General features: G+C 43.5%; 3 protein-coding genes and 2 pseudogenes across 5 annotated transcripts; all 5 read right to left on the bottom strand.

The window, feature by feature from the left end:
• Nucleotides 1–75439: 75439 nt before the first annotated feature.
• On the bottom strand, nt 75440–260440 carry LOC120936080 (galactoside alpha-(1,2)-fucosyltransferase 2-like). Its single transcript, XM_040348188.1, has 2 exons — nt 260368–260440; nt 75440–76501 (listed from the first exon to the last, which is right to left on the bottom strand). Exon 2 carries the CDS (start codon nt 76475–76477, stop codon nt 75440–75442), a length of 1038 nt encoding a protein of 345 aa, XP_040204122.1. The 5' UTR covers nt 76478–76501; nt 260368–260440.
• Nucleotides 85484–96842, bottom strand: LOC120935594 (annotated as a pseudogene).
• On the bottom strand, nt 149445–150488 carry LOC120936081 (galactoside alpha-(1,2)-fucosyltransferase 2-like). The gene has a single exon (XM_040348189.1). The coding sequence runs from the start codon at nt 150474–150476 to the stop codon at nt 149460–149462; it is 1017 nt and encodes a 338-aa protein (XP_040204123.1). The 5' UTR covers nt 150477–150488; the 3' UTR covers nt 149445–149459.
• On the bottom strand, nt 202385–213000 carry LOC120936082 (annotated as a pseudogene).
• On the bottom strand, nt 242393–263653 carry LOC120936083 (galactoside alpha-(1,2)-fucosyltransferase 2-like). 3 transcript variants are annotated; one of them, XM_040348190.1, is made up of 3 exons: nt 263488–263653; nt 253383–253540; nt 242393–244202 (listed from the first exon to the last, which is right to left on the bottom strand). In XM_040348190.1, exon 3 carries the CDS (start codon nt 244174–244176, stop codon nt 243172–243174), a length of 1005 nt encoding a protein of 334 aa, XP_040204124.1. In that variant the 5' UTR covers nt 244177–244202; nt 253383–253540; nt 263488–263653; the 3' UTR covers nt 242393–243171. The 3 variants fall into 3 exon arrangements, with proteins under 3 accessions (XP_040204124.1, XP_040204127.1, XP_040204126.1); XM_040348193.1 differs by lacking the exon at nt 263488–263653 and adding an exon at nt 260368–260452; XM_040348192.1 differs by lacking the exon at nt 263488–263653 and adding an exon at nt 258531–258760.
• Between the last annotated feature and the right edge of the window lie 24705 nt (nt 263654–288358).

The raw sequence follows: 288358 nt of genomic DNA, 5'->3' as shown, positions 1-288358 counted from the left end.
ATGAAAAAAGACCAAGTCAGGTTCTTTCTGCAATTTCAGGCTGGGGACGCAATTAGTAGAATCATACAGTTGCAACACATCACCCATACCCGTTCTTTGGCAGCAATGCTTTTATCACTTAATGTGAACAAGGCATTTGACACTCTGTCATGGCCTTTCCTTATATCTTTATTTCATCACTATGGAACCCCTATTTTTAAGTTGGTTAATGGCGTCATATGAATCCCCCAGGCTAAAATGTTATAATATGGGTTTGATTCCCCCCTTTTCCTATTAGGAGAGGTAGTCAAGTCTGCCCACTTTCACCACTCCTATTCATTTTGGTGAAAGCGGTCACACCATCCGGATATAAAAGGTATCGAAGTTGCGGGCTCCCCTCATAAGATTTCTTTATTCACCGACGATATCCTGATGACCTTAACATCCCCTAGTAGAGTCTCTCTGCCTAACTTTCTATTCCTCCTAGGCACTTTTGAATCCCATTCAGGATTGCATGTTAATCCCACCAAGTCTAAAGTAATGTCAATTAATCTCTCACTTTCTGCAACATAAAAACATACCCCTCAAACAGGCAGAGAATTGAGCCACCTGAGAAGGCAGTTGACAGAGATCCTACGCTATAAGGCCAAAGCAATAATACAAAGGGGAAGGAAAATAAATTACGAATTTGGAGACAAGTGTAGTAAACTACTAGCTGGGAAATTGAAAGAGAAGAGTCAACAAACGTATGTCCCGCAAATCAAGGGGAAGGAGGGACAATTAAAACGTACGCCAAAGGAGATAGTGGAGGAGTTTGGGAGATATTACTCCTCTCTATATAATTTGGCACAGCTACCAGTAGCCCCACCCAAAATAGAAGAATATCTTTCAGCAATGGACTTAGCTAGGTTATCATCAATAGCTCAGGCCAGTTTAGACACCCCCATCTCGATAGAAGAAATAGAGGCAACGTTAAAAACTATGAAGGAAGGGAAAGCCCCGGGACCGGATGGCTATACGATAAGATACTATAAAGAATTTGTAACACTACTGGGAGGGCAGTTAGCAGAGTTTCTCAATGCAGTAGGCCAGACGGCTGGGTTCCCGCCGGACGCATTACTAGCTCAAATTATAGTCATTCCCAAAGATGGGAAAGATCCGGCGGAGTGCGGCAGCTATAGGCCGATTTCATTGTTAAACTCCAATTTAAAACTCTTTACGAAGTTACTAGCAAGACGGATCCAAGTATGGTTACCCGAGCTAGTCGATATGGATCAAGTCGGATTCGTACCTACACGGGAGGCAAGAGATGGTACAATAAGGGTTCTTAATCTGGTGCAGGAGGCCACTGACGGGGACATCCCTTGCGTGTTCCTAAATACTGATGCCGAGAAGGCTTTTGATAGAGTGAGCTGGAATTTCCTGTTCTCAGTACTGAGACACGTGGGCCTGGGGGAGAATATGTTAAGGTGGATAAGAAGTGTTTATACAGACCCACGTGCCTCAGTGAGAGTTAACGGGATGTTCTCTAAAACTTTCCAAATCACAAACGGAACGCGCCAGGGATGTCCCCTGTCACCGCTACTATTTGTGCTATCTTTGGAGCCCTTATTAAATAAAATACGCCAAAATCCGGATATACGGGGTATACAGATAGGGGGGAGAAGGCATAAAATAACTGCATTTGCAGATGACTTGCTGTTTACTATATCAAACCCTCACGTATCTCTTCCCAATCTCGTCAAAGAAATCGCTAAATTCGGAGAGCTCTCCAACCTAAAAATAAACCAAGCAAAATCTGAAGCAATGAGTGTGTCAATGACACCCCAGAAACAGTCAATTATACAACAAAACTTTGGTTTTAAGTGGAAGACTGCGCTAAAATACTTGGGTACCCTGATTCCAGCAAACATAAAAGAAGTTTTTAAAATAAATTTTCCACCTCTTCTTACTTCAATAAGAATGCTACTAGAGAAATGGCAACATGGACTACATTCATGGTTCGGCAGAAATAATATAGTCAAGATGAGCATCTTGCCAAAGATTACGTATTTGTTTCAAACACTGCCGATATTGATACCATCGGCCTTCCTACGGCAAATTAGTGCCCTACTGATGAAATTCATCTGGGCAGGGAAAAAGGCAAGAATTAAGAAAGAGGTGATGAGGTTACCCAAGTGTTTTGGGGGGATGGCAGTCCCGGATATTGCCAAATATTATCAAGCGGCACATTTGACGAGATTGATAGACTGGTGTAGAAACGGACACTATAAAAGGTGGGTTGAGGTAGAACAGCAGACCTGTCCAATAACACTAAGTAGAGCCCCTTGGTGTTATAAGTTATTGCCAAGTAAGATGAAGAAACATCCCATAATTGGCCCAACGTTGTCAATCGCAGCTAAAATATGTAAAAATCCAAAATTCTCATCGAAGTGTTCTCCCCTGTTCCCTATATTAGGGAACCCAGGCTTCATGCCAGGTACAGCAGGAGCAGTTTTTAATAAATTAAAACAAAGGGGTAAAGTACAGGTATCACATTTTCTGCAAACTGGTATGTGGCCATCATTGGAGGCCCTAACAAAGAGAGGAGGGAATTATGAGTTATCCTTTTGGCAAGCATTTCAAATAAGCAACTTTTTAAGATCCCTGGGACAACCATCTAATTTTCGGCGACAACTAACAACATTTGAACAATACTGCGACGAGGAGGAACCAATACAAAGAGTGAGTTCAAAGATGTATAGACTATTGAATTCCCCTCAGGAGGATTTTGAGTTGCCGGGACTGGGGAAATGGGAAAGAGATCTGGGGAGAAATTTCTCACAGACTCAACGTAAACACATAATTCACTTAGCACTAAACTCCTCAATATCTACGCGAATACAGGAATCCAATTATAAACTATTGTTCCAATGGTATTATACACCAGTAAGGTTACATAAATTTTCTAAAGGCTACTCAGAGTACTGTTGGAGATGTGGTGTGGAGCAGGGAACCTTGCTGCACATATTTTGGTCCTGTGCAAAAGTAAGAGATTACTGGAAGGAAGTCCAGAGAATTGTTCAAAAATTTACGGAGCACCAGATTCAGGAGGATCCAGCTTTTTTTCTGCTCCATTGCTCACAAATCCCAGTGCGAGAGTACAAAAAGATGGTGATATGTCACATGATAAATACTGCCAGAAATGGAATAACATTACAATGGAGAGACAGTAGATCACCCTCCATTGCGAGATGGCTCAATAGAGTGAGAGAGACTGGAGCTATAGAAGACCTGATCCTCTCAGCCCGGAACAAAAGGGAACAGTATGTAGAAACTTGGACAGGTTGGAATCAGTTTATGAGTACGGAAGAGGGGAAGAGATTACTGGAGGAATAGATAGGGGAGAGAAGATTCCTTTTTGGGTAGAAGTGAAAAGGGAGAGGCCGAAGGGTTGAAGTAAGGGAGGATCCGTCCGTCTCCGGCGAGGTAGGGGAGGGAGAGGAGGGGAGGGGGTTGGCGGGGTTTTCTCCCTTTTTCTTTTTTTTTGGTTGTTGTTTTGTTGAGGATTATGCTGATTCTAGGTTTAAGGGGGGGTTAGGTGGGGTATAGGAATGGACAAGGGAACAGAGGGGAGGAAGAAGTGTGAGGTCAATACAGTGGTATTAGGAAACGGGAAAAGAAGTTACTGATAAAAGGCAGGCGGGCTTGGGAATAGAGCAAGAGGACCGGGGAGGTACTGCTTTTGGTTTATTCTTCTTAAGTTTCTGAATCCCAACCTGTTTATTTGCTAGCCCATCATAAGTGTGTAGTGATAAGAACTATATGATTATGTATCCATTGTATAAGATATGTTAACCTTCTGTGAACCTTACCATAAAAGAAAAAAAAAATAAAAGATTTAAATATGAAAAAAAAAAAAATCTCTCACTTTCTGAACTGGCCAAACTGAGAACTGCTTTTCTGTTTCAATGGTTTTCTTCTTTGCCCTACTTGGGAATCCAGCTTACCCCCAGACAAGAAGGATTATATCAGGCCAACTTCCTACCTTCTCTCTGGAGAGGAGATGCTTGAGAAGGGATATGATGTCAGTGTACAAATACCGTACTGGTGACCCCGCAATAGGGATAAAACTTTTCCGCAAAAGGAAATTTAATAAGACACATGGCCATTCCCTTAAATTAGAGGAAAAATGTTTTAACCTTAAACTGCCTAGAGGGTCCTTTACTGTTAGGCCCCGTACACACGACCGAGTTTCTCGGCAGAATTCAGCCAGAAACTCGGTTCAGAGCTGAATTCTGCCGAGAAACCCGGCCGTGTGTACACTTTCGGCCGAGGAAGCCGACGAGGACCTCGGCGAGGAAATAGAGAACATGTTCTCTATTTCCTCGTTGTTTAATGGCAAAAGTCGGCCCGCCGAGTTCCTCGGCGGCTTCCACACTGAACTCGACGAGGAACTCGATGTGTTTGGCACGTCGAGTTCCTCGGTCGTGTGTACGGGGCCTAAGAGTGGTAAGGATGTGGAATTCTCTTTCACAGGCAGTGGTTTCAGCGGGGAGCATCGATAATTTAAAAAAAACTATTAGATAAGCACCTGATTAACCACAACATACAGGGATATACAATGTAATACTGACATAAAAGCACACACATAGGTTGGACTTGATGGACTTGTGTATTTTTTCAACCTCGCTTACTATGTAACTACGTAACTATTCAGAAAACTTTGACATCTTCAACTCTGCTCTTGGTCCCATTTTCCGTTATCTTGGTTTGGCAGGATTGCTGCAGTTCGTGGGCCAGATTCAGATAGGAGATACGACGGCGTTTCTCCTGATACGCCGTCGTATCTCTAAGGCCGGCCGGTCGCATCTATGCGACTGATTCATAGAATCAGTTGCGCATAGATATGCCTAAGATCCGACAGGTGTAAGTGACTTACACCGTCGGATCTTAGGCTGCAATTCCAAGCCGGCCGCTAGGTGACGCTTCCGTATCTTTTACGCATCGGATATGCAAATGAGCATTTACGCCGATTCAGAAACGAATGACCGCTCGGCGCTTTTTTTTTACGTCATTTGCGTTCGGCTTCGGAAAGTTACCCCTGCTATAGCAGGGGTAAATGCGGCATATCCTATGTTAAGTATGGCCGTCGTTCCCGCGCCGAGTTTTGAATTTTTTACGCCGTTTGCGTAAGTCATTCGCGAATACGGCCGGACGTAATTTACGTTAACGTTGAAACCAATGACGTCCTTGCGACGTCATTTGGAGCAATGCACGCTGGGAAAATTTGCGGACGGCGCATGCGCTGTTGGATCGGCGCAGGGATGCACCTGATTTAAATAGTACACTCCCCTAGCCGCGGAATTTGAATTCCGTCAGGGGATTTACGATACGCCACCGCAAGTTTTGAGGTAAGTGCTTTCTGAATTAAGCACTCGCCTCATAAACTTGCGGCGGCGGATCGTAAAGCAGATAGGTTACGCGGATCTAAAGATCCGCTAACCTATCTGAATCCGGCCCTGTATGTCTAAGGCCTTGTACACACGATAGGATAGCCAGAGGACAACGATCTGAAGGACCGTTTTCATCAGTCCAAACCGATCGTGTGTAGGCCCCATAGGTTAGTTAACCTTAGGTTAAAAAAATTAGAACTTGCTTTAAAATTTAACCAATGGACAGGTCAAAACTGATCGTTAATATGCAAAAGCATCGGTTAAAAACCCGCACATGCTCAGAATGAAGTCGACGCATGCTTGGAAGCATTGAACTTCGTTTTTTTCAGCACGTCGTTGTGTTTAAAGTCACCGCGTTCTGACACAATCGGTTTTTTAACTGATGGTGTGTACGCACGACGGACCATCAGTCAGCTTCATCGGTTAACTTAAGACAACGGTCCTTCAGACCGTTGTCCTCTGGCTATCCTATCGTGTGTACAAGGCCTTACGTTCCGAAACAGCTATACTTTTTTCAAGCACTGCCAGTCCCCAGTCCCCTCATACCTTCTACATATCCACCAGCGTAAGCTCCTGAAATTGATTTGGGGTTCCACTCATCCCAGAATTAGCAAGCAGGTGTGATATGCTCATAGGATTAACGGCAGCTTCTCAGTCCATAACTTGCAAACTTATTAAATGGCAGCGAATATAGCCCTATTATCTCATCTTCATGAAATTGACCTGGTGGATTCTCATTCCATCCCCATTTCAAGCTTTCTCAGCTTTGGACTTATGGACTTTAGTTTTTCACAATATGCTTAATTTCAATGTCATCTTTTTTGTTGTATCCCTTTGTTGTTGTTGTTGTTTTTTTTACACTATATATGATGTAACCATCTCACTGTTCACTTAATCTGCCTGATTGCATTTTTCTTAATAAATTATTTTGTAAAATAAATAATATTTTTACATTGCCCCATATCTGATACCTTGTTTGGCATGTCCCTGCCTCTTATGTAACGGCAGATGTGTATATGTGCTTTTGTCTTCCAACAAAATGTGCAATGTACATTGTTTCTTGCAATGTCAAAATGACAAAATAATAACTATTTTAAAAAATACAGTCGGGTGCTTAATAACAATCATTATTCTTGCATTAAAGCTTTGTGAATTGAGTCAATGTATCTTGAGACCATTTATGTGTGTGTTTTAATGCCAAAAGGGAGATAATTTGTAGCAGCCAATGACATTGTGATGTGTTATAACACAGTGTACTGCATTTGGTAGAACTGCTTATATATACTGACAATTTAAATAAACAGAAGGCAATTTCTTATAATATTGTGTCACTTTGAAACTTCATTTGATGTTTTCTTCTTTGACGATCTGCATATTGATTATTTTATTTCTAAAATCAATATAAAAAAGTTGCCAGATTACTAATGATTTTATTATTTGGTAACTTTAATTGGATTTCATTAGCTGCAAGAATTACCGGCATCCCAAGCAACCTATGAAATTGTGTGTGTCACTGTAGCAAAAAAAATTTCAAGATAAAAAAAAAAAAATCGAATTTCAAGACCAAAAAAAAAAATTATGTGCTGTTAAAATACTGATAACATTGTCAATTTACAAGGTGAGACTACCAAAAAAATAACCTACTTTGTCACAATTCTTTCAATATATTAATATATTGTTCCAGGAAATACTCTCATTGTCATAAATAACTATATGAGAGATATGAAGTGTTACACTGGTTGTTATAGTCAATCTACTCCATACACTTTTCACCAATAACAGAAAATTATGCTCAAAAGGTTATCTTCTTCATACATATCACCATAAAAGTAAAATGTTATCAACTGCCATAAAATCAAATGCGCCTAAGGCCTCGTACACACGACCGAGGAACTCGTTGGAAAAGACACATCGTTTTCCTCGACGAGTTCCTTGTTAGGCTTGTCGAGGAACTTGACAAGCTTTCTTTGCGTACACACTGTCAAGACAAAATCTCCTTGTTCTCAAACGCGGTGACGTACAGCACGTACAATGGCAGAGGAAGTTCGATTCCACTGGCACAACTCTTGGGGCTGCTTTTGCTAATCTCATGTTACTGCGTGTTAAGTAAAGGTTTGGTAAGAGACAATTTGCACTTTTCAGTCTGTTACAGCGTGAAAAATGTGTTATCTCCATTACAAATGCTACTTTTACTCCCGTCTCATACTTTATTCTGAGCATGCGCGGGTTTCTTAGCATACACACGCTCAAGTTTCTCTTCGGAAACCAGCCCGACGAGGAACACTACGAGGAAATTGAGACTCCCCTCGAGGAAAAAGAGAACTTGTTCTCTTTTTTTCTTGTCGAGTTCCTCGACAGCTTCCTCGATGAAAAACATACACATGACCGTTTTCCTCGGCAAAAAAACTCTCCCACCAAGTTTCTTGATGGATTCTGTCGAGTTTCTCGGTCGTGTGTACAATGCCTCAGACGTTACCGCCCTTTCTATATAACACGGCTGCAATTAGATCTATATGGTGTGATTTTGCAAATACAGGTCTATATGACATTCTATAGCAAACACAGGTTGCCTATAGCTGAGCTCACTTAAAACAAGCCTTGGTTACAAGCATTCCAAGTTTAGCGTATTCTTGGTCAAATGAACTGTTTGGTCCAACAAATAACGGGTCAACTGGACCAGTTACTGTTCATAGGTCTCTAGATATTTAGATTAAATATACTGTTGTTGCATATGCCCTGAAAACTAATAATATTGCACATTTGCAAGACTTTACTCATTGCTGAAAATAGGATCACAGTTTTAAGCTATCCAAATTTTATTTATGCACCTAAGATTATTTTACTAACCGAATACATTTAACATTGTCTAAATCAACTTTTAGTTGCTTTGACTAATTTTTCCTCCACTTACCTCATCCTTCGATTTTGCTTTTAAATGTCCTTTTTTCTTCTGAGAAATCCTCACTTCCTGTTCTTCTGTCTGTAACTCCACACAGTAATGCATTGCTTTTTCCCTGGCGTGGAGTGTCGTGCCCGCCCCTTCCTTGGACTACAGGAGTGTCAGGACACTCTCTACGTTGCATGTAGAGAAAGGAGCTGTGTGTTAGTGGCCGTCCTGACTCTCCTGTAGTCAAAGGGAGGGGGTGAGCACAACACTCCACACCAGGGAGAAAGCCTTGCATTACTGTGTGGAGTTACAGACAGAAGAAAAGGAAGTGAGGATTTCTCAGAAGAAGTAAGGACATTTAAAAGCAAAATTGGGTAAAGGAAGCTATTTAGGAAAAATGTTTTATCTTTACAACCCCTTTAAGTTAATTCCAATGCAATGTTTTCAGACACTACAAATTAACTGTATTTTACTGTTGAAATAATTATGTATTTTGTTGGGTTTAGCTTTTATTGTTGCTAAAGATTTCATTCAATTGTTCATTCTTTATTTCTTTTCTCCTTTATTTCATATTTTAACTGTTTGCTTACTCAGTCATGCATTTATCTTGTTTATTGCTTGTATAACCACCTGACCTCTGAAAGATTTACCCCCCTTCATGACCAGGCCATTGTTTGCTATATGACTCTGTGTTACTTTATCTGACATTTGCGTGGTCATGAAACACTGTACATAAATTAAACTGATGTAATTCCCCCCCCCCCCCCCCCCAAATTTGCCCATATATTTTACCAAAAAAAAATACTTAATGCTATAAAATATACAGTATCCAATATTAAAATGTAAAAAATCTATATTCTTCATAAATTTAGGCCAATATGTATTCTGCTTCATATTTTTGGTAAAAAGAATCACAGTAACTGTATATTGATTGGTTTGCTCAAAATATATTGGGGCAGATCCATAGAGCAAGTACGCCGGCGTATCTACTGATACGCCAGCGTACTTTCAAATTTCCTGCGTCGTATCTTTAGTTTGAATCCTCAAACCAAGATACAACGGCATCTGGGTTCGATCCGACAGGCGTACGGCTTCGTACGCCTTTGGATCGCAGATGCAATACTTCGGCGTCCGCTGGGTGGAGTTTGCGTCGTTTTACGCATCAGGTATGCAAATTAGCTTTTTCCGTCGATCCACGTACGTACGTACGTACGTACGTACGTACGTACGTACGTACGTACGTACGCGCGGCCGTCGCATTCTCTTACGTTGTCTCTAGTCGGCTTTTTCCGGCGTATAGTTAAAGCTGCTATTTTGCGGCGTATAGATAGACTTGCCATGTTAAAGTATGGCCGTCGTTCCCGCGTCAAAATTTGATTTTTTTTTTTTGCGTAAGTCGTCCGTGAATAGGGATGGACGTAAGTCACGTCTAAGTTCAAAAAATTACGTTGTTTCGACGTCATTTAGCGCAATGCACGGCGGGAAATTTAGGAACTACGCATGCACATTTAAATGAAACCCGCCCCCCAACCCGCCCAATTTGAAATATGGCGCCAGAAATACACTACGCCGCCGTAACTTACGGCGCAAACTCGCTGATGATTCGAAAATGTGCCAGGTAAGGTACGGCGGCGTAGTGTATCTCTGATACGCTGCGCCAATGTATTTCTTTCTGGATCTGCCCCATTGTGTCTACAAATTATGGTATATGTACTGATTTATATATATACAGTTGCAATAAAAAGTATGTTAACCTTTTTGGAATGATATGGATTTCTGCACAAATTGGTCATAAAATGTGATCTGATCTTCATCACAACAATAGACAATCACAGGTAAAAGAAAAAAGTGCGCTTATCTAATATAATAAGTGAAAGCTGCAAACTCAAAATGTTTATACAAACAAATAATAATATAGGTAAAAGATGGAGTTGCGCTGAAAAATTGTGTCTTATGCAGATCAACAGTGAAAAAATAATAACAAAAAAGGAAGTCCAATGAACAATCTAGAGGATTTCTTCAGATGTGCATAAAAATATAAAAAAAGGTGATATGGTAAACAGTTCAGTGTAGAGACAGCTTTTGAGAACGTGTTCCAGCAAATAGGACGGGGTGATCAAGTCCTATTGGATGAAACGTTGGGAGGAGGCGTGTTTGACGTCACCGCTTGTGAGGAGCAGTTCCGTACCGGTCGGAACTCTGTTTGTCTGCTGTTATTTATCTACTAACCTGTAAGTGAGATATTTTATTTATTAAATTTACAAAACGATATCACACCATTGTGGCCTTTTTTCTCTGATGGTTGGATCATTGCCCTGAGTGCTTTTCTGAGGATCGCTGGACGTGAGGTTTCCCTACAGCAGCTGCATAGTCATCTTCCACGATTTCTTTGCTCTTTATTTACATGAATCTGGTAAGGACCAGTGTGTTCTGAGGTGGGGGTTTATGTCACACTGTCCGTTTGCCAGTCACTTGGGGTTATTTACCTATATACCATACAATATCACACTATTGGAGCTTTTTATTTTTTTGTTGTTCACTATTGTTGGATCATCGGGTGTCTGTGTCTGGCTGTGGATCCGTTTCCCTGTCTAGCCCAGGTGTATGGCTATCCGCTCATTTTGATCCTGTGGATCATTAACTCTGGTAAGGGTCTGCAACACCAGGCATCCTGGACTAATTTTGGTTTTTCTACATTTCTTTGCTGGAACACGTTCTCAAAAGCTGTCTCTACACTGAACTGTTTACCATATCACCTTTTTTATATTTTTATGCACATCTGAAGAAATCCTCTAGATTGTTCATTGGACTTCCTTTTTTGTTATTATTTTTTCACTGTTGATCGGCATAAGACACAATTTTTCAGCGCAACTCCATCTTTTACCAATAGACAATCACAGTCTGCCTAAACTAATAACACACAAAGAATTAAATGTTACCATGTTTTTATTGAACACACCAGGTAAACATTCACAGTGCATGTAGAAAAAGTATGTGAACCCTTGGATTTTATGACTGGTTGGCAGCAATAACTTCAACCAAACATTTTCTGTAGTTGCAGATCAGACGTGCACAACGGTCAGGTGTAATTCTTGACCATTCCACTTTACAGAACTGTTTCAGTTCAGCAATATTCTTGGGATGTCTGGTGTGAATCGCTTTCTTGAGGTCATGCCACAGCATCTCAATCGGGTTGAGGTCAGGACTCTGGCTGGGCCACTCCAGAAGGTGTATTTTCTTCTGTTTAAGCCAGTCTGTTGTCGATTTACTTCTATGCTTTGGGTCGTTGTCCTGTTGCAACACCCATCTTCTGTTGTGCTTCAGCTTGTGGACAGATAGCCTTAAGTTCTCCTGCAAAATGTCTTGATAAACTTGGGAATTCACTTTTCCTTCGATGATAGCAATCCGTCCGGGCCCTGACGCAGCAAAGCAGCCCCAAACAATGATGCCCCCGCCACCATACTTTACAGTTGGGATGAGGTTTTGATGTTGGTGTGCTGTGCCTCTTTTTCTCCACACATACTGTAGTGTTGTGTGTTTCTTCCAAACAACTCAACTTTGGTTTCATCTGTCCACAGAATATTTTGCCAGTACTGCTGTGGAACATCCAGGTGCTCTTGTGCAAACTGTAAACGTGCAGCAATGTTTTTTTGGACAGCAGTGGCTTCCTCTGTGGTATCCTCCCATGAAATCCATTCTTGTTTAGTGTTTTACGTATCATAGATTCGCTAACAGGGATGTTAGCATATGCCAGAGACTTTTGTCAGTCTTTAGCTGACACTCTAGGATTCTTCTTCACCTCATTGAGCAGTCTGCGCTGTGCTCTTGCAGTCATTTTTACAGGACGGCCACTCCTAGGGAGAGTAACACCAGTGCTGAACTTTCTCCATTTATAGACAATTTGTCTTACCGTGGACTGATGAACAGCAAGGCTTTTGGAGATACTTTTATAACCCTTTCCAGCTTTATGCAAGTCAAAAAAGCTTAATCGTAGGTCTTCTGAGAGCTCTTTTGTGCGAGGCATCATTCACATCAGGCAATGCTTCTTGTGAAAAGCAAACCCAGAACTGGTGTGTGTTTTTTATAGGACAGGACAGCTGTAACCAACACCTCCAATCTCATCTCATTGATTGTACTCCAGTTGGCTGACACCTCACTCCAATTAGCTCCTGGAGATGTCATTAGTCTAGGGGTTCACATACTTTTTCCACCTGCACTGGAAATGTTTACATGGTGTGTTCAATAAAAACATGGTAACATGTAATTCTTTGTGTGTTATTAGTTTAAGCAGACTGTGATTGTCTATTGTGACTTAGATGAAGACCAGATCACATTTTATGACCAATTTGTGCAGAAATCCATATCATTCCAAAATGGTTCACATACTTTTTATTGCAACTGTGTGTATATATATATATATATATATATATATATATATATATATATATATATATATATATATATATATATATATATATTACTAGTAATGGCAGCGATCAGCGACTCATAGTGGGACTGCAATATTGCAGAGGACAATATGACTCTAAGGGCCCTTTTACACTGGGGCATTTTTCAAGCGCTTTAGCGTTTAAAAAAGCGCCTGTAAAACGCCTGAAAGAAGCTGCATCTGCAATCCCAATGTGAAAGCTCGAGTGCTTTCACACTAAAGCGCCTGAAAAACACCCCAGTGTGAAAGTGGTCTTAGCGTTAAAAAAAGCGCCTGAAAGAAGCTGCATCTGCAATCCCAATGTGAAAGCCTGAGTGCTTTCACACTGAGGCGCTGAGCTGGCAGGGCGTCAAAAAAAGTCCTGCATGCAGCTTCTTTGCAGCGCTTTAGGAGCGGTTAATACACCGCTCCTAAAGCCCCCTTCCCATTGAGGAAGCTTTTTTTAACGCCAAAGCGCCTGAAAAGCGCCTCAGTGTGAAAGGGGTCTTAGCAGCGCTTTACCAGCGTTTTTCGGGCGCTGGCAGTGTGAAAGGCCTCTGAAAGCACTTGGGCTTTCACATTGGGATTGCAGATGAGGCTTCTTTCAGGCGCTTTACAGGCTTTTTTTAAACGCCAAAGCGCCTAAAAAACGCCCGAAAAACGCCCCAGTGTGAAAGGGGTCTAACTGACACTTTTGACAATTTTTGGGAACCAGTGAAACTAATGCAGTCATCAGTGCTAAAAATCTGCACTGTCACTGTACTAATGACACTGGCTGGGAAGGGGTTAAACATCTAGCACAATCAAATGGTTGAATGTGTGCCTAACCAGTGTTTTGTGTGCTGCTTTCACTAAGGGATGTGCTAGATTTTATTCCTTTTTTTGCAGAGAAACAGCATCTAGCCCATACCCTCTGACTGGACGGAGCTTTGCATTGTTTACATATGCAGGGCCCCATCCAGTGTGTCTCCTCACCAATCAGTGGGTGCCGGCAGACATCCAGTGGCTGGCACCCACTAATCAGCTTTTGCTGTGACTAAGTACAGCAGAAGTGGTGCCCCCTACCCTGGAGTGCAGAATCATGTATATACAGTGCCACCCTGTAGCGGTAAAGCTGCTGTAGGGGAGTCGGCAACTGGATAAATTAAATATATCACATACAATTTTAAAACAATTTATGTTTTCACAAATATAATTTACAGAAGTCACATATCTTTTAACTCCTATAGGAAAATAAAGTATTTTTTTTCTACATTAAGTTGTGAAATTTGTGATATGATCCCTGGGAATCAGACCTTGCCGGGAGAATTTTTGCTGGTTGGCTTTTCTCAAAACATTCAGCTTTGCAGATTATTTTTCATTTCCTTATTTCTAATTTATATAATGACCATTTTGGGAAACAGTGTTCTGATCTGTGCTGTTTTTATGGGCCCTAAATTGCACACTCCAATGTACTTCTTTCTCTGCAATCTGTCAGTTTTAGACTTATGTTACTCGTCCATCTCTGTCCCACATATATTACTTGTGGTCCTTTCTCAGAAAAAATCTATTTCTGTTTTAATCTGCATGGTGCAAATGAACATTGGGCATTTTCTAGGGAGTACAGAGAGCCTACTGTTGGCAGTTATGGCATATGATCGCTACATTGCTATATGTTTCCCTTTGTATTATACAATCATTATGAACTGGAAGGTGTGTCAGAACATTACAGTCATTGTGTGGTTAGGGGGGTTCTTTACATCAGTTGCCCCCAATATATCAAAGCCTCTGATATTCTGTACTGAAAACAAACTAGATCATTTTGCCTGTGAGATATTAGCGTTGCTTAAGATCGCATGTGGGAACCTTGCCATCTTTAATCTTAGACTATTAATTGTAAGTCTATTTGTCCTCCTAGCACCATTTGTGTTTATTGTGGTGTCTTACGTTCTCATCATTTCATCAATATTAAAAATTCAGTCTAATGATGGACGATCCAAAGCTTTTTCCACTTGTGCTTCTCACCTGACAGTTGTCTCCATGTTTTTTGGGACAACTATCACTATGTACATGGGACAATCAAAGCATCTATCTTCTATGCTAAAATATATATCTTTAATTTATGGGGTTATTACTCCTGTATTAAACCCTTTGATATACAGTTTAAGAAATAATGAAGTTAAAAAAGCAGTTTTGAAAATATTTAAAAGACAGTGGTTGTCTTAAAATGTACAAAGTCCAATGATAAGAAAAGAAGTGAAGAGTTATTTTGTTACTGTATATTCTACACTAACAAAAATATTGGGTTGATCTTTATAAACGTGACCTGTTCCGCCTAGTCAACCCAGTTACTGTTCATGCTTTAGACAGTACTAGGGATGAGCCAAACACCCCCCTGTTCGTTTCGCACCAGAACATGCAAACAGGCAAAAAATTAGTTCGAACATGCGAACACTGTTAAAGTCTACGGGACACGAACATGAAAAATCAAAAGTGTTAATTTTAAAGGTTAATATGCACGTTATTGTCATAAAAAGTGTTTGGGGACCTGGGTCCTGCCCAAGGGAACATGTATCAATGCAATTTAGCAGTGATTTTAATAATGCTTAAAGTGAAACAATCAAAGTAAAATATTGGTTTAAATTTCGTACCTGGGGGGGGGGGGGGGGTGTATAGTATGCCTGTAAAGTAGCGCATGTTTCCCGTGTTTAGAACTGTCCCTGCACAAAATGTAATTTCTAAAGGAAAATAGTAATTTAAAACTACCCATGGCTATTCATGAATTGTCGGGTCCTGGCAATACAGATGAAAGTAATTGAAAAAAACGGCATGGGTCCCCCCCCCCAGTCCATTACCAGGCCCTTTGGGTCTGGTATGAATATTAAGGGGAACCCCGAACCCAAAAAAATGTGTGGGTCCCCCCAAATTCCATATCAGGCCCTTCAGGTTTGGTATAGATTTTAAGAGGAACCCTGCATAAAAAAAAAATGGCTTGGGGTCCCCCCCAAAAATCCACACCAGACCCTTATCCAAGCACACGACCTGGCAGGCCACAGGAAAAGAGGGGGGGATGAGAGAGTGCACCCCCCTCCTGAACCGTACCACGCCACATGCCCTCAACATGGGGAGGATGTCAATTCACATAGGGGGGCCGGGATCTGGAGTTCCCCTTTGTTTTCAATAAGCCCCCCGCCTGCAGACCCCCACAACCACCGGGCAAGGGTTGTGGGATGAAGCCTGGTATGGTTCAGGAGGGGGGGTGCTCTCTCTTCCACCCCTCTTTTCCTGCGGCCTGCCAGGTTGCGTGCTCTAATAAGGGTCTGGTATGGATTTTTGGGGGGGACCCCATGCCTTTTTTTAATTTGGTGTGGGGTTCCCCTTAATATTCATATCAGACCCAAAGGGAGCCACAAGTAGTTTTAAATTACTTTTTTTTCCTTTGGGTCTGGTATGAATATTAAGGGGAACCCCGAACGGACAGTTCTAAACACGGGAAACATGCGCTACTTCACAGGCATACTATACACACCCCCCAAGTATGAAATTTAAAGGAATATTTCACTTTTATTGTTTCACTTTAAGCATTATTAAAATCACTGCTCCCGAAAAAAACTGTAGTTTAAAAAAAAAATTGCATTGATACATGTCCCCTGGGGCAGGACCCAGGTCCCCAAACACTTTTTATGACAATAACTTGCATATTAACCTTTAAAATTAGCACTTTAGATTTCTCCCATAGACTTTTAACGGTGTTCCGCGGATTTTCAAATTTGCCGCGACCACCCCAAATTGTTTGCTGTTCGCCGAACAGCCAATGTTCGAGTCAAACTCATGTTCGACTCGAACATAAAGCTCATCCCTAGACAGTACAATTAATTTACATGTTAAAAATGTACTTAGCTACATTAATTTCCTGGTCATCTGGCACACATTTCTGGAAACATGTTATTTTTTCAGTCCACCTTCTATTTGTGGCTGCAATTTTCTTCAGTGATGTTGACAGAAGTGCGTTGTTTGGTGCTAAAAGTTGTGTCTACAGTCCACAATGATAAGATCTGGTCCTGATTAAATATAACATTTTCATAGGTGCCTGCCTACCATTGGCAATATATACTATAAACTCAAAAAACTTTTTCACATGTTAACATTTATAAAGCAAAAAATCAAATCAGGGACATTGATGTAAAGCAATTGCCATCTGTTCCATTTTTCATGCCAGTGTTTTGAAAAGCATATTCAGTTTATGTACCCCAAGGTGTCCTACAGTTTGGTTCAAGGGGTTTCTCTTTATCTTAAAGTTGAAGCAGTTTTTAGAAAGTCCCCCCAACCCCTCTGTCCCCCATTACCTTTCTGTTTTTCCATTATTTTTCACCTCTTTTGAAGCTACAGTTAATAGTTGGTCCAATTGTTTATCCATTTGCAGGTGGTCTGGTGGTGTCTGCATGATTATAATAAGTATCTCCATTATATATATATATATATATATATATATATATATATATATATATATATATATATATATATATATATACATATATACAGTATATGTGTGTGTATATATATATATATATATATAATGTATATATATATACACATATATCTATAAATGTCCCTTTTTGGGCTTTTATCCTAGCCCCAGAACACCCCATATATTTACATATAGCCTTCCCCTCTCTTGTCTGACCCCTCCACTTTATAAAGTTATAGTTTTATGTTTTTATCTTTTTACCCTATCAAATGTCTATCAAGTAATGATTTATTTGTACATATGTCTATCTAATATATCCTTTATCATTTATTATTATGTATTTCTATGTGTTACAAGATGTAACAGTGTTTTTATTTCTTATGTACATACCTTGCTCAGTTCTCTTCACGAGCTATCAGGAAACTTACAATCAGCGGGTGTGTGTATATATACACCACATCATTAGGTGTTGTTATTTGCTTGAGAAGGGAGCGATCATGCCCCTATGTGGTATAGAGCATGCTCTGAAACGCGTTGCATTCTGGTTCTGGCTGCCCACCCGCTTGTGGAAGGACTTTGGCTGGGTTCTTTTCCACACAAGGACTTCAGTTGCATTTCATCTGGCGGTACCAGCAGCTCCCACAGCCCACTCCAACTGGCATTCCGGACCTACACTTATTGATGTGCCTGTTTTTTAACTATCTTTTGTAAGCAGCCCTGTTGTGGGTTCTTTTAAAATACAAAGTCTTACTGTACTTAGAGGCGCTTCTCAAATTTTGTTTTTGTCTGTGTATATCCAGAGTCTGATAAACTCCACCAAGATGCCCGCCCTACTGCCCTGGACATTTTTGGATTTATTATTTACTTATACCTTATATTTACACTGCTTGCATATTAAGTATTAGGACCAAGCCTCTGCGCCTATAAACTCCCTTTCTTGTTGGTACCAGGAGGACCTTGATGTTAAGAGCTTGAATCCATTAACACACACACAATGGGGTTGATTTACTAAAGGCAAATAAACTGTGCACTTTTAAAAGTGCAGTTGCTCTCTGCAAGTGCAGTTTCCCTAAAGCTTAGTAAATGAGGGAAAGCTTCACTTTACAAAGAACAACCAATCACATGCAAGTAAAATAAAAAAAACAGCATTTTTCCTTTTACATGAGTGGATGATGGAAGTCAGCAGAGCTCTCCCTCATTTACTAAGCACTGGAGCAACAGCCCTTTCAAAAGTGCACAGAAAGTTTGACTTTAGTAAATCAACCCCAATCCTTTTCTGCTGCTTTTCAAAACTCATTTAAAACTGCTTGCGGCTGTAATGTATTGCCGGATTCCGGCAATATAGATACAAATAATTGAAAAAAAAACTGCGCGCGGTTCCCCCCAGTCCATACCCGGCCCTTCGAGTCTGGTATGGACATTAAGGGGAACTCTACGCCAAAACAAAAAAAATGGTGTAGGGGTCACCCCAAAATCCATACCAGACATGTATCCAAGCACGCAGCCATATCTGGCCAGGATGGGGGGGACAAGCAAGCACCCCCCCTCCTGAACCATGCCAGGCCGCTTGCCCACAACATGGGGAGAGTGCTTTGGGGTCCACCCCAATACACCTTGTGGGGACAAAGACCTCTTCCCCGGTGGTTGTGGGGGTCTGCGGATGGAGGGCTTATAGAAATCTGGAAGCCCCCTTTAACAAGGGGGCCCCCAGATCCCGCCCCCCTATGTGAATGGGTATTGGGTACATTGTATCTCTACACATTCACCAAAAAAAGCAGTGAAATGTGACAAAAGACAATAGCCAGTTTTTGACAATTCCTTTATTAAAAATGTCTTCTTCTTCCCCATGATTCTCCCTCCATCTTCCTCCAGTCTTCCTTCAGTCTTCTCCTTCTTCCTCCAGCTTCTTCTTCACTGGCTTCTTTCTCTATCTTCCTCCAGTCTTCTCCAGCTTCCTCCAGGTTTTTCTTCCTTATTGCTTCATCCCCCATTCTTTTTTCTTCACCACTGCCGCCACTGCTCCCGCTGAAGATTCCAATGACGAACCTCCTCCGATGCTGCAATGGGGCAGATGGCGTCATTCAGAGACCCCACCCTTGTGACTTCACCGCCCGGGGGATGATGAGTCAGTGATGTCACAAAGGGGTGGTGTCTCCATCTGACATCATCCGTTGGCCACGGCCCATAGTTATATATGAACTGTGTGCTATAAAACCGGACAGATTGACTGGCCGCAGAGTTAGAGACCGGTCACTATTTTCATGTTCAGTGGGTCGGTGGCGGGAGCGGTGGTGGAGAAAGACCAGAGGATGAAGTGGGGGAGGAAGAAGCTGGAGGAAGATGGAGAAGAGTGGAGGAAGATGGAGGAAGAAGCAGGGGTAAAAGAAGCCAGAGGAAGATGTAGAAGATCTGAGGAAGAAGCAGAGGAAGAAGAACCTGGAGAAAGAAGAGGATCGAAGCAAGACTGGAGGAAGATGAAGGAGGAAGCGGGGGAAAGAAGAAGACATTTTTAATAAAGGAATTGTCAAAAACCCAATTGGTGAATGGGTAGGGGTACAATGTACTCGATATCCATTCACATAGGGGGGTGGGATCTGAGGGCCCCTTGTTAAAGGAGGCTTCCAGTTTCCGATAAGCCCCCTGCCCGTAGACCCCCACAACCACTGGGCAAGGGCTGTGGGGATGAGGCCCTTGTCCCCATCAACATGGGAACGAGGTGTTTTGGGGGACCACAAAACACCCTCCCCATGTTGAGGGCATGTGGCCTGAAATGATTCAGGAGGGAGGGGGCATTCTCTCGTCCCCCTCCTTTTCCTGTGGCCTGCCAGGTTTGCGTGCTTGGGTAAGGGTCTGGTATGGATTTTGGGGGACCCCATTCCATGTTTTAATATATTTTGGCACAGGGTTCCCCTTAAAATCCCTACCAGACCTGAATGAATTTGAAGGGTTAAAATGATGGGATAAACCAAACTGATGTGCATTTGCTAATTATACTGCTGATTACAATGCATGTTTTCAGGAGGTGATACCGTTGGTGGTATTCAAACCCATGGCTGGAACCTTTGAAGGTACATAGAAAATACAATGTTTGTGTCAGGGCACCATTCCCGTCTCTGTTGAGCTCCCGCGCATGCGCGGGGCAACGGGGCTCCGGCAAATGCCCGGGCGCAATGTGCGCGCGCGCATGAGCGGTACAACGGCGCGCCGTGTGCGTGGACCCGCGCACGGGCGCGCACGTGACAGCCCTGTGGCCAATCAGAGGACTGACAGTCCTATTTAAACCAGCCTCTTCCCCTGAACAGGTTGCTGGTTTGTCTTCAGCTTCCATGTGTTTACCCGTTGCCATACCTGCCTGTTTTGTCCCGGACTTCCGCACGACTCTCCTCTCACCTGGAACCTTTGTCCCTTTGGCTGACGTTACCTGGATTGCTGTTGTCTCCTGCCCTTTGACCTTGGCTTGCACTTACGGACTTCCTCTGATCTCTCCAACTCCTGACCCACGGCCTGTGACCCGGATTTGCCTTTGTTTCCTGCCTGATCCCTCTGGACTTCCTGCCAGTTCCTGCCTGACCTACAGTTGTCTCCAGTCTTCAGCACCTGCCCTGCTACTGTCAGCTGCACCAAGTCTACCTACCAGTTTCCGGCACCGGTGCCTCCTTGTGCCGTCCCTCCTCTGTCTCAACTCCAGGGAGCGGACTGCGCAGGGTCGCAAAGGTGAGCCGTCCTCAGCATCTCGGCCTCGGTGAGTACAGGTTCTGACAGTTTGATTCTTTTCATTCTATACAATAATGTTTTGCATTTTAGGTATTAATATTATGGTACCAACCATCATGGGTGTCCTCCCAATAGGGAAAGGGGGACGTTTGACCCCCCCTAGGATCGTAAGAGAAGACACTTCACTTGGCTCTCACGTAAAACAGTGAGACCAGGACAGGCTTGGTAGTGCAGCAGCAATGAGACATGCTGACAGTGCAGGGAGAGCTCAGGTGGACTGACCCATTGTCACAATGCTGTGTGTCCCCAGTGAGTACAACCACCCCCCTTCTACAGAAATGGAAGAGGCTGCATCGCCTCTGCCCCCTCCCTCCCCTCTGTTCCTGTGTACCGTTGTCCATGCTCTGTGCAGCTTGTGTGCTGCTCTGAAAGGAGTGTGTGGGCGGGAATATTTAAACAAGTAGCTGATAGCTAAAGAGCTGATTAACTCCCCTGTCGGTGTTCCCGAGTCTGGCTCAGGGTAAGATTTTTATACCAAAAGCGGTATCCCCGAGCCAGACTCGGGCTCGCCTTGCTGCAGCCACAGACAAAGTTACTTACCTTGTCCCTGGATCCAGCGAGCGGGTGCTCGCTCGATTCACACAGTGTCCTCCTTTGCCGCCGATCTCCGTTCCATGCAACGTTACGACGCACAGGAGCGGAGAACGGCACCAAATTCAACTTGAAGTAGCACAGATATGAATGGTTATCATTGAGAATCATGGGGTACAGCTTGTCATGCAATTCGGAGGTCCAAATTTGCTGGAAAAGTCAACCAAAGGTAAAACAAGTCATATATATTTTAATAGAAATGAGCTTTATATTTGCATAGTCCTTACTGATTTACATCAGCAGAATAATTGCAGGAAGTGATGTGCACATGGGCCAAAAGCAAATGTGTGGTGATGCCAAAAAAACAAATCAATGAACCCCACCCACACCAAATCTAACTACCACATCCACCCCCACATTGAGTAAGCACAAGTAAGTATCCTACACTTAGACCCCTTTCACACTGAGGAGTTTTTCAGGCGGTACAGCGCTAAAAATAGCGCTGCTATACCGCCTGAAAAACTCCTTCACTGCCTACTCAATGTGAAATCCTGAGGGCTTTCACACTGAGGCGATGCGCTGGCGGGCGAGAAAAAAATCTCCTGTCAGTAGCACCTTTGGAGCGGTGAGTGGAGCAGCGTGTATACCGCTCCTTCACCGCTCCTTCCCATTTAAAACAATGGGAAACCACTGCAATACCGCCCGCTAGCGGCCGATAAAGGGTTAATACCACCCGCAATGCGCCTCTGCAGAGGCGCATTGCGGGCGGTATTAACCCTTTATCGGCCGCTAGCGGGGGTTAATACCGCACCGCTATCGGCCGATTCCCGCGGCAATCCCGGCGGTCCAGTGCCGCTATTTTTATCGGCGCTATACCGCCACCGCGGCTCCCGCTCCAATGTGAAAGGGGCCTTACTCTGCAAATGAGCAGCACCACTTCTTTGCTAAAGAGGGACCTCACCATGTCCACCTAGATGGAGCAGCACAGGAACTTCCGGGTGATTACAATGACTCATTCCCGAGTCAGAAGGTGAAACTACACTCTTTTGATCACAGCTGTGAATATTTGATCACAACCACGATTAGAATTTTTTTTTTAATTTATTTGCAGATATGTGAACCTGTATTTCTACATATAACGATAAACATGTCCACCGACCAATCTATAGCTGACCATAGCAGTAAGTAGCATTGGAAGGCTAAAGTAGTTAACAACAAAACCTTGGGAATGCCCAGGGAAAAACCAAGCCTCCTTACCGACCAGCTCGCAGAACAACCAATTAACCTGTTTAACAGTATGCGTTAAAAACAGGGGTTTTGTCCGCACGCATTTGCAAACGCATGCGTGAGCCACAGAGCCGCGCCAAGGCACCCGGTAATCTGTGGTCCTAACACTAAACAATGAGTGTCCCCACAATGGAGGCACATGCATTCTAATGGATAGATGAGGGCAGGTGGACTGAAGGGGAGCCACCCCTCCTTAAAGGTGCAGGAGCACACCAAACACCCAGCATGTAGCACAATGGCTGCATGTGCCTCCATTGTGGGGACACTCATTGTATAGTGTTAGGACCACAGATTACAGGGTGCCTTGGCGCGGCTCTGTGGCTCACGCATGCGTTTGCAAATGCATGTGGACAAAACCCCTGTTTTTAACGCATCCTGTTAGACAGGTTAATTGGTTGTTATGCGAGCTGGTCGGTAAGTAGGCTTGGTTTTTCCCTTGGCATTCCCCAGGTTTTGTTATCTGCTTTAGCCTTCCAATGCTACTTACTGCTATGGCCAGCTATAGATGGAGCGGTGGACATGTTTATGTTTCACCTGTGGTGCTTGTATTGGTCCAGCAGTGCACCAACACCTTTGCAGCCATTGTGCTACATGCTGGGTGTTTGGTGTGCTCCTGTACCTTTAAGGAGGGGTGTCTCCCCTTCAGTCCACCTGCCCCCATCTATCCATTAGAATGCATGTGCCTCCATTGTGGGGACACTCATTGTTTAGTGTTAGGACCACAGATTACAGGGTGCCTTGGCACGGCTCTGTGGCTCACGCATGCGTTTGCAAATGCGTGCGGACAAAACCCCTGTTTTTAACGCATACTGTTAGACAGGTTAATTGGTTGTTCTGCGAGCTGGTCTGTAAGTAGACTTGGTTTTTCCCTGGGCATTCCCCAGGTTTTGTTGTTGCATATAATGATATTTGAAGGCAAACTTAAGGGAGTTTGATAAGAAATGGTGTCCCTGGGATTGCAGAAATGATGTCCCTGGGAAAGACAAAGGCCCAGTTTTAGCCCTGGTTCACACTGGTTTAGCTAAACTCACACAATTTTATTCCCGCATGTCAGTCCAAAATGCGCTCAATAATGTAGTTTTATTTTGCCAGCAGAAACAAAATTATGTACATTTGTTTACTAGCATAAAACAATATTCTACAGGCTATTTGGTGCTACATTTAGCAAAACAGTTAGCAATTGGGTTGTAAGGGCCCTGCTCATAGGAGCTTACAATCTAAAATGTGTCTAAACCTTGCAGTGGACACACCTTTACTTTCAGGGTATAATGGGCAATACATTTCATAGTACAGCCACTCACCCAACATTCCACATCACATTTTTATCTGCAAGATTATAGAAACATTATTCTTATAAAGCATTTCAACATAATATTAAAAAAGGCACATATTCAAACTATAACACCCACCACCACCCCACAATACACACACATATATTGGTGACCATGTTCTACTAGAAGCTGCATTTCTGTGTACATGATTAACCACTTAAGGACCCCTTCACACCGATATACGTTGGCAGAAGGGCACGGCTGGGCACAGGCACGTACCTGTACGTTGCCTTTAAGAGCCCAGCAGCGCGACCCGGTCTGAAGCTCCTTGACCGCCGGACACGATCGCCGCCGGTGTCCTGCAATCGGGTCACAGGAGCTGAAGAACGGGGAGAGGTGTGTGTAAACACACCTTCCCCGTTCTTCTGTGTGGCAGTGACACTGATCGTCGGTTCCCTGATATAGGGAACGACGATCAGTGACATCACGCCTACAGCCACGCCCCCCTACAGTAAGAATCACTCCCTTAGGGCACACTTAACCCCTTATCGCCCCCTAGTGGTTAACCCCTTCACTGCCATTGTCATTTTCACAGTGATCAGTGCATTTTTATAGCACTTTTCGCTGTGAAAATTACAATGGTCCCAAAAATGTGTCAAAAGTGTTTGATATGTACGTCATAATGTCGCAGTCACGAAAAAAAAAATCGCTGATCGACGCCATTACTAGTAAAAAAAAAATTATTAAAAATGCTATAAAACTAGCCTCCATTTTGTAAAATTTGCGCAAACCAATCGATAAACGCTTATTGCGATTGTTTTTACCAAAAATAGGTAGAAGAATACGTATCGGCCTAAACTGAAGAAAAAAAATGTCACTCTATTTTGTTTATAGCGCAAAAAATAAAAACCGCAGAGGTGATCAAATACCACCAAAAGAAAGCTGTATTTGTGGGGAAAAAAGGACATCAATTTTGTTTGGGAGCCGCGTCACACGACCGTGCAATTATCAGTTAAATTGACGCAGTGCCGAATCGCAAAAAGGGGCAAGGTCCTTAACCTGCATATTGGTCTGGGTCTTAACTGGTTAAGCAATGGGATCAAAGAGTAGAAGGTCAGCAGATGCTCCCAAAACAAGAATGCATGGTCAAACAGGAACAACACACACACAAAATTTACAGCATTGCCACATAAACCCACTTTTGATGGAAGAAAATGCACAAGAATTATAGCAAACAGCCCTAGTTGGGTGTTTCTGGCCACTTCTCAGGCCAAACAAACCTCCCCTACTGCAGCCCTTTGTATAAGATAGGTTGTATTGTTAGCAAACTGACACACACCCAATAGAAGTACACGCCCACCAGTATCTTTTAATCTGTCTCTTCATGTATGTCTAAAGTGATTGCACCTAATGAGCAGGAACACATAATACAATTTGCAACTGTGTTAGCCCTTGGCTATGTGCATCAAATCTCCAACTACAGGCCAAAGATTGAACTCCAATGGCATTCACATAAACAAAGCAACGGTTTTCTAAGCATATGTATCTGTGCAGCGTAAGCCCTACAATTTTAAATGTCCAAGTCCCTAGGCATGATTAGTGCTAACAAACATTAACATTAGTCCAGGGGTGTATTTAGGTTTTGTGCCGCCCTAGGCCTGGTGAAACTCGCGCACCACCTACATTATATATGACGCACTCCTTCCTTTTTAAAACCCGCCCTGTCATTTTCATAGGATGAGGACAGGGTGGGATGAGGACATGGGGACAGGGTGGGATGAGGACAGGGGGGCAGGGTGGGATGAGCACAGGGGGGCAGGGTGGGATGGGATTTTGCCACCCCCGCAAAGTGCCGCCCTAGGCCTGGGCCTTGTCGGCCTAGGCCATAATACATCACTGCATCAGTCCCTGGCTGTAATGAGCTTCCAATCTAAATTTCAAAACAAATTTTCTTATTTTAGAGACTATTTTTCGACAGGAGACAAATAAAATGCCAGCATGTCTTGGGATTGTGGTGAGAAACCCACACAGGGAGAACATATAAACTTCAACACAAGCATTAGCATGTTGGGGAATTGAATCAGCAACCCCAGTGCTGCTAGACATAATTGCTACCCACTTAGCCAGTGGGCATCCTCACACATGTAAGGGCAGATCCACGTACCTGCACGCAATAATACGACGGGCGCAGCGTATCTAAGATACACTATGCCGCCGTAACTTTTTTTTTAAATACGACGTGACCCGACGTAAACAACGTTTTTTTTAACTGCGCATGCGCCATCTGTGGGGGTATCCCAGTGCGCATGCTCGAAATTAACCCGGAACAAGCCAATGCTTCCGACGGTGACGTCATTCTACGCAAAGCCCTATTCGCAAACTACTTACGCAAACGACGTAAAAATTTCTACGCGGGAACGACGGCCATACTTAACATTGAGTACACCTCATAACAGCAGCTTTAACTATACGCCGGAAAAAGGCGAACGCAAACGACGTAAAAAAATGCGCCGGACGGACGTACGTTCGTGGATCGCCGTAACTAGCTAATTTGCATACTCGATGCGGAATTCGACGGAAACGCCACCTAGCGGCCGCCGAAAAATTGCAGCTTAGATCCGACGGCGTACTAAGACGTACGCCTGTCGGATCTAGCCGAGATGCCATCGTATCTTTGTTTTGTATCTTCAAAACAAGATACGATGGCAAAATTTTAAATTACGCGGCGTATCAAGAGATAAGCCGGCGTAATACTTTTGTGGATCTGCCCCGTAGTCTGCATCTCTGTGGTGTGAACCAGCCCTAAGTCCATAGCCATGCTCGCTATCACAAGCCATATACAATATATTGTCCTAAGTATTAGGACGCCTGCCTTTTATACGCACATGAACTGTAATGACATCCCATTCTTAGGGTGTAGGGTTCAACATTGATTTGTCCCACCCTTTGCAGCTATTACAGCTTCAACTCTTCTGGGAAGGCTGTCCACAAGGTTTAGGAGTGTGTCTATGGGAATGTTTGACCTTTCTTCCAGAACTGCATTTGTGAGGTCAGGCACCGATGTTGGACAAGAAGGCCTGGCTTACAGTCTCTGCTCTAATTTATCCCCAAGGTGTTCTGTTGAGGTCATGACTGTGCAGGCCAGTCAAATTTCTCCACCCCAAAGTCACTCATTCATGTCTTTATGGACCTTGCTTTGTGCACTGGTCCAAATCATTTGGTGGAGGGAGGATTGTGATGTGAGGTTGTTTTTCAGGGGTTGGGCTTGGCCTCTTAGTTCCAGTGAAGGGAACTCTTAAGGCATCAGCATACCAAGACATTTTGGACAATTTCATGCCCTCAACTTTGTGGGAACAGTTTGGGGGTGGCCCCTTCCTGTTCCAACATGACTGTGCACCAGTGCATAAAGCAAGGTCCATAAAGACATGGAAGAGGGAGTTTGGGGTGGAGGAACTTGACTGGCCTGCACAGACTGACCTCAACCCGATAGAACACCTTTTGGCTGAATTAGAGCGGAGACTGCGAGCCAGGCCTTCTCATCCTACATTAGTGCCTGGTCTCACAAATGCGCTTCTGGAAGAATGGTCAAACATTCCCATAGACACACTAAACCTTGTAGAAAGTCTTCCCAGAATCTGTTATAGCTGCAAAGGGTGGGCCAAATCAAATTTTAACCCTAAGGGACTAAGACTGGGGTGCCATTAAAGTTCATGTGTGTGTAAAGGGAGGTGTCCCAATATTTTTGGCTCGATAGTGTATCTAGCAAGATTTACAATGGTGTAGGAACACATAAATACTACATTCAGACATCGTTTTGGGAACTGAGTCAGGAGTTATGTTAAACGACATAGGAAGATTAGACAACCTCTCTACATGAAGCGGCATGCTTGGGATTCAAAGACCCTCAGAGATGCTAAGCAAAAGTTCTAACCTCTAAGCCACAGAACTGCCACATGTGGAAACCTCCTACACATAAATAGACATATTCTGCATTTCTTTGGACATATAGGTGGTGGAATTACATTACTCAAGAGTTATTCTTCTTGATTTATTCTGTGATATTTGGTGGTTCTTGGTGGGTAGAATAGTGATGTTACCCTCTAATTTTTGGGAATTACATTTTGATTTCTGATGTTGGTACACATATCAATTTTTTTTTTTGGCCTCAAATTGTGATTATTTTGAAATAATAAAAAACACAAAAAATGTGACTCATTTTAAATTTGCATAGGCAATGGTATTGTTTGTGGTTTGTAAAGACAACTGAGTGAGTTTGGGTAAAGATGTTTGTGAGATGGAGAGTAACAAGTTAAAGTGACAGATACAAATATATTTTACCAAAACATTCCACATTCCAGCATTCTTAAAAAGAAAATAGTTTAAAGGGTTAGTAATAGAAAACATTTTTTTCCTTTAAAATAACAAACATGTCATACTTACCTCCACTGTGCAGTTCGTTTTGCACAGAGTGGCCCCGATCCACGTCTTCTAGGGTCCCTCGGCGGCTATCTCTGGTCCTCCCTGCAAGTACTGACCACAGTCATGCAAAAGCTTGCATGGTGGTGAGTAATTGCGGGCGCGCTCCCGTGATACAGCGAGCGGCCATAGCCGCTCACTGTATCACTCGGCCCCGCCCCTCATTTTATCTCAACAAGAAACGTATTTATTTGGGGAAGTTAAAATTGTACCATTAGAATCAACGGCTGATACTTGCATTGGGCTACTTAACTCAAATTTTCACTCCCAAAAAATGCTCTTTAACCCAGCGCTCATTTTGGTATTTACTATTGTACCCTGTAAAAAGCCATGGCAGCTAACATTAGAGTAGTAGTAACTACTGCAGGTATGAGCATGCTCAGTTGTGTTGGAACCTAGTTGTATAGTGAGGGTGAATTTATCTTTTCTCAGACTTTTAAAGACATTTCAGTGTAGAAACCATTTTTTTCATACAGTTTAAAATCAGATTATCTTTAAACAATATACTGCACATTTCAGTACCATTCAGGCAATTATATCATGCTGTAAACAATATTTCCATGTGCACTACTCCAGGTTTTAGTAGAATAATGCCACATACACACGATCGGTTCATCCGATTAAAACGGACTGATGGATTTTTTCATCAGATATCCGATGAAGCTGACTTTCATCAGTGGTGCCTACACACCATCAGTAAAAATCCGTTTGTGTCAGAACGCGGTGACGTAAAACACGTAAAAGACGTGCTGAGAAAAATGAAGTTCAATGCTTCCGAGCATGCGTCGACTTGATTCTGCGCATGCATGGATTTTTAACCGATGGACTTGCCCACAGACAATCATTTTTTTCTATCGGTTTTTTAACCATCAGATAATTTTAAAACAGGTTCTAAGTTTTTTCACCAATGGGAAAAAAAAACGATGGGGCCCACACACGATCGGTTCGTTCAATGAAAACAGTCAATCGGACCGTTTTAATCAGACGAACCTATCGTGTGTACACAGCATAAGGGTTTGAGTGCTATTTGTTTTCAGGGAACTAGTAAATTAGATTTTTAGAGAGTCTTTTTTTTTTTACCAGCGACTTAAAGAGGAGGTTCCATTAAAAAAAATAAAAAAAATTTAAAGTCAACAGCTACTAACACTGGAGCTGCTGACTTTTAATAAGGACACTTACCTGTCCTAGCCGCCAGTGATGTCAGCCCCCCGATCCTCGATCCTGGCAGCTCCAAGCGCCGCCATCCACAGTAAGGGAAACAGGCAGTGAAGCCGTATGGCTTCACTGCCGTTTCCTACTGCGCATGCGTGAGCAGCGCGGCGCTTTGCGAATGGGCCTGCTGCTTTCTGGGACACACACAGTTCCCAGAATGCGGCGCGCCCCATTCACAAGAAGACGCCCAGTGTGGGAGGAGGAAGAGAATCCACCGCGGACGATGAAGAGGCAGATTCGGCACTTCCGCATAGCAACAGCTATTTAGGGTGAGTAAATTTTTTTTTTCATTTTTTTTGGGGGGGTTTTTGGTGAAATATTTTTATTTTTTGGTGGAACCTCCACTTTAAGTGAATACCGTTTTAGCACTAATTTGTGGTAACTAGAGCCACAGGCCTATTGTAAATGACACCCTGTGTGTGTGATTAGATTACCATTTTGACATAATGCTGTTTTTGTTAAGCCAAAGGTGATTTAAAGAGTCATTGTAATGATTTGATAAAGATTTTTCTTTTGTTTGTTCATGCTGCATTCAAATCCAAAACAATATAAAAATTATTTTTTTCGACAATTCAATTCGAAAATGTATCTATTTGAACGTTTCGAAATGAAAAAAAAAACAGAAAATTCCAAGAAAATTCTAAAATTCCGAATACGAATTCCGAATACGAATTGAATGAATCTCAGGAATTGAACTAAATGAAATAACTAGATTAACGGATCAAACTAATATTTTTATCATGCACATGTCTACTAATTAGCATTGCACAGATGTTAAAATATTATCTAGAATATATGTTGGCCTAAATTTGTGAAGAAATTTGATGGGAAAGCAGACAGGAAATAAAACTTCAATCTTAACCTTAAAGCGGGGGTTCACCCTTAGAGGGCACTTTTCCCCCTTAGATTCCTGCTCGTTATTACTAGGGGAATCGGCTATTTATTTTAAAATATGTGCAGTACTTACCCGTTTACGAGACGCATCCTCTCCGTCGCTTCCGGGTATGGGCTTCGGGAATGGGCGTTCCTTCTTGATTGACAGGTTTCCGAGAGGCTTCCGACGGTCGCATCCATCGCGTCACGATTTTCCGAAAGAAGCCGAACGTCGGTGCGCAGGCGCAGTATAGAGCCGCACCGACGTTCGGCTTCTTTCGGCTACGAGTGACGCGATGGATGCGACCGTCGGAAGCCTCTCGGAAGAATGTCAATCAAGAAGGAACGCCCGCTCCCGAAGACCCATACCCGGAAGCGACGGAAGAAGATGCAGCTCGAAAACGGGTAAGTACTGCTCATATTTTAATATAAATAGCCGATTCCCCTAGACCGAACGAGCAGGAAGCTAAGGGGAGATTTTTTTTTTTTTTTAAATGGGTGAACTCCCGCTTTAAATAAATAAAAAAGACAGCAGACAACTTGTTGGATATTAAAGGCAGCGGTTGTTTATTATTGGTTTTAAAAATTGTGGGTAAGCATTCAATCAAATTTCAGATATAAATAAGCTTCGGCTAGCCTAGCCACTATGGCTCAGGCTGCAAACACAAACTACCCCACTTCAAATCAGACAATAAACTTTATAACACGTCACATTTAGAAATATAATATATATATATATATATATATATATATATATATATATATATATATATATATATATATATCTACACATATACAATTTTTTCTTTTATTATTATAAAGCATAACCAATAGCTAGTCCCCCTTTGTTATTTGTTTACAAAGGTGACCCTACCACATAACAGCCGCGACAAATAATAATAGGGGAGGGGGGGGAGAGAACACCACAGCTCCTGTCCTCTGAGGCGAATGAGCTAGCAGCTACTGAACCCCTAATTTATACCCCCAGACGGGCTGGTTCTGACCAGTTTAAACCCGTTTTTCGAAGGCTTTGCACGAGACCCAGGAAAGGTCACCTGTACCCCTCTCCCAAGACAGGGGGAACTTGAAACTGCCCTCCCGAAGCTTTCCCATGAGGAAAAGGGGGTAATCCCTTTTTTCCCATGAGGAAAAAAGGTAATCATATTCCTCATATACATCCAAAGGAAAGCTCTTTTTTGGGGAAAAAAAGGCATACGTTTTGTTTGGGTACAGCATTGCATGATCGCAAAATTGTCGGTTAAAGTAACGCAGTGGACTGCTCATGAAGGGAGGTAAATCTTCCAGGGGGCAAATTGTTAATAAAGGACTTGTCAGACATTTGGGTGTCTTTATTTCTAGGTTATGCTTTTTTGTGAATGAGTAAGGGTACTATGTACCCCAAAGTAATTTACATATGGGAGGGTGGAATCTGGGAGTCCCCTTATTAATAAAAGGGCTTCCATATTCCAATTCCAGGGTTGTGAGAAAGAGACCCTTGTCCTCATCAACATGGGAAGAAGGTGCTTTGTTTGGAGGAGTTTCCCCCTGGCAAGGCACCCAACCATGTTGATGGCATGTGGTCTGGTATGGTTCAGGAGGGGGACTGAATGCTTGTCCCCCCTTCCTTTACTGGTCAGCTTACATGCTCAGATTAAGGGTCTGGGATGGATTTTTAGGGGAATCCCCTCTTAAAAACAAACTTGAAGGTAGTGGACAGGAGAAGGTAGAATACACATTTCCATTTCCTTTTGCTGGATTTGTCCCAGCAGGCAGTAGCACACTGCTGAAACAAAACAGGGTGTTTTTCCTTTTTTTTCAATTCATTCCAACACTTTTACTGTAGTTCAGCATCATCAGGATAACTTAAGGATCACTCACACTTCAGCCCTGGGGGCTTGCAACAGACACATATACTGCAAGAAGGACAGACCCTCTAGACCTGGGCTAGAGCCATGGGGCCTTACAAAAGGCACACAACCTGCTCACAGCTGAACATCCCCTAGGACTCTTCATTTACTCAAATGAGAAGACTGAAGGGCACTTTTAGAACAGCGCTCAGCTGTTTTATCCAAAAATTGTTCAACCCAGGTATGACAAACTTGGCAGGGGTTGGTCAACTGACAAGACAGGCAGAAGTGTATGTACTCTGACCCCATCATCAAGATTCTGGAGCTCTTTAAACAGAACCTGGCATTTAATTTAACACAAAATGTCCCTGAACACCAAATATTCTAAAAGTTGGCTTGATAAAATACCAAAACACTAATCACAGGAAGGCTGTAAGGCAACACATCTCTACATATAGTCTTGAGCTGTAAATACGGAACTATTATATACAATATAATATCAATAAATAATATACATGTGCATGTGTTTTCGTCCGAATGCATTTTCGTCCGAATTTCAGGTTTCAGGTTACGTACAGTAACAAACGATAACGAAAGCACAGAAAACGAAAACCAAAAGATCCGACATAAACAAATGCTTTATTTTCGTTTTCATTTTGGTCGAATGTGCCTAACCTTAACTCTATTAGTCCAATATTATTTGACATAAAGAGAAAAGATTCGACATTGAAAGAAAAGATTCGACATTATAGAGACATGAAGAAGAGTCGACATAGAGAGAAAAGATTCGACATAGAGAAAAAAGATTTGACATAGAGAGACATGAAGATTCGACGAAGTAGCTAAAAACATACAATCGCAGCAAGCGGACATTTATGGTGAAATGCTCCGCCCATAGGCTATAGAAGAATTCTAATGTTGGTTGACTAGTAATAATAATTAATAAATATAATTATTATTAGTCATACAACATTAGAATTCTTCTATAGCTTGTAGGCGGAACATTCGACCGGAAATGTACGATTGCGGCATCGTACAGTTTCGTTGCTCCTTCAAATCTTTTTTTATTTTTTTAAGATTCCGTCAAATCTTCTTTTTTTTTAAAGATTCCGTTGAATCTTCTTAGAACATTCGACAGACACCATAAGCCTTCAATGACAGATTCGACCTTAATTAATTTGGATTTTAGGACCAATGCATTTTTTTAATGAAAAACAAAATTAATAAAAACAAATTTCGGGAGTAACTAAATAAATTTAATTTTTGGACGAAAACGAAATTCCGAAACAAAATATTTCAGTTTGCACATGTCTAATAAATAACTCCGAAAATTTCAATATACAGATGATTTTTTTAAGCAAATGAATGGAACAATTTTAGTTATTGGTTGCAAAGGATGAATAGCATTCTAATAATTACAAGATAATAAGCTCAATTCCAAAAGGTCACTAAACAGATAATGGATTTCAATGAGATTAAAAAAATGATATGCAGGTGGCTGATAATATGTGCTACATTTAGTAGTTTTGCTAATATACAGTAAACTGGCAAGTAGTAGTTTTGCTAATATACAATAAACTGTCATTACCTTAAAAACGAAAGAAAAGTTCTTAGGGTCATGTGTGCCTTCAAAATCGAATTGATTTATTCTTCTAGCAACACAGTGATTAGTTTATTTCTAGAAACAATATAACAAGGTGCCAGATTACAATTTATTTTATTATTTGTTTGTTTTAATTGTATTTCATTAGCTACAAGAGTTCCAGGCAATATGTGAAATGAGATGTGTCACAAAAAATCTAATTCTGATTTTAAAACTAGAAAAGAAAACCTCTCAGAATGCTGTTAAAATACTCACAACATTGTCAATTTGCAAAGTGAGATTACTAAAAATAACTTACTTTCTCGATATACAGAAATACTATCATCTCAACAGTTACATAGTTACATAGTTACATAGTAGGTGAGGTTGAAAAAGACACAAGTCCATCAAGTCCAACATAAGTAAAGAAAAGTATTCCTACCCCTTGAAATGTTCCACATTTTGTCATGTTACAACCAAAAACTTAAATGTATTTTATTGGGATTTTAAAGAAAAGACCAACACAAAGTGGCACATAATTATGAAGTGAAAGGAAAATGATAAATGGTTTTTAAAACGGAAAATTGTATACTCACCTTTCCGTAATTTTCCTTTCCTGACGCATCTTCATGGCAGCACACACTGGGTTGTGACTCCGCCCCCACAACCTGACAGGATTGGTTAGCTATAAATTTGAAGGGGAGACGCCCCGCACCATTCTCTGTATATATCATCATAAAACAATAGGGCGGGCATCTGTGTGCTGCCATGAAGATGCGTCAGGAAAGGAAAATTACGGAAAGGTGAGTATACAATTTTCCGTTTTCCTGACGCATTCATGGCAGCACACACTGGGAAATAACTCGCCAGTCGGGAGGGTGCAAGAAAACAGTAATATTTATTCTCTATAGTGCTGAGGAATTGGCTCTAAGAACAGATCTGCCAAAGTCGACGGTAGCCAGGAGAGCAGAATCCACTCTGTAGTGAGAAATTAAGATGTGTTGGGAAGACCAAGTTGCTGCTCTGCCTATGGTTTCCGGTGAAATCTCGCAATATGCTGCCCAAGAAGTGGCCACTGCCCCTGTCGAATGAGCCCTAATGCTCTTTAGGAGTCGTAAGTTGCTGGATGGAATAGGTCTCCGCGATAGCACTAACAACCAAGAGGTAATGGTACGGGAGGTAGCTGGCTGACCTCGTCTGCTCCCGTGTGGGATAATTAAGACAGAATCCGTCTTCCTGAGATGTAGCTGTGAAGTAACTGGAGATGGTAGGTTTGACATCCTAGGCATGGGACTCGCCCCTCTCATTAGTAAAAGATGGAAGGACGATGTCCTGGTTATAATGAAAGGAGGAAGTTACCCTTGGATAAAAATGGTCTGAGGGCTTCAGAACCACTCTGTCAGGGGAGAACACTAAATAGGGGTTCCGTAGCCATAAGTGCTTGTATCTCCGACGTCCTCTTAGCTGAGGTGATCACAATACGGGAAGCCATCTTCAGAGCTAGGTTCCACGGTGAGACTAAGTTGAATGGAGAAAAGGGTGGATTGGACAGGGCCTCGAGTACTACACAGAGATGCCCTGTTGGAAAGGCTGGCCTCCTAGGTGGTCTGATCTTACGCAGGCCCTGAGGAACAGAGTGACCGGATGATGAAGAGCCCATCTAGTACCCGTCATGGCTGAAAGGGCGGATACTTGCACCTTCAGGGTACCCGGGCTCGGGCCCTTGTTAAGCCCTGACTGAAGAAATTCAAGAATTTGAGATGGGATTCCAATCTCTTTGCTGCGACGACACAAACCTCTCCCAGATCCTAGTATAGGTGACATCAGTGGAGCTCCTTAGAGCTTGTAATAAGGTTGATATTACCTCCTGAGAGTATCCTAGTTCCCCATACCTAGCCCTCTCAACTTCCAAGCTGGCAAATGCAGCTTCTCTGGACTGGATGGAAGAATTGCCTCTGATGTATGAGATCCCAGGTTACTGGAAGATGTATTGGAGGCCGCGTACCTAGTTGTAGCAGGGTCGTAAACCATGGCCTCCTCGGTCGGAACGGTATTAGTACAATAACCGTGGCTGAGGACCTCCGAAGTCGGGACAGGAATCTTGTAATCCGAGAAGTTGGAAGAAAAATGTACCCCAGCTCGAAGCTCCATGGAAGAGCTAGGCAGTTTGTCCCTTCGGCTGATGGAAAGTGGGCTCTGGACAGGAACCTCTGACACTTGGAGTTCTTTGGCGTGGCCGCTAGGTCGACTTCTGGTATTCCACAAGTTTTCGTAAGAATGGAGAATACCTGTTGGTTCAGGGACCATTCGTTGTTTGAAAGTGTATCTCGGCTTAGGTAGTTGGCCAACGAATTCTGTGTTGCCGGGACGTACACTGCCCATAGATCTAACAGGTGCACTTGTGCCCTTTCCAATATGGGCAAACTTCCTCTTGAAGCGTGCGACTCCTGATGCCCCCCTGTATCTGGATACATGACACCGCTACTTGTTGTCCATCCTGATCAGGACACTCTTCCCCTCTAGAAGAGGCGCAACGGCCAGGAGAGCCTGAAAGGCTGCTCTGAGCGCTAAAATATTTGACACTATGCCCTGAGCTCGAAAGTGCCACTGTCCTTGGGCTACTTGGTCTAGATGGTGTGGACCCCATCCCCCCTGGCTGGCGTCCGATGTTACTACTCCTGGACTTGGGGGAACTATTGGAATGGACTCCCTGAGGTTGGACGGGTGTGTCCACCACCATACTAATTGCTTTACCCAGTTCGGGATGTGAATGGTTTGGAGTATTGATGTTCCATTCCACTGCCTGAGAAAGGAGTTCTGTAAGACTTGCATGTGTCACAGGGGTCACTGTATCAAAGATATGGATGCTGACATGGACCCCCGGGTACTGAGGCAGGCTCTGACAGTAGACGTCTGGATGATAGCAGATTCTGTACCTTCTGGAGTAAGGGCTTCAGCCTCTCTTGAGGGAGTTGCACCCGGTACAACCTGGTATATTATTCTGCCCCTAGGAACACCCTGACTTGCTGAATGCTCTGGGTGCTGAGGCGATGCCGAATGGGGGGCACCAAAATTGGAAATGAGATTGATAGATTGAGAACCGAAGGGACCTCTGGAAGGCGGGATGATCGGGACGTGAAGGTAAACGTCCGAAAAATCTAGGAGATAGCATCCAGTCTCCCACGTCCACTGTCAACAAAATGGACTGAAGGCTTTTCCAATCTGAGGGCCTCTATTTTGATCGTCTGTTGAACCTCTTTAGGTCCAGGACTGGACATAGATCCCCTGTTTTTTTTTTTTTTTTGTACCAGAAATAAAGGGGAATAAAACCCCCTCCCTTTCTGGTGCGGAGGTACTTGGTAGGCTGGAATGTGTTCCCTGGCAATGTGCCCATGAATTTCCAATTGTGACCGGTCTTGATAGAGGATAGTGTCCATGAATCTGTTATACGAGTTGCCCATATCCGAGCGAATCTCTTGAGTCTGGTGCCCACCTGAGCTGGGTGGGCAGACGGACCCTCAAAAAGGACTTCTGCTGTTCCCCGGCTGTGATAGCCTTGGCTTACTGTAAATACATGAAGGAGGGTCGAGTCTTCCAGTCCCTCCTAAATTTCCTGCCGGGACGGTAGGATCTAGCATCCCTGTACTTGACAGGAAGATCGCGTCTGTAAGCGGGGTCCATAAGGCTCTTCCCAGTCATGAAGTCGCCCCCTCAGGAGCCGTAAGCCAACTTAATTTCCCTGCAGGGAGGAGAATATCTTCCCCTGGTCGGCTCCTTCTAGAATGGAATTCTCAACGTTAGCCGCCCATGCAGCGATAGTTTTAGCTACTGCCGCCGTGGTGATAGCCGGCCTACTAGCGTCTCCTGTCGTGGAGCAGGCTTCCTTCAGTTCTATATTGATTTCACGATCAAGAACGTCCCGGATGGTAACTGCATCTTCAATCGGTAGAGAAACGTCTCTAGCGAGTCGCATTAAAGATGAATCGACCGTAGTTGCATTGATCAAAGAATTGATCCTAGACTCCCACAAGGGGTACAATCTGCAAACTTGTTGCTCATACTGGGCCGCTTATGCGATCTCCCCCACTCATCCTTTATGAGGTTTTCCAGCTCTTTGATGAAGGGAAATGATTCAGGACCCCCTTTTCAGCACCAGGAAATATTTCTGAACCTTCAGAGGTTCTGCCATAACCTCTTCCCAGCCGATCGCTTCCTCGACTGAATGGGCAAATGGTTCAACTAAAGAAGAGACAGTCCGACGCCTGCTCACACTCCTCATTCTTAGAGAGGGTTTTTGCAGCCTGGCGTAACGGCCGGGTGCTGGGCGATGTGCTTGGGGAAGGATCGCCCACAATTGATCCCTGTGCGATTCTCCTAGGAGCTCAGTATATACTCTGGCCTCCGAATCCTTGGTTACTTCAATGAAGCACGAGCGGCAGGCCAATTCCCCTGGCAAGGCTGGCGCCCCGCATATTTTGCAAACATTTGCTGTGGTGCGGGTAAGATAGCTCCATCTGGGATGAAGGTAATCGTCTGCGGTGGAACCGACTATGACAGGAGTGGCTGTGACGCGAGCGGCTATGCCTTGATTGAAGAAAGCAAGAGGGTAACCTTGAGTGACTTCTTGCGCCTTCTGCCGGAAGCATGGCTAGAATCTCCCTCTGTGCCGCAAACTTGCGTCTTTTGACCCGATAGGGCTACCAAAACTGTAGCGTCAGTGGCCAAGCTCTCTTTTTTGTCTCTTCTCTACTTACCACCTTCTGGACGGCCTCTATACCTGGTCAGCTGATGGTGGTCTGCGAGGGCAGTGGCCCCCATGAGGATAGCAGGGAGACAGCCCGGAAAGGTGGGAAAAAAGAGAGAAGGGAAAACATTACAATATGTCCCCCCCCAACATTTCTATTTATTAAATATAATAATTTTATATACATATATCTATCCTTATTTTATTTTTTATTTTTTGGATTATATTAATTGTTTAATTATGGATATACTTTCTCCTACAATATGTTATAAATTAATATATAAATGTATTATATCTTCTATCCTATTTGTTCCTATTTCTTTTTTTTTTTTTTTTTTTTGTGTAATCAATTGGCCCAGGCTGAACTGGGACGAGCCTGCACACACCTGGTGCAATCTTCACTCTGAGTAGAGCAGAGCAGCAGGACTGCAGCCAGAACTACAGAGCGATAGGACTGTTTCCTTTTTTTTTTTTTTTTTAAACGGCGCCGCCATTTGGAAGAGGGCAGAGGAGACCGGCGGCATCATCACTGAGCTGCGTGCATGCGCAGAGCGCTGAGGGGTACGCGGCGGTGACCCCGAGAGTATGGGGTGTCAGAGGAACCACAGGGCTCAGCAGAGCTGAGAAAAAAACAACAGGCAGGCAAAGGTACAAAACGGACTAACCTTAGGTGGCAAATGTAATGATACAAATACCTCTGTGGAAGCACACACTGCACTGGAAGGAAAGACAGAGCGAAAGTGGGGACCACTGCGAGATTTGAAGCTTCTTTAAAGCTTGCTACAGATGCCAGTATAATTCCAGAGCCCCTGAGACCACCAGAACGGGGGTTCCCACCATAAAGCTCATTTAGAGACTGTACAGGAGGGACTTCCAAACAGGAGAGGCTGAACCTGCTGGGGCGATCTGCGGTAAGAGGCATGCTTCTTGCTTGTTCGTCCAATCTGTCAGGTGAGGATAAAAAAAGAGAATGGTGCGGGGCGTCTCCCCTTCAAATTTATAGCTAACCAATCCTGTCAGGTTGTGGGGGCGGAGTCACAACCCAGTGTGTGCTGCCATGAATGCGTCAGGAAAATGTTTTACAAATAAATATGTGAGAAGTGTGTATTCAGCCCCCCTGAGTTAATACTTTGTAGAACCACCTTCTGTACTTGTGAAATTCTTAATAAAAATAGTTTATAAAAAAAAAGTAGAACCACCTTTTGCTGCAATTACAGCTGGAAGTCTTATTGGGGATGTCTCTACCAGCTTTGCACATCTAGAGAGTGGCATTTTTTATCATTCTTCTTTGCAACATAGCTCAAGCTCTGTCAGATTTTCAAGTCTTCCACAGATTCTCAGTTGGATTTAGATCTGGACTTTGGCTGGGCAATTCTAACACATGAATATGCTTTGATCTAAACCAATTTCATTGTAGCTCTGACAGTATGTTTAGGGTCATTGTCCTGCTGGAAGATTAACCTCTGCGCCAGTCTCAAGTCTTTTGCAGACACTTAGGCCACGTACACACGATCAGTCCATCCGATGAGAACGGTCCGAAGGACTGTTGTCATCGGTTAACCGATGAAGCTGACTGATGGTCTGATGTGCCTACACACCATAGGTTAAAAACCGATCGTGTCAGAATGCTGTGACGTAAAACACAACGACGTGCTGAAAAAAACGAAGTTCAATGCTTCCAAGCATTTTTAACCGATGCTTTTGCATACTAACCATCGGTTTTTTACCTATCGGTTAGGCGTTCATCGGTTCAATTTTAAAGCAAGTTCTACATTTTTTGACCTAAGGTTAAGTGACTGATGGGGCCCACACACAATTGGTTTGGACCGATGAAAAGGTCCTTCAGTCCGTTTTCATCGGTTTTGACCGATCGTGTGTACGCGGCCTTACAGGTTGTCTTCAAAGATTGCCCTGTATTTGGCTCCATCCATCTTCCCATCAACTCTGACCAGCTTCCTTGTCCCTGCTGAAGAAAAGCATCCCCACAACATGATGCTTTGACCACCATGATGGTGTATTTAGGGTGGTATGCAGTGTTAGTTTTCCGCAACACAGCATTTTGCTTTTAGACCAAAAAGTTACATTTTGCTCTCATCTGACCAGCACCTTATTCCACATGTTTGCTGTGTAGCCCACATGGCTTCTCGCAAACTGCAAGTGGGATTTCTTATGGCTTTCCTTCAACAATGACTTTCTTCTTGCCACTCTTCCATAAAGTCCAGATTTGTGGAGTAAATGACTAATAGTTGTCCAGTGGACAGATTCTCCCACCTGAGCTGTGGATCTCTGCAGCTCCTCCAGAGTTACCATGGACTTCTTGGCTGCTTCTCTGATTAATGTTCTTCTTGCCCAGCCTGTCAGTTAAGGTGGACGGCCATGTCTTGGTAGGTTTGCAGTTGTGCCATACTCTTTCCATTTTCAGATGATGGATTGAACAGAGCTCTGTGAGATGTTCAAAGCTTTGGATATTTTTTTATAACCTAACCCTTCTTTAAACTTCTTCACAACTTTATCACTGACCTGTCTGGTGGGTTCATTGGCCTTTATGATGCTGTTTGCTCACTAAGGTTCTCCAACAAACCTCGGAGGGCTTCACAACAGCTGTGTTTATACTGAGATTAAATTACATACAGGTGGACTCTATTTACACGACTTCTGAAGGCAATTGGTTCCACTAGATTTTAGTTAGGGGTATCAGCGTAAAGGTGGCTGAATACAAATGCACGCCACACTTTTCACATATTTATTTGTAAAAAAAATTAAAACCATTTAACATTTACATTACAGGTTTATAAGCTGCAGTAAAATCACAGATGCCATAGAAGGGGCTGCCTTTTCTATGTAACACAGATGCAATTAAATGTATATGGTGTAATTTAGTAAACCCAGGTCTATATGGTGCCCTATAGCAAACACATAGGCCCAGATTCACAAAGGAGATATGACGGAGTATCTCAGATAGTCCGTTGTATCTCTCAGAGTATCTATGCGACTGATTCATAGAATCAGTTACGCATAGATATCCCTAAGATCCGACAGGTGTAATTGTTTTACACTGTCGGATCTTAGGATGCAGTACCGCGGTCGCCGCTGGGGGGAGTTTGCGTCGTAAACCAGCGTTGGGTATGCAAATTAGGAGTTACGACGATCCACGATGGTTTTTCGCGTTCGCTACGTCGCCGCTAGTCTAGTTTCCCGTCGCAAAGTTAGTCGTCGTTTTGGGTGCCTTAACTTTAGTCAGCAAACGTATTGCTGTCTAAAGTATGGCCGTCGTTCCCGCGCCAAAATTTAAAATTTCACGTCGTTTGCGTAACACGTCCGGGAATACGGAATTACGCTACGCGCGTCGCCGTTCGAAAAAATTACGTCACTTCGCGCAAAGCACGGCGGGAGTTATGAAACGGAGCATGCGCAGTAGGTCTGGTGCGGGAGCGCGCCTAATTTAAATGGCACACGCCCATTTAAATTATGCGGGCTTACGGCGGAGGCCGCCGGCGTAGTTTTCATCGCAAGTGCTTTGTGAATCAGGCACTTGCGATGAAAACTTGCGGCGGTGTAACGTATCTATGATACGTTATGCCACCGCACTTCTACCTAAATCTGGCCCATAGTACCAAAAGCATAAAAGTATAAAACAAGACCCAGTTGCAAGCATTCCAAATTCAGTATATCTTTAGGCATGTGAGCTGTTTGATACAATAATTAACTGGGCAAATGGATTAATACCTGTGTTCATAGGTGTTCATGTATTCATTTTATACACATTGTAAGTTAGCAGCATTGCACATGACATGGCTTATCCCAGCCCTATAAATAGACCCCTTAGGCCGCATACACATGATAGGATCGCCAGAGGAGAACGCTCTGAAGGACCGTTTTCATCAGTCCAAACCGATCGTGTGTAGGCCCCATAGGTTCTTTAACCTTCGGTCAAAAAAATGAGAACTTGCTTTAAAATTGAACCGATGGATGCCTAACCGATAGGTCAAAAACGATCATTAGTATGCAAAAGCATTGGTTAAAAACCCGCGCATGCTCAGAATCAAGTCGACGCATGCTTGGAAGCATTGAACTTTGTTTTTTTCAGCACGTCGTTGTGTTTTACGTCACCGTGTTCTGACACGATCGTTTTTTTAACCGATGGTGTGTAGGCGCGACGGACCATCAGTCAGGTTCATCGGTTAACTGATGACAATGGTCCTTCGGATCGTTCTCATCGGATGGGCCGATCGTGTGTATGTGGCCTTAGTTTTAAGACAAAAATAAATAAATAGGCCACTAAGAACAATTTACTAAGGCCCCGTACACACGCTAGGACAAAACCGATGAGAATGGTCCGACGGACCGTTTTCATCGGTTCACCGCTGAAGTGGCCTGATGGTCTGATGTGTGTTGAGCAAAGTGAGTTTTTAAAAACTCTTAATTTATAATTTTCAGGTCATTCAGGAATAATCAGTCCCATAAAAAACACCCTGATAATACACAGTATGGGCAATAAACATGTTTGCGAGCAAACTGATTTTTATTCAATTGATTCAGCTTATCAATTCAGCTCATAGAGCTGCTAAGTTTAAATTTCCTTGAAAGAAGATTTATTTTTCGAAGGGTGTTTTTTTTTGGGGGGGGGGGGGATTTTATTTTGCTTGCATTTCATGTTCTATTGGTTGATTGCAACAATTTTCCTTTTTATCTCGTCTTGTTTTTTTCTGTGAATCTTTTTTGTTTTTATCAAAACCATTTAGATTATGATGGGGCAATTTTTTTGCACAATGAAATGCTCATGATAGTTGAAAGAATCTTCCTTGACTCTCTGAAGCCATTTAAAGTCCACTTCACTAAGGCCTTGTACACACGGTCGGACCAAACCGATGTGACTGGTCCGTCGGACCGTTTTCATCGGTTCACCTCTGAAGTGGCCGTACGGCCTGATATGTGTACACGCCGTCAGTCCAAAATCCGATCAGGTCAGAACGCGGTGACGTCAAACACACGACTTGCTGAATAAAACGAAGATCAATGCTTCCAAGAATTTCGGTTCATTCTTATCGGTTTGGTCCGACCGTGTGTACAAGGCCTAAAAGTCACCAACACTTTTTAATTCCCCCCCCCCCTTGACTCAGATATATAAGTTGTTTAGTGGTTAGCATATCTGCCTTATGGCATGGAATCAGAGTCCTTGGTTTGAATCCCAACCAGGACACTATTGCATGGAGTTTGCATGTTCTTTTTGTGTTTGCATGGGTTTCTTCAGGGGTCTCCGGTTTCCTTCTACAATCCAAAGACATTTTGGTAGGAATATTTATATGATAATTACTCAAATACATAAATGAATAGGACGGAACAAAACGTTAAAATGCTTAATAATACTTTTAGACAGAAACCAGACCACATTTTTTCTTATTATTATTAAGAAAAATTTGGTGTTTTGATGAGTTTAGCTTTTATAGCTATTATAGTTTTTATTAATTTGTTAATTCATATATTCCTTCCTAAATTTTTTCTTCTCCTTGAATTCCTATTGTATCTGCTTGTTTACTCATTCACACATTTCTCTTGTTTATTGCTTGTAAAAATAAATATGTCACGTAAAATATGAAAGCAAGGGATGTTTTCTGAAACTGTAGAACGCAAATATAATTTACAGATATCAGTTATATTTAAGATCCTATAGGAAAAGAAAGTACCATTTTTAACATTAAGTTGTGAAATTTATGATATGATCCCTGGGAACCAGACCTTCCTCAGTGAATTTATGCTGGTTGACTTTTCTCAAAACATGCAGATTTGCATATTATTTTTAATTTCCTTTTTCTAATTTATATAATGACCATTGCGGGGAACAGTTTTCTAATTTGTACTGTTTTCATGGGTCCTAAATTGCAGACACCAATGTACTTTTTTCTCTGTAACCTGTCGTTTCTAGACTTATGTTTCTCATCATCTCTGTTCCGCATATATTACTTGTGGCCCTTTCTCAGAAAAAATCTATTTCTGTTTTAATCTGCATGGTGCAAATGAACATTGGACATTTTCTAAGAAGTACAGAGAGCCTACTGTTGACAGCTATGGCATATGATCGCTACATTGCTATATGTTTCCCCTTGTATTATACAATCATTATGAACTGGAAGGTGTGTCAGAACATTATAGTCATTGTGTGGTTAGGGGGGTTCTTTACATCAGTTGTCCCCAATATTTCAAAGCCTCTGATCTTCTGTACTGAAAACAAACTAGATCATTTTGTCTGTGAGATATTAGCGTTGCTTAAAGCGGTGGTTCCCCCTTAAAAACAACTTTTTTTTATTCCACTGGCCCCCCACATTACAATCGAATTAAGGCTATTATTTTTTTTTTTGCTGCTGTACATACCTTGATACAGCATCTTCACCCGTGCATCCGGGTTGCGAGTCCCGCGGGAGTGGGCGTTCCTCACATGTGTTTGATTGACGTTTTTCGGAAAAACGAGCTCCCCCCTGTCGCGTAAGCCGCGTCACGGTTGGCGAAAGGAGCCAAACGGCGAGTCGGCGCTATACTGCGCATGCGCATCGCCGTTCGGCTCCTTTCGCCAATCGTGACGCGGCTTACGCGACGGGGGAGAGCTCGTTTTTCCGAAAAACGTCAATCAAAAGCATGTGAGGAACGCCCACTCCCGCGGGACTCGCAACCCGGATGCACGGGTGAAGATGCTGTATCAAGGTATGTACAGCAGCAAAAAAAAAATAATAGCCTTAATTCGATTGTAATGTGGGGGGCCAGTGGAATAAAAAAAAGTTGTTTTTAAGGGGGAACCACCGCTTTAAGATCGCATGTGGGAACCTTGCCATCTTCAAACTAAGACTACTAATTGTAAGTCTATTTGTCCTCGTAGCACCATGTGTGTTTATTGTGGCGTCTTACGTTCTCATCATTTCATCAATATTAAAAATTCAGTCTAATGAAGGACGATCCAAAGCTTTTTCCACTTGTGCTTCTCACCTGACAGTTGTCTTCATGTTTTATGGGACAACTATGGCTATGTACATGGGACAGTCCAAGCACCTATCTCCTATGCTAAAATATATATTTTTAGTTTATGGTGTTATAACTCCTGTATTAAACCCTTTGATATACAGTTTAAGAAAATAATGAAGTTAAAAATGCATTTCTAAAAATATTTAAAAGCTTTCGTCCTCGGGGACTATGCAGTAGGCCCCAGAAGATGCAGCTATCTTAACCACTTCCATACCGAGTATATATTTAGCAGAGACCCTAGGGATTAAAATGGCAGGCACTACAATTTTTTATGTTACACATCATTTGCGCAGCAATTTTTCAAACGCGATTGTTGTGGTAAAAAAATACTTCATGAATAAAATAAAATAAAAAACACAATATTTACCCCAGTTTTTTAGTATAATGTGAAAGATGATGTTACACCAAGTAAAGCGATACCTAACATGTCATGCTTTAAAATGACGGACACTCGTGGAATGGTGCCAAACTTCAGTACTTAAAAATCTCCATAGGCTAGGCTTTACATTTTTTTTTACAGGTTACCAGTTTAAAGTTACAGAGGAGGTCTAGTACTATAGTTATTGCTCTCATTCTAACGATGATACCTCACTTGTTTGGTTTGAACGCTGTTTACATATGCAGACGCGACCTACACATACTTTACCTTGCAGGGGATCGCCGGCTGAAAAAAAGATATCTGAATGATGCCTGTTGCCTTATGAGGAGTTTATGAGTAATCTCCATTAGCAACTGTAAATATTTGTGTGTGTGTATATATATATATATATATATATATATATATATATATATTTTAGAATAAGATTTGTGCATATGAAATATTGTTGTTGGTAAGGGGTTAACCTAGCGACATGTAGATATATGACAGACTTTGGCTTGAGATCCTAATTCATTTAACACGTCCTTTTGACTGCCGTGTGTGTGTTATGGGAGATGCTCTGCTATTTACCTGTCGTAAATTCAAATGCAAGGAAGAGATCCCATCTGAGTTAAATACTGTAGTGGAGATTTGACAGGGCCAAATTCATTAGCTAGATAAAGGCCTTGTAGTCCCCTGTGTTAACCAACTCTTTATCCACTCCACAGGGTGTTTGATATGCTGATCTGTTCAGGAATGGACAATTTCCCCGGCTATGACCATGCATAGTTAAGTTCCTCATTCAATAGAAGGTGATGACCTTCTCTTTAATTAATTTCTCTTCAAACAAATTATCTCCCCAAGAAAGGAGAGGGGTAACATAATTACCAATCAGGGTGGCCCTGTTCAAGTCAATGAAAGAAGGGCCTATATTAGTGTGAGGTACACACAGAGTAGTATGAGTCATGAGTCTGATGTGGGCCCAAATACAAAACTACTGGTGAATATCAGATAAGCTCCCAGCACTTAAAGTGGTTGTAAACCCTCGGATATAACATTATTAAAAAAATTAGCACATAACACAAGCAGCTGATCGCTGCATGTGAAAGTTTACTCACCGCCGTCATTAGCTGTAAGTTCTTTTTTTTAGTTTTGATGACGTCATCGCGCTTGCGCATTGTAGCCCCGCAAATCCGGCCATTTGAAGCTTGCCGAGTTTTCATCTACATTTCCGGCACTAAATGTGAGCGAGCTCCATGAGTGAGCTTCCCCTCTGTCCTCAGAAGAGAAGTCTCGCGATGTTACAGTCCTCCTGTTTCTGATAACTCCCCCCCCCCCCGTGTGACTGAACAACACTGCAGCCTCAGACATAGGAACGAGTATATTGGTTGCCGTGGTAACGGCAATCCAGATCGAGGCTTGGTTACGGCGGTACGATGCATGCGCAAGATTTCTAACAGAGACCCAGTAAGGGCGGAAGTGACATCAGAAAGAGAAGCAATGAACAGGAGCTAGAATGGCGATTTTTATACCCGGAAACATTGAAAAAAATAACGCTAGCCAACAGGTATTTGCGGGCCTCGTTTTTTTAAATAATAAATGTAATAAGCATTGAAATGACCTTGGCTAATAGAATAACTAAAAAATAGAAAAAGTAGCCCAGGGTTTACTTCCTTTTTAAGGTATACCTTCTTGTCATATGTTTATTTGTTTGCTGTTTGTATATTGATGAACAAATCCTGTAATCTTTTATTTTATACTAATATTTTTTTCCTTGGTGTAGACTATAGATAGATGGCTGTGTATTTGGATAGACTTCAAACTACTTACCAATAAATGTTGTTATTGTGTTAAAGCGGTCACTCTTGGTGAAATAACTCTAATTTAACCCACATCAGATCTTTCAGATATTAAATCTTAAATGTAATAAACAGGTAACATGCTATTACTATACTATAGGGTTAATTATTGTAACAAGACCCTTGCTCGCTCTGTTCCACTCTCCCAACACTCCTCTGCTACTATTGGATCAGATTGCAGATCGCAACGTCTGATGGTTCGGCCATCCGATGCTCCGGGTCTCGAACTACAGCTATGTGCCGTTCAATATCCATTTGGGTTAGCTCAGAACAAACACCAGACAGGCTGTATGTAAGTTCAAACAGGAGACTCTTTTATTGGCTGCACACACATTTTTATACAGCAGTTTGAACACCCTGCCCCCAACAACCACTTTCCTATTGGTCAATTGTAAAGTACATTGTAGTTCTCAATTAGGTCCTCATGGCCATGCAAATGAGGACTTGAAACAGGGTCAGCAGGGATTGGTCTGATAGCTTGAATAGGAGGACTGATATGTGTAATGAGACAGAAGCCCCAGGGGGCAATCACAGTACACAAACAGCCAAACACAGAACAATGCTTTTCCTCCAGACCATGGAGCCGTCTGGAGGGGGGGGGGGGGGGGAGCCTTAAGACAGGGCAGAAGACCCCCCACTGTGTAACAGATTTCAAGTAGAAACACTTCAGCATTCCAAGGTCCATGACAATTGTATTACTATATTTCATACAAAAAAAAAATAATGGGTTCACCTCAATAAACGTTGCCTTTTTCGGCCTAGTCAATCCGGTAACCATTCATGTTTCAGACAGTACAATTCATTTATATTTTTACATATTTTAAATTTACTTGGCTCAATAATTTTTCTGGTGGTCATCTGGCACACATTTTAGATATTTTTCTATTTCCTCATCCTTCCTATTTGTGGCTGTAATGTTTTTCAGTGATGTTGAGAGAAGCATGTTGCTTAGGCCACTAAAAGTTGTGTCTATAGCAGGGGTCTCAAACTGGAGGCCCTCCAGCTTTTTCAAAACTACAAGTCCCATCATGCCTCTGCCTGTGGGAGTCATATTTGTAACTGTCAGCCTTGCAATGCCTCATGGGACTTGTAGTTTTGCAACAGCTGGAGGGTCACCAGCTTGAAACCCCTAGCCTATAGGCTCCAAAGATGAATTCTGGTCCTGATGAAATACAAAATTTGTGGTGGCTGAAACTGACAATATATACCGCCATGTCAGAATAAACTGTTAAGATGTTAACATTTATCAATTGAAGCAAAAACAAAACCAGGAACATCCGTGTCAAACCAATGCCACCTGTTCCATTTTTTTATGCCAGTTTTTATGTCCACTGCTGTTAAATTTCATATTTAGAATGAGAGATATGTACCTCAAGGACCCTACAGCTTAGTTCAGTTTTTTTTTTCTTTATCTTAAAATTAAATCAGATTTTAGAAAGTACCCCTCCCCTATTACCCCCTCTGTTTTTAAAAAAATTATTTAATATATATATATTAATTTTGTGAAAATAGTGCAGCGCTGCATATCTATGTCTTATATAAACAAATATTTATACATTCCATAAAACAATATATGATTTTTTTATATGTAGGTTTCCAAAGCTGTCACCGCTGTGTAAAATCCAATTTAAATGGATCCAATATTCAGTGCATACCACCACCTGCTAAAATGCCTACTCACCTCAAGGATGAGTATAAAACTCATAGACAGAACCCTCCTTGTGTCCACCACGATCAATCCACTTTACCAATGGTAGTAATTCCTACAGTCCCCAAAACGGCAGTTTTTTTGAAACAATAAAAGTTAAATATTCCTTTGAATTTCATACCTGGGGTGTGTGTATAGTATGCCTGTAAAGTAGCGTGTGTTTCCGGTGCTTAAAACTGTCCCTGCACAAAATGTAATTTCTGAAGGAAAAAAAAAATGATGTTGGGTTCCCCCCAAATATCCATACCAGACCCTTCACTCGTCACGTGACCCCGTCCCCCTCTGACGCTGTTACAAGCGCCGCTGCGCTACTGTTCCTCTCTCTGTGTGGGCGCTTCAGTGCCGTAGTGTGTTCCACGATGAAACGCATACGGTGCTCGTGCGATGACGTCATCACCTGGTGCCGTGATGCGTTCCAGCCTGGAACACGGAAGTGCGTCTTATACGGCGCTCTATTTTGAATCTGACTGCAATGTGTTACACCTGATCTCCTGCCTATAAAGGCCTGCATAGGAGATACAGGTGTTGTTCTATTATTGCCAGCAGAAATGCCAGCTGTATTTCAGTCGTGGAGCAGTGTTAGGGTGAGCTACAGCTTGTCAGCATGGAGGCCCTGTTACACCAGCCGCTTCTTGAGCTCCCTATGTTGCAACACCATTCCTGGAAACCACTACTCCTTTGCTGCTGATGTCTTCTCTGCAATACAGCTCTCTGCAAACCAACTACAGGACATTTGGCAACCATCCTCCTTCATGAGAACTTGTCTCCTATCCTTAGAAGCTACAAACGGATAAGTAACCCATGCTACATTTATAGTCAGATAGAAAATCTACTATTAGTGTTTCAACTGCTACCATAATGTTACTACATATGCCGTCTGCTTATCAACATGTTATATGGGAGATACTACTATGCTAAATTCTACTTGCTAAATACTAACTTAACCACTTAAAGACCTCAGGTGTTTTTCAGATTTGGTGTTTGCAAGACTAAAACAGTTTTTTCTGCTAGAAAATTACTTAAAACCCCCAAACATTATATATATTTTTTTTCTAACACCCTAGAGAATAAAATGACGGTCATTGCAATACTTTTTGTCACACCGTATTTGCGCAGCAGTCTTACAAGCGCACTTTTTTTGGAAAAAATTCACTTTTTTGAATTAAAAAATAAGACAACAATAAATTTGGCCCAATTTTTTTATATATTGTGAAAGATAATGTTACGCCGAGTAAAATGATACCCAACATGTCACGCTTTAAAATTGCGCCCGCTCGTGGCATGGCGTCAAACTTTTACCCTTAAAAATCTAGATAGGCGACGTTTAAAAAATTCTATAAGTTGCATTTTTTGAGCTACAGAGTATCTCTAGGGCTATAATTATTGCTCTCGCTCTAACGATCGCGGCGATACCTCACTTGTGTGATTTGAACACCGTTTTCATATGCGGGCGTACTCGCGTATGCGTTCGCTTCTGCGCGCGAGCTCGTCAGGACGGGGCGCTTTAAAAAAAAATTTTTTTTGTTTTCTTATTTAATTTTATTGATTTTATTATTTTTTACACTAAAATATAAAAAAAAAAAATGATCACTTTTATTCCTATTACAAGGAATGCAAACATCCCTTGTAATAGAAAAAAGCATGACAGGTCCTCTTAAATATGAGATCTGGGGTCAAAAAGACCTCAGATCTCATATTTAGGCTTAAATGAAAAAAAAAAAAAAAAAAGGAAAATTTGTCATTTAAAAAAATGACAGAAAAAAAATTGTCTCTTTAAGAGGCTGGGCGGGACTGACGTTTTGACGTCACTTCCGCCCAGCAGAGCTATGAGGACGGGTGGGGGCCATCTTTCCCTCACTCAAGTCCTCACTCTCCAGGCGGCAGCATCGGATCTCCTCCGCCGCTACCGACGGCTCCGGTAATCGGCGGAGGGCGCGGAAAAGCGGCGGGAGGGGGGGGGGCCCTCTCCCGCCACCGATAACGGCGATCTCGCGGCGAATCCGCCGCGGAGACCGCCGTTATCGTTTACACGGCCACCCGCTGAAAACATGGATATCTCAGTTGTGGCAGCAGCTGCTGCCGTTACTGAGATATCCATGTTTAAAAAGAGGACGTATATATACAGTGGGGGGTCCTTAAGTGGTTAAAGGCTTAGCAACCTACAAGATACCAATGCTATGTCTATCTAATATATGCAGCTATAAATACCTCTATGCATACTACGGGGCAGATCCACAAAAGTATTACGCCGGTGTATCTCTTGATACGCCACGTAATTTCAAATTTTGCGCGTCGTATCTTTGTTTTGTATCTTCAAAACAAGATACGACGGCATCTCGGCTCGATCCGACAGGCGTACGTCTTAGTACGCTGTCGGATCTAAGCTGCAATTTTTCGGCGGCCGCTAGGTGGCGTTTCCGTCGAATTCCACGTCGAGTATGCAAATTAGCTAGTTACGGCGATCCACGAACGTACGTCCGGCCGGCGCATTTTTTTTACGTCCTTTGCGTTTGGCTTTTTACGGCGTATAGTTAAAGCTACTGTTATGAGGCGTACTCAATGTTAAGTATGGCCGTCGTTCCCGCCCCGCATTTTGAATTTTTTACGTTGTTTGCGTAAGTCGTTCGCAAACAGGGATTTGCGTAGAATGACGTCACCGTCGTGAGCATTGGCTTGTTCCGGGTTAATTTCGAGCATGCGCACTGGGATACCCCCACGGACGGCGCATGCGCAGTTAAAAAAAACGTTGTTTGCGTCGGTTCACGACATATTTACATAAAACACGCCCCCATCACAGAGATTTGAATGCAGCGCCATTACGCCGCCAAAGATACACTACGCCACTGTAACTTACGGCGCGCATTCTTTGTGGTTTTGAAAAAAAAAAGTAAGTTACGGCGGCGTAGTGTATCTTAGATACGCTATGCCCGACAGATAAATGCGCTGCTGTACGTGGATCTGCCCAGGCCCGGACTGGGACAAAAAATAGGCCCGGGCATTTTAGACTGAGCAGCCCGGGGGGGGGGGGGGGGGCACGCGGCAGGGGTTAATGATGGAATGCCCGCACAGAGAGAGAGAGAGACTGCTCCACATTTGTGGCACAGAGAGAGAGACTGCTCCACATTTGTGGCACAGAGAGAGAGACTGCTCCACATTTGTGGCACAGAGAGAGAAATCACTCCACATTGCTGGAACAGAGAGAAATCGTTGGACATTTCCCATTGTTGTACTGAAGTCAGTTGATAGATCGGAGTCTGTATAACCAGTCTGCACATTGATAGATTGAAATTTCTGCTGAACTGGCAGATTTTCAATCTATTTATGATGGCCTAAGTCCACCAGTCTCTGAGTTTAATAATATCCTCAAATCTTCTGAAAGGGGTTCTCCACTTAGGTTTAGAAATTCACTTTGAACTTCACCTTATTTCCAGAACTCTCATTATGTATTAGATGTGCAAAGAATAAGGTGAGAGAACATCTAATACCTATAAAGAGTAATGAAAATAAGGTGGAGTACAAAGTGAAATATCTGGAGGGACTGGCTGAGGTTAAAACAGGCAGGGAGGAAATTAGGCATCACCTCCTTACTGTCTGTCAAATGCCTCTGAAAAGTGACATGAGAATTGATAACCTTTCAGTGGAGTATCTGTGAGTGCAAGCCTTTTGGCTCACACTGGTGCTCAACATTTTTTTAGGGGGAAGCAATCAAACTGAACAAAAACATCAAATGCAGCCACTGTGCCCCATTATATGCAGCCACTGTGCCCCATCAAATGCAGCCACTGTGCCCCATCAAATGCAGCCACCGTGCCCCATTATATGCAGCCACTGTGCCCCATTAAATGCAGGCACTGTGCCCATCAAATGCAGCCACTTTGTCCCATCAAATGCAGCCACTGTGCCCCATTATATGCAGCCACTGTGCCCCATTAAATGCAGGCACTGTGCCCCATCAAATGCAGCCACTGTGCCCCATCAAATGCAGCCACTGTGCCCCATTATATGCAGCCACTGTGCCCCATTAAATGCAGACACTGTGCTAATCAAATGCAGCCACTTTGTCCCATCAAATGCAGCCGTTGTGCCCCATCAAATGCAGCCACTGTGCCCCATCAAATGCAGCCACTGTGCTACATCAAATGCAGCCACTGTGCCCCATCAAATGCAGCCACTGTGCCCCATCAAATGCAGCCACTGTGCCCCATCAAATGCAGCCACTTTGTCCCATCAAATGCAGCCACTGTGCCCCATCAAATGCAGCCACTGTGCCCCATCAAATGCAGCCACTGTGCCCCATCAAATGCAGCCACTTTGTCCCATCAAATGCAGCCACTGTGCCCCATCAAATGCAGTCACTGTGCCCAATCAAATGCAGTCACTGTGCCCAATCAAATGCAGCCACTTTGTCCCATCAAATGCAGCCACTGTGCCCCAGTGACGTGGCAAGTGGACAATCCACAACTTGTGGCAGGTGACGTGGCCAGGTGATGTGGCAGGTGACGTGGCCAGGTGATGTGGCAGGTGACATTGCAAGTGGACAATCCACAACTTGTGGCAGGTGACGTGACAAGTGGACAATCCACAACTTGTGGCAGGTGTCGTGGTCAGGTGACGTGGCAAGTGGACAATCCACAACTTGTGGCAGGTGACATGGCCAGTTGACGTGGCAGGTGATGTGGCAGGTGACGTGGAAGGTGACGTGGCCAGGTGACATGGCAAGTGGACAATCCACAACTTGTGGCAGGTGACGTGGCCAGGTGACGTGGCCAGTGGACAATCCACAACTTGTGGCAGGTGGCGTGGCCAGGTGACATGGCAGATGACGTGGCAAGTGGACAATACACAACTTGAGGCAGGTGACGTGGCAAGTGGACAATCCACAACTTGTGGCAGGTGACGTGGCCAGTTGACGTGGCAGGTGACGTGGCCAGTGGACATTCCACAACTTGTGGCAGTTGACGTGGCCAGGTGATGTGGCAGGTGACGTGGCCAGGTGACATGGCAAGTGGACAATCCACAACTTGTGGCAGGTGACGTGGCCAGTTGACGTGGCAGGTGACGTGGCCAGTGGACATTCCACAACTTGTGGCAGGTGACGTGGCCAGGTGATGAGGCAGGTGACGTGGCCAGGTGACGTGGCAGGTGACGTGGCCAGGTGACGTGGCCAGTGGACAATCCACAACTTGTGGCAGGTGACGTGGCCAGGTGACGTGGCCAGTGGACAATCCACAACTTGTGGCAGGTGACGTGGCCAGGTGATGTGGCAGGTGACGTGGCCAGGTGACGTGGCAGGTGACGTGGCCAGTGGACAATCCACAACTTGTGGCAGGTGACGTGGCCAGGTGACGTGGCCAGTGGACAATCCACAACTTGTGGCAGGTGGCGTGGCCAGGTGACATGGCAGATGACATGGCAAGTGGACAATACACAACTTGAAGCAGGTGACGTGGCAAGTGGACAATCCACAACTTGTGGTAAGTGACGTGGCCAGGTGATGTGGCAGGTGACGTGGCCAAGTGACGTGGCCAGTGGACAATCCACAACTTGTGGCAATTGACGTGGCCAGTTGACGTGGCAGGTGACGTGGCCAGTGGACAATCCACAACTTGTGGCAGGTGACGTGGCCAGGTGACATGGCAGGTGATGTGGCCAGGTGACATGGCCAGGTGACATGGCAAGTGGACAATCCACAACTTGTGGCAGGTAACGTGGCCAGGTGACATGGCAGGTGACGTGGCCAGGTGATGTGGCCAGTGGACAATCCACAACTTGTGGAAGGTGACGTGGCCAGGTGATTTGGCAAGTGCATAATCCACTCGTGGCAGGTGACGTGGCAAGTGGACAATCCACAACTTGTGGCAGGTGTCGTGGTCAGGTGACATGGCAAGTGGACAATCCACAACTTGTGGCAGGTGATGTGGCCAGTTGACGTGGCAGGTGACGTGGCCAGTGGACATTCCACAACTTGTGGCAGGTGACGTGGCCAGGTGACGTGGCAGGTGACGTGGCCAGGTGACGTGGCCAGGTGACGTGGCCAGTGGACAATCCACAACTTGTGGCAGGTAACGTGGCCAGGTGACATGGCAGGTGACGTGGCCAGGTGACGTGGCCAGTGGACAATCCACAACTTGTGGAAGGTGACGTGGCCAGGTGATTTGGCAAGTGCATAATCCACTCGTGGCAGGTGACGTGGCAAGTGGACAATCCACAACTTGTGGCAGGTGTCGTGGTCAGGTGACATGGCAAGTGGACAATCCACAACTTGTGGCAGGTGATGTGGCCAGTTGACGTGGCAGGTGACGTGGCCAGTGGACATTCCACAACTTGTGGCAGGTGACGTGGCCAGGTGACGTGGCAGGTGACGTGGCCAGGTGACGTGGCCAGGTGACGTGGCCAGTGGACAATCCACAACTTGTGGCAGGTGGCGTGGCCAGGTGACATGGCAGATGACATGGCAAGTGGACAATACACAACTTGAAGCAGGTGACGTGGCAAGTGGACAATCCACAACTTGTGGTAAGTGACGTGGCCAGGTGATGTGGCAGGTGACGTGGCCAGTGGACAATCCACAACTTGTGGCAGGTGATGTGGCCAGTTGACGTGGCAGGTGACGTGGCCAGTGGACAATCCACAACTTGTGGCAGGTGATGTGGCCAGGTGACGTGGCAGGTGATGTGGCCAGGTGACGTGGCAGGTGATGTGGCCAGGTGACATGGCCAGGTGACATGGCAAGTGGACAATCCACAACTTGTGGCAGGTAACGTGGCCAGGTGACATGGCAGGTGATGTGGCCAGTGGACAATCCACAACTTGTGGCAGGTGACGTGGCCAGGTGATTTGGCAAGTAATCCACTTGTGGCAGGTGACGTGGCAAGTGGACAATCCACAACTTGTGGCAGGTGACGTGGCCAGTTGACGTGGCAGGTGACGTGGCCAGTGGACAATCCACAACTTGTGGCAGGTGATGTGGCCAGGTGATGTGGCAGGTGATGTGGCCAGGTGACGTGGCAGGTGACGTGGCCAGGTGACATGGCAAGTGGACAATCCACAACTTGTGGCAGGTGACGTGGCCAGGTGACATGGCAGGTGACGTGGCCAGTGGACAATCCACAACTTGTGGCAGGTGGCGCACTCGGCCAGCTCAGTGGCCTTTTTGCAGGACATTCGAGCAGCCCAGGGGGCAAATGCATTCTTGCAACCCAGCCCAGTCCGCCCCAAGGGCCTTGGTACACCTCTGGGTAGAAGTGACATGCGGGCTGCCGAGGGCCGTCCGCGGGCCGCGATCGGCCCGCGGGCCGCCACGGGCCATTCGCGGGCCACTACCGGCCCGCGGGCCGCCGCGGCCCACCGGGCATATGCCCGGTATGCCCTATGGCCAGTCCGGGCCTGGATCTGCCCCTACATACCTGAGCTATACTGCCTCTCTCATGCAACTAATAATGAGCTATACCGCCTCTCTCAAACAATACTAATGTCTCAATAGGAATTACTTCAAGTATGCTACTGTAATTACCTAAACTACTTTACTACGTATACGCAGGTGCTATTACGTTACTATAGTACATGCAATATACAAGTACCCAGTTGTTACTACAACTCTTAAATAATACGAGCTTGGCATAAGTACAAATGTGTTATAGGCCTCGGCCTAATAGTTCGAACTTGTTCTCCTTAAAACTTTTCTTGGCTAAGGATTGATGCTATTTTGTGGCATCTCCCTTAGTAACCTAATACATCCCATTTTGAATAGGGGATAGTTTTATGGCATTTTTATTATAATTTTTTTAATTAGTAATAGCGGCTAGCATTGATTTTTATCGTGACTGCGACATTATGGCAGACACATCGGACACTTTTGACATTATTTTGGGACCATTGTCATTTATACAGCGATCAGTGTTATAAAAATGCACTGATTACTGTGTAAATGACACTGGCAGGGAAAGGGTTAACCACCAGGGGGCGAGGAAGGGGTTAAGTGTGTCCCAGGGAGTGATTCTTACTGTGGGGGGGATGGGCTACAAGTGACACGACAGTGATCACTGGTTCCGATGACAGGGAGCAGTAGATCACTGCCCTGTCACTAGGCAGAAGTGGGAAATTCCTTGTTTACAAAGGCATCTCCCCAATCTGCCTCTTTGTGACACGATCGTGGGACACCGGCGGACATCGAGTCCATTGGTCCCGCGGGCACGGTCATGGAGCATACGGCAGGGGGGCGCACCCACATGGCTACAAGTTCAAAGCAAAGTATAGGTACGTTGCTTTAGGCAGCCGTGCCATTCTGCCAATGTATATCTACAGGAGCCGTTTGGCAAGCGGTTAAAGCGGGATTCCAGGCATAATTTTATTTTTTTGCAAGCTAAAATTACCCACATTAAATAGTCCCTAAAACATATTAATAGCTCCCTTATCGTTCCAGAAATCATTGCAAACACTTGCCTTATATGCTCCAGCTCATGTTGTGGCCGTATCCATCATATGTGTGGGCATGTGAAGCCCAGTTCCTTTTTCTTCCTGGTTTTCAGGGAGAGGTGCATGCTGGGCGATTTATAGGCACAGTAATGCCCAGAGACTCCTGGGAAATGAATGTCATTATTTCCCAGGAGGCAATGGGGTCTTAAGACAGGAAGTTGAACCACCTAGGTGTCATGGTCTTACCTCTCTGCAGGCTTCTTTCATCTGACATGTGCTGGCGGCCATATTGGTTCCTGGGCTTCTTATAACTTACCACACCCTGCGGCTCCTCCTTCCCACTGGGAGGAGCTGGATGCCTTGCATATATAGGAGGTCTGTTGCTTCATTTCCCTGCTTGGTCCTCTTGAATACACATGCTCCTGAGATTGTGCTGCTGCTTTTGGTTACCGACCCGGCTTCCACGGACTATCCTTCTGGCTCCCGATCCCTGGCTTCGTTCGGACTACCCTTCTGGCTCCTGATCCCTGGCTTGTTCGGACTATACTTCTGGCTCCTGATCCCTGGCTCCGGTGGAAGACTCTGCTTACTGTTTGATCATCCGTTTGGACTTTAACCTTGCTGTTTGGTTTTTAATAAAGCCTTCCTATTTCATTTATCTGTTGTTGTACGTCTGATTCATGCTTCCGTGACATTAGGACCAAGCCATGAATTCTGACGGTACAGGGCCACCTTCGCTACCCATGCTGGTTGCCAGACTGGATCAGCAGGATTGCCTGCTGGGTCAGTTCACTCAGGCGTTGCAAACCCTGCTTGCACGCACGGCTCATCTCGCTCCCTTTGCCGATAGGCCGGTTGTTGCGCCAGAGTCTACCCCGACACCTGTTGTTGCGCCTGTCTCGGGGTATGACCGGTTCTGCCCACCTTCCGCAGCGCTTTGGGGGAGAGCCAACTCAGTGCCGAGGTTTCCTTAACCAAGTGGGCATTTATTTCGAGTTGCTGCCACATGCCTTTCCTACTGAGAGATCAAAGGTGGGCTTCTTGATCTCGCTGCTTTCGGACAAGGCCTTGGCCTGGGCAAGCCCCTTATGGGAGAACAACAATCCGGTGGTTGCCGAGTTTTCCGGTTTTGTTGCTTCTCTTCGGAAGGTATTCAATGTACCGGCTCGCTCTGCCTCTGCTGCGAAGCTCCTTATGTCTGTCAGCCAGGGTTCACGATCGGTAGCCGAATACGCCATTGAGTTTCGTACCCTGGCAGCAGAGGTGGGCTGGAACAATGAGGCTCTGGTCGCTGCTTTCTCCCATGGTCTCTCGGATGCCTTGAAGGATGAGGTTGCGGCTAAGGACCTACCAGTGGAGCTCGAGGCTCTTATTCCTTTCCTGATATTGATTGACACCAGACTCAGGGGGAGACCTTCCTTTAAGGAGAGCCTGCGGAGGTCTCCTAACAGATTGGCGCCTACGTTTGCTGTCCCACCCGTGTCTCCCTCTCCTCCCACGCCTCCTGGAGTTGACTTGCCTGGGGGTGAACCCATGCAGCTGGGGTTTGCTCGCCTGTCCGAGGGGGAGAGGGCATTCCGGAGACGCGAGGGCCGATGCATGTACTGTGGTCTCGGTGGGCATTTTCGGTTGGCATGTCCGAACCGTCCGGGAAACGCTCGCACCTGAGATCCTGTCGGGGGCAGATCTTGGGTGGAGTCTCTTCGTCCCCGGTTTCCTGTGCTGATAAACCACTGATCACCGTTGTTCTCTCCTGGGTCGGGGGCTCGGTGACGACCCAGGCGTTGGTGGACTCTGGTGCTGGTGGATTTTTCATTGATAGTAAGTTCGCTGCCGCCAACTCCATTCCTCTGCAGGCTCGAGTTTCCCCGCTGGTTCTCCAGGCGATAGACGGCAGACCCCTCCAGCCGTCGCACGTGACTCATGAGACTCTTCCAGTGGGGATGGCCATTGGGGCCGTTCACAGGGAGTCGGCCTGCCTTCAGGTCATTTCGTCTCCACACTACTCGGTGGTCTTGGGGTACCCCTGGCTCCAGAAGCATAATCCGACTTTCGATTGGAGATCGGCCAAGATCCTCTCATGGTCACCACAGTGTGGGGCTAGTTGCATCCATGGGCCTGTCAAGTTGTTGTGTACCTCCTCGGACTCTGTGTTGCCTCCTGAATACGAGGGGTACCGGGATGTATTCGATAAGGTGCGCGCTGGGTTCCTACCCCCGCATCGCCCTTACGATTGTGCCATAGATTTACAACCTGGTGCCGTTCCTCCTCGTGGCAGGGTCTATCCACTGTCGGTTGCGGAGAATGAGGCCATGGAGAAGTACGTGAGGGAGGCGCTTTCCCGTGGTCACATTCGCAAATCCTCGTCCCCGGCAGGGGCTGGATTTTTCTTTGTGAAAAAGAAGGGCGGAGATTTGAGGCCTTGCATCGACTATAGGGGCCTTAATCGCATCACGATCAAGAACGCATACCCGATACCCTTGATTTCCGAGTTGTTTGATCGCCTGAAAGGGGCCACGGTCTTTACCAAACTCGACCTGAGGGCGGCATATAACCTGGTAAGGATCAAGGCTTGTGACGAGTGGAAGACCGCGTTCAACACCAGGACCGGTCATTATGAATCCTTGGTTATGCCCTTTGGGTTGTGCAATGCGCCCGCAGTCTTTCAGGAATTCATCAACGATGTTTTCCGTGACCTGTTGCAGCAGTGTGTGGTGGTCTATTTGGATGACATCTTGGTATATTCTGAATCCATGGAGGCCCACATTCTGGATGTCAAGCAAGTGTTGCAACAGTTACGAGAGAACAAGCTGTTCGGTAAGCTTGAGAAATGCGAATTTCACCGGTCCCAGGTAACCTTCTTAGGTTACATCATTTCCGCGGAGGGGTTCTCCATGGACCCTGAGAAGGTTTTGGCTGTCTTACAGTGGCCCCAGCCCAGTGGTCTTCGTTCCCTGCAGCGCTTTTTGGGCTTCGCTAATTATTATCGGAAGTTCATCAGGGACTTCTCCATGCTGGCCAAGCCTCTCACGGATCTGACCAGGAAGGGCAGTAATTCCCAGGTCTGGCCGGCCGAGGCCATCCGGGCTTTTGAGGCTCTAAAATCTGCCTTTGTGTCGGCTCCAATACTGTCTCATCGCAACCCTGGGTTGCCCTTTGTTCTCGAGGTGGACGCGTCTGAGACGGGAGTAGGCGCCCTTCTGTCTCAGCGTCGGACACCAGAGGGTCCTCTGCTTCCCTGTGGGTTTTACTCCCGGAAACTGTCTCCCGCGGAGTGCAACTACCAGATTGGTGACAGAGAGTTGTTGGCCATCGTGCAGGCTCTCAAAGCGTGGAGGCATTTGCTCGAGGGTTCGGTGGTTCCGGTTCTCATCCTGACGGACCACAAGAATCTGACTTACCTTTCTGAGGCCAAGAGATTGACACCCCGTCAGGCCAGATGGGCTCTGTTCCTGTCACGTTTTAATTATGTGGTCTCCTACCTACCCGGTTCCAGGAACGTCAGGGCGGATGCCTTATCACGTCAATACTCCGAGCTGTCCAGGGAGGAATCGATACCGACTTCGGTCATACCTCCTAATCAGATCCTGGCCGCCATTCGCACCAGCCTGACCTCTCCCCTTGGAGAGCAGATTTTGGCGGCCCAATCTGGTGCTCCCTCTGGGAGACCCAACGGCAGATGTTTTGTGCCTGAGGAGTTGCGCACTCGGTTGTTGCGAACCTACCATAACTCCAAGACCGCGGGGCATCCTGGAAAGAATCAGCTGTCCTGGGCTGTTTCACGTATGTTCTGGTGGCCTTCTCTACGTGCTGACATTGCCGCATATGTAGCGGCATGCTCTGTTTGTGCCCAGAGTAAGTCCCCTCGGCACCTTCCGTTGGGCCTTCTGCAACCCATCGCCACTGGGGAGCGCCCATGGTCACACCTTGGGATGGACTTCATTGTGGACCTTCCTGCATCCCAAGGCCATACGGTCTTTCTCATGATTGTGGATCGGTTTTCCAAAATGTGCCACTGTGTTCCTCTCAAGAAGTTACCCTCTGCACAAGAGTTGGCTACGGTTTTTGCCAGGGAGGTCTTCCGGTTGCACGGTTTGCCCAAGGAGATAGTGTCGGATCGGGGAAGTCAGTTTGTGTCCAGGTTCTGGCGCGCCTTTTGCTCCCAGTTGGGGATTCAACTCTCCTTCTCCTCGGCCTACCACCCTCAGTCCAATGGGGCCGCAGAACGGTCCAATAAGGCCCTGGAGCAATTCCTTCGTTGCTATGTCTCCGATCATCAAGACAATTGGGTTGACCTTTTTGCCAGGAACACGGCGGTGAACTCTTCCTCTGGGACCTCTCCCTTCATGGTCAATTATGGCTTCCAACCTGCCGTGTTACCGGAGTCATTCTCTCCCCAGGATATTCCGGCTGTGGAGGATCACCTTTTTGCTCTACGTGCTTCTTGGGTACAGATCCAGAGGTCCCTAGAGGTCTCTGCGCAGCGCCAGAAACTCCAGGCTGATCGCAGACGGGCGCCTGCTCCTTCCTACCAGGTCGGAGACCGCGTATGGTTGTCCACTCGCAACCTCAACCTTTGAGTGCCCACTCCTAAGCTGGCTCCTCGCTTTGTTGGTCCCTTCCGAGTGCTTCGCAGGGTAAACCCGGTTGCCTATGCCCTTGCGCTCCCACCTGGTATGCGGGTCTCCAATGTGTTTCACGTTTCCCTGTTGAAACCACTGGTGTGCAATCGCTTCACCTCCTCGGTTCCTCGGCCTCGTCCGGTCCAGGTGGGCGATCATGAAGAATATGAGGTGAGCGATATCCTGGACTCACGCTTGGTCCGCGGTCGGGTGCAGTTTTTGGTCCACTGGCGTGGTTATGGTCCAGAGGAACGTTCCTGGGTTCCCTCCGCAGATATCCATGCTCCTGCCTTGCTCCGAGCCTTCCACGCGCGCTTCCCCCAGAAACCCTTTTTTGCGCCGCGGAGGAGGGGCCCTTGAGGGGGAGGTACTGTCATGGTCTAACCTCTCTGCAGGCTTCTTTCATCTGACATGTGCTGGCGACCATATTGGTTCCTGGGCTTCTTATAACTTACCACACCCTGCGGCTCCTCCTTCCCACTGGGAGGAGCTGGATGCCTTGCATATATAGGAGGTCTGTTACTTCATTTCCCTGCTTGGTCCTCTTGAATACACATGCTCCTGAGATTGTGCTGCTGCTTTTGGTTACCGACCTGGCTTTCACGGACTATCCTTCTGGCTCCCGATCCCTGGCTTCGTTCGGACTACCCTTCTGGCTCCTGATCCCTGGCTTGTTCGGACTATACTTCTGGCTCCTGATCCCTGGCTCCGGTGGAAGACTCTGCTTACTGTTTGTTCATCCGTTTGGACTTTAACCTTGCTGTTTGGTTTTTAATAAAGCCTTCCTATTTCATTTATCTGTTGTTGTACGTCTGATTCATGCTTCCGTGACACTAGGACCAGGAACTAGGCAGATTATGAAATCGGCCTAGTTACAGCCAGATAGAAGTGAGTAATTTTTTTTTTTTTTTTTTTACATTAAAGGCAAGCTGTTAATAGAAAGTTCAGTTTTAGGGTGGAACTCCACTTTAAGAATGACATTTTGGCAACAGCTTTGCCCAGTGCTGGGAGGACACAATCGAGTGGGCTTCAACATGCATATACGGCAGCCAGGAAAGCAGACCGCTTCCTGGACTCCGCATATACAGTTTGTGTTATGCGTTTGTAGATGGGTATTAAATAATATTAAAATAACTATTTTATCCATATAATTTCTAGAATTGTAAATGAGCATACAAAGAAGCATCTACATACGTTATTTAATCTTATGTAAAACTAAACATAAACTGTAAACTTTGTTACAATTTAGCATTGAAAACATAATTCACAATCATATAGTATATAATATATTAGAAACCAGCTTTAAAAGTGTAATAGTCACAAGAGTTTATTTTGTATTTATTTTTTAATTTAGAATATGACAATGGGGACAGAATTTGTATTATTAAACATAAAAGAAGTAATGAATAGCTTAATGATCACTGGGAATTACTGCCGTATTTCTTCACTTTTATTGAAAATAACACCCTCCGTAGAAAGCAAAACAACAAGGGGATCATTGTAAGTTTTGCGCTGTGCCAAGAGACACATTTCCCTCTCTGGTGATTATACTGTACACAGTCAGCTATAACTTATAATTATGTTAAAGTTTGTTCATAATAACATATTCAGGTGCCACGTAAGGACAGGTTAATATTACCAAGATCTATTCCCCCTAGGAGATTTGTTAATGCAGATGATAACTAGACACAAGTGAAAAGATTCAGTTTAAATATGATGGTAGATGTTGAACTGAATTAACCTTGTTATAGATATACATTCAAGCCTTTTCAATAGTAAGGTTGAAAGGGCATGTCAATATAAAAAAAAAAAATCATAATTAAAATATACATATTTCCTTTCCTTACTTATGCCTCGTACACATGATCGGAATTTCCGATAAAAAAGTCAGACGGAATTTTTTCATTGGATATTCCTATCGTGTGTGTGTGCCCCATCGGAATTTTTCCTTCGGAAGTTCTGACGGACTTAAAGCGGGGGTTCACCCAAAAATCAACTTTCTGCCATTAGATCCAGCATACTGCTGACATCTGCAGTATGCTGTTTTTTTTTTTTTTGTACTTATCGTTTTATCAGCCTTTGTTATCCGGCTCCGAGCGGGGATTCCTTCCGGGTATAGGCGTTCCTAAGCCAAGCGAAGTTGATTGACGGGCTGCTAAAGCACGTCACGCCTTCTGAAAATACTCAAAGTGACACTCGAGTGTTTACGGCGCCTGCGCAGTCAGCTCTACACAGCAGGCGCAGGCGCCATAAACACCCGAGTGTGACTTCGGGTATTTTCGGAAGGCGTGACGTGCTTTAGCAGCCCGTCAATCAAATCCGCGTGGCTTTGGAACGCCTATTCCCCGCTGAAATCCCCGCTCGGAACCAGATAACAATGGCTGATAAGCGATAAGTACAAAAAACCTCACAGTGAATAAATATAAAATTCCACGCCTAATTATCAAAAGAAAAATTAAATTATCAAAAAGCTGCTCCTCATACACAATACTGAATTGTGAACATTAAAGGTGAAGATAGAGGGCGCTAAATTACACACATGTTGAGCTTAATCAATATATGGTGCAAAAACACAACCAATCAACCAATTGATTGGTAATAATATGCTGAAACCTACAAAAACCTTTATAAGTAAACAAAATAAAATAAATAAACAATCAAAACCCAAAACTTGCAGACGACACTGCACATTCGGTGATCACACATAAATGTCATTCAATGTGTAAAAAAATTGTAAATATTAATATAAGTCCCAATATTCAAGAGAAAAATATTCAAATCTTCTTCAATTGTTGTGATCTTCCTAGAGACAAAAGTGAAAGAATGCCACCACAACACTTGAAATCTTCAATTTCCACCCAAGGTGCTTTGAAATATAATGCTCTTACCAGAGCTTGTTGACCACTTTTGTTCGAAAAATAGTCAAACAAGCATATGCAGGATTGTGCCTGCGCACATGGGATAAGGATAGCTCAATCTTAGATCCAGACGCTCCAAAAGAGATAATATGCAAAAGAAGAAACCAGGAGGAGCCAATAGCGTAATACTGTTTAATTAAAATAACGTTTAAAACATGGAAATGCCAAATGGCCGCTTACTTCAAAGGGTGCCCACCCGGCACTGAGGCTGTAGACTTGTTACCGCCAATCTGCGGTTCAAAATTCGGATCCCGGGGAAGGAAGCTAGCGCCGTCACACCGACACGAGATCCTTAGTGTCAACACCACAGAGCAGGGGGACGTCACGTGACCAGGACCGCCTCCACGGGTGTTTTGGCACCTGGGGCAGACTACCTCCCACCGCTCCCCCTTGGTATGCCCCTGCAAGGATCCGCCTCACATCCTGTCCTCAGAGAAGCCGAGTGCTGATATTCAGACGCGGCAGCGACGTGGGGGGTTGTGCGGTGCCTGGTCGGTATTCTCTCCATAAGACGCAGGGACATTTTCCCCCATTTTTTTGGGGGGGGGGAAAGTATGTTTAATGGTGCGAAATATACGGTAGATAAGCATAGCCAACTTAAAGAAGAACTCTATCTCTCTATTATTTTTATTAACGTGGTTGGTCTTCTGGTTGATAGCTGTGGATTGATACTCGGTGGCACAGATTGTTGACAGTGACAACTTTAGATTAACCACTACAACTCTGGAAGGCTTTTTTTTGCGATACAGTGTTTCATAAGATTAGGCTACCAGTCAGAATTTGTAACGGAAGTGACGTTTCATCGCCGCCATCTTGCTACACCCCCCCCCCACACACACACACACACACTTCTCCACAGTAAGGATACACTGAGAAGGCGGCAAGCAGACATCTTGTTACACCCACTACAGTTTTACTTTTAACACTTATTTTTACAAGTAAACTGAGTTTATATAGTGAAATACAGTCCTTAGAACTCTGACAGACTGTTTAGATGTTGAATTTTAAAAGCAGCAGCAGCAAGCCTGCTGATCTCACAGGTTGCTAATTGGACAGAAGTTTGCTGCTTCTAAAATTCAACATCTAAACATTCACACAGCGTTCCAAGTACTGTATTTCACTATATTAACTCAGTTTACTGTTAAAAATAAGTGCAAAACTCCGGTGGGTGTAACAAGATGTCCGCTTGCCCCTTCTCAATGTATACTTACTGTGGAGGAGTGCGGAGTGTAGCAAGATGGAGGGTTTTTGAAAATCCCAAAAATCTAAAATCTGAAATAATACCTAACTATTAAATTATAGGCATTGGAATTTCCTCAAATGTGACTGTTGGGCCTCGTACAGACGAGGGGATCTCCGCTGGAAACGGTCCGCCGGACCGTTTCCAGCGGAGATTCCTCCTCCGGATTATGATCCGATGGCTTGTACACACCATCGGATCAAAATCTGCGCGGAATACATCCGCAGTGACATGTCGCGCCGCGACGATGACGTGGCGACGTGCGCGACGCTGGAAGGTAAGTACTTCCACGCATGCGTCGAATCATTACGACACATGCAAGGGAGGGGAGCGGACGGATTGATCCGGTGAGTCTGTACAGACAACCGGATCAATCCGCTGGACACGATTCAAGCGGATAGATTTCTTAGCATGCTAAGAAATTTGTATCCGCTTGAAATCGATCGGCCGGTATTTAATCCGCGTGGAAATGTCCGCTAGGCCGTACACACGACCGGATCTATCTGCTGGAACTGATCCGCGGATCAATCCCAGCGGATAGATCCGGTCGTGTGTACGAGGCCTAAGTGAACGTAACAAATATGAATTTACCCGAAGTAAAAAATTATCCAAAATAACAAATGTCATAGCTAAACAAATGAAACGTAACTAATTAATAATATTTAAAAAATAAAATAAAAATAATAATAATAATAGTAATAATAAAAACATTTTATTATTATTATTATTATTATTATTATTATTATTATTATTATTATTATTATTATTAATTCATTTTGTTCCATTTGTTTAGATGTGGCATTCATTATTTTACATAATTCGGAACTTCAGATAAATTTGTATTTGTTACATTCACTAACAGCCACATTTGAAAGGGAATTCCAATACCTATAATTTAATAGTTAGTTATTGTTAGTTAGGTATTATTCAGAATTTTCTTTCTTATTTTCAGATTTTTGGATTTACAAATTTACGAATTTACGAATTTATGAATTTTCAAAATTAAGGATTTTCAAATTTATGAATTTTTGAATTTACGAATTTTCAACTTTAGGAATTGCGATCATAACGAATGACCCCCAAAAAAATTAAAACAAAATCTGAATGAAACGCAGGGTGCTGTCAGGAAGGCTGTACAGGGCACTGTGATTTTGAACAGCAGCCCTGCTGGGGCTTCAAATGTTTAAAATACTCAAGCTCAAGTTCAATTCTGTGTGATGTCCTTCACACTGCATCCCATTTTATTACTGGCATACCATGAAGGTACTAGCACAACTGTAGACAGTGAGGGGATGTGGGGAGTAAATACCCCCCCCATTGCAGTGTGATTACAATTTTAAATGCACACTGCACCTCATCACATAATGAGCAGGTGGCAGGAGGATGGTGGGGGGTACCAAAAGCACCTTCACCTGTGCAGACAAAAGTCTAAGCTCTGGCCCTGTATCTGTATGCTCTGAGTGTGTGTGTTCTGTGTGGACCATGTGGACCACATGGACCATGCTGGGTAGGTGATGTCTTGAGGGGGCAGTGCCACCAGGTGACATCACAAGGTGACCCTGCCCCTTGCCTGTTTAATAACTGTCAGACGGCAGAGGAGGCATTTAGCGGTCTGCCTTGGACAAGTGTGAAGCGTTTTTTTTTAGGTTCGGTGGTGCAGTGGGCATCGTGATTGATAATGGATCTTCATCGGGGGACATTGTTTTTGTTTTTTTAATAAAGTTGTAGTCTTTTTATTTATTTTTTATAGTTTTTGTTGGTAAATAAATAGGGGGAGCAATGTTGCCTATTCTCATTCACATAGTGAGGGCCAGGATCTGTGGACCCCCTTGTTAACCACTTAAGGACCACCCCACGTACATATACTGTGGCAGGGCAGCCCTTGAGAGCAAAATTATATACTTGTTTGTGATTTTGTTCTTCGGCTCTGGCCGTGCGTGGCGCCAGAGCTCAACTCCCACTGTGATTGGACACAGTGGGAGCCAATCAGTGGCTCTGGCAGACACGATATCCGCCGGGACCCACCGATCGTTCTGAGGAGAGGCAGAACGGCAGTCTGCCTAAGTAAACAAGGCAGATCGCCGTTCTTCCAGAGGGGAAGATGGAGATCTTGTGAAACATGGATCTTTGTTTTCCTTCAGTCAAAGCACCCCTTACACCGTCAGAACGCACCCACTAGGGACACACTTAACCCTTAATTTCCCCTGATGGTAACCCCTTCACTGCCAGTGTCATTAGTACAGTAACAGTCCATATTATTAGCACTGATCACTGCAATGTCGCAGTTCTGCTAAAAATTACTGATCCCTGCCATTACTAGTAAAAAATAAATAAAAAAAATTACATAGAAACATCCCATAGTTTGTAGACACAAATCAATCAATATATGCTCACTGGGATTTTTTATACCAAAAATATGTAGCAGAATTCATATTGATCTGTGTTGTATGTGTCACGTACCTGGTTTCCAGAGTCTGATGCAGGGTAGCCTCTCTTACGGCTCTGGTTCGCGAGCCACTGGATATGAGACAGCGGGCTCAGAACACAGAGGGGTAGGAGTGCCGGGTGGTGATGAGTAGATGCAGGAACGCTGGAGTAGAGGATGGGTCAGCGACCCGTACGAAACCTGCAACTACAGTGGCACAAATAGTTCAGGTATACTGGAACAGCAGAGTCAGACAAGCCGGATCATAACAGGTACCATGCAGGTGGTGAGCTGAAGAATAGTTGGTATAACAGGCAGGAGGAGCTGGCAACAGAGAGGTCAGGCGGACGGATGGTTAAACAGAGCCGGGTCAGGGTTGAAGAGAGGAGAGGAGTCAGACAAGCCGGGTTCAGTGTTCAATCAGATTTCAGGTAGAGTAGTTAGACAAGCCGGGTTCAGAGATCAATCAGGATTCAGATAGAGTAGTCAGACAAGCCAGGTTCAGAGATAAATCAGGTTCAGGTAAACAACAGGTCTCAGATAGGATCCACGTCAGAACTGCAGATCAGGCAGCAATGTGCTGCAAACAGCAAAGGGTTTTTAAAGTGGCTTTTTGGCGCCAGCGCTAATTAACGTGCACGCGCGCGCTCCCGTGCACCCGCGCGCACGAGCGCGGGACCCGCGATGGCGCGCCGACAGCCTGGGAAAAGCCTGCATGGAGGAGGACTGCATGGAGGACGTCTGCGGAGATGAAGATGGCAAGTCGGTGAGTCCCTGACAGTATGTCTATGGGTATGTTTTATAGAAGAAAGTACAAAATATTTTTTTTTTCCCCAAAAAATATTTTTTGTTTGTTTATAGCGCAAAAAATTAAAACCACAGAGGTGATCAAATACCACCAAAAGAAAGTTCTATTTGTGGGAAATAAAGGACATCAGTTTTATTTGGCTACAGTGATTGGGAGTTCTTATGAGGATAGAGGAAAAACAGATTACTGGGTTTATTCCCCAGAGGGGAAGGTGCCATTAGACCCTATGGTGGGTCTTCATCTGAGTGGACATTTCTTTGCATATTGCTAGATTATTTCTATTGTTTTCAATTTTGAATATTTCCACCTAATTGACTCATTAATACACTCTGCTGCTCAGCTCGGTGTGGTTGTGCTTCACTGTTTTAATTTTGCTATTTATCTTTGTGGGAACACAATCTGTGTTAAGCGGCAACTATTCACATGAGCATTAACTTATTTAGTAGTGCAGAAGTAGTTTCCTTTAAATTTCGTACCTGGGGGGTGTCTATAGTATGCCTGTAAAGTGGCACATTTTCCCTGTGCAATAAAATGACATTTCTAAAGGAAAACAGTAATTTAAAACTGATTGCGGCTGTAATGAATTGTCGGCTCCTGACTTAATTGCTAATTTTAAAGGCTTATATGCAAGTTATTGTCATAAAAAGTGTTTGGGGGCCTGGGTCCTGCCCCAGGGGGCATGTATCAATGCAAAAAAAAAGTTTTAAAAACAGACGTTTTTTTCAGGAGCAGTGATTTTAATAATGCTTAAAGTGAAACCATAAAAGTGAAATATTCCTACTGGAGCTTCTGAGCTGAAACTTACACAGAACCTTCCATTATTCCATCCTACTATACCACCTCTGATGCAGTTATATTGTCTGAAGTGGTTTTCATTGTAGAGATCTCTCTGACTTGCTGTAATGGGGCACAGAATGTTGCATTTTATGTAGACATAAACGCAAAGCAGTTCCCAGTTACCAGAGGCAAATACATTGGGAAATATCAGATATCATGGAGCCTGGAACACAAGAATGCTCACTCTGGGGTCTATGAAGTAAAGTTTTTTGATGAAGAGTCCTACAGTCTGTTGAGAAAGGTTTAGAGAAATAATGAAGATGTTTCCATCATCAAGCCTCTCTTTTCAGTTAATGTTGATCACAGGGGTGCATGGAATGGTCCATGGGTGTCTACAGAGGTACTTGCTGCACTTGTTGGCATATTGGTGTACTACACAGCAAACACTGCAAAGGGCAACATCCAAGCATGAACAATCATTTGGGACTTGTGGTGTGGTTTGTCCTGATGTAAAAAGTTCTATTTTGACATTATTGCAAATAAAACTTTTTCTACACAAAAAAAAGTGAAATATTCCTTTGAATTTCATACCTGGGGGGTGTCCATAGTATGCTTGTAAAGTGGTGCGTTTCCCTTGTTTAGAACAGTCCCTGCACAAAATGACATTTCTAAAGGTAAAAAATGTAAGACTACTAGCGGCTATAATGAATTGTTGGGTCCCAGCAATACAGATAAAAGTCATTGAAAAAAACAAAATGGGTTCCCCCCCAGTCCATTACCAGGCCCTTTGGGTCTGGTATGAATATTAAGGGGGAACCCCTAACAAAAATTAAAAAAAATTGTGTGGGGGTCTCCCCAAATTTCATACCAGGCCCTTCAGGTCTAGGATGGATATTAAGGGGGGGAACCCTGTGCCATTTTTTTTAAAAAATGGCGTAGGGGTCCCCCTCAAAATCCATACCAGACCCTTCAGGTCTGATATGGATTTTAAGGGGAACCCTGCGGCAAAATAAAAAAAAATGGCATTGGGTTCCCCCCAAAAATCCATACCAGACCTTTATCCAAGCCCGCAACCTGGCAGGCCTCAGGAAAATACCTGAAGGGCCTGGTATGGAATTTGGAGGGACCCCCACTCATTTTTTTTTTATTTGGTTTGGGGTTCCCCTTAATATTCATACCAGACCTGGTAATGGACTGGGGGAACCCATGCCATTTTTTTCAATGACTTTTATCTGTATTGCCAGGACCCGACAATTCATTATAGCCACGAGTAGTTTTAAATGACTGATGATTGATGATTTTCCTTTAGAAATTTAATTTTGTGCAGGGACTGTTCTAAACATGGGAAACATGTGTTACTTTACAGGCATACTATAGACACCCCCAGGTACAAAATTTTAAGGAATATTTCACTTTTATTGTTTCACTTTAAGCATTATTAAAATCACTGCTCCCGAAAAAACTGACGTTTTTAAAACTTTTTTTGCATTGATATATTTCCCCTGGGGCAGGACCCAGGTCCCCAAACACTTTTTATGACAATAACTTGCATATAAGCCTTTAAAATTATCACTTTTGATTTTTCGTGTTTGTGTCCCACTTTAACGGGGTTCTGCGACTTTCGAATTTTCCCCGAACTCAGCATATTGTTCGGTGTTCGCCAGAACTTATGCCTGGGCCGAACCTTTTGCCCATCCCTAATGTTTAGGAGATATTAACTGTACAGGTAAGCCTTATTATAGACTTACTTTTAGGTACAAGTGAAAAAGAGGATTTTTCTACAGTTTTACAAAGGTCCATTCAGTGCTTGTAATGTCCTGGCATTTTTATTTTATGTTTTTTTTAAACTAAGGGAAACAGTTTTTTTTTTTTCAAAATCTGTAATCTTTTTTGCTTTGTATAGTAAAATACAGTAAGTAAATAAATAAATACATGGAAACTCTTTTTGTCTCTAAAATAGATATAAAATTGATTTGGGTACAGTGCTGTATGACCAAGTAATTGTCAGTCAAACTATTACAGTACTGAAAAATTGCCCGGAAAGAAAGTTGATGTAACATGTCGGTATTGCCTGTTTTTGACTGCATGCTTCTTTGTCCCACTGAAGAAAATTGCAGAGTTATTTGAAAATGATGAGGCCTGAAAAAGGGGAAGTTGTTTCACAAAAACATAACCATAGGGTTACCTGTACTACTTATGATCCATATTATCCATTCTGGTACTTTTTGTCCATAACATCCTTTTAATCACTAGCGTATGAGGTCACATACACAAAGGCAGAGACACCTGAAAATGTCTATATAATTTGCATTGACAGTCATTTCACTCCTATGGATCAGTAGTATGTGTCAGCTCATTCACCTCAAGTCATTAATTGTGAATATGACAAGTAATTATATTTAAGGTTGAATATATTTTTTATTATTTCCAAAGGTATACAGGTATGAATGAATGAATGAATGAAAACTTATATAGCGCAACACATGCAAACTTAATCGCCTCTGGGCGCTTGTTGTTCCTGTCTCCTTTGGTATCAAAAGAGATGAGTCTTGATCTTTCTCCTGAACGCCAAGTGGTTCTCCTCCAACCGAATGCTGGTTGGTAAAGCGTTCCATAGTCTAGGCCCTTGGACCGCGAATCTCCTTTATCCTTTGGACTTGTAGTTGACTTTCGGTATCTGGAGGAGATTTTGATTGGTGGATCGCAGAACGCGATTGGGATTGTGAGCTTTTATTTTTTCGCATAGATAATGGGGAGCATTCCCATAGATACATCTATGCGTTAGACAGAGTGCTTTAAAAGTGATTCTGTCTTTTACTGGCAACCAATGAAGGGATCTCAGTGAAGGTGAGATTGATTCCCAGGGTTTTTTCCCAGTCACAAGTCTAGCGGCCGTATTTTGAACGACTTGTAGACGAGCGATTTGGTACTTGGGGAGTCCGAGGTAAAGAGCATTTGCATAGTCCAATCTTGAGTTTACAATAGCTCCCACCACGACCGCTATGTCTTCCTTGGGAATAAAAGGAGTAAGTCTGCGTAGTAGGCGTAGCAGATGGTGCGATCCGCTGACTACTGACCCTATTTGTGCATCCATTGTCATGTAGGAGTCAAAGATGACCCCTAGACTTTTGACTTTGGCGCTAGGGGTGATGCTTTTGCCCAGAATGGGCGGGGGGGATCCAAGTTGTTGCAGGTTGATTCATACGTTTGGCGTGAAACAGGAGAAGTTCTGTTTTCGCTCCGTTGAGTTTAAGATAACTCTTTGTCATCCAGTCCTCTATCAAAGAGAGGCATGTCTAAACATTGAAATAAAGCAAGTATAACAGGTAGGAAGTAGACATGGTCCAAACACTCTAAAGCCTGGTACACACGATCTGATTTTCTGCCGACAAAGCGTAGGACTTTTGTCCGAAGGACATTGGCCATGAACTTGTCTTGCATACAAATGGCACACAATTGTCAGCCAACAAACACAAAACTATGTGTTTTTTCAGCTCTTTAGCGCCACCCTTTGGGCAACAACTGTAATGTTGTGGAAAATCCAACAACACACGATTGTTGGCGGAAAATTTGAAAGCATGCTATCCAACATTTGTCTGCAGAAAATCCGAAAACAATTGTCAGACGGAGCATACAAACGGTCGGATTTTCCACCAACAGTCTGTCAACACACAATTCCCATAGGAAAATCTGATTGCGTGTACGAGGCTTTAAAATGACTATAAACATATGAGTGACAGATGTTGGATTGTGAAATAGAAAGCATAGACATGCCAATAGTAGTATACATGTACAAAGAGAAGAATGATTGCAGATGATACTGTAAAAGTTGATATAGTGGTCAGAATTCAAAAAGGACAATGTTCAGAAAAATAAGCAAGAGCAGCAGGACAGTATAGAACTGGTGAAAATCCAAAAGAAATCCCCTCTCCAATACTTTCTTGCTGACGGTAGACAACTTATGCCCCATACACATGAGATTTTTTCTCGTCCGAAAAAAAAAAAATTCCCGACTGAATTCCTTTCAAGCCTGCCTTGCACACAATGTCACAAAAAAGTTTGTGAACATTTGACTGCCAAGAACGCGGTGACGTAAAACGCTACGACGAGCCAAGAAAATTAAGTTCAATGCTTCTAAAAATGCGTTGAATTGTTTCCAAGCATGCGTAGGAATTTTGCGTGTCGGTATTTGTACACACAATCAGAAATTCGGAACAGTTTTTTCCTGATGGGAAAAGAGAGATCTACTCTATCTTTTTCCAGCAGTTTTCCTGTTGGAAAAAGTCTGATGGAGCAAACACACGGTCGGGATTCCTGACCAAAGGCTCTCGTCAAACTTTTTCTAACAGGAAAACCGATCCTGTGTACGGGGCATAATACCTACCTTTTGGACAAGAAATTATATTTAACACAAATATATTATAGCAGTACTTCCCTTATGTTTTGTGTACCCCACAAGGAGATTGGAATTTAATTTACAGTCAAATAAGACAGCAATGACATCTGCAGAAAAATAAATGAAGGATTTCATTTTTTCAAAAGTGGAGACAGGTCTGCAGGAATTCCAATCCATTCTGGAAGGAATGAGACTTCATATTTGAAAATGTTAAGATAAGGAGAATCTGGCAAAGTGAAGTTTGTAAGATAGATGGTTTCCCCACCAACCAAGTATGCAGCCCAATAGCCAAATGTCCCTATGGTCATTATGGTGTGGTTACAATGTACCAGGAGGGCAAAATCACGGGTAGGAGAACCTATCTTACCATCTCCAGCAAAATTTACATCTCCTAGAGAGGTATTAATATTCTCTTTACACCAATCCATCCCATCACTGGTCACCACAAAGAGGGGGTTATCATACTTATTTCTGAAATAGTCCATAGCTTTTTGAACATAGTTTTTGTCACCTACCACACCTTTCCGTTCATGAGCCATGACCCATATATAGTCCCCCCTGCGAACATGAACTCCGATAAAGGTCACATTTGTTCTATTACCTTTCAGGTTTGCAAGGTATGAATTTGCTTCTTCCTTAATATAGTCTTGAAAAGTGAATTCTTGTAGAATCTCCTCCCTTATGTGATGATAGAATGTCCATGAACACGGACTACCAAACAATTTAACATATTGTCCAGAGATGTTGGAATATTCTGGTAACATCCAATCTTTCAGTCTATATTTTCTCCATTTAATTCGGTCAGCAATGTCCTGATGAAGAACGGGCAATTTTATCTTAAATATCCTTCCTAGCTCATTGTGCATCCCTGGTAAAATGTACGCTTGGTGTCCATTAAGCTTTGCCAGAGCATAAAGTGCTGCATACTCCCCTATTTTGTTTCCCAGGCGTGCAGATGGATTTGTAGTCCACATGACAGCATCTGATTGCATATTAATAGAAAGTGATTTTTTTTTGTCAGCTAGATTCATGAGGGAGCTACTCCCATTGATTGTATAGTAAAATGTTGTTCCAAGACTTGATTTGTAGAAGACATAATACCAGACGATTAAAACATTCAAAGTAAGCATCATAAAAATCACACTCTTCTTCTTTAAATGTTGGTCCATTTCTAAACAGGTACTTCAAAAGTCCTAGATATAAATAAGACAAAAAGAAAATGAAAAATGCTATTAGACATGACATTGTTAGGATGCATATACCCTATATAACCAAAAGTATTGGGACACCTGCCTTTACACGCATACAGTATAAACTTTAATGGGATCCCAGTCTTAGTCCATAGGGTTCAATATTGAGTTGGCCCACAATTTGCAGCTGTAATAGATTCAACTCTTCTGGGAAGGCTTCTCACTAGGTTTAGGATGTGTCTATGGGAACATTTGACCATTTTCTTCCAGAAGCAGGCACTGATATTGGACAAGAAGGCCTGGCTTGCAGTAATAGTAAATCGAGGTAATCCAACTTCTTAGATCGGACACACTTAGGTGAGTGAGTGAGTGAATAACTTGTATAGCGCTACAAATGCAAACTAAATCACCACAAGGCGCTTTTTCCATCCAGTGTCGTCCTAATCCTTCAGAAGAGGTGGGTCTTAAGTTTTTTTCTGACCACTAGGGTTCCCCATTGGCGAGATCAATAATAGTTTCAGGGAATAAAGGGTGTGGTCCTTTTAAATCTCGTACATATTCATGCGGCCCATTGCCTTGACTGATTTTTGTGGCTGAATTCTATGACAACTTGATCCAAAATTAATATGATGCATCTTTCTTCTAAATTCACCAGTAATTGCTAAAAACGTATTTTCAGCTTTTCGAAAATTAATACGTTGCAAACAAGGACATTCTGTCTGGGGACATATACGCCACTTCACTGATACTACGGCTGGTTAATAATTTGTTATCTTCTATGTCTGTCTATCTGTATGTCTTATAAAACAGAAGCTGCCCGCACCTTTCTTGCTTCCTTTCTTGTTTTGTAAGCTACATAAATACCAAAAAACAAATCATTAAGCAGCTGCAGTATCAGTGAAGTGGCATATATTTCCCTATGCAGAATTTCCTTCTTTGCAACTTATTCATTTTTGAAAAGCTGGAAATAAGTTTTTAGAAATTACTGGTCACAGCTGATTTTTTAAGAAAGATGCATCATATTAATTTTTTGATTATGTTGTCATAGAATTTAGTCACTATTAATGTGGCAACGGGCCGCATGAAAATGTACGAGATTTAAAAGGACTGCACCCTTTATTCCCTCTGAGCCATTATTGTTCTCACCAAGGGGGAACCCTAGTGGTCAGGAATACTGGTGTAGGAGCGCCCCCCAGTATGTGCCACAGTGGCTGCCTCCTCCTAAATGTACATTCCTGTGTCCCTGTGCATTTCCCCCATGTTCAGTCTCAGGTGCCCTGTGATTGGGCATATGGGTTCATGTGCAGCGGTGGGGCTAGCCTGTCCACCATCATTGTAGATCCTGGAGTCCAGCCTCCACCCATGTTCAGTCTCCTGCACCCTGTGATTGGGCGAAGGCGGGACATCAAGAGCAACCGCAATCATTAACAGGCCAGCCCCGCCGCCCATTCACAGGGTGCCGGAGTCTGAACATGGTGAAGCGCAGGGAAGACAGAAATGGATTTTGAGACGCCGCTGTCTTCTCCTTCTCCTCCAAAGAAAAGAAGGTACTTCCACGTGATGTGCTCTTTTTTTATTTTTTATGGTTGAGGCTACAAACAATTGATCCCAGTTTCCAGAGTGTGAACTCTTACAGGCTAATGTTCAGCTTTCCTTTTCAGACCTTACTCGCATTAACGTTTTCACAGCAAAAAAAAAAAACACAAAATGCTTTTGGATATATAGCCTGGTCTACTGGTAAAATATGGTATGCATGGAGATGTTCTAAAAAAAAGAAAAAAAAATGAGACTCATGTTGGTGTTGCTGGCCTGGGGGGGGGGGGTGGCCACGGTCTGGGGAGATGAAGCAGCCAGAGAGAGAGAGTAGAAGAGCAGCTAGAGTCAAGATGTGTAGTGTAGTGGTCAGTATAGTGGTCAGTGTAGTGTAGTGGTCAGTATAGGAATCAGGTAGGTCAGTATAGTGTAGTGGTCAGTATAGTGGTCAGTGTAGTATAGTGGTCAGTGTAGTGTAGTGGTCAGTATAGTGTAGTGGTCAGTATAGTGTAGTGGTCAATGCAGTGTACTGGAGTGGTCAGTATTTTTTTTTTACTGGTTTACCTTATCAGTTAATTAATTATATATTCTCCAATATGTCTTTTTTCTTCATTTCTAGTACCTTGAGACAGTGACTATTTCTTATGACACTTGGTGCCCTTTTTAGAGTCTGAAGCCTCGTACACACGTTCGGTTTTCTCGGCAAGAACCAGCAAGAAAACTGCTGGCAGAGCTTTCTTGTCGAGAAAACCGAGCGTGTGTACGAGGCTTTCAGGTTTCTCGCCTTGAAATCTGGCCAGAATCTTGACGAGAAAAATAGAGATCCAACTCTATATTTTCTCTTCGAGATTCTTGTCGGCCTGTTTCCCGACAAGAAACACAAGAGTGTGTATACTTACCTATCGCCGTGGAAACCCGCGCATGCGTCAAATTACTTTGACGCATGCGCAGTAGCTTCCACAGTATAGGTAGGGTGAAGCAAGATGGCGGCAACGGCATCGACTGTGACAAGCGCATGCTCGTCGTATGCGATGACGTCACTGCGTTCTTGGCTTTCAAGAGAACCGCAGTTCTTTTGAAAGGTCTGTGTGTACACTCTGGTGGCAAGAGATTCTTGCCAAGAATCTCATCTGGAAAAACAAAGTTTTTTTTTCTGACAGGATTCTTGCCTGTGTGTACGAGGCCTGTTCCTGACCGCCTCCTTATATCTCTTCATTGTATATTAGCAGAGTGAGTTATGATAGAGCAATTTTGCCCCCATCAATATACATTTATTATTTTTTCAATGTACAATATTCTAGAACATAGCAGTCATTATGCTCTTTGTTTCTTATAGCTTGGCCCTTCTATTTCCCCTGCGTTTTAACTTGGCTCTCTGCTTCGCTGTGTAGCACTACCCCCGGAGGAGCTGCTGGTTTGTTTTGGGTCTACGCTCCGTGACTAACCCCTTAAAGTGGCTCAAAACCCTCCCTTGACACACCTGGTAATATGAGAGGTTGTGGACCCCAATAGCTTGTGGGGAAGCACAATATCCCGTTACACTACAACAGATTATGCAAATAAAAGGGGTTACCTCAAATGAAAGATAGGCTGCACACAGACGTCAAGATAACCAAAGTAATGCTTTACCTAAAGAAGAACAAAGAACATAAGTAAAACAGTGACACTCTATCTGCAGATCCCTTCAGTATCAATAATAATAGTAAGGCTTAAATGTGAACTAGACTACAGTGTCCTGTAGACCTGTGTAAGCACACAGCAAGAGGGGCCCCTCAATAAAACATACACATTGAAACACCCTCTTGCCAAGTCTCATCCAGCTCTCTACCTCTCTAACGATACTGTATCGAACTAATTACTCGACCAGCAAGCAATGAAATGAATATCATCTATATACAACACTAAATAGATAACCCTTGGGTACTATAGCTATAGCTAATTAATATGACCTGGCATCCCAGGCCAAACCTCAACACAGTCTTCTACTTATAGTTTGTGCACTCGTACGTTGGCATGCATTGGCGCGCAAGAAAAACAATTTGTAATCCAAAGGAGTAAACTGTTGAAAGTTCCCTGAATGGTCAAACCACAGAGATGGATGTTAACGATCCACCCTCCCGCAGATATTCAGTACTTTCGGGGAAGTGCCCGTCTCACCCAACTGGTTCAGGCCTTGTCCTGCTACGGCACTCCATCCCCCTTTCGGCGATCACAGTCCGGTTAGCCAGCAGTCTCCGGTCCTCAGACAGGTCGCAGGGTTACTGGGAACTTGTTCGATGACTCCAGCAATGGCTCCATCTCCTCTCAAAGCCGCTCTGCCCGGGCGACGTAGGCCTCAATCCGGCCTACTCCCTGTGGAGACTGGAGACACTCCTAACAGTGTCCTCCTGGGTTGAAGAGGCGGTCCCGAGAGCGTGCCAAAAATGTTGTCTCCCTTAAATTACCTCCCCCAGCAGATGGCGTGGAAGGCAAAGCATCTTGGGGTTGTCCAGCTGCTCTCTGGGTGATGTAGTTAATTAAAGGCCAGGGCAAAATGGAGTCTCTTCTCTCCTGAACTCAATCCCTCAACATTTCCTGCAGTACCAGAACAAAATGTAAACAACAGGTGGCTCTAACTCAACTCGGCCACAGGAGGGAGCTGAGATCTTTCACGATCAGCAATGGTAGTCTTGTATATTACGCCGGGAAAGGACAATACCCCACTACAGAAGTACTAGTTATCTGGATAATTTAACACTCCATGTGGGGGCTCCACATGTGACTGTTTCCTGTCCTGATCTGGTTGAGGTGGTTGCAGTTCAGACTGAGGGCTTTAGAATGGGGCACAATCCCACTACTTCAAAAGATCATTAAGGCAGAATCAGGGAAAGGCCTAATCTCGAAAATATACCCACACATAAACAATGGGAGAATGGGAGGGATAGAGGCTCCTATGCATAACAGAAAATGGGGAAAGAAATTGGGAAATATCTCCGAATCACAGTGGAATAGGATCCTTAAAACTCGCCCCACTCGTATCGTTATCCCCTCCCAGAGGATGTCACACTTGTTTTTACTCTATAGAACCTATTACACCCCTCAAACTTTTTCAATTCGGCCGCTGACCAGATGCAAGCTGCCCTAGGTGTGGGGACATAGGGAGGGGATATGATCAACATGTTCTGGAGATGCCCCAAGCTATTCCACTACTGGATGGAGGTGATATGAATCATTGACCGGGTGTTTGGAACCTCCACTGAGTTGGAGGCGAAGCACTGTCTCCTGGGATTAGTAGGAGTGGGAAACCCAGGAAACAATCAAGTAGCGGTTTTGAGATGCTTATTCCAAGCAAGGAAGCTGATCACCCTGAGATGGCAGTCGGCGTTACCTCCGTCTGGTAGGGAATGGGCAAATAATATGAACGTGGTAATTCTTAAGGAGAAATTGGTATATACAAAGAAAGGAGTGTTAAAGAAGTACAACAAAATGTGGAAACCCTGGTGGGAAGCAAGGGGGATTAACATGTGAATTTTAATAGAGCATAATGGCACTTTAACGATGAGATGTGAACTAATAGAAATCTGATCAAGATGAATGAGACGGGGAAGGATGGATGAGTGAGAGAAATGGATGGCGATGAGAGGACCCAGCGATTGGATAAGAACTTGGATCCAAAGAGAATACTAGGCAAGATTACCCTATGACGCCAACCCCTCTCCAGGGAAATATCCTTGATAAGTATGCTCCACTTACGCTGACATATTTATACCTGTTAGGGGGTGGGAAGTTCGGGAGGGGGGATGGGTAAATGAGGGGATGTTTGATTTTCTGTATTTGTAAAATAAGAAATACCTTAATAAAGAAATAAAATTAAAAAAAGTATGGATTTTAGGTAATCAGATTGTTCACTTGCTAGATTGTCTATTAGACACTGCCCTGACGGGTCAGTATTTGGCGCATTATAAATCTATTAAATCAATCAATCAATCAATCAATCAACAGTCTGACAGTCACATGTATGTGCTGACTTGTTGAAAAATAGATGCCCAGTTTTTAACCAACCCCCTCTACCAGCCATTGAAGGGGATGCTAAGGAGAGTGGTTATTCTAAAACAGCCTTCATTAGACGGCAGAGATAATAGACTAAAGACCTAGAGCCAGTTAAAGTTGCTTTGTGCCTTGTTATTACTGTGATGGCCAATTACAGTGATCACTAATGTAATAGAAAACAATAGAAAGCGTACCGCTCCAAGCCCCCAAACACCTGTTGATCGCTCCCGCCCTGTTACACCGACAGGTGCTGGCTCTGCACTAATCCATGGAGAAAAAGAGACATTCTGGACTGCCGCACTCTAAAAAGGCGATTTTTATTTGAAAATAGCAAGTGATAAAATCCAAAAAAATACAAAAATATGTAATCCAAAAGTCATACTGTCATGGAAGAATTCCCTCGGGCCTTGTATGCAAATCCACACCGCGCCAAAATGTGCACTTCCAGCGTCTCAATGCACACAAAGCACCAAACAATTCCTTTGTGCTTAAAAGCACGTTTTGTATCAAGCTCTTTGTACAAGGAATGTGAAGTCACTTCATGGCACCAGGAAGAGTCAGAAAACAATGCTGCTTCTAGCTGGAATCTCAAGCTTCTGGGCTGAGCACAGGAAACTCAAATTATTTTATTCATTGGAAACAAAAGAATAACAAAGCAGGAAGTGATGGCCCCAACAGCCAATCACTTCCCTTAATACAAAATCACATGTGACAGGAAATGACAAACAGAAAAGGGGAGGGCACTCAAAGAAAGGCAGGGGGAGGAAGTGCACACACCCCATCTTAGCCAGCATGGATCCCATTCAGACATTGTTCAAAGTAAAACAATATCTGAATTAAGATCATTCTATCTGTTTTTATAGGCTTGAGACAATCTGCGGGGACATTGCTACTGCTGTTGTCAATATACGGTACAAGTACACCAACAAGACATATATCAATGTCCTCTCAAACAGATATGTATCCATAAGGGATAACGAAGTCCGCAAGAGAGATATAATAGGTTTCTCTCGTTATGCGGACTTCGCTTCTCTAATGTGTATAGTCATTGGAAAGCAAGCAGTCCAGCGCAGTGCGCTTGATATCTAAAAACCAATAAATGCCCACACACACACAGAGAACACGTTTCAATTGCATAAGAAGGTTTTCATACTGACCGTTTTTACTGCTGGTCTAAATTCAACCCAAGTGCGCTCTGCTAGAGCGCTCCTCGATTAAACATCAGACACAGGGAGACAGATGACAATCTATAAAACACACATCCTAGAATAAAATGTCCACATATATAACATTTTCCACAACAATTCAGACACAGCCAAAGCAAATAGTGCACATACAGGGACAAAAATGTTGACGCGTTTCACATTATAGTTTGATGCTTACTCATAGCTGAAGTGTGTGGGAATCAAGGTGTGTATAAATTTGAAACATGAGTAGCTGCTCGGCCAATCAAAGCTGTTCCACACAGCATCAGAATGTTGAACACTTAATTGAATCCAGCACACCTCAAAATTATCCTGAAACTCACCGTGTCTCTGTGTATAGAGGGGTATGAATACTTTTTCCTGTCTCTGTCTATAGAGGGGTATGAATACTTTTTCCTGTCTCTGTGTATAGAGGGGTATGAATACTTTTTCCTGTCTCTGTCTATAGAGGGGTATGAATACTTTTTCCTGTCTCTGTCTATAGAGGGGTATGAATACTTTTTCCTGCCTCTGTCTATAGAGGGGTATGAATACTTTTTCCTGTCTCTGTGTATAGAGGGGTATGAATACTTTTTCCTGTCTATAGAGGGGTATGAATACTTTTTCCTGTCTGTATATAGAGGGGTATGAATACTGTTTCCTGCCTCTGTGTATAGAGGGGTATGAATACTTTTTCCTGTCTGTATATAGAGGGGTATGAATACCTTTTCCTGTATATAGAGGGGTATGAATACTTTTTCCTGTCTATAGAGGGGTATGAATACGTTTTCCTGTCTATAGAGGGGTATGAATACTTTTTCCTGTCTCTGTGTATAGAGGGGTATGAATACTTTTTCCTGTCTATAGAGGGGTATGAATACTTTTTCCTGTCTGTGTATAGAGGGGTATGAATACTTTTTCCTGTCTATAGAGGGGTATGAATACTTTTTCCTGTCTCTGTGTATAGAGGGGTATGAATACTTTTTCCTGTCTATAGAGGGGTATGAATACTTTTTCCTGTCTGTATATAGAGGGGTATGAATACTTTTTCCTGTCTATAGAGGGGTATGAATACTTTTTCCTGTCTGTATATAGAGGGGTATGAATACTTTTTCCTGCCTCTGTCTATAGAGGGGTATGAATACTTTTTCCTGTCTCTGTCTATAGAGGGGTATGAATACTTTTTCCTGTCTCTGTGTATAGAGGGGTATGAATACTTTTTCCTGTCTATAGAGGGGTATGAATACTTTTTCCTGTCTGTATATAGAGGGGTATGAATACTTTTTCCTGTCTCTGTGTATAGAGGGGTATGAATACTTTTTCCTGTCTATAGAGGGGTATGAATACTTTTTCCTGTCTCTGTGTATAGAGGGGTATGAATACTTTTTCCTGTCTCTGTGTATAGAGGGGTATGAATACTTTTTCCTGTGTATAGAGGGGTATAAATACCTTTTCCTGTATATAGAGGGGTATGAATACTTTTTCCTGTCTGTATATAGAGTATATAGAATTTTTTTTTTTTTTTGGTGATTGGCTCTGATGCAAAAGAAGGGCGGAGAAAGTATTCTCGAATATTCGGAAATAGAATATTTCACAACATTTTTTTTTTTGATAAAATATTCCGAATATTCTATTTACGAATATTCGAGAATACTTTCTCCGCCCTTCTTTTGCATCAGAGCCAATCACCAGAAAAAAAAAATCGCAAAATCGCATTAGCGAAATTTCGCAATTTTTTTTTTTTTATAAAATATCACGAATATTCGGAATAGCGAATATTGGCAGCGAAATTCGAGCCGCAATACGAATATTCGTGAGCAACACTACTGACCACCAATGTTTGGGGGATTATTTTGAGGAGGGGGGTTATACCTTTTGGGTTTATCCATGGCATCTAGCCATTGCACAATGCAATTTCAGTACAATGCATTTTTATCCTCCAGAAAATTTACTTCCACTGGTAGCACCCTATAGTGAGCTAGAATAGAGTGTACCATTTTTTTTCTGTAGTGCAGGTAAGTTGTTAGGCTTGGCTGTCGGCCAAGTCTGTGTTTTGAATCTGGGTCAGAGTGACAGTCAGCATCTCTGGTACCTCTCCCTACTTTCTGGAACCTTGAAGAAGTTTCCAGAAGAATGGGAGGAAGGTTAGGAGGAACTGCCTGAAGTATTGAGGAGTGCCCCAGCCAATCCCCAGAAAAATTGACTGGCAGAGGGAGGGCACCTCTTAAATACTCAATAGTCAATCCAGCAGGGGCAGTGTAGAGTTTTGGTGGAAGCTGCAGGAGGCTGTCAGAGGCTCTTGAGGGTGGCCCCTAGTCTTGTCTTGGGGGGCGACGCTGGGCCTGGGGCTCAGGTGCTGGAGGGATCCTCTAACAACACAAGGAGGAGTTGTGTCCAGAGGCACAGGAGCAAGAGTAAGGAAAGCAGGAGCCAGATAACACATCTGGGAATTCTCCAGGGAGAAGACAGCTGGGTGGCTGGTGAATGTGGCAATCTAGGAGCAAAAAGTACAAAATATTGCGTGTGTTTTTTTTTTTCTAAATGTATGCTCTTCTTTTGTTTAATAGCGCAAAAAATAAAAACCACAGAGGTGATCAAATACCACCAAAAGAAATCTCTATTTATGGGGAAAAGGATGTCAATTTTGTTTGGGTACAGCGTTGCATGACCGTGCAATTGTCAGTTAAAGCGAGGCAGTGCCGTATCACAAAAAATGGCCTGGTCATTGAGCAGCAAATTCTTCCGGGGCTGAAGTGGTTAACTAGGGTTTTCCATTCCACGATTGTTGGAGGACATGGTGACACCCCCTTTTGTGCTATAAGCTTATAAGCCTGAAACAAACTCTTTATTATTGGTACAATAATGTCTCCAGGGATCCTGGATTCACCCATGATACTCAAAAGACATCCACCTGGCTCCATCTGGAGCTTTGTCCCCAAAAGTCCTTTAATAGTAGATACAACCCCCTGCCAATAACAATGGAGTTTGGGGCATCTCTATAACATATGTATTAAATTAGCGGGTGTTCTCTTTACATCTAGGCCATTAAGGTGTGTCTCTACACTTCCATTTCAATACAGTCGTGGCCAAAATTGTTGGCACCCCAGAATTTTTTACAGAAAATCAAGTATTTCTCACAGAAAATTATTGCAATAACACATGTTTTGCTATACACATGGTTATTCCCTTTGTGAGTATTGGAACAAGACAAAAAAGGGAGGAAAAAAAAGAAAATTGGACATAATGTCACACAAAACTCCAAAAATGGGCTGGTCAAAATTCTTGGCACCCGTAACTTAATATTTGGTTGCACACCCTTTGGAAAAATAACCCCATGTACTTTTATATAATAAAAACTGTTCTTTCTGCCTGCAAACTGTAGATTGTCCATAGCAACCAAAAGTGTCCCTTTATGTCAAAAATGGTTTTAGAGCATCTAGAAAACAGCGATAATAAATTATAATCACTTTCCTGTGGGGAAATTTGTCATAAAAAAATAAAAGTAATGACAGCGACAATTCTGCAACTGAGTAAATTTCAGTGATTTTGAGTTGATACATTATTGAATAATTTTTATTATAATTATATTATTATTTGTTATAATTATTTATAATTATTTATTATATTATAATTTATAATTTTGTTTTAAAAAAAAAAATTCATACCCGGGATGCCTACTAGACTCTTGTTTGGTCAGATTTAAATGAGTTATTCCTAAGGCCCCGTACACACGAGAGGATCCATCCGCTGAAAAATCTCAGCGGATCGGTTTCAGCGGATAGATCCCCTGGTGTGTATGTTAGAGCGGATATTTTTCCGCGGATATTTATCCGTCAGATCGATTTCCAGCATATAAAAATTTGAAGACATGCTAACAAATCTATCCGCTGCGAATCTCTCCGACGGACAGATCCGTTGGTTAGTACACAATATCCGCGGATAAAAATCCCGCGCATGCTCAGACAAAATAAGGGGATGGGAGCACTCGTTCAGGTAAAACTCTCGTTTGTTTATGATTTGGCACATTCGTAATTTTAAATATCTAGTGTGTCGTTTATTGCCTCTTTTTTTTTCTGCGTTCTCTTGCTAGAATAAACCCGTTCTCTTGCTGATGCTATCTATCCAGATGTTGTAACTTTCTTTATGTCCTCCACATGTATATGTTTATGTAATGTTATTTGTATTTAATGTTTTTTTTTTTGTTTTGTTTTTTTATGTATTTTTTGGCAAGTTATGTCACCATTGTTTTTTGATGCCATTTATTTTATTTTTTTTTGTTTTTGGCAAGTTATGTCACCATTGTTTTTTGATGCCATTTTTTTTTGTTTTTGGCAAGTTATGTCACCATTGTTTTTTGATGCCATTTTTTTTTTTATTTTTGGCAAGTTATGTCACCATTGTTTTTTGATGCCATTTTTTTTTTGTTTTGTTTTTGGCAAGTTATGTCACCATTGTTTTTTTATGCCATTTTTTTATTTATTTTTTGTTTTTGGCAAGTTATGTCACCATTGTTTTTTGATGTCATTTTTTTTTTTTTTGGGGTTTTTGTCAAGTTATGTCACCATTTTCTTTTTGCGTGTGTTTTTCCGTTTTTGTTTTGCCAAGTTGGTACACCAAATGTACCCCCCCCCCAAGGAGTTGGTGTTCTTTGTAAATGACACATATTATTTTTTAAAATGTTTCATGCCTAATCACCACAGTATTAAAGCACAATAGACAAGGTTTTTCAGTAAATCAAAAAAACATTTATTTTGGCCATAAACAAAAATAAATTACCTAGAACAGCAGCACTTGCTCAGATAGCAACATACATGCAGACTTGTGTTCCAGACTGCACAGGCAACATAGTCAAGGACAAAATGGCAAACCTTGAGGAGCACATACCGAGAACTAAAAAGAACAACCACAAAAACAAAAACCAGGAGCAGCAGCAAGTGAGCCAATGGAGCCCAGGCTGTGGTAGTCCAAAAAAAGCCCAGTTTTTGGGTGATCAAATGGAAGGCCGGGAATCACCTTCTCCTGTTCCTTGTAACCTTCCTTGCAGCCTGCATTACAGCAGATCTTCCATGGACCCGTCCACGGCCCCTTGCAGGTGGGGATGATGTGGCAGCAGGAGGAGTTAGCAAGGTGTTGGGCAGGATGGGTCGGGTCACTCAGCTCAGTGTGATTGGTCAGCCAGCCCTGGTGCATCCATAAAAGCACCTGGTTGAACAGGTCCTTGGCAAGCCTCTGATCGGCCTCCCCCGCTTGTGACATTTTGTGTGCCACGTAGGCGCTGTATGCCTCAGTGGGGTTGAGGGGGGCCCTCAATAAGGCGCTAGCCTCCCGGATCATCTCGAGGCTAGCGTCCTCAACTTCCCTCCTGCGCCTTATTAGGCTTGTTTGCCTGACCCGGGAGGGGGCTGGCTGCTTGCCTGGTGGTGCTGACCCTGGGCCTGGGGCCCTGCTGACTGGTGCTGGGCCCGGCCTCCTCCTCCTGGCTGCCACTGACCCCTTCCTCCTGGCTGACATGGAGCTCAGCATCAGGAGCTGACAACTCCTGGCTGCTCTCTTCTTCCTGTGTGAAAAAAAGGGACATGTTGTTAAATTTAGCACAAGCAAATCACACACATTTTCATGCTCTAGACTGGTTTGTTTTTTCTTACTTTAAACTTGAATAGACTCTCCTTCTGATCCCTGCACTTGGCATCCCTGACCCCTATTTTTAGGCCCACGACTTTTCTTTAACATATTTATTTATGGGATTACAATATCAACTCAATAAACAAACAAGAATTAGCAGCCACAAAATATTTACAAAAATACTCTACCTCATCAGAAGTGGAGAGTCGCAGATTTGGCTCCATGTCAGCCAGCCCCTCACCGTACTCATCATGGCTGTGGGGGTCCCTGGAAGGTCTGCTGCGATGCCGGCTGGAAGGAAGGCTTGACATTGATCGCCGGCCCTCTATTTGATCACCCAAAAACTCCAGCTCTTTGTAGTACCACAGACTGGGCTCCGTGGACTCGCTTGCTGCTGCTCCTGATCTTTGGTCATGTAGTTCTCTTTTTTTTTTGCGGTATGCGGCCCTCAGGTTGTTCATTTTGTCCTTGACTATCTCGCCTGTGCAGCCGGGAACCCATGTCTGCATATATGTAGCAATCTGGGCAAGTGCTGCCGTTCGTCGGTTCCGTTTATAATAGTGGGGGTGTTTAGAATCCCATAGTATTGGCATTCCCCTGAATTGTTCAATCAGTCTGCTAATGTTCTCCTTACCTACAATATGGTCCATCTTTTGAAGTTCGGGCTTGGTAAATTTTTCAAACTTAACACTGTTAAAACCAAAAGAAAAAAGTGTTAAAAAGGCTCAGCATTCACATTGTCAGAATATGTGGCCCCAGATTTATCAGTTACTATGCAAACACAGTGTCTCCTGCAGCTAAAATGCTGGCCAGCTCTGCCCCATTGTTGTTCCAAAAAATGAGTTCACATGCAGACCCTTTTTGATTACATTTATCAAAATACGTGGGATCTCTAACCATCACCAATTATTATTAATTTGACCATTCATCAAGGCACTATTTCATGTGTACATAGCATGCCCCTCAGCATTCCTGACATATAAATACACTTCCTAATTACCTCTGGCCAACCAACACATAACAATACTTGCATGATCACAATACACCTGGCAAAAAGTAAAATTAGGTAGAGCATTCCTAACATCTAGATTTAGTGATGTGTCAAAGCATTGGGAGAACAAAATACCATTTTGGTACACAAGAAACATAAGTAGCGTTAAAAGGGTGCAGACAAGAGACAAAACCCTAATCCCATGCCTCTCAAGTTTCTAGGCCTCTGCTGATCCCATTTTGTAATTTCTTACCTTATTAGTCTCTCTAGCTCCTCGTTAAGCACGCTGTAATAATCTCCGCGTAACCTACGTAATCACGTAGGTTCCCTTTAATAGTCTCCGCGTGTGCGTGACACGCCGCCTCCGTCACCTTTGCCATGCCCCCTAATCAATGTTAACTTCAAAAATATGACGTTAACTATGTAACTTCTGTCAAATGTTCAAATAATCTCCGCGTAACCTACGTAATCACATAGGTTCCCTTTAATAGACTCCGCGTGTGCGTGACACGCCGCCTCCGTCACCTTTGCCATGCCCCCTAATCAATGTTAACTCCAAAAATATGGCGTTAACTATGTAACTTCTGTAAAACGAGCGAATAATCTCCGCGTAACCTACGTAATCACGTCTTATTCATTCTCTACACTTTGCGTATGCATGAAACGCCGCCCTCGTCCCCGCCCATGACGGGACATTTCCTCTTTTCCACGCCCCTAATCTCTGTGGGAAGGAAAGATGGCGATGTCACACGAGCGTGCACGGAGCTCTCAGGCCGAAAGTGAAGTGACAGAGGCAGGAACGTCGCGATCCAGGCCGAAACGTTATAAGGCCACTAATATGGCTTTTGCCGAAATGGTGGAGCTGGTCGAAATAATGCGGAGGAAGGACTATGATGGGCAATATGGCCCATACAAGACCCCAAACCGCAGGAAGGGGAAAATTATGGACAAGGTGGCAAGGAGAATGCAGAGGATGTTCAGTGTCACCAGGTCCAAAGAGCAGCTACGGAAGCAGTGGTCCGACTTGAAACTGCGGGAGCCCCATCAGTTCAAGAAAATAAAAAAAATCCTGAAGAAAAGTAAGTTATTTATTTGTTTGTGGGGGGGGGGGGACAATTTTATTTGTTAACGTTTGGTCAGGTACATTTCTACATCTGTCTCCTTGGCCTGGTTGTACTTCTGAACACATGTTGAAATAGAAGATTTTTTAGAAAACAAATTTGCTTGGGCAACGAGTGTTAATAGGAAACATCGTTCACATCAGATTGTTTCTCCCAAATACGATGTTGGCCCAGGAACAACACACCTGGACATGCCTCTCTGGCCAAAAAACATTGTTTGTAAACATTGTGTACAAATATATATTTTTTAAATTAGAATCCTAGAATGGGAAATGCAAACAGTGCTACTAAGCAGGTGTTTTCATATCTGTAATCCAGAGCACCTGTGTCTCCCCCTAAATATTACAATAAAATTTGTATGGTCTCAGAGCCCAAATTTTAAGGGGGGGACATCCATGTGTGTCACTTCGCTAAAAAGGGACTGAATCAGAGCTTGGCCTAGAAGTCATCCAAAAATGTAGGTTTGGGGGGATAAGAACCTAAATAATAAATACATTAAAGCCTCTAACTTCTAAGCAATGTGTGCGAGTTATGCTCTACAATATCTGTGTGCTGATGAGTATACCTTTTGTTTTTGTGTTATTTAGGGGAAAGAAGACGCCAGCATTTCGAGGAGGCAGAGAGGGCCAGACACGCCCGGAATCAACCATCTGGCCATGTGGAGGAGGAGGAGGATGTGGAGGAGGATGTGGAAGGAGAGGAGGAAGGAAGAGAGGAGGAAGGAAGAGAGGAGGATGTGGAGGAGGAGGAGGAGGAAGGAAGAGAGGAGGATGTGGAGGAGGAGGAGGAAGGAAGAGAGGAGGATGGAGTCATTTTAAATTTGGTAGTTGTGGAGGATGAAGAGGAATTTGAAGAAGATGATTTTTGTGAATTTGAAGATGGTGGATTGATGGAAGAAGAAGAAGGAGGAGTGCTGGAAGATGAGGGGGAAGTGGTTCAAGAAGGAGGAGTCGTGGAGGATGAGGGGGAAGTGGTTCAAGAAGGAGGAGTTATTGAAGATGGAGAAGTGGTGGAGGAGGAAATTCGCACACCATCAGGTCAGTGTCACCCCAGCTTTATAGGGCAAAACAGATGTAGATAGGGTTGCCACCTCATCACTTTAATCCCGAACACATATGGATTACACATGTTCTGTGGCTAATGTAATGCAGATATGGCACCAGGTGAGTTTAATTACCACCTTTTAATCAGCCACAGAACCTGTGTAATTAATATGTGTTTATGGTTTAAAGGGATGAGGTGGCAACCCTAGATGTAGATAGGCCGGTAAAATTTATATCTTTTTTTTTTTGGATTCATTTTGTAGGGGATGAAGATGCTGTTCCGCATTTTTCACGCGCAAGTGCTGGAATAATTATCCAGCAAGTTATGGAGTGCAGCACTGAAATGGACAATATGCGGCAACGGATGGTTCTCATGGAATGTGAGAAATGTAATTGTGGAGTGCTGCACAGAGCTGGACAATATGCGGCAAAGAATGCTGGTTATAGAACAAAACTATAAAAATATCATTGACATGATGGGCCGTGTCAAAGACTGAACACCACCCCGCCCATCCCCCAACCATTTTAAATTTTATACTCAGCAATACGCCAAAATTTGAAGATGCACACACAGTGTGTCAACATGTGCTATCTGCCATCACAGAATATCTTATATCTGTGCTTTGTGGGTACAACCCCCTCCTCGATTCTCAAGTAGTTTTCAAGGAAGGGTTTGCTCCCACAAAACACAGACATTGATCACCCATGATGGCAGATAGCACATGTTGCCATTTGTCTGTGTTTCTATGTTGAAGAACTGACATTTGGCGAATTACACTGAATGTGTGCATCTTCAAATTTTGGCGTGTTCCGGTGTGAAATCACACCATGACTGTTGTTGTGAATGTAAAAGTGACACATTTGTCTTTGAATTTTTGCATACATTTTATCCTTTTTGCCAAAAAAATTGGCTTACAATCAAAAAGCCTGAAAAAACAAATAAAAATATTTAAAGAAAAAATACAAAAAACAAAATAAAAAATACAAAAAATATATTTGGTAACAAATATATCCAAATTTTATTAGCTCTATTGTAAAATAAAAACAAAAAAAATATTTAAAATTTTTGGATAAAATCGATACTAAATTTTTTTGGGATATTTTACCCAAAAATAATAAAAAAAAATCATATAAAAAATAACGAGCTAACAAATCACCCAAAAAATTGGTTAGAACAAATTATTAAAAAATAAGACCAAATAAAAATTTGGTGAAGTCTACATTTTGCTAATCCAAGTTTGTTGTGAAAAATGGTACAATTGTACTACATTGTTTGTGAACCAAAAATACTTGTAAAAATATTTTTGGGACCAAAAAAAAAAAAAAAAAAAATGTTTTGAAAAAACACACACAACCGGAAAAAAAAGCATCGCAAAAAAAATATATTGACATGTTTCTTAAGAAAAAAGATATACAAATAAAGGATAATGAAAAAGCTGAAAATAAAAAAAAGCTTTGCCAAAATCCTAAAAATGAGTGGCTTAATTCTTTATATGCTGAATACCCAATAAGTGAATAATGTGCGATTGTGTTGATTTACTAAAACCTGAACCATACATTTGGCACTAGAACTGCAATATTTTTGGTGAGAAGCAGGAAGACAGATAAAAAGAGAAAAAGCAATAATGACAAACAACTGTATAAAGTCCAATGGTCAAATTATTTATTATTTATGTGAATATTTCTTTCTTTTGGGGGCCGAATTAGAAGGAAATATGATCTGGCATAGCAATGGCCCCCCGACCCATGAAGTACTCAACATATTTGTCGCGTACCTCACGAGCTGATTGGGTGGCCAAGCCAGCGCGACCAGTGTCCAGCCCAGGAAGGGTATCTGAGGGTAGTCTTGCCTCAGAACCGATGTCGGGTAGGTACGTCTGGGAGTGCCTGCGTAAAAAGTTGTGCAAAATGCAGCAGGCAAATACAATGGTGTTCAATTTATATTCCGCCAAGTGTATCGCTGTCAGGAACAGGCGGAAGCGGTTGGAGAGGATCCCAAAGGCATTCTCGACTACCCTCCGAGCCCTGGCCAACCGATAATTGAACACCCTCCTCTCTGAGGTGAGGGTCCTCTGGGGAAAAGGCCGCATGAGGTGAGGTCCAAGCCCGAAAGCTTCGTCCGCTAGGAACACAAACGGAAGTCCTTCCACATTATCTTCATCTGGTGGCAGTGCCAGACCACCAGTTTGGAGACGATCGTAGAATTCTGTCCGCGAGAACACTCCCCCATCTGACAGCCGGCCGTTCTTCCCCACGTCCACATATAGAAACTCATACTGTGCCGACACCACCGCCATCAACACGATACTATGAAAACCTTTGTAGTTATAATAGTAGGACCCCGAGTGGGGTGGGGGCACTATGCGGACGTGTTTCCCATCTATTGCTCCACCGCAGTTCGGAAAATCACAACGCTGGGCAAATTGGGAAGCCACAGACTGCCATTCCTGTGGTGTGGAGGGTAGCTGTGGGGACAAACAAAAAAAACAAAATGAGTCCTTTGTCACATAAACATTGCAAACAAAATACAAAAACCATCATTGTGCAACATCAACAACAGGATTCACATTTCCTACAAGCATTGTGAAGTGAGTATTTCTGATCAAAAATATAGGCCCACTTTATTATCAGACTCCACATCCCTCTGATGATAGAGCAAGAAACAATTTTCGGGGGGGGGGGGGAAGCAGAACTACAATGGATTAGCCAAAAAATCACCCAAAAATTGGCTAGGTGTGTTTGGGCCTAGGATAGCATGCTGGACAGGTTTATGGTGGGTAAGGTCAAAATATGCAGGTAGGCCAAAAAGATGAACATGGAAAGGTTAACAACATGCATGGGGAGAAAAGGGAACATCCAACACACAGCAGATTAAAATCTCATGGTTATTAGGGAAGAAAAAAAGATTAGACTTTCGCACACATTTTAAAAAAAAACATTGTCATGTTAAAATGAGGAAACTTACCTTAAGATACTCCTCCTGCAGAACTCTGATGATGGCAGTACACTTCTACGGTATGATGACCCCAAGCGACTGGGGAGAGATGCCTGTCGAGAACTTGAGGTCCTGCAGGCTCCTCCCAGTCGCCAGGTACCGCAACGTGGCAATAAGCCTCTGCTCGGCCGTGATGGCTTGGCGCATCACAGTGACCTGCCTCGTGATATAGGGGGACAGAAGATCCAGCAGACGGTTGAATACGGGGTCCGTCATGCGGAGAAAATTCCTAAAGTCATTAGGATTATTCTCCTGGAGTTCCCTAAGCAGAGGCATATGAGAAAACTGGTCACGCTGGCGCAACCAATTCTTGGCCCAGAAACACCTCCTCCCACTGTTCCTGGCCAAACAACTGGTTCGCTGGACATGGCCATAAGCAATCCCATAACCAGCACCAATTCGCGAGAATCTACGCTGCTGCTCCATCATGGCTTCAAACCGGCCGGCTGGTCAGTCAAGAACACACTCCAACAGAAAGCACTCACAAATCCAGCACAACCTGCAAAGAACGCGCGACAAACAAATACCAGCGGACAGGACGCCACTGCAAACGCAGAAACGAGCTGCAAGTCGGTATCTGATTGCCAACTACGATCCCACAAGCACACACACTGAACCCGAGAATACAACCTGTTAAAACGCGGAGACTGAAAAGCGCAAATCGGCTCTAACCAAACCTTCACTAGCACACGGTAACACGGAACTAGCAAAAGCGGAACAGAGGGCGGCGCCGTTGACTTTGGTCTTCCCCTTTATAGTGACGTCTTACGTGGTTTACGTTGAACACGTTCTGGTCCGAGGGGATTTTTATCCGCTGGTGTGTACACGCCAGCGGACCAACAGATAAATCCGCCGATCCGCTGAAACCGATCCGCTGATAAATTCAAGCGGATGGATTCTATCGTGTGTACTAGGCCTAAGAATTGCAGGCCTACAATATAAAACGCCAAATTTCCTTGCAAATAATGGTACCGCTTTCAGCACCTTTTTTCTGAAATAATCATACCGCCAGGGAGGTTAAGGAAAGGAGAGTCTGGCAAAGTGTAGTTTGTAAGATAGATGGTTTCACCACCAACCAAGTATGAAGCCCAATAGCCAAATGTCCCTATGGTCATTATGGTGTGGTTACAATGTGCCAGGAGGGCAAAATCATGGGCAGGAGAACCTTCCGCACCATCTCCAGCAAAATGTACATCTCCTAGAGAGGTATTAATGTTCTCTTTACACCAATCCATCCTATTACTGGTCACCACAAAGAGGGGGTTTTCATACTTCTTTCTGAAATAGTCCATAGCTTTTTGCATATAGTTTTTGTCACCTACCACACCTTTCCGTTCCTGAGCCATGACCCTTAAATAGTCCCCCCTACGAACACGAACTCCGATATAGGCCACATTTGCCCTATTCCCCTTCAGGTTTGCAAGGTATGAATTTGCCTCTTCCTTAATATGGACTTGAAAAGTGAATTCTTGTAGAATCTCTTACCTTATGTGATGATAGAATGTCCATGAACACGGACTACCAAACAATTTAACGTATTGTCCAGAGGTGTTGGAATATTCTGGTGACATCCAATCATTCAGCCAATATTGCCTCCATTTAATATGGTCAGCAATTTCCTGATGAAGAATAGGCAAGTTTGTCTTAAATATCCTTCCTAGCTCACTATGCATCTGTGGTAAGATGTACCCTTGGTGTCCTTTATAAGCTTTGCCAGAGCATAAAGTGCTGCATACTCCCCCATTATGTTTCCAAGGCATCCTAAACGATATGTAGTCCACATGACTGCATCTGATTGCACGTTGGTGGAAAGTGATCTCTTTTTGTCAGTTAGATCTATGAAGGAGCTACTCCCATGGTTTGTATAGTGGAATGTTGTTACAAGACTTGATTTGCAGTTGACATAATACCAGACGATTAAAACTCTCATAGCAAGCATTGTAAAAAGCACACTCATTTTATTTAAATAGAGGTCCATTTCTAAACAGAATCGTCTTAGATTTATAAAAGACAAAAAGAAAATTTACAAAATGCTTTTAGACATGACCAGGGTTATTCTGAAATGTTTTGTTTATAATAAAAATCAGCATTTTTTGCTAGAAAATTACTTAGGAACCCCCCTCCCCCCAAAAAATAATATATATATATGTATATATATATATATATATATATATATATATATATATATATATATATACACCGTATTTTCCGGCGTATAAGACGACTGGGCGTATAAGACGACCCCTAATTTTCCAGGAAAAATTTAGATTTTGGGATATACTCACCATATAAGACTACCCCCTTCTTACTAGTCTTTCTGGAAGCTGAGGGGGAGCCGGAACCGCTGACAGAAACAGGCTTTTTCAAATCTCACTGTGCCATTACATTACATTCCTCACTGTGCCATTACATTACATGCCCAGACTGTGCCATTACATTACATTACATGCCCCCACTGTGCCATTACATTACATGCCCAGACTGTGCCATTACATTACATGCCCAGACTGTGCCATTACATTACATGCCCAGACTGTGCCATTACATGCCCAGACTGTGCCACTGTGCCATTACACGCCATTACAGACTGTGCCATTACATTACATTACATGCCCAGACTGTGCCATTACATTACATGCCCAGACTGTGCCATTACATTACATGCCCAGACTGTGCCATTACATGCCCAGACTGTGCCACTGTGCCATTACACGCCCAGACTGTGCCACTGTGCCATTACACGCCCAGACTGTGCCATTACATTACATGCCCAGACTGTGCCATTACATTACATGCCCAGACTGTGCCATTACATGCCCAGACTGTGCCACTGTGCCATTACATGCCCAGACTGTGCCATTACATTACATGCCCAGACTGTGCCATTACATTACATGCCCAGACTGTGCCATTACATGCCCCCACATTGCCATCACTTGCCCCTCACTTGCCCCCACTGTGCCTGAACTTGTTGCCCCCCAGTGCAATAACCGCAAACACTCACTTTTTTTTCCAGCGGTGACAGTCCCCCATGCTGCGAGCGAGAGCGTGAATGATTTCAAAGCCGCGCCCTCACTTCAGAGTGTTCTGTGATAGGCGGCACACAAATTTTCCCAGCAGCGCCTCTGTTCTGTTTTCCGCCTATCACGGACGTCTTCTCATCTCGTCCGAGGATGAGAAGGCATCTGTGATAGGAGGAACACAGAACAGAGGCGCTGCTGGGAAGATTTTTGTTCCTCCTATCACAGAACATTCTGAAGAGAAGGCGTGGCTTTGAAATCATTCACGCTCGCGCTCGCAGCATGGGGGACTGTCACCGCTGGAAAAAAAAAGTGAGTACTGAGACCCCCGACTTTGGATGCATGTTTTTGAATCCAGAAAGTCGTCTTATACGCCGGAAAATACGGTATATATATTTTAGCAGAGACCCTAGAGAATAAAATGGTCACACAAATAAGAGCTTTCTTTTGGTGGTATTTCATCACTTCTGGGTTCTTTATTTTTTTCCAAAAAAAAAAAAAAAAAGACCAAACGTTTTGGAAAATAAAACGTTTTTCTTAGTTTTTGTCAGTAAATTTTGTAAATAAGTAATTTTTCTCCTTCGCTGATGAGGTGGCACTGATAGACTGCACTGATGGGCACTGATAAGGTGGCACTTATTGGCACTGATGAGGTGGCACTTATGGGCATTGATTACGTGGCACTGATGAGGAGGCACAAATATGTCACATTTATGGGCACTGATGGGTGGCACTGGTGGGCACTGATAGGCACAGATGCCTAGGCAGCATAGAAAGCTGGCACTGTTGGGCACTGATAGGTGGCACTGATGGGTGGCATTGATGGGCAGCAGTGATGAGTGCCCTTTTTCTCTTTTTTCATTTACTGATGATCAGTGCCCTGATTACAAACCTAGAGGTCCTCTGTGAGTAGACATGTGCACAGCAAAAAAATTAATTTATTTCTGTTTCGTTTCTGTTCATTTAACGTGATTCGTAACGAGTCGTAATTTCGTAAGACGTTAGTTATCGTATTCGTACTCTTTAGTATTTTCGTAACACTTTTTTTTCCGTTTCCGTTTTTTTCTGTTAGTTTATTTTTCGTTGAATCGAGATTAGTATTTTGGTTATATTTTGTATTCTGCCGCGTTCGTATTTTTAAAATGATTTTATTCATTCCTTCGTTTTTACGTTGGTTTAATTTTCGTTGTTTTGCTATTCGTATTTACATTATATTTTCCATCATGCCGCGTTCGTATTTTCGTAAGAAATATATTTTCGTTGCTTTATGATCATTCGTATTTTCGTGTCTAATTTCGTTTGATTGTAAAAACGTACTTTTGTAGATTTTATTGCATTCGTAATTCTGTTAGAATACATTTTACATTTATTCGACACACTACTCGTCGTAATTTTGTAATTCGTACTTTACTGTGATTGACTTGACTGTCTTAGTTAGCACACACACCCTGTCTAGAATGAAGTCTGACGTAGAAGAAAACTAAAATATGTCAGATATTACAAATCTAAAAATTAGATGCACTGCAGTCTAACACAGAAAAAGACACAAGGAGCCAGGAGGTAATGAGAAAGAAGCTCATTGGGGGAAGGAACAAACCTCTTCAGAGGAAAGGGACATTGCTCAGTGGCTATTGGTCAATGTCCAGAAATATTTCAGTACTAACGAAAGCTAATTTACATTATTTCGTATTTTCGTAGTTTTCATTTCCGTTTTCCGAAGATTCGTAATTTATTTTTCGTTCGTTTTGATTTTTGTTTTTTATTCTTTGTTCGGCATTTCGGTTGTTTTCTTTTCGGTCTTCGAATATTAGTAAGTTTGCATTTTCGTTCATTTTGTTTTTCGTAATTTTTTTTTTTTTGAGTTCGGTATTTTCGTTGTTTCTATGTTTTCGTTTCTTTCTTCTTTTGTATCTTCGTTGTTTTCCATATTCGTTATTTTGAAAATATCGTTATTCGTTATTAATTGCGCTAAACCGTTCGTTCATTCGTATGTTAACGAATTAACTAAAATAACGAAAATTGACGGAAAACGTATTCGTAACTAAAAAAATTACACATGTCTATCTGTGAGGAGATGCCGCTGATCGGCTGTCCTCTCCTCACATTCTGTCAGTGTGAGGCAAAGAGCGCCGATTACCGGCATCTCCGTGTTTACATGTGACCGGCTGAGATCAGGTTCGCGCCGCCGTGTCCTAGAAACCCGGCACGGCCAAAATCACTGCGATGCGTGCCCTCATGGGCGCGTGAGAGCATTTGTTCTAGGAAGCCGTCATATGACGTCCACCCAGAATGAGAGCCGCACCGCCCTGCCGTCATTTGACGGTTAAGTGGTTGTTAATGAATGTTAATGCAAAAAAAACTTACATCTTGGTCCTTTTTTAAATATTGGTGCTACGTTGGCTTTTCTCCAATCAGCTGGTACCATATCAGTCAGTAGGCTGTTCGTAAAATTAGGAAAAATGGTCTGGCAATTACTTGACTTAGTTCCTTAAAGGGGTTGTAAAGGTACAATTTATTTTCCTAAATAGCTTCCTTTACTTTAGTGCAGTCCTCCTTCACTTACCTCATCCTTCGATTTTGCTTTTAAATGTCCTTATTTCTTCTGAGAAATCCTCATTTCCTGTTCTTCTGTCTGTAACTCCACACAGTAATGCAAGGCTTTCTTTCTGGTGTGGAGTGTCGTGCTCGCCCCCTCCCTTGGACTACTGGAGAGTCAGGACACTCTCTACGTTGCAGATAGAGAAAGGATCTGTGTGTAAGTGGGTGTCCTGACTCTCCTGTAGTCGAAGGGAGGGGGCGAGCACGACACTCCACACCAGAAAGAAAGCCTTGCATTACTGTGTGGAGTTACAGACAGAAGAACAGGAAGTGAGAATTTCTCAGAAGAAATAAGGACATTTAAAAGCAAATCGAAGGATGAGGTTAGTGAAGGAGGACTGCACTAAGGTAAAGGAAGCTATTTAGGAAAAAAAATGTGTACCTTTACTACCCCTTTAAGCATCCTTGGGTGCAAGCCATCTGGTCCCGGTGACTTATTAATGTTAAGTTTTTCAGGTCTATTCCTAATTCTATCCTCTGTTAGCTATGAGGGTGCTTCCTGTGATATGTCACAAGGATAAATCTTGCAGTTTTGGTTACTAAAGCCCCCCTTTTCCCTTGTTCAGACTGAGGAGAAGAATACATTCCAAACCTTTGCCAGCTCTCCATCCTTTGTAACCAGATTCCTTTTATCATTCTTTATGGGGCCAATATGATCTGACCTCCCGCTTTTACTATTTATACTTAAAGAATTTCTTGGGATTTTTTTTACTCTCCTCCACTATGTGCCTTTCGTGTTCTATCTTGGCAGCCCTGATTGCACCCTTATATTTCTTACTGAATTATTTTTAAAGTTGGAATGCTGATGATGACCCCTCCGCCTTGTATTTTTTGAAGGCTTTCTCCTTTGCTTTTATATGCATTTTTCTGTTGGAGTTAAGCCAATTTGACTTTCAGATGTGATCAGCTGTGGTCATTTTGATTAACTCACCAAGAAAATAGCTTTCCTGGAGCATTTCAGTCTCTAGTAGTGCAACTGAAGCAAACAATCAACTATGGGTGGCAAGGCACTGTAAAAAGATAAACTATAAAGACAATAATCTGAAAGTGGTGGCAAATCAAAATGATTGCTAATTTGTTCAGGACTAGGGAGAGGATGAGTTCGAGTCAAACTCATTTTCAACTCGAACATTGCCTGTTCGCCAAACAGCGAACAATTTGGGGTGTTCGCGGCAAATTCGAAAAGCCGCAGAACACCCTGGAAAAAACTATGGGAGAAATCTAAAGTGCTAATTTTAAAGGCTTATATGCAAGTTATTGTCATAAAAAGTGTTTGGGGACCCGGGATCAATGCAAAAAAAGTAAAAAAAACAACGTCCGTTTTTTTGGGAGCAGTGATTTTTATAATGCTTAAAGTGAAACAATAAAAGTGAAATATTCCTTTAAATTTCGTACCTAGGGGGTGTATAGTATGCCTGTAAAGCAGCGCTTGTTTCCCATGCTTAGAACTGTCCCTGCACAAAGTGTCATTTCTGAAGGATAAAAAGTCATATAAAATCACTGCTCCCGAAAAAAATGCTGTTTTTAAAGCTTTTTTTTTGCATTGATACATGTCCCCAGGGGCAGGACCCAGGTCCCCAAACACTTTTTAGGACAATAACTTGCATATTAGCCTTTAAAATTAGCACTTTAGATTTCAAACGTTCGAGTCCCATAGACTTTAATGGGGTTCTAAAGTTCACACAAACTTTTGGTCTGTTCGCAGGTTCCGGTGTAAACCGAACGGGGGTTCAGGGGGGGGGGGGGGGTATTCGGCTCATCCCTATTCAGGACTGGAACACCAAGCAAATTAAGCCTTAGAACTGACTGTTTGATGCTAAGATAGGTCTCCTATAGGCATTTGCAGGTAACTCTTGCAGTTGGTGTCAAAATGTATGCCTATACAAACAGAGATTGCACCAATTAAACCAATTAAATAGGATGTGTGCTAGGGTAAAGCCTTTTAAATGTTTAAATGTATTCCTGTGCAATCACAAATCCCTAAAAAACATATCCAGTGATATGTATTCCTTAATAGCTGCTGATAACATGTAAAGTGCTGCACACGCCTCCTCAATAAAAAAAAAAAAAAAAAAAACTTCTGAAATCAACCTTTTAATTTTTTTGTCATTCGCAGACCACAAGAAGATGAAAGCCTCACCTTGTTTGTAGTAGCCCTCCAGAATCTGTGTAAGCACCTAGAAAAGAAGTACGTGCACAGTCTGTGGTGAGAATGAAAACGAAAATATAGACTGCATGGGGAAACCCATAAGGTAATCCACACAACTGAATGGTTGATACTGGAAAAAGCTCTTCATGTATGTTTGCATCTAGAGTAACATAGTATAATATATAATAGCGTATACTATATAGTAGCGTATAGTGCATAGTCAGGGCTGGACTGGGACAAAAAAGTGGCCCTGGACTTCATCCAGGCCGGCCCACTCTAATTTTGCCAACACGCATAAAAAGAGTATCCTGTGCACTTGCACGAGAGTGACATCATCACGGCCCAGCTAGCCACACAGGAGAAGCACGCAAACCCAGAAGGAAGACCGGGTGAAGAGGTAAGCCCCCGTCAGCAGTCACCTGCCCCCCCCTGTTTTTTCCCTGAAAATATTTTTATGTACATTTCAATATTAATTGACACTTTTGATGAATTTTTGTTGGATTTTGCATATTGTTTGAATAATTTTTTGCACCAAAATGTTTTTATTTATTTATTTTAGTTAGCGCCACATCCTTTGCCATCTACAGTATTCAATGGCTGTTACCTGGACGGGTTCCTGTAGCACCATCATCCTCCGGCCTCCCTTGCCTGCTCTGGGGACCCCTCTGCCTGTCGGCACATCACATGCGTGGCTCCGACTCATTTAAACTTACAACGACCATTACCACTGGGCGTGGGGGCCGCTGGAGATAGCCGAGTGTTGCTGGAGTGGATGAAGTTGAAGAGCTGTCAGAGAAGAGGGGGCGGGGGGAATTTGAGCGGTGACGGAAAATGACGAGTGTGGGCCGGAGTTGGTCGAAGATGTGTGCAGTTCTGAGCGGGGGTGGAAAAGGACGAGTGAGGGCCAGAGGTGGCCGAAGATGTGTGCATTGTTCTGAAAGAGCCGAGCAGGGGCGGAAAGAGCCAAAGTGCACCAGCTCTTTCCAAAGCTCGATACCTAGCCATGGGCAGTACAGCGGTGCTCAAATTAATGGCTGCACGAGTAGCGCAGCCATTCATTTGACAGACTGTCACTGAAACGGCCCACTGAGCCATCGGCCCACCGGGAAACTCCCTGTAGTCCCAATGGCCAGTCCATCACTGTGCATAGTAGGGTAGTGGAATGATGTAAAAGTGGATTAAGGTGCTCAAAGTGCTGACCTACCCAATATATGGTGATGGTGTGGCCCTTCTACCTCATCCTGTTCCTGTCATGATTCAGATGCGATCAGAACTGTGTGGACTGCACAAGTGAACCAGATGTATATAGGTGAAGAAAGTAATAATTTATTAATGAAATGTGAATAATATGTAACACAACCACATCCAAAAATACACAGTGCACAACAAACCAATATTAGACAAGACCCCAACGTAGCAAGTTCTATAATTTTTGTCCGAAGGACAAAAGACCGATGGGTTGTACACACGGTCGGTTTGGACCGATGAAACTGAACTTCAGTCCGTTTTCATCGGTTTGGACCGACCGTTTGTACGCGGCCTGACAGTGCTTAAAGCAGTCAGGGTATCTATATGATTGATCTCTGCGTTCTTGTGCCCCTTCTTAAAGGCACGGGAGCAAGGAGAGAGAACAGCGGGAGCAGGTCAGCACGTCTGGGCGATCTCCTGAGAGTCAGCCGGGTGGGTTTGTGAGTGTCAGTCTGGAGGACTGTGGAGAGAGTGTCAGTCTGGGGGACTGTGGTGAGAAGTTAGCCTGGAGGGCTAGTGAAAGGGGCAGCTGCAGCCAGGAGGGTCGGCAGTGTCTGAAAAGGTGGTGCTGGGATCAGTAGCCACAGGAGTAATTAATGCTGGACTTTTTGCTACACATCTAAGGGGCCTCGGGTTGCAGCCTACAAAGAGCTATTGCTTTTAAATCTGGCTGAGTGCTTTTGTTATATCGTCACAAGTGCCTCTATGGAGTTCTGCAAACAAGTGAGTTCTGGAGGAAGAAGTTGAGTGTATATAGAGACTGTTCAAAAATGCTGATGTCGCCCTTCCTTCTAAATTACAGCACTGCTCTGCGCTTAAGATGCAAACTGAGGTAATATTGGGCACAAGTATTCAGATAAACAAACAAGATAAAAGCTGCTGCTTAAAACGGGAAAAACAATGATAAATGCACAGTAAATATAAAACTTCTAAAACCATAAAAGGTCCAAAGTTCAAATAAAACACTGTAGCAGCGCTATTCCCAGACCAACGTCTGAAACACTTCTATATGTCCATAATATATAGGAAATCAGATGATAGTGCTGATAGATAGGCAGAGAAAATCTTCAATTAGTGCTTCCTTCACCAGAGGGGGCGTTCACCACGTGGGGGGATAAACCCCTTAAGGGGATGCACTCACCACAATTAAGCAAAAGTAAAGCCTTGAGCATATGTCTCTGTATATCTCCTGGATGTTGCACTCTCCACCAGCCAATGTGTTTATGTTCAATCAAATCGCCATCACATGGAAACAGAGGGAACTCAAATAGTGTGATATTGTTTTAAATAAGTGTAAATTTTATTGAGCCCCAAACACATCCCCTAATACATTCAGCGTACCATAAATATAATAGTGACAAGCAAAGATAACAAATAGATGCCAGTACTGTGCCTGTGAGTCTTTCTGGCCGGACAGCGCAGTATGCTAAGAGCAGACTTTTTTTCCTGTTCCTGGTTCCAAAAGGCTGTGCACAGTGTTAGGTTATTGGATTAGCGTCACGCCCTAGGGCGTGACGCTAATCCAATGTGTTTGGGGCTTGGGGCTCAATAAAATTTACACTTATTTAAAACAATATCACACTATTTGAGTTCCCTCTGTTTCCATGTGATGGCGATTTGATTGAACATAAACACATTGGCTGGTGGAGAGTGCAACATCCAGGAGATATACAGAGACATATGCTCAAGGCTTTACTTTTGCTTAATTGTGGTGAGTGCATCCCCTTAAGGGGTTTATCCCCCCACGTGGTGAACGCCCCCTCTGGTGAAGGAAGCACTAATTGAAGATTTTCTCTGCCTATCTATCAGCACTATCATCTGATTTCCTATATATTATGGACATATAGAAGTGTTTCAGACGTTGGTCTGGGAATAGCGCTGCTACAGTGTTTTATTTGAACTTTGGACCTTTTATGGTTTTAGAAGTTTTATATTTACTGTGCATTTATCATTATATAGAGACTGTATATGGGATTGCATATAGGAAGAGTTGTTCTGAAGTTAAGTGGGCATCCCATAATCTCCAATCCTTATCCAAGTTATTATCCCTCAATAAGATAAAAAAACAAAGTCACGGACTGTTCTTTGACTCTGAGTGCCTGTAGAAACCTGGCTGTGTAGGGTGGGGGATTCCAGTAAACGTGCGGCTCCTTAAGGGATGTGCTACATGTGTATATATTATATATATATGCATGCTGTCTGCTCTTGAGTGTGCTATGGATATACTACAGCTGTCCCTCAAACTCATTTTATATACATTTAAGAACACTTAGAACTGCCCAGGTTCGGGGGCGGAGCTAGCCGGAGACCGGGATGGACGCAGTGTAGCAGACCTCCGGCTCCAGCGGCGACACAGCGGCTCATAACAGCCCTTCCAGCGAGCATTCTGACCCAGAACGCGGACGCACCACTGCCTAAGGACCCGGACAAGCGGCGGTGACAATGACGAGGCGCAAAAAGGACGGGAGTCGCCCTACCAAGCTGACGGAGTTCTTCTCCCTCGAGGCCAAACAAGATGGCGCCGGCGCCTCTTCCACGCCACAACCCAGGGCCTTCAAGCCTCCACCTCAGTATTCACACCAGCCGGGGAAGGGAGCAAAACGGAGCAGCCCTCCTAAACACCTCCACTCTCCTCCTGCCACTCCATCATCGGGCAGCCCTGAGAAGGCAAGATTTTGTTCGGATGTCACAGGATCAGCAACGGAGGTAAGCTCCCCTACAGACTCAGGGGATGACACCAGAGACTTGCCAGACTCCATTGACCTATTCCCTACTACAAATAAGCCAGTGCTAGATACTGTCCTAAAGGAGATGCTGGTGTCTCTCAGGAGTTCTCTGCACTCAGACATGGTCTCATGTGTCCATAGATTCAGCACTGATCTGAGCAATGTAGCTGACAGAGTCTCCCACGTGGAGAACAAAATGGGGGAATATGCATCAATCATAAATGCCCTAGTTGATGCAAATGAATCTGCTGAGGATGACATTGATATTCTTAAAGCCAAAATGGCAGAAATTGAGGACAGATCACGAAGGAACAATCTCAAGGTCAGGGGGATCCCTGAATCTGTTAAACAACCAGAGCTGCGCGGCTATATGGCCCAGCTACTTACAGTTTTACTACCTGATCTGTCTGAACTTGATTTCACGGTGGATAGAATCCACAGGCTCCCTAAACCTACCTATCTACCTGACTCCATTCCAAGAGATGTCATACTTCGTCTTCACTTTTACCACACTAAAGAAAGGCTCATGACAGTCTCCCGGCAAAAAGATGAAGTACCAGCCCCGTACTCTAGCCTGCAATTTTACGCTGACCTGTCACAATATACATTACAGAAACGTAGAAACCTTGTCACGATTACTAAAGCACTGAGAAACCACAAACTGAGCTATAAATGGGGCTTCCCGACAAAATTAATTGTCACAAAAGAAGACAAGGACTATGTGATAGATTCCATGGCAAAGGGCTTGGCCCTACTGCAGTCCTGGGGGATTGTTCCTGAACCACAACCACCGCCACACCATAAAAACAACGCTGGGGGTATGGAGCAAGAATGGCGCACGGTTGACCGCAGAAACGCTCGATCTCACAATTGAGCTGGATTGGGCCTTTTCTAGACAATACATTCCGCTGGAGAGAACCATCTCTCTGCTCCAAGTTCTTTTTTTACACCCCATTTACCTATTGAGCGATTGAATATCGCACTCTTTCATCTTGTTTTGCTATTCTTCTCCATGGCCAGAAGCCATTGTTTTACTGTTTTGTTTTTCTTGTTTAAACTGTTGTTTTTTGCCCTTCTGATCGCCCTTGCAGCGATGCCTACCTCCGCACAGCCCTCGCCGGGAGGACAACCCGCGAATCCTACGGAGTCCGAATGGAGACCGACGGCCTTGCCTCAGGGAGCCAAAATACCCTCTCATGTGAGTGTTGCCCTGCATCCCCTCTTTTACAAGCATACATTAGTAATGCACATATGGTGATATCCTTTCTCACTGTAAATGCTAAAGGCCTCAACCACCCGGCTAAGCGGAGGTCCCTCTGGAGGGAAGCCTTGCAGCAAAAATGCGATATCCTGTGCGTACAAGAAACGCACTTCATTCAGCACCTGCACCCTAGATGCTCACACCCCCAATTCCCAAACGTTTACTTTGCCAATGCCGATGCCAAGAAGAAAGGGGTGATGGTAGCGGTTAAGGACTCCGTGACATTTCGCTTACATGACCACATCTCTGATCCCCAGGGACGTTACATCATTTTGGTGTGCGACATAAACTCAATCACATACACTGTGGTAAATCTGTACGCCCCAAATGTCAGGCAACTTAAATTTTTCCACAGACTTATGAAGAAAATAAAAGCAATGCAGAGAGGCCTGCTAGTGGTGTGCGGCGATTTCAACATCACACCAGACCCTTCAGTGGACATGACCTCCACTCCTAAGAGACTCCCACCTTCTTTGAAATCTTCCCTTCAGGCTTATGAACTGTATGATTCGTGGAGATGCCTAAATGCCAACGATAGGGACTATACGTTCTTTTCTAACCCGCATGGTTCTTACAGTAGAATCGATCTTTTTCTGGTTGATAGGCCATTGTTATTTAAATGTACCTCTGTATCAATTAATGGTATCACCTGGTCGGACCACGCCTCAGTTAAACTCGTTGTGGGACATCCTTCCCTTCATAGGCCCACTTACTTGTGGAGGGCTAACCCTTATCTGCTCAGGGAGGGTCCGTCCAGGTCTTACCTTAAACAGAAGCTGACAGAATTTCTTGAATTGAACCAGGGGTCGGTGGAAGATGCATTTGTCTTATGGAAAGCCCATAAGGCGTTTGTAAGGGGTATAATGATACAGATGGGAGCGAGACTCAAGAGGGAAAGGCAGCAGCAGACCGCAAAACTCATTTCCCAAATTGAGGCCTTAGACAAACAAAATATGATCAAACCGTCCACTACATTATCCAACCAAATAGCTTGTCTCCGCACGGAACTTAGGCTTAAGTTCCTTGAGGATTTTGAGAGGGCTTCTAGGAGGCTGAAATTAGCCTATTACACAAGTGGCAATAAAGCAGGGAAACTCTTGGCCAGTAAACTAAAAGGCCATAGAATCAAATCTCAAATCCCACACATTTACCACCCCAAATCTGGGGAAAAACAAATTCACCCCCAGGCGATAGCAGACGCCTTTAGTAACTACTACAGCTCGCTGTATAACCTTAAAGAAGATAGCACTACTCCGCAGCCTACGGAGGAAACAATCAATGCGTTTCTCGACAGCATTGCACTTCCCAGACTCACACAGGCCCACCTGGAACGTCTTAATTCTCCCATCTCCGAATGTGAGGTGCAAAAAGTTATCCAATCACTACCGCTTAACAAATCTCCGGGGCCCGACGGCTTCACCGGAGAATACTACAGAACATTTCAGGATGTTCTTTGCCCACTTCTTACTACAGTATTTGGTTCTGCTTCTGCGTCTTCCTCATTTCCTAGGGAAATGCTCAAAGCTACTATCATAGCCCTGCCCAAACCAGGGAAATCTCCGGATGTCCCGCAGAATTTCAGGCCGATATCACTGTTAAACAGTGATGTAAAAATATATGCCAAACTACTGGCCACAAGAATGGTGGACATATTACCAGACATTATCGACATGGATCAATCCGGCTTTACTAGGGGGAGACAGACTGCTGACGCCACTAGGAGGCTAGTCAATTTAATTCACATAGCCAAACGTAGGGGAACGCCTTCTCTGCTCCTGTCTTTGGATGCAGAGAAGGCGTTTGACAGGGTCCACTGGGGTTTCTTGGGGGAGGTCTTGCGTAGGTTCGGTTTTGAGGGTTGGGTCTTCTCGGCCATCATGGCTTTGTACACGCAACCGACGGCCCAAGTATACATAGCGGGTGCTTTATCTACTCCGTTTGAGATATCTAATGGGACGCGCCAGGGGTGTCCTCTTTCCCCACTGATCTTTAATTTAGTGTTGGAACCTCTCGCTACGTACATTAGGTCACACCCCCATATTGAAGGTCTCTGTGTAGGCACTAAAAATCATGTCATAAGTCTTTTCGCTGATGACATCATTTTGTTCTTGACAAAAACTGACAAATCCTTAGCGACAGTCCACACAGCGTTGCGTTCCTTTTCAGCAATCTCTTATTACAAGGTTAATGAGACAAAATCTCACATATTGAATTTAGGGGTGGAGGATGAGGTGAAATCTCGACTACAGGAGACGTTCCCCTATATTTGGCGAGAGGAGGGCATAACCTACCTAGGTATTACTTTAACTTCTAACCCTGACGATTTAATTGCCGCAAATTACACCCCCTTCCTGAGCTCCTTTAGATCCAGATTACAAAAAATTGCCGCTTCCGAACTCTCCTGGTTGGGAAGGTTGGCGGCCTTTAAAATGCAAATTTTACCGCAACTTCTTTATATTTTTAGGACCCTTCCCATACCGCTGCCCAGTGTCTACTTTAAGTCCCTACAGTCCATCTTAAATAGTTTTCTGTGGCAGGGGAAAAAAGCCAGGTGTGCCTTTGGGGGAATTGTTAAACATAGAAAGGCGGGTGGAATCGGTCACGTGCACTTGCAGGACTACTACTTTGCCTCAATTCTAGGACAGCTTAGCCACTGGATTGATCCCACATCCAGAACACTATGGAAAGACTTAGAGGGGACGCAGGTACCGAGGGGTAATCTCAAAGACTTTTTGCTGACGGCTCGTACCCGAGGGTCTCTGGGCAGGAACTTTGCTCCACCTATCCTAGCTTCTTTGAGAGCCTGGTCTCATCTTTGCACAGCCAGCGGCTGGACGGGTCCTACCCTCCCGTTAAACTTACCCAAAACTGCGGTTCAAAATCTAATCCCTGATTTAAAACTCAAACTTTGGGAGGAAAAGGGTATATGTTACCTGGAAGATATAATTACTGACTCTTGCATAGAAGAGTTTGAGGTTGTTCAGCAGAGGTTTGACATACCAGCTACTGAGAAGTTCAACTATATTCGGGTATCCCAGTGGTTTAAAAAGTCAGCCAACACCCTCACCTTTCTACCGACAAAAATAGCCCAATTTTACCAGAGACCAGCTAGCGAGTCCAAGGGTATATCAGTTATCTATAGGGGACTTCAGGAAAAGGACATTCTAGTCAAATCTCACAACATCCTGGCATGGGAGAGTGACCTCGGAACGGACTACTCCGTTAAACAATGGGAGAGAGCAATAAACACCCAACTGGCTTCCACCAAAAGCACCAATTTGATGGAGATGCAGTAGAAACTGCTTCTCCGCTGGTATCTCACCCCCCATCGCCTGTCCAGGATATTCCCGAGTGCTTCACCGGGATGTTGGAGACAATGTGGGGAAAGGGGGACATTGATCCACATATTGTGGGGATGTCCAAAAATTGAACCCGTTTGGTCACAAGTGGGAGACTTACTAGTTAACTTACTACCTACTTGCTCCTCACTCTGCCCTGGCTTAGCTATCTTATCCATAGGGGCAGACTCACTTCCCGCTTCACACAAGACAGTGATACTACATATTCTTATGGCCACGAGACTGGTCATTCTTCGGCACTGGAAGGACATTGCTCCTCCATCATTTGCAGAAATCATAGGCATTGTACAAACCCATGCCACCTATGAACTCCTACACGCATCAGCAACGGGCAAACACACGAGGGCGGCGACACTATGGAGACCTTGGCAAATTTGGTATCCTGATAAAGGGACTAGTTAACTTTAAAAATAAAATAAAAATGACTGTATAAGGTAAACGAAATGGCGAGAAAAGGGCATAGATTACCTGTTTATTTTGGTATAACGTTCTATACCTGCTTTCTTTCATTGTTCTCTACTCTGACCTTTTCATTCTCTTCTTTTTCTCTTCTTTTTCTCTTCTCTCTTACTTCCTGCTTCCTTTGCTACCACTACTGGTTACACACTCTACCACTATACCTCAGGTAGAATACTATACATATTTGAAACTGGAGGGTGCATACTGATTGAAGCATTCCTGATGCTGGCTGCCACGACCATGTAGAGAGAGCGTGGGTGGCTGGCTATAGCCATTTCGCTAGGAAAGGATATGCTCAAACCCTCTGTTTCTGTGATGGTTATACATTCTTGAATTGATGCCACAACGTTATTGGAAACTGCATGTACTGACCGCTTTAAATTTACTGCTATGCATTTCATGATTATGCATATTCCTGTTGCTTTTATTGGTATTGTGTACTTTCTTTGTTAAAGCTGAAAAATCTCAATAAAAAAACTATTGAAACTAGAACTGCCCAGGTTCAGTATGTTTGTGTGCAACTACAGACCTGGATATTAAATGTGGGGTAACTACAGAGTAGTTGGCTTTGATAAATTCCAGGATTTTCATTCTTCTGCAATTACAGAACATCAGTTTTTACGTTGCATGAAACTTTGCGTAATCAGCGCCAGTGTATCTTTTTTTCTATTCAAAAGAAGAAAGAGTTCCTAATTCTGCTCCACGCATAGTGTGCATATTGTGCATCCTTTTGATTTTCTTCATCTCTAGGTCTCTCTCTATTTCTATTTCAACCAAATATTTCAAAAAAACTTCAACTTGTTGATTTCCAGTATGTTGAGGATTAAAGGTTACAATATTTCCACTTTTGCTGTAAAACTGGGATAATTCCTACTTTGTATTTGTTACATGTCCCCATTTACATAGAAAAACTGAAAAAAATGCAGCTTACCTTTTTTTTTTTTTTTAGATGCTCTTTTCTGGAATTTCCAGTAAGTTCTTCTTGTTTTAACAGATCTGGGAAGCTGAGTTTACCGCAATGAACTCTGTCTAGTGGCAGATATGTCATAAGTTGTATAAGATCAAGTTTGGAGTTGGGCTTCTCCATTGTATGGTAATGAGAACTGGAGCCAGTCTGTCGCCCAGCCATTGGGACAGATCACGTTGACCTAGATGATACATGCTGACAGTCATCATTGACAACATCTCCTCAGAAGCAATGAAAAAGTAAGTATTATTATTTATTTTTTTACTTTTTATAGGTATGCAGTGTGAATGGGAATACACATACAGTGGAGTTTTCTTACATTTTACTACAAAAGTGAAAATACACTTTAAAATTTGATTTATTTGATATACCACTATTTTTGTATAATTTTTTCACAGTTTATTCATTTATATTATCACCTTGACCTGAATTTAAAAAGAAAAAGAAAAAAAAATATTTCCTCACATATTTTGGTAAGTCAGTGTATACATTGAACCAGGGGCGTCGGGAGGGGGTGGCTAGCCGTGGCTGAGGCCCCGAATTTGACCACGTAAAGCCCTGAGTCTCAAAGGTGGCAAAACTCTAGCCGCTGAGCGAGTGGTGAGCGCCGGAATCGATCTGATCCCGAGCGCCACCGAATGTAGCCAAGTGTGGCCGAGTCCCATAGCAGGTCCCGCTCTCTGGAGCCTGCGCAACACCTATGATGGATATCCCACTGGTCCAATGCCGTGACCGGGAAGTGTGACGTCCATCATAGGCGCTGCACTGGCTCCAGAAGGCGGGAATTACAATACGGCCGGCACCACATCCCTGCTCGGTGCTCGGGCGGGCCGTGGGCGGCTCTCCTCTCCTCCTGGGCTCTCCTCTCCTCAAGGCTCCTCGGCTCTTCTCCCCCCCAGCCAGGCTCCTCGGCTCTCTGACGGAATGACTGCCTGCTGCTGTGACACCGCTGAGCTGAGGTAGGTCAGAACCGTCAGACAGTGTAATAATGTGTATGTAAATGTCAGTGTATGTCAGGTAGGTCAGTGTAGGTAGGTCAGTGTATGTTAAGTAGGTCAGTGTATGTGAGGTAGGTCAGTGTAGGTAGGTCAGTGTATGTAGTTAGGTCATTGTAGGTAGGTCAGTGTATGTAGGTAACTACCGTTAGTGCAGGTAGGTCAGTGTATGTAGGTCAGTGTATGTCAGGTAGGTCATTGTAGGTAGGTAAGTGTATGTAGGTCACTACTGTCAGTGTATGTAGGTCAGGTAGGTCACGTGCTAGCCAAAAACAAACAAACATACAAAACATACAAACTGCCCCTCCACCTAGCAATGCCCCTGCATTGAACTTTGGAGGTCCAGTCAGGGGTATCCATGGAGGGCTCTGGTCACCCAGTAGAGAGGACAGGAAGGGTAATCATTTTAGAAATCTTGGCACACAGCAGAGAGGGCAGGCAGGGTAATCATTGGAGGACTCTAGGCACAAAATAGAGATGGAAAGCAGGGCAATCTGTAGAGGGCTCAGGGCACACAGCAGTGAGGGCAGGCAGGTCAAACCATAGAAAATTCTGGACACACAGCTTCCCTCCATGGAAGCATAGCAATCCATGGAGGGCTCTGACATTCAGAAGATAGGGAAGGCAGGGCAATCCTTGGAGGCCTTTCCAGGATCCTGTTCCAGGATCAGCTGTTGCCACCCAGATGCCTGATCGGCAGATGGCTCAACCTCTCTGCGTGATGCTGTGAGCTGATACCAGCTGCTCCAAACCCTTCTCTAGTCCAGTGCTCCAGTGGGTGCTGGAGTCGCTGCTTTTCACTCTGAGAACTGAGCGATCAGTGGTCATTTGATCTCTTAATTCTCTGTGTTAGAGCCAACATGGGACAGTTGCAGCATCACGCCAATGAAACAAAAAACAATTGTTCCTGCACTACTTTTCTGCATCTTCCTTGCAACATAAATGCCATAGACTGCAATGTTAAAATCAAACAGTTGCAAGAAAGTAATTTCCTTTTCTTATTCTTGTATCTTTTACTGTGACTTCAGAGGGTTTTGTGAGTTCGGTAATATGTGTCACACTCTGTATTGGCCTACGTCGCATGAAAGTCACATTGAAGTTGATAGCAAGTGGCAAACAAGTTGCAATGCAAAGTCGAACTGGAAGTAACCCGACTTTGGTGTCGCAGCAGTGTGAGCCAAGCTCTAGTAAAACTGTAGATATCATCGCAACTTAATGGGGTTGATTTACTAAAACTGGAGCACACAGAATCTGGTGCTGTGCATGGTAGGTAGCCAATCAGCTCTAAATTCAGCTTGTTCAGTTAGGCTTTGACAAAAAAGATGGAAGCTGATTGGTTTCTATGCAGCGCTGCACCAGATGTTGCTCTCTTCAGTTTTAGTAAATCAACACTAGTATATCTAGATAAATGAAACCATGGAACGGCTCTCATATAGGGAAGGATCAAACCGAAAGGGATCGGTCTGTTTTATTTGATGGTTTAAGGTTTGGAGTTGGGCTTCTCCATTGTATTTTAATGAGAACTGGAGCCTGTCTGTAGTCCAGCCATTGGAACAGATCACATTGACCTAGATGATGCTTGCAGTCAGCATTGACAACTTCTCCTCAGAAGCAAGTAAAAAGCAAGTCTTATTTTTATTTTTACTTTTTGTAGGTATGCAGTATGAATGAGAATACACATACAGTGGAGTTTTCTCAAATTTTACTACAAAAGTGAAAATACACTTTAATATTTGATTTATTTGATATACCACTATTTTTGTATAATTTATTCACAGTTTATTCATTTATATTATGACCTTGACCTGAATTTAAAAATAACATTTTTAAAATTAAGATTTATTTGATAGGCCACTATTTTTGTATAATATATTTACAATTATTTTATTTATATTATCACCTTGACCTGAATTGTTTTAAAAAAAAGTTTAATTGTGTAGAAAAAAAAAAAAAAAAAACGAATCACAGACATGCCCCAACTATTTTCATTTAACATTCCAACCTTCTGGCTTTAAGAAACACTTACAACAAAAAAAAGAACTAAAAATGTAGTCAATTGCAGCTGTTTTTTCAGAGGAAATTTAATCACTAAATTCTGAAGAAAATATTATGGAATTAGGAAAAAAAACACTACAGTATACCACAAGTACTTTGCTGCACCACCTCTGGCCTTTATACCAGCTTGAATTCTCTGAGGCATGGATTTATCTATCGACAAACAGTATTCTTCATCAATCTGGCTCCAAATTTCTCTTTTTGCAGTTGCCAGATCAGCTTTGCAGGTTGGAGCCTTGTGACGGACCATTTTCCTTCATTTCCATCATATATTTTCAATTGGTTTGAGGTCCAGGCTAATTGCAGGCCATGCCATTGACTATATGTCTTTCTTGAAGGAAAGTTTTCACGGCTTTTGCCCTATGGATAGATGCATTATTAGCCTGAAAAATTATGTCATCATCACCAAAAATCCTTTCAATTGATGGAATAAGAAGTGTCCAAAATCTCAATATAAGCTTGTACATTTATTGAAGATGTATTCACATTTAATTAATTTATACTATCTATCACCTTGACCTAAAATGTTTAAAACATATTTTTTTCATATTTAACTTCCTCACATATTTTGGTAAGTCAGTGAACTTTATTAAGATTGGAGAGCAGTACCTAATAGACACTGGCCCAGATTCAGGTACGACTTGCGCGGGAGCAAGTGCGATTTGCGCCGCGCAAGTATGGATTTGCGCCCAGGCAAATTTGCGGGTGACCCAGAAAGCAAGCTAAGCCTGAAATGTGGCATTTTTGCACGGAGGCAGTTTCTCTGCCCCGGGGCAATTTTGCTCAGGGAGCAACTTGCGCTCTTATGGTTTTCCCTCAGCAAATATGCAAATGAGGAACTGCCACTGATTCATAAACTTGCGCGTGTGAGGCGCATTTTGTGCCCAAAGCGCGCAAGCTGTTTGGCCGGGGCAAATTTTCACTTTATAAAAGCAGGGGCAAGTTAGCAACAGATGGCCACAGGTCAGCTGGAGAGCAACTACAGCAGCACCAAGACGGACGAGCTGAACAAGCAGAGCACCCACACTTTCTGGATCTCACATCTGTGTGCCAACATGCCAGGGGCAGCTACAAAATAAAAAAAAGCTCATAATCTGAGCATCAATAAAAAAATAAACTCAAAATATGAGCATAACCAAAAAACAAGCTCATAATCTGAGCTACCAAAAAAAAAAAAATGGTCATTAGTTATTTTTTTCTTTTGGACATCCTTGGCCCAAGGGTGCCCCGGCTCTGGCTCCTCAGACGCCGTGGTGGAGCATGGGGTGGGGATGGAGGGGGGGAGCATCAACCCCTACTTCATCTCTCCTGGCAGGTGGTGCCTGCAAGCCCTCCATGGCGTTGGCCAGGCGGTTGAGGACGGTGTTGGTCTGTCCCAACATCCTCATCTGCCATGTGGTGGTGATCCTCAACTGCCGTCGGGTAAGTCTCCCCTCCTCCCGCACAGCAGCAGTGTTGGCCTCCACCGCACCTGCCAACCTGCTTACCTCCGATGTTAATAATGCGGTGGCATCCTGCTGTTCAACCAGACAGGTCACAATGGCTGCGCAGTTGCCACTAACATCCTCCAGGGTCTCATTCTGTCGGTCCCCCCGGTCAGCATGGTGGGTGAGGGCCTGCTGGACAGAGAAGGAGGAGGATGCCAGGCTGTCCGCCACCCGCCTCAGGTCTCCCACCATCTCCCCTATATGGTGGGTCTGCCGGGCCTGCTCCTCCTGCAGACCCTCACGGAGGCTGGAGGGTACACCCCTAGTTTTAGAAAGAGCCTTCCTTGGAGGAGAGGCTGGGGCACGAACTGAGGGAGCAGAAGGGGAGGGGGTCACACAGGAGGGAGTGACACTGGAGGGGGGACACTGGAGGGAGGGACACTGGAGGGGCTTGCCCTGGAGGGGCTTGCCCTGGAGGGGGATGATGTTATGGTCGGGGGGGTGGTGGGTCGGTCAGGGATGGTGGGATCCTCCTCGAGGGACACTGCTTCCTCCATATTGAGGATAACGGCCTCCTCCACCACTTCCTCCTCCCTAGATGGACTCTGGCCCATATCCTCCTCCACCAACATGCCCAGGATCTGCAGAGGGCCTGACTGCACCCCATGATGTTCTGGGGATGGCGTGGGTCGCCCTACAGCCGACGACGGCCCAGCCTCATCATCAACATCTGTGGATGACACAAAACAAAAATGTTGCTGGAGCAACACACTTATCATGTGTTCACTTCTACCCCCTCCCATGATACACAGCAGATATGAGAAACAAAAACTTGTTACATGTTCCCTTCTACCCCCTCATATGTTCACTTCTACCCCGTCCCATGATACACAGCAGATATGAGAAACAAAAAACTTACCAGTCCCCAAGTCCCCAACAGTGGAGTCATAGCCTGGCAGTCCCTCCACCTGCTCCAGCGCTAGACTCTGAGAGATGACCTCCTCCTCCGGATTGAGTCGCACAGAACAGGCTGGTCCTCCTCCGGTGCCCCTGCTGTGCTTTTTAATGAGGACAATTTTGTCCCGGACGCGACGCCGCATGTCCGTGAACTTTTTCTGGATGTCCATCCAAGTCCGGTCCTCAAAGCCCAGGGCATTGATGTCTAAGGTTATCGCCTAAAATATTGCCCTCCTTTGGGCTACGGTAGTATTTTGGCGTTCAGCGCCATACAGAACAGCAGTATGGCGCGTCAGTGCCTCCAGCATGATCTCCATCTCCGCTGCCACAAAATTAGCCTTCCTCTTTTTTTTGGGCCGGGAGGTGCCATCTCGCAGCAAAGGGCAAAATTACCTTGCTCAGGGGGGGGTGGAACAAGCAGGATGTAATTTTGCACAGGACCTGCGCAGGTCTGCCCCTATTTATTTGCTCAGTGCAAGCAGGTGGGCAAAATTTGCCCTGAAAATAGGCGCAAACCACTGCTGAGTGGAAAAAAGATCATTTGCATAGGGCACACCCACTTTCACTTGCGCTGCCTTACGCCCTGATTTTTGCCTTACAAAGGAGCAAATTAGCAGACAAAAGGAATCCTGAATCAGGTGGCAATCTTTCCAATTTGCCCCAGCGCAGAGCAAATCAGCTGCTCTTCACAGGTGTAACTAAAGGGCAAATCTACCTGAATCTGGGCCAGTGCTCTTTACTCTGAAGCCTCGTACACACGATCATTTTTCGGGTTGTAAAAAATGAAGTTTTTTTTAATGTCATTAAAAACGATTGTGCTTCAGAGCATTTTTCGGGTTCTGAAAAACGGGCAAAAAAAATTCGAACATGCTCTATTTTTTCACAACGTTTTTAACGTTGTCGTTTTTCGGGTTGTAAAAAATCTGCGCATGCTCAGAAGCAAGTTATGAGACGGGAGCGCTCGTTCTGGTAAAACTACAGTTCATAATGGAGTAAGCACATTCATCACGCTGTACCAGACAGAAAAGCGCGAATCGTCTTTTACTAACACAAAATCAGCTAAAGCAGCCCAAAGGGTGGCGTCATCCGAATGGAACTTCCCCTTTATAGTGCCGTCATACGTGTTGTACGTCACCGTGCTTTGCTAGAGCATTTTTTTTCACGATCGTGTGTAGGAAAGGGCGTTTTAATGATCGGGTTGAAAAAAAACTTAGTTTTTTTCTAGAGCCTGAAAATTGTCGTTTTTTACTAGGGTTGTCCCGATACCACTTTTATAGGACTGAGTACAAGTACCGATACTTTTTTTCAAGTACTCGCCGATACCGAATACCGATACTTTTTTTTAAATGTGTCCCCAAATGCAGCCATGTCCCCCCACAAATGCAGCCATGTCCCCCCACAGATGCAGCCATGTCCCCCCACAAATGCAGCCATGTCCCCCCCATATCCAGCCATGTCCCCCCATATCCAGCCATATCCCCCCATATGCAGCCATGTCCCCCCACAGATGCAGCCATGTCCCCCCACAGATGCAGCCATGCCCCCCATATCCAGCCATGTCCCCCCCATATCCAGCCATGTCCCCCCATATCCAGCCATGTCCCCCCATATCCAGCCATGTCCCCCCCATATCCAGCCATGTCCACCCATATCCAGCCATGTCCCCCCCATATCCAGCCATGTCCCCCCATATGCAGCCATGTCCCCCCCCCATATCCAGCCATGTCTCCCCCATATCCAGCCATGTCCCCCCATATGCAGCCATGCCCCCCCCATATCCAGCCATGTCCTCCCATATGCAGCCATGTCTCCCCCCATATCCAGCCATGTCTCCCCCCATATCCAGCCATGTCCCCCCCATATCCAGCCATGTCCCCCATATGCAGCCATGTCTCCCCCCATATCCAGCCATGTCCCCCCCCCATATCCAGCCATGTCCCCCCATATGCAGCCATGTCCCCCCATATGCAGCCATGTCTCCCCCCATATCCAGCCATGTCCTCCATATCCAGCCATGCCTCCCCCCATATGCAGCCATGTCTCCCCCCATATATGCAGCCATGTCCCCCTTACCTGCATCCCGCCGCATCCCCGCTGCCGCCGACTGGTTAATACGCGCGGGGAACATCACAGCTTTCATTTGAATAGCTGTAATGATTCGCGCCCCGCTGCGTATAGACACTCCCCCTTGCTTGGGATTGGACAATTCACCCGAGCAAGGGGGAGTGTCTATACGCAGCGCGGCGCGAATCATTACAGCTATTCAAATGAAAGCTGTGATGTTCCCCACGCGTATTAACCAGTCGGCGGTGGCAGCGAGGATGCGGCGTAACGGCGGCGGCGGCGGGGGGGTTTTATCGGATCTGGCATCGGGGGTATTTGCGGGAGTACAAGTACCCCCGCAAATACTCGGAATCGGTCCCGATACCGATACGATCATTTTTCAGGTTGTAAAAAATAGGGTTGTCCCGATACCGATACTAGTATCGGTATCGGGACAACCCTATTTTTTACAACCCGAAAAATGATCGTGTGTACGCGGCATGAGAACTGAGCTATCAGTGGTAATTTGTTCTCTCAAATAAGGAGAGATAAAGGATCAAACAGGATCTCATAGCGCACAAAAGGACGCATGAGCCTACAGCCATTGTGCATGAACGTTCAGTAACAGGGCCAAAAAATACCCAGCTCCCCAGAGGCTGTCCTCTTTTAAATTAAAAAAAATCTGTTCTTAACAGTTTAATCTCTGTTTTTGTCCCCTATCAGGGGCCGGTGTATGGAATAGATTTTAGGAACCGGGAGATAGAAAAAGATGCTTGGTCGGTCCACTTACTTCCAATTTGGGGCACTGCGCGTACGGCTTGCAATGTACTGTGCCACCAGATATGAGTGATGTGTTTAAGTAGTACTATTCCTATCAGTTTAATCCCTGTTACGTCCCCTATAAGGGGACGTGTATGGAATAGATTTAAGGAACCGGGAGATGGAAAAAGATGCTTGGTCGGTCCTCTTACTTCCAATTTGGGGCACTGCGTGTGCGCCGTGTATTGTACTGTGCAATCCCAATATGAGTGTTATGTTAAGTAGTACTATTCCTATCAGTTTAATCCCTGTTACATCCCCTATTAGGGGCCGGTCTAAGTAATAGATTTTAGGAACCGGAAAATGGAAAAAGATGCTTGGTTGGTCCTCCTACTTCCAATTTGGGGCACTGCGCGTGCAATGTACTGTGCCACCAGATATGAGTGGTGTGTTAAGTAGTACTATTCCTATCAGTTTAATCCCTGTTACGTCCCCTATCAGGGGACGTGTATGGAATAGATTTTAGACAACCGCAAAGAGTTGTCAATAGTTGACACACTCATGACTTAAATTGTATTCCTCTATGCGTCAATCTTGGTGTAGTGATGACTGTGCTCGTGCGCACGTTTAGGAGATTGCAGGCGATGGGGGTTTTTCAAAACCTATGGTCATGCTGAGGTAGTTCAGTGCCAGTTAAGTGACCCAGAAAACAATGATTCTGCAGTGTGGGCCCATTGTTGGCCTAGTAGTCTTTAATGATCACCTTAGATGATCACAAAGAAAATTAATGTTTTTTCTATGCAAAATTATCCAGCCGATCGCTTTTGGTCTGTTCACAATGAAGCAACAACCTTATCATCTGGGGTGTGCCAACATTACCATTGCCAACACACTCATTCATTGTGATACGCAAGCCCCTTCACCACAACAAGGTAACAATCACGAAGGGGAATTGACACATGTATGTGCCTTTTTTTTTGTTTTGTTTTTGCAGCCACAGTGCAGCAGAGTCCAGAAAAATTAGGTATTGTTGCAGCCGCTGCTGTAGCAGCGTCCAGAAAAATTTATCTTTTCCAGGCAGAAAGTGCACTAAAACATTGCGGCTTGAACCCTAGTTGGTGGCGGATAAGTCACGCAAGTCATCCGGCATGCAGAGATAAAATACAGAAGTGTGTGGACCATTTTTAGCCCAAGGCAGCTCATCTCATCAGGCCTTTTTTAGTCAAATGTATCGCCCACTGTCAGTCCCTTCAGGATCCATGCCTCATAAAGGGTTACCCCATCCTAACTGCTACTCAGCCACAAGATTTATTTTTACCCTTATCGTTGAATTCATTTTTACTCTAGACATTAAATAAGATATCTCTCCAAAAGCAGAACTTCCTTTGGACACTTTTTTCTTGCTTGGATATAGGAGAAGGTCTTCTTCTCTGCACTTCTTTGCCATTGTCCTCTAAGTCTCCTACCCTGCCATTATGCCAACCCAGACTTCTTTTCTGCCATTGCACTATCAAAGCCTTTATCCTTGCCATTACTTTAAGGCACTCTTTCACTCATCCATCACCCTAAGGCACCGTACACACGGTCGGACAAAACCGATGAGAATGAACCGAAGTTCAGTTTCATCGGACCAAACCGACCGTGGGTATAGGCCATCGGTCTGTTTTCCTTCAGTCCAAAATTTTAAAACATGCTTCAAAACCAAACCGATGGACCGCTGCCTGATCTGACCAAAACGATGGTTAGTACAGAAAACCAACAGTTCAAAACCCGCGCATGCTCATAATCAAGTCGACACATGCTTGGAAGCATTGAACTTTGTTTATTTCAGCACGTCGTGTGTTTTACGTCACCGCGTTCTGACCCGATCGGATTTTGAACTGATGGTGTGTACACACATCAGACCATCAGGCCACTTCAGCGGTGAACCGATGAAAATGGTCCATTGGACCATTCTCATCGGTTTTGTCCGACTGTGTGTACGGGGCCTAAGGCCCCTTTCACACTACCGCAACCTCAAAATCATGTGATTTTGGGCACAATTTTTACCACAATTTTAGGGAATGCCTGTGTAACTTACATCAAAGTCGGACCAAAGTAGTGAAAGGAGTACTTTGAAGTCGGCATGACTTTAAGTCATGCTAATGTAGCGCTCACCCCCGAAGGAGCCGCTGGTTTGATTTTGGGCCTACTCTCTGACCTATCCACCCTTCTAATATGCTTGAACCCTCCCTTGGCACACCAGACAAATGCAAATGTATTGCAAGTCCCTTTCTTGGCTGAGACCACAATAACACACATAAAGTATATAACGACATGCAAAAATATGCAGTCCTCAGGAACAAAAACATCTCACACAAATAATATAGTGAACCAAGAGTAACTTTACTTGGCATAAAAGGGATAAAGAAATAAACAACAGATTAAACACACTTAAAGGATCACTAATGGATTTTTTTTTTTAGCTAAATAGCTTCCTTTACCTTACTGCAGTACTGGTTTCATGTCCTTATTGTTCGTTTTTGCTTTGAAGTTGCTGTAATTCTGCTGTGATCTCCACACTTCCTGCTTGTCTGGCTCCTTATGAAAAATCTCATGGCAGCTTTTCACTGTGGTCCAAGCTGTGTGTCTAAAACTCCTCAGAACCAATCAGATTCATTTTAAAAAAGAAACACTGCCCTGGATTTGTTTGTTTTTGTTCTGTGGGTCTCTTTACTTCACAGAAACATGAAACCAGTTTAAAAACTAAAGTGAAACTACAGGTACATTATATGATTGAATTTAATCTATTTTTAATCATTTTTAAAAGGAATCAGTTAACTTTTATGTCTCTATACCCTGTAAACAGTAATTTCAGCAAAAACATTTTTTTCCTTTAGTGACCCTTTAAGCATATATAGCTGACTCTGCAGGCGTCCCTGCAGGAGTCAGTAAAACAACACTGAAACGCTAATATTACTAAGTCTGCCAGTAGCTATGGATAGTCTATTGATATATGGGGGGTGTAATGGCGCTTGCAATAAAAAAGAACTAAATAATCATAATGACAATTCCTGTTGATGAATAAAAATAATATGAACCAAGTAAAAAATCCTCCACTTGCTGTGTTTATAAAAATGTTCCACTCCAAATACAGTTGAAACAACCATCCAGCATCAATACGGTGGACGGTGATGGGAGTGAGAATATATTAATATGGATGTCCTAATTCAGATGATGCAAATGACCTGGGATAATGGACTATGGATAGTCTATGCTCGCGAGCTCCTCCTAGTGGGTAGTTCTGTAAAAAAAAACACAGTTGCAGGCAACCTTAACCAGGCCTGGCCCAAATAGCTTCAGAATGTTTTTTTTAGTGGTGAAGTCTATGATGAAAACGTTGGTGCACTTTTTTTTATGATTGCTTCTTTTCTTTATTATAACAAATTACAACACATACACAAAATAAGAGGAACATGAACAAATAAAGATAACAAGAAAAATACAAAAAACATCACTATACATATATAAATAAAAGTACATACGTTACCCCCCCCCCCCCAGGAGCACCCTCAGGTTATGTCTCTTGCTTCCCCTTCCCTCTCTTCCCCTCTCCCCCAATCCACCCTCCATTTACAAGAGGTAGAGATAGGGGGACTTAATAACACCCTAATAAAAAAAAAAGAAAAAAAAAAAAGATTGGATAGAACTTAATAGTTATTTATTTCGTGGCTGTGACACCTCTTAGAACCCCACTTCCCCTTCTTATGACCCCATTCAACCTAAATCCTTAATAGGACAAAAGGAGGAGAGAAAAAAAAAAAAAAAAGAATTCCCTATTTCGTGACTCTTTAAATCCCATCACCTTATGACCCCCCTACCACACGAGAAGGAGGGATTTATTAACACCCTATAAAAAAATAAAAAATAATAGTTCTTTATTTCACGGCTGTGACTTCTCTTTGAAACCCCACTTCCCGTTCTTATGACCCCCTCCCACCAAAATCCTTAATAGGATAAAAAAAAAGGGGGAGGGGGGAGCTGCTATTTCTTTCCCCTTCCCCCCGAACCTCTGTGCTCTTCATCCTGTGTTGACTTAATTAATTAATTCCTTCTCTCTACTGTGCAAATAATCCAAATTAGTGTTGTGAAAAAATATATATATATATATAAAAAAAAAGTATAATAAAACGGTAAGTAAGAAATAAAAAAAGAAAGAGAAGGAAAGGGGGGCAAAAGTCTCTTTTCTTTCCCATATACTAAATCCTCTCTCTCTGGTGCCCCCATGGGGGGGGGAGAAAAAAAAGAAAAAGAAAATAGTCTCACCCTTCCCTCTCCACCCGCCCCCGGACCTCCCTGCCCCAGGCTAGTCCTTCCCTATTTCAGGAGAGTAATATATCCACCCTGCCCATACATCCTTAAATTTGTCCTGTTGTTCCTTAACCGTATGTACCCATCTCTCTGCTTCCATTATCCTCTCTACCTCCCTTTTCCATTCCATTATATTAGGGACTTTGGGTTGTTTCCAATATCTATGTATCAATGCCTTCGCTGCATTTAACAGATGTGGTGTGACAATTCTTTTATAAAACTTTATAGATGATGGCATCCCATGAAACAGGAAATGTAATGGAGATCACTCGATAGGTCTTAATGGCAATTTTTTTATCCACGGGGATATCTCCTCCCAAAATCTCCTAATCTTGGGACACTGCCACCATATATGAAGAAATTAACCTCTTTGGTTACACCCCCTCCAGCAATTGGCATCCATCGATGGATAAATCTGGGCCAGACGGGTCGGTGTATGGTACCATCTAGTCAGAAACTTATAAGACATCTCTTGTATATAAGAACTTATTCAGGACTGGTGTGTTGTTTCCATCAACCTCTTCGATTGTTCTGCTGTAAATTTGAGGCCCAAATCCCTCTCCCATTCACACATGTAATATGGAGTTGTCTTATTTTGAGCACTCTGAACCAATCTGTGCATCCGGGATAACATATGGCCCGGTTCCAAGAGGTTAACACACCACTCCTCAAAAGTAGTCATAGAGTTTACTGATCTAATTTGGTGTTTCCATTTGTTAAACAGGTCTGTCAACTGTCGGTATTTCCAGTCCATCATTGATACCTCCCCCTGCTTTTGCACCAGCTCCCCTAAGGAGAGCAATTACCCAAATGGGGCCACCCCTGCACAATTTCCCCCCCAACCCTCTAAGCTTCCCTTCTCTTCCCCAGGGGAGAACCATGGGAACCCCTCCAAAGGAGTTATAGGCGATATTGGAGGAGCAAACTTTCCTTACTTATTCATTCTGTCCCAAATGGATAACGTTGTTGTAGTTAATGGTGACACATATTCCGATAACCCCCTATATGCAATCGGGACCCAGGGTGCTCCCGCCAGGTCCCTTCCTGCCAGTGTTTTCTCCAGGGATACCCATACTTTACCCTTCGAATCGTGTCGCCAATTCATAATACGGACCAAGGCCATGGCTCTATAATAAAGTGCCATATCTGGGAGACCTACCCCCCCTTCCTTCTTTGATCTTTTCAGGATATCATATGCCAACCTAGGATGTTTATCCCCCCAAACAAAAGTCCTAAAAGCTTTCTTTATTTGTTTGAAAAATATTTGTGGGAGAGTTATAGGGATAGCATACAAGACATAAATAAGCCTTGGAATTACACTCATTTTAAGGGCACTTACTCTCCCAAACCATGTCAATGTATGGCTTCTCCATTTCTGTAGATCTCTTAGTATTGACGAGAGCATTAACATCTGGGGCTATGTGTGTTCCCAGATAAAATATAGAGTCTGAACGCCACACAAAGGGAAAGGATCTTTGCAGCTTTTTCCTCATCCCCAAGGGCACCTGATTCGGCATCAACACCAATTTCTCTATATTTATTTTAAAATTGGAGATACAACCAAACCTGTCTATCTCTCTCATCAGTTCCGTCAGAGACTCTTGAGGCGAGGAAAGATATAACAATAGATCGTCCGCATATGCGGATATCTTATGTTCCATTGATCCTATAACTATCCCTTTAATCCTCCTATTCCCTCTAATCATACACAAAACAGGTTCCAGTACCATAGCAAATAATAATGGGGACAGTAGACACCCCTGCCTAGTCCCATTCCTTATTTCGAAGTAGTCTGATAGTCTACCATTAACTTTGACCCTTGCTCTGGGTTCTGCATACAATGCCATCGCCCATCCCATCATTCTCTCCCTCAGGCCCATCTCCCTCAGAACTCCGACCATAAATCTCCACCCTACCCTATCAAAAGCTTTCTCAGCATCCATTGAGATCACCACTGCCGGAGTTTGATTTGGGCCTTTATGTATCCAATGTAACACATGGAGGGCCCGTATTGTATTATCTCTGGCCTCTCTGCCTTTCATAAATCCTGTTTGATCCAGATGAATCAATTTAACAATGTGATCCTGTAGCCTCAAAGCTAGAATTTTAGATAGGAACTTAACATCGGAGTTCAGGAGGGAGATGGGCCTGTAACTGGCACAACACTGAGGGTCCTTCCCCGCTTTCGGGAGGACAGTCACATATGCCATTAAGGCCTCTGGTGGTAGTGGGCTAGAAATCGAAACCGAATTAAGATACCTACAGAGGGGGGTCAGGATTATAGAGGCAAACTTTTTGTAATACATATTAGTGAAACCATCTGGTCCTGGGCTTTTACCCTGCGCTGCTTCTAATATCACTCTCTCTAGCTCCTCTATGGAGATGGGTTTTTCCATCTCCTCCAGGGCTGCTATTGGTATCGCTTGTAGCCCCGAAGTCTTCAAATATTCCCGAATCCTACCCTCCTGCCCCCCCCATCTACCTCCCCCAGAGCCGGGTCTATGTTATATAAAGAAGCGTAGAACTGATGGAATTCAGCTGTTATTGCTTGGGAGTCAACTATCTGTTCGCTCACCACCTTTATTATATGTACATGGCACGCCTCCTGCTGTTTCTTTAATTGTCTGGCCATTAACCTCCCACTCTTATTTCCCTGCTCATAAAAGCGATGGGCAAAGTATCAATTATTATTTTGAGTTTTTCGATCCAAGAGCTGTTTAAAGCGGGGGGTTCTCCCTAAATTTTTTTTTTTCTAGCAGGTCATTCAGTATAGTAGCATGAGCTACAGTGTGCCTTTATTTTTATTTTTTGGCGCGGTACTCACTGTTTAATCGCGTAGTAAAGTTTCAGGGGAATGGGCGTTCCTATGCAGAGGGCTCGTGATTGACAGCTGGCTATGGCGCGTCACGCTTCACGGAAATAGCCGAAATAGGTGTTTGCTCTTCACGGCGCCTGCGCAGTCAGCTCCGATTTCTGTGCGCAGGCGCCGTATAGCGCCGTGAAGAGCCGAGACCTACTCCGGCTATTTTCGTGAAGCATGACGCGCCATAGCCGGCCGTCAATCACAAGCCCTCTGCATAGGAACGCCCATTCCCCGCGGGGAGTCTGAAACTTTACTACGCGATTAAACAGTGAGTACGGCGCCAAAAAAAATATAAAGGCATACTGTAGCTCGCGCTACTATGCTGAATGACATGCTATAAAGTTGTTTTTTAGGGTGAAACACCGCTTTAAGATCAGCCTGCAACTTCTCTAGATTTTGCGCATCTCCTGGCTTTAAATGGGCCTTATGTTTGATTTCTATTTTATGTATCTCCTCTAAAAGTGCTACCAATTCCTTCTGTTTATCTCTTTTAATACGTGATCCCATTGAGATTAACTCCCCTCTCATTACCGCCTTGTGGGCCTCCCAAACCACCTGGTCCGACACCTCTTCTGACATATTAATCTCAAAATATGAGGCCTACTTGCTAGAAAGGGATTGTACATTTTTCTTATCATCCAATATCGCTTCATTAAGTCTCCAGGTTCTTTCCCTGCTCCCAACCAATACTGGTCTCACCCCTAGACTTATTGGTGCATGATCCGATATGGTGATCGACTCAATGGTCGCATAGTCCACCAAACTCAAATAATATTGGTCGATCATCAACATATCGATCCTTGAATACATGTTAAGTGTTTTGGAGAAATAACTATAATCTCTATCCCGCTCATGTAATACCCTCCAGCTGTCAACCAAGTGTAGAGAACGTAGGCGCTGTTTAACACATCTTAACGCTTTCTGTGACAAAAACGTTTTCCCAGATGAGGTATCTAAACTCGGGTCCATAGTAATATTAAAGTCTCCCCCCAAGATCAATAGACCTTCTCTAAATTTCTCCAACCTATCTAGGATTCTGATTAAAAACGTAACCGTTTGACTGTTTGGAGCATAAATCGTTGCTATCGTGTAGCACTGGCCCTGGATCTTCCCTTTAACAAAGAAATATCGACCTTCCAGGTCCTTTTGTACTTCTGTAGGTATCAAAGGGCATTGTTTATGTATTGCCATTGTAACTCCTCTTGCCCCAGAAATAGGCGAGGGAGCATGAAACCACTGATTATATATAGAGAGGGGCATACGGGGGATCGACCCTGCCACAAAGTGCGTCTCCTGTAAAAGAACAATTTCCGCCCCCAGGCGACGCAGTTAGTGCCAGAGACGCCCCCTCTTACAACCTGAACAGAGACCCCTTGTACTGTATGATATAATCTTCATTTTATCTGCCATCTTTTTAGTCCTTACCTACTATACTATACTCCCCCCTCCCACCATCCCCAACCCCCCAAACAGAGGGGGGAGGGGACGGGAGGCCGGGGGGGGGCAAGAGCGGACAAGCCCTGAAACAGGACCGCGGGCAGGCGAGAGAGAGAGGAGACAACAAAAAAAAAAATGAAAGAAAAAAAAAACACAGTTCTGAATTTAATAACCCCACAAATAACATATAAACCACCATATATACATATGGGTGTCATGTCCGTTCAAAGCCTTGCAACCCCGTCCGGACTCATATCCCTGGACTAGGGGGTCCCGTCCTGTCACTTTTACTCCACTTTTTGGATCTGGGGAGCCCTGCTTCGTCCCCTCATGCCCCAATGTCCTTTTTATTGTACCACCTTGGTCCATATTTTGTACAGTTAAGTAGGCTCTGAGCCCGTTTGCCTGGCCCTTCCCACTACCTGATAGTTGCTTAGCTGCGCGATGACGTGTGGACATTCCGCTGATACCCCCTGTTTCAACCTGCATTCAAATGCATATACAAGTTTCAGCTTATGTATATGAATGTATTTTAAAGGACCCGTCTATTTCACTTTTTATGGGTAGGTCAGCCAGTCTCTTTATCCAAAAAAAATGGACCCTGCAATGGTTTGTACAGATATACTGTACAGATGCACCGACCTGCCAGTCTACAAATACCAAAAAAAAAAGGAGAGGGAAGAAAAAAGGAATGCTTTGATATGTACATATATCACCTCACATGCACATATGCTGTCAGTCCATTTGGTGGCTCAATAACGAACATAAGCCTGCGACTAGCTTCCACCTTAACAGGGGTACACCTTTTTTCCTTTTCTTTTTCTCCTTTCCTCCAAGAAGTTTCTGCAAGTAGACAGATGGTCAGTCAAATTACCAAGCGCTTTGACCTTAAAAGCTCCCTTCCATTCAGCCAAGCAGCTGGAAGATTTTCAACTTCTGTGTATAATATCACAGTAATGTTGGTTAGATCAACAAGTAACTGAGTTAATAGTTAAAGGTGACTGTCCATACACTATGCCTTTAAATTAACCTTTTGCAATATCCCAACATCCCAGCATAGGACACTCCAGTGAATTCACCGCTGGCCTCTCACAGCGTGGGAAACATATAGTCCACCATTGCAATGTTATTATATGTTTTTTTTTTTAAACTTTTGATGGATCTTTAACAGCGTGTTTGAGTTATTTTATGAATCCGTGTCACTTTCTTTTTATGATATGCCAAAACATTCAGGCTGTAATATATTGCAAGACAAAACTAGAATGCTGTGATGATAATATTGTCATTCGAGGCAAAGTTGTCAGCGTAAGGAACTACAAGTATCATAATGTCCTGCTAGACTCACTTGAAACTTAAAAACTCTTCAGAGACAGTTCAGACAGTTCAGAAAACAGTTCCTTACTTCATCCCACTTATATCATAGTTCACAGTTCAGAATGTCACAGCCCATTTAACCACTATTGATTTTAACGGCTATTAATTTCCTCACTGGCTCAGGCTCAGGCTCCTCCTCATCTCCTCCGCTTACCTCCCACACGCCGACCGCATGTGTCTCTCTTCTCCTTTCCAGCTTGCTCTCCCTTCACTGAGGGGGGTCGGAGAGAGAGAGGAAGCCCGCCGAGGAGATGGATGGAAGCCCGCTGATGAGAGCCCGCCCGCTGCGTCCAGGACTCTCTCTGCAGCTCCAAAGGACCAGTAAACACTGTGTGTGTGGGGGGTACAGGAGCTCTCAGTCCTCTCCCCTGTCTAATGGCGCCTTCATCCTGGGGTTTGCGGCGGTGTATGGAACCATCCTCTCGTACAGCCTGCTGTTCCTTGCCAGGGGGAGCTCAGAGGGGAGGAGCCCTCACACGCCTCTCACTCACATCTGAACATCCTCTTCCCAGTTGCGTCCCATGCTCGGGACAGTTTGACTTGTCTTGACAGCCAGTAGGGAACTGAACCAAAACGTTGGTGCACTTAACTTGTTTGTAATCCAAGAGAAATTTAGACTCAGTCAAAGGGGTATGATAAACACAAATCCTCCGGACCGATCCTCCAGTCAGTATCAGTCAACTCTGCTAGCGTGACTTTTCAGATGTAGGCTTCTGAACTAAATCAGTGAACAATACGTGGCTCTGGTTTATGGAGTGCTATTAGTCAATAGGCTGAGGTAATATAAAACTTGGGCAAGTGCCCTCTCACCCGAGCAGGCTCAGTCCGCCTGAGTCCCTCACGAAAAACGCGCTGATCAGTCACCGCTCCGCAACACACAGTCTCCGGTATCTGGCTCTCCACTGCTACGATCGTCAGCTGGTGAATTTCTCCGGTCTCTTGGAAGCACAGGCTGGAGGCACTTGGTCTTGTCTCTCTCCGGATGGCTGGCCTCCAGATGGATTCCTTCTCAGGCTTCAGGCCTAACTGCTTAGCTGTAGTGCTCTCCCCTGTTCCGCAGAGGGAAGAGTGCCGGTCCCAAGAGAGAGAATTCGGCTCCTTCCTGCCTTTAAGTAACCTCCCCCATAAAGCTGTGCAGGGTTGCAATGTTTTCTGGGAAGCCAATGCATTGTGGGTACTGTAGTCTATTCCTACTAATGTCAATGGAGTCCGTTTCTCCTAATCCTTCAAATCCCACAATGCATTTCTTTAGGAAAAAAAGTAAACACATATATACAACTTGACTGGAACTCCCGAGGGATTTAGATATGCATAACTATCAAATAGTCCCTGATAGTATGACCCCGCTACACTGATATGAATGGTTGTCATTGGAAATCATGGGGAACAACTTCTCATACGACTTTTCAGTCCCAAGTCACAGGACAAGTTGTACAGTGTGAAATGGGCATAAACCAGATTTCTTGCATTCCACTACACTAACTGTACACAGCACAGGCTGCTACCCTGGGGCACACGCGGACATTTTCAGCCACAGAGCATTTGGCTACATGGACTCTACTGTCCTAAAGTGTTGACTACTCAAACTATGTTTGGATCTATACTACATTTTTGCCTGTATCTGACTCCGTGAAAATCTGCCCCAGCTGTATTTTTACTACAGGACTGCTTAGAATGGGGCTCATTACCTTCTGCTGATTACTCGGCAATGCCCCCATACCCCCGGTTCGGTTTTTCTTTTGTTGTACATAATCTTTGACATCATGGGATTATCACCATAGGTGTAATTAACTAGGACTATTGATGATCAATATTTTCTATGATACAATTGGAAGTAACAATAAATCGATTTTCTGACATCTCGGCATTTATTGAGGAATGCCCGGAACAGTCTGGATGAATACATTTACCACGATGTGCTAGATTATGAAACAATATCTGTATATTGCCAAAAAATCCAGCTTGTCTCGTCCTGAGGAAGCTCAATGGCGAAACGCGTAGGCGACTTCAAAGGATTTGTCTATTATTAATGAATTATTAATCTAGATGGTTTTACTTACTTTTCATCAATGTTGTATTTTTCTACTTTTGTAATAAATAATATATTTTATACATACTTCCATCTTGCCTCAAAGTCCGACCACTATTCACTCTAGTGATTGTGTTTTTTCCTTGTTTCTACTATATACGGATGTGGCTAATGTGAGTGCTTTTCCTTGTGTATCTTGTCCCACCCTTCCCTTTCCCTGCCCATTGTCCTCCCTTTCCCTGTGTCTTGGTGTTTCCTTTCATCTTCTCCCCTATCCCTATTTGATTTACACTAACTAGGCCTTCTTTCATGCCATTACCTTAATCCAGCCTTCTTTCCTGCCATTACCTTAATCCAGCCTTCTTTCATGCCACTACCCTAATCCATTCTTTTTGTTTCTACCATTAGTCAAACCCATTCTTTTCAATCAAATGTTATCACATTTTCATATACTTTTACAATACAAAAAATATGTCAACATACTTCATAAAGAAATATACATGACATAAAACATATTACTCATAAACATATACAAACCCCCTACATACGCCCTTACCCAAATAATGGTCTTTATTAATTAAAGTATTATTGTAAAAAGTCCAAAAGCATATTCACTTATGGTTAGGACCTGGGCTTGAACCTTGGACCTCTGGTGTGTCTGGTAGTGACTATGCTTGCTGAGCCACCTGGAATGCTGGACAGCTCTTTGTATAGTTCCTTGAATGATCTTGTCTTGAATCTTGTTTGCTTTGAATCTTGTTTGCCTTGAACCTTAAACCCTTTGCTCCTCCCATGAACTTCCTATAAAAGCCATGGGGCAAATCCACAAAAGAGATACTCCGGCGTAAGCCGTCGTATCTCTGGTTCTAACTTTGGAACTGATCCTCAGAAGCAGTTTTCCTAAGTTAGGCAGAAGATCCGACATCTGTAAGGGACTTACACTGCCGGATCTTAGGATGCAGTACCGCATCCGCCACTGGGGGCATTTCGAGTCGAAATGCCTCTGCTAGTATGCAAATTAGCACTTAGGGCGATCCTCAAAGCTTTTGTGCCTAGTTTTTTCGCCGTAAGTGTTAGTTTGCCTGGTGTAAAACTAGGGCTGCTTTTACAAAGTGTAAAGTTAGTCACACCTTGTAAAGGCCCATTCAAGCGACGGCATTTGGTATGCATTCCCGAGGGAGAACTCCACGGCAATTTGTAAATTCCAAACCGGCATGGGTTCCCCCCCAGGAGCATACCAGGCCCTTAGGTCTGTTATGGGTTGTAAGGAGACCCCCCCTACGCCGAAAAATCGACGTAGGGGTCCCCCTACAATCCATACCAGACCCGTATCCAAAGCACGCTACCCGGCCGGTCAGGAATGGGAGTGGGGACGAGCGAGCGCCCCCCCCCTCCTGAGCCGTGCCAGGCCGCATGCCCTCAACATGGGGGGGGTTGGGTGCTCTGGGGCAGGGGGGCGCACTGCGGGCCCCCCCACCCCAGAGCACCCTGTCCCCATGTTGATGAGGACAGGACCTCTTTCCGACAACCCTTGCCGTTGGTTGTCGGGGTATGCGGGCGGGGGCTTATCGGAATCTGGGAGTCCCCTTTAATAAGGGGGCCCCCAGATACCGGCCCCCCACCCTAAGTGAATGGATATGGGGTACATCGTACCCCTATCCATTCACCTGGAGGCAAAAAGTAAAAGTTAATAAACACACAACACAAGGCTTTTTAAAATAATTTATTATTCTGCTCCGGATGCCCCCCCTGTCTTCGTTATTAGCTCAATTACCAGGGGGGCTTCTTCTTCCACTCTCCGGGGGTCTTCTCCGTTCTCCGGGGGGGTTTCTTCTTCCGCTCTCCGGGGGGGGGGCTTCTCCGGACTCCAGGGGGCTTCTTCCATCTTCTCCCCTCTTCCGCTGTTGACTCGGCGAACCCCGGTTCTTCTGCAGCTCTCCGGTGCCTTCTTCTTCAGCGCTGGCTGCCTGCTATGTTTGTGTGTTAGCTCAATTAGTAACAGGCAGCCGGCGCGGTCTTCTGTGACGTCATCTTCTCTTCTGTTCTTCTCCCCTCTTCCGATGTTGACTCGTCGCCTGTTGTCGCTGTAATGATGGAAGCGCGCCTTGCATCACATTTATATAGGCATCACCGTCCCATCATGCTCCGGTAGGTACCCACGTGGTGGGTGCACGTGGGTAGGCACCCACCACGTGGGTACCTGCCGGAGCATGATGGGACGGTGATGCCTATATAAATGTGATGCAAGGCGCGCTTCCATCATTACAGCGACAACAGGCGACGAGTCAACATCGGAAGAGGGGAGAAGAACAGAAGAGAAGATGACGTCACAGAAGACCGCGCCGGCTGCCTGTTACTAATTGAGCTAACACACAAACATAGCAGGCAGCCAGCGCTGAAGAAGAAGGCACCGGAGAGCTGCAGAAGAACCGGGGTTCGCCGAGTCAACAGCGGAAGAGGGGAGAAGATGGAAGAAGCCCCCCGGAGTCCGGAGAAGCCCCCCCGGAGAGCGGAAGAAGAAACCCCCCCCGGAGAACGGAGAAGACCCCCGGAGAGTGGAAGAAGAAGCCCCCCCTGGTAATTGAGCTAATAACGAAGACAGGGGGGGCATCCGGAGCAGAATAATAAATTATTTTAAAAAGCCTTGTGTTGTGTGTTTATTAACTTTTACTTTTTGCCTCCAGGTGAATGGATAGGGGTACGATGTACCCCATATCCATTCACTTAGGGTGGGGGGCCGGTATCTGGGGGCCCCCTTATTAAAGGGGACTCCCAGATTCCGATAAGCCCCCGCCCGCATACCCCGACAACCAACGGCAAGGGTTGTCGGGAAGAGGTCCTGTCCTCATCAACATGGGGACAGGGTGCTCTGGGGTGGGGGGGCCCGCAGTGCGCCCCCCTGCCCCAGAGCACCCAACCCCCCCATGTTGAGGGCATGCGGCCTGGCACGGCTCAGGAGGGGGGGGGGGCGCTCGCTCGTCCCCACTCCCATTCCTGACCGGCCGGGTAGCGTGCTTTGGATACGGGTCTGGTATGGATTGTAGGGGGACCCCCTACGTCGATTTTTCGGCGTAGGGGGGGTCTCCTTACAACCCATACCAGACCTAAGGGCCTGGTATGCTCCTGGGGGGGGAACCCATGCCGGTTTTTTCTTTGAAAATTGGCATGGAGTTCTCCCTCAGGAATGCATGCTGAGCGACGCTGTCATTTTTTTTTTAATTATTTGTTTTCCCGGCGCGTCTTTGTTTTCACCCGTCGCAACTTTAGTGTCCCGTCGCAATCCACAAAGCCGCCCGGCGTCAATTACGTTCGCGCGATGCACGTCGGGAAAATGACGTCACACGCATGCGCAGTACGGCCGGCGCGGGAGCGCGCCTCATTTAAATTGTAAACGCCCCCCGGAGAGGAGGAACGCCTTACGACGGCGGCACTTAACTTACACGGCTTGAAATTTTTACGTAAGTGCTTTGTGGATCAGGCACTTAGGTAAAAACTTTAAGTCAGTGTAACTTAACTGCTGAAAGTTAAGTTACGCCGCCTGGCTGAGGATTTGGCCCTATGTCCCTGCACTTCTGTCAGAATAAATAAATAATAAAAAAAAAATAATAATATTTAAATATGGTCTTAAGTTGGTTTAAAAAAACTTCCCCACAGGTCTCCTAGGAGCCAGCCGTCCTAGCGCCCGGCGAAAGCGTCTGTGTCCCGAACGGAGGAGGAAGCCAGTCATCTGGGGTCAGCCAGCGTCACGCCTCAACGCAGCAGTCTCCGGATACAGAAGAAGCAGAAGAGGTCGGCCTCTCCCTCCCCTGTGTGCGTCACTACAGGGCGGGGTAGAGCCCGTCAATCTCAAGCAGAGGAGAGGCCTTGTCTGTTTCCTTTTTAGGTTCCCTCAGCATTGGAGGAATCCTCAGTGTCACCAGTCTCCAGGCAGAATAGGCTGGATGAGGTGATGGCTCAGCAACGGTCGGATTCATCTGCAAAAGCAACAAGCTCTCACAGCAGAGCTTGAGTACTACATTTTCACCACAGGTGGCAGCAGCGTCCTCTGTAGATGGTGAGTCTGCTGGCCATTCAATGTTAAATCAATTGTTAGTTTCTATTAACAAATTACAGGATGTTATTAATAATCAATTACAGTCTCAAGTGTCACCAGCTAGTGTTTGGACTAGTCAGGCTATCCCTTCTCAGGCTCCTAGCATTTCTAATATTCATTCTTTGCAGGATCCCATTTATTCTTTGCCAGTCCCAGCACAAGTCCCGGAAATTTGTTTTAAAGAGCCCTTGCCATGCGATTTTATTGATTTGTTAACTTTACTGCCTGGCAAAGAATTTTCTGGCAAGATTGATAAAAAATTAGAGGAGGTTTCTGACGATAGACGTCGCACAGTTCCAAAAACTTTTCATAATTGGCTTCAAGCATTTTGTATTTATTCTGCTATTATGGGTGAAAAATTCCCTGATAAATGTTGTGGTTTATTCTAGCATCTGGAAAATATTTTGGAAGCCTACCGGAGTTTTGGCGGATATGGTTGGTTTAATTATGATGAATCTTTCCACCAAAAAATGTCGGTTTATCCCAATTTAAAGTGGGATATGAAAGACGTCGGCTTATGGCTGAATTTAATTCTTCCACAGAAACCGGTTTTTGCAAGACAATCACCAGTAAGTCAAAATAGTGCGTCAGTTTACAAAAAAGGTTTTTGTTACACTTACAACGAGTCCCAGTGCAAGTGGTCGACCTCATGCCGTTACAAGCATGAGTGCTCCTTTTGTTTTGGGACTCACCCAGTTACAAAATGCTTTAAAAGGAACTACCCACATACACAAAACAGGGATAATTCCAAAAGCTTGCACGCCAGTGAAGCTGGAAAAAATGCACCCTTGGCTAATGCTGTACCCAGACAGGGAGAAGACGGAGGTTTTAATTAAAGGTTTTTCCTCAGGTTTTGAGTTACCAGTGTTCTCAGGAGTCGGTTGTACTATGGTAAGCAATTTAAAATCTGTCATGATGCATAGCCAGGTGGTAAGGGAGAAATTAATAAAATAAATAGCAGCCGGTGGGGTTGCAGGTCCTTTTGTTTCTCCTCCCTTTGCAAATTTTCGTATTTCTCCTTTGGGTGTTGTGCCAAAAAAGGAGCCTAACTCATATTGTTTGATACATCACCTTTCGTATCCAAAGGGTGATTCATTAAACGATGAGATTGATGATTCCTTAGCCTCCGTTTCATATGCAAGTTTTGATGACACAATAATACTTATTAAAAAATTCGGTAAAAGGGCCTTATTAGCAAAATCTGATATCAAATCTGCCTTCAGATTATTGCCTATTTCCACTGAATCCTTTAATTCGTTAGGTTTCTGTTTTGAAGAAAAAAAATTCTTTGGCATGTGCCTACCCATGGGCTGTTCCCTATCGTGTAGATATTTTGAAACTTTCGCCACGTTTTTGCAATGGGTCATCACCCACGAGTCGGGTTGCGACGGAGTCATTCATTACCTAGATGATTTTCTTTTTGTTGGTCCGCCAAATTCTCCTGTTTGTTGTTTATTATTGGAATTATTTTTAAATATCTCTCAATATTTCGGCGTTCCTATTGCCACTGAAAAAACATTTTTTCCAGTTACGGTCATAGAGTTCTTGGGTATCACCATTGATACCATGCTATGTCAGTATCAACTCCCTGTAGCTAAAATAAGTAAAATTCAAAGTTTGATTTTTCTTTTTCCAAGAGGAAAAAAGGTCTTGTTAAAGGAACTTCAGTCTTTTTTGGGGTTATTGGCTTTTGCCACTAGGGTCATGCCGGTTGGCAGGATTTTTTCCAGAAGGTTGTCTATGGCAATGTCTGGATTTAAATCTCCTTTTTTTCATATTCGCATTACTTCCGAGCTAAAAGATGACCTTTTGGTTTGGTCTCCGTTTTTATTAGATTACAATGGCCGTACCTTTTTTCAGGAAGATTTTGTTTTTTCAGCTGACATGGACCTTTACACTGACGCAGCGGGAGAACACGGTTTTGCTGCAATTTGGAGCACCCATTGGTGCTGTGGTCATTGGCCTCCTTTTTGGGTGGCCAATAATGCAACTAAGAACATAGTTTTACTTGAATTATTCCCTATAGTAGTAGCCTTTGAACTGTGGGGAAACATTTTTGCCAATAAAAGAATTTTGGTTCATTCAGACAATAAAGGCGTTATTTTCGTACTGAATTGTCTTTCTTCTAAATCCATTTTTGTAATAGAGTTACTAAGATATTTCGTTTTATTATGTCTAAAACTTAACATCTGGGTAAAAGCAAAGCATGTCGCTGGAAAAAGTAATCTGATATGGATCGATTATTCGGTCGCATGGAGAAAGTGGCTGTTGTTCAATGAGGAAATAGATTTATCTGGTTTTTCACCTACTGAACAGACAGTCCTTGCATTTCTTTGTTCCCTTATGCAACAAAAATCATCCTTTCACCACATTAACAAGAGTTTGGCTGGGATTTCTTTTTTCCTAAAGTTGCATAATTTACCAGCTTGTAACAGTTTATTTTCAGTACGACAAGTTTTAAAGGGTTATAGAAGGCAGACCTTTACGCCAGATACACGCAGGCCCATCTCAATAGAGATTTTAAAAAGTATTTGTTTAGCTACTACTAAAGTATGTTGTTCAGAATTTGAATCATTACTCTTCCAGACAGCTTTCGTGCTAATTTTCTTTGCAGCTCTTCGTATATCGGAGCTAGTTCCAAACAATAAAAAAGGTAATTCTGGGGGGCGTGGCTTGGCACGCGATGAAGACGGCCGCACACTGAGGGAGCTCCGCTGGCATAGGCAGCCGTACACTGCTCTCCACCCGACCACCGGCACCCCGATGCCCGGGAAGAAGCTCCACAACACCCCTCACTCTCGCACACGCCGCGGAGCGGCACCCCATTCGGCGAGGGACATTACGGAGCTTTTTAAAAGTAAAACTCCGGCCCAGGCTAACAGCCCAAAATCCAAGATGGCGCCGTCGCACCACCAGGAAGAGTTCAGTGAGGACTCGCAGTCGGCCGCTGAGGACTTGGACAGGGGTAAGAAGAGATCGGATCTCCCCCTAACTTTTGCTGACATGTCAGTGATCGCCGCAGACATTAAGTCCACCTTCTCAGCAGCGATCACTGATAAATGATAAAATGGCCACTGCTGAGACCGCTGGAAAACAAAGGGACAAAGCCATACACAAGCTTGAGAGGACCTCGCTTGCTCAGGCCCTGCACCTAATAGAAATGAATAGACACATAGAAGATTTGGATAACAGGGGGCGCAGGTGTAACGTGCGTGTAAGGGGGATACCTGAATCAGTGGGCCACGACCAGATAATACCGGCGTTACAGAGGGTCTTCAACAGTTTATTAGAAAGACAGGAGGACACGGCAATAGACTTTGTACGGGCGCACAGAGCCCTTCGACCGCGAGGACCAGACAACGCCCCACCGAGAGACATAATTTGTTGCTTTCAAAGCTTTGCCCTGAAAGATGAAATTATGAGAAAGGCTAGGAGAAATGACCACATTGCCTTCAATGGGGAAAACATAATGCTGTTCCAGGACCTCTCCCAGATAACTCTAAAAAACAGGCGTGCGCTGCGCCCCCTGCTGGAAAAGCTGCGGAACAAGGACATTCGCTACTCATGGCGTTTCCCATTTGCTCTGGCGGTTACCCTGAATGGCCAGCTACAAGTCCTCCGTACACCGGCCGACCTGCCAGACTTCTGCTCTGCACTAGACCTGGAACCGACAGATCTCCCTGACTGGTACGCCGAATTTCTGCACCCTGTCCTACCTCCGGTCCATCTCAGGTCACCGCAATCCACGCCTGAGAAGCGGCAGGCCAAACGGCAGAAGCAGAATCGGGCGGGCAGCTCCAGGATTGAGACCCCGAGACGTCCAGCTGTCCCTGACCCAGAATATGACGATGATTGATCCTGTTGGGGCCTTCCCGAGTCACATCGGGCCTCCTGCCTCTTCTTGACTTTCCAATTTTGATCTCCCATTTTTTTCTTGCTTATTGTTTTTCTTTTTTCTGCCTTTCGACGCATGCTGAATTCTACTGTGAACTGACAGTGTTTTATCTACACAGCCTATGGGGACTCGGACTACTAAACCCCCCCCCCACCCCCATCCCCCCCCCCCATCCATCATCATCCTCGGGAGACGCGAATGCTTGTCCTACCATATGGACTGTAATCACAAGAGGATATACTGGAAGCTCTTTGCCCGAGAACAGCGTTCTGCAGCGTTCTTCCTGCATCCAGTTTGCAGATGTTTCCTCACCAAGGAAGTGTCTCTAAGTGAACTTATGTGATTGTTTTTCATTTTTTTTTCTCTCCTTTTTTTTTATTATTATTCCCTTATTTTATTCAAGCACTCCCTCTTATGAAGAGCCTCTACATAGCTCTCATTGTATGGTAAATGATAAGTATCAGTCTATAAGATGTCCTGTCTTTTGCTTTTATTTTTATTTTTTATTTTATTTTACCTTTTTCCGAATACCCAGGTCGGGTGTGAACTAAGCTCAGTCTGAGGGCCAGAAAGTTTATTATTGAGTAGGATGTATAAATCCCCTTGCTGTTTTATGAAGGCCCCAGACCCACATTTTTTTTTTTCTGTTTTTACATGTGCGGCTGCCAGTGATGCGGTCATTCACCCTCTCTTTGTTTGAGTTCTTTCCTGCTATTTGCAATCCCTGTTGGATTGTATCTCAGGTGGAAATCTACCGTCTCCTCAAGTGCCTCCCTATAACCCCACAAAGTGTCCCCGTGCTCCTGGTTTTTAAGGACACAGGCGACACTAGACACATAGGAGTTACACACTCCTGGGTGGGGTGACCCACTCAGGGGACGTACCCATATCTTATCTTGCTCCACGCCGTACAAGTACGGCTCCCTGCTTCTCTTCCTCTCTTACTGTTTTATCCTCTCTATCTCTTTCTTCTTGCCCCCTCTATACCCAACTCTCCCCTCTTACCCTTCCTCTCCTCGACCCCGACCGGTGACCTCAGGGGGGGGGATTGACCTGGCCACTGCCGACCACTGTACATTATATCTGCATTAACCTGATTCTGTCTCTGTTTGCCAACACAGCTAACCTCCTGAACCGTCTCCTCCTGACCCGCTCCAATGGCCTTCTCCTCGCTAGGAAAGGCACCGACCGTGATCTCACACAACATTAGGGGTCTGAATATCCCGGAACGCCGCTCCACTCTTCTGCGTGAACTGAAAAAAGGTAGGCCCCAGTTCGTGTTTATCCAGGAAACACATTTCAAGACGCACCATGCACCCAAATTGACGGACGCATACTTTACAAGGGCATTTCATGCAACCAATAGTGACTCCAAGTCAAAAGGAGTATCAATATTGGTGAGTAAGAACGCACCTTTTCATTTGACGGAACAGAAATGTGACCCCGGAGGTAGGTTCCTATTTTTGAAGGGGACATATGGGTCCACTCCGGTGACCCTAGCTAATGTATACTTCCCCAATAGAGAACATGCCTCATTTTGTAACCGGATAACCAGGGAACTTCAGGGATTCTCTTCGGGCTGTCTCATACTGGGCGGTGATTTTAACCTCCCGCTTAACCCACTGACGGATACCTCAAATGGTAAATCCTGTATCACTTACAAAATACTTAAAAGAATTAAATCCGCTCTTCAGGGGCTGCAACTGGTAGACACTTGGCGTTTTCTCAATCCTGAGGGCCGCGACTTTACTCATTATTCGATTCCCCATGCTAGATATGCCAGATTGGACTATCTTTTCATTTCCCAGAGGAATTTATCCTCAGTTGAGGCAGCACACATAGGGATCCAATCGATCTCGGATCATGCCCCGGTTTCATTGGGCCTGAATTTGTTGTCCATGCCCCCGAAACAACCCACGTGGAGGCTTAACGCCTCCCTCCTAACAGACCCGGATCTTCTCGCCTCCCTCACTGGCTCTTTGAAAGAATTTTTCATGCACAATTCCATTCCAGGAGCAGATCCGCTCATGGTTTGGGAAGCTCACAAGTGCACACTGAGAGGGGAACTGATTAGAATGGGCTCTAAGCGAAAGAAAGACAGAGAACGGGAGATCTCGAGGCTGTCGGCTTTGATCCGCTCCTTAGAGTCTCAGCATAAACAATCGCTCACGGTAAAATCGGCGGGGGAGTTGCTGGAGGCCAGGAAGGAGTTGCAGCACCTGTTCGACTCAAAGTCGAGGCGAATGCTGTTCTTCAAAAAAAAAATATACTTCGAGTCGGGCAATAAGTCAGGCAAACTTCTGGCCAGGGCTTTGAGAGAGCACACTTTCGCCAATGACATCGCAGGCATTAGACGCGGGGATGGGAAAATTGACAAGACTACGAAGGCCATTGCCTCTCGTTTTCACGAATTCTACTCCAAACTCTACGACTTGCCCCCCCAACATAGGCCCAAGGACATGGCAGGAGACAAGGCTCAAATTATCCAAGACTACCTGACTAACAGTAGACTGCCCACCATAACGACCGCTGATGTATCACTGTTAGAAGCACCAATAACTTGTGAGGAGATTACCCGAGCTATTAAATCACTGAAGAATGGGAAAAGCCCAGGCCCAGACGGCTATACGGCCATATACTATAAGACTTTTACCGATGTACTGACTACACCGTTGGCCGCTGCCTTGAACTCCATGTCTACGCCCAAAGATATCCCGACCGCGTTTCTGTCAGCTCAAGTTGCCATAATCCCCAAACCTGGCAAGGACCCCATGGACTGCGCCAGCTACAGGCCCATCTCCCTCCTAAACATTGATGCCAAATTGTTCGCAAAAATCCTCGCGCTGCGCCTGAGCCCGCTCCTGTCGAATTTGATAGGGCTGGATCAGGTAGGATTTGTCCCGGGTAGGGAGGCAAAGGACAACGTAACCAAAGCCCTGCTCCTTATACAGGCAGCACGAGACGAGAACATCGAAGGCCTTCTCCTGTCTACCGACGCGGAGAAGGCCTTTGATAGGGTGGCATGGGACTTCCTGAGGGCGGTTTGCGAACACATAGGGCTTGGCCCATGCATGCTGTCGTGGATCTTTGCCCTGTATTGTAACCCTACGGCGAAACTCAAAATAAACGGGACCCTATCAGATACAGTTCACATCCGCAATGGCACCAGACAGGGCTGCCCCCTCTCCCCGCTACTGTTCATTCTGGCCCTTGAACCCTTCATTAGAACTGTAAATCTGAATGGCGCAGTTAGGGGATTTGAGATACGGGGGAGGGAGTTCAAGGTGGCGGCCTACGCGGATGACCTCCTATTCTTTTTAACGGACCCTACGACCAGTATACCTAATCTCCTAGAAGAGTTCACTCGTTTTGGATACCTATCCAATTTAAAAATAAATTACTCCAAATCCGAGGCCATAAACATATCGTTACCTTTCGACCAGCTGACCCACACTAAAGCAGAATCTAAATTTAGGTGGGAGGATAAAGCTATCAAATACTTAGGAACCCACTTAACCCCACACTTGCAACACATTTACGACTCGAACTTCCCGCCCCTACTGAAGGAATGCGCAGCCGACCTTGAGAGGTGGCGAGTGGGCTGCTTTTCTTGGTTTGGACGCGCTTCCATTGTCAAAATGGTGGTCTTGCCTAGGTTCCTATACCTTTTCAGGACACTACCCATAAAAATCCCAGCACACTTCTTTCGCTTGATGAACTCTACCATTTCAAGGTTCATTTGGAATCATCGTAAACCCAGAATTAAATTGTCTTGGCTGTTCAGGCCCAAAGATGCGGGCGGGATTGGGCTACCTAACTTTAAACATTATTATTACGCATCTCATATAGCCAGGGTAATTGATTGGCACTGCCATAGGCGTTCAAAGGCATGGGTGTCTTTGGAGGAATCCCTATTTCTGCGTCCACTGAGGTTTTCCCCGTGGTCACCCAGGCCTAAATTTAAAGCCACCTCTGAGATACAACCTACTACAAGAACCACACTGGGCATTCTACATGACATTGCTAAAAGGGGAAAGATTACCACGCCCGGGGGTCCTTTGACACCCTTGATGGGTAACACTGACTTCCCTCCGGGAGAGGACAATGACTTGTTCCAACCAGAGCATAGTGACATCCCCTTACTCGCGAAAGACTGTTTTTCAGGAGATAAAATTAAAGACCTTCTGGCACTGCAGGGCGGAAATGGTCTCCCACGACTGAAGTGGTGGTCATACTTCCAATTAAGAGATTACCTTACTAGACAAAGACACTCACAGGACTTCCGCAGACCATTGACCGACTTGGAGACGACATGCCTGGATGGAAACCCCCTAGAGAAAGCTACATCGGTCTCATATAGCTGGCTGCAACTGGCTGAATGCGGAGGAGCGGATGATTATAGGAGGAGATGGTCGGAGGAGCTGGGGAGGACATTCACGGACAAACAATGGAGGTATGCGTGTATATTAGCACATAAAGGTTCCATAAGTACACTTGTCCAGGAAACAGGCTACAAGCTGCTGACACACTGGTACAACACCCCGGACAAACTCCACAAGTGGAATCCTCAAAACCCTCCGACGTGTTGGAGGTGCCAGAAGGCGAGAGGCACTCTTCTCCACATTTGGTGGGAGTGCCCACTGATTCTGCCCTTTTGGGACAAGATCACACGACTGATCAAAAAGATCACAGAAACTAAGTTGTCGCTGGACGCAGCTTGTTGCCTGTTACATATCAACCACCTTGCCTTACAGGTTTACAAACACTCATTGACCAAACACCTGATTAATGCAGCCAGGTCGTTAGTTCCCATCTATTGGAGAACAACTACAGTACCCACAGTGATTGAATGGCTCAAAAGAGTTAGAGACATGTGGGAAATGGAGGACGCTGTGGCACAGGAACATAGCAGAGTCGAGGCCTTCCAAACTATTTGGAGACCTTGGATCGTTTTCCGATACTCACAGGAATATGACGATATCATGCAAAACCCTTGAATAAGAGACGGTTCGCCTCAGAGGTGGTCCAATTCTCCGATACCTCTCCCCCACGCATCTCTAATTAGAGAGCAGGTGTTGGCGTGGTGGCGTGCAATCCCCCCCTCCCTCCCTCCTCACCTGAGTCATATATGAGGCCCTTACTGTTCCTATTCACTTACCTCTCCCCTGTCTTCTCCCCTCTTTCTACTCCTCTTCATACATGGTCTCATGTGCAACGTATACTGCCGAACCGTCACAACCTTAGGCCGAAATATTGTTGTTAACCTTTTAAATGAAAACTTTGAAGGTGAACTAGGCCAGGGCTCAGAAAATAATTATTTTGCTTGTAATTAGACCCTTTAGGGTAAGAATAAGTTGTCTAAGTCAAGACCTTTGAGCTGCTGATCTGCTTATATTGTGTCTATTCTGTAAATCTTTTGGCTCATGTACACACGGTATCACGCTGTTTACTGATACACCTGTACTTGCATATGACATGCTATGTAATCTGTTTCTGGATCTCTTCTTTTTCTTTTCAATAAAAGATGAATGTTAAAAAAAAAAGGTAATTCTGGTTTGCAAGTGGGAGAAGTTTGCATCTCGCAAGGAAAAGTTCAGGTTTTTATTAGCAAGTCAAAAACAGACGTTTTTTGGCAGAGGTCATTGGCTTACTCTGCATGCTTGCTGAGAACCTATTATTTGCCCTTATATAATTTTGGCCAAGTATATTTCAGTTAGGCCTTCCTGTGGGGGTAATTTTCTAGTTCATCTTGATTTTTCTCCATTGACAAAGTTTCAATTTTCTACCATATTTCAGCGCTGTTTGGTTTCATTAGATCTTGGTCATTTAAAATTTTCCTCTCATTCTTTCCATATCGGAGCTGACACGGAAGCTGCTAGAATGGGTCTTAATGATTCAGTAATCAAGAGTCTGGGTAGATGGGAATCTAAGAGGTTTAATATATATATATTCGCCCTAATCTATCTCTCTGATTCTAGGTTCAGTATCTTCCGTCTGGATCATTGGACATTCATTTGTTCACTGGGCGCACAAAAGGGCATGTCAACGTTGCTATTCTGCTAATCTTTCTTTACCCCCTGATTCTTTTAAAGTCTTCTGGAAAGGTATTCATGGCCTCCGGTGGAACAATCTTTTTAATCATATTTCTTTGCTATCTCATATTTTACCTTACCCAGATATTTTAATAATTCACCTTGGAGGGAATGATGTAGGAAAAAGTTCAACGTTAGACCTAATTTTCATGATTAAAAATGATTTGCAGCGTATTCATTTACTTTTTCCCGGTACCAGAATAATTTTTTCAGAGATGATTCCTCGTCTGATCTGGTTATCTTTTTCAGAGAATAAATCTTTGGAAAAGATACGGAGACGAGTTAATCACTCAATTGAAAAATGTATGCCTACTTGGTCACCAGTCATCTCTATGACCGTCGGAGGCCCGGGCGCGATGTTATGACGTCACGCCCGGTACTCGGAAGTAAACAAAGCCGCAATCGTGGCTGTCGGTGTGAGATCGGTGAATGTTTTTACCGATTTCATGCTTGTAAGCCTGGAGGAGAGATGTGGGGTCTTATTGACCCCACATCTCTCCATAAAGAGGACCTGTCACACTGATTCCTATTACAAGGGATGTTTACATTCCTTGTAATAGGAATAAAAGTGTAAAAAAAAAAAAAAAAAAAAGTGTAAAAAAAAAAAAAAAATTAAGTAAAATAAAATGAAAATAAAAATAAAATTTAAAATGCCCCTATCCCCGGTAGCTCGCGCGCAGAAGCGAACATGCATGCAAGTCCCGCCCACATATGTAAACGCCGTTCAAACCTCACATGTGAGGTATCGTCGCGTGCGTTAGAGCGCGTGCAACAATTCTAGCACTAGATCTCCTCTAACTCGAAAATAGTAACCTGTAAAAAAAATTTAAGTGTTGCCTATGGAGATTTTTAAGTACCAAAGTTTCGCGCCATTCCATGAGTGTGCGCAATTTTAAAGCGTGACATGTTAGGTATCTATTTACTCTGCGTAACATTAAATTTCACATTATACAAAAAAATTGGGCTAACTTTACTGTTTTGTTATTTTTAAATTCATGAAACCTTTTTTTTTCTTCCCAAAAAAAGGTGTTTGAAAAATTATTGCGCAAATACCGCGCAATGACCGCCATTTTATTCCCTATGATGTCTGCTAAAAAAAATATACGATGTTTGGGGGTTCTGATTAGGGATGAGCCGAACACCCCCCGTTCAGTTTGCGTTTGTGTTTAGCGGTGTAAAATGCTCCTGATCACCTGTGGTGGACTGTGTGTTTCTTTTTGAATGCCGCTAACTAGAAATGATAGGAGGGTTCTTTGGGAGGGAGGATTAAAATGCCCCTGATCACCAATGTGATTGTTTTGGGGGAGAGTTAAATGTTTTAGATTTATCCATGGCATTTAGCTATTGTGCAATGTAATTTCAGTGAAATATAATTTCATACTCCAGGAAACCTACTGTACTTCCATTAATAATGGAAGATTTGTACTTGGCTTCAATGGATATGTTTTAAAGGCTAAGCACCTCAATGCTAGTATGTTTATTTGTTTTAAAAAATTGGTGCAAAAGACAACATCACCTTGGTCTCCCCTTATCAAAAAGGGTTACTTTTGTGGTGTTTTTATTGTTCTGGCATTTTTATTTTCTACATTATATAACATACTGAGGCCCGTACACACGTCCGAGGAACTCGACGGGCAAAACACATCGTTTTGCTCGTCGAGTTCCTTGTGAAGCCGCCGAGGATCTCGGCGAGCCAAGTTTCCCCATTGACTAACGAGGAAATAGAGAACATGTTCTCTATTTGGCTCGACGAGTTCCTCGTCGGCTTCCTCGGCCAAAAGTGTACACACGACCGGGTTTCTCGGCAGAATACGGCTCCAATCGAGTTTCTGGCTGAATTCTGCCGAGAAACTCGGTCGTGTGTACGGGGCCTCAAGGGAACAACATTTATAGTCATGAGAGAGAGAGAGAGAGAGAGAGAGAGAGAGAGAGACTATACTATAGATAGATATACAGTAAGTTAGTTTAACAGTGGTACACCAGTGCTGGTTTTATTCTAACCCACTTCAGATAATTGCAAGCATACATGCAAAAAAAGACCACCATAGGTTTGCCTGTACTGTTGGTAGTCTATATTAACACATACAAAGACAGCAACACCTGCAAATTTATATAATTGGCCTTGACGGTTATTTTGCTCTTATGGTTGAGTGGTAAGATTTCAGCTAATTCACCCCAGGTCAAAAAGGACAAGTAATTCTATTTAACACAAATATCGTTAAGTCTGTCCCACAATGAGCTTAAAATTTGATTTATAATGAAATAAGACAAATTTGACATCTGCAAATTAAGGATCTCCTTTTTTCAACAGTGGAGACAGGTCAGCGGGAATTCCAATCCATTCTGGAAGGAATGCGGCTTCATATTTGAAACTTTGAAGGAAAGTAGAGTTTGGCAAAGTGTAGTTTGTAAGATAGATGGTTTCACCACCAACCAAGTATGAAGCCCAATAGCCAAATGTCCCTATGGTCATTATGGTGTGGTTACAATGCACCAGGAGGGCAAAATCACGGGCAGGAGAACCTTCCTCACCATCTCCAGCAAAATGTACATCTCCTAGAGAGGTATTAATGTTCTGTTTACACCAATCCATCCCATTACTGGTCACCACAAAGAGGGGGTTATCATACTTCTTTCTGAAATAGTCCATAGCTTTTTGCATATAGTTTTTGTCAGCTACCACACCTTTCCATTGATGAGGCATGATCCATATATAGTCCCCCCTGCGAACATGAACTCCGATAAAGGTCACATTTGTTCTATTACCTTTCAGGTTTGCAAGGTATGAATTTGCTTCTTCCTTAATATAGTCTTGAAAAGTGAATTCTTGTAGAATCTCATCCCTTATGTGATGATAGAATGTCCATGAGCACGGAGTACTATAGAATTTAACGTATTGTCCAGAAATTTTGGAATATTCTGGTAACATCCAATCTTTCAGATTATATATCCTCCATTTAATCCGGTCAGCAATTTCCTGGTGAAGAACAGGCAATTTTATCTTAAATATCCTTCCTAGCTCACTATGCATTTTTGGTAAGACGTATGCTTGGTGTCCATTAAGCTTTGCCAGAGCATAAAGTGATGCATACTCCCCCATTTTGTTTCCAAGGCGTCCTACAGGTTCTGCAGTCCACATGGCAGCATCTGATTGCATTTTGATGGGAAGTGATCTGTTTACGGCATATAGGTTAATGCAAGAGCTGTTCCCATGATTTGTATAATGGAATGTTGTTGATTTCCCAGTGAAATAATGCCAGAAAATGAATACTTTAACAGCAAATATCGTAATAAGCACACCCATCTTCTTTAAATTGAGGCCCATTTCTAAACAGATTTTTTAAAGTCCTAGATATAAATAAGAAGATAAGCAAATCAAAAAAGGTGTTTATATGTGACATTGTTAAGTTACAGTGTATACATTAATCCTTTTAAAAGCTTTTCAAAAGTGGTATTAGTTCATAAATGCCACAAGAATTCTTTCACTGTGTTGACATACAGTATGGTGAAGTCAGTAATGTTGCTATAGGTGGTGGTCAAAAGGGAAAAATAAAGGAGAGTATGTAACACATGAGTGATAAAAATAGATGCTAGTCTTTAAAGTGGAGTTCCACCCAGGAAAAAAACATTTGCCCAAAAATCATAATAAAAATTGAAAAAAAAAAATGTGAAAATAAATAAATAATTATGCTTACCCGAAATACCTGTTGCTATGCGGAAGTTCGTAATCTGCCTCTTCCGTAGCCTCGGTCTGTCTTCTTCTTCATCTTCTCCTAGTGAATGGGGCGCGCTGCTTTCTGGGAACTGTGTGTGTTCTCAGAGAGCAGCCGCCCATTCACAAGTCTCGCGCATGCACAGTAGGAAATGGGCAGTGAAGCCGTAAGGCTTTACTGCCTGTTTCCCCTAGTGTGAATGGTGGCGCGGGACCTGCATCGATCGTGGGATCGGTTTTGGGGGGGCCATCAGCGCGGGCAAGTAGGACAGGTAAGTGTCCTTATTAAAAGTCAGCAGCTACACTGTTAGTAGCTGCTGACTTTAAAAAAAAAAATTGGAGGGTGGAATCCCGCTTTAAATATTTATTAACCACTTCAGCCCAGAAGGATTTGCCCCCTTAACCACATGCCGACCAGCCGCCGTCGTTTTACGGCGGCAGGTCGGCTCCCCTGCGCGAGAGCACGTAATATAACATCGGCTCTGAGGGGGGGTGGCGGCCCCAGATATATACAGATACTATCAGGCGGCACTATTGAGTCGTCTGGTAGATTGGAGTAGGCATGGTGAACAGAAAATATGGCCGGGGATAGAGCAAGCTCAGTATAGTGGCTTACACCAAAGACCGGCATGGTGCTATAGGGAGCTCCCGAAAGAGGTGAAGAAACATCCATTGAGAGGTCCCACACTTCGGATAGGATATGGGCTATTTGAGAAGGGGAAAATGTGAACATTAGACTCGCCTCTCTTCCCCATATTGGGGAACCCACAGTTTGGACCTGGTTTGACGAAGGGGCCTTTTGGCAAAATGATAGAGCAGGGATTTTTTTAAGCCTCTCATTTTGTGAAGGAGGGAGTATGGCCTACGATCCAGGAGATGATGACAGGGATCCATCAATTGTATTTTTGGAGGGCTCTTTTGTTTTGTTGTTTATTTGGGTGGGAGGGGTATGGGACAAGTAGAGGCAAGTAGAGGCAAACAAACTACAAGAAGGGACGGAGAGGAAGCCCCCCTGATGTGGAGGGGATAAGGGAATGCCCTCACGGGGGTATTAGAAGCCCCAACAGGTAGAATGGGATATGTGAAGGACTATGAAGTATAATAGTACGAGAAGGGGGGGGCTAGTGAAGATTATTAATAGGCAGATTCTGTTGTCAGGAAAAGGTAGACCACAGATAAAGGCAGAGGAGGTTATATGACATAGGAATGGTATAGAATGAATAACTACGGATATCTGTAACTTGTAAGGAAATGTTTATTTTTTCTGCTGTTATTTGTTTGCTTCAAAATCAAATAAAGGGATAAATATGAAAAAATAACATCGGCTCTCGCGCAGGCCACTCTGTGCGCGTGCCTGGCGGGCGCGATCGCCGCCGGGGCACCCGCGATTGCTCGTTACAGAGCGGGGACCAGGAGCTGTGTGTGTAAACACACAGCTCCCGGTCCTGTCAGGGAGAGAAATGCTGATCTTCTGTTCATACAATGTATGAACAGAAGATTAGTAATTTCCCCTAGTGAGGCCACCCCCCTACAGTTAGAAAACACCCAGGGAACATACTTAACCCCTTCCCCGCCCACTAGTGTTAACCCCTTCACTGCCAGTGGAATTTTTAAAGTAATCCAATGCATTTTTATAGCACTGATCGCTATAAAAATGCCAATGGTCCCAAAAATGTGTCAAAAGTGTCCGAAGTGTCTGCCATAATGTCGCAGTACTGAAAAAAAAATTGCTGATCGCCGCCATTACTAGTAAAAAAAATATATATTAATAAAAATTCCATAAAAATACCCCCTATTTTGTAAACGCTATAACTTTTGCGCAAACCAATCAATAAACGCTTATTGTGATTTTTTTTTTACAAAAAATATGTAGAAGAATATGTATCGGCCTAAACTGAGGACATTTTTTTTTATATATATATATATATATATATATATATATTTTTGGGGGATATTTATTATAGCAAAAAGTAAAAAATATTATTTTCACATTATCACACGACCGCGCAATTGTCAGTTAAAGCGACGCAGTGCCGAATCGCAAAAAGTGCTCTGGTCTTTGACCAGCAATATGGTCCGGGGTTAAGTGGTTAATGACCAGGCCATTTTTTGCGATATGGCACTGCGTCGCTTTAACTGACAATTGCACAGTTGTGCGACACTGTATCCAAACAAAATTGACATCCTTTTTAGGGACCATTGACATTTATACAGCGCTCAGTGCTATAAATAGCCACTGATTACTGTCCAAATGTCACTGGCAGGGAAGGGGGTGCTCAAGGGGTAAATGTGTGTGCTAGGGAGTGATTCTAACTGTGGGGGGGTTGGACTGCCTGGAGAGGAGACTGATCTTTGTTCATACTTAGTAAGAACAGCAGATCTGTCTCCTCTCCTCTGTTTTGTATCTCTCAGGAGCGATCTCGGGTGCCCGGCGAACATCGCAGCCACTGGGGATGCGCATCAGCCGTACATAAACTGGAAGATGGAAGTCCCAATCGCTGCAGCAACCTCCATTCTTCTGGAGTGCAGCCGCCGGTACTTCCCTCTTCCAGTGTTTAAAGTAGAAATATAGGCAACATAGGGGGGGGGGTGAGTGATACTCCCTGTATAGTTTATTTTTTCCCCTTTTGTCCCAATGCAGAAATTTACCAATGCTTCCTGTCTAAGACCTCGTACACACAGGCAAGAATCTCGTCAGGAGAAAAACGTTGTTTTTCCCGACGAGATTCTTGGCAAGAATCTCTTGCCGCTCGAGTGTGCACACAGACCTTTCAAAAGAACCGCGGTTCTCTTGAAAGGCAAGAATGCAGTGACGTCATCGCGTACGATGAGCATGCGCTCGTCACATTCGATGCCGTCGCCACCATCTTGCTTTACCCTACCTATGCCGTGGAAGCTACCGCGCATGCGTCAAAGTAATTTCGAGCATGTGCGGGTTTCCACGGCGACAGGTAAATATACAAACTCTCGAGTTTCTCATCGGGAAACAGGCCGACAAGAATCTCGACGAGAAAATAGAGAGCAGGATCTCTATTTTTCTCGTCGAGATTCTGGCCAGATTTCCAGACCAGAAACCTGAAAGCCTTGTACACACACTTGATTTACTCAGCAAGAATGCTCTGCCAGCAGTTTTCTTGCTTATTCTTGCCGAGAAAACCGAGCGTGTGTACAAAGCTTTAAAAAGATTTAAAAACATCTGTTTTTCGGGTGATTTTAATAATGCTTAAAGTGAAACAATAAAAATGAAACATTCCTTTCAATATCATGCCTGGGGGGTGTCTATAGTATGCCTGTAAAGTGGAAATTTGTTCCTGTGTTTAGAACAGTCCCGCAGCAAAATTAAATTTCTAAAGGAAAAAAGTCATTTAAAACTACAGCTGTAATGAATTGTCGGGTTTCGGCAATATAGATAAAACTCATTGACCCTTTGGGTCTGGTATGAATATTAATGTTCACTTACGTTAGACTCGAACATCGGGCTCATCCCTACTCCTAGGCAGTTTACACTTTCCTATATTTTTTTTCATTCAATAAGTTTTTATTGGTATATAAGGCAAAGCGTAATTGTACATATAATACACAGAGTTCAAGCATACAAATCTAATCACTGGGTACAAGTTGTTCAACAGTAGTGGGTACCACGTAGTTAGATGATTATCATTGTATCTGAAAGATTTTGGTACTAATTTACGCTAAAACAATTGTAACGTAAGAAAACATGAAATACATGTAACACTATCAAAATATTGACAGGAAAGAGGAATAGCATAACTGAGTTCAATATTACCATTACCATAAGTATGGCTATCAACACATCTAACCATAAACCTGCTTCTGATGAGAGGACACCGAGACCCCCAAGAGCAGAGGCCCACCCCCCCGGCGCCCCCAAGGGATCACGCTGCGCCTATGTAGGGAGGGCCCCACCTCCCAGGGCCCCGCCGCCCCCCCTCGCTTCGTACATCATAAACCCTAGAACTCACATTAAGCATAAGTAGAAGTGAAAAAGAAAAATAGAAAAAAGATCAAAAGGTGGAAAAAGATTTAAAGGAGAGATAAAGAGAGGAGAAAGGATGAGTATGATACGACGGATAGGTATTGTTTAACAATGTCAACCGGCATTCAGTTTATACCATTCTACCCATGGGTTCCAGACCTGCCGCCAACGCTCCAGATTGTTTTGAGAGGCCATGAACATGGATTCGTATGTGATGTGTAAGTTGGTAGTTCTAATCACCTCCTTCAGAGTAGGCAGTTCCACTGACCTCCAACGTCTCATTAATTCTAGTCTCGCACTCAGTAGTACTTGAGATACTATACATCTATGGAAGTGTGGCATGGACTCAATGCCCAATGAAAGAATTGCAAATCCTAGATCAAAGGGAACTCTAGATCCTATCAACTGACCAATGAGGTCAAAGACCTCTGTCCAGTAGGCTGTCAACTTGGGACATTTGCCCAGTATGTGCAGTAAAGATCCTTTTTCCCCACACTGTCTCCAACACAGAGGTGACAGCTTCTTTGAGAAGCCCGCCAACCTCGTAGGTGTCAGATACCACCTGAGTAGTATTTTTTGAGATAGTTCCCAAAGGTTAGCACTCCTTGTGGCTTTGTAGTTAGATATTACCGCTAGTTTCCATTGGGGCAGGGAATAGGATTGCTTCAGGTCAAGTTCCCAGGTTCTCATGGATGGAGTTTTGCTAAATTCTGACTTCTGACCTATTAGATTGTAGAATAAAGATATCCCCCTAATAGACGAGCCAGCATTAAATAGATATAGATACACGCGCCAAGGGACCCTGATAGATGACTCAAAGGGGGTGGCCAGTAGGTGGGATATTTGGGAGTATGCATATTGGTCCCTATCCTGTAGTCCAAACTCGATCTGATGGGATCGGAAGGACTTGGTTGCTGGGCCTACTCTCAAGTCTTCAACTCTCAGAAGACCTTTCGATTCCCAAGTTCCAATATTTAGGTTAGGGATATTTAAATGAAGGCCCGAGATATTAAGATGGATGGTCTTTTGGGTGGAAACTGTCATGGGCTCCTCTAGGAATCCCTTCCATGTACCCACCGAGGCCACTGTAGTAGGCGACAAGTCTGGAAGAGTGGTGCTGATATTCCTACACGAGATCAATAAGTCAAATAAGGTGTAATGGGAGCATTGTGCAGCTTCCAACTCCAGCCATCTGGTAACCGTCCCACCAGGGAACCAATGTTTCAATTGAACCAATATAGCAGCTCTATGGTAATCTTTTAGGGAGACAAGACCTACTCCCCCCGTCGCCCTGGACTTCAATAGCTTGTGCGCGGATTGAGCAGTTTGAAAAAATTTGTTTGGGACAGAAATAGGAAGGTTCCTGAACAAATAGATAAATTGGGGCAAGATCAGCATTTTAAATGCAGCTAGACGCCCAGACCAAGTAGACTCTTTCCAGGAAAGGTCTTGTAATTTGTTACCTAGTGTAGCGAGGAATGGGGTGTAGTTGGCACCAACCAGGCCCTCTACTCGAGCAGTTAACATGATACCTAAATATTTTATACCTTTGTCCACCCACTTGAACGGATAGCGGGATTGAAGTCCAGAGCGAGTTTCAGGATCAACTCCCAACCCCAGGATAAAGGACTTGCTCTCATTGACCTTATAGTACGAAACATGGTTAAACAGTTTCAACGCTTCAGAAGTCGCGGCTAGGGAGGAACCCACCTTCGTCATGATCATAATGATGTCGTCTGCGAAAAGACTGATTGAGTGCTTTTGAGTGCCTATATTGAACCCGGTTATGTCTGGGTGGGACCTAATGTATGCTGCAAAGGGCTCCATTACTAAATTAAATATTAAAGGGGACAGGGGGCAACCCTGTCTCATGCCGTTTGAAATGAAGGGGGTAGAGAGAATACCGGACATGAAGACTCTGGCGGAGGGCCTGGAATAAAGAGCCAGGATAGCCGAGAGGATCTCGTCCCGAAATCCAAAAGCCTCAAGTGCCTTGGTCAAATATAACCAGTGGACTCTATCGAAGGCCTTCTCTGCATCCAAAGAAAGGAGCAGAGAAGGCCTTCGTCGCACCTGAGCTAGATGTATAATATTAATCATGCGACGAGTAGCGTCGGATGTCTGCCTGTGTTTAGTAAATCCAGTTTGATCAGGATGTATCAACATAGGCAAAATATCTACCAGCCTCAGTGCTAATAACTTTGCGTAAATCTTAATGTCGATGTTTAATAATGAGATCGGTCTAAAGTTTGCCGGGCAGGTGGGTTCCTTCCCAGGCTTAGGCAGAGTAATGATCAGGGCCTCTAACATTTCTGGGGGGAAAGAGGCCGAGGCAGCAGCAGAGTGAAACACTTTTAACAAGTAAGGGGATAGGGTTGCTTTGAACGTCTTGTAATATTCTCCACTAAAACCATCCGGACCCGGGGATTTATTTAAGGGGAGTGAGTCAATTACTTTGGACAGTTCCTGGTCATTAAATGGCGAATTCAAGGCCAAAAGATGTTCGGGGGACAGTTTAGGGATATTTAGTTTACTGAGGAAATTGTTAATTATTTCCGGTGTTGGTTGGAAGGTAGAGGGATCATCTTTTAGATTGTATAGAGTGCTATAGTAATGACTAAAAGCGTCAGCAATGTTTTGAGGATGGTACTCTTTTTGGTGAGATTGTGGGTGATGAATAAAGGGTATCTTACATTTATATCTATGTCCCTTGAGAGTTTGTGCTAGTAATTTCCCGGCTTTATTACCCGTAGAGTAGTATGTCATCTTAAGTTTTTTGGTTGCCCTTTCGAAATTCTCTAACAGCAGTAGTCTAAGGTCATACCTGAGTTTTGATAGTTGGTCAGAAACGGTGAGGGACGTATTTTTTTTGTTTATCAATTCTAGTTTAGCTATTTGGTCAGTCAACTCGACAACATGCTGCTGCCTCTGCCTCTTGAACCGCGCCCCTACCTGAATTCCAATACCCCGCATGTAAGCCTTATGGGCATTCCACAATATAAATGGATTATCAACCGAACCAGCATTATCAGAAAAGTAGGAAGACAGGTTAGATTCAAACACCCCTCTTGTGTCACGGTGTTGTAGAAGGAAGGTGTTGAGTCTCCATACTGAGCTCCTCTGGGGAGGAATTGCATTGTCAATAGTTAGAACAATGGTTGCATGGTCAGACCATGTTATAGTATTTATGTCCACAGATTTAGTTTTAAGCAGTACCTGCTGGTCTACTACGAAAAGGTCAATCCTGGTGTAGACCTTATGAGGGGGAGAAAAATAGGTGAAGTCCCTCTCGGAACCATGCAGACAGCGCCAGGCATCATATACACCCCGGCCCTGCATGCATGGAAGCAAAGAGGGTTGGTAGCGAGTAGACTGGGAAGTAGAGTCCATCTTGGGGTCAGGAGTGATATTAAAATCACCGCAAATTATTAAATGTCCTCTTTGCACCTTGAGAATTCTTTTCATCAACTTGTTGAAAAAACGGATCTGGTGGGTATTTGGTGAATAGGCTGTCACTATAGTGTAGGGAACAGAGTCCATTTCGCATAGGAGTATAAGGAATCTTCCCAACGGATCCTGGATCTGGGAGTGTAGAGAAAAGGCCACTGAGTCCTTTATGGCAATCAGTACTCCCTTCGTCTTAGAATCTGCATTGGCCATGAATACATGGGGGAAGCTTTTATGTGAACACTTGGGTGGGGCTGTGCTGTTAAAGTGCGTTTCCTGGGCACACAGAACGTCTCCCCTGTGTGAGATAGCTTCAGCCCACATTGAGTTCCTTTTTACCTGGGTGGTTCAGACCTTTGACGTTCATAGACACAATTCTAAGTGGCATATTGTTCAGTAAAAATGTATGCTCGGCAAGTTGAATAACAATTCAAAAGTTCGGTGCAGTAAGTGGTCTGTATAACTGTCCGATACCTGTTGCAACTCATATTCAACAAAAAGTACTCACTGTCAGAAGGCTTCCATTCTGTTCGGTCAGTATGGGTGAAGTGACGAATTGATTGGTAAAGCAGATCTATATCATCATTCATCTTGGTGCTGTGGTGTATTTCCATCCGTCGACTATTAGAAAAACTGAGTGTGATCCGGGTAACCTCGATGATAGAAAAAAATGAAACAAAAAAAGAAAAAAGAAGAAAATAGAAGAAAACATGAACAGAACAGCACAACAATAACCCTGAGCCCAGGGTGCGAGCCATAGAAGGCGACAAGTCACTATGGGCAGCTACCTGCTGCATAAAATTGGGGTAATAATGTCAATGGCGGCAACTCAATGACAAGTGGAAGACATAGTGGGAATCGAAAAATCTCTGCAGACTATATTAAGCGTGAGTTTTTGAGTTCCTGGAGGTAACCTGTTTCCAGCCCGGCTCCACGTGGTGTGGTGTGCTGGTCAAGGCCTGTTGTTCATGGTCCGCGGGGAGGAGCCCCCAGTCCCTAAGGAGGTCAAGGCCTTTTTCCAACGATGTTATTATGTAGGTACGGTTGTCCTTGGTCACTGACAGCTTTGTCGGGTAACCCCATCTGTATATAATTTTGTGGTTACGCAAAATTTTTGTGACAGAGGTTAGATTTTTCCTCTTTTGTAGCGTATATTGGGATAAATCGGCGTAGAACTGTATGTTCTGATATTGCTCCGGGATTTGTTCCCGTTTCCTCATTTTGACCATGAGCTTGTCCTTGACATGAAAAAAATGTAAGCGGAGCAAAACATCTCTCGGAACCTGCTCTGACAAGTGCGATGGTTTTGGCAAGCGGTGAATGCGGTCAATAGTGACATTCAGATCAGAGAGATCAGGCAGCATGTCTTTAAACATAGAAGTGACATAATGGTTCAGGTCATGTTGTTGGACCGATTCAGGGATCCCCCTGATTTTAAGGTTGTTCCTTCTGGACCTGTCTTCCATGTCTGCCAACTTTGCTTTCATCCATTCATTATCTGCCTCCCTGTCCTCGTTAGCATCAACCAACTCGTTTATCGTAGTAGCATATTCCTCCATTTTGGATTCAATATGATTCACCCTGTTCCCCACCTCCTGTATATCTCCCGTTAAGCGATGCATATAAGTTGCCATATCCGACTGTAGGGTACTACGGAGGGATATCAACATATCCTTGAGGACAGTGTCCATCACGGGTTGGTTTTGCGTGGGGAATGATATGATGGATTCTGGCAATTCCCTGGTATCTTCCCCTGAGTCAGAGGCCTGGCTGGCTGTCGGGCTCGTGGACCGGCCTAATCCCCCGCCATCCAGCCTAGGCTTGGACTTTGCTGGACTACAGGAGGATGGGGTAGGTGGAGGGGATGAGGATGCACCATCCGATGCTCCTTGTGCAGAACCAGTACCTTGCGGTGAGGCTCGTGGCGAGGTCCGGGCTCCACAGGAGGTCCGTTGCGCCGAGTAGGCCTCAGCGCCATCTTGCCTGGCGCGTCCTCCGGCCGGAACGAAAAAGTCCGTCAGGCGGTGCGGATTCTGCGGCTTCTGCCTCTTCCCGGTCATGGCTGATGTGCCGCGGGACTTAAGCGATGGGTGGTCGGTGTAGAGAGCCTGTGTCAGAGTCGGATTGTGCCGCTGGTCTCCCCGTTAGTCCGGAGCTCCGTGCTCAGACGTCCATCCGGCTCACGTGCCAAGCCACGCCCTCTTCCTATATTTTTTAACTATTTGACTTTACAGTGTATTTCCACATTTGCAGTCAAATTTTTAAAAAAATATCCCACTTTGTTTGTTATGTGATACCATTCACACAGCATGCTTTTTTTTTCTTTTTTAAATATTCCTTTCTTTTAGTAGTGCTGGACAAACAGTTTGAGCCAAGAAAAAGTTTGGCATCAACACCCGAATCTGCATGTCGTTCTGTGGGAGGTTAGCCCGCCAAGTACACCACATTGCAATGCGCACTTCCCAGTGCATTCTAGAGCCCTAATTGTATGAAGTCTTGCACTAGACAAGCTTCGCCAATTAGCACTGTCAGAGCCCTGATTGGACAAAGTGATGATGACTTTCTCCAATCACGGCTCAGTGCTCATAGTGCCACCCCACACTATAAAAGGTAACTTCCCATAGAAATCTTTTGTAGTGTATTGAAGTGGAGATAGATAGAGCATGGCTCAGTTTGCTCCTAGTGAGTTAGTGTGTTCACTTATTGTGGCTATGAGTAGAGATGGGCTTTATGTTCGAGTCAAACTTCGGCTGTTCGCACCGTTCGTCGCACAACGAATAATTTGGGGTGTTCGCAGCAAATTTGAAAAGCAGCGGAACACCGTTTAAAAGTCTATGAGATAAATCAAAAGTGCTAATTTTAAATGTTAATATGCAAGTTATTGTCATAAAAAGTGTTTGGGGACCTGGTCCTGCCCAAGTTTTAAAAACTGATGTTTTTTCAGGAGCAGTGATTTTAATAATGTTTAAAGTAAAACTATAAAAGTGAAATATTCCCTTAAATTTCGTACCTGGGGGGTGTTTATAGTATGACTATAAAGTAGAGCATGTTCCCCATGCTTAGAAAAGTCCCTGCACAAAATGACATTTTTAGGAAAAAAAGTCATTTAAAACTACTCGCGGTTATAATGAACTGTTGGGTCCCGGCAATACAGATAAAAGTCATTGAAAAAAACAGCATGGGTTCCCCCTTGGTCCATACCAGGACCTTTGGGTCTGGTATGAATATTAAGGGGAACCCCGCACCAAAAAAAAAAAAATGGCGTGGGGTTCCCCCCAAAAATCCATACCAGACCCTTATCCAAGCAGGCAATCTGGCAGGCCACAGGAAAAGAGGGGGGGGAGACGAGAGAGTGCCCCCCTCCTGAACTGTACCAGGTCACATGCCCTCAACATGGGGAGGATGTCCCCATGTTGATGGGGACAAGGTCCTCATCCCCACAACCCTTGCCCGGTGGTTGTGGGGGTCTGCGGGCAGGGGGCTTATTTGAATCTGGAAGCCCCCTTTAACAAAGGGAACTCCAGATCCCGGCCCCCCCATGTGAATTGGTAACGGGGTATATTGTACCCCTACTATTTCACAAAAAAAGTGTCAACATTTTAAAAACCACAGGAGAAAGTTTGGGACAAGTCCTTTATTAAAAATAAAAAAATAAAAACCCGCCGCTACGAATGATACCGCCTCCATAGGAGGCGCCCGGACGAATGACACTCTCCTGGTGTGGCAGCTCTTTTATATCTGAGGGCGGGGCCAACCGGCACCACTCCTCTGATGCAAGGAGCAAGCCCGGGGTTACCCAATGATGTGTACGGGTGACCCCGCCCCCTCTGGCGCAATGCGGGTTTCCCGTGACGCATCAGAGGGGGTGGGATTTACCAATTAACATAGGGGGGTGGGATCTGGAGTTCACCTTTGTTATAGGGGGCTTCCAGATTCCGATAAGCCCCCCGCCCGCAGACCCCCACAACCAGTGGGCAAGGGTTGTGGGGATGAGGCCCTTGTCCCCATCAACATGGGGACATCCTCCCCAGTTGAGGGTATGTGGCCTTACACAGTTCAAGAGGGGGGAAGCGCTCTCTCTTTCCCTGCGGCCTGCCAGGTTGCGTGCTTGGATAAGGGTCTGGTATGGATTTTTGGGGGCAACCCCACGCCATTTTTTTTGTGCGGGGTCCCCCTTAAAATACATACCAGACCTGAAGGGCCTGATGGAATTTGGGGGGGACTCCCACGCATTTTTATTTTAATTTTGGTTCAGGGTTCCACTTAATATTCATACCAGACCCAAAGGGCCTGGTAATGGACTAAGGGGGGAACCCATGCTGTTTTTTTTCAATTACTTTTATCTGTATTGCCGGGAACCGACAATTCATTATAGCCGAGATCAGTTTTAAATTACTTTTTTTCCTTTAGAAATTTAATTTTGTGCAGAGACTTTTCTAAGCATGGGGAACATGTTCTACTTCACAGGCATACTGTAGACACCCCCCCAGGTACAAAATTTTAAAGTAATATTTCACTTCTATTATTTCACGTTAAGCATTATTAAAATCACTGCTCCCGAAAAAAACTCCCATTTTTAAAACTTTTTTTGCATTGATACATGTCCCCTGGGGCAGGTCCCGGGTCCCCAAACACTTTTTATGACAATAACTTGCATATTAGCCTTTAAAATTAGCACTTTTGATTTTTCATGTTCGTGTCCCATAGACTTTAATGTTCTGCTGCAAACCGAACCGGGGGGAGTTTGGCTCACCTCTAACTCTGAGTGTAGAGTGTTAGTGTAGTGTTGGTATAGTGTGTCAATGTAGTATGTTAAAGTAGTGTAGTGTTTAACACAGCATTACATAACATTTGACTGAGTGTAGAATAGCGTTGCCACCTTTTCTTCAAGCCAAACCCGAACACTTTAGCGGCTTAAAAAAAACATTTTTTTTAAGGGGGGAATGCTGTGGACTCTGGTGTAAAGGGGAACATTTTCTCACCAAACCTCCCACTTACATCAGAGTTCCCAGCATTTTCCCTTAAATCAGGGTTCCCAAAGCCCCCCTTAAATCAGAGTCCACAGGAAATCCCACCTTAGTATATTCACTTACTCGGAGGCAAGAGAGAGAAGGGAGAGAGAAGGGAGGGTGGGGGAGATTTAAGTCACAGACATTGGATGATGAGTTTCTCTCCCGAGGATGGAGGCTCGGGTATCGACACCTTTCATCCACGATGTATCTGCCGATTGGTGAGATTTCCAGCCCACACATCCCTTTCCTGAGGATCAGAACAGGTATTGGAGAGTGTGCGTGAAAAGACAGAGGCAGGGGTGGGAGGAGGAGAAACAGATCAAGCCCTCTCTCCTCTCCTGTCCATGTATGGGAATGGGTCCTGGGCATACCCCTAGGCAGTTATGGTGTTCGGTTACTTGGGGAGCCAGAGTCCATTATGAATATTGTGTTCGGGTTTCAGGAGGTCTGAAACCCGGACACAAGATTCAAAACCCGAACTGTCCGAGTGAATACAGATGGCAACCCTAGTGAAGAATGTTAATGTATTGTTAGTATAGTGTGTGAGTATAGTGTGCCAATATAGTGTGTTATTGTAGAGCAATGTTTAACACAGTATAATATAACATTTAGTGCTGCATACAGTGCTGTATCCCTTTTTTCCTTTTTTTTTGTCTTTTTCTTTTTTGGCCCATCTTCCCAACCCCCCCCCCCCCCTCTTTTATAATTGTTACATTTCTGTCAGCATCAGTCCTCAATTTAAAGTTCACCAACACCATGTTTCATTCAAAAAAGTGCATTCAATCACACATTTCCCAGTTTCTCTTAAATGTCTGGGAGGGCAACAAGAAAAGGCAGATGTTCCCATGCCAGTATGAGGGGGCTAGCAGCGTCTGTGTCCAAAGCCAAAGGTGGATGTGGTCCGTCCTCAGGCAGGCACCTTTGTCTCTGTTTAGTGATGTTCCCCGTGCTATCCAGCCACAGAATGCAGAGGAGTTGGTGGAATGGCTTACTAAACCGACCTCATCCTCCTCACCTTCTAAGACCCAAGCTGACACTAGTGTGCAGTAGGGATGAGCTTCGTATTCGAGTCAAACTCATGTTCGACTCGAACATCGTATGTTCGATCGTTCGTCGAAATACGAACAAAACGGGTCGTTCGCTACAAATTCGAGTTACGTTTCACAGACCATAATTCACTGCGGCATCGCTGACTGATGATTGACCAAGCATACACTATGACGCGGCAGGCAGGAAAGCTAGTCAGTTAATGTTAGTGTGTAGAGGATATATATACATCCCAGGTGTTGTACATATATTTATACATTGTATAATTTAGCTAGATCATTTCTTCCTAATTTACTGGCAGGCAGGTGATTGTGCTAGCTGCAGTATTCTTACGTGGTTTATTGCCTGTGTCCTCTGTAGTTTGCACCTAAAGCTACTTGGTGTGTACTGGCCGTGTGCTCTGTAGTTTGCACCTAAAGATTCAGAAGCAGTGATTTTAATTATGCTTAAATAAAAAATAAAAATAAATGAAAAATTCCTTTAAATATTGTACCTGCTGGGTGTCTATAGTATGCCTGTGAAAACATCTTTGAGAACCCGGGTCTTGCCCGAGGGAACATGTATCAATGGAAAGAAAGTTTTAAAAACGGTCGTTTTTTCAGGACTCCTGAAAAAAACGTCAGTTTTTAAAACTTTTTTGTTCCCTGGGGCAAGACCCGGGTTCTCAAAGACGTTTTCACAGGCATACTATAGACACCCAGCAGGTACAATATTTAAAGGATATTTTTTATTTATTTTTTATTTAAGCATCTTTAAAATCACTGCTCCTGAAAAAACGACCGTTTTTTAAACCTTTTTTCCATTGATACATGTTCCCTGGGGAAAGACCCGGGTTCTCAAAGACGTTTTACAACGATAACTTGCATATTAGGCTTTAAAATGAGCACTTTTGAATTCGAATGTTCGAGTCCCATAGACGTCAATGGGGTTCTAAATGTTTGCGCGAACGTTTGGTCCGTTCGAAGGTTCTGGTGCGAACCGAACGGGGGGTGTTCGGCTCATCCCTAGTGTGCAGTCCACCACATCTGCCAGAATGGCTTATTCTGCCTCCTTGTCCACAGCTACTCCTGCCTAAACCCCCAGAATCATGCATGGAGGAGTCAGCTGAATTATTTGAACACAGCATCAACCACTTGCTTCTTGACAATGCACAGACATTACTTGAATCTGATGTTGGTTCTGAGGTAGAGGAAGGGAGTAAAATGAGCCTACAGAGAGGGGAGAACACTGAAAAACAACAAATTGGCAATCATGTTCCCTCAGCCATAACCTATTGCCAAGTTGTCTCCAGTGATGATGAGGATGGAGGGGATGATGACATCACTGATGCGATTTGGGTGGCAGATAGAGCAGAGGAGGAAAACGAGGGGGAGAAACAACACCAACAAGGCAGGATGTACTCCAGAGGTAGCCCTTATGGAAGAGTAGAGAGCAGCCACCCTATTCCATCAAATTGTGGAGCTGATCACACTGTTTCAATTTGCAATCTCTGCTGCAAGCAAATCAAGCATGGCAAAAACACCAGCCACTTGGGTATCACATGCTTGACAAGGCATTTAACCACTTCCAGACGCCCACTGTATATATATATATACATATATACGTCAGCACTTTAAAGATGGATATCACTGTTATGGCAGCAGCTAGCTAGGTATCCATCTCTTCAGTGAGCAGTCCGGTTTACGATAATGGTGGTCTTTGCGGCAGATTCACGCCACTTCGCTGTTTACCGTAGCCATCGGTAGCAGCAGAGGCGATCGTGTCCTCTCTTGTGCTGGGTATGGAGATGAGTGACGGGAAGATGGCCCCCACCCATCTCGATACCATATGTCACTTACTCCCATAGCTCTTAAAGGGCCATTTTTTTTCAAATTGTACAATCATATTGTATAGTGTATGGTGAGCTTTACAGAGCCCAGGACATAGTTTTGTTTTCAGTATTACATCTCTATCCACAGAGGCTGTTATCTGATCAATCAGCTCCTGCACACTCTGCCAAATGAACAATCTATGGCTGTGTATTTAGTGAGGACAATATTCACTGATTGCATTTGGAAAATGTGCACCTGATAAGGGGTGGTAGTAATGTGCTGGTGCTAATGAGGTCAGTTAATAAACACCTTCCTGTGTCACATACCAAGGTCTGTGGTTGTAAACACCATCAAACCGAAATCCGCGCGGACAGACAACGCGGTGACGTGGCCGCGACGATGATGCGGCGACGTGCGCGACGCTGGAAGGTCAATGCTTCCACGCATGCGTCTAATCACTTAGACGCATGCGAGGGATGGCGGCCGATCCGACATGTCCGGTGAGTCTGTACAGACGACCGAACATGTCCGACGGACAGGCTTCCAGCGGACATGTTTCTTAGCATGCTAAGAAACATTTGTCTGCTGGAAACCTGGCTGATCCGCCGGACATTTGTCCGATCGGCCGTACACATGACCGAACATGTCTGCTGAAACATGTTCGGTCATGTGTACGGGGCCTAAGGCCGCGTACACACGATCGGTTAAACCGATGAGAACGGTCTGATGGTCCATCGGTTAAAAATCCACGCATGCTCAGAATCAAGTCGACGCATGCTTGGAAGCATTGAACTTCGTTTTTTCAGCACGTCATTGTGTTTTACGTCGCTGCGTTCTGACACGATCGGTTTTTTAACCGATGGTGTGTAGGCACGACTGACCATCAGTCAGCTTCATCGGTTAACCAATGAAACCGATCCATCAGACCGTTTTCATCGGATGGACCGATTGTTTGTATAGGGCTTTACTCTGACAGTTATCTACATCAAATTCTGATGTAGTTATTTTAGATATATTTTTTTTTCACACACTGTGACAAACTCACCTGAGACAAATGCTGCGTACACACGACCGTTTTTAATGTCATGGAAAAAACAATGTCTTGTCAAGCCTGACTTGCATACACATGATCGTGAAAGTATAATGCTCGAGCAAAGCGCTGTGATGTACAACACGTACGACGGCACTATAAAGGGGAAGTTCCATTCGACTGGTGCCACCCTTTGGGCTTTACGTCCCCAGCTGGCGAGCCATAAAACTCACCTACCCATAATTTGCACAGACGAGAAAGGTCATCTGCGGCCAGATGGGTCTCCTGTAAAAGAGCGACATCTGCTCGCAGGAGCTTAAGGTGTCTCAAAATCTGCATACACATATGAGGTGAACGTAGCCCCTTGACATTCCATGAGATTACCTTTAGGTGATTCCCATCATCCAGACCATGTTCACCTTTGCCTGTGGACACAGGCACTGCTCACAGTGGCATGGGAACATCTGCCTCTCTTGTTGGCCTCCCAAGCAAGGTTGGGGGCTTATTACCGAAATGTAATAGAGATGGGGAAACATGTAATTGTATGCACTTTAATCAATGGAAAGTGGTGTTTGGTGCACTTTAACTTGAGGACTGCCGTTGACAGAAATGTCAATCTTATAAAACAAAAAAGGGGGGGACAACAGCGCTGCAGTCAGAAAAAAAAGGTGGCTCTCAATATATAAAAAAAGAGGCAGGCACGGGACAAAAAAGCAAAGAAAAAAAATGACAACCAAAAAAAGGGGGGGGTATACAGCACTAAATGTTATGTCATGTGGTGTAAAACACTGCACTACACAGACACACTACAATATACTGCAGTAAATCTGCACTGATGCACTTCATTATACTGCAGTAAAACGGCATAGATGAGCTACATTGACACAACAGTAAAATTTAACTGACACACTACACTGACTCTACAGTAAAACTGCACTGATGCACTTCAATATACTGCAGTAAAACTGCACTGCTGCACTTCAATATACAACAGTAAAACTGCCCTGACACACTACACTGACTCTACAGTAAAACTGCATGGACGCACTACCATAGGCGTGCGCACAGGGTGTGCCAGGTGTGCCTGGGCACACCCTAATCACTGTGTGGGGTGCAGAGTCCCCCTGTTTATTCTCCTGATATTTCACCAAAATCCTCTAAAGGGGGTCCTAAACAAATTGCAAAAAAAATAAAATAAAAATAAAAAAATTGTAATAAATAATTAAAATGTAAAACGACTGACACCGTCCACTGCCCTACTGACAGTGTCAGGAGATTATATATATATATATATATATATATATATATATATATATATTACATGCACACACACGCGCATATGTGTTTGAGCTTTTCTGTGCACACCTATGCGCACTACACTGATGCTGCACTATCACTGTGGGCCAGATTCTGAAAGGACTTACGACAGCGCAGCGCCATTTACGCCATCGTAAGTCGTAATCCGAGCCGTCGTATCTATGCGCCTGATTCTTAGAATCAGTTACGCATAGATATCCATTAGATCCAAAAGGCGTAAGTCTCTTACGCCGTCGGATCCTAACTGCATATTTTTGCTGACTGCTAGGTGGCGCTTCCGTCGAATTCCGCGTCGAGTATGCAAATTACCTAGATACGCAAATTCCCGAACATACGCGCGGCCGATGCAGTAAAGATACGCCGTTTACATTAGGCTTTTCCCAGCGTATAGTTGCCCCTGCTATATGAGGCCAATGTTAAGTATGGCCGTCGTTCCTGCATCGAAATTTGAAAAAGTTACGTCGTTTGCGTAAGTCGTCCGTGAATGGGGCTGGACGTCATTTACGCACACTGGGAAATTCCACGGACAGCGCATGCGCCGTTCGGCAAAAACGTCAATCACGGGGGGCGTGGCCAGGCAGCGGATGTAGCCGGACGCAACCTAGGCGAGCTCCGCCGAAAATCCTTGCTTCTATCCTGAAAAAGGCAACCTTACTTATCCCTGAGCACACCGGAGGAATCCTCAACACCCGAGGAACACATACTTACCTCTCCCGGCGAAATCGTCCCACGATGTCACACGGCAGGCGCCAAACAGTGAATAAGCCGGCGGAAGCGATGGCACAACATGGCGCGCATGCAGGCCGCAGCGCGAAAGAGAAGCACCGCGAGGCGGCCGAGAAGTTGTTCTCCCAGCCACTGCTAACGGAACCCGTGGCATCCTCCAGCTCTCCGGATGATTCGGCAGGCGGCGGGTCGGAAACGGACGACACTGTCCCCCTGGAAGAAGCGGTTCAGGCCGGACTCACGTGGGACACAGTGAGTACTCCAAACCAGGCTCCAACTAGGCCGCAGGGCCGGGAAAGCCCTGTAGTTGAAGGGGAACCCACATTAAGAGACATATTCACTGCAGTAACATCATGCAATGTGTCCCTAGCGGCATTAACCACGGAGGTGAAGGGGATGAAGTCTGAAATTTCATTCCTCAGGCAAGATGCCCAAAAAATCAGGGAGAGAACCTCCGCATTGGAGGAACGGGTGAGCACCATAGAAGATGACATGGGGCCCATGCAGAGAGACCTTGCTTATAACAATCATCTGGTAGATCAACATTCTGCCCGTTTGGAGGAATTAGAGAACAGAATGAGGAGGAATAATGTGAGGGCCATAGGCCTTCCGGAAAAGGTAGAAGGGAAAAACCCTGTGGAGTTTATTGAGAAGTGGCTGATCGAGGCGTTCGGGCGAGAGGCATTTTCCCCTATGTTCACTGTGGAACGTGCTCACAGGGTTCCTTCCAGACCCCCACAGCCTGGCGCACCTCCAAGACCTTTTTTATTTAAATTCCTGCACTACAGAGATAGAGACGCCACGCTATACAATGCCAGAATTAAACCGACGGCCCTGAAATTTGATAACACTAGGGTCTCTTTATTTCCGGACTTTTCTGCCGAATTACAAAAGAAAAGAAGCAAGTTTATTGATGTAAAACGTCGCCTGAGGGCTCTTGATTTAAAATATGCCATGCTGTATCCAGCCCGCTTAAGAGTGGAAGTCTTTGGCTCAGTTCAGTTTTTTGACTCCCCCGCAAATGCAGCGCAGTGGCTGGATCGGGAGGAGCAGGCAATCAAGGAAGCCAGAGGGAGACGGCCAACGGACTGAGATGGCTCAAACTATAGCTCCGGTGCAGCTTACATGCACACTTGCCTTTGTTCTAGGATGCCTATAGATAGGCGATGACTGTTCGCTGGGTTTGCTAAGGCCCAATGTTTAGCTGTTGAGAAGCACCAGGACTGTTTGGTTGCTTCCACTGTTGCCCCCGAGAGGGTTGTTCTTGGCCCTTGCCAGCCTAATATCTGAGCGCTGTAGATCAGCCTGTCTACACCTCATATGTCTCAGCTAAGTGGAGGCCTCTCCGCACCGTGCACACTGAAACCATATATTTGCCTTGTTTTTTTCTCCATGATTTTTTTTCTTCTTTTGTCCTTGTCCCCGTCATCTCTGACCAGTTACCACCTTGACCATAACCCAGGATGCTCCCTACCCACTGACTGCCTGCCCTACTACTATAATGCAATTTCAGTCTTTAATGTGCTACTGGATGTCAATATGTTTCATAATTTTGTTCCACTGCATTATTCGCATGCTGTTCTTGAACATATTCTCCTGATGTTACCAAAACGTGCAAGCCATGTCGAATGTCGTTAGATACCTGTCTTGGAATGTGCGGGGTCTTAATAGTTCTGTTAAGCGTATAGAAGTGCTACGCACTGTTAAGAGAATAGGTGCGGAGGTTATATGCTTACAAGAGACTCACTTCCCCTCGGGTTCTACCCCAAAACTGGCGTGTAGGCAATTTTGCCATCAATACCATTCAACCCACACGGTTTACTCGAGGGGAGTGAGTGTCCTGATCCGTAAAGGATCCCAATTCACGTGTATAGATACCAAAATAGACCCGGAGGGTAGATATGTCTTCTTATACGGTTCTTTCTATGGAGTTAAATGTGTGTTGGCAGGAATGTATATCCCCCCCCCGTTCTCCTCTACTACACTGAAAACACTAGCTAATTTTATATCCAGTCACCCTGGTATCCCAGTTATGGTCCTAGGAGACTTTAATAACCTGATGGATTATGGTCTGGACAGACTTAGACACACCACGGATATGGAGGAGTCGGGCAGGAGGGGCCCCACCCCTTTTGCACGACTAATGGGAGAACTAGGCCTGACTGACATCTGGAGGATGCGCAACCCTGAGTCCAAAACATATTCATGCAAGTCAGCCTCAGTGGGTGGGTTATCCAGAATTGACATGGGATTTGGCAATGGCCTTCTGCTACCTAAGGTGAGGGACTCAGACTACCACCCGAGACACACCTCCGACCACTCTCCGTTCACGATAGACTTAGGGCTAGGTGAGACAAGAGACAGAAGTCTCTGGAAACTTAACCCGTTTTGGTTATCGCTCTTCCCAGAGCCAGACCCAATAGCACCACTCCTTACGGATTTCTTCCAGGTAAACTTGAACACAGCAGATATCCACATAGTGTGGGATGCGGCTAAAGCCTTTTTACGAGGTCAACTTATTAGAACTATTAACCACATCAAAACTGACACCAAAGAATGGGAGAAGAGGGTTCTGACAGATGCAGGGAATGCAGAAGTAGACTATATTGCAGACCCCTTTAATGATGACCTTAAAAGAAAATGGTTAGCGTCCCAGACCCTGCTTAAGGATCTCTCGTTTCAATTGGCCGAAAACAAGAGATTCTTTCTGCAACAAAAGCATTTTGAGGAAGGTGAGAACACAGGTCACTTATTGGCGATGTTGGCCAGATCACAGCAGCCTGCCTCCCACATCGCAGCTATTGTTGATACAGGAGGAATGCTGTGTCAATCCACTCGTTCTATCACAAATTGTTTCAGAGAGTTTTTCCAAAGTGTTTACTCATCAAAGGTCAACCCCACTACAGAACAATTGAACCTGTTCCTGGACAAGTGCCAAATACCACAGCTCCCTAGGCCCGAGGTAGTCTTGCTTAATGCTCCCATCACTAGCGAGGAACTTCTAGAGGCACTGACGCAGGCGCATAATGGGCGGGCGCCGGGAGCCGACGGACTTCCCTCGGAGATATATAGCAGATACTCTGACCAGATTATACCTGTCCTATTGAAAACTTACAACTCAGCATTCGAAACGGGAGTGCTGCCTCCCTCTATGAATGAAGCCTTGATAGTGGTCCTGCTGAAGCCGGGGAAGGACCCTCTTTCCCCGGATTCATATAGGCCCATCTCCTTGCTAACATTCGATATCAAACTTTTGGCCAGAGTCCTGGCCACTAGGCTATCTAAATGCATTCATCTCATAGTTCATAGGGACCAATCTGGCTTTATTCCAGCCAGATCCACAGCACATAATCTACGAAGATTATTCCTAAACATACAAATCCCGGTCGACAATCCAGGCAATAGAGCTATATTCTCCCTTGACGCCTCAAAGGCATTTGATAGTGTCGAATGGCCCTATCTCTGGGAGGCACTAAGTAGATTTGGGGTAGGTCCATCTTTTTTAAAATGGGTGAAACTGCTATATAGTTCACCAACAGCAAGAATGAGGATCAATGGTGAGGTGTCTGACTCGTTCCGTCTCTTCAGGGGCACACGGCAGGGGTGCCCTCTGTCGCCCCTGCTGTTTGCCCTAGCTCTTGAACCCTTGGCTATACATATGAGATCTTCGCCTAACATTACAGGATTTATTAGAGGGAATAGACGAGATATCATCTCGTTATTTGCAGACGACACTCTAATATATTTGGGAGATACCCAGGAATCTCTGAAGAATGTGATGACATTGATCGCGGACTTTGGAGAACTATCAGGGTTCAGTATCAATTGGAACAAATCAGTGCTTATGCCTCTAGACCCCCTGACTGACCGACTACCTGACTGTGCTAGGGACATTTTAGTGGTAAACGAATTCAAATATTTAGGCATACAGATCACACCAGAACCTGCCCAATACCTTTCCCTTAACCTAGCTCCCCTACTCCTTAAATTTAGGCAAAAATGCACAGCCTGGAAGAAACTCCCGCTGTCAGTAGCGGGTAGAGCAAACCTGGTAAAAATGGTGTGGGCCCCTCAGCTCCTGTATGTTTTCCACAATGCTCCAGTTTGGATCCCACATAAATGGTTCGCCCAGATTGACGCGCAGTTTAGAGATCTGATCTGGGGGGGAAAGGTAGCACGCATAAAACTTGCAACACTACAGTTAGCCAAAGACCAGGGCGGCCTGGCTGTCCCTCATGCCCGCCACTACTTCATAGCCTCTCAAATTCAACACTTGGGACATTGGGGAGAGATGGACTCAGGAGACCCTGTACGAGCCCCACTGATTCCCTCAGAGTCAGTGCTCCCTGCGGTCTCCCACTTAGAGGCAGGATTTACACACTTAGACCAAACTCTACCCACGGTAGTGTTACTTAACACCCTGTGGAAATACATTCGATCTAGTCTGGGTATCAGGGGGGTGTGCATGTATACCCCAATCTGGAAAAACTCCTACTTCAGGGAAATTTTCAAACTAGAGGGATTCGGGTCCTGGGCCGATTTAGGAATCCGGTATATTGCACAATTGTTTGCGGGCCAGACCCTCAAATCCTTTATTAATTTACGGGAAGAGTTTGGATTGGACAGAACACAGTTCTATAGGTACCTCCAAGTGAGACATGCTATTCAAAGGGAGGTCAGACTTTCTCCCATGTCACTAATACAACACCCCCTACATAATGATGTGCTATTTAATAAGGACAAGAAAGGCATGATATCCCAAGTTTACTCCAGGTTGCTGAATACTACCCATGACGCGTCCACGCTGCCATGTAAAAGGGGGTGGGTCACTGACTTAGGCCCCATTGATGGGGATACCTGGGAGTTGTGCCTGACCTCAGCTCCGTTGGTCTCGGTGTCTGCACAACATAGATTATCACACTTATTTTTGCTACACAGAGTATATAGAACACCTACTCGCCTACACAAATGGGGCGTGCGGGACTCTCCCATATGCCCCAAGTGCAATACACAAGAAGGAGACTTGTTACACATGTTATGGAAGTGCCCCAAACTTTTCAGGTACTGGCGGTATGTTATCCACACTATATCTCAGGCCTATGACTTTACGTTGCCACATGACCCAGTGATCTGCTTACTGGGAGCCCTTGAAGAACCAACACTATCCCCTAACGGACACACTGCGGTATTACGGTTGCTTTATGCGGCAAGAAGGGCCATAGCCCGACATTGGATTACCCCCAGGGTACCATCGGAGGGACAATGGGTTAAAATGGTAAACAGTTCCCTGATAAGAGAAAAGATCACATACCAACATAGAAATGCCCTTAAAAAATTCTATTCAATGTGGCGTCCCTGGTTGGATGTGCCAGGGCTGGGACCTAGCGAACTGATTATGGAGAGATTACTACAGGGTTAATTTGCCGCCAAACGGAAATGGGTAGAGAATCTGATAGTGGGATGCAGGTGGACTTATGGGAAGTTGATGGTGTGACGGGGTACGGAGAGGCAGGGAAAGAGGGGGAGGGAGAGAAAAGGAAGGAAAAAGAGAAAAGCTCACATGTTTATATATGTTTATTGCAGAGTTATCTATCATTCTTATAGTTATTCTTATATATTTTTCTTGTCATGGTTATTATGTACTCCTAACAGAATGATTACAGGGGATGCTACTAAGAAACTAGTCCCAAGGATACAGGCCTAGCATAGTTAAGCATATGTATAGTTCAATCCCATAGAAGAGAGAGAGGGGTGGTTTTAAACCAGGGATCATCATACTATGCAACGAGTATAATTATATTCATTTTTCTCTGTACCCTCGTGAAAAATTTACTCACAATGTTTGTATTCATCCTACCTGTATTGTATGATTATGACGTATTAATAAAAACTAACTTTTGATTCAAAAAAAAAAAAAACGTCAATCACGTTGGGTCACAGTAGATTTACATAAAACACGCCCCCCTGATCCAGATTTGAAATAGGCGGGCTTACGTCGGCCGATTTACGCTACGCTGCCGCAACTTACAGAGCAAGTGCTTTGAGAATTTTAGACAGCACTTGCCCGTCTAAGTTGCGGAGGCATAACGTAAAGTGGATACGTTACGCCAGCACAAAATTACGCCGCTGACTGTGAATCTGGCCCTGTATTTACACTACACTGACACTCTACACTCACAATAGAATCACAATAGCACACTATAGCACACTAACTCGCGGGTAGCAATTAACACAGCCCTGTTCTATCTATCTCCACTTCAACATCACACTGCAATTGGCTCCTTTGGGAAGGAAACTTTTATAGTGTGGGGTGGGTCTATGAGCAATGAGCCATGATTGGACTAGTCAAAATGACTCTCTCCAATCATGGCTCTGACAGTGCTCTGTGCCCTGATTGGACAAAGCCTCCATTGCTTCAGCCAATTAGGTCTTAGAATGCACTGTGCAGCACACAGCACATTGTGGAGGGTTCAGCAGGCCAAATAAATGTTTAAATTCCCTGCCAATTTGGATGTTCGCCAAATGGGCAAACAGCCAAAGTTTGGGTCAAACCTTTTCTCGGCTATCACTAATAGACAACTTGTGCATGTTGTATGCATATTTTGTATTTCTTCATGTCGTAAATACTTTGTAAATTGTTTTCCTAAAATTGTAAGTACTTTGTATGAGCAACTAGAGCAAAAAAGCTCTAGTTGAAGCAAATACACTGCAAAGGTTTTAATGCTTCCTTGGTTTACCGCAAAGTAACCATAACAAACAAAGTAAAACAGCAAGCAGTGATATCCTACAATGTGGACGTTGCTAAATAAATATTTCATTAATTTTATAATATCTTCTTGGCTGTGTTTCTGTCCTTATTATGATAAATTGTCCTGTGTGTGTATATATAGTATTTTTATATAAAATTGTAAACGACGTACCTTTTTAATTTGCTTCTTGTAAAACCATGCCCATTTTAAATGAATGCCTAGCCCCCATAGCAAGACAAGGGTTTTCTGTATTTTTTTGAAATGTGATTAATTATGATCTAGGTGCTACCTGGTTAAAAATACACTACTCAGACATGAGAGCCAAATTAACCAATAGGGATAAGCCCAGGCTTAGTTGGATATGAGTACAAATATAAATAAACTATCCCGCTGGGGATCTGTCAAAGCAGAACATCAATCATGCTATGCATTAAGGTAAAAAACCTTCTGTGTGACAGCATCCCCCCCCACCCCATCTTATACTTACCTGAGCCCGATCTCAATCCAGCGCTATGCATGAGAGCAGCGGTTATCTCTCCGATCTCTCCCTCCTCATAGGGCAGGTTCATAGCAGCTGAAACCATCGGCTCCTGCTGCTGTCAATTGAATTCTGTGTCATGGGAGAGGGGGGAAGGGGCCATGGAAATAGATGCAGAAAGGGCGGCTCAGGTGAAAGCCCGCATTAGTGACCCCATTGAAAGCGACTTTCTATGGGGGGCTCACGCTGAAGACGGCGAGCCAGGAGCACCGGCAGGGGATCCCAGAAGAAAAGGATTGGGGCTTCTCTGTGCAAAAGCATTACAGAGCAGGTTTGTATAACATGTTTGTTATTGTATTACAAAAAAAGAAAAAGCTTTACAATTACTTTAGTGTTCACAATTAAAAATGTACTCCTCAAGGCAATGGTTTGGCCATCGTGGGTAGGAATTTAAAATTGATGATTGCTGTACTGTATGCTTTACTAAGTGTCCATCATTAAAAGTGAATAGTTTGGCTACCACGGGGAGGAGCAAAAATAGATGATTTCATCCAGGTAGCACCTAAATTATAATTACCAACTTTTTTTTGTCCATCCAGAAAGCCAGTGTAGGCAGAGAAAGCATATTGTTAACCTATTGTAAATTTGATTTCAAAATACTATATGTAAAGTTTTTTTTTTTTTTTCAATAGGACAGGAATACAGGCAAGAAGATGTTAAAAAATGTATTACGCATTTATTTAACAATATTCCTTTCTCCCGGGAGAGCTCAGGCAGGTTTTGACTCGTGTCCAAACACCCCTCAGCTCAGTCCTGTTAACCAAAGAACAGGAGTTATTAGAAACCTCATCAAAGTCAAATACAAATGGAAAATATTATTTATACCGTATTTTCCGGCGTATAAGACGACTTCCCCTGAAATTCTTCTTAAAAGTCGGGGGTCGTCTTATACGCCGGTAACCTAACATGCAGACCACGGCCGTCCATTTTTCAAAAGCCGCGCCTTCTTTTTCTGCTGTTCCGTGATAGGCGGAACACTCAGCTTCCCAGGAGACAATGTGTTCAGTGACGAGAGGGCTTAGGATAAGGTATGTAATGGGGCACAGATAGTCTGGCATGTAGTGGCACATTGAGGCATGTAATGGGGCACAGTGAGTCTGGCATGTAGTGGCACAGTGAGGCATGTAGTGGCACAGTGAGGCATGTAATAAGACACAGTGAGTCTGGCATGTAATGGCACAGTGAGGCATGCAGTGGCACAGTCTGGCATGTAATGGCACAGTGAGGCATGTAGTGGCACAGTCTGGCATGTAGTGGTGGCACAGTCTGACATGTAATGGTGGCACAGTCTGGCATGTAATAGTGACACAGTCTGGCATGTAATGGCACAGTGAGGCATGTAATGGCACAGTGAGGCGAGGCATGACTAGTAGGAAGGGGGTCATCTTATACGGCGAGTATATCCCAAAACCAACATTCGGGGGTCATCTTATACGCCCAGTCGTCTTATACGCCGGCAAATACGGTACTTCCTTCTGTTGTTTTAAACTATAATGGTATAGAAGCAAACAATTAAATACATCCTAACTAAATATAAGGAGACATAGACAAATATATACAAAATGTATAGTGCATAGTGACAAGACTATGTATAAAAATATCTACCGTATGATGTGGCATAGAGATCCCTCGATGTTGGCTTGTTCGCTTCCTTGCTCTAATTAATGTTCACTAGGCATGTGCACACTGAAATATTTTGTTTCGGAATTTTGGTTTAGTCAGAAAAATACATTTATTTACTTACTCCTGAAATTAATTTTTACTTATTTTGTTTCGTTAAAAAATGCATTTGCCCGAAAATCTGAATTAATTAAGGTTAAATCTTTCAATTGAAGGCTCATGGTGTCTGTCGGACATTCTAAGAAGATTTGACGAAGCAGCTAAACTGTACGATGCTGTGATCGTACATTTCCAGTCAAATGCTCTGCCCACAAGCTATAATAGAATTCTAATGTTATATGACTAGTAATAATTTTATTTATTAATTATTATTACTAGTCAAACATTAGATTTCTTCTATAGCCTATGGGCGGAGCATTTTACCGTAAATGTCTGCTCATGGCAGTTGTATGTTTTTAGCTACTTCGTCAAATCTTCATGTCTCTATAAACAGAGAGGCCTGGAGTAAAGAGCAAAAACAAAAGAAGGGCTGGCATGACAGAGGTTAAGGGGGCTTGCCTCAAGGCACTAGCAGTAGGTTGATCCAGGGGCAGTGTTAGGCTGTGAGGGGTGGAGCAGAAGGGGGGAATAAGTTTGAATTCCGGAGGGGGAGGGCTCAGTTGGGAGAAGCCGAGCGGAGGAACTTCACATCCAGACAGCTCCAGTAACAGGCAGAAATGACCGACATGGACGCTCTCATGTCCCAGCTGTAGGCTGCGGCCACCGTGCATGGCACGGACTGGGATCATGCTCAGGTCGTGGGCTTCTTTTAGGAGCCGGGCATGGGGGGCTCCCCGCCACGTGCTCGGAGGTACAGGCCTCTGGGGCGCCTTGGCCCTGAGGTCCTCAGGAGCCCAGCAAAGTCCACCTCCAGCTCCCACACCTAAGCACCCGGTCAGCTGTGGCACAGGTGCGCAGGTGCGACCCGGGAGGAATCCTCTTCCTCTGCGGGACCCGTGGGACATGGCTGCGGAACGTGTTATTGCTACCAGTCCCCCTGCTGATCTCCTGGTGATGTGTGCAGCACCTGCGAGTGGCTCCACGGCCTCCTGGGCAGCTTGGCAAGGGAGAGATGGCCCTGTGGGATCTGGCCTGTTACCAGGTGCGGCCGGTGTCCCCCCTAATCGTAGAAGAGGAGCGGCATGTATCCGGGAGCAGAGCGGCGGCTAGCAGGAAGCAGACTGCCAAGTCGGGTGTGCCTTGAGTCTGGCCTCCCCCCTGCGACGGTAGGCTTAGGGTCTGTGCCATTATTGCCCATCCCCCAGGTGGTTGCTGAAGTGACTTCATCCGCTGAACAGATTGCCGGCCTGGTTTCGGCAGCTGGGGTCGGTAGTGTAGCAGACGGTGGACAAGGTAAGGAGAAAAACAAAGAGTTGGACCACATGCTCTTGGCGGATTCCGCCAAGTGCAATGTATATGTCTGTTTTGATGGGCCGTGTACATCGCCTTATGAGGCCCTGTTGTTCCAGGCAGATTTTTCATTTGCGTTATTTCCGCCATGCATATTGGGGAATTGGTGAGTTCTTCTAGATGGGGGCTCGGTGGGCTGCAGTCAGCTGATGTGCAATTCAAGGATGGTTCGGTGTTTTTTTGGATACGGAGATCCAAGACTGATCAGGCTGGCCGGGTGTGTGAGGGTAGAGCTGTTTGGGGTTCCAGGTTCGCCAAGTTGCCCGGTGCGGGTGGTTTTTCATTTTTTTGGAGTTGCGCCCGGGGGGGGCATTGGTCCATTTTTGTTGCATTTGGATGGCTCGGCGTTGTCTCGGTACCAGTTTACGGCTGTGTTTCGCAGGTGCTGGGCGTTTTTTTTTTTTTTTGTCCGTCTGACTTTGCGTCGCATTCTTCCCACAGAGGGGCTGCTACAGAGGCTGCATGTTGAGGGGGACTTGCGGCACATCGGCAGGTGGGAATCTCAGCATTATCGTCTGTACGTTCGTCCTCAATTGTTATAAGCTGCCATTATTGGTTGCATGTGGGGGTGTGATGTTTGTTAATGTATTGTTATGACATGGTGGTTATGGCTTCTTGGTGTGTGTCTGTCATTTTTTTTCTTTACAGGCAGGACCCATGCTTGATCTGGATATTGGGCCACTCCTTTGTCCACTGGGGTGTGTGCGAGGAGAACTGATATTCGCCCTGACGAACGTCAATTAGGCATTCCCAGGGACAGGGCTGTTATTGGGTGGATCGGGTGGCAGGCCGTGGTTATGGAGCAAAGTGGTTCCGGAAGTTGAGCGTTATGCTCAGCCAGACATGTTGATTGTTTAGTCCGATATGGTGGCTTGTACACATTGGTGGGTGGCTAAGTCAGTTTCCGTGCTAAAACAGGGCTAGGGTTAAGGCCAATCACAAGGTGGCCCACTTCCTGATGTGGAATTGGGGTTTGTCGGTGAGGCATCGAGAGCTGGACTTGGAACCCTGGAGATACTTGGGGGGTACCGGCGTTCATTTGAATGATTTCCCCCTTCTGCTCCACCCTAACACCGCCCCTGGATCAACCTACTGCTAGGTAATAAACATAAACCAGACCAGACAGTTTAGGGCCGCAAGGTCCCAATGGGCATAAACACCCCCCCCCAGGACGGTACCTGCTAGTCACTTCACCAGTCAGGCAATTTCAAGTACACTTTGCACTTGTAGTTTTTACTTGTAGTGCAAAGTAGATTTGCCTTTAGTAAATAACCCCCTTTGTGTAATCAGCGCCAATGTTTCTTTTTTTCTATTCAAAAGAAGAAAGAGTTCCAATTTCTGCTCCATGCATAGTGTGCATATTGTGCATCCTTTTGACTTTCTTCATTTCTAGGTCCCTCTCTATTTCTATTTCAACCACATATTTTTTTTTAAAAACTTCAATGTGTTTATTTCCAGTGTTTTGAGGATTAAAGGGTACAGTATTTCCACTTTTGCTGTCAAACTGGGATAATTCCTACTTTGTATTTGTTACCCATTTACGTAGAAAAACTGAAATTAAATGCAGCTTACCTTTTCTATTTAGATGCTCTTTTCTGGAATTTCTAGTAGGTTATCCTTTTAACAGATCTGGGAAGCTGAGTTTACCATAATGAACTCTGTCTGGTGGCAGATATGTCATGAATTGTATTAGATTAAGTTTGGAGTTGGGCTTCTCCATTGTATGTTAATGAGAACTGGAGCCAGCCTGTAGTCCAGCCATTGGGACAGATCACGTTGACCTAGCTGATGCTTGCTGGCAGTCAGCACTGACAACGTCTCCCCAGAAGCAATGAAAAAGTAAGTATTACTTTATGTTTTTTTACTTTTTATAGGTATGCAGTGTGAATGGGAACACACATACAGTGGAGTTTTCTCAAATTTGACTACAAAAGTGAAAATACACTTTAACCACTTCAGCGCCGGAGGATTTGGCTGCCAAATGATTGGGCCACTTTTTGCAGTTCGGCACTGCGTCGCTTTAACAAACAATTGCGTGGTCGTGCGACGTGGCTCCCAAACAAAATTGACGTCCTTTTTTCCCACAAATAGAGCTTTCTTTTGGTGCTATTTGATCACCTCTGTGGTTTTTATTTTTTGCGCTATAAACAAAAATAGAGCGACAATTTTTTTAAAAATTCAATATTTTTTTACCTTTTCCTCTAATAAATATCCCCAAAAATATATATATAACATTTTTTTTCCCTCAGTTTAGGCTGATATATGTTCTTCTATATATTTTTGGTAATTTTTTTTTGCAATAAGCGTTTATTGATTGGTTTGCGCAAAAGTTATAAGAAGTACAAAAAAGGGGAAAGTTTTATGGCATTTTTATTAATATTTTCTTTTTTTTACTAGTAATGGTGGCGATCAGTGATTTTTATTGTGACTGCGACATTATGGCGGACATATCAAACACTTTTGAAGCTATTTTGGGACCATTCACATTTATACAGCGATCAGTCCTATAAAAATGCACTGATTACTGTATAAATGTGACTGGCAGTGAAGGGGTTAAGCACTAGGGCGCTAGGAAGGGGTTAAGTGTGTCCTAGGGCGTGATTATAACTGTTAGGGGGCGTGGCTATGAGTAACACGTCACTGATCGCTGCTCCCGATGAGAGGGAGCAGACGATCAGTGACATGTCACTAGGCAGAACTGGGAGAGGCCTTGTTTACACGGGCCTCTCCCCGTTCTGCAGCTCTGTGACCCAATCGCAGGACACCAGCAGACGTCGAGTCTGCCGGTCCCTGCAGGCACAGTCACGGAGCTTGCAGAAGGAGCACACGTGACTGCACGGCAGGAATTTCAAAGTGACGTAAATATACGTCACTTTGCCCAGCCATGCCATTCTGCCAATGTATACGTTTGTGAGCCAGATGTAACCGGTTAAACATTTTTTTTTTGATAGACCACTATTTTTCGATAATTTATTTACAGTTTATTCATTTATATTATCACCTTGACCTGACATATTTTTGGTAAGTTGATGTATACATTGATCTTTAACCCCCTTCATGGTGGAGAATAAGACAAATCTTGTGGCTCACAGGAGTGCACTCACTTTTGCTCTCATGTGACCCATAGTCAGCTAATTGCTGTCTATCAGATGATGTCACAGTGTCATTCCAGGATCTGACTATCCTGAGTAGTGGATATGATGGTCTTGGCTTTGGGAGGTCCAGTCAGGGTGATCCATGGAGGGCTCTGGGCACACAGTAGAGAGGGCAGGCAGGTTATTCATTGGAAGACTCTAAGCACACAATAGAGATGTCAAACAGGGCAATCTGTGGAGGGTTCAGGGCACACAGCAGAGAGGGCAAGCAGGTCAATCTGTGGAAAATTCTGGACACACAGCAGAAAGGGCAGGCAGAGCAATCCATGGATGGCTCTGGACATTCAGAAGATAGGGCAGGCAGGGCAGTTTTTGGAGGCCATTCCAGGATCCTGTTCCAGGATCCACCCAGATGCCTGATCGGCAGCTGGCTCAGCCTCTCGGCACGATCCTGAGAGCCGATACCAGCTGCTCCAAACCCTTCTCTAGTCCAGTGCTCCAGTGGGTGCTGGAGTCACTGCTTTTCACTCTGAGAACTGAGCGATCAGTGGTCATTTGATCTCTCAATTCTCAGTGTTAGAGCCAACATAGGGCAGTTGCAGCATCACGCCAATGCTGCAGCATGGAGATGAGCATGTATGTTTTTTTCAAATTCCAGATTGTTGCTTTAATGCCTGATACCAGTTTTACAGCTTTTTCACTTTTGAGCCCTGATACACATTGCTACGACTTCTCATGCAACTTGCTGTGACATGCTATGTCGCAGCAGCAACAAAAAAAATGTTCCCGCACTACTTTTCTGCATCTTCCTTGCAGAATAAATGCCATAGACTGCAATGTTAAAAGGGTTGTAAACCCTCAGGTTTTTTCACCTTAATGCCCCCCGTTTTACTTACCTGAGCCCAGAATTTCTGTCAGCTAGAACGCACTGTGCCTCTCTCCATGGGGTTCCGGCTCTTGATTGGATAGCCATTTGCTCCCGCTGCTGTCAATCAAATGCAATGACGCATGCGCCAGGGGCGGGGCTGAGTCCGGCATTCGTGTCTATAGACGCAGAATGATGGACTCGGGAGCGCACCCACAAGGTAACCCCCCGGAAGATCGCTTCTCCTAGGGGGTTATCTGATGCAGGGAAGAGCTGCAAAAGCCGCCAGGGGAAACCCCAGAACAGGAGGATCTGGGCCACTCTGTGCAAAATTAGCTGCACAGTGAAGGTAAGTATGGCATATTTGTTTTTTAAAAAAAAATGAACCATTACAACCACTTTAAAATCACAACAGTTGCAAGAAAGTAAATTCCTTGTCTTATCCTTGCGACTTTTATTGTGTCTTCAGAGGGTTTTGTGAGCTCAGTAAAATGTGTAACACTCTGTATTGATAAAAGTCGCATTGAAGTTGATAGCAAGTCGTAAACAAGTTGCAATGCAAAGTCGAAATAGAAGTCACCTGACTTTGGTGTTGCAGCAGTGTGAGCCAATCCTTGGTAAAACTGTAGATATCATTGCAAATTAATGGGGTTGATTTACTAAAACTGGAGCACAAAGAATCTGGTGCTGTGCATGGTAGGTAGCTAATCAGCTTCTAACTTTAGCTTGTTCAGTTAGGCTTTGGGTGGCACATTTACCACGTGGCTCTCCGAATTCCTAGGGGTGTATGGTACATATAGCAGTAGTAATGGAATGTCCGCAACAGGTGTCTTTTCTGTGCTCTTTATTACCCAGCCGGGTAAAAACAATAAACTGGTGGTGAAAGGATAGAGTTGAAGGAAGAAGGAGAACAGCAGATTCAAGCGTAGTATTTGGAAACAGTCCTGCTCCCATAGTAAAACACTTTCTGTGCCACTCCTGCCTGAGTGGGCTTAGTGTACCCAGACAGGCCTCTCTCACTGACCTGGCTGACGGAGTATCACTCGAACCTTTTTAAGGAAAAGTCTCTGCCACAGACCCTCCTGGAATGGACTTGAACTTGAGGAAAAGTCTCTGACACAGACCCTCCTGGAATGGACTTGAACTTGAGGAAAAGTCTCTGACACAGACCCTCCTGGAATGGACTCAGGGAGAAACCTCTGCCACAGGGCCTTTACTGACTGCAAATACGGAGACAATCCTCCTTGAAAGAATTACGCCTGGATCTCCTTCAGATAGTCGACCAGGTACCGACTGACAGGTGATCAATCCTTCAGTGTCCGGCTATCTTGATCCCCAGTGGTTTGTCGAAATCCTTTTGGATCGCCAGCCTCTCATTGGCTCTCCTCAGATGGACTCCCCACCCAACAGCTATACCGCTTGGGATCTTCAAGAATGGGAGCCCAGATGATCACTGGGCCCCACCGCTGCTCAAATGTTCCGGACCAACATGGTCCCGGAACAAGGAACACCGCGTGGCATGCACGCCCCGGCCAGGTAGGCCATAATGCCGGGGTGCCATGATGTGGTCACCCTAAAGGTGGGTGCCACACTGAAAGAAGACCCAGACTCAATGGCGTCTGTCCCATAAATACCCTCTCCCAGCATGCCCAGCGAGGAAACTCCATCCTAATTGGCTGCTAGGAAAGAGTATCCAAGTCTTGACTCCACTGCTGACACCTGTCGTCCTGGGGTGGAACAATACCCCAGCAACAACAGAATGAGCCCACAGCAAAGCCAAGCTGAGACAGAGACCCTGTTTCGAACATTGTAATTTGGATCAGAGTCAATTAACACTCTGATCCCCCTCTAAATTTCAACAGCACCGGTACTTGGAAGTAACCAGGTGCTACACAAGTATTATTTTTTTAAACTTTTTATAAGTATGCAGTGTGAATGGAACACACATTCCGTGGAGTTTTCTCAAATTTGACTACACAAGTGAAAATATACTTTCAAATTTGATTTATTTGTTAGACCACTATTTTTGTATCATTTATTCATAATTATTTCATTTATATTATCACCTTGACCTGAATTGACATACACCCCCTTGCAAAAAGTATCGCCACTCTTGGAAAATGTTTATTCGATTGTTTAATTGCGTAGAAAAAAAAGTCATCACAGACATGCCTCAAAACCATTTTCATTTACCCTTCTAACCTTCTGGCTTTAAGAAACACTTACAACAAAAAAAAGAAAGCAAACTGTAGTCAATTACAGCTGTTTTTTTCAGATCAAGTAGAGGGGGAAAACAAATCAGCTTTGCAGGTTGGAGCATTTTCCTTAATTTCCACCATATATTCTCAATTGGTTTGAGGTCCAGGCTAATTGCAGGCCATGCCATTGACATTATGGGCCAGATTCACGTACAGCAGCGTATCTTTGAGCGGGCGTAGCGCATCTCATATGCGCTACGCCGACGTAACATAGAGAGGCAAGACCAGTATTCACAAAGCACTTGCTCCCTAGTTACGGCCGCATAAATGGGCCGGCGTAAGCCCGCCTAATTCAAAGTAGGCAGGTAGTGGGCGACTGCCTGAAGAAAACATGCAAATTTCCACAATCATTGATGATATGGGATTGCGTGTCAAGTAAAATTGCTTTAGAACACGTCCCTCCTGGGGAAAGAGGCGGTGATTTTGACAAAATACTGCTTCAACGTGAGGCAAAATGGATTCATTCCTTATCTGCCCTACAACCTCCAGGTTTAAATGAAGCCTTCAGTTTCAAACCTTTTTTATTAATTAATTATTTATTATTTAATTTCAATATTAATGTCTTGAATTGTTGTTTTCCTTTCTCCTTCCTTTTTTTTCCCTTTTTTTTCTCCCTCTTTTTTCTTTTTTCTAAAATGAATGCTGTTGTTATGTACTTTTTGATTTAATAAACTTTGTTCCTTTCCAATATGAACATTATGCACCATATACAAATTAGAATACCACTATGTTATGGAGCTAATTTCTTTATGTGGCAGCAGATGGCGCAATCCCCTTTCCCCTCATGACTTACTGTTTATCATTATGATTTCTATATATACATTAAAAATTATTTATTTATTAATTATTCAATCAAACAATCTACATTTTTCCTTTATACAGGAAATTATCGTCAAACTCTTTTTTTTACCACACATTAATTGCCAGGTATGAGCCTTCTTTTCCTTCAGATGTGTTTGTTTTCACTCTGTCCAATTTTGAACCATAGGGACACAAAGGACCGCACGGATAGAATCTGAAACAATCAGGTTCCTTTCTATGCGAGTGGTCCTTGCCTTTTATACTCCCCATGTCATTCGTCGCAAAAGTCCTGGTCCATCTGTCCCCCCCAATTTTTCCCTCCTGCAGCTGTTAATTTACCATCATAGTTAGCAGCCCTTGCAATGCACTTTGCAGCCCTTTTGGGATCCTATCCTATATCCAACATAGCGGTGCGCGCCTCTTGATGTGCGGGTTCAGAATGGACAGACGATGCATCACCATGTGCGCATGCATCGTCTGTCGATCATTCCATTGGCAGACACCTGCGACAGTGGGAGGATCACGGGATGACGCGGTGAGTCACGTGTCTCCGCTACGGCGACGTCGTTGCTGACGAAAGCCGTGGTGTTCTATTTAAAGCATGGCAGCCCCAGCCGCTATGTCAGGCACCACTCAGGATTAAAGCGAGCAGCACGCCGCCACACTCCAGGATACTCTTAGCCTCTTCAAATCTTTCAAGGTATTTACTGAACCACTACTAAGGAGGTATATCTCTCAAAAATCGATCCCACTCCTGTGGACAATTTAAACTTGTTTTCCTATTGGACAAACTTCTTTTTCTTCTCTTTTCTTTTATAGAATTGGTATTTTTCCTATTTCATGATGCCTTCAGGGATCCCTCTGTTGGAAATTTTTCACTAAGGGAACACTGGGGCCGCTGTTTTGAATGAAGCCCTTTACAACCGATTAGGACTTCTCTTGTCTGTCAAATCACCTGATTATATTTGGCCAACTCTTAAAGGTACATCAGTTGTTAATCAAGCTTTCTAGTGAAGTTTACTTTTAAGCAGATCCTTAAACATTATATTCCATTCTCCTGCTATTCTCCTGCTTAAACATAATCAAACTTGGAATTGTTATTTCGTTAAATCCTTTAACTGTCAATCATTGTATACTGTATTTATTCAACATGTTTTGTTACATCTATATTTTTATAATATACGTGTTCTATTTTTCCATTGACCATCTTCCTTATACCTATTTCTTTTGATATATTGTAGTTAGTTCTAAGCTCTTGAAGAAGCTCAAATGCGAGCGAAACATGTCGAGTGAACTACAACGAGTCGTTTCACATTGTTGAAGCTTGACACATTCAAGGATTATGGATGGTTCTTTATTTATATTTGTCTGTATCAATAAATTAAATTTTTCTATTTTTTATAATTGGTGTCTTGTTACACTTTATTAGCACCGATTCATAGTCCCAGTTTTCCTAGGTACCCATTCCCTCTCTTATTTTCTCTCTATGCATATATGGGATGAGGTGCTTCAATTTGAGTATCTGTATATCCACAAAATACCACATTCCAAATACGGAAAGGTTTCTTCACAGTAAGAGCTGTGAAAATGTCAAATAGATTCCCTCCAGAGGTGGTCCTCGCAAGCTCAGTAGATTGCTTTTAAAAAAAGGCCTGGATACTTTCCTAAATGGAAATAATATAACTGGGTACTAACATTTATAGGTAAAGTTGATCCGGGCAAAATCTGATTGCCTCTCGGGGGATCAGGACGGATTTTTTTCCCCTGCTGTAGCAAATTGGATAATGCTCTGCTGGGGTTTGTCATATTCCTCTGAATCAACTGTGGGTATAGGATTATGTATATGGAATTGTATTTTTTTTTTTGGTCGAACAGGACTTGTAACTATGGGCCAGATTCACAGCGGAGATACGACGGAGTATATCAGATACTCCGTCGTATCTCTCAGAGTATCTATGCGACTGATTCATAGAATCAGTTACGCATAGATATCCCTAAGATCCGACAGGTGTAATTTTTTTACACTGTCGAATCTTAGGATGCAGTACCGCGACCGCCGCTGGGGGGAGTTCGCGTCATAAACCAGCGTCGGGTATGCAAATTAGCAGTTACGGCGATCCACAACGGTTTTTCGCGTTCGCTACGTCGCCGCTAGTCTAGTTTCCCGTCGCAAAGTTAGTCGTCGTTTTGGGTGCCTTAACTTTAGACAGCAAACGTATTGCTGTCTAAAGTATGGCCGTCGTTCCCGTGTCGAAATTTAAAATTTCACGTCGTTTGCGTAAGACGTCCGGGAATACGGAAGTACGCTACGCACGTCGCCGATCGAAAAAATGACGTCAGTTCGCGCAAAGCACGGCGGGAATTTCGAAACGGAGCATGCGCAGTAGGTCCGGCGCGGGAGCGCACCTAATTTAAATGGTAGCCGCCCCATTCAATTTGGACCGCCTTGAGCCGGACGTGTTTACGATACACCACCGCAAGTTTCTAGGTAAGTGCTTTGTGGATCGGGCACTAAAACTGAAAACTTGCGGCGGTGTAACGTAAATGGCTTACGTTACACGGGCGCAATTGTACATGAATCTGGCCCTATGTTACTGGAGCTCAAATGGTAGTGCAGCTCGTACAGTGTGGTGGGGCAGCCTTTCCCACCTACCTATCATCTAGTTTCAGAGGTGCCCCAACTCAGGCAAAAATAAACTGCATCGAAACATGCTGAAACCTTATGGACTAGATGATGAATCCCCCGGGAGGCCTACTGATGGCCACGAGGAGTTTGATGCCACAGATCTTCCTCTGTTGTATGAAACTCCAATTGACTGGTTCCTGGCAACCCCTCAAACTTGAGTCTTTTTCCTCCTCTTTGCTTGCAACTGACTGTGAGAATTATTGCGATGACATTACGCTGCACCCCCACCTACATGCTGAGCTGGGAACACTGCACAATTCAATTCAAAGTCAAAACTTATTTAAAATTTATACTCAACAAGGTGCCCCTGAAACCAGCAGAGAGGGACTCCCACCATAAGGCCCCTTTCACATGTACGGATCCCGTGAGGATCCATACATGTGTATCCGCTTGCTCAGCGGGGATCGCTCCATTGATCCCCGCAGAGCTGGCAGATGACAGGGCAGTCCCTGCACACTGTGCAGGGACTGCCCTGTCAGATCTCCGCTCTCCCCTATTGGGGGGATCTGATGAACATGGACCGTCTGCAGAATCGGAGGATTGCGGACACCAATGAGATCGGGTGTCAGCGAATGTTCATCCGCTGACACCCGCTATCTCATAGGGATTAATGTATGTCGCTTTTTCATCCGTAAACTTATGGATGAAAAAGCGGACATACGGTCCGCATGTGTGAAAGGGGCCTAAAGCTCATTTAGAGGTTGAACAGGCAGGACTTCCACCCAGTAGAGTCTGAACCTGGCCAGGATGAATTGGGTATAGAATTTTTCCAAAAGCAATCCGATCCTTCAGGTGATTACAAAAAAGACAATGCCACTGGCTGGATCCTTCGAAGCATTATACTATGATGGTCCTATCAGGTTGAGGTGCAGAGCCACAACCAATGTATGCTGCCATGATGCACCAGGAAACAAAAATACAGTGGAACCTCGGATTACAAGCATAATCCGTTCCAGGAGGATGCTCGTAATCCAAAGTACTCGCATATCAAAACGAGTTTCCCCATTGAAGTCAAGGGAAACTAAAATAATTTGTTCCGTATTGACTTCAATGGTATGCAATACCGCATGCAGCCAGAGGTGGGGGGGTGCTGGAGAGCCTTGAGAACACACGAAAAGACCCGAGGACAGCTCGGCTGACCTTGGCAAACCTCAGAAAGCCTCCGGTAAGGCTCCGAACGGCACAGTTCGGCTCCACTCGTCTACCCCCCCCCACCTCAGGCCAAATGCGGTACTGCACACTGCTTTGGCATGAATCCCACTCGTTTTGCGGGACAACACTCGAGAACCGAGTTAGGATTTTGAAAAATACAGTGCTCGTATTGCGAAACGCTTGTTAACCGCGTTCCTCACAATCTGAGGTTCCACTACAAGCAGTATCTTTATGCTGCATTAAGAAATGTGTCCATGTGCATGTAGCCTAGGAAGATAATATTCAGTTATATCCTTTGTGCACAGTTTTTATGGTTAGTGGATACTCATACACACAGATTTTTGCTTTATTTTTTTGCTCAATCCTTGAACTAAATGAAAACATAGGAACCATAGACTCATTGATGCATGCAACTGCGTAGATAAATAAATCTTCCACTACAGCTATTGTATTCTGACAGGTGGTGCCACCGGCTGCCAAACTATCAGAACAGAGCTTACATCCGACGGAATGCAGATAGTGTTTGGACAATAATTTTCTGCATGACTCTTTTGATTTTCCAGTCGAAGGATGTTGTTGCCACAAGGTCACCCACAGAGCAAATTCTATCCCCTGTTTGACACAGAAAAGGACACTGGCTTCCTTGCCGCGTGAGGCAGATTTTGCATGTATAGTGTTCCATCTTCTGTTCCTCTAACTTTTTGGGGGATGTTGGCAACAACTCAGTGGTTTTCTCTGGCAAGTTTATAATTTCATGTATATGTAATTACATTCTGCACTTATAATGCACATTTGCATTTGCACACCTTGGCCCAGATTCAGAGAGCAATTGCGCCTGCGTAACCATAGTTACGCAGCACAATTGCTTACTTGCCCCGGCGTAACAAGTTCTCCTGATTCAGAGAGCTCGTTACGCCGACTGCAGCCTAAGATATGCGTTGCATAAGGCTCTTATGCCCTCATATCTTTGGCTGCATTCTTACGTTGGCCGCTAGGTGGCGTTCCCGTTGTGGTCAGTGTATAGTATGCAAATTGCACACTAACGCCGATTCACAACGTTACGCGAGCCCTGCGTACGCAGTTTACGTCGTTTGCGTACGTCGGGTTTCGCGTAAGGCTGCACATGCTAAAAGCAGGGGCAGCCAATGCTAAGGATACCCGTCGTTCCCGCGTCGCGAGGTTTGAAATTTACGTAGTTTGCGTAAGTGAATCGTGAATGGCGCTGGACGCCATTCACGTTCACTTTGAAGCAAATGACGTCCTTGCGACGTCATTTACCCAATGCACGTCGGGAAAGTTTCCCGACGGAGCATGCGCTCTACGCTCGGCGCGGGAACGCGCCTAATTTAAATGATTCCCGCCCCCTACGGGATCATTTACATTAGGCGCCCTTACGCAGGGCATTTTTGAAGAGCGCCCACGCAAATTACGTGGCTACTGCTTCATGAATGAAGTGTAGCGCAAATAATTTGCGTAGGCGCAGGGTAAAAAGGGTACACTGCGCCTCCGTAAGGAGCGCGCAGCTGTACCTGAATCTACCCCCTTGTTTGTTATGAGGCAGTTGTGCATTCATATGCAAGCATGTTTTTGTGCATTACACAAAGAGAATGACATACTTATTCCTGAAGTGTTAAAGTGGTTGTAAAAGTTTTTTACCTTTATGAATTCTATGCATGAAGGTAAAAAAACCTTTAGTGTGCTGCTCCCCCTCACAGCCCCCTAATACTTATCCAAGCCCTACTCTGATACAGTGCTGTGCATGAGAGCCATGGCTCTCCTAGGTCTCCCTCTCCTCATTGGCTGAGACATAGCTGCGGAAGCCATTGGCTGATGTCAATCACAGCTGATGAGGAGGTATGGGGGGTAGGGCCGATCTGCACACTGTGTGTATTTTAGACACACAGAGGCAGCTCGGGAGCAAGTGTGCACTGGTGCCCCCAGAGCAAGCAGCTTGCTTTGGGGGCACTTAGCAGGGGGAAAAAAGAGCTAGGAGCACCAGCAGGGGACCCAAGAAGAGGACGATCAGGGCTGTTCTGTGCAAAACCATTGCACAGAGCAGGTAATTATAACATGGTTTTTTTATTATAAAACAGAAAACTCAAAGCCATATGCCCCGTACACACGGTTCGGAATTTTTGCCAGCAAAAGTCCGATGTGAACGTATCGTCAGGAATTCCGACCGTGTGTAGGCTCCATCGGACTTTTGCTGTCGGAATTTCTGTTGGAATTTCAATATGTTCAATATATTCAATCACTTAAAGAGGAAGTAAAGCCTAAAAAAATAAAAAATAAAATAAAAAACCCTGCAAGACAAAGACATAATGAGCTAGTATGCATAGCATACAAGCTCATTATGTATTACCTTAGATCGAAGCCCCCGCAGCGGTCCACATCTCCCTCTCTGGCCGCCGACATTTCTCCCGGTGCTTACTTCCGGGTATCGCGGCTCCGGTGCTGTGATTGTTGTCACCCCCGCATATGCATGCGGGAGCCGCCAGTTACCACACACGGACCAAAGCAACAGCACATAGGTCCCATTGCTTCAGTTTTCCCCAGTGCACATGTGCCAATGACATCGGCACATGCAGGGGACAGGGAATATCTCCTAAACCGTGCAGGTTTAGGAGATATCCTGGATAGCTACAGGTAAGTATTAATATAGGTTTACTTGTAGCATAAAGTTGTTGTAAAGGGTTTACAATCATTTTAATAAGAAGTGGACAATTTGGGGAACTCTTGATACCAAGCCAAGGTCAGGTAGTTACCCACATGCAAAGAATAATAATGACGATACAATTATTACAAAATAAAAAATAAATAACATGTTTATACTTTCCGCTGTGCACCTGGCTCCATCGTCCCCTCCACCTGGCTGTAACTCCTCCTCTCCTCTGTGCACCTGGTCCTCCCCTCCACCTGACTGCAACTCCTCTTCTCCCCTGGAGAGAAATGGGGAGGGTAACAAACCCTAGGACTGTAAAGGTGTCACAATAAATATCAGGTAGATCAGAAAAGATATGGTAAAAAAATGTTTATTATTTGACATACATAATTGATAAAAGAGGAGATTCAAACAACCATGATTAAATCCCTAAGGACATAGACGGCTTCAGTAAAGAGCCACAGCAAAACCTGTATGACAGATGCCCAACATGTTTCACTCTGAATAGAGCTTCATCAGGAGCTTATACAGGATATACTAGAAAAATAGAAAAATAATCTGTGAGGAGACGAGCATTCAAACAATACTTGATTGCATATTAGTTAGAAAATAGCATCATTTTCAAAGACAATATAATGAAAAAATCGTTTGGGAAAATGAAGTAGGGGGGAGGGGGGGGGGACAAGGTTTGTAATAACAGTATTGGATACATTTACAAAAACAGATGTGAATACATCAAGTAATTGGCAATGTGCACCTGACTCTATCCTTCCCTCCACCTGACTGCAACTCCCTCTTTCCTCTGTGCACCTGGCTCCATCCTTCCCTCCACCTGGCTGCAACACCTCCTCTCAACACCTGGCTCCATCCTCTACATGTTTGAATGCATAGTAAATTAGATTTTTGCATACTACAGATATGACGTCTATTTTTTGAATTTTATATATATATATATATATATATATATATATATATATATATATATATATATATATGTATATGTATATATATATATATATATATATATATATATATATATATATATATATATATATATATATATATATATATATATATATATATATATACCATATTTGCCACTGTTTTACGTTAGCTTTTTCATATTCGTTTTGTAAGTCCGTTTTTATGTTTATTCTTAAAGTTCTACTGCTCCTCAATTCAGGTAGAGCTTGGTCCAGTGGTACCGATTTAGGGGGGTACGTTAGAGCAAGAGTGCAGCTGGTCTGAGGGCCTTTCTTTGCTAGATTGCCCTTGTTTCATGTTAAAGCGGAGGTCCGCCCAAAATTTTTTTTAATTAAAAGTCAGCAGCTACAAAAAGTGTAGCTGCTGACTTTTAATAATATTACACTCACTTGTCCCGCGGTCCAACAATGCGGGTACAACAAAGTATCGCTCCTCTCCGTGGCGCCCTTCATTCTTACGGTGTGGCTTCACAGCTGGTTACACACTGGCGCATGCCCGAGCCGCACTGCACGCTGTGGCATGTCCCAGAAGATTGCAGGGAGGGAGGGGGGAGAGGCAATCTTCCTTCTGGTCCGGGGAGTTAGTGGGAGCTGGATGCCTCTAAAATGAGGGTATCGGCCTCCCCCCAAAAAAATTACATGGCAGATGTGGCATGTCAGGGGGTTACCTTCACTTAAAGTGGAAGTTCAATTTTTGGGTGGAACTCCACTTTAACCACAACAGGATTAAAGGGTTCGCCTTTGATTCCGTCTTTGTGGTCTTTTCGTAATTTCCGTTTAGTGCCATGAAGAAGAAAAAAGGGGGGTTTCCAAAGAGGTAGTTGTCTTCATGGTGCCTTCTGTATTTTCTATCTCTATTGGGGCACAATGATATATATATATATATATATATATATATATATATATATATATATATATATATATATATTGTGTGTATATATAGTGTGTATATATATATATATATATACTGTATATAGGAATTTTCTTTTACTGAAACTGTCGTTTTTCATATATCTGACTATTCGAGTCTTGTCTTCAGTGTCACGTGTCTGCATTACCTGTTATCAGGTGTGTTTTCTTTATTTTTATTTTTTTCAATGTTGTTCCACACATACAGTATATAATACATATTTCAACGTTTTGTAATACTGACACATATAGTTGGCAGTCATATGTTTCACATCATTTCGTTACACTCAGTTACACTACTGGTATTTAACCCGTTATTCAGGTCATCAGGCAGATCAGTAGTTTCATTCATTAATTAGTCTGATTGCCCCAGGCTCTCACGGTCTGCCACACCCTATGAGACTAGACTCGTTTTCTCATCTACAGATATATTAATGCTTCACGTTCTTATAAGATAAGTTCACCTTAGCTTTTTTCTAAATTCCAGCTCCCCTATGCACTAATATAGCATTCATGTTTTTTCTTTGCAAAAATATCAAAGCTTTCCATAAAATCTACAGACATGTACCTTACTGTCCTCCATCCATGATTCCAAACATATCTATTACTTCTGTCTTATGTCCTTACAGACTGTAGGTCATGACACAGGAAGGAGTTGACCAGCTGACCTCATTAGCACACACCCTGCATCATCCACCCTCCCATTCCCAGCTGCACGTTTTTTAAATGAGATGCAATCAATCAGTGATCACCCTTCTTGCTAAATGCACAATATACAATTAGATTGCATAATGTATAGACATCTTTATACAAGTACATAGGAGGAAGTGGACAGAAACAGCTGTTAAGTCCCTTTTACATCTCTGCATAGTGGAAACTCTTTTAACATTTTAACTCATCACACAGCTTCAGAATTTTTTTTAACCTCATGCGTTAGATAATCTCTTTCAATTTAGAGATCATCGGAAGTGGGTAAGGGGCCAATTACATTTTCATTTAGATTGTTATACTTTATCACTGGGAACGGTGGTGGATAGCACATCCAGTTGGTGGAATACTAATGGAATCATTTTTGATACACATGGACACTTGTTTATTGAACTCTTTATTTATCACTAGTTTACGAAACACAACCTTTTACATTTTCACATTTGTTACATTATCTCCTTGTATCCAAGCAGTGATAAAAGTGCAGCAGTCTACACTTAATAACTAGCATGAGATTTTCACACACATTTCATCAAGAGTACCTCTAAGGTTATGGTGTGACGGGACCACCAACACACAAAGCCCAATTTTTCTACACTTGTTACTTCTAGCCAAACTCTGCAAAACAGACACCAGAATTTATTCAAAAAAAATCTCTAATCTTTTTCAGAGTGCACTAAATTTTGGCCTCACCATACAGACTGGCTCCCCAAGGCATTGTTTATAAAATAGAGAAAATTAAATGTTTTTGCTCTTTATAAATCAAATTTTTGCTGCAGCAGGTTCTTCCACTTTACAGGTAGACTAAGGGAACTCCCCAGGCACTATATTTAAAGGAGGGTTTCATTGGTATTATTTCACTTTAATGCAGAGCTCAAGTATTTTTTCCGTTTATTAAAAGTCAGCAGCTACAAAAAGTGTAGCTGCTGACATTTAATAAACAGACACTCACCTGTCCCACTGTCCAGCGATGCGACTGCCCAAAGTCTTGCTCCTCTCTGCGGCGCCGTCATTGCAACTATGGGCACCCAGCTGTGACAGCTTGCGGCTTTAAAGCCGGGCACGCACTGCACAATATGCGAGTCGCACTGTGCTCGCCAAGTAATCTTCTGGGTCCTGTGACATGTCCCAGAAGATTGCAGAGAGGGAGGGGCCGCCTAGGAGGAGAGGATTCACCTAGGTGGCCAAGCGACAGAAGAAGGAAGTGGGACCAGAAGTGCCTGTCAAAACCAGGTACCCACTCCCCCCCCCCCAAAGAAGTGCTTAAAGTGGAAGTTCCACTTTTGAGTGGAACTCCACTTTAAGCATCAGTAAATCAGTGCTCATTTAAAAATGATATTTTTTACAAAAAAAATGTCATTGATACATGTCCCCAGGGCAGTACCTGGACCCCAATACTGTTTGTATGCCCAATAATCTAAGCCCTCAAATGGGCACATTTAATTTTTCCAGTTCGTGTCCCATAGACTTCCATGGGGTTCATTATTTGGCTCAGAATTTTCACCATATTCAAGAGTTCTGGTGCAAACTGGACAGTGGTTCGACCCATCTCTAGCGTACCATTTATAAATGGCTGTCCAAAAATACACATCCACCTCCCCACCATTTTTTTTAAATACAGGTGATATGGGGGTGTCAAGGTATAATAATGTTGCATTTTAAATCCAAGTGTACAAAATTATAATGGGGTGAGAGGAGATGAGAAGAAAGATTGTTATTTTTTTACTTAGGGAGTGTCAGAAATATTGTTGCAATAAATAATAATTAAAAAATGTTGTTTTTGTTTTTCTTATCTATATGTACTGTTTGTTTATACTATGACCTTTTGTGAAATCTACATAGCCTTTTGTGCTATGGCGCAGCAATATACGCTTATTCATGAAGTCTTTATCTATTTTTAGATTATTCTATATATCCATGCTTCCCTGAAGAAGCCCCCTAGGGCGAAACATGTAGGACTACTAGCATGGGATACAATACATAAGCTCCTGCACGGTGTTGTTACTCTCCTTTCTGTGATCATTTTTTATGTGCTCTTTGTATAATCAGATTGTATTTATTATTAAACATTTATATTTTTTATAGTACTATGATTTCTGAATGATTTCTGTGGTTCTGAATTGAATAAAATAAATTTTCAGTTTAATACATATATTATAACTACCCAATATGCATCCATAAAGTCCCATGCCCAATTCCATTATTGGGACTCTCTATACATTTTTCTACTAGGGATGGAAATGCATTTGGCTATTATTTTTTATTGAAGTGCCTGCTCTATACACCCTTTTCTATTTCTATAGAACAGATGAAGTGATTACAGAAACAGAAATGAAAACGTTAACAAAAAAAAGGGGGAAATATTTGTTTAATATTGATATATAAAAGAAAAGTAAATTTGGGTAGTAAAAAATAATGGTAGTGAGTGAATGACAGTGTAATAAAAAGTTAAAACTAAGCAGTATATGGTACATAAAAATCAATGCAGTATAATATAGATACAGTATTCAGAAAGGCACACATGTGTTAAAAGCAATCCTTCAATAGATAAATCAATGACCCATATAGGTCTCTAAAGAAGACCGTTGAGCTCAATCAGTGTCACATCCAAACCATCAAGCCAGGTATTAAAGTGGTTGTAAAGCCTAAACATGTTTTACCTTATTGCATGCCTTGGAACCCCCCATGTTTACTTACCTGAGCCCTCATTCGATCCAACGATGTGCACATCTGCAGCTCTTCTCTCCCCTCACTTTCGGGTCTCACTGGCTTTGTTAGGGCACTGGGAGAAATGGGCATCAATCAAAGCCAGTGATGAGGGAGTGGGGGTCAGGGCAGATTCCCATTGTCTGTGTGTCGATGGACACAGCAGCGGGGCTCAGGTGCCCCCAAGGGAAGTGCCTTCCCATGGGGGCACTGGACGGAGGGGAGGGGCTGGGAGTGTCGGGGGGGGGGGGGGGGGAAGCCCGAGAAGAGGATGTTCGATGGCCAATCACAGTGATCACAAATATAAACAGTACTACTGCTGCAGGAGGTGGCTTTGTTCAAGGTGGGGGGACATGATTGGGTGGTTGAAGTACTGCTGACTGTTAATGTTGTGGGATTCTTTTAGATGAGATTTAAAATATCACTGACCTCCAACGTCGTGAAATTGTTTTCGGGTCGTAAAGTGCTTCTGATCACCTGTGGTGGACTGTGTGTTTGTTTCTTTTTTGAATGCCACTGACCAGAAATAATTGTAGGGAGAATAAAACAGCACTACAAGTCACAGCAAAATAAAATAAACCTGACCGCTGACGCGTTCCGCACTGAAACTAGTGCTTAGTCATAGTGACTAAGCACTAGTTTCAGTGCGAAACACGTCAGAGGTCAGGTTTTATTTTATTTTGCTGTGACTTGTAGTGCTGTCCTTCTTTTGATAAAAGGCTACAATTTGTTCAGAGTGCGGCTGTCCAGAGACAATCGTTGTTCCTGCTTTGCTAAGTGCATTGCCTGCACCTGAGTTGTCTGCAACGGAGGATATTCATCTGGGTTCCCACCTGGAGCGGCTATTGCCTTTTCCCTGGTCACCAATGTTGGCGGGATTGTTTTGGGGGAGGGTTAAATGTTTTGGATTTATCCATGGCATCTAGCCATTGCGCAATGCAATTTCAGTGCAATATCATTTCATACTCCAGGAAACCTACCCTACTTCCAATAATAATGGAAGATTTGCACTTGGCTTGAATGGATGAATTTTAAAGGCTAAGCACCTCAATGCTAGCATGTGTCTTTGTTTTTGCAAAAAAAACATCACCTTGGGTTGTCCCCTAAAAAGGGTTAATTTTGGGGTGTTTTAAATGTTCTGGCAAATTTATTTTATACTTTATATAACAGAAACTTAAGGAAACATGGATTATTTTTTTTAAATTCAGTTATTTTTCATATATATCTATATAGATATAGATACTGTCTATAGATATATATTATATACAGTCTAAGGGCCTGATCCACAAAAACCCGGCGTAACTTAATTTTTCCCGTTTAAGTTACACCGCCGCAAAATCTCTACCTAAGTGCCCGATCCACAAAGCACTTACCTAGAAATTTTGAGCGGTGTAACTTAAATGCGTCCGGCGCAAGGCGTTCCTAATCTAATGGGGCGAGTCCCATTTAAATTAGGCGCGCTCCCGCTCCAGACGTACTGCGCATGCTCCCGACGCGATTTTCCCGACGTGCATTGCGCGAAATTACGTTACGCCGAGTTTTGTGAATCGCGCCGGGTAAAAAAAGTTGCGTCGGGAAAAAAAAGAGATGCGGCGGGAAAAATTTTTTTAAAAAAAAAATTCGACAGCGTCGCGGGAAAGAAGGGTCTACTTTTACATGGTGTACTAACTTTACACTTTGTAAAAGCAGCCCTAATTTTGCGACGGCAAACTAATACTTACGGTGAAAAAACGAAGCGTAAAAGCTTCGTGGATCTCCGTAAGTGCTAATTTGCATACCCGACGCTGGATTTCGACGAGAAATGCCCCCAGCGGCGGCTGCGGTACTGCATCCTAAGATCCGACAGTGTAAGTCCCTTACACATGTCGGATCTTCTACCTATCTATGAGAAACTGATTCTGTGGATCAGTTCCATAGATAGAAACAGGGATACGACGGCGTATCAGTAGATACGCCGGCGTATCCCTTTTGTGGATCAGACCCTAAGTACCTAAATCCAATTGAGAATCTGTGGCAAGGCTTGAAAATTGCTGTTCACAGACGCTCTCCATCCAATCTGACAGGGCTTGAGCTATTTTGCATAGAAGAATGGGCAAAAACGTCACTCTCTAGATGTGCAAAGCTGGTAGAGACATCTCGAAAAAGACTGGTAGCTGAAATTGCAGCAAAACGTGGTCCTACAAAGTATTGAATCAGAGGGGCTGAATATAGATGCATGCCTCACTTCTCAGATATTTATTTGTAAAAAAAAAAAAAAATTAAAACCATTTATAATTTTCCTTTCACGTCACAATTATGTGCCACTTTGTGTTGGTCTATCACATAAAATCCCAATTAAATATATTTACATTTTTGGTTGTAACATGACAAAATGTGGAAAATGTCACGGGGTATAAATACTTCTTCAAGGCACTGTTATATATATATATATATATATATATATATATATATATATATATATATATATATATATATATATATATATATATATATATATATATATACATATACAAGTAAGTTAGTTTAACAGTCGCACACCAATGCCAGCTTTATTCTAACCCACTTCAGATAATTGCCAGCTTATCTATATATATATATAAAACTCAACGTGTGTGTGTGTATGTATGTATGTTCCAGCATCACGTCCAAACGGCTAAAGATATTAACATGAAACTTGGCACACATGTTACTTATATGTCAGCAACAAACATAGGATAGGTGGTTTAACCCTTACCCACCCTCATTTGCCATGGTCGGGGTTTTCCTTTAAAGTCCCATTTAACTCTATGGGAAATACATGTTACTTCATAACTTCCAAACGGCTGTAGATATTTCGATAACACTTGGTCACATGTTACTTATATGTCCACTTAAACTATAGGATAGTTAATTTATCCCTTAACTACCCCCATTTGTGAGGGTTGCGGTTTTTGTTTAAAGTCCCATGCAAATCAATGGGAAATGTATGTTCCCACATAACTTCTGTACGCCTGGAGATATTTCAATAATACCTGGTACACATATTACTTATATGCCAAATAAAAATATATGACAGTTAAATTAACCCTTACCTACACCCTTATATAAAAGATGGGTATGTTTATATTACTATGATTTTCCTCCCCAAAAGGTTAAGATAGGAAGACCGGGCAACGCCGGGTATTCAGCTATGTGCAATAAAAGACCTCCATAGGTTTGCCTGTACTGCTGGTAGTCTATATTAGCACATACAAAGACCAATGCTGTATCCTGGCCTAGGACAACAAGGCCCAGGCCTAGGGCAGCACCTTGCCCTAGGGCAGCATCTTGCAGGGGGGAAGCACAAAAAGAGTTCCCTGCCAGCTTGCGCTACACTGTTAGGCAAATCAGTCTAGCTCCCCCATAAAGTGGCTGCACTGCTTCCAATATGCGGGCGGCCGGCATTCTATTCTAATTTTGACTTTCCTATCATCCTGGACCACAAACCTTCCTCACTGTGCTATATGTTTCTGCTGCACCATTGGCATGGTTAAATCTTCTTGGTCCTCTCCATAAAATTATAAGAAATTTGTGCTTAAAGTAGAACTATAGACAACACTTTTTTTTTCATTTTGGTTAGAGTAAGGAAGGGTAATAGCTCCTGTCAGGCCCTCAGAACTAGTGTCCCCACTCGAAAATTTTAGGGCGGCTCTTAAACAACAAGGGGTGTGGCCTTGACAGGAAAAGGTAAGTCATATTTAAATTAGGGGGTGCATGAGTTTAGCTGGGCATAGGGCAGCACAAAACCTAAATACACTACTGACATAGACAGCAACACCTGCAAGTTTGTATAATTGGCCTTAAAGGTTATTTTGCTCTTATGGGTGGGTAGATTTCAGCTAATTCACCCCAGGCCAAATAGAACAAGTTCTATTTAACACAAATTTAACACAAATATTGTTACATCTTGTCTTGTCCCACAATGAGATGAAAATGTGATTTACGTTCAAATAAGACAAATGTGAATCTGCAAAAAAAATAATGATTAAGGATGTCCTTTTTGCAACATCGGAGACAGGTCGGCGGCAATTCCAATCCATTCTGGAAGGAACGAAAAGTTTGGCAAAGTGTAGTTTGTAAGATAGATGGTTTCACCACCAACCAAGTATGAAGCCCAATATCCAAATGTCCCTATGGTCATTATGGTGTGGTTACAATGTGCCAAGAGGGCAAAATCACGGGCAGGAAAACCTTCCTTACCATCTCCAGCAAAATGTACATCTCCTAGAGAGGTATTAATGTTCTGTTTACACCAATCCATCCCATTACTGGTCACCACAAAGAGGGGGTTATCATATTTATTTCTGAAATAGTCCATAGCTTTTTGAATATAGTTTTTGTCAGCTACCACACCTTTCCATTTCTGAGCCATATCCATTAAAGAGTCCCCCCCTGCGAACATGAACTCCGATAAAGGTCACATTTGTTCTATTACCTTTCAGGTTTGCAAGGTATGAATTTGCCTCTTCCTTAATATAGTCTTGAAAAGTGAATTCTTGTAGAATCTCCTCCCTTATGTGATGATAGAATGTCCATGAGCATGGAGTACTATAGAATTTAACGTATTGTCCAGATATCTTGGAATATTCTGGTAACATCCAATCTTTCAGATGATATATCTTCCAATTAATTCGGTTAGCAATTTCCTGATGAAGAACAGGCAATTTTATCTTAAATATCCTTCCTAGCTCACTATGCATTTGTGGTAAGACGTATGCTTTGTGTCCATTAAGCTTTGCCAAAGCATAAAGTGCTGCATACTCCCCCATTTTGTTTCCAAGGCGTCCTACAGGTTCTGCAGTCCACATGGCAGCATTTGATTGCGCTTTAAGGGGAAGTGATCTGTTTACGGCATATAGGTTAACGCAAGAGTTGCTCCCATGGTTTGTATAATGGAATATTGTTGATTTCCCAGTGAAATAATGCCAGAAAATGAATACTTTAACAGCAAATATCATAATAAGCACACCCATCTTCTTTAAATTGAGGTCCATTTTTTTTTAAAGTCCTAGATATAAATAAGAAGATAAGCAAATCACAAAAGGTGTTTATATGTGACATTGTTAAGTTACAGTATATACATTAATCCTTTTAAAAGCTTTCAAAAGCGGTATTAGTTCATTAATGACACAAGAATTATTTCACTGTAGTGAGTGACATATGCTGTCATAAGTCAGTAATGTTGCTATAGGTGGTGGTCAAAAGGGAAAAGTAAAGGAGAGTATCTAATACATATGTGATAAAAAATAGATGCTAGTCTTTAAATATTTATTAAGCCTGTAAACCTGAATGGGAAGGTCGGTGAGTAAGGGAGGGTTATCCTCCCTGTATAGTTTTTTCCCCCCTTTGTCCCAATGCAGAGATTTAACAATGCTTCCTGTCTTATAGCCAACACAGGAAGTGAGAGGAGATCCCTGCAAATTAAGGGAAATTAAGTCCCCATTGGTAAATATCACAGATTGAGAGGGTGATTCACCCTACAGGGGGAAAAGACAGCAATAAAAACTGACAGGTGTTCTAATATCTCTAATATCTCTCTATTCTATCGATTTTTTTTTTTTTACCTGTAGCTATACTTTAATAAGCTTGTTTAGAATGAAAGAGGGGGAGTCACCCCAAATGTTTTTTTTTCTTTTATGTGTAAATCAGATGTGTTCAATTCTCTCACTGCTCACAATTTTTCCATGTTGCTCCTAGGCAACTTACACTTACCTTTACTTTATAACTATTTGACTTTACATTGCATTTCCACATTTGCAGTCAAATTTGAAAAAAATCACACATTTATGTTTTTTATGTGATACCATTCACACGGCATACTTTTTTTTTTTTTATTCCTGACCTTTTAGTAGTGCTGGACAATTCGATCCTAGCAAAAGGTTGGGCCGAACATCGCCTGTTCGTCTATCAGGGAACACCCAAAACCAAGCGGGATGTTAGCCCATCGAGCGCCCAACATTGCAATGCGCACTTCACACTGCATTCTAGGACCCTAATTGGAAGAAGTCTTGCACCTGAAAGGCTTTGCCAATTAGCGACAAGGGGGGGGGGGGGGTGTAATGGCGCTTGCAACAGGATCTAATTAAAACTAAATATCAATAACGATTTCCATAATGTGAATAAGTTGTCAGGAAAATGTGCTCCACTGGTTCCTGTGTAAAATGTGTTCCACTCTGAATAAAATCATATACCCACCCAACATTAACTGAGTAATGTGGAGAGTAGTAAGAGTGGATAAATGATGATAAAAAAGACAAATGTGCCAGTGACCCGCACAATATTAATAGCGAGTGATCTGGAATCGTTCAGATAAAATTAACAAGCAGTAGCTATCTTCATAAACATATAACATATATAGTGCAAATATGCAAATGAGCTCAAACCAATCCAAAGTGCATAGTGCAATAAATGAATAATATCCATAAAAGTGAAAAAAACATCAAAAAGTGGAAGAAATATAAATAATAAAATTCCAATCCATGCATAAAAGTGAAAAAAAAATTCAATCCATAAATGACTGCAGTGAAAAATGTCCCATATAATTCACCAAGGAATAAAAAAAAAAAATATATATATCAAGAAATGTCAATATAAAAAAAATATATATAAAAAAAAAAAAAAAAAAAAAATATATATATATATATATATATATATATATATATATATATATATATATATATATATATATATATATATAAATAAAGAAACGTGTTCAGTGCAATAATAACGTGAAGATGAAAAACAATCCAATCCAATAGTCAAGAACGCAATATCAAGAAAAGAATGAATGAATATAAAGTGCATCTGTGCTTCACTTCTATTAAGATTCCATGATGAGTGCTTCAGTGCAAAGTAAAAAACGTGCTTCCAAAATGACAGACTCCAAACTTTTCCACAGTGCAGTAGTGAAGATGGAAATAGTTAATACAAGCCCCTTACCTTGAAGCGGCTTATATGTAAGCCTTATAACATGTAAATAAAGGATGTCCCACAGCCAGCCTGCCGTTCTTACACTGCATAAACAGAGACCTGATCCCAGCAATGGCACTCAAAAAGAACACAAGGAGGCTTCCATAGCGTAAGGCCCCGTACACACGACCGAGGAACTCGACGTGCCAAACACATCGAGTTCCTCGGCGAGTTCAGTGTGGAAGCCGCCGAGGAGCTCGGCGGGCCGACTTTCCTCATTGAACAACGAGGAAATAGAGAACATGTTCTCTTTTTGGCCCGACGAGTTCCTCGACGGGTTCCTCGCTGAAAAGTGTACACATGACCGAGTTTCTCGGCAGAATCCAGCTCCGACCGAGTTTCTGGCTGAATTCTGCCGAGAAACTCGGTCGTGTGTACGGGGCCTAAGACCATTCACAATTTAATGAGTAAAAACAGTTAAAACACTTACAGACAGAGCTGTATAAACAGTGTGTAGTACGATCGGGTCTCCGCTCTGCGGCCGCGAGCGGATCAAGTCACCAGCAATCCTCCTCTTCCTCACGCGTATCGTAACGAACACACGTTACTTAATCATAGGATGGGGGATGGCTGGTGTGAAGGTGACTTATATACCATAGCATGAGATGACAGAGTGATAACACTAATTGAAACAAGCTGTTCATAATGATAGAGTTCGGATGCATAATATTAAAGATAGTTCAAACTTTAACAAATAATCCTACCGAAAATAAAAATAAATTGCTCCATCTGGTCTGCTCTAATCTGCCAATTAGCACCGTCAGAACCCTGATTGGACAAAGTGATGATGACTTTCTCCAATTATGGCTCAGTGCTCATAGTTGCCACCCCCCCCCCCCCCACACACACACACACAAACACACACACTATAAACAGTAATATCCCATAGAGATCTTTTGTAGTGTATTGACTGGAGATATATAGAGCAGGTCTTAGTTTGCTCCTAGTGAGTTAGTGTATTCCCTTATTGTGACTCTGAGGCCTCACACACACGACCGTCTTCCTTGACAGAATCCATCAAGAAACTTGGTGGCAGAGCTTTTTTGCAGAGGAAAACAGTCGTGTGTATGTTTTTCGTTGAGAAAACTGTTGTGGAACTCAGCGAGGGAAAAAAGAGAACAAGTTCTCTTTTTCCTCGTCGGGAGTCTCAATTTCCTTGTCGTGTTTCTCGTCGGGCTGGTTTACGACGAGAAACACGTTCGTGTGTATGCTTAGAAACCCACGCATGCTCATAATAAAGTATGAGATGGGAGCGTGCCTTCGGTAAAAGTAGGGTTTATAATGGAGATCGCACATTTGTCACGCTGTAAGAGACTGAAAAGCACGAATCGTCTCTCACCAAACTTTTACTTAACACGCAGTAACATGAGATTAGCAAAAGCAGCCCCAAGGGTGGCGCCATTGGAATCAAACTTACCCTTTATAGTGTTGTCGTACGTGTTGTACGTCACCGCGTTTGAGAACGACGAGATTTTGTCTTGACAGTGTGTACGCAAAGAAAGCTTGTCAAGATTCTCGACAAGCCTAACATGGAACTCGTCAAGGAAAAGATGTTTCATTTACGACAAGTTCCTCGGTCGTGTGTACGAGGCCTGAGTGTAGTGTGTAAGTAGGGATGAGCTTTATGTTCGGGTCGAACATGAGTTTGCCTCTAACATTGGCTGTTCGCCGAATAGCGAAAAATTTGGTGTGTTTGCGGCAAATTCGAAAGCCCCTTTAAAAGTCTATGGGAGAAATCAAAAGTGATAATTTTAAAGGTTAATATGCAAGTTATTGTCATAAAAAGTATTTGGGGACCTGGGTCCTGCCCCAAGGGACATGTATCAATGCAAAAAAAAGATTTAAAAACTGCAGTCTTTTTGGGAGCAGTGATTTTAATGATGCTTAAAGTGAAACAATAAAAGTGAAATATTCCTTTAAATTTCGTACCTGGGGGTGTCTATAGTATGCCTGTAAAGTAGCGCATGTTTCCCATGTTTATAACAGTCCCTGCACAAAATGACATTTCTATAGGGGAAAAAAGGTCATTTAAAACTACTCGCGGCTATAATGAATTGTCGGGTCCCGTCACTACAGATAAAAGTAATTGAAAAAAATGGCATGGGTCCCCCCCCCCCAGTGCATTACTATGCCCTTTGGGTCTGGTATGAATATTAAGGGAAACCCCGAACCAAAATAAAAAATAAATGCGTGGGGGTCCCCCCAAATTCCTTTACCAGGCCCTTCAGGTCTAGTATGGATATTAAGGGGAACCCTGCGCCAAATAAAAAAAAAACGCACACACAGCTTGGGACAAGTCCTTTAATTAAAAAATGGCAGCGCTGTAATCCTTCTACGACCCCGCTGCCACAATAGATACAGCCTCCATAGGAGGCGCCCGGCTGAATGACGCATGACCCGTCTGACAGCTTTTAACCACTTCAGCCCCGGACCATTTTGCTGGTCAAATATCGGGTCACTTTTTGCAATTCGGCACTGTGTCGCTTTAACTGACAATTGCGCGGTCGCGCAACGTGGCTCCCAAACAAAATTGACGTCCTTTTTTTCCCCACAAATGGAACTTTCTTTTGGCGGTATTTGATCACCTCTGATGTTTTTATTTTTTGCACTATAAACAAAAATAGCAAGCGACAATTGCAATATTTTTTTACGTTTTGCTATAATAAATATCCCCAAAAATATATATACATTTTTTTTCCTCAGTTTAGGCCGATACGTATTCTTCTACATATTTTTGGTAAAAAAAAAGAAATCGCAAGTCCAAAGGAGAACGAAGATTTGTAATCCAAGGACCTAGACTATGGAACGCTCTACCAAGCACCATCCGGTTGGAGGTGAATCATCTGGCCTTCAGAAAAAAAATCAAAACCCATCTTTTCTGAGGGCAAAAGAACAGTAGGGAAAGGATACTAAGCGCCCAGAGGTGATTCAGTTTGCATGTGTTGCGCTATATAAGTTTCTCACTCACTCACTCACTTGCAATAAGTGTTTATTGATCGGTTTGCACAAAAGTTATATCGTCTACAAAATAGGGGATAGTTTTATGGCATTTTTATGAATATTTATTTTTTTACTAGTAATGGTGGCGAACAGCGATTTTTATCATGACTGCGACATTATGGTGGACACATCGGACACTTTTGACACATTTTTGGGACCATTGTCATTTTTACAGCAATCAGTGCTATAAAAATGCACTGATCACTGTGAAAATTACACTGACAGTGAAGGGGTTAACCAATAGGTGGCGCTGTAGGGGTTAAGTGTATTCTAGTGAGTGATTCTTACTGTAGGGGGGATGGGCTACATGTGACAAGACAGTGATCGCCGTTTCCGATTACAGGAAGCTGTGATCACTGTCATTGTCACTAGGCAGAGCAGGGAGATGCTTGTTTACAATAGCATCTCCCCGTTCTTCCTCACCATGATGTAATGGATATTATCCCTGGTCCAATTCCAGGATACATGTTAAATTTGTCTGCTGAGCCAAATTCATGTGGATGTGAGAGCATGCATGTGAAAGGGATCACACTGAAACACACTGACCAGTACAAGTTCCTTCTCAACTCCAACAGGCCTTTATTCCGGGTCCCAGACCCTTATATAAACAACGTGACATAAGCAAACGTCATAATATATGTGTGTATCTTATTGGCTCATCCATATATGGCCCTTTTCCTGTGACATCTGTTTTTGCCACGAGGAATTCCAAAGAGCTTTCAGACATTTTCTTTGCACGGTGGGAGGGGCAGGAAGGAAGGAGTAGAAGAGTAAGAAACATCTGTTTCTCATCTGTCTTAGATTTTAATCAAGGAAAATACCACTGTCCTGTTACCCGAATACTAACACACACACACATATGTATATGTGTGTATGTATATATATATATATTTATATATATATATATATATATATCGCAACATGAAAGAAAAGAAAAAATAATAAAAGAAAGGAAAGTAATATTTGAGTGGTTAAAAGAGAAAGATAACATGGACATTTTATTTAGCTCCATCACAGTAAGACGATTACAGCTATCCCGCGAGTCTGCGGGACCTGCGATCTGGCTGGTCCACAATGCCGTTATCTTAAAGGAGATGAATATATACATCCTTCTGCCTGTCCGTGCCAACGTATATAGTCGTGCGCTGGTTGGCAAGCAGTTAAATAACCGAGGGCAGGGCCACCCGTGACGTGGACGGTGACCCCGCCCCCCCTGATGCAACGGGGGTTTCCTGTGACGCATCAGAGGGAGGTGGGGCAGGGGTAACAGCGGAAAACCCCTGTTGCGTCAGAGGGGGTGGGGCAGAGTCACAGGTGGACCCACCCTCGGTTCTTTAAGAGCTGTCAGACAGGTCGTGCGTCATTCCGCCGGCCGCCTCCTATGAAGGCTGTAGTGATCGTGGCAGCGGGGTCATAGAAGGATATCAGTGCTGGAATTTTTTATTTATTTTTTTATTAAAGGACTTGCCCCAAACTGTGTGGGTGTTTTTTTTATTTACCAAAAATATGTAGAAGAATACGTATCGGCCTAAACTGAGGGAAAATTTTTTTTTTTTTTATATATTTTTGGGGATATTTATTATAGCAAAAAGTAAAAAAGATTGTTTTTTTTTTCAAAATTGTCGCTCTATTTCTGTTTATAGCACAAAAAATAAAAACCGCAGAGGTGATCAAATACCATAAAAAAAAAACTCTATTTGTGGGGAAAAAAGGACGTAAATTTTGTTTTGGAGCCACGTTGCACGACCGCGCAATTGTCAGTTAAAACGATGCAGTGCTGAATTGCAAAAAGGGGCCTGGTCCTTTAGCAACAAAATGGTCCGGGTCTTAAGTAGTTAAAGTACATTTTGTGCCTACAATGGATTGCTGGATGCATAGCAAGAAGAGAATTTTTTGAAATGTGATTAAATATGATCTAGATCAGGGGTGCCCAACCAGTGGCCTGGGGGCCACATGTGGCCCGTGGAGCCCTCTGATGTGGCCCACGACCTCCTGCTCTGGGATGGAATAGAATAGAATACTGTTATTAAAGGTCAGTTTATTACTAAAATCACAGTGTGTATATATGGGCGTATATTTTCTGTAGTGGTTACTGGGATGCTTTCAAACTAAACTGCAGGTGCAGAGCAGTTTACCTGCGGCATACCTGCACTGAGCCATAGACTTCTGTTATTATCTGCGAGTTTTGTGAGCTTTCTGAAAGTGCACCAAACCTGCAGAATATAATAGATGTCTATTACAAAGTGCAGGAAAGCCAAAGGTACACTGCGTTGCACCCGTGGTGCCGGTAAACCGCAGAGCATCAGTGTGAAAGCAGCCTTGGGCCCCTTTCACACGGTCAGTCCGACAGTCCGACCAATTGGACCCTCCATTCACCTCTAAGTAGTGGCAGACATAAACCGACTTGTGCTCTACCTCCAATAGGACCCGCTAAAAAGTATTGTGGGCTGTGTCCATGTCCGTTCTGCATATGCAGAGCAGACACGGACATGCCATCTACCCGCTCTGCTCATTGTGGCCCGCGACCGGTTACCAAGTCACTTAAGTGGCCCTCGCTCTTCAAAAGGGTGGGCACCCCTGATCTAGGTGCTACTTGGTTAGAAATTCACTACTCAGACATGAGAGCCAAATTAACCAATAGGGATAAGCCCAGGCTTGGTTGGATATGAGTACAAATATAAATAAACTATCCCGCTGTGGAGCTGTCAAAGCGGAACGTCAATCATGCTATCAATTAAGGTAAAAAAATGTTTGTGTCACAGCATCCCCCCTCACCCACCTTATACATACCTGAGCCCAATCTCAATCCAGCGCTATGCATGAGAGCTCTCTCCCTCCTCACATGAGCAGGTTCATAGCATCTGAAACCATCGGCTCCTGCTGCTGTCAATTCAATTCTGTGTCATGGGAGAGGGGGGAGGGGCCATGGCAATAGACGCAGAAATGGCGGCTCAGGTGTGAGCCCACATGAGTGACCCCATTGAAAGCGCCATTCTATGGGGGGCTCGCGCTGAAGAGGGCGAGCCAGAAGCACCGGCAGGGGACCCCAGAAGAAGAGGATCAGGGCTTCTCTGTGCAGAAGCATTACAAGGCAGGTTTGTATAACATGTTTTTGTTATTGTATTACAAAAAAAAGTAAAAGCTTTACAATTACTTCAGTGTTCACAATTAAAAATGTACTCCTCAAGGCAATGGTTTGGCCATCGTGGGTAGGAATTAAAATAGGTGTTTGCTGAACAGTATGCTTTACTAAGGGCCAGATCCACAGACGAAGTACGCCGGCGTATCTACTGATACGCCGGTGTACTTTCAAATTTCCTGTGTCGTATCGTTGTTTTGAATCCTCAAAACAAGATACGATGGCTTCTGGGTTAGATCCGACAGGTGTACGTCTTCGTACGCCTTTGGATCTAAGATGCAATACTTCGGCGTCCGCTGGGTGGCGTTTTCCGTGTTGGGTATGCAAATTAGCGATTTACGACGATCCACGAACGTACGCGCGGCCGTCGCATTTTCTAACGTTGTCTGTAGTCTGCTTTTTCCGGCATATAGTTAAAGCTGGTATTTTGCGGCGTATAGATAGAATTGCCATGTTAAGTATGGTCGTCGTTCCCGCGTCGAAATTGGAATTTTTTTTTTTTTGCATAAGTCGTTCGTGAATAGGGATGGACGTAACTCACGTCTAAGTTCAAAAAATGACGTTGTTGCGACGTTATTTCGCGCAAAGCACGGTGGGATGCGCATTTCATTTGGCGCGGGGATGCGCTTCATTTAAATGAAACCCGCCCAATTTGAAATCCGCCGCCATAAATACACTACGCCGCCGTAACTTACGGCGCAAAATCGCTGAGGATTCGAAAATGGGCCAGGTAAGGTACGGCGGCGTAGTGTATCTCTGATACGCTGCGCCGTTCTACATGTATGTGGATCTGGCCCTAAGTGTCCGTCATTAAAAGTGAATAGTTTGGATACCTGTGGAGCAAAGACAGATGATTTCATCCAGGTAGCACCTAAATTATAATTACCAACATTCAAGAGACATTGTAGGCAGAAAATTTACTTTAATTAGGAGTCAAGCATTACAATAAAATAGGCATAGTTCTACAAAAAGCATTTTTTAACCTATTGTACAATTTAATTTCAAAATACTATATGTAAAGGTTTTTTTTTTTTCATGAGGTCAAAAATACTGGCAAAAAGATGTTAAAAAAACAAATTACGTATTTATTTAGCAATATCCCTTTCTGCCGGGAGAGCTCGGGCAGGTTTTGACTCGTGTCCAAACACCCCTCGGCTCAAACCTGTTAACCAAAGAACAGGAGTTATTAGAAACCTCATCAAAGTCGAATGCAAATGGAAAATACTATTTATACTTCCTTCTGTTGTTTTAAACTATAATGGTATAGAAGCAAACAATTAAATACATCCTAACTAAATATAAGGAGACATACACAAATATATACAAAATGTATAGTGCATAGTGACAAGAATATGTATAAAAATATCTACCGTATGATGTGGCACAGAGATCCCTCGATGTTGGCTGGCTCACTTCCTTGCTCTAATTAATGTTCAGTTGTTTCAGGAAGTGTATAGATATTTATCTCCACCCTAATATATATCTATCAATGATATAATTTACATAAAATTATATATATATATATATATATATATATATATATATATATATATATATAGGTGAGTATGTGTGCATCAGAAACCACAACTACTATTAATATACTTCTATTAATCTTGTTTACCTCTTATTTACAGATTTATACTGTATATATATATATATATATATATATATATATATATATATATATATACATAAAATATATAGACACAAACATACTGTACATATATTTGGGGACTTTATACAAGTAACTGCTGCTAAGTAACAAAAATAAAATATGTCATCGGCACATGCGCTGTGAAGAAACGGCCCGTTTCTTCACTAGGGAGTGCGGCAGCATCATGCGACTCTGGCCAGTCGCAGAGTCCCACGGCCCCAGGAGGAAGAGGGGAGAAGATGGATGCGACCTCCAGCTGGGACAGCACGGGCTTTGTTTGCAGGGAAGTGCCACATAATGGGCTAGTATGCATTGCATACTAGCCCATTATGCTTTTATTTTGCAAGGAACAAAAGAGGAAGCAAATGCCATCAGGGTTTACTTCCTCTTTAAGCAACCTTGCAGAGCTAGAAAAGTTTCTATCTGATGAATTCAATATGAATTTTGTTCAGACATTCAATAGTATAACACAATTCCCTATGTTCTATATCTCCCAATTAAATTAATAAGTACCGTATATACTTGAGTATCAGCCGACCCGAATATAAACCGAGGCACCTAATTTTTCCACAAAAAACTGGGAAAACGTATTGACTCGAGTATAAGACTAGGGTGTCCATCTGTATGACTCACTGTGCCTCACTTTGCCTCACTGTGTCCATGTGCATGCCTCACCGTGCCCATGCCCTACTGTGCCCATGCCTCACTGTGCCCATGCCTCACTGTGCCCATGCCTCACTGTGTCCATGCCTCACTGTGTCCATGCCTCACTGTGTCCATACCTCACTGTGTCCATGACTAGACTTACGTTTAACATGGGAGTATAAAGAAGGGGTGCCCGGTTTTGAGAAATCGGTGTTCCCCAGCCATAGGTCTTCCAGACAGCAAACGTTGCACACTTGTAGAGAAGTACTGGGGCTACATATGTGCCAGGATTCGGGTCCAGGGGTCCTACGGCCGGCCGGTACCGGGTCCCCAAACTTACTGGAGAAATGACCGTTGAACATGGGAGTCTATAGAAGGGGTGCCCGAATTTGAAAAATCGGTACCCCCCGGCCGTAGGTTCCCCAAACAACAAACTTTGCACACTTGTAGATGAAGAGTAGGGCTATATGTGTGCCATGTGTGTTTGGGGTCCAGGAGAGCTATGGCCGGCCGATACTGGGTCCCCAAAGTCCGGGAGATCAGGCACAAAAAGGTGACTTGAGTATAAGCCGAGGGGGGTATTTTCAGCACAAAAAAAATGTGCTGAAAAACTCGGGTTATACTCGAGTATATACGGTAAATATAATTTAATAAAATACAAGTATAATTATACAATTTCATACAAAATCTGGATTTCTGGTGATTAATATTTCATACACTTAATCAAGTACATCAACACAACAGTAAAATATAATCTCATAAAGGGTCACTAAAGGATTTTTTTTAGCTAAATAGCTTCCTTTACCTTACTGCAGTCCTGGTTTCATGTCCTCATTGTTCATTTTTGCTTTGGTGTTGCTGTAATTCCTCTCTGTTCTGGACACTTCCTGGTTGTCTGTTTCCTGATCACCACAGTACTGGGAGATTTCTCACTGTGGTGACTAATCAAGGAGGTGTGATTACTGAGTGTCTAAAACTCCTCAGCACTAATCCAGTTTCGTTTTGCAAAACCTTCACTGCCCTCTATTGGCTCTCTGGCTCTGTACATCAGAGAACCAGGAAACAACAGCAAAAACAAAACTAAACTGTAGGTACATTATATGATTGGTTTTTATTAGGGTTGTCCCAATACCGATACTAGTATTGGTATCAGGACCGATACCGAGTATTTGCGGGAGTACTTGTACTCCCGCAAATGCCCCCGATGCCAGATCCGATACCCGGAAGCCGGCGGACGGAGAGGGGGCGGAGCCAGCGGGGTAGCGTGGACGGCGCCGGTGCATAATTTTAGGAGGAGGCAGGTGTGTGTCACTGCTGCATCCATCCCTCTAATGTTCCTGTGTCCCTGTGAATGGGGCGGGCGGGGCTATCCGTGATCACGGCGGGGCTGGCCAATCCGTGATCACGGCGGGACGAGGCTAGCCTATCTGCAATCATGGTGGGGCTGGTCCCGCCTCCCTCTAGCATCCGGACGATATGCTGAATGGGGCGGGCAGGGCTATCCGTGATCACGGCGAGGCTGGCCAATCCGTGATCACGGCGGGACAAGGCTAGCCTATCCACGATCATGACCGGGGCTGGCCAATCCGTGATCACAGTGGGTCGAGGCTAGCCTATCTGCGATCACGGCGGGCTGGTCCCGCCTCCCTCTCCGGACGATACGCTGTTTTGCCATGCTCTAGGCTCCCGCTCTGCTCAAGACACTATCTCTTCGCCTCCTCCAGGCTGATGGAACACACAAGCTGCAGGTAAGACTGTCAGCCAGAGAGAGAGGTTAGAGTAGTTTAGACAAGTCAGTATTGGTCAGTATATAGTGCAGTGGTCAGTAGTGCCATCCATCCATCAGTGCCATCCATCCGTGCCCCCCTGTCAGTGCCATCCATCCGTGCCCCCCTGTCAGTGTCATCCATCCGTCAGTGTCATCCATCCGTCAGTGCCCCCCTGTCAGCGCCATTCATCTGTCAGTGCCCCCTGTCAGCGCCATCCATCCGTCAGCGCCATCCGTCAGTGCCCCCTGTCAGCACCATCCATCTGTCAGTGACCCCTGTCAGCGCCATCCATCCGTCAGTGCCCCCCTGTCAGCGCCATCCATCCGTCAGTGCCCCCCTGTCAGCGCCATCCATCCGTCAGTGCCCCCTGTCAGCGCCATCCATCCGTCAGTGCCCCCCTGTCAGCGCCATCCATCCGTCAGTGCCCCCCTGTCAGTGCCATCCATCCGTCAGTGCCCCCCCTGTCAGCGCCATCCATCCGTCAGTGCCCCCCTGTCAGCGCCATCCATCCGTCAGTCCCCCCTGTCAGCGCCATCCATCCGTTAGTGCCCCCCTGTCATGCCCATTATTAAAATTGTCACATGACATAAAAAAAAAGTATCGGTATTCGATATCGGCGAGTACATGAAAAAAGTATCGGTACTCGGTCATAAAAAAGTGGTATCGGGACAACCCTAGTTTTTATCTATTTTTAATCATTTTTAAAAGGAATCAGTTAACTATTATGTCTCTATACCCTGTAAACAGTCATTTCAGCTAAAAAAAATGTTTTCCTTTAGTGACCCTTTAAGGGCATGGCTGTCCACGGAGCGAGATGGCCGCCTGATACCTCAGCTCCTCTCAGCTGTGGGACATACAGCAACCCACAGAACTCATTCTCAGCGATTTCCCCCTCTCTGTCACACCAGAGGGGAGAAGAACTTATTGTCATCCGACCCGAGCGGTATGTCCAGAATGAGGAATACAAGCCTGTACAAGCCACGCCGCCTCACTGACTATTTCAGTAAAGCTGACATGCAGAACAGCAAAGATGGCGCCATCATGGAGCCCCGCGCCTCCTCATCCCCCAGACACCAGAGACTGGCAGGATCAAGTTACCAGCCCTGAGGAGATGGATAGCAAAGCTCCAGACACAGATTTCTCTCAGCCTTCTCCCACTGATCGAGGTAAGAGAGCAGCTCAATCTCCAGCCCTCTCTCTTAACAAAGCTCCCCTGCTCAAAAAGCAACACTGGGACCCTCCAGCAGCTATTGGCTCTGACATAGGTTGCTCTGACTCCCTAGCCACTCTGCCTGCCTCTGACCAGCCTGAATCTGAGCACAGTCTCAAACTCATGCTGCTGTCCATGCAGATTGAAATGGGATTTCCTTGACCAAATGCTTTGATATACAGACATTAAACATCAGGTCATCACCATTGTCAGCTGGGGTTAAGTTAAAGCGGAGGTCCACACAAAAAGTGAACCTTCACTTTTTGGAACCGTATTTCCCTCCGGTGTCACATTTGGCACCTTTCAGGGGTGCAGATACCTGTATAATACAGGTATTTACACCCACTTCCGGGAATAGACTCCCGCGGGAGTCATGCCCCTTCGCGTCACCCCCCGCTGTCTTCTGGGAAACACACTGGTCACAGGAGACAGCTGGGACCAGTGAGGGCGCGCCGCGCGGCTCGCGCATGCACAGTAGGGAACGGGCAGTGAAGCCGCAACGCTTCACTTCCTGATTCCCTCACTGAGGATGGCAGCGGGGGCAGCTGAGAGATGAGTGATTGCTTTGCCTCAGCTGCCGACATCGCAGGCACGCTGGACAGGTAAGTGTCAATTTAAGTCAGCAGCTGCAGTATTTGTAGCTGCTAACCTTAAAAAAAAATGTGTGTGGACCTCCGCTTGAAGTGAAAACATTGTCCTGGCTTCTGCTCGGTACACATGAGTGTTTGCATACTAATTTCCCACCTCCCACCTGTGAGTAAAACTCGATCAACATTTTCTCTGGTCTGAAATCTCATTGACCATGTATTTTATGAATTATAAAAATAATTTTTATGTATCCACGCCATGACATGATGCAAGATCCGTCAGCTCCACCCCTCCTCTTCCATGCCCTCCTCTGCTGGATTGTCCAATAAACCACCACTACCCCTGAGCATTCAAGGGGCCATTCAATGAATAAGGCTAAAAGATGCCATTCAGTGCTTCAGCTCACCTGTCTAGGGGACAGGAGCCACACCAGAGCAGAGATTATTTCAGCTCTGCAGGGGCAGGCCCAGAGGTGGTTCACACCATGGAAGCCTGAGCCAGGAATGGTGGTGTGCGATAATGGCACTAACATTCTGTCTGCCCTTCGACAGGAAAAGTTGACACATGTACCATGCTTAGTATCTCAAAGTGTTTGTAAAGTCACTTTCACTACTAATTATGATCCCCTCTGTTATATCAAGTTAAATTGTTCAGAGTCTTTGTTTTTTTTTTAAATTATGCAGTGCAATACCTTAATTTGCAGCACCGTTGTCACTCAGCTGATGTCCCGGCATTCTCCTGCCTCATTGTGGGAACTACAAAGGGAGGGGCTGAGGTTCCTGCTGATGTCACAGGGAGGAGAGGAAGAGAGCCTCAGGACATCATGTGACTGCTCAACAGTGGTCTTGCCTAAGGTATTGTGTGCCACATAATAAAAAAAAAAAAAGGGCACTGGGTGATTTAACCTGATATAACAGAGGGGATTCTAGTTAGTAGTGAAAGTTGTTGCACATAGTATGGCAGCAGCAGGGTAGGAGCAGGGAGGACATGGCTTACACACGAACTGACAGGCAGGGAGGGGAGGGGGAGTGTGTGAGAATGTGGAGAAAATAGCTGCTACAGACAGGCACAGTGCTGGATCGATATCAGGCTCAGGTATGTATAAGGGGGTGAGTGGGATACACATACTGAAACAATTTTACCTTAATACAGGGAATACATTAGGGTAAAAATGTTTAGGTTTTACAACCACTTTAAGAAGTGTTAGCTGGAGTTTAGCATTATTTTGTTAGTCAAGTCCATCTAAATCTGCTAGTTAGGGTGCCCACGTGTCCGGGATTGCCTGGGACTGTCAATTGAAATGTCTGTCCCTGGTCCCAGGCACCTTCATTCTGGGACAATACAATGTCCCGGAATGAAATAGAGGACACAGCCACCCACTACTAACTAATTAACTAATAACTTCATTCCCGGAACTGGTTGCTGCCTGGCATCTTGCAACCAGTGACAATTTACTCTCAGACAGTGAGACCGGGAGCAAGGCCTGCGCCTAGTGCAGCACTGCTGTCCCCACCTACCTCGGCGCCTCCTCCTTCTCTGGCATCCAGCAGCAAGCAACAGGGACTGGTGTGATCTTCACTCTCCAGATAGTGATGCCACTCCTTTCCTTCTGCGCACGCGGCTCATGCAGAGGGAGTGACAGCAGCACTGCATCTGGTGGCAGGCTATGGGGGGCAAGTGGCACTGCATCTGGTGGCAAGTGGCACATTCACCTGACAAATAACCTGCCGCCAAATTCCCCATTAACCCCGAAACTACATTTCCCCCGCCCCCCCCCTCATCTTTTTTGGGGGAAAGGTGAAAGAGGGGGTGTGTCCCTGAATGGCAGTTTGGAAATGTGGTCACCCTACTGCTAGTCCATCCAACCGTACTCTCTCTCCCAAGATAGACAGTTCTGCTGCCCAAAGGTGTCTTTGTTGCTTCTACAGCCAGTGTGGAGACACCCTAAGACAGGAAGTGTGTTGTTGGCAGGGTCACCAAGTTATAATAAAGAACAAAAAGAGGTTCAGATGGCAACATAGACAAAAAGGGCTGACAGCGCTCAGGAACTGAGCTGAAATTGTTGGGTAATGGCTGCAATAAACCACATGTACACTCAAAAAAGTTGCTGGCAATTTAATCGAAAGATTAAAACAGAACAAATCTGATTGACAATATTATCACAAGGTGATAGGCCCCGTACACACGACCGGATCTATCCGCTGGGATTGATCCGCGGATCAGTTCCAGCAGATAGATCCGGTCATGTGTACGGCCTAGCGGACATTTCCCAGCGGATAAAAATCCAGCCGACGGATTCCCAGCGGATAAAAATTTCTTAGCATGCTAAGAAATCTATCCGCTGGAATCCAGTCCAGCGGACTGATCCGGTCGTCTGTACAGACTCACCGGATCAGACCGTCCGCTCCCATCCCTCGCATGCGTCGTAATGATTCGACGCATGCGTCGAAGTATTTACCTTCCAGGGTCGCGCACGTCGCCGCATCATCGTTGCGGCGACGGCGCGGCCACGTCACCGCGGATGTATTCGGCGGGGATTTCGATCTGATGGTGTGTACAGCCATCAGATCCAAATCCGCCAGAGGATTTATCTGCTGGAAACGGTCTGGCGGACCGTTTCCAGCAGATATCCTCTCGTCTGTACGAGGCCTAAGGCTGCCTCAGGCACTGATGGATCACGGGGACCGACCAGGACAACCAAACAAGGCACACCGACCATGGAAAGCTGCAAGGACACGCCAGCTGCAGTGTGTAGTATGTAGGGTCAGACACACCAGCATGGGAAGATGGTGTCACTAACACTGGTGATGTGAATAGAGCCAAGCAGCTGACTGTGTTCAGCAGAGCAACTATGTAGTGAGCAGCGAGAGAGGGAGGCATCACTGAAGGCAAGCCTGAACTGAGATATCAGAGAAGGAACCAGCCATGGCTAACGTGGAGCAGGGCGTCTCTGTTTCCATGACTGTCGGTTTCTCACACTTGCATGCTTTGTCAAGCCCTGTTTTATAGCAACATAAAAATCTGCAATGTCTTCAAATAACATGCTTGGGGAATGCCTGTATATCATGCATATATGCTTGGAGAAAGCTGTATATGAAATTAGACTCTTGGAGACAGCGTGACATCCTATTCTGGAACCACATAAATCATGTCTATTCATTTACTTTTATATAATTACTTGGCCTATATACAGTGGGGGAAACCCAGTAGGAATGATTTCCATCTCAAAAGAAATTGGTCATGGGGAGATTTTCTGTGTAGGATGGAAATGGCAAACAGTTTTGCACCACATCTAGAAATATGTTTTTGAGGAATTATCTGCACATGTTTCAAAGCTCTGCTGCAAATAAAGACCCCCCCCCCAAAGTAAATAAAAAATAAAAAAAAATTAAGCAATGAATAAAAGCCCTTAACTGAACCCAAGTAAAATAAGTTTTAATTGCAAAGAATATAAAAAATAAATCAAACACCCAACTGAAAACACTGCAAGAAAAATAGAATGCCCTTTTAAAAAAATGTATATACTCAAGTATAAGCCGAGTTTTTCAGCACATTTCTTTTGTGCTGAAAATGCCCCCCTTGGCTTATACTCGAGTCACCTCTTTGCGCCTGATCTCCCGGACTTTGGGGACCCGGTACCGGCCAGTCGTAGGACCCTTGGCACACATATAGCCCCACTTTTCCTCTATAAGTGTGCAACGTTTGTTGTCTGGGGGACCTACAGCTAGGGAGCACCGATTTTTCAAATTCGGGCACCCCTTCCATAGACTCCCATGTTAAACATTAATTTCTCTGGTAAATTTGGGGATCCGGTACTGGCTGGCCGTAGGTCCCCTGGACCCGAAACTTGGTACACAGGTTGCCACAGTTCTCCTCTACAAGTGTGCAACGTTTGCTGTCTGGGGACCTTTGGCCGGGGAGCACCAATTTTTCAAACCGGGATCCCCTTCCATATACTCCCATGTTAAACGTAAGTCTAGTCATGGACACAGTGAGCAGGGCCACCATCAGGAGGGTACATGCAGTACACCTGTAAGGGGCCAGGAGGTCCCCAGGAGCCCGGATGGCAACCCCCTTTAAAAAAAAATATATATTTTTTATTTTATTTTTTTAGGGGTCCGGAGGTCCCCAGGGCCCCAGATGGCAACCCCCCTTTTTTTTACTTATATATATATATATATAGGGCTCAGAGGTCCCAGGGCCCCAGATGGCAACCCCCCTTTTTAAAAAAAAATATATATATATTTTTTATATATATTTTTTATTTCTATTATTTCTTTTTTTTCTTTTTATTAAAGGGCCCAGAGGTCCCCAAGGCCCCGGATGGCTACCCCCCTTTTTTTATATATATTTTTCTTTATTTATATTTTTTTTGTAAAGGGCCCCCCGTTTCTCAATTCGCCGCAGCCCCCCCCCCCCCGGTTCTCTGCTCCAGGGGGCCCATGCCTGAAGCTGTGTAAGGAGCCCCATAATTCCTGATGGCGGCCCTGACCACAGATACGGTATACATGATGATGTTCTAGCCAACATTACATACACAGGAGTAGAACGACTCAGGAAGTTACAAGCAAGAGACAGTATGATAAGGAGCATTGTGTAATACTCTGCTGCCTAATAACATACGAGTAATGTAATGCCCTATACACACGATCGGTCAATCCGATGAGACCGGTCTGATGGATTTTTCCGTCAGTTAACCGATGAAGCTGACTAATGGTCAGTCGTGCCTACACACCATCAGTTAAAAAAACGATTGTGTCAGAACGCGGTGACGTATAACACGATGTGCTGAAAAAGACGAAGTTCAATGCTTCCAAGCATGCGTCAACTTGATTCTGAGCATGCGTGGATTTTTAACCGATGTACGTGCCTACAAACAATCGTTTTTTTCTATCAGTTAGGTATCCATCGGTTGATTTTAAAACAAGTTTCAAATTTTTTAACCGATGGATAAATAACCGATGGGGCCCACACACGATCGGTTTGGTCTGATGAAAACGGTCCATCAGACCGTTCTCATCGAATTGACCGATCGTGTGTACACGGCATAAGTATTAAATTAGACTGTATTCCTTGACAACCTTAGGTATCGAATAATCATCATATATGTTAATAAATCTAAAACAGAAAACAAAACAAGAACAAAGAAAAATAGAGCAGTTGTATCCCTGAAAGGGACATAAGTAGCCCAACCAGGGCCGCCATCAGGAATTATGGGGCCCCTTACACAGCTTCAGGCATGGGCCCCCTGGAGCAGAGAACCGGGGGGGCTGCCGCAAATCGAGAAGCGGGGGGGCCCTTTACAAAAAAAATAGAAATAAAAAATATATATAAAAAAAATGGGGACCTCTGAGCCCTATATATATATATATATATATATATATATATATATATATATATATATATATATATGTGTATATATATATATATATATATATATATATATATATATATATATATATATATATATATATGTATATATATATATATGTATATATATATATATATATATATATATATATATATATATATATACAATTTTTTTTTAATTACAAAAAAAGGGGGGTTGCCAACCGGGACCTCTGGGCCCTTTAATAATAATAATAATAATAATAATAATAATAATAAAAAAGAAACCTCTGGGCCCTTTAATAAAAAATAAATAATAAAAAAATGTATAAAAAAAGGCCCTGGGGACCTCTGGGCCCTTTAAAAAAATAAAAAAAAATATATATAAACAAAAAATATTAAATAAACATTTATAAAAAAAAATAAAACAGGGGGTTTGCCACATGGGGCCCTGGGGACCTCGGAGCCCTTTAATAATATATATATATATAAAAAAATAATATAATTTTTGTTTTTTATAAAAAAAGGGGGGTTGCCATCCAGGGCCCTGGGGACCTCTGGACCCTTTAATAATATATATATATATATATATATATATATATATATATATATATATATATATATATATATATATATATATATATATATATATATATATATAAAAATAAAATAAATAAAAAAATATATAAAAAAAAGGGGGCTTGTCATCCGGGGGCCCTGGGGACCTCCGGAACCCTAAAAAAAAAATTGGCCCTTTAAAAAATAAAAAAATAAAAATATATTAAAAAAATATATTTTTTTTTAATAAAAAATATATTTTTTTTAATAAAAAATATATATTTTTTAATAAAAAATATATTTTTTTAAATAAAAAATATGTAAAAAAAAGGGGGGTTGCCATCTGAGCCCCTGGGGACCTCCGGGCCCCTTACAGGTGTACTGCCGGTATCCCCCTGATGGCGGCCCTGACCCCAACCACCAGACAGTAGTAGGAGAAAACCATCCACCACGACACCTCCCGCTCTCTTCCTCCGGCACCAACCATAATGCATCACCCACCCTGCACGCTCTCACAGATAACATATCACATTTGAAAAAGTCTCTCTTTTACTAGCTGAAGGGGGCCCAATCCCAGAGTATCTAACCATGGTTTCCACGTTTAATTAAAATGTCTTCAGAACATTATGGTGTTGGATTGTAAGCTTCTCACGTATTGTGTGTACATTAATGAGGAAAAATATGAACTTAAATGATTTTAGCAAATGGTTGCAATATAACAAAGAGTGAAAAATTTAAGGGGGTCTGAATACTTTCCGTACCCACAGTATATCTGCATGCTTTGCCTGACAAAACACAGCTATGATAAGTAGACATGTGCACACTGAAATATTTTGTTTCGTAATTTCGTTTTTTTTATCCGAAAAATACATTTATTTCGTTTCTCCCGAAATTTGTTTTTATTTGTTTTGTTTTTCGTTAAAAAAATGCATTCGTCCGAAAATCCAAATTAAGGTCGAATCTGTCATTGAAGGCTTATGGTGTCTGTCGAATGTTCTAAGAAGAATAATAAAAAAAAAAAAATTGACATAATCTTTAAACAAAAAAAAAAAAAATTCATGTCTCTCTATGTCGAATCTTCGTGTCTCTCTATGTTGAATCTTTTCTCTCTATGTCGAATATTTTCTTCTTATGTAGAATAATATTGGACTAATAGAGTTAAGGTTAGGCACATTCGACTGCAACGAAAACGAAAATAAAGCATTTGTTTATGTCGGATTTTTCAGTTTTTGTTTTCTGTGCTTTCGTTATCGTTTGTTAAAACGATAACGAAAATACCTGAAATTCGGACGAAAATGTATTCGGACGAAAACTAATGCACATGTCTAATGATAAGATATTTTTGTGGTTCCCTCCATGTATTGTCTCATTTGGGCTATTTTGCCCAGGACTATCTTTTGAGATGCAGGTAGGCTAAGTTAGCCCTACTTGCTTGAAGGTTCACTACCTATATATACCGTGTGTCCTTTTTTTGGACCTAGCTGTCATCAAATTCTTTTCTTTCTGTAGGATTGAATCTTCTAGCCCTCAGTGTTAAATTTTTCTCCTCTCTCATGTGGGTGAAACCTCTTCAATACCAGCTTTCTAGAATAATGACAATACTTGTAGACAAACAATATTGTACCTCTCATACCCCTGATAAAGGAGATAATCATTCTCTGAAACGTGTCAGTTGAGAAAATCCTGCATCTTCGCCATCATGCCCAGTTGATGTAACAATAGTTGTGCATACCATGTTATACACCAGGGCTCAAATTTTCAAGTCCTGAGCTACTAGCCAGGCCTCAAGGCGTACTCGCCACCAGTTGCCCGCCCAACCCCTACCATGTCCCGCCCCAGACACAAACTACATTTTATGTATAATCGCTGGCTTGTGTCAATTAGGAAATTAGAGTTCTGGGCATGCCGAGAGTTATGGCACCCTGGGAGTTGTGGCACCCTGGGCATGCTAGAAGTTGTGGCACCCTGGGCATGCCGAGTGTTGTGGCACCCTGGGCCTGCCGAGTGTTGTGGCACCCTGGGAGTTGTGGCACCCTGGGCATGCTGGGTGTTCTGCCCCCTGGGAGTTGTGGCACCCTTGGGCATGCTGGGAGTTGTGGCACCCTGGGCATGCTGGGAGTTGTGGCACCCTGGGTATGCTGGGAGTTGTGGCACCCTGGGCGTGCTGGGAGTTGTGGCACCCTGGGAGTTGTGTCACCCTGGGCATGCTGAGAGTTGTGGCACCCTGGGCATGCTGGGAGTTGTGGCATCCTGGGCATGCTGAGTGTTGTGGCACCCTGGGCATGCTGAGTGTTGTTCCACCCTGGGAGTTGTGGCACCATGGGCATGCTGGGAGTTGTGGCACCCTGGGCATGCTGGGAGTTGTGGCACCCTGGGCATGCTGGAAGTTGTGGCACCCTGGGAGTTGTGGCACCCTGGGCATACTGGGAGTTGGCTGGACTACTAAGCATGGCTACTGTTCCCAGGGCCGCCATTAGGAGTTATGGGGCCACTTACACACCTTCAGGCATGGGCCCCCTGGAGCAGAGAACCGGGGGGGTGTGCTACCGCCTCAAAGTGAGAAATGGGGGGTGCTCCTGCTAATTGAGAAAATTGAGAAGCGGGGGGTGCCACGAAAAAAAGGGTGGTAGCCATTCGCGGCCCTTTAATAAAAAAAAATAGAAAAAATACATCATTTAAAAAAAAAAAAAAAATGTTTATAAGAAAATGGGCGGTTTCCCCTGGGGACCTAATAAAAGCCCTTTAACAAAAATAAAAAATAAATAAAAAAATATATAAAAAATAAAATATATAAAAAAAAAGTTTTCTTTATAAAAAATAAATAAAAAAAGGGGGGTTGCCATCCGGGTGCCCTGGGGACCTCTGGGCCCTTTAATAAAAATGTAGCGGGATATCACCCTTGTATGTGATATAAAAGACCACCATCTGCTGATCAAGAAGGATCTCAGCTTCCTCCTGTGGCCGAATTGTGTTATAACCACCTGCTGCTTACGTTTTGTCCTGATACCGCAAAGAATGTTGGGAAATTAAGTACAGGGAGAAAAGAGACTCCATTTGCCCTGACTTGTTATGGACTACGTAACCCAGAGAGCGACTGTACGATCCCAGTATGCTTTGTTTCCCGCACAGCCTGCTGGGGGAGGTAATTTAAGGTAAAGGACGTGATTGGCGTGCTCTCTCTGGACCGCCTCTTCAACCCAGGAGGACCCCTGTGCGAGGTGTCTTCCCGGAAATCCAAGGCTGGAGTTGCGGCCTATCTACGCCCAGGCGGAGCGCCATTAAGGAGGAGAGACAGAACCTCTGGCGGAGTGATCGGACGGGCTTCCAGTACCCCTGCAACTTGTCTGAGAACTGGAGGCTGTCATCTTGAAGGACTGTGATCGGAGAACGCGGACAGAGTGTTTCGGAGGGAAAAGGCCTGAACTGTTTGGGTGAGACGGCACCTGCCCAAGCATACTGACTGCATTGAAGGAGTGTGGATCGTTTATACCCATCACTGTGATTTGACTGTTTAGGCATCTTCCACCAGTTTAATTTTTCCCTTTTCGGATTACAAATAGCTCTTTGCCCGCCAACGCATGCCAACGCGTACGTGCATGAATTAATGAGATAATTTGTATTGAGGTTTGGTCTGGCCCGCCAAACCACATTAGTTAGGTATATTATTCAAAGACTGCCTATTTGGTTGTTGCAGACTGTTGATATCCATTTTCATACTCGTTGATCAAGTAATCTGGTTTATTACACTGTGCAGTATTGTTAATAGTGAGAGCTGGGTGAGACTTGGCGGGGAGGTGCTTCAGTGTGGATGCCTCATTGAGGGAATCCCCTTGATGCGTGCTTACACAGGTCTGCATAGCCACTATAATTTAACGTGTATTTATCTGTTGTTACTGTTTCTAAATCTTGCAGGGCTCTGCAGGCAGTCTTTTACCGTTTTACCTTTGTTTCTTTTTCTTTATCCTATCAAGTAAAGAGTTACATTGGTTAAGCTGAAATTTGTGTACAGTCTCTCTGTCATCCTGTGGGACCCATACAACTCAAGGTAACCATTACTTTACATAATTTACTGTGGTGTGACAGGATATTGTGCCCTCCAACAAGTTATTGGGGCCCACATTTCCCACTATACCAGTTGTGCCAAAGGAGGGTTTGAGTCAATTTCAGGGGTTGATAACCAGAGCGTAGACCCAAAACAAACCAGCAGCTCCTTCAGGGGCAGTGCTACAAAAAAAAAAAAATATATATATATATATATATATATATATAAAATGTATATCTTTTTTTTTTTTAAAGGGGGGTTGCCATCCAGGGCCCTGGGGACCTCCGGGCCCCTTACAAAAAAAGGGGGTTGCCATACAGGGCCCTGGGGACCTCCGGGCCCCTTACAAAAAAAGGGGGTTGCCATCCAGGCCCCTGGGGACCTCCGGGCCCCTTACAGGTGTACTGCCTGTACCCCCCTGATGGCGGCCCTGACTGTTCCTGATCTGATTGGTTCTTCAGTTCCCCTAGGACTGTTTCTCCTGCTGCAAGTTCCCCTATCTACATCAGCAGGCACCCGTGTTCCTCCTGTCCCTCGGCACACTCTGTTCCACTTTCAGCAGGGCCTGGGCTGGAGATACAAGAGAGGCCGACCTTGTCATTTCAGTCTTCTCTCTTGTACATGACAGTTATCTTGTGGAAGGTATGGACCGGGGCAGCCTGAGTTCACTAATGTGAGTAATACCAGGCATGGGTGACAGATCTTATGGTTAGTGAGGGGGTTGGTGCTCTGACTCCTTCCTTAGCGGTCAGTGCCTCACAGCATTTGGAACCAAATCCATGGTACGAAGATCCCATGGACCTAGCGGCAATTACAGGAGAGTGAAGGATTTAACTGTGCATGCAAAGGAGATCTGCACTCAGTGCACAGTGGGAACTCTAATCTGCCACTGGAAGGGAGAAGGCAGGGTAGCTGGGTGAGCCGGGCACAGGCTCCGTGGTCTCACTCTGAATTCTACATTCAGAAAAAAGGTGTACAGTGTCACAGGAGAAGAGTGTCTTACAGCAAAGAACCACAAGTTTGATGTGTTATTGTTCACAGTGAACGGCTCACTTCTAAACATGGGGTGCCACCTTAATGCTGATTTTCATATGACTGTGGCCCAACCTGATCCCAGGCATTTGTGAGAGCATCCATGGTTAGTTCTCCATCTTCAAGGTGAGTAGGCCATGCCCACAAACTACTTTACAGATTGATGTGTACAAGCTTTTGAATGTGGGAGGATAACCACATAAACATACAAACTCCATGCAATAGGCATCCAGGGCAGGAATCAAACTGAGGGCCTCAATGATGCAAAGCAGAAGAGATAACAACTGAGTCACAATGCTTGTAGCATTTGGCGTGAGAACCTTTCATAATGATTAAAGGTACAAAATACATTTTGCTCCTTCCCAGTAAAGTAAATTGCTGCACTTGAAAATCTTAGCAGCTCATATTTCATAGATATAAGTGTACATTTTCAGGATACCTTATTAACCACTGAGATGATTTTGTGTCTCCTGGTGGTTTTCTTATTCGATTTTGGGCCTCTTGTCATGGAGGTGCATGCATCCTTTTAGTACTATCCTGTATTTAGCCATTTATTACAAGGCCACTGTTGAGTTTTCAGTGCTGTGATAGTTTACCTTTTATTTATTTACATTTTAAAAATGATCCCATCATAATTGGTATTCAGTGGTACTTTAGCACCCTCCACCTTTACCTTCCGATCTTCTGATCATCTTTCCATCTGTGTATATAAAAATTTAGCCTAATCTAGATATGTGAATGGTATGGTGTAAATTATTGCGCTGCTAAATATGTATGTATCAAGCTGCTAAACACAGCTACTGAAACCAAGAAGCAAAAAACAGAATATAGACAAAAAAGTGTAGCGCTCTGATACAAAAAAGGTATGACAATAAAATCAAAAACCGTGCGTGGTCAATATGCAACAATATGAAATGCACATGTGTAAGAAGATACAAATGTCATAAACAAATATGTAAATGTCCAAAATGAACCAAGTGATGAGTGGATACAAAGTTCAAAATTGGAATGTGAGATGAAATCTTCAAAAAATAAGTGAATATAAGTGAATTAACAAATGAAGAAATATCCCGTCACCAGTGCGGATGCAGGCTTACCGGAACGTGTGGACTCTGCGAAATATATATTTCCAGAGTCGATCAGGATTGGTATAGACTGGAAACCACGGTGTGGAGTTGCTTCAGGAAGGGGTCCACGAATGATCTTAATACCATGACCTGGGGAGAACTGGAAGGTCTCTCGCTCAGGAAATGCAGGAGATGGTCATCCGTTAGTGAAGGTCACATGTGAACATAGAAAAGAAAAGAGGGGACGCCATAGTGTAGTACCGTCAAAAATCAGTTTAAGTTTAATTAAAGGTTGCACTTACATGTCAGTTGAGAATAAAGCGCACTTCAATAAAATGATGGCAACATTGGAGTCATCCCTGACGCGTTTCGTGTGAGTACACGTTGTCAAAAGGGTATCCCTCTCATGTGGCCAACAGACAAATTTATAGTGAGCCCCCAAACACATACAACTCACCATCTGGGAGGAGTCACTCAGAACAGCAACACTTCCGGGTGGGAATCAGATCTGAACAGAATGTGAATTTGGAATAGCACTCTGAACGTGTAATGAGCGCATGGGTGGCGAAAAAAAACAATAAAAGAAGAAAGGTAAAAAATCAGAACGTGTGTAGTGAACAAGTGCTTAGAACAAGCACTTCCTGGATGTGGCAAGATGGCGGCGGGGCGTGCGCTCCAAGCCTCGTCTTGACACAGTATTCTGATAGGGTGTATAGAAGAGAGGAGGCGCTCCGAACGGGCGCTTCCTGGTTACAGCAAAATGGCGCCAGAGCGTGCGCTCCAAGCCTCGTTCTGACTGCATATACTAAGCAGGGAGTTCCGCAGCACGTAACGGCAAGCCGATACAGACTGAGAACGTCAGAATGGGGGGCGGATCGAAATGCAAATCTATGCTGTTCACCCCTCGCTGTGGTTACCGCTGTGCGTTTCAAGTGGACCGAAAGTAATGATTCTAGACTGGTCTACATAATGCTACGCAGTAAATAAATAAAAAAGGAAAGATATAAATGCAGTGGCGAACAGAGTGGCCGAGTGATTGTTTTATGGCTGAAGCACCAAACAATAATTGGAAGTGTGACTTCTAAATACATCGGAAAGCCAAAGTGCATTAATAGATAAAGAGTCATTAATAGAATAACCTAAAGAAAGGAAAAATTCTGAATGAGAGTCTAAAAACATAAGTAAAAAATCATGTAAATGACATACGTATAAAAACTGGCCTTTATTATTAAAAAAGGAACAGTGACAGAAATCAACTGTAATAAATGTTGCAGAGTGTGGAATCTGATAAGAAGAAATTCTGCAAACTGCGAAAGATAATTAAAAATGTTTAAAAATCGGAATATGTCTGTAAAGCGATGCTGAGTGAGTCATCCAGATGGTAAGTTGGAAATACGGACAAAACATACGTTAACAGATAAAATAATCCTATATATCGACTGTATGTTTAACAATGAATATAAAAATTGTTAAAAAGATGTCAAGTGAATGAGCAATGTCTTGAATAACAAAAAAAAAAAAAAAAAAAGGGGGGGGGGGGGTTGTACACAAAGTTCCTGCGAAATTAAAACCTGACAGTTCATGCCTTATCAATAAATGAATTGATATCCCATTCGACGTTCAAGCCGAAGGGATGATAGGATTGGAGTTCATATATCCAAAATGTTTCTAATTGAGAAACGCCTCTTGTCTTGGCCCCTCCTCTCCAGGGAGGTATATACCAGTCAATAATTGTAAATTGTGTACCGGAAGGGTTTCTATCATGACACTGTCTAAAGTGGCGAGGAACCGTATGGTTCGTATCTCCACTTATGATTAAAGCGATATGTTCACCCACACGTATCGAATAAGTACGGATCGTGCGGCCGACATATTGCTTACCGCATGTACAAGTAATGAGATAAACAATATAGTTTGTTTCACAAGTGCAAAAATGCTTGATCTCATACTGTTTGTTGGTCACAGTGGATGTAAAGTGTGTAATTTTACGTCCCTTTAATGAATTGTGTAGGCACACCTTACATTTCCTACATGGAAAAAAACCAATAAGATCATGAAAGAAAGAAATCTTTGATGGAGGATTGATGATGTTGGGCGCAATCCGACTCTGTAACGAGGGTACACCCCTAAAGACTAGTTTGGCTCGTTCTGGGAGTACAGGTCTAAGGACACTGTCATTCCTAAGAATGTCCCAATGTTTGTCTATGATGTTCTTCACCTGTCTATGTTGAGTGGAATAAGATGTAATCATGGCATATTTAAAACTATCATCCTGCACCCGTTTTGGTTTGGCCACAACGAGAGATGATCTGTCCAATGAGAGAACTCTCTGTAACTCCAGATCGAGTGCATCACTTAAGTAACCTTTATCGACAAACCTCTGTTTAAGCATCGTGGCCTGGCATAAATAGGACTCTGTGTCAGTAAAGTTCCTGCGTAGTCTCAGAAACTGGCTACGAGGAACCGACTGAAGCCATGAATTGTGATGGCAACTGCCAATGGGAATGAAACCATTCCTATCAGTTGGTTTGAAATAGGTCTGGAAGCTGAACTTGCGATCAACAAGTCCAATCTCCAGATCCAAAAAGTTGATTTTAGTGAAACTGTATTCAAAAGATAGTGAGATGCCTCTATCATTCTGGTTGAGAATCTTAAAGAAAGACTCTAACGATTCTGGGCTGCCATTCCATAGGAGGAGGATGTCGTCTATATATCTGGCCCAGAGGACCAAGGATGGATGGTCCTGTGCAAAGACGACATCCTCCTCCCACTTGGCCATGAACAAGTTCGCTAAACTAGGTGCGAACTTGGCCCCCATGGCTACTCCTCGTTGTTGGAGATAGTAGCACTGGTTGAACCAAAAATAATTTCGTTTGGTTGCGAACTCCAACAACTCTAAGATGTACTCGCCTTGAAATGAGGCAAGAGTAGGTTCACGATCAAGAAAATGCTTAACGGCAGCAATGCCCAGATGATGGGGAATGCAGGTGTAGAGGGAAGCCACATCTGCCGTGGCCAATAGGTAGTCCCCCTCTACAGTTGTTTTTTCTAATAGACGTATGGTGTCACCAGTATCTTTCAAGTAGGATGGAGTTTTTTGAACAAGTGGTTGTAAATAATGATCGATATACCGGCCTATGCGGGACGTGACCGAGTCAATGCCGCTCACAATGGGCCGACCGGGGGGAGCGGTGGGATGCTTGTGAATTTTAGGCAGGTAATATATTGTAGGTATGCGTGGAACTTTGGGTACTAAAAATATTCTTTCTTTGTCATTCAAAATCTTTAACTCATAACCCTTATTGACAAGGCTTAATAACTGAGTTTTGTAAGTATGGGTAGGGTTATTGGGAATTTCCTTATAGGTACCGGGTTCACTTAGAATGCGGTACATCTCAGATTCATAGTCTGACTTGTCCAAAATCACAATGCCCCCACCTTTGTCGGCGGGGCGTATAACCAGGTCCTTTCGGTCGCAGAGGGAGCGGAGGCCCGAACTGCAAACCGAAGGTAAATGGGGTGATTTGATGGACAATTTGGATAAATCCCTTAACACGCAGTCCTTGAAAATCTTAACGGCTGGTGCTACCGCCACTGTGGGATTAAAAAGAGATGGATTAGCTAATCCGGAATGCACCGTGCCGGACGTTGCTGCCCGTTCTTCATGACTGCGTGTATTGGAAATCAAATATCTTTGAATATTGATTTTACGTATATATTTATTTATGTCAATAAAGGTCCCAAATTTGCTGAGTTGTTTAGGGGGAGCAAACTTAAGACCTTTATCAAGTACTGATTGTTCGGCGTTTGTAAGTATCTTAGTGCTAAGATTGAATACACCAAGGCCTCTTAAACCCTCCTTCTCTTTCCTCGTCTGGATTCGACGACCCCCTCTACACCCTCTCTTGGATTTGGACCTTTTTTCTTTTTTGAAGACCGGTCCTCGTGAAAACCCTGATTACCATGTGTATTTGAATGGGCATATGGCTGTGGTGTGTGTTGATAATCATTCCTCCCATAGGGTTCTGAAATATAGCCACTTTGATTTCTCAGAGGTGAGAATCTATTGCGGGTTGGAATGGAGGGTGCATAATGTTGGGGAGGATAATGATAGTATGGTTCGTGGTGCTCCCTGTAAGGGTCAGGTGAAGCATAACTATCATAACGATGATGGGAACGGGGTGCATTTTGTGAGAAGTTGCCACGAGAATGACCTCGTCCACCCCTTTTACCTCTACTGGTGACTCTACCTCTGTTATGAGGGTCAGGAGTATGGAGACTAGATTGTGAGTGTCCAAGTGGTAAAGGTAATGAGCCTGTATTGATGTTGGGGCCCATTGGTGGTATGCGGTTGGAACCGAATTGGGCCGCTAGACCACCTGAGACCATGGATGGAACAGGGAGCGATGGTAAATCTACTTCAGCTGCTGGAGTGGTATCCATTGTTAAAGTGGGTACAGCGGCTTTTTGCCATCCAAAGACGCAACTATTCTTATAGTCTCCTACATCCCTTGAATATTTTTTGTGTTTTTTTATCCTTTGATCACGGTCCTCCTTTTCAAGGTGACTCTGCAGATTAGTTGATAAGGAACTATATTCAAGGGAATTTTTATGGGTCTGTAATTTGTCTTTAAGCTCTTTGATCTCTTTATCAAAGGCTGAAAGTCTGGACCTTTTCTTTGAGACTAAAAAGCCTAGAAAGTTGGTACCGGCCTCATTAAAATATTTGAACCAGGAATTGAGATCTAATTCACCCTGTTGGGGGTTAACATTCCAACGTAGGCTGCGTGGGACCATACTCTCGGCAATATATTGTTCTAAGAAAACTATATCCCATAAAATGTGCAACTCTGATGTCATAACATTTTTAAGTCTTAAGAAAAGGCCTCCTAATTCAGAGTCGTTCCCAGTGGTGGAAAAGACTCCTTCTATATTAACAGTCCGGGATGCTCTATAATCAAAGACATCCATGTCCAGAAAGTCACCTGGTTGGACTGATAAGCTGCTGCAACAATAAGAAATTTTCAAAAAAGCAAATGGTATGGTGTAAATTATTGCGCTGCTAAATATGTATGTATCAAGCTGCTAAACACAGCTACTGAAACCAAGAAGCAAAAAACAGAATATAGACAAAAAAGTGTAGCGCTCTGATACAAAAAAGGTATGACAATAAAATCAAAAACCGTGCGTGGTCAATATGCAACAATATGAAATGCACATGTGTAAGAAGATACAAATGTCATAAACAAATATGTAAATGTCCAAAATGAACCAAGTGATGAGTGGATACAAAGTTCAAAATTGGAATGTGAGATGAAATCTTCAAAAAATAAGTGAATATAAGTGAATTTATAAATGAAGAAATATCCCGTCACCAGTGCGGATGCAGGCTTACCGGAACGTGTGGACTCTGCGAAATATATATTTCCAGAGTCGATCAGGATTGGTATAGACTGGAAACCACGGTGTGGAGTTGCTTCAGGAAGGGGTCCACGAATGATCTTAATACCATGACCTGGGGAGAACTGGAAGGTCTCTCGCTCAGGAAATGCAGGAGATGGTCATCCGTTAGTGAAGGTCACATGTGAACGTAGAAAAGAAAAGAGGGGACGCCATAGTGTAGTACCGTCAAAAATCTGTTTAAGTTTAATTAAAGGTTGCACTTACATGTCAGTTGAGAATAAAGCGCACTTCAATAAAATGATGGCAACATTGGAGTCATCCCTGACGCGTTTCGTGTGAGTACACGTTGTCAAAAGGGTATCCCTCTCATGTGGCCAACAGACAAATTTATAGTGAGCCCCCAAACACATACAACTCACCATCTGGGAGGAGTCACTCAGAACAGCAACACTTCCGGGTGGGAATCAGATCTGAACAGAATGTGAATTTGGAATAGCACTCTGAACGTGTAATGAGCGCATGGGTGGCGAAAAAAAACAATAAAAGAAGAAAGGTAAAAAATCAGAACGTGTGTAGTGAACAAGTGCTTAGAACAAGCACTTCCTGGATGTGGCAAGATGGCGGCGGGGCGTGCGCTCCAAGCCTCGTCTTGACACAGTATTCTGATAGGGTGTATAGAAGAGAGGAGGCGCTCCGAACGGGCGCTTCCTGGTTACAGCAAAATGGCGCCAGAGCGTGCGCTCCAAGCCTCGTTCTGACTGCATATACTAAGCAGGGAGTTCCGCAGCACGTAACGGCAAGCCGATACAGACTGAGAACGTCAGAATGGGGGGCGGATCGAAATGCAAATCTATGCTGTTCACCCCTCGCTGTGGTTACCGCTGTGCGTTTCAAGTGGACCGATCTAGATATGTGCAATTCGTTTAGTTCCAAATTAGTTTTTTAACAAATTTCAACTAATTTGTTAATTCGGAAATATCGGAATTTCAGAATTTTCTAATTTTTCCAAATATTTGGAAATTTGAATATTCGGAAATTTGAAAATCTGAAAATAACGATGAAAACCCAGAAATTCAAATGAACGAAAATCCAAAAATAAAACGAAAATTTGAAAACCAGAAATTTCAAAAATCTGAAATCATAACTAATATTAACTTAACTATTACTAAATATTAAATTATACGTTTTGGAAATTCCCTTTCAAATTTGGCTGTTAGTGAATGTAACAAATTAATAATAATAAATAATAATAATATAAAAAAAATGTTATTAATATTTTTTAATTAATTCCATTTCATTTGTTCAGATGTGGCATTCATTATTCCTGATAATTCGTAACTTCAGATAAATTTGTATTCGTTACGTTCACTAACAGCCAAATTTGAAAGGAAAATTACAATATCTATAATTAAATAATTAGTTATTACTAGTTTGTTAATTATTATTTCGGATTTTCGTTCTTTCAAATTAATTTCCGAATTTTCAAATTTCCCGTTTTTTTTAATTTACGAATTTACAAATTACGAATTTTAAAATTTAAAAATTTATGAATTTGGTAATTTTTGAATTTACAAATTTTAAAATGTACATGATATTGGAGTGGAGATAGAACAGGGCTCTGTTCATTGCTACCAGCAAGTTAGTGTATTATAGTGTGTTATTGTGATTCTATTGTGAGTGTAGAAAGTCAGTTTAGTGTGAATATAGTGATAGTGCAGTGTGAGTATAGTGCGACCGTTCATTTTTACTTTTGTGTCAGTTTAAGTGTTTTAGGGCATGTTTACTGCAGTATATGGACATGTATTAGTGCATGTTTATTGCAGTATATTGATGTGCCTTAGTGCACTTTTACAGCAGTATATTGAAGTGTGTTAGTGCACTTTTACTGCAGGATAATGAATGGTGTTAGTGCACTTTTACTGCAGTATATAGAAGTGCTTTAGTGCACTGTTACTGCAGTATATTGACATGTGCCAGTGGACTGTGTCTATGTAGTGAGTACTCAAGTTAAAGTGCACCAAACACCACTTTCTATTGATTAAAGTGCCTCCAAGTACACATTTCCACTTCTCTATTACATTCTGGTAATAAGCCCCCCCCCAATCATGTCTGGGAGGCCAACAAGCAGAGGCAGATGTTCCCATGACTGTGAGGGGGCCAGCAGTGTCTGTTTTGTGATGTTGCCCGTGCTATCCAGCCACAGCATGCAGAGAGGTAGTGGATTGTCTTACTAAACCATCCCAACAGCGGCCCGTACAATCATCCCATCCTCACAGAGGGAGCAGAGGATGAACTATCTTGAGGACACCTTAAAGAGAAGTTTATCTACAGTAATACCTTTCCAGACTCTGCTAGGTTACAAACTCTTAGAAAGGCTAGTTTTGAGACATCTGTTGGTCAAGAGAGGAGCGGTGGAGAAGGGGACTTCTTCAGTGATGCATTTCAAAACTTTTTTTAGTCCTCAGTGCCAAAGGCTGTCAGCTTCCACATCCCATCAGCAGCATCCGCATCATATGGTGGGAGATTATCTAGGGGCGAAAACAGACATGGAGAGCTTTCCATTAGACTATTCACTGGGTTACTGGGTCATGAGAATAGACCACTGGCCAGAACTTGCCCAGTATGCAATTGAGCTTCTGGGCTGCCCTGCATCCATCGTGCTTTCCAAATGGACATTCAGTGCTGCCAGAGGTTTTGTGACAAACTCTGTTGACCAGCTGACATTTATCAAAATTAATCATTCCTGGATTAGCAGCAGCTATCAAGACCCTGATGCCGATGTTGTCTAAGTGTTTTTGGATATGGAATCTGTGCAAGACTGTCTAAGTTTTTAAATTTTTGATGCGGGAACGACGGCCATACTTAACATTGGCTGCGCCTCATATAGCAGGGGCAACTTTACGACGGGAAAAGCCTAACGTAAACGTCGTAACTTTACTGCGTCGGCCGTGCGTACGTTCGGGAATTCGCGTATCTAGCTAATCTGCATACTCGACGCGGAAATCCACAGAAGCGCCACCTAGCGGGGAAAAAAATAAATTCAGTTACGATCCGACGGTGTAAGAGACTTACGCCTGTCGGATCTAATGGATATCTATGCGTAACTGATTCTAAGAATCAGTCGCATAGATACGACGGCCCAGATTAGGACTTATGACGGCATACATGGCGCTGCGCCGTCGTAAGTCCTTTAAGAATCTGGGCCTAAAATTCTACCCATTGAATTTATACCTGTCTGCCTGCATGTTGCCAACCTCTGCTCATTCCTGACTCTCATCTTGCCAATGTTTCAATGTCTTCCTGCTCAGTTGTTACTTATCCCAGCTAGTGACTTGGTGTACCATCAGCTGTACCCCTGCTCACCTAAAACCATTAGTGTTGGGACCCTGGCACTTGTGCCCTTCCATCACCTCCACAGAACTCAACTTCCAGGGATGCTTGGACGGGAATTTGCGCAAAAGGCCAACTTCATCAATGTTCAATAGAGGTGATGCTTGGTATTTTAAATCAACTATGATATGATAACAAGCAACATTTTCCTCTGTATAAAATAGTTACATAGTTACATACAGTAGTTTGTAAAAAAAAAAAAATATATAGGTCCATACAGTTCGACCTGTGTTTGTATGTTTGTATTTATTGCTTTTCATTATAAGTGATAAAGTTCTGTATGCTTCTAGTAATAATAACGTGACTCAGAAGCGAAAAAAAAAATTTATTTAGAAAAGTAAAAACTCAACATCAAACAGGTGAGGTGACCACAGAAACAGACATTTTTAAAAATTAACACAAAAAGGGGGAAATATTTATTTTACCATTTACCACTCACTAGCCAGGCCATTTTTTGCGATACGGCACTGCGTCATTTTACCAAAACAATTGCGTGGTCATGCGACATTGTACACAAACAGAATTTATGTCCTTTTTTCCCCCATAAATAGTGCTTTCTTTTGGTGGAATTTGATCACCTCTGCAGTTTTTATTTTTTTATTTTTACCAACAATTTTGAAAAAAAAAAACTATGGGCCAGATCCTCAGAGCGAGTACGCCGGCGTATCTACTGATACGCCGGCGTACTTTCAAATTACCCACGTCGTATCTTTAGTTTGAATCCTCAAACCAAGATACGACGGCATCTGGGTTAGATCCGACAGGCGTACGGCTTCGTACGCCTTTGGATCTAAGATGCAATACTTTGGCGTCCGCTGGGTGGCGTTCATGTTGTTTTCCACGTCGGGTATGCAAATTAGCTATTTCCGATGATCCACGAACGTACGAGCGGCCGGCGCATTCCTTTACGTCGTCTCTAGTCGGCTTTTTCCGGCGAATAGTTAAAGCTGGTATTTTGCGGCGTATAGTTAGACTTGCCATGTTAAGTATGGCCGTCGTTCCCGCGTCAAAATTTTAATTATCATTTTTTTTGCGTAAGTCGTCCTTGAATCGTGATGGACGTAATTCACGTCTAAGTTAAAAAAAAAGACGTTGTTGCGACGTCATTTAGCACAATGCACAGCGGGAAATTTAGAAACGGAGCATGCGCAGTTCAGAGATACACTACGCCGCCGTAACTTACGGCGCAAATTCTTTGAGGATTCAAAGCAGCCAAAAGTAAGTTACAGCTGTATAGCGTATCTCACATACGCTGCGCCGATCTATTTCTATGTGGATCTACCCCTATATTTTTTACTTTTTGCTATAATAAATATAAAAAAAATAAAAAATAAAAAAATGTCTTTATCAGTTTAGGCCAATATATATTTTTCTACATATTTTTGGTAAAACAAAAAATCGCAATAAGCGATTGATTGGTTTGCGCAAAAATGTTATAGCGTCTACAAAATAGGGGATATATTTATGCCATTTTTATTATAATTTTTTGACGGCTATCTGCGATTTTTAGCGTGGCTGCAACATTGCGCCTGACAGATTGGACTCTCTTGTCACATTTTGTTTGGACCAGTGATATTTATACAGCGCCCAGAACTAAAAAATAACCACTGATTACTGTATAATGTCACTGGCAGGACAGGGGTTAACACTAGGGGGTGATCAAGAGGTTAAGTGTTCCCTAGGGAGGGGTTTCTAACTGTGGGGGGGGAGTTTACTGACAGGGAGTAGATTGATCACTAGGAACAGCAAATCTCTTTCTCTCTACTCCCCTGTCAGAAAGGGGATCTGTTTGTTTACATACACAGATCCCTGTGGAGCCATCGCGGTTCCTCGTGGACATCATGGCTGCCGGCCATACGCATCAGCTCCGGCATTGCGACGTGCACGCGTGCCCTTTATAGCTTCCTAAAGCAGCTGACTTACAATGATGCAGTTGTGCCAACCTGCCGCAGGTGGTCGGCAAGCAGTTAATAAATATTGGTACATAAAAGAAAATTTGGGTAGTAAAAAAAGATGTTAGTGAGTGAATGTACTAAAAAGTTAAGCAGTTTATGGTACATAAAAATCAATGCAGTATAATATAGATAGTCTTCAGAAAGGCACATGTGATAAATGCAATCTTTCAATAGATCAATCAATGACCCATATAGGTCTCTAAAGAAGACTGTTGAGCTAAATCAGTGTCACATTCTTTTAACCACTTAAAGCGGTGGTTCACCCTTAGAGGGCACTTTTTCCCCTTAGATGGATGCTCGTTTTTACTAGGGGAATCGGTTATTTGTTTTAAAATATGAGCATTACTTACCCGTTTACGAGATGCATCCTCTCCGTCGCTTCCGGGTATGGGCTGCGGGAATGGGCGTTCCTTCTTGATTGACAGTCTTCCGAGAGGCTTCCGACGGTCGCATCCATCGCGTCACGATTTTCCGAAAGAAGCCGAACGTCGGTGCGCAGGCGCAGTATAGAGCCGCACCGACGTTCGGCTTCTTTCGGCTACGAGTGACGCGATGGATGCGACCGTCGGAAGCCTCTCGGAAGACTGTCAATCAAGAAGGAACGCCCGCTCCCGAAGACCCATACCCGGAAGCGACGGAAGAAGATGCATCTCGAAAACGGGTAAGTACTGCTCATATTTTAATACAAATAGCCGATTCCCCTAGACCGAACGAGCAGGAATCTAAGGGGAAAAGGGGAAAATTTTAATAAATAGGTGAACTCCCGCTTTAAGGACCCCTTCACGCCGATATACATCTTTAGAAGGGCACAGCTGGGCACAGGCACGTACCTGTACGTCGCCTTTAAGGCCCCGTACAGACGACCGAACATGTCTGCTGAAACTGGTCCGCGGACCAGTTTCAGCAGACATGTTCGGTCGTCTGTACAGCCGAGCGGACAGGATTCCAGCATACATTTGGCCGCCGGGCCTTTTTCCAGCGGGCAAATATTTCCAAACTTGTTTAGAAACAGCCCACTGGAATCCTGTCCGTCGGACATGTTCGGTCGTCTGTACAGACCTACCGTACATGTCCAAGCGGCCGCCATCCCTCGCATGCGACGAATGACTTTGACGCATGCGTGGAAGCATTGACCTTCCTGCGTCGCGCACGTCGCCGCGTCATCGTCGCGGCGATGGCGCGGACACGTCCCCGCGCTGTCTGTCCGCGCGGATTGCCTCTCATTTCTGTCTGATGGTGTGTACAACCATCAGACAGAAATCTCCGACCGGACATGTCCGATGAAAACGGTCCGGCGGACCGTTTTCAGCGGACTGTCCGTTCGTGTGTACAAGGCCTTAGAGCCAAGACGTGGGTCGCGACCTGGTCCTGTGCTCCGTGACCGCGCCCGCTGGACCTGCGGACCCGATCTCCGCCGGTGTCCCACGATTGGGTCACAGAGCTGAAGAAGGGGGAGAGGTAAGTGTAAACAAACCTTTCCCCGTTCTTCCTTGTGTGACTGCCACTGATCGTCTGTTCCCTGTCATAGGGAACGACGATCACTGATGTCACACGCAAAGCCACGCCACCACACAGTAGTAAACACTCCCTAGGAAACACTTAACCCCTTCAGCGCCCCCTACAGGTTAACCCCTTCACTGCCAGTGTCATTTTCACAGTAATCAAAATGACAATGGTCCCAAAAATGCATCAAAAGTGCCCGATGTGTCCGCCATAATGTCGCTGTCACGAAAAAAATCACTGATCGCCGCCATTAGTAGTAAAAAAAATATTAATAAAAATTCCATAAAACTATCCCCTATTTTGGAAACTCTCTAACTTTTGCGCAAACCAATCAATAATTGCTTATTGCAATTTTTTTACCAAAAATATGTAGAAGAATACGTATCGGCCTAAATTGAGGAGAAAACATTTTTTAGATCTTTTTGGGGGATATTTATTATAGCAAAAAGTTAAAAATATTGAATTTTTTTCAAAATTGTCGCTCTATTTTTGTTTATAGCGCAAGAAATAAAAACCGCAGAGGTGATCAAATACCACCAAAAGAAAGCTCTATTTGTGGGAAAAAAAGGACGTCAATTTTGTTTGGGAGCCACTTCACATGACTGCGCAATTGTCAGTTAAAGCGACGCAGTGCTGAATCGCAAAAAGGGGCCTGGTCCTTTAGCTACATATTGGTCTGGGGCTTAAGTGGTTAAATGAGATTTAAAGTGTCACTGACCACCAATCACCTTTCAGGGTTGTGGGATTGTTTTAGGGGTTTAAAGTGCTCCTGATCACCTGTGGTGGACTGTGTGATCCTTTCTTGAAGGCCACTGACCAGAAATGATTGGAGGGTTCTTTCGGAAGGGGGGGAGGATTGAAATACCACTGATCACCAATGTTTGTGTGATTATTTTGGGGGAGAGTTAAATGTTTTGGATTTATCCATGGCATCTAGCCATTGCGCAATGCAATTTATGTGAAATATAATTTCGTACTCCAGGAAACCTACTGTATTTCCATTAACATAATGGAAGATTTGCACTTGGCTTCAATGGATGACATTTAAAGGCTAAGCACCTCAATCAGGGCATGGAATGCACTATGAAGTGCTCAGTGCATTGCAGGGTGTAACGTTGTGGTGAACATCCTGCAAATTTGGGTGTTCAGCAAATGGCGAACATGCAAATGTTCGGCCCGAACTTATACCCGGGCTGAACCATTCTCCCATCCCTAATTTACACATACAAAGACAGCAACACCCGCAAATTTATATAATTGGCCTTGTCGGTTATTTTGCTCTCATGGGTGAATGGTAAGATTTCAGCTAATTAACCATAAGTATGTCTATTTTACACAAATATTGTTACATCTTGTCTGTCCCACAATGAGACTAAAATTTGACTTACAAATCAAATATGACAAATTTTACATCTGCAAAAAAAATAATTAAGGATGTCTTTGTGGAGACAGGTCGGCAGGAATTCCAATCCATTCTGGAAGGAATGAGGCTTCATATCTGAGAATTGTAAGGAGAAAAGAGTCTGGCAAAGTATAGTTTGTAAGATAGATGGTTTCACCACCAGCCAAGTATGCAGCCCAATATCCAAATGTCCCTATGGTCATTATGGTGTGGTTACAATGCGCCAGGAGGGCAAAATCACGGGCAGGAGAACCTTCCACACCATATCCAGCAAAATGTACATCTCCTAGAGAGGTATTAATGTTCTGTTTACACCAATCCATCCCGTTACTGGTCACCACAAAGAGGGGGTTATCATACTTCTTTCTGAAATAGTCCATAGCTTTTTGCATATAGTTTTTGTCAGCTACCACACCTTTCCATGAATTAGCCATGATTTCTACGTAGTCCCCCCTGCGAACATGAACTCCGACAAAGGTCACATTTTCTCTATTTCCTTTCAGGTTTGCAAGGTATACATTTGCCTCTTCCTTAATATGGTCTTGAAAAGTGAATTCTTGTAGAATCTCCTCCCTTATGTGATGATAGAAGGTCCATGAACATGGAGCACCTATCAATTTAACGTATTGTCCAGAGATGTTGGCATATTCTGGTAACATCCAATTATTCAGCTCATATCCCCTCCATTTAATCTGTTTAGCAATTTCCTGATGAAGAACAGGCAATTTTATCTTAAATATCCTTCCTAGCTCATTATGCATTTCTGGTAAGATGTATGCTTGGTGTCCGTTAAGCTTTGCCAGGGCATAAAGTACTGCATACTCCCCTATTCTATTTCCAAAGCGTCCTTCAAGACGTGCAGTCCACATGACAGCATCTGATTGCACTTTGATGGGAAGTTGTCTGCAAGAGCTATTCTCATGGTATTTATAATGGAATATTGATTTCCAGGAGAAATAATACCAGGAAATGCATACAATAACAGCATATACCAATAAAAGCACAGCCGTCTTCTTTAAATTGAGGTCCATTTCTAAACCGATTTGTTTTTAAAGTCCTAGATATAAAAAAGAAGATAAGCAAATCACAAAAGATGTTTATATGTGACATTGTTAAAGGAGTTGTAAAGGAAATCTTTTTTTTTTTTTTGCTGAAAGTTAACTGATTCCTTTTAAAAATTATTACAAATAGATACAAATCAATCATATAATGTACCTGCAGTTTCTAGTTTCGTTTTTGCATGTTGTTTCCTGCTTCTGTGATGTACAGAGCCACAGAGCCAATACAGGGCAGTGATGGATTGGAAAACAAAACTGATTGGTGCTGTGGGGTTTTAGACACACAGTAATCGCACCTCCTTGATTAGTGACCACAGAGAGAAAGCTCCCAGTACTGTGGTCATCAGCAAACAGACAACCAGGAAGTGTGGAGATCAGAGAAGAATTACAGCAACTTGAGAGCAAAAACGAACAATGAGGACATGAAAACAGCACTGCATTAAGGTAAAGGAAGCTATTAATTTAACCACTTAATACCCGCCCACCGTCAAATGATGGCGGACGGAATGTTCTATTGTTCCGACAGGACGTCATATGACGTCATATGACGTCCTGTCATTTAAAGCCTCTAGGGCGCGCGCGCACCCGTCGCATCACTGGGAACAGAGGGCCAAATTCTCAAAAGAGATACGCAGACTTAACTGCTGTTCAGCCTGCGTATCTCTGTGCCTAACTTTGGAAACGATTCTCAAAAGGCTTTTTCCAAAGTTAGGCAGAAAATCTGACATGTGTAAGACACTTACACGGTCAGATTTTAGGATGCAGTACCGCATCCGCCACTGGGGGCAAGTTCCGAATTTGCCGGCGCAAAATTAGGGCTAGTTTTACAATGTGGAAAGTTAGCCAAACCTTGTAAAGGCCCATTCCAGCGACGGCATTTGGTATGCATTCCCGAGGGAGAACTCCACGGCAATTTTTAAATTCAAAACCGGCATGGGTTCCCCCCCAGGAGCATACCAGGCCCTTAGGTCTGGTATGGGTTGTAAGGAGACCCCCCCACGCCGAAAAATTGACGTAGGGGGTCCCCCTACAATCCATACCAGACCCGTATCCAAAGCACGCTACCCGGCCGGCCAGGAATGGGAGTGGGGACGAGCGAGCGCCCCCCCCTCCTGAGCCGTGCCAGGCCGCATGCCCTCAACATGGGGGGGTTGGGTGCTCTGGGGCAGGGGGCGCACTGCGGACCCCCCACCCCAGAGCACCCTGTCCCCATGTTGATGAGGACAGGACCTCTTCCCGACAACCCTTGCCGTTGGTTGTCGGGGTATGCGGGCGGAGGCTTATCGGAATCTGGGAGTCCCCTCAAATAAGGGGGCCCCCAGATACCGGCCCCCCACCCTAAGTGAATGGATATGGGGTACATCGTACCCCTATCCATTCACCTGTAGGCAAAAAGTAAAATGTAGTAAACACACAACACAAGGCTTTTTAAAATATTTTATTATTCTGCTCCGGATGCCCCCCCTGTCTTCGTTATTAGCTCAATTACCAGGGGGGGCTTCTTCTTCCGCTCTCCGGGGGTCTTCTCCGCTCTCCGGGGGTCTTCTCCGCTCTCCGGGGGGGCTTCTCCGGACTCCGGGGGGCTTCTTCCATCTTCTCCCCTCTTCCGCTCTTGACTCGGCGAACCCCGGTTCTTCTGCAGCTCTCCGGTGCCTTCTTCTTCAGCGCTGGCTGCCTGCTATGTTTGTGTGTTAGCTCGATTTCAAACAGGCAGCCGGCGCGGTCTTCTGTGGCGTCAGGGTCTTCTGGTCTTCTGTTCTTCCGATGTTGCCTCGTCGCCTCTTGTCACTGTAATGATGGAAGCGCACCTTGCATCCCATTTATATAGGCATCACCGTCCCATCATGCTCCGGTAGGTACCCACGTGGTGGGTGCACGTGGGTAGGCACCCACCACGTGGGTACCTGCCGGAGCATGATGGGACGGTGATGCCTATATAAATGTGATGCAAGGCGCGCTTCCATCATTACAGCGACAACAGGCGACGAGGCAACATCGGAAGAACAGAAGACCAGAAGACCCTGACGCCACAGAAGACCGCGCCGGCTGCCTGTTTGAAATCGAGCTAACACACAAACATAGCAGGCAGCCAGCGCTGAAGAAGAAGGCACCGGAGAGCTGCAGAAGAACCGGGGTTCGCCGAGTCAAGAGCGGAAGAGGGGAGAAGATGGAAGAAGCCCCCCGGAGTCCGGAGAAGCCCCCCCGGAGAGCGGAGAAGACCCCCGGAGAGCGGAGAAGCCCCCCGGAGAGCGGAGAAGACCCCCGGAGAGCGGAGAAGACCCCCGGAGAGCGGAAGAAGAAGCCCCCCCTGGTAATTGAGCTAATAACGAAGACAGGGGGGTGCCTCCGGAGCAGAATAATAAAATATTTTAAAAAGCCTTGTGTTGTGTGTTTACTACATTTTACTTTTTGCCTACAGGTGAATGGATAGGGGTACGATGTACCCCATATCCATTCACTTAGGGTGGGGGGCCGGTATCTGGGGGCCCCCTTATTTGAGGGGACTCCCAGATTCCGATAAGCCCCCGCCCGCATACCCCGACAACCAATGGCAAGGGTTGTCGGGAAGAGGTCCTGTCCTCATCGACATGGGGACAGGGTGCTCTGGGGTGGGGGGGCCCGCAGTGCGCCCCCCTGCCCCAGAGCACCCAACCCCCCCATGTTGAGGGCATGCGGCCTGGCACGGCTCAGGAGGGGGGGGGCGCTCGCTCGTCCCCACTCCCATTCCTGGCCGGCCGGGTAGCGTGCTTTGGATACGGGTCTGGTATGGATTGTAGGGGGACCCCCTACGTCAATTTTTCGGCGTGGGGGGTCTCCTTACAACCCATACCAGACCTAAGGGCCTGGTATGCTCCTGGGGGGGGAACCCATGCCGTTTTTTTCTTTGAAAATTGGCATGGAGTTCTCCCTCTCAGGAATGCATGCTGAGCGACGCTGACATTTTTTTTTATAATTATTTGTTTTCCCGGCGCGTCTTTTTTTTTCACCCGTCGCAACTTTAGTGTCCCGTCGAAATTCTCAAAGCCGACCGGCGTTAATTACGTTCGCGCGCTGCACGTCGGGAAAATGACGTCACACGCATGCGCAGTACGGCCGGCGCGGGAGCGCGCCTCATTTAAATTTTAAACGCCCCCAGGAGAGGAGGACCGCCTTACGACGTGCTTTGACGATCAGGCACTTAGGTAGAAATTTTAAGTCAGTGTAACTTAACTGCTGAAATTTAAGTTACGCAGAGTTTTTGAGAATTTGGCCCAGAGTGCGCATTGCCCGGCGGCCGCGATGGCCGCCGGGCACCCGCAATTGCCCAGTAACTGAGCAGGGACGTGGAGCTCTGTGTGTAAACACAGAGCTCCACGTCCTGTCAGGGAGAGAGGAGACCAATCTGTGTCTCTTGTACATAGGGACACAGATCGGTCACCTCCCCCAGTCACCCCCCTCCTCCTACAGTTAGAACACACCCAGAATACACATTGAACCCCTTCCCCGCCCCCTAGTGGTTAACCCCTTCCCTGTCAGTCACATTTATACAGTAATCAATGCATATTTATAGCACTGTTCACTGTATAAATGTGAATGGTCCCAAAAATGTGTCAAAAGTGTCCGATGTGTCCGCTATAATGTCGCAGTCCCGAAAAACCCGCAGATCGCCGCCAATCATAGTAAAAAAAAAAAAAATCATTATGTCCCCTATTTTGTAGGCAGTATAACTTTTGCGCAAACCAGGTTATTGCGATTTTTTTTTTTTACCAAAAATATGTAGAAGAATATGTATCGGCCTCAACTGAGAAAAAAAAAATATATTTTTTTTTAAAAATTGGATATTTATTATAGCAAAAAGTAAAAAATATTTTGTTATTTTTTTCAAAATTTACGCTATTTTTTTGTTTATAGCCCAAAAAATAAAAAACGCACAGGCGATCAAATACCACCAAAAGAAAGCTCTATTTGTGGGGAAAAAAAGGACGTCAATTTTGTTTGGGAGCCACGTCGCACGACCGCACAATTGTCAGTTAAAGGGACGCAGTGCCGGAAGCTAAAATCTCGTCTGGGCAGGAAGGGGGTGTATGTGCACAGTAGGCAAGTGGTTAAAAAAAAAATTCCTTTACAAACCCTTTAAGTTACAGTATATACATTAATCTTTTTAAAAGCTTTCAAAAGTTGTGTTCATAAATGCCACAAGAATACCTTCACTGTAGTGACATACAGTATGGTGAAGTCAGTATTGTTGCTATAGGTGATTGTCATAAGGGAAAAGTAAAGGAGAGTATCTAATACATGAGTAATAAAAATAGATGCACGTCTTTAAATACTTATTAAAGGGGTTGTAAAGGTACAATTTGTTTCCCTAAATGGCTTCCTTTACCTTAGTGCAGTCCTCCTTCACTTGCCTCATCCTTTCATTTTGCTTTTAAATGTCCTTATTTCTTCTGAGAATTCCTCACTTCCTGTTCTTCTGTCTGTAACTCCACACAGTAATGCGAGGCTTTCTCCCTGATGTTCTAATATCTCTCCACTCTATAAAAACGGAAGAATTTTTTTTGCCTGTAGCTATACTTTAATAAGCTTGTTTAAGATGAAGGAGGGGGAGTCATCTCATTCTTTTCATGAACAGTGTGTAAATCAGATGTGTTCAAGTCCCTCGCTGCTCGTAATTGTTCTCCTGTTTCTCCTAGGCAAATTACACTTTCCTATATTTTATAACTATTTCACTTTAAAGTGTATTGCCACATTTGCAGTCAAATTTTGCTGTCAAATTTGAGAAAACCACACTTATGTTATCATTCACATAGCATACTTTTTATTTTATTTTTATATTCCTTACCTTTTAGTAGTGTTGGACAAACAGTTCGAGCCAAGCAAACGTTCGGCGCCAACATTGCCTGTTCGCTGTTCGTGAACACCCAAATTTACGGGTCATTCGGCGGGATTTTTGTCCACTGAGTGCCCCACATCACACTGCACACTTCACAGTGCATTCAAGGGCCCTAATTGGACGAAGGCTTGCACCATACCTTTTAGTAGTGTTGGGTGAACAGTTCTAGCCAAGCAAAGGTTCGACCCAAACTGAAGAAACCTGATGAAAGCCCCACCACTGGTAAGCTGCAAGGCTTTGCCAATTATCATTGTCAGGGCCCTGATTGGGCAAAGTGATGATGACTTTCTCCAATCACGGCTCAATGCTCATAGTCACACCCCACACTATAAACGGTGACTTCCCATAGAAGTCTTTTATAGTGTCTTCGAGTGGAGATAGACAGAGCAGGGCTCAGTTTGCTACTAGTGAGTTAGTAGACATGTGCACACTGAAATATTTTGTTTCGTAATTTAGTTTTCGTCATAAAAATAAATTTATTTAGTTACTCCCGAAATTTTTTTTGATTAATTTAGTTTTTCGTTGGGAATAGCTTTCGTCCGAAAATCCAGATATACTTGGTTTCTGTCGAATGGTTAAAGAATATTCAACGGAATATCGAAATTTTACGCCGAATCGTACATTTCCGGTCGAATATTCCGCCTACAAGAATTCTAATGTTGTATGACTACTAGTGTTGCTCACGAATATTCGTATTGCGAATATCCGGCTCGAATATGGCATATTCGAGTATTCGCGATATATTTCGAATTTCGCGGTGAATATTCGCTATTCCGAATATTCGCATTTTTTCAATTTTATTTTTAAAACAGATCACATCCTATCGACGTCTAAAAGCATTGCTGGTATGATTAGAGACCCTGGGCAGAGTAGCTAAGCTGAGGCGATCCTTTTTTGTTGCCGAATATAAAAAAAAAAAAATGCGAAATTTCGCTAATGCGAATGCGAAAATGATTGCGAATTTTCGATAACTGTGGTAGGAAAACTCTGATTGTCTCTGATGCAAAAGGGGGGGCTTTGTGTATGTTTCTGTTATGAATATTTGTATGTTTGATATTATTTTTTTTTGTAAGAAGGAAAAAATTGCGCATACCTTAAAAAAAGGGGAGAATACAGCAGCAACTCAAAAATGTTATACAACATAAATTAATACAAGACAGAAAATGAAGTCGCTCTACAAGAATAAAAAATATGTCTAGTGACAAGACATGTGGGCAAATTATAAAATAAGCAAGCGCAAATAACTTGTGAAATACACAGTGAAACAAATATATAAAGAAATATAGTCCCAATAATAGAAAAATAATCTTTCATAAAAATGTCTTTGATATGTGAAGTGAAAAAAAGTCCAAAGCATGCAGCATGAACGTGTTCAATCTTCAAGGTGTTTGATTGACAAATGGCTGTGACAGATGGATAGAGTAAAGAATCACCACCAATGCAAAACACTTTTTATTTTCTATTGTAAAATATCACGAATATTCTGAGCCAATCAGAGTGCTCCTTCCGCATTTGCCGAATATTCGCAATTATTTTGTATTGTAAAATATCACGAATATTCTGAGCCAATCAGAGTGCTCCTTCCGCATTTGCCGAATATTGGCAATTATTTTGTATTGTAAAATATCACGAATATTCTGAGCCAATCAGAGTGCTCCTTCCGCATTTGTCGAAATTTCGCAATTATTTTGTATTGTAAAATATCACGAATATTCTGAGCCAATCAGAGTGCTCCTTCCGCATTTGTCGAAATTTCGCAATTATTTTGTATTGTAAAATATCACGAATATTCTGAGCCAATCAGAGTGCTCCTTCCGCATTTGCCGAATATTCGCAATTATTTTGTATTGTAAAATATCACAAATATTCTGAGCCAATCAGAGTGCTCCTTCCGCATTTGTCGAAATTTTGCAATTATTTTGTATTGTAAAATATCACGAATATTCTGAGCCAATCAGAGTGCTCCTTCCGAAATTTCGCCATCAATATCGCATTCGCATTTTGCGAAATTTCGATACAATATCACGAATATTCTGAGCCAATCAGAGTGCAAAATATCACGAATATTCTGAGCCAATCAGAGTGCTCCTTTTGCTGTTGTCGAAATTTCGCAATTATTTTCGCATTCGCAATAGCGAAATTTCGCAAAAATTTCATTTCGATAAAATATCACGAATATTCGAATTTAGCGAATATTTCTCGAATATTCGGCTATATATTCGTTATATATCGCAAAATCTAATATGGCGTATTCTGCTCAACACTAATGACTACTTGAATCTATAATCTCTCTATAATGTGGATGTCAAATCTATTCTCTCTATAATGTCTAATCTATTCTCTATAATGTCGAATCTATTTTCTCTAAAATGTCGAAATCTATTCTCTTTAATGTCGAATCTATTCTATAATGTCGAATCTTTTGTCTATAATGTCAAATCTTTTCTCTATAATGTCGAATCTTTTCTCTATAATGTCGAATCTTTTCTCTATAATGTCGAATCTTTTCTTTTCTCTATAATGTCGAATCTTTGCTCTATAATGTCGAAAAGTACCGTATGTGTGTAGTAGAATATCAGGTTTGATAGACAGATTGCTATTCAGTCAGCGTCATGTCAAATCTCCTTCTATATCGAATTGTTGTTATTCGCAACGAAAACTAAAATAACGCATTTTTTATTACGGATCTCTAGGTTTTCGTTTTCTGCGCTTTCGTTATTGTTTGTTAAACGATAACGAAAATACCTGAATTGCGGGCGAAAATGCATTCGGACGAAAACGTGTGTTAGTGTGTTCACTTATTGTGACTTTAATGCCGTGGACACACGACCGTTTTTATGGTTTTAAAAAAATGACGTGTTTTTTTTAATGTCACTAAAAACGATCGTGTGTGGGCTTCAGAGCATTTTTCAGGTTCTAAAAAACGGCCAATTTTTTTTTCGAACATGCTCTATTTTTTCACGACGTTTTTAACGTTGTCTTTTTTAAGGTTGTAAAAAATGGTCGTGTGTGGGCTTTAACGACGTGAAAAATCCGCGCATGCTCAGAAGCAAGTTATGATACGGGAGCGCTCGTTCTGGTAAAACTACCGTTCGTAATGGAGTAAGAAAATTCATCACGCTGTAACAGACAGAAAAGCGTGAATCGTCTTTTACTAACACAAACTCAGCTAAAGCAGCCCAAAGGGTGGCGTCATTCGAATGGAACTTCCCCTTTATAGTGCGTAGGCAAGGCCGTTTTATTGATCAGGTTGAAAAAAACGTAGTTTTTTCTAGACCCTTAAAAATGTAATTTTTTTGAACCCAAAAAACGGTCGTGTGTACGCGGCATAATGCCTCGTACACACGATCAGTTTTCTTGACAAGAAAAGTGCGATGTGAGGTTTTTGTCAGGAATTCCAACTGTGTGTATGCTCCATCACACTTTTTCTGTCAGTTTTTCCTGCCAAGAAAAGATTGAGAGCAAGATCTCAATTTTCGTGACAGGAAAATTTCCTATCGTGAAATCGCGGTCGTCTGTATGTAATTACGACGCGAAAAAAACATTGCATGCTCAGAATCAAGCAGAAGAGCCAAATTGCCTATTGAACTTCATTGATTTTGGCTCATCGTACGTGTTGTACGTCACTGCGTTCTTGACGTTCGGAAGATTAGCCATTTTCCTGCTGGAAAAAACAAAACAGTTTTCCTGTCGGAAAAACTGATCGTGTGTACGAGGCATAAGTGTAGAGCGTCATGGACCGTTTTCATTGGACGAACCGATCGTGTGTGGGCCCCATCGTTTTTTTTTTCCCCATCGGTGAAAAAAAATAGAACCTGTTTTAAAATTTTCTGATGGTTAAAAAACCCATAGAAAAAAATGATCGTCTGTGGGGAAATCCATCGGTCAAAAATCCACGCATGCCCAGAATCAAGTCGACGCATGCTCGGAAGTATTGAACTTAATTTTTCTCTGCACGTCGTTGTGTTTTACGTCACCGCATTGGACACGATCGGATTTTTAACTGATGGTGTGTAGGCAAGACTGATGAAAGTCAGCTTCATCGGATATCTGATGAAAAAATACATTGGTCCGTTTTCATCAGATGAACCGATCGTGTGTACGTGGCATCAGTTTAATGTGAATATAGTGTGTCAGTGTAGAGTGTTAGTGTAGTTTTCTAATACAGCTTTACATAACATTTGACTCTGAAAGTAGAGTGTTAGGGTAGTGTTAGTACAGTGTGTGAATATAGTATAGAACTCACAAGAGGAGAGGGTGGAGGATTCTGGCATTTTTATAGGCATAAAGGCAGAGGAAGACATACGTCAAACCTTAATAGATGTTTTTCAGTTCTCAGAAACCTTGGGAGTAGTATGTGACTGGGAATAGGCAGTTCCAGATGTAATACTCAGTGACCCAGAGGACTCTGATTCTCATACCTCCGCAAACTTGTGGTACATGGGCTTCATTATTCTTTAAAGCCTGCAAAAAGACCCAAAAATGTGTGGCATCAAGGATAAGGATCATTATTGGTTAGCAACCTTCCTTGACAGCATAGGATGAAATATCTTACTTTCAAAAGGTTTTTATTTTCAAGAAATAAAAATCAATATACAGAGTGACCAAAAATAAAATGAAAAGACATGACATGGACCTGAAGACAAATCCCAGAATAAGGTACAAAAAACATAAATTGTACAAAAAGCAGTGCGTACATGCCATCTAAACAAAAGATACGGACCAAAGAATAAAAAGAAAACAAAATAAAACAAAAGGATGGATAATCTGAAATGTATATAGAGAGGAATCAAAAGCCCCCCCCCCCCAAAATACCATTAACCCCCCCCAGCTACAAATAACCCAAACCCACCAGTTGGCAGGCAAAATGGGCCCTCCGCCCCCCAGAACCACCACAGAGAACAAGCTGTGCCTAGGGGCTGAAGCCCACCTGCCCCCCCACCCCAGAAGGATACCCCACAAAGGCTCAATAACCCTCAGACCATCCTCCGGGAGATTCCTTACATTAAAAAGTCCTCACTCTGAAAGAAGAAAAAGAATAGTAGACAAATACAAAATAAAGGAAAGATCAGAAGAAGCAAGAAATTAAAAAAGGGGGGGGTGGAGGGATGCCCAACTGACTACACATAATAAATCTTCAAAAGAGCTGTGTCAAGCCTTTCCTGTAGCGTTTGGATGTGGCTCGAATTCTGATTGGTCGTTGCTACCGTAAGATCCAGCTTGTGTTCTATGGCTTCCATTCTGGAGCCCAGGTTCTGGAAATCAGCTTTAATGTCATTAGTAATTTTTGCTGCTGTAGAAGCAATGCCCCTTTCTAGCAGAGCAGATAATTTCAGGAACAGGTCTTCAGAGAGAGAACCAGCCTCTAAGTTTGGGGAGGTGGGAAAGGGACTCCCCTGTTGTGAGGGTAATGCGGCCCAGTAATTGCAAAGGCAGACTCTCCAAAGCTTCGGCCTAGTAATGATTCGGTGGAGGCTGGGGAGAGAGTAATTTGCTGCAGCTGTATGGTCTGATGAGCTGGCGTGAAAGTCAGGGTGGCTGGAGCAATCACTTGCCTGTGGTCAGAGTGACCCTCCGCGCTCGCGGCGTGCTGCTTGGCTGCGACGGCCATCTTGGTACACATCAAATTGCGGCCCAAATATCCCGGCGGACCTGACTCGTAGTCATGTGGGGGGACTCCCTGGACGAAGGGGGGGGGGGACTGGATCACCCGCTGTGGATCGCTGGGGACTCCTCTGTGCAGAGCTGAGAGCGCCGGCGGAGCAGGGTAAGACGGAGCTCCGGCTCAAGCGGCCTTATTGGAAACTCCGCGCATGGGCACTCCCAGGAGTTTATGTAATGCCTTTCCAGACTCTGATAGGTTATAGTCTCATGGAAAAGCTAGTTTTGAGGCTACTGTCAATGGAGGAGCGATGGATAAGGGGGCTGTCTCAGTGATGCTTCAAGATCCCATTGATGAACCAATGAGGTTTATCGTTGGGTCCAACTTTTGCGAAAATTGGAGAGTTCTGGAGAAAAACTGAACCGGGCATTATTCGGCCCATCTCTATCTTTTAGATCAGGGATATGCAAATAGCGGACCTCGAGCTGTTGCAAAACTACAAGTCCCATCATGCCTCTGCCTCTGGGAGTCATGCTTGTGGCTGTCAGAGTCTTGCTATGCCTCATGGGATTTGTAGTTCTGCAACAGCTGGAGGTCCGCTAATTGCATAACCCTGTTTTAGATGTTTACCTTGAGAAAATATAATCCCTGACTGCAAGGTTTTTTGAACAATGTCAGAATGAGTCTGTCCTTAGCCTGTCCTCATTAACATACAATGCAGGAAGCCCTGCCTCTAAATATCTAACCCTTTGTTGGGACCGTCAGTGTTCAAATTTAGTCACAGTTGATAATAAATATCTGTTAGTATATTTTATAGTTGGGTGAACAGTTCGAGCAAATGTTCGGCCTGAACATCGTCTGCACTGTGCTGGAAGCTGACCGCTTCGTCCTTTATAATGGATGAGTCATCAGCTGTTAATGGGCTTCCCTGCTGATAGCTGAATAAAAAATAAAAAAAACATTGCCGGCAATAGAAAAAATAAAAAATAAAAGGTGTGGGGGTCTCCTCAATTCATACCTGGCCCTTCGTGCCTGGTATGATTTTAAGGGGAATTCCATTTCAAAATAAAAAAAATGGTGTGGGATCCCCTTAAAATCCATACCAGCCCTTTATCCGAGCATGCAGCCTGTCTCGCCGATCTCCGTTCCCTGCGACGTTATGACGCACGGGGGCGGAGAACGGCGCCAAATTCAAAAATGTAAACAAACACATTACATACAGTATACTGTAATCTTATAGATTACAGTACTGTATGTAAAAAATACACACACCCCTTGTCCCTAGTGGTCTGCCCAGTGCCCTACATGTTCTTTTATATAATAAAAACTGTTCTTTCTGCCTGCAAACTGTAGATTGTCCATAGCAACCAAAAGGGTCCCTTTATGTCAAAAATGGTTTTAGAGCAGCTAGAAAACAGTGATAATAAATTATAATCACTTGCAGAATTGTGCGATAGCGATTAGTGGGGAAATTCGTCATAAAAAATAAAAGTAATGACAGCGACAATTCTGCAACTGAGCAAATTTCAGTGATTTTGAGTTGATTACATTATTGAATAATTTTTATTATAATTATATCATTATTTGTTATAATTATTTATTATATTATAATTTATAATTTTGTTTTTAAAAAAAATTTCATACCCGGGATGCCTACTCTTGTTTGGTTAGATTTAAGTGAGTTATTCCCAAGAATTACAGGCCTACAGTATAAAACGCCAAATTTCCTTGCAAATAATGGTACCGCTTTCAGCACCTAAAATCTGAAATAATCATACCGCCAGGAGGTTAATAAGCTTGTTTAGAAGGAAAGAGGGGGAGTCATCCCAAATGTTTTTTTCTTTTATATGAACAGTGAGTAAATCAGATCTGTGCAAGTCCCTCGCTGCTCATAATTTTTCCCATGTTGCTCCTTGGCATCTTACACTTTCCTATTTTTTATAACTATTTGACTTTAACGTGTATTTCCACATTTGCAATCAAATTTGAGAGAACAACACTTTATGTTTTTTGTGTCTTATCATTCACCTAGCATTCTTTTTTTTTCTTTTATATTCCTTTCCTTTAAGTAGTGTTGGACAAACAGGTGGAGCCGAGCAAATGTTTGGTTCGAACACGCCTGTTCTCCATACGACTAACAACCGAATTTGCCGGTCATTCGGCAGGATGTTCACCCGCTGAGTGCCCCACATTGCATTGCGTGTTCACAGTGCATTCTAGGGCCCTAATTGGATGAAGTATTGCACCTGCCTGCTGGTCAGTTGCAAAGCTTTGCCGATTAGCACTGTCAGAGTCCAGATTGAACAAAGTGATGATGACTTTCTTCAATCACAGCTCAATGCTCATAGTCCCGCCCCACTATAAACAGCAACTTAGAAATATTTTGCAGTGTGTTGAAGTGGAGATAGATAGTAAAACACCAGCCATTTGGGCAGCACATGCTTGACAAGGTATTTAACCTCCCACCACTTGTTCGTTGGCAAGAGCACCTGGAAGTCACACACGAGGGACACACTGTTTCTCCTTCTCACTTCTCACCTTTAATGTCTACCATAGCATGACCTTCATTTAGTCACAGTTGATAATGAAGATCTGCTAGTACAGTATAGAGTTGGGCAAACAGTTCAAGCAGAGCAAAAGAGTGGCATTTGTGGGGCAATGTTCGCCCACTGAGCGCCCCACAATGCACTGCATGCTGCATAGTGCATAGCTGGTTGTTAAGGATTGGGCCGGGAAGCCGGTCGTTGTGTACTTAACAACAAATGAGTCCAAAGGGCCTGGTAATGGACTAAGGGGGGAACCCATGCTGTTTTTTTTTCAATTACTTTTATCTGTATTGCCGGAACCCGACAATTCATTATAGCCGGAAGTAGTTTTAAATTACTTTTTTTCCTTTAGAAATGTAATTTTGTTCAGGGACCTTTCTAAGCACAGCAAACATGCGCTATTTTTCAGGCATACTATAGACACCCCCCAGGTACGAAATTTAAAGGAATATTTCACTTTTATTGTTTCACTTTAAGCATTATTAAAATCACTGCTCCTGAAAAAATGTCAGGTCCTCAAACACTTTTTATGACAATAACTTGTAGCGCTACCCCCGAAGGAGCCGCTGGTTGATTTGGGATCTACTCTCTATTGGCTCAGCTTACCCCTGTTCAATTAGCTCGAACCCTCCCTTGACACATCAGAAGTCTGGTTAATGAGATATTGTGATCTCTGCTGGGCTGGGGTCACAATAGCAGGCACATAATACACAGTGACAGTATAGCATAAAATTACCTGCAGTTACGGGCGGTTTTTCCAGACGAGGAAAAATACACACCACACAGTGAATATATTTTAAATATAATAGAGGTAAGTTTACTATATAGAAACTTAAGAAAAGGCAAAAATAAGTTTGAAATATGAACACCACTGGCAATTAATGACTTAATCTGACTCGCAAGGGCCCTTGCAAGAATCAGCAATTTTATGTAAGCAAAAGAGACTTTAAACATAAGAATGGTACCATTTATCTAAGCTAATGATAGGCAGTCTATGCTCGCGAGCGCCCTCTAGCGGGCAGTCCTACAGAACAGTTAATATACTTGTTGCGGCCGGTTGGTGCACGTTAAAATTGTAATCCACAGGTAGCAATCAGTGAAAGAAACTACGCAACAAAACATCTGGGATAGCTGAAAGTTGGTGGATTGACTGCTCGTCAGCGTCAACCACTTCTGCGTAACACTGGAACAGTTAACCGGGCCTCTAAGTTCCGGCTATGGGCCGAACATGTGTCTGTGGCCTGTGAGATGGCACTAGGTGTCTGTACTAAACAGAGGGTCTGAAGTTGAGCATGTGTTCTCTCACCCGACAGGCCGATCCGCTTGAGTTCTCCTCAGAAAAAAGGCGCGCTGGCAAGCACTGCTCCACGGCTCAAAGGATCCCGGACGGGGGGTGCTCCACTGTTTGTCGTCAGCTGGGCTGCCTCCTCGATCCCCAGGAACACGGGCCAGATGCTGGAGTCTTGCTACCGTCTGGATGGCTGGTCTCTCGGTGGATAGGCTCAGGCTTCTGGCCTAACAGCACGGCTTCACTCTGTCAGCAGCTCCGCAGAGGAGAGAAAAGCAGGTCCCGAGAGAGCGAGATCAGCCACTCCCTTTCCTTAAATAATCTCCCCCATAAGTCTGTGCGGAGATGTCACATGTTCCAATAACACGGGGCATTGTGGGAAATGTAGTCTGTTTCTCCTCAGAGTCAATGGAGTCCATATCTCCTGCTACTTGCAGTCCCACAATGCATAACTTCCTTAAAGGTATCTTACATATTTACAGATGTGGATAAAGTTCCAGCGAGATGACCTGTCGTAAGGCTCTGACAGCATAACCCCGCTACACATACATGCTCATACAGTATGTGTATCATTATAACCATATTTCATGCAATGAAAAAAACATAATATACCGTATATACTAGAGTATAAGCCGAGTTTTTCAGCACATTTTTTGTGCTGAAAATGCCCCCCTATACTCAAATCACCTTTTTGCGCCTGATATCCCGGAATTTGGGAAGCCGGTACCGGCCGGCCGTAGGTCTACTGAACCCCAAACTTGGCACAGATGTGCAAAGTTTGTTGTCCAGGGGACCTACGGCCGGGGAGCACCGATTTTTTTTCAAAGCCGGGCACCCTTTCCATAGACTCCAATGTTAAACGGTAATTTCTCTGGTGACTTTGGGGACCCTTTATCAGCCGATGGTAGGTCCCCTGGACCCCAAACTCGGCACACCTGTAGCTCCATTTTTCCTCTACAAGTGTGCAATGTTTGTTGTCTGGGGGACCTACAGCTGGGGAGCACCAATTTTTTAAATCCGGGCACCCCTTCCATAGACTCCCATGTTAAACGTCAGTCTAGTCATGGACACAGTGAGACATGGACACAGTGAGGCATTGGCACAGTGAGGCATGGACACAGTGAGGCATGCACATGGACACAGTGAGGCAAAATGAGGCACAGCGAGGCATGCAGATGGACACCCTAGGCTTATACTCGAGTCAATAAGTTTTCCCATTTTTTGTGGTAAAATTAGGTGCCTCGGCTTATATTTGGGTCGGCTTATACTCCAGTATATGCGGTAATGTGGAAATCAAAAGTCTCTCTTTAAACTCTCAACTCTGTTGTTGAGATTAATGACAGTTTAACCACTAGCTGTCATAACCATATTTCATGCAATCAAAAAACATAATATAATGGGGGTTATTTAGGATAGGCAAATCCACGTTGCACTACAAGTGCAAACTACAAATGCAAAGTGCACTTGAAATTGCACTGAAAGTGCACTTGGAAGTGCAGTCGTTGTAGATCCGAAGGGGACATGCAAGGAAAATAAAAAACAGCATCTTAGCTTGCACATGATTGGATAATAAAATCAGCAGAGCTTCCCTTCATTTCAGATCTACCCCTTAGATTTACAGCGACTGCACTTCAGTGCAATTTCAAGTGCACTTTGCACTTGTAGTTTGCACTTGTAGTGCAAAGTGGATTTGCCTTTCGTAAATAACCCCCATTGTGTCTCTCTTTAAGCTCTCAATCTTGTTGAGTTCAATGACAGTGATTATCTTCAGTGTTGCTAAATCCCCATACCGAGGATAACGTCTAAACTTATGCAGCTATAGATACAATCCATGCCGCGCTCACAGAACTCTCACCTCCAGAGCGATAGTAAATTGAGGTATTCCAACTTCTTCGATCGGACACACCTAGGTCTCCTGACCACTAGGGTTCCCCCTTGGTGAGATCAATAATGGCTCCAGGGAATAAAGGGTGCGGTCCTTTTAAATATTGTACATATTCATGCGGCCCATTGCCTTGCCTGATTTTAGTGGCTGAATTCTATGACAACAATTCAGCTGTTGCCAGCGATTGCTAAAAACAGCTTTTTGAAAATGAATACGTTGCAAATAAGGACATTCTGCCTGGGGAAATATACGGCACTTCACTGATACTGTGGCGGGTTAATAATTTGTTATCTTCTATGTCTGTCTATCTGTATGTCTTATAAAACAGAAGCTGCCCGCACCTTTCTTGCTTCCTTTCTTGTTTTATAAGCTACATAAATACCAAAAAACAAATCATTACCTAGCTGCAGTATCAGTGAAGTGGCATATATTTCCCTAGGCAGAATTTCCTTGTTTGCAACAAATTAATTTTTGAAAAGCTGAAAATAAGTTTTTAGCAATTACTGGTCACAGCTGAATTTTTAAGAAAGATGCATCATATTAGTTTTTTGATTACGTTGTCATAGAATTTAGTCACTAAAATCATGTAAGGCAATGGGCCGCATGAAAATGTACGAGATTTAAAAGGACCACGCCCTTTATTCCCTTGGAGCCATTATTGTTCTCACCAAGGGGAACCTTAGTGGTCAGGAGACCTAGATGTGTCGGATCCAAGAAGTTGGAACACCTCGGTTGTGTATGTACTGTAAATGTCTATCGCTCTGGAGGTGAGAATTCTGTTAGCACCCAGGTGGCACAGATTGTATATATAGCTGCACAAGTTTAAAAGTTATACTCAGGTAATTACCTAATCTTTTGAAAGACATAAAACACTTTGGTGAGTTATCCTATCTTAAAATTAATTATTCCAAATTGCATGCCCTGAATGTATCATTAACCCCTCAGAAAGTTACTCATTGCCAACAATCCTTCCCTTTTCAATGCAAGAAAAAAGCTATTACCTATTTAGGCATTCAAATTACTAGGAAAACTTCAGGTCTTTACAGTCAGAACTTCCTGTGCACCCTCTCAATAATTCAAACAGATCTGAAAGATCCAGCAGCACTTCCTCCTATAGCTACAATTGTATTAAGGTAGTCACGGGTAGTGTGCTGCCTACATACAATACCCATCACTGGAGATTCCTATATCCACACTATACGTGTGAATGGGGGTATCTATTTATTTGTTTCATATACAGCCCATTGGTTGTAGATGCCTATATGAAATATTTTAAAGAGATCACCAAATTATTTTACAAAAATCATTTCACTTTAAGGAAAATAATCTACAAATAGTGTAGCTTTTAAATGATCACAAGTTTGTTCAGAAATGTCTACCCCAGCAAATTCAGCCTAAGGTCTGATTGTTTGATGCAGAGAAGTCTCCAAGAACCCCTCAAATTTCACAGAGGGATCGGATAGGAACTCTTGCAACAGAGTTGTCAAAGTCTGTGTGTATCAAAGTGCATCTATCTACAATCATAAAGCATCGCACTATTTAAATCTGCATAGGAGGTGTGCTAGGGTACAGCCTTTGCTGCCTAAAAAGAACACAAGGGCAAGACCAGTGCCAGGAGAAGGTCATCTAGAGCCCAGGGTGAACATGCCAAACTGCGCTCCCCCTCAAGATGTATGAGCATTATGTGTCAGCAAACATCCCCCCACAAAGACTCTGAACATTAGTCTGCATGCTTACCCCCTAAGCATAAATTCCCCCTCCTCCTAGTACAATGCTGTCCCCCTGCTGAAATTCCCCTCTCAGCTCAAATCCCCCCCCCCCCAAAAAAAACACCCCTCCTAGCACACATTCTCTACTCCTAAAATTTCCCCTCCTAGCACACATCTTCCCCCCCCCCTTCAAATTCCCCCTTCCAGCACAAAGTCTTCCCTCCCCCCTCCTAGTACAAATCTTCTTCCCCCCTCCAAACACAAATCCCCCTAAATCACCACTCTTAGCACCCCCCCTCCCCTCGTAGAACAATACTTACCCCTTGCCGCCCCCCAAAACTTTAGGCAAGAAGATGTTGAAAAATGAATTCTGTTTTTATTTAGCAATATCCCTTTCTTCCCGGGAGAGCTCAGGCATGTTTGGACTAATGGACTTGTGTCTGAACACCCCTCAGCTCAATCCTGATAACCAAAGAACAGAGGGCCTGATCCACAAAAACCCGGCGTAACTTAATTTTTCCCGTTTAAGTTACACCGCCGCAAAATCTCTACCTAAGTGCCCAATCCACAAAGCACTTACCTAGAAATTTTGAGCGGTGTAACTTAAATCCGTCCGGCGCAAGGCGTTCCTAATCTAATGGGGCGAGTCCGATTTAAATTAGGCGCGCTCCCGCGCCGGACGTACTGCACATGCTCCCGACGCGATTTTCCAGACGTGCTTTGCGTGAAGTTACGTTACGCCGAGTTTTGTGAATTGCGCCGGGTAAAAAAAGTTGCGTTGGGAAAAAAAAGAGATGCAGCGGGAAATTTTTTTTTTTTTTTAAATTTGACAGCATCGCGGGAAAGAAGGGTCTACTTATACAAGGTGTACTAACTTTACACTTTGTAAAAGCAGCCCTATTTTTGCGACGGCAAACTAATACTTACGGAGAAAAAACAAAGCGTAAAAGCTTTGTGGATCTCCGTAAGTGCTAATTTGCATACCCGACCCTGGATTTCGGCGAGAAATGCCCCCAGCGGCGGCTGCGGTACTGCATCCTAAGATCCGACAGTGTAAGTCCCTTACACATGTCGGATCTTCTGCCTATCTATGAGAAACTGATTCTGTGGATCAGTTTCAAAGATAGAAACAGGGATACGACGGCGTATCAGTAGATACGCCGGCGTATCCCTTTTGTGGATCAGGCCCAGAATTCTTTAGAAACGTCATCAAAGTAAAATACAAATGGCAAATACTATTTATACTTCCTTCTGTACTTTTAAAGTATAATGTTAAAGCAGCAAACAATTAAATACATCCTAACTAAATATAACAAGACATACACAAATATATACAAAATGTATAGTGCATAGTGACAACAATATGGATAAAAATATCTACCGTATGATGTGGCACAGAGATCCCTCGATGTTGGCTGACTCCCTTCCTTGCTCTAATAATGTTCAATTGTTTCAGGAAGTGTAAAGATATTTAATAACTCCACCCTATAAACTACATCTGTTCTTATAAGTTTACATATCCTGGCAGAATTTATGATTTCTTGGCCATTTTCAGAGAATATGAATGCTAACACAAAAACATTTCTTTCACTCATGGTTAGTGTTTGGCTGAAGCCATTTATTATCAATCAACTGTGTTTACTCATCATTAAATCATAATGGCAACAGAAACTACCCAAATGATGGAGCACAGATGAGCCAGGGGTGGATGGAGCACAGATCAGCCAGGGATGGATGGAGCATGGATGAGCCATGGATGGATGGAGCACAGATGAGCCAGGGATGGATGGATCACAGTTGAGCCAGGGATGGATGGAACATGGATGAGCCAGGGATGGATGGAACATGGATAAGCCAGGGATGGATGGAGTTAGATGGGCACATATGGAGCATGGATGAGCACGGATGGATAGAGAACGAATGAGCCAGGGATGGATGGAGCACTGATGAGCCAGGGATGGATCATGGATGAGCCAGGAATGGATGGAGCATGGATGAGCCAGGGATAGGTGGAGTATAGATGGGCACATATGGAACGTGGATGGGCACATATGAGGCATAGATGAGCACATATGGAACATGGATGGGCACATATATAGCATGAATAGGCACATATGGAGCATGGATGAGCACATATGGAGCATGAATGAGTACATATGGAGCATGGATGAGCACATATGGAGCATGGATGAGCACATATGGAGCATGGATGAGCAGGATGAGCACAATCGGAGCATGGATGGGTACATATGGAGCATTGATGAGCACATATGTTGCATGGATGGGCACATATGGAGCATGGATGGGCACACATGGAGCAAGGATGAGCCAGGGATGGATGAATGGATGTAGCATGGATGGGCACAGATCAGCAGTTGGCACACCAGAGACAGCCCACAGTGATGCTGCACCCAGCTCCCTCCTCTCTTAGCACACTGTACCGATCGGTGCGAGGAGAGACGAGGAGCTGCACTGGACAAGCTCTGGTCATTGGACTTTACCCCGTTCTGTGACGCGCCAGTTCCGGAGGACCCAATGGTCATGGACATTTCCGGGTGCGCAACCCAGGGGGCGCGCAGGAGCGCTATTCTGTGAGTATGTCCATGGACGCCCTCCCAGAATTAGCCAACCGCACTGCAGCCATCTTTCAGCTATGGCCCGGTCAGCATGTGGTTAACATCAATGACAGCTTGAAGTCTTTTGTGGTATTTGTGGATGAGGCTCTTTATCTTCTCAGATGGTAAAGCTGCCCATTCCTCTTGACAAAAAGCCTCCAGTTCCTGTAAATTCTTGGGCTGTCTTGCATGAACTGCTTGTTTGAGATCTCCCCAGAGTGGCTCAATGATATTGAGGTCAGGAGACTGAGATGGTCACTCCAGAACCTACACTCTATTCTGCTGTAGCCTAGACGGCCCACCTGGCGTCTAGCAACCAGTGACATCATGACGTGGAGGAGAGCGAGCCCCAGCATTCAGAGTAGGCCGAAGCAGGATTCCTCCTCCTTGCACCTAAACTCCATCCCAGACTACGCCCCCCCTCTGCCCAACGTCTCCTGGTCTCATTGTACTGCCCTCCACCCCATCATACCTTGTGAAGACTGAGGAGAAGAATACATTCAATACCCTCACCATCTCCCCATGCTTTGTAACCAGATGTCCTTTCTCATTTTTTATGGGGCCAATATGGTATGTCCTCCCTTTTTTCCTGTTTACATACTTGAAGAATTTCTTGGGATTTTCTTTGCTCTCCTCTGCTATGTCCTCTGCAGTTTGCACCTAAAGCTACATGGTGTGTACTGCCCGTGTCCTCTGCAGTTTGCACCTAAAGCTACATAGTTAGTCAGGTTGAAAAAAGACACAAGTCCATCCAGTTCAACCACAAAAAAATAAACAAACAAAATAAAAAACACAGTACTATCCCATATACCCAATTCCATACCCACAGTTGATCCAGAGGAGGGCAAAGAACCCCAGCAGAGAATGATCCAATTTGCTACAGCAGGGGAAAAAAATTCCCTCCTGATCCCCAGAGAGGCAATCGGATTTACCCTGGATCAACTTTACCTACAAATCTTAGTACTCAGTTATATTCTGTACATTTAGGAAAGAATCCAGGCTTTTTTTAAAGCAATCTACTGAGCTGGCCAGAACCACCTCTGGAGGGAGTCTTTTCCACATTTTCACAGCTCTTACTGTGAAGAAACCTTTCCGTATTTGGAGATGAAATCTCTTTTCCTCTAGACGTAAAGAGTGCCCCCTTGTCCTCGGTGTTGACTGTAAAGTGAATAACTCAACACCAAGTTCACTATATGGACCCCTTATATATTTGTACATGTTGATCATATCCCCCCTTAATCTCCTCTTCTCAAGAGTGAATACATTTAGTTCTTCTAGTCTTTCCTCATAGCTGAGCTCCTCCATGCCTTATATCAGATTGGTTGCCCTTCTCTGCACTTTCTCCAGTTCTCCGATATCCTTTTTGTGAACTGGGGCCCAAAACTGAACTGCATATTCCAGATGAGGTCTTACTAATGATTTGTACAGGGGCAAAATTATACAGTATATCTGTCTCTGGAGTCCATACCTCTCTTAATACAAGAAAAGGACTTTGCTCGCTTTGCAAACCGCAGCTTGGCATTACATGCCATTATTGAGCTTATGATCTACCAAAACCCCCAGATCCTTCCCCACTACAGATCCCCCCAGTTGTACTCCCCCTAGTATGTATGATGCATGCATATTCTTAGCCCCCAATTGCTTAACTTTACATTTATCAACATTAAACCTCATCTGCCACATAGTCGCCCAATTAGACAGAGCATTGAGGTCGGCTTGTAAATTGGTGACATCCAGTAAGGACGTTATTCCACTGCATAGCTTGGTGTCATCTGCAAGGATAGAAATTTTACTTTTGTTTTTTTTTTTTCAATTTCTTTATTTTTCAAAAATTTTTCCAACATTTACAAAAAACATATGGAATGGCATTAAACTTAACACAAGAGATCGATATATAGTCAATTAATTAAGCATAGCTTCTTTTCCATAGGAGAAGAAGACACTAAACTGCAAAAATAAAATAAAAGTTCCAACTGATAAGGTCCATTACCTACCGTCTTCCCCTCCTTCCCTTCAAAACAGAGAATTAGGCAATGGGACACTGGATCCCAGAATCAAATCATAGAACGAAAAGGAAGACGTAGAAGGACAAATGGGAAGGACCTTTGTAAGGCAGCATCTCCCTTCTCAGTGTCCAGCCGTGGGGTGAGGCTTACCCACGGCCTAACAATGTTACTTTTGATCTCAGACCCAATATCATTTATAAATATATTAAAAAGTAAGGGTCCCAACACTGAACCTTGGGGTACACCACTGATAACCTTAGACCATTCAGAGTATGAATCATTAACCACGATTCTCTGAATTCTGTCTTTCAGCCAGTTTTCTATCCATTTACAAACTGATGTATCAAATCCTGTAGACTTTACCTTACACATGAGCCGTGTGTGGGAAACTGTATTGAACGCTTTTGCAAAATACAAGTATATCCCGTTCACAGCCACGCCTCTGTCAAGGGTTATACTTACCTCTTCATAAAAGGAAATCAGGTTTGTCTGACAACTTCTGTCTTTCATGAATCCATGCTGTATGGTGGGGGGTAAAATTTCCCGCCAAAAACCTAAATTACATAATAAATGTGTAACTAGTAAATAACCAAAGCTGCAATCCAAAATACTGCAGGAGAAGTGCAATAGCGTGAATATGTGAAAGAGGACGGATGCGCTTCCCGACGACGAGTCAATCTCGAAACGTATGTCGAGGCGCATTGGTCACGCAAATCCCGACGGACTTCCGGTCCTGCTGGTCCTCGCTTGTAGAGAGGTGGAACGCACGCCGTCGTTGTCATCTTGCAGCGTGGGACTTCTCTCCTCAATAATCATCCAACGCAGACCAGCCTCAGTGCCGGGTTAAGGCACTTTTCAAAGTAAGGGGCTAATTGGCGTTGCCTGTCTTTTAATTGTTTTAAATAAAACGTTATTAATCTATGGCGATTTCTTCTTTTTTTGCTTGCTTTATGTGATGCTGGAACTGCTGGATCTGCTGATATCGATTCCTATGGAGTCTTATGGAACCTGATGTTTATGATTAACCCATGCCTTATTTGACCTCTTTTTGGTTAAAGAGGTCAACATCTTGTGGTAAGGTGCCTCCCATGAGCACTTTTTTGCGGTGATTATTTTCTATTTTTTGGTGGAGGTGAAAGTCTGCACAGATTTATGGACACATCGTGCAAAACCTTTTTCACTGTCATTTGGACTGTTTAATGCACAATATTGATGTGATCTCCTATCACTAGGAGTCTTGCACATTTGTTGGACATTATCATTAATATCTTTCATATATTATTGTATGGTATAATATCCCACTATTATTTATTATTTATATTTATATTTGCTGGATAGGGTTTCTGATCTAACTATTCAATTGATTTACTTTCTTATCGCATCCGTCCTCTTTCACAAATCCATGCTGTATGTTGCTTAAATAGTTTTTTTCCAGCAATAACTCATCCATGTGGTCTTTTATTATACCTTCCAGTATCTTCCCAACTATAGAAGTTAAACTAACAGGTCTATAGTTACTTGGTAAAGACTTTGTTCCCTTTTTAAATATAGGCACCACATTGGCTCTACGCCAATCCAGTGGTACTATTCCTGTCATTAATGAGTCCCTAAAAACTAGATACAATGGTTTTGAAATTACAGAGCTCAATTCTTTTAGGATCCGTGGGTGGATGCCATCTGGTCCAGGTGCTTTATCCACCTTTATTCTGTCTAAATATTTCTGGACCATATCACTTTTGAGCCATTGTGGATTTGGGGCTGTGTCACTACCACCCCCATTATGGACATGAGCTCCCCCATGCTCCAATGTATACACAGAGCTGAAGAAAGCATTTAATAAATTAGCCTTCTCTTTGTCCCCAGTCAACCACTCCAGATTATTTTGTAAAGGGCCTACATGCTCAGACTTCACCTTTTTACTATTAATATATTTGAAGAATTTTTGGGGGTTTGTCCTACTATCTTTTGCAATCTGTCGTTCGTTTTGAATTTTTGCATCCTTGCATTTCCTTTTTACATATCTTGTTATATTCTTTGTAACATTTAAACGACACTAGTGTTCCTTCATTTTTATATTTTTTAAAAGCTATTTTCTTATTGTTTATAGCTTTTTAAACTTTGACCGTGAGCCACATAGGTTTTATCTTTAGCCTTTTAAACTTATTGCCCATGGGAACATACTTTGTAGTAAGTTCATAAACGGTCTTTTTGAAGAATTCTCATTTCTGTTCTGTGTTTACCGGTGCCAATATTCCCTCCCAGTCCATGTCCTGGAGAGCAGCCCTCATCCTTGGAAAATTTGCTCTCTTGAAATAAAGTGTTTTTATCTTTCCTGTATGTATTTCTTGCTTACAGCTAACATCAAATGAAATCATGTTATGATCACTGCTACCCAGGTGTTCCTTTATCTGAACATTAGTAATAAGCTCTGCATGGTTTGAGATTACCAGGTCCAACAGAGCATCATTCCTAGTTGGGGCTTGCATGTTCTGTCTTAGCCACCCTAATTGCACCCTTACATTTCTTGTTGCATTCTTTATAAAGTCTGAATGTTAATAATGATCCCTCAATCTTGTATTTTTTTAAGGCATTTTCCTTTGCTTTTATATGCATTTTTACATTGGAGTTAAGCCACCCAGGACTTTTGTTCGCTCTTTTAAATGTGTTACCTAATGGGATGCATTGGCTAATGCCCTTATTTAATATGCTCTTAAAGAAAACCCATCTCTCCTCCGTGTTCTTTGTTCCTAAGATTTTATCCCAATTTATGCCTTCTAGCAAGGTTCGTAGTTTAGGGAAGTTGGCTCTTTTGAAATTCAGTGTCTTGGTACACCACTTATGTTTCCTATTTGTGTGATTTATACTGAAGCCAATTGACCTGTGATCGCTGTTACCTAAATTGCCCCGTATTTCCACATCCGTGATCAGGTCTGTATGATTGGTAATCAGTAGATCCAGTAACGTTTTATTTCTAGTTGGTACATCTACCATCTGACCCATAAAATTGTCCTGCAAGACATTTAGGAACTGGCGAGCCTTAGATGAATGCATGGTTCCCTCCTCCCAGTCTATGTCTGGATAATTAAAATCCCCATTATAATAACACTTCCCATCCTTGTTGCTAATCCAAATTGTGAGAGGAGATCTGTCTCCCCATCCTCTCTCAGCTTAGGGGGCCTATAGCATACTCCCAGTGTTATGTTCCCCTTAGCTTCATCCCTTTGGAGCTCTACCCATAAGGATTTCAACTCCTCCCTAGCTCCCTTAGTGATATCAACTCTCACATTCACTTGTACATTGCTTTTGATATATAGGCATACCCCTCCCCCCTTTGTACCCTCTCTATCCTTGTGATAAAGGGTATACCCTTGAATGCTTGCCAGCCAATCATGACAGCTGTTGAACCAGGTGTCTGAAATCCCCACAAAATCCAAATCCTAGTCGTACAACAGTATCTCTAGTTCACCCATCTTGTCCGCCAGGCTCCTGGCATTGGTGAACATTCCAACATAATTTAGACCGGTCTCATACTGAGATTGCAACTAGGACTTGCTACTATACTTACCATGGGTTTATGTGCTTTGGTTACCCTACCACTAATGCCCCCAATACTACCCTCTGGAATATGTTCTGTGCTGACTATCTCTACTTTTGGACCCTCCCCCCATCACCTAGTTAAAAAAAACTCTAACTTTTTGGCCATCTTCATTCCCAGTTGATCTTCACCCTCCTCATTTAGGTGCAGTCCGTCCCTTCTATAGTACTGATTATCGACTGAGAAGTCAGCCCAGTCCTCCAGGAACCCAAACCCCACCTTACTACACCAGCTCCTCAGTCACTTGTCTATGTCTCTAATCTCCCTCTGCCTTTCTGGTGTGGCTCAATGTACCGGTAGTCAAATAAGGGAAAAACTAAAGCGCTAGCCAATACTAACAAAGTGAGGAATGAGAAAAAAATGGGTAAAGAATATAATAAATGCTGCTCAAATCTGAATTGTGCTAACAACAAAAAATTGGATATGAATAAAGTGAATGATGAGCGCAAAAATATTCTAGAATGGTGCAGATATAACTAACAAACTAATGTGAATGCAAAATAAGATCCTCTAAACGAGGAAAAATCACAAAAAACACATATCCACGCTGTGGCAGCCAATATGATGATGCAAATGTGACTCAAAAATGTAATCAAAATAAAGTGTCCCAAATAAACAAAATGAAATGTCCCAAAAAGCAGCAGTAAACTGTATATCCGTGTGCAGGTGAAAACAAACAATCCACAGGACAGCTGGGCTCACAGAGCGCTTACCTCCCTGTCATGGGAAAACAGCCTTAATGGATCCTCGGATGGGATGTAGTCCAGAAGCTTTCTCCCCGCCTGGATATGCGGCCACGATCCTATGGGTCCTCCCCTGGAGCATGTGTCAGGGATAGCGTCCTTCTCCCTGTGTGTCCGGCTTTGGGCTTCACCAAAATGGAGGCTCCGTGTATAAACACAGACGGGATATCCCCGGAGCAATGGAAAGGAGAAAAAAGGCTCCAATAGTGAAGTAATCCACGAAAAGGGTTTATTAAAATATAAAATTGGTGATCAAAAAGTTTATGCTTAGCATCAAAATAGTAAAAATATCAAACGTGAGGTAACAAGGTTTCGGATGTGCGAACGGGATGTCGCGTCACTTCCGGTCACGTCTAGCAGGGCCTTACGCGTTACGTCACGACACGTGACTTCATCAGAGGCTGGGGATTGGCTAGACTGGCTATCCTTATATAGACCAGTGGGCGGATGTAGATAGCAGCCATTTTGAAAGCTGGATGCCCTTAGGCCGAGCCGCGGCCTTCTTTCACAAGGGAATCTAGTGAAGATGCAATAACGAACAAGTGGGCATGCCAGGACAAGCTAAATAATATGGACAAATAAAAGTCATTTTCAATAACCTATCTCATGGACATGATAATAGAGAAATTGACAGGGTATATTAAAACTGCATCAGACCAAAATAGACATAATGATCGATGCCTGTGATGACATAAAACATAACAACCTATAAATAAAAATTAATGATCGATGATCGTAGACAATCACTAATGGTGGATCCAGAATCTTAATAGGAAATTAAAATTCATAAAATGGATAAAATCTGGTTTTCATTGCCCAGCCCCATTAACCACTACATAAAAGTGGAATGGGCAGGCCAGCAACCTCTAAGATAAGAGGTGGCTACCCAAAATATGGAAAAGGGGATATAACTGGGACTAGAAGACTAGACCGGGGTGCAACTTCACCCTATCCTTAACAATAAAAGTTGATATCATAATAAAATTATCAAATAGATTAAAAATTACTTAAAAAACAGTTTACATCAAAGTCCACATTTAATTCATCAGGCACCAATGTGTGTAAGGTGTGTATCCATCGAGATTCCTTTTGGCTGATAGTTCTAACCATATGCGCCCCTCTCCATGGTTTTTTGAACTTATCTATAGCCCAAAAGGATAGATGTCGTGGATCTTTATTATGGACCTCAGCAAAATGTCTACTGACATTGTGCTTGTCAAAACCCTTCAAAATGTTTTTAATATGTTCCTTAATACGGACCATCAAAGGTCTTTTGGTTCTCCCTACATACTGGAGATTACATGTGCACTGTAATACGTAAACCACACCTTCCGTGTGGCAGCTGATGAAATCCTTAATAGGGTGCCATACATTGGTGTGGGTACCCAGAAATTCAGTTCTTTTCAACTGAGGGCCTTTTGCATGTGAACACGCAAAACAGTACTTACAGGGAAAGAAACCCTTTTTCTTAAAAAACGTGTAACCACTCCTAGAGGGAGGGTCAACAACATTTTTAACCAACATGTCTCTAATAGTGGGTGCTCTCTTATAGACAATGTTTGGTTTAGCAGGCAGAATTTTCTTCAGGTGTTTGTCTGCTATTAATACATGCCAATGCTTCCTAAACAGTTTTTCCACATCCTTATGTTGGACATTATAGTCCAGAATGATAACAGGTGCTTCTAGTTTGCGTTGTGTTTTCATACTCCCTTGTAACATGGAATTCCTGTCTAATCCAGCAACAGTTTGAATCTGTTGTTGGATGAAATGCTCAGAATATCCTTTCTTTTTAAATCTTTCCCCAATAAATTCAGCTTGGGTGAAGAAGTCTGTCTCCTTAGTGCAGTTCCGTCTAATACGGACTAACTGTCCTTTTGGGATGTTCAATAGCCACGATTTGTAGTGACAGCTGTTCAGTGATAAATAGCTGTTAGTGTCGATGCTTTTAAAATGAGTTTTGGTTATGAGCTTTTTCTCTGTTATTGTGATATCCAGATCTAAAAAATGTACTGATTTGTCACTGATATTCACCTCCAATTTAATGTTTTGGTCATTTGAATTGAGACCTGTGAAGAATTCTTCCAAAGCATTCTTGGACCCATTCCAAACAATCAGCACGTCGTCAATGTATCTTTTATAGAAGATTAATTCTGGTGGGGTATTGGAATACACTGCGCTTTCTTCCCACTGTGCCATAAACGCATTGGCCACGGATGGGGCAAATTTAGCCCCCATGGCAATGCCGGTCTTTTGATTGTAATAGGTTTGGTTATACCAAAAATAATTGGATTTTAAACAGAACTCTAGACATTTAATAAGGAACTTGCGTTGCTTACAAACTAAAATGGTATAATTCTTCAGTAGCCATTTAGTTGCGCTACAAGCTTGGTGGTGTTTCACGATAGTGTATAGAGAAGACACATCTGCAGTGGCTATTAATGTGTTCCCTTCTGAGACAGGTATCTCTTCCAATATTTGAAGGACATGTTTTGTGTCCCTCAAATAGGCCTTCGTTTGCTGAATCGCCGGTTGAAGGAAGTGGTCAAGGTATTGACCCATCCTTGCAGTCAGGGAATCAATCCCGTTAACAATCGGTCTGCCGGGAGGATTGTTCTTATCTTTATGTAATTTCGGGATAGTGTAAATGACAGGAATTCTGCAGGTTTCTGGTACCAGAAAGGTGGCCTCTTTTTTATTTAGAATGTCTTTTTTCTTGCCTAGGTGGATAAGTTGCTTTAGTTGTGATTTATACTTAGCAATGGGGTTTCCTAATAATTTTGTGTATGTGTCCTCATCTCCAAGTTGTCCAAGGAGCTCCTGATGGTATTGCTCCTTGGATTGGACAACTACTCCTCCCCCTTTGTCCGCGGGGCGGATCACAATATCTTTCCGTTTTCTTAGGCTTTGGATACCCCTTTTTATATGTGGGGGGTCCGAGACTTTCTTTAATTTGAGACTGTCCAAGTCTTGGAGCACTAACTTCCTAAAAACCTCTATATGTTGGCTGTTGCCAACCTGAGGGTTAAACACAGAGTTATTCCGAAGAGTACTGTGTTGTACACAATCTGTTGCTGTGGATGTGGATGATTGACATTTGGCTGGGTTTCCTAGAGGTTGCTGGCCTGCCCATTCCACTTTTATGTAGTGGTTAATGGGGCTGGCCAATGAAAACCAGATTTTATCCATTTTTTGAATTTTAATTTCCTATTAAGATTCTGGATCCACCATTAGTGATTGTCTACGATCATCGATCATTAATTTTTATTTATAGGTTGTTATGTTTCATGTCATCACAGGCATCGATCATTATGTCTATTTTGGTCTGATGCAGTTTTAATATACCCGGTCAATTTCTCTATTATCATGTCCATGAGATAGGTTATTGAAAATGACTTTTATTTGTCCATATTATTTAGCTTGTCCTGGCATGCCCACTTGTTCGTTATTGCATCTTCACTAGATTCCCTTGTGAAAGAAGGCCGCGGCTCGGCCTAAGGGCATCCAGCTTTCAAAATGGCCGCTATCTACATCCGCCCACTGGTCTATATAAGGATAGCCAGTCTAGCCAATACCCAGCCTCTGATAAAGTCACGTGTCGTGACGTAACGCGTAAGGCCCTGCTAGACGTGACCGGAAGTGACGCGACATCTCGTTCGCACATCCGAAACCTTGTTACCTCACGTTTGATATTTTTACTATTTTGATGCTAAGCATAAACTTTTTGATCACCGATTTTATATTTTAATAAACCCTTTTCGTGGATTACTTCACTATTGGAGCCATTTTTCTCCTTTCCATCGCTCCGGGGATATCCCGTCTGTGTTTATACATGGAGCCTCCATTTTGGTGAAGCCCAAAGCCGGACACACAGGGAGAAGGAGGCTATCCCTGACACATGCTCCAGGGGAGGACCCATAGGATCGTGGCCGCATATCCAGACGGGGAGAAAGCTTCTGGACTACATCCCATCCGAGGATCCATTAAGGCTGTTTTCCCATGACAGGGAGGTAAGCGCTCTGTGAGCCCAGCTGTCCTGTGGATTGTTTGTTTTCACCTGCACACGGATATACAGTTTACTGCTTCTTTTTGGGACATTTCATTTTGTTTATTTGGGTTACTTTATTTTGATTCAATTTTTGAGTCACATTTGCATCATCACATTGGCTGCCACAGCGTGGATATGTGTTTTTTGTGATTTTTCCTCGTTTAGAGGATCTTATTTTGCATTCACATTAGTTTGTTAGTTATATGTGCACCATTCTAGAATATTTTTGCGCTCATCATTCACTTTATTCAATGTACCGGTAGTGTTCCTGAGAATACTACCTTGGAGGTCCCTTTCCTCAATTTAGCTCCCAAGTCCCTAAAATTGTTCTTTAGGACACTCCATCTGCCTTTAATTTTGTCATTGGTGCCAGCATGCACTGTGACAGCTGGGTCTTCCCCAGCCCCTTCCAGTAATCTGTCCACCAGATCCGTGATGTGCCAAACCCGAGCACCCGGTAGACAACATACAGTTCTGCGCTTCAGGTCTTTGTTACAGATTGCCCCCTCTGTCATTCTAAGAATTGAGTCCCTTACCACCAGAATCTGTCTTTCCTTTACCTTCGCTTCTCCCCCACTTTTACTGGAGGAGTTCATCCCCCGGTAGCTAGGAAAGTCCCTCAGCTTCAGCAGTGCTGGTCCCTGACTGGTTTCACCAATGTCACTCAATGGAGCGTACATATTGGGATGCTTAAGCCCTGGATCGGCCTCCCTGGCACTTCCCCCTCTACCCTTTCTGACTGTTACCAATCTACTATTTTCTAGTGCCTGCACCTCTTTGTCTCCACCCATATCTGTGCTGGCCCCTGCTGGCACCTGCAGGGTACGTTCCCGGCTCTCCTTTAATATGGAGGGTCTTCTCAGTGCTGACAGTTGTTTCCCCAGATTCAGATCCCAGGGAAACAATGTGCTTACATTTTGCACATGTAGACAAGGTGTTTGAACAAGTGGGTCAAACCAAAAAGAAGGACTATAAGGAAAATCAACTGACTAAATAATTATTCAAAAGTAGAAAAATGTATTAAATATAGTGACATTTTTTTTATATCTACTATTTACATTTTGCACAGCAGTATTTGCCCTTGATTGGATGATCAAGGAACACATACATGCCACAAGATGTACACGAGTCACCTCTCCACACCCGCCGGTCATCGTACCTATAAATTTAATGAGGATTGGGGATTATACCCTGTCTAAATTACCTAACAACTAGCTTCCTGACACTAATATTTAACAAGACAATACACAGGTAGAGGCATAGAAAGAGGTTTGAGATATGGGACTTTATGAGGTGCATCATGAAATCGTTTCAAATACATTTGATATAGACATATACCAAATTATTTATTTAAGAAACAGCATGTATGCAAAGCAGTGTATTCAACGACATAGGTGTACACATTTTGACATTATCGTGCAGGGATTCTTATTCCCTCTCTGTTTTCTCATGTGGACTAGGCAATCAATTTGACGTCCAGGGGACCCAATCCTTCACCACCATCACACTCTTTCACTCCCCCTTTTTTGTTTTGCTGTGGAAGATCTAGGGCAACTCTGGATGAACATCATTATGCCAGTGAGAAGGAGGACTCAGGTGAGGTTGGGTACAAACAGGGTGAGCTTGGCCTCACTGCACTAAGATTAATATTATTTATTTATTTATTTCTAATTTACACACTTATGATATTTCAGATATTGCTGTTACCTGCTCTAGTCCGCCCAAGGCTCCTAATATCATTAGCATTTAAACAGTTGGGTTTGAGGTGAGTAAGGTTCTTTTAAGCTACCTGCTTGAACTCCAGCGCTTCCTCTATATCCCTCTTATTTATAACATTTTTTATAATACATTGCAGGTTACTTCTCTGTAAAGCTTTTGTGTCAAACATATCAACCCCGCCCCCCCATGGGTGATCTGATACACTGGACTGGGTCCGCCTGCGTTTTCACAGTGTTTCGGGTTGTCCTTACATGGATAGAATGCTCATGATCATATGGAGAGGTAGAGAGTCTTCTTTCATGTGTGGGCTTTCCACTTGCCCTCTTGTTTGCACACAGCCATGTTTATATATATATATATATATATATATATATATATGAAATATTTTACATTAAATTGTCAAATGTTGTATCACTAATATGTTTTCTCTTTTTGTTTTACATACACAAAGCTGATTGAATAATGATCCTACCTATATAAATACAATTATACGTCCTTTCCTGATGAAGCCATTTCGGCAAAACATGTCGACATAAATGGACGTAAATATGTATGGAAGTACAGGAATTCATTGATAATAATAGGATGTTTTGTGTACACCTGTGTCCTTGAATACACTGCGTTGTATACTTTTATGCTGTTTCTTAACTACTTAAGACCCAGAACCATTATGCAGGTAAAGGACCAGTTTTTGCGATTCGGCACTGCGTCGCTTTAACTGACAATTGCACGGTCGTGCGATGTGGCTCATAAACAAAATTGGCATCATTTTTTCTGACAAATAGAGCTTTCTTTTGTTGGTATTTGATCACCTCTGCGGTTTTTATTTTTTGCTCCATAAACAAAAATAGAGCGACAATTTTGAAATAAATGCAATATAATTGACTTTTTGCTATAATAAATATCCGCAAAAAAAAAACATTATTTTTTCTCAGTTTAGGCTGATACGTATTCTTCTAACTATTTTTGGTAAAAAAAATCGCAATAAGCGCTTATCGATTGGTTTGCGCAAAATTTATAGCGTTTAAAAAATAGGGCATAGTTTTATGGCATTTTTATTAATATTAATTTTTTTACTACTAATCGCCACGATCAGCTATTTTTTTTGTGACTGCGACATTATGGCGGACACATCGGACAATTTTGACACATTTTTGGGACCATTGTCATTTTCACAGCGAAAAGTGCTATAAAAATGCACTGATTACTGTGAAAATGACTATTGCAGTTTAGGAGTTAACCACTAGGGGGCGCTGAAGGGGTTAAGTGTGACCTCATATGTGTTCTAACTTTAGGGGGAGGGGCTGTATGTGTGACGTCAGTGATCGTCGTTCCCTATATCAGGGAACAGACGATCACTGACATTGCCAAACTGAAGAGAGAGAGAGAGAGAGACTTGTAAAGCGCAACACATGCAAACTGAATCGCCTCTGGGCGCTGTATCCATTTCATGGGTAAGGAACCCCTTGACCTCAGAAGAGATGGGTTTTAATCCTTCTCCTGAAGGCCAAGTGGTCCGACTCCAGTCGGATGGTGGTTGGTAGTGCATTCCATAGGTGAGGTCCCTGGACTGCAAATCTTCGATCTCCTTTGGACTTGTATCTGGCCTTGGGTATCTGGAGGAGGTTTTGATTGGTGGATCGCAGAATGCAATTGGGGTTATGGGCTTTTATTTTTTCGCATAGATATTGGGGGGGCGTTGCCTTGAATACACTTATGTATTAGGCAGTGACCGATCGCGAGAGACCGGTGGCGACCGGGTCTGCGGATCCCGCGGGCGCGGTCACGGAGCTTCGGACCGGGTCGCCTGTGCGTGCCGGCGGCGCGCGCGCCTCACGGCTGGGCTCTTAAAGGCGACGTACCTGTTCGTGCCTGTGCCCATATATCGGCGTTAGGCGGTCCTTAAGTGGTTAAATAAATAAGTTTGTATATTTCTATATCAAATGCATTTGAAGTGATTTTATATATGATGCACCTCATAAAGTCCCACATCTCCAACCTATTTCTACGCCTCTAGCACTATAGGGATGTTGGTGCCATACTCATTTAAAAAATATCTTTACTGATCCTTGCCATATCTCTCTACAATACACAGGTACTCAACAAGACAATGCGCAGGTACTCTCAGACCTACATGCACTCGCAGACCAGCAGACCTACATGCACTCGCAGACCAATAAACCTACGTGCACTCGCAGAGCAACTTACCCTTGCAGAGCAACGGACCTACGTGAACTCACAGACCATAAGCTGTCGGGTGCTGCCATCACCATTGCGGATAAGGGAACCCGGCAGTGTAGCCTTTTGGCTTCACGCCGGGAACCCTACTGCGCGAGGGCCGCTCCTCTCTCCTCTTAGCCCAGCGTCAAAGGGAGGAGGATGAGCAGTGCCGGCCCAAGACATTGTGCTGCCTGGGACCAAGAATGAAATGCTGCCCCCCCCCCAGAAAAAAAAAACCCCAACCAAAAGGCCCCCACATTCATTATTTTATATCATGATAACTAAATGGGACCCGTCATGGCTCTATACACGTATAAAGGAGTATAAAGAGGACCTGTCATTGCTCTATACATGTATAGGAATATAAAGAGGACCTGTCATGGCTCTATACATGTATATAGAGGACCTGTCATTACTCTTTACATGTAAAGGAATATCAAGAGGACCTGTCATGGCTCTATAAATGTATATAGGACTATAAAGAGTACTTGACATGGCTCTATACATGTATAAAGGGGTATAACGAGGGCCTGTCATGGCTCTATACATGTATAAAGAGGACCTGTCATGGCTCTATACATGTATATAGAGGACCTGTCGAGACTCTTTACATGTAAAGGAATATAAAGAGGACCTGCCATGGCTCTATAAATGTATATAGGAGTATAAAGAGGACGTGTCATGGCTCTATACATCTATAAAGGAGTATAACGAGGGCCTGTCATGGCTCTATACATGTATAAAAGCGTATAAAAGGACCTGCCATGGCTCTATACATGTATCCAGGAGTATAAAGGGACCTGTGAATTGCCGGCGGCCACAATGTCTTTTGCGCAAACTAATCAATGTACGCTAATTGTGTTTTGTTTTTTTTTGGTACTAAAATATGTAGAAGAATACATATTGGCCTAAACTGAAGAAAATGTTTATTTTTCAAAATTTTGGGGATATTTATTATAGCAAAAAGTTAAAAAATATATATATTTATAGCACAAAAAATAAAAACCGCAGAGGTGATCCAATATCACCAAAAGAAAGCTCTACTTGTGGGGAAAAAAGGACGCCAATTTTATTTGGGTAGCGGAGCTGGTGGAACGGGCTGGCAGGCATCAGTATGCTGCCCCCCTAAAAGTGCTGCCCGGTACCCATGGTACCACCCGGTCCCATCATAGGGCCGGCCCTGAGGATGATGGAGCCCTGCGGTGACGTCACGACTGCGGGCGGTCTCCCGGATGTGGGAAAGGATACCTGACAGGTCCCCCCTCCCCCCGAAACGTGCCAATTGTGGCACTGGAGGGGGGGAGGAATTCAATGAGCGGAAGTTCCACTTTAGGTTGGAGCTCTGCTTTAATGAAAAAAAATGGGCAGACTCAATGGGCTACTCAGTCTCTTTTCTCTGTTTCTATGTTTCTAACTTGCATTTCAGCAAAAAAAAAAAAAAAAAAAGTGCAAACCCCTTTTGACTAAATTCCACAGTAAACAAAAGTTTTTTGTTAAAGCATTTGTTACCCCAAAACCTGCCTGCTGTACCACGTACTTGTATGATAAAGTCTCCTGTTCTCTTTGTGTTGTTTCCTTTATGTGAAATCCCTGGTGTTGATGCCAGTCCCTCTGCTTTCCTATTAAAAATTCTGGGTCACGGAACTGAAACGGCATTGCTTAAAATATGGGACGACGTGCTAGAGGCTGCAGACGAAGGAGAATCTTGTCTCCTGATACTGTTGGACCTAAGCGCGGCCTTTGACACAGTAGACCATGGACTACTACTGAATAGACTAGGTGAGGTAGCTAGAGTCTCGGAAGGAGATTTAGCTTGGTTTTCCTCTTTCTTGGAAAACCGATCACAAACAGTGAAACTGGGGTCTTTCACTTCTGAAAAACACACGGTATCATGCGGAGTCCCTCAGGGATCCCCCTGTCACCCGTACTGTTCAATATCTATCTCTGCCCTCTCTTTGAAATCATCAGTAACCAGAAGTTACTTTACCACTCCTATGCAGATGACATACAACTATATTTCCGCATCTGCAACAAAAAGGATCATTCTCTTGGACTAGAGAAATGCCTCACTCTAATAGATAACTGGATGACAAACAGTTATCTCAAACTCAATGGTTCAAAAACAGAACTTCTCCTGTTTCACGCCAACAGGAAAAATCAACCCGCCTCAACATGGACTCCCCCGCCCATCCTGGGTAAAACTATCACCCCGAGCATCAAAAGTCTCGGAGTCATATTCGACACCCACATGACAATGGATGCACAAATAGGGTCAGTAGTCAGCGGATCGCATCATCTGCTGTGCCTACTACGCAGACTCACGCCCTTTATCCCGAAAGAGGACATTGCAGTCGTGGTGGGAACAATCATCAATTCCAGACTCGACTATGCAAATGCCCTCTATCTCGGACTCCCCAATTACCAAATCACTCGCTTGCAAGTCGTTCAAAATACGGCCACTCGATTAGTGATCGGCAAAAAAACATGGGAATCAATCTCACCTTCACTGAGATCCCTTCATTGGTTGCCAGTTAAAGACAGAATCACTTTCAAGGCACTCTGCCTAATGCATAAGTGTATTCAAGGTAACGCCCCCCAATATCTATGCGAAAAAAATAAAAGCCCATAACCCCAATCGCATTCTGCGATCCACCAATCAAAACCTACTCCAGATACCCAAAGCCAGATACAAGTCCAAAGGACATCGAAGATTTGCAGTCCAGGGACCTCGACTGTGGAACGCTCTACCAACCGCCATCCGATTGGAGTCGGACCACTTGGCCTTCAGGAGAAAGATTAAAACCCATCTCTTCTGAGGTCAAGAGGTTTCCTTACCCGAGAATGGATACAGCGCCCAGAGGCGATTCAGTTCGCATGTGTTGCGCTATATAAGTTTCTCACTCACTCACTCACTCACTCACTCACGCTAAGCAGGCAAACACACCATGGTCAGTTCTCTAGCCATGCTGGGAACTCAGTTTGCTCTCCTCAAATGAACTTATGCTGACTTGCCCCAGCTGCACAGCCATTCACTGGGAGGATCAGTGTGCTGCTGCGTTTCCTCCCCCCAGCTCTTGTGCAGCTGAGAGCAGAGATAATGTGATCACTTCTAAAAAAGGGAAAAAAAAGGTATTTATAATACATTTTAATACCTATACACAAATGTTTTGCCTCTCATTTTTATTTTCAACTGACTGGGTTGTTTTACAAGGTGATTGTTTGAAGTCACTTTAAGTAATCCGGTTATAAAAAAAAAAAGTAATCCGGTTATAGGGAAGCTGTCCAAAGCTGGAAAGGCCATTTAAGGTTCTGTTTTTGAAGAATGTCAGCCATTCTGAAAAAACAGGGTGTAACTATCCCACCCAACTCTAACCTGGCATTACCCAAGTCGCACACGCTACCGTACATAAAAGTTAATTATAAGCAATGTTCAGCCATAAGAAAAAAGGAGTCAACGCTCTTCAGAGTATAAACATTTCCTAGGTGCTATTAACTAGTTATATGTCATTATTCTTTATGTATGTGGCTTTATTGTATTGTGGGAGACCAGATATAGTGAATGCAGGGTCCTGGGTTTAGTAACACTTTAAGTGCTAAAATGAATACTTTAATGAATGGGGAAGGGGGTTGGGTAAAATAAATAGCAAACACATATTATTTGCATGTCCCATTTCAACTCATTGAATGTTTTCTGTTGTAGAAGTACTTTTTCATAAATAATCACCTTTTTAATGTAAAATACTTGTGGGGAGGTGCAGCGTGGCGCAGTGGCAATAAACCCACGGGGGTTGATTTACTAAAGGCAAATAGACTGTGCACTTTGCAAAGTGCAGTTTCACTCTGCAAGAGCAGTTGCTCCAGAGCTTAGTAAATGAGAAGAAGCTCTGCTGACTTCCATCATTGAAATCAGGTGCAAACAAAACTGCTGTGTTTTTTTTATTTTCTTGCACATGATTGACGCCATTGGTGCGGGGTCTGTCTGTTCGCACCTCGTGGCCCGCCTGACCTGAGGTGCGTGTTCTGAATCCTAGTTCCGAGACCACGTTGGCCCAGGGCTTCGGCTTTGTCTGGTGGGCCCAGTTTTCTGGCTGGGGCCTGTACTGCAAAGGTGATCCTGTGCTGTCCTTCCTGCGGGAGGAAGCCACTTGATGAAGGAAGCCGGGAGAGGACCTATCCTAAAGAGGGCCATGCAAGAGGCTGTTGAGATATGTTTTTTTGGGTAATCTAAATTAAGTAGAGATATGTGTGTATGTGTATATATATATATATATATATATATATATATATATATATATATATATATATATATATATATATATATATATATATATATATATATATATGTGTGTGTGTATATGTATATATATATATATATATATATATATATATATATATATATATATATATGGCTGTGTCTGTGTATGAATATAAATATATATATATTCTAATTATGAATATATTTCTCTGAGTAGGGGCTGAAGACATTTCAGTCAGAGTACAAAGTTTATTGTTCATTTAGTATGCTAATTCATGGCATTTAGTACATAGCCAAGCCTTTGTTTGATACCAGACATTTTGGAGCCAGTGAATTAAACCACCTTATGTGATGGACCCCATGCTGGGATGTTCAATCAAGATAGCCACATCCTGTTTAAGCTTGGAAAAGGTCACTTTAATCTGCTACCGGATATAGAAACCAGAATTTGCATGAAAGGGGGCTGACTTATGTAGCCAGGCCTCCAATCATGATCCTAGCTAGGCCAACCAATGGGACGTCAGCTTAGAAAGATATACTCCACAGCACAGATTAATGGAGCTCACTTTTATGGAAGGGTCACTTGATGGAAGGATGGCTTGAAGGATGAGTCTAAAGGGTAAATATGGTATAGGCATTTTATACCTACATGTAGCACACGCTGGTAATCTAATGTTTTAGAGGAATATACTCTAGATTCCTTCATGTAAATGTATGTATTTTAACCCAAGGTTTTGTTTGAGACTATAGATAAGTTCTGTGTGTTAGATTAGACTTTCTATAAGCTCTAATAAATGTGTTATGTTAAAGCTTTCGCTCTGGACAATAGAACTCTCTTATTTTAACCATATATCATATATGTGAGTTATTAAATCTTAAATATACAATTACTAAAAGTAACAAGGCTGGTACCTTGGGAGAAGGCCTGGAAACTTCATCGAAGGATGCATCGTACACCGAGAGGCTTGACAGTGTCGCCTGTGGGATCTAAAAGTTCTAAAGAAACCAAGCTAAAGAGATCCAGGTGCTGAATCCTGTGGCAGAGGATTCCGGACCAAAGTGTCTCATCAAGAAAGGAAAGTCTGTGGCAGAGACTGTACTTTACTTTGTGCGCCATCCCGGCTGCTAGGCCAGTAAGAGGGACCTATCCGGGTGAGCAATACCCACACTGGCTAGAGTGGCGACGAGAACTGTTTCCTGGAAACAGGAGTGTTTCCTTATTTGTGACTGTGCACCTGAACCTACCTATCCTTCCACCCCTCATCCTTCTTTTCTACTAAAGTTCTGCAAAATAAATCCAAGAAAAAGAAGTGCATTGTGTGGACATTGAAATTCTTCAGACTCTCCTTTTACCCTAGACAGCGAGAACATAGAGGTAACGTGCCACCCAAAATATAACCAGCAGCTCCTGTGGGGGTAGTGCTACACATGATTGGATGATAAAATCAGCAGAGCTTCCTCTCATTTCAGATCTACCCCTCAGATCTACAGCGACTGCACTTCCAAGTGCACTTGTAGTGCAAAGTGGATTTGCCTTTAGTAAACTAACCCCACTGTCACACCAAATTCCGACCGTCAAGAACGCAGTGATGTACAACACTACGATGAGCCGAGAAAAATTAAGTTCAATGATTCTGAGCATGCGTCGACTTGATTCTGAGCATGCATGGTTTTTTCTCCGTCGGAGTTCACAACAGACGAATGGAATTTCCGACATGTTCTCTTTCGAAATTCCGACGTAAAAAAGTCAGATGGGGCACACACACGGTCAGAATATCCGATGAAAAAATTCCTTCTGACTTTTTCCATTGGAAATTCCGATCATGTGTATAAGGCATTACTGTTGTCATCTATCTGGTGGGAAGGTTTTGACTAGGGATGAGCTTTATGTACGAGTTGAACATTGGCTGTTTGCCCGTTCGCCGAATTGTGAACAATTTGGTGTGTTCGCGACAAATTCGAATGGGAGAAATCAAAAGTGCTAATTTTAAAGGTTAATATGCAATTTATTGTCATAACAAGTGTTTGGGGACCTGGGTCCTGCCCCAGGGGACATGTATCAATGCAAAAAAAAGTTTTAAAAACTGCAGTTTTTTCGATGATTCAGTGATTTTAATAATGCTTAAAGTGAAACAATAAAACTGAAATATTCCTTTAAATTTAGTAACTGGGGGTGTCTATAGTATGTCTGTAATGTAGCGCATGTTTCCCGTGCTTAGAAAAGTCCCCATACAAAATGACATTTCTAAAGGAAAAAAAGTAACTCAATACTACTGGCAGCTAAAATTAATTGTCGGGTCCCAGCAAGTAATCGAAAAAAAAACGACACGGGTTCCCCCTCAGTCCATTACCAGGCCCTTTGGGTCTGGTATGAATATTAAGGGGAACCCCGAACCAAAATAAAAAAAATGCGTGGGGATCCCCCAAAACTCCATTACCAGGCCCTTCAGGTCTGGTATAGATATTAAGGGGAACCCTGCGCCAAATTAAAAAAAATTGCATAGGGGTCCCCCCTCAAAATCCATACCAGACCCTTCAGGTCTGGTATGGATTTTAAGGGGAACCCTGTGCCAAAATTAAAAACAAAATCCATACCAGACGAGAGAGCGCCCCCCTACTGAACCGTACCAGGCCACATGCCCTCAACATGGGGAGGATATCCCCATGTTGATAGAGACAAGGGCCTTATCCCCACAATCCTTTCCCGGTGGTTGTGGTGGCCTGCAGGCGGGGGGGCTTATCAGAATCTGTAAGCCCCCTTTAACAAAGAGGACCCCCAGATCCCGCCCCCCATGTGAATTGGTAATGGGGTACGAATGACGCACGACCCGTCTAACAGCTCTTAACCTGCCAAACGGTATTCTCGAGTGTGGCTCGGGGTGAATTTTTCATACCAAAAGCGGTAACCCCGAGCCACACTCGGGATTAGATCCATGTAGCGGTTACTTACCTTGTCTCCTGGATCCTGTGATGTCTCCCCGCTGTGATCTGCAAAACCGTGTCTCACTTGATTCATGTAGTTTTATATTATAAATACTGTTCTTTCTGCCTGAAAACTGGAGATTATCCATAGCAACCAAAAAGTGTCCCAGTATATCAAAAGTGCTTTTAGACCAGCTAGAAAACAGTGATAATAAATTAGAATCACTTGCAGAACTGAGCGATAGCGATTTGTGGGGAAATTCATCATCAAACACTGAAAGTGAGATACAGACCATATATATGTTGATTAACCGCCATGTCACGCCGATATACGTCGGCAGAATGACACGGCTGGGCAGATTAACGTATATATATACACTGCCCTTTAAGACATGGCATTGTGGGCGCGCACCCACCGCAAGCTCTGTGAGTGTGACTGCAGATACGATGTAAACAAGCATTTCCCCATTCTTCAGTGTAATTTTTACAGTAATCAGTGCATTTTTATAGCACTGATAGCTGTATCAATGACAATGGTCCCAAAATTACATCAAAAGTGTCCGATGTATCCGCCATAATGTCGCAGTCACAATAAAAATCGCCATTACTAGTAAAAAAAAAAATATTAATAAAAATGCCATAAAACTATCCCCTATTTTGTAGATGCTATAACTTTTGCGCAAACAAAAAATATTTTAATTTACCAAAAATATGTAGAAGAATTTGTATCGGCCTAAACTGAGGAAAAACATTGTTTTTTTATTTATATTTTTGGGGAATATTTAGCAAAAAATATTGAATTTTTTCACAATTGTGGCTCTATTTTTGTTCATAGCACAAAAATAAAAACAGCAGAGGTGATCAAATACCACCAAAAGAAAGCTCTATTTGTGGGGAAAAAAGGACGTCAATTTTGTTTGGGAGCTTCGTCGCACGACCGCACAATTTTCAGTTAAATTGACGCAGTGCCGAATCGCAAAAAGTGCTCTGATCTTTGGCCAGCTAAATGGTCCGGGGCTTAAGTGGTTAACCTTTTTCTCCCCAAATTATATGGATTATATTTTATTGTTCTTGTTTTAACCTTATCATTTACAGTGTGGAGGGCAGTTTATTAATTAATAATTTTCCCACATTATTTGTCCATGTTGTATATTGAAACTGTGTCTGGATGGAATTAGGTATAGACCTGTATTCCAACTAAATTGAAAAACGGTCATTAAAAACGGTGGTGTGTAGGCTCCAGAGCATTTTTCTCAATGAGAAAAATGGGCATTAAAAATTTAGAACCTGCTCTATTTTTTCTCGTCATTTTTTACATCGTCGTTTTTCTCGTCATGAAAAACGATCGTGTGTAGGCTTTAACGACGGGAAAAAAACGCACATTCTCAGAAGCAAGTTATGAGATGGGAAATTAGCATAATCGGCCCAAAGGTTGGCGCCATTCGAATGGAACTTCCCCTTTATAGTGCCGTCGTACGTGTTGTACGTCATCACGCTTTGCTCAAGCATTTGTTATCACGATCGTGTGTATGCAAGGCAGGCTTGAGAGAAATCACGTCGAGAAAAACGTTGTGTGTATGACATGAAATACGGTTGTGTGTACGCGATATAACGAGCAATAAGGGATATTATTTTTAATAGCTTAAAACACTGTTAATCACCCCTTTTTATAGTTGGTTGGGGCTGTCCTAGGGTTACTTTTAAATTTTAAGAGATTATATTTTACTGTTGTGTTGATGTCTTTGGTTATGTGTATGAAATAGAAATCATCAGAAATCCCAGTTTTGTATGAAATTATATAATTATACTTGTATTTTAATAAATTATATTTACTAATTAATTTAATTAGGAGATATTTATACATTGGTAAGAACTCACCAAAAAATTGAGTGTCTGAATAAAATTCATATTTTTATTAAAGGAGAAGTAAGGGAATGCAAAAATAGGTAGTACATGCTACCCTCATACCTGTATTGCATTTCTTTCTTTCCTCAGCCCTTTAGTTTTTGCAGAATAGGCTTTTGAATTGTCCAGAATCAGCCTCTTTTTCAGTTTAAAAGTTTCCAGGGGGTGGATACAGCTTCACAATCCAGCCCCTCCTTCACCCCCTCCCTCTGGAGGACATGTGGGTG

The sequence above is a fragment of the Rana temporaria genome, chromosome 4, assembly GCF_905171775.1.
Source record: "Rana temporaria chromosome 4, aRanTem1.1, whole genome shotgun sequence".
Classification (NCBI taxonomy): domain Eukaryota; kingdom Metazoa; phylum Chordata; class Amphibia; order Anura; family Ranidae; genus Rana; species Rana temporaria.
Note: the sequence above shows the minus strand (reverse complement) of the source record. Positions and strands in the feature narration are given on the sequence as shown.

Bases quoted from the DNA above. Each gene is read 5' to 3' on its own strand.
- LOC120936080 (XM_040348188.1), bottom strand. From the start codon at position 76,477: ATGGACCAACATTTAAAGAAGAAGAGTGTGATTTTTATGATGCTTACT.
- LOC120936081 (XM_040348189.1), bottom strand. From the start codon at position 150,476: ATGGGTGTGCTTATTACGATATTTGCTGTTAAAGTATTCATTTTCTGG.
- LOC120936083 (XM_040348190.1), bottom strand. From the start codon at position 244,176: ATGGACCTCAATTTAAAGAAGACGGCTGTGCTTTTATTGGTATATGCT.